Source organism: Phalacrocorax carbo, chromosome 4, assembly GCF_963921805.1.
Source record: "Phalacrocorax carbo chromosome 4, bPhaCar2.1, whole genome shotgun sequence".
In the NCBI taxonomy this organism is placed as follows: domain Eukaryota; kingdom Metazoa; phylum Chordata; class Aves; order Suliformes; family Phalacrocoracidae; genus Phalacrocorax; species Phalacrocorax carbo.
In genome coordinates, this window is record NC_087516.1 from 44,011,110 (window position 1) to 44,299,467 (window position 288,358).

General features: G+C 38.3%; 1 protein-coding gene and 1 long non-coding RNA gene across 2 annotated transcripts; one reads left to right on the forward strand and one right to left on the reverse strand.

The window, feature by feature from the left end:
• Positions 1-71,499: 71,499 nt before the first annotated feature.
• Positions 71,500-213,542, reverse strand: TLL1 (tolloid like 1). Its single transcript, XM_064449759.1, has 21 exons — positions 211,643-213,542; positions 150,368-150,478; positions 146,248-146,328; positions 143,788-143,940; positions 141,582-141,699; positions 130,042-130,220; positions 128,086-128,191; positions 125,056-125,180; positions 117,797-117,912; positions 110,128-110,230; positions 108,582-108,698; positions 107,447-107,592; positions 101,286-101,481; positions 99,726-99,851; positions 96,596-96,756; positions 93,515-93,695; positions 86,787-86,912; positions 85,262-85,389; positions 80,551-80,764; positions 75,128-75,378; positions 71,500-73,507 (listed from the first exon to the last, which is right to left on the reverse strand). The coding sequence occupies exons 1-21, from the start codon at positions 211,797-211,799 to the stop codon at positions 73,373-73,375; spliced, it is 3,030 nt and encodes a 1,009-aa protein (XP_064305829.1). The 5' UTR covers positions 211,800-213,542; the 3' UTR covers positions 71,500-73,372.
• LOC135313077 (uncharacterized) lies at positions 211,036-215,035 on the forward strand. Its single transcript, XR_010372671.1, has 3 exons — positions 211,036-211,525; positions 213,528-213,626; positions 214,413-215,035. It is a non-coding gene; the product is annotated as an uncharacterized LOC135313077 (long non-coding RNA).
• The last annotated feature ends 73,323 nt before the right edge of the window (positions 215,036-288,358 follow it).

Genomic DNA, 288,358 nt, shown 5'->3' on the forward strand with positions numbered 1-288,358 from the left:
TCTGTTGGCAGGAAGTTGGCAAGTAGACTTTATTTTCCTGGCCAGAGTGCCAGCTGACTCATGTCTATCCTGTTCAAGTCTCAAAGCCTTGGAGTAGACGTACTCACTGCCTGTGGCAAATTTCTCCATGGTTGGAACACTTTGGCATCTGGACAACGACATACATGAATCCCTTTATCAGATTTTTGTAACACAATCTGTGGTCATACCAGCATGCCTTTATTAGGCTTTAAAAGGCTTTAGAGGTTTTACAAAATTGGCTGAGGAAAGCAAAGGAACAGGGAAGAGTGGGATGCTCAGGAAAGTTTCCCCTGTCTCAAGGCACTGTGTCCTGCCTGACTCCTGGCCACCATCAACTCACACACTCTACAGCCAACTTGTCTTCCAGCTTCACCTCCCCTTCTATCCCTACCAATACGTATATTCACAATAAGACATGGTCCTTGCAAGCGTTGACCAAAGCAGAATCTACTTGTCTGAGCAAGTATTTTAACTCCATAAGGAGACATGCAGATGAAACATATCAACATACCATACTGTGATACCACTCAGAGTGGACTGAGATCTTTGTGTCAGGGAAGAATATGCAAAGCCATGAGACTTTGTGAAATATCGTCTGCATGGACTACATAAGTTGAAAAGCCAAATATAATGCAAGCCTTATTTATACTGTAAGCAGCGGTGAGAGCATATGCTTTAGCATTTAGTCCATGCTCAGATTTCCCTTGGCTAATGACCTACTTAGTTCACCCCAGAAAGCATACTAGTATGAATTCGCTATGGATGATCCAGAACCATAGCGTATGCCAAGAGATACACCCGCATAAACTTCCTAGTATTGGGATTTTTGCTTGACATTCATCTCCTTGGTACTGGTGTGGGTTTCCAAGCCAAGAAAGACAGAGGTTAGGAAAATAGGTGAAGGAGTTTATATCTAGTTACTACGATGCTCCCACTTTGTCATAATAAATGGAAAGAGAGCAGGCATATAGAACATTAGCTGCCTCAGGTTAGAAAGAATATGAAATCATTCAGCAACCATTTTGAAAAGTAGGCTGGAAAGGATTAGGGCTTTACAAAAGGCTGTTAATTCTAAAATATCTGAATACTTTAATGTGAATCTGAGTGCTTTCAAGCCTGCACGTCTGCATCATAAACTTCTGAAAATGGTCCATAACAGCAATAATACCAAAGAGATTTACCGTTACTGCAGTTCCTCCTTGCTTTAGAAGAATGTTCTCACTCTCAGTCTTGCCTCAGGCCATTGAATAATAAACCAATAATTGCCAGAAAATTCCTTGGGAACTATTGCTTTATTATTAAGGCAGGATATGGTTAAAAAAAAAAAAAGTGGAATTTTCAGAAATTACTTCACATAAAAAATAAACAAAAGCTGATTTCTTTCCAATGCATTTTTGTGCTTGCAACTCAATTCATGTGCTATAAAGGAGAAATAACCTAAAACATAATGGGTGATATTAAAGCAAGGTTTGCAGTCTAAGGAAAAGAAACGTCAGTTGGAACCAGCTTTCTAAATAAGCCAGGGATTACAGCATGGATGAAGCATACAGCGGGCAGCCTGCAAATGGAGGTCCACAGTTAATACGTTTCAGCTAAGTACCGCCTTACAGAGCCTCTTTCTCTTTTGTCTCTTCAGCTGCTCATTTACTTTCCTTGCCATGAGTTCTCTCACTGTGCATCTCACAAAGAGATGATGTATGGGATTCAGCTACCCCCAGATAAGTAAGCAGGGGTCATATGGGGTGTTGTGGTGTGCTCTGCTAGGCACCTGCAAAGGTGCAGGCGTCCCCTGTTCCTCTGCCTGCCTGCCCTTGCAGGTTTCTTGGATGTCCTGAGCATCCTAAATCATACCAGATGTATTTGCTTAGGCCTCTGAACCCTGCCCAGGGTGTCTGATCCCCAGTTCTCTGGTGAGGCCAGAGGTCCCATCCCAAAAGCAAATCAGCCAGCCAGGTAGCTGAAGAGCAGGCTGAACTGTACTGACACCAGGTTATGAAAAACAACAAGACTGCTTCAAGATGACTGTTCCCAATATTACAGGTGATCTCAGGAGTACTCCTGAAACAGCTGTTTGACCATTTCAAGCTCAGCACATGTGTGTGCCTGTTTCTAAATTTCTTTTAACCACTCCTAATCAAATATTCTTAATCATATGAAACATACAAAGACCTGCTAGATCAGTCAAAGTACAGTCTAAAAGCTGCATGTATGAGCACTTTGGTATAAAGAGAAGCCTGGTGTAGATAATAGTCTCAAGTGCAACTTTGCAAATTAGGTAAGCTCTTGAAGTTTAAGAGACAAATTATGCATTGACTCTGAGTAAATGGAAGCCGGCTAAAGGTAAACAAAGTTGGCTGGCCAAAAGTAACACAGGAATATTTTCTTTTAAAGGCTGCAAATGAAAAAAAGAAAGATGAAAGATAAGATTTTCTGCGGTGCTGAATAATGGCCTGAGTCTCTGCTCTTTTGAATTCTGCAAGTGTCTTACTGTTTACTTGGTGTAAACAGTGTATTCAGAGCTATTAATTTTTCAGGGATCACAGATTTGTTTCAAGTTAAATGTAATGTGAAGCAAAATACTAATGATTTCTAATTGTATCACTGCATTAGGATTGTTCAGCAACAAAATAAACAATTCTTTGGCTTCCTTTTCATTAAGTTCATAGCTTAAACACACAGCATAAGAAGTGGTGCCAGTATAATGATCTGGGCATCATTGAGGATAACTACATTGAAGGATCCACAGTAGAATTACAAGGGCTAAACACCTAATGCTGTCGCATGCTACCACATGTTCTTCATGTCCATGTGTATTTATAAACCTACCGTAAGGAAGGAAAAATAAAGTTACTAGAATCTTTTCCCAGTATACATACAAAAATACCATTGGTCTCCTGCCAGGAGAAAAAGGAATATTGCCCCTGCATAAAAACTGCCCAGAAATAGCTTATTAGACAAATTACCATATTCATCTGAGCTGTTTGCCCAAGAATACTCACCCGTGTAAGAAATTGTTCTAACGTGCTCTATAGTTTATGAATGAGCTCTCTCTATATAGCATTGCATTACACAATTAAAGCTATTACTGTAAAATGCAGGAAATTGCATTCATGGTTAATTGCATAATTCATGAACTCAGGCAAAGTGCGAGCTTGGTAAATATGTAAAACTTTTCAATCAACTCAAGTAGAATGAAAGAGGAAAACACATTATTGCTGAAGCTTTATATAGCAAATAAATGTCGAGTAGAGGAATGCATTTTGGTTTACATTCTCGTTTAATATTACAGAAGAAAAAGTCATGAGCACTATAAAAACAAATGGGAATTACCTTGATATTTTGGGGTTTTTTCTTATGGTGGAGATAGAAAGATTCAAAGATTTCAACTAGATATTCAATGTAGTGTTGATTATCTTGACTTACAAAGCACCTAACTGAAAAAGCTGATAACACTGTACACTTATTTACATTTTTATTACTTTTGATAGGAGCAAAGGTGAAATAGGAAGAGATAACTATCTCTGAGATACAAATATCTCTGAAAGTTAGAATTTAATATTAAATGGAATATACAAGTCTGAGCCTCTAAATTGTTTTTTGTAACAATCCCTGTTTCTCTTCAATATAAAGCCAGTTTATATATATAAACACAGAAAAAAATCTTTATTCAAAAGATCATTAATACATTACTAAAATTAATTTATGTCTTTTGAATGAAGTCTTATTTTAGCAATATATTAATGACCTTTCCAGTCTTGGTCATTCCAGCTCTACAGTATAAGCTTATGGCTATTACTATAGGGCTTACTGGTATCTTTTGACCATGCTTAAGTTCTGTATGATATATGGTATGCTCTTTTTAACTTTCTAGAGAGGAACTGAATAACACTACCATTCTTTAGGGCAGGGTTTTGAATCCAAGCAAAAGGAAAATTTTCAAACTAAGGATGCTCTACCTGTATTCACATTTCGTTCACATTTTCGCTGTCCTTTCTCGTTCACACATGGATTTATCAGGAATGTGTTAACCAGTCAAAATAGAGCATGACCATGACTACTGTCAGGGGCTGACCTCATGCTAGTGCCAGAGCTCAGCCAACGTATTACAGATATGAATGTCTGGAAATAGAACATCTGCAGGACAGTTGGGGTAAAGCTTTGGTGAGGGAGCTAGTGCTCATCCATCCCTCTATAACTACCTTCAGTTCCTCTTCTGGGCTTATAGACCTTGGCTGTTTTGATATACCTTTATCTAGTCACGTAAAATATGGATAGACATCAAGGCCTTAAGAGCAGTGTACTAACCTCTTTGAAACGGAAAGATTCTTGCTTCACATGAAGTTGGAAACACTATAGGAATAACCTAAGAACCAAAGAAGCTGCCCCTTAGGTTCAATATCTGCATCAACACTTTATTTCTATAAAAGTTGCTAATGCCTATTGCCTTGAAATATTAGGCTACAGACTGAGGTCATTAAATACAGAGTCAAGAGCTTGAGAATGGATCCCATCATCTCACCAGAAAATCATGATCTAGGAAAGAAAGGACATGAAACCTGAATATTGTGGAGATGCTAGTAGACTGCAACTTTCTCTCAGATGTGTTGAGCAACTGTCTTATTTGGAACATTGTTCTATAAACTTTATCACTAACCAACACGGCTGTGTTTTGCAACAGATTGTTCTCTTTCAATGCATTACACATAAAAGCATCCTACATGGAAACACTGGGACAATTTTTACCACTAAGAAGAATTTGCCTTGGTTTTCCAAAACCGTACATCTATTTGCCCTGTGCTTGAAATTTAAAATGCAATTCAAGTTCCACAGAAGAACATAGGAGACTGTAGTAATCCACTGCTAAGCCACACAATAAAAGTGAATTACAAGTCATGTTATCTGTGACAGAGCTGCCACATAAGGAACATGGTAGTGTTTATTACTGCTAATGGTTCCAAGCATGTGTTCTATGGATAGCGCAATATTCTGTAGCAGATGTGAAGATACCCGTATCAACAAATTAGTCAAAGACTTTCTTACTTAACAGTTTCCAAGTCTAACAATATCAAATTCTGATTGGTATCAGTATAGCACAGCAAACAGCAGAATAGTTAGTTTTACCAGCTGTTCTGATCAACTTTCAGAATTTTAATTGCTTAGTGGATCTCTCTCAGGAGCCGAAATCTGAGCACTTGATGAATACAGTAGCAGAATATCTAGCACAATAAAATATAGATGCAAAATACTGAGAATACTAGAGCAGGAAAGACTTTTTGCTATACAAATTACTATTAAGTAGTAATGAAGTCCAGGCCTTTCAACAACATCCTGACTTCCCTCATTCTTAAACTAATCCAGGTTCTGTCACGGTTTGTTAAAATGTAGAGCTAAAGAGCTTGCCAGGAAATATACAGAATGATGTCACTGAAAGAACTGCTTGCCACACCAACTGATGATGCCATCGTAGTGTCCTTACCAAGAGTCAAATAATTTTGCTTCTTTGTTTATGTCACTGTGAAAAAGCAGAGCAAATTTACAGCCAGAACTTTGAGACTCAAGATGTCTGAAAGAAATAATTCCAGATGTGGAGGTTTCTTACATTAAAAGCTGCTTCACTGGGGAAAAGGGAGTAACACAGTCAACAACAGAATGGAAGAGAGAGGTGCGTCTATCACGCAGAACAATATGTAAGCAGAACAAAAGGTCATTGCGTGTTACTACCTCTCATTAACTGAGCAAGATGTCTGTGCATTCTGTGAATGAATATAAACTGGCTACTGCTGATCTTACAATAAGGAATCTTGCTTATTTAAGGGAATTTTTTAGAATTGGTTTTAGAATTGTTTCTCTAGATAAGGTTTCCAAATCAAGCTCAAAATTTCCACTTGTAGGGACTATCCAGCCACAAAAAGTCTTTACTAGATTGCTTCTGGGTTGTTGATTTTTTTTTTAAATGGACATGAAAATAAAATGAAAGCTCCAATGAAATATAACAAGATTTTAATATCTGCCAAGAGAGTTATTCTTTTAAAAGCTAAAATGTAATAAACAGAATTTTTCAACAATAAAACTAGCTACTGTGAAAAAAGATACTAGTAGTTTTCAGTAACATTACAGCACCCATTAATAAAATGACACACGTCTAAGGAACTTGGAAAACTGGGTAGAAAAGAAAAAATGTTAATATTCCAAGCAAGTTTCCATATAAAATTAATTATCTCAAATGCATACTGACTAGTTCAACATGTTACAGAAACTGAGTTTTTAATTACCTCCATTCAGTCTGAACCCAAGCTTCTCTCACACAATATCCTTGTCTGGAAAAAAGGAAAAAAGCTATTTACCCTGCCCATAGAAGAAAAAAATATCTCACAAGGGAAGCTGGGAAGGACAGTTTTCTGCTTCTTGAAACTTGCCTACCTGGACTTCCAGTACTAAGGTTTGAACCGATTTTTCTAGTTGATCTTTGACCACTGAAGGGCTTGTGTTGTGGTTTAGCCGGCAACTCAGCCCCACACAGCCGCTCGCTCACTCCCCCACTGGCGGGGCAGTGGAGAGAATCAGAAGGGTAAAGCTCGTAGGTTTAGATAGGAACAGTTTAATAATTAAAATAAAACAATAACAACAACAGCAACAATAATGCAATGGAAAGGGAAGCAATGAGAGAGGCGCGAAACCAGGGCCGGGGGCTGGGGGGGACTGAACCACCAAAACAGCCCGCACGCGATGCAGCCGCTCACCGCCTGCCGACCCGACGCCGCCAGTCCCGGAGCCGCAACCGCCCCCCGTGCGCCAGCTGCCCCGGTTAATGTCCTGGCACGGCGTCACGTGGTATGGAATGGACACCCCATTGGCCAGTCGGGGTCAGCTGTCTCGGCCGTGGCCCCACCCCTCCCGGCCTCCCGCCCACGTGGCAGAGCGCGGGAAGCTGGAAAGGCCCCTGACTAGGATAGGCGCTACTTATTGACACTGAGCCACTACTTAACAGCAACTAAAGCATCAGTGTGCCATCGGCACTTTACCAGCTACAGTGAAGAGAATTAACTCTATCGCAGCCAAAACCATAACAGCTTGTTATGTTCTTTTCCTAATAGCAGTTGCAGTAATTGCTCTTCATATGAAGTTGTAGTCAGTTTGGGTTTCAAGAAAAGTTTGCTATTTCCTTATGTATCCTTGTTATTTACTGAAATGATGACCTGCTCAGTGCCACTGAAGACAAATGAAAAATGCCCTAATGTAAAGATTTTCCAGTCTAAAACTGTTAATTCAGTCCCAATACAGAATCATTCTGTAAACAATGCAACAGCCTGACAGGGACCTCCAACAATTCAATGAGTCTTATGTACTCTACAGAAAATGTAGCTAATTGTAGGCAGTCTAATCAGAAGCTTAGAGTTGACACTGGCCTTTCTGCATAAATGTATTCTTCCACAGAGAAAGGATTAGCAGCCTTGGGCTTCACTGATTTTTAACAATACAGTATAGAATAAGGCACAATAGAAACATAATATTTGAAATAACATTTAAGGCAAGTGGAAGAGATGAGGTGTTGGGAGGTGAGAGAGGAAACAGTAGTTGCTAAGATGAAGACGACAAAAACTGACAAAGATGTAGCCAGTAAATTGAAGAACAACTTTTATAACAGTTGTGCTTAGAGAGAAAGGGCTTACAGGACTCTAAATGAGGACTGAATGAGATCAATAGCTGGAGGTGACTTCAGATTAAAGTATGCAGAATATCTGCTGCATTAAACATGTAGTCTAAAATGCTGTCTATAGGTTTATGGGTTTTTTTAATGTTCCATTGTGTTATCAAGCTTAATAATTCTTCCAAAGCATTTTTTATTTTAGCGTTCTCTCTAATTCATATAGCATGGTAGAAACCCAAGTAAAATCTGTATTTCAAGCTTAAGAGAGTTTTGTTGCATATATCCTTACCTCACCATACATAAAAATGGAAATGTTCATAACCTGAATACAATGTAAAGACAGATGAACATCTGAAGTACTTGAAAGAGATCAACAGTATGGAAAAAAGAACTGTGCCACTTACCATGACATCAAATAGTAACCCTTCAAATGAAATGCAAATAAATTGTTATTTCAAATGCATTTTATACAAATGAAGCAAAGACACAGTTCATAGTGTTAATTGCTCAAATCCTGGAAACAGTTATGAAGCCAAAGTTCATCGCATAAATGACAAGTCCTGCAATCTTTCTTTAACAAGACATAATGAGTTTAAATCTGGACTTTCCTTCAGGAATAGAAAACTCATCCTGTTTCTAAGTCTGGTGTTTTATGTCTGATGAATCTACGATTAATTCCTCCAAAAGTTAACTTTTCAGTGGAACTTTGTACTACAGTCTATTTTGTCTTTTTGGACTGAAACGACTATCCCACAAATTTTAAAACTGTAACTATTTTGTTGTAGTGATATTTTTATTACTATCTGTGGAAATTCTTAGCCATTTAGTAAGCTGGAAATTAAATCATAACCGCTTTTTTTTTACATAACCGATTAGACAACTCAGGATTCATCAGAACTTAAACATTTTACTATTAAAAGATGGTAGAAATAAACAATGTGGACAATATCCACATGCAGAAATGAACCTAAACAACATTTAAAGTTTTTAAATGAGGGATTTTATGCAAAAACATGCATAAGATATAACTAAGACACTCTGCCTACATAGACATACAATGTAATTGAAATATCTACAAAATTCTGGGACACAGTGTATCTGGTAGGGTTGTTTTGAGACCCTCCATGACATTCTGGTCAGCTATTCTTTATATTTCAGTGGAATTTGAATGAGTTTATCAACAGACAGAATCTTATCACTTATGAAATAAAGGAAAATTTTGTATAGAAGAATGATGCAGTCTCATTACAAACCCAATACGGATTCTTTGTAGAAACCTTGTACGGATGATTTGGGAAATATTTTTTTCTTTTTATATTACCACACAGCATTAAGAACATAGCAAGGCCACTTCCACCTCAAAGCAACAGGTCAACATAGAGCTGGCTGTTAAAGTATTTTTGAAATCCTGAAGCGAGCTCTTGGGAAAAATATGCAAGTGAAAGATTGTCAAAAGCAAAGCATCTTGACACAGGATCATGAAAACAAAATGCCTTTTTCCTAGAGCAAACATCTACACTGGATGTTGCTGTTCTAAGTTATAATTATGGGAACTATGAAAATCAGAATTCAGGCTAAATTAGTTATTGTCACTATTTCTATGAGAATAGGAGAATATGAAAGTATTTATCTCCAACTGATGTTTGATTTCAGGCAAAACCTCTATAATGTGGAATGATCATGACTTTTTTCTCTGCAAGTTGAAAATTATGACCCTTGCCATCTTTTCATTGTATTCTACCATCTAAAATTCTGTGTTTCATAAACCATATCGTATCTTCTAAATCATTAAAGAAATTGACTTATTACTGTACAGGTGGACATCAGTATGTTTAGACCCATGCCAATGATATTGTTGTTTCCATAGTAACTAATGTACTTCAGATGACATACAGCAAAGGAAAACTTGAAAAGAAGAAACTGAAAAATTGTTAGAGTAAATAAACTTTCTAGTATTATGGTGTATTTCTGCAAAAGGTTCATTGTGTCCCTGGTTCAGCATAAAGCTTCTTCCCTTACCCGTTTAATTGCCTTGTGAGAAAACTTATTCTGGAGTGGAAAGTTATTGCAATATGGTCCTGTCTGTTTTCTGGAACAGTGGCATGACCAGTTTGCTAGTTAGTGTCTTCAAGGCTCCATTTCCATATCTATATTTTGAGATAAGATGGAATTCACTACTGTTTTGCAAACGCTTTCATAGTAGACAGTTAAACTAGTTTGCCTGGGCACTGTAGCCCTCCAGGAGCAAGAAGAGGAAAGGGAAGGAAAAGGAAGGGGAAAGAGAAACAAGTATTGTAACACACCCATTTGTTTTAGTGCTGAGGACTGCAAAGAGAAGCTGCAATAGGGTTCTCACAGAGTAGCTTGCTGATGGTGCATGTCAGTTTAGAGACATACTGCATTGCCAATACCTTGCCAATCCTGAGCAGAAATCAATTTGGGGCAATTCAGGGCACAAGGGAAAACCGCCAGTCTGAGCATCTGGACAAACTTAGCACCAGGCTTCTGGATTCCTATCTGGCATCCAATAACCAAGGCTCCTAAAACTCTTATTTGATGTAGTCCTACCTTCCCAATAGCATGTAAAGCAAAATGGTTCCAGACGTGTGCAGTGCACAGCTGGTAGGAGGCAGGTAGGAGTCTACTGACAGAACATTAAGTACTGAAACAGGATCTGAATACCAAAATAAGACAGCAGCTTCATGGAGATTATACAACTATCAGAAATAACTGAAAGGTGGAGGCAAACCTGCAGAGATCCAGTCAAAAGCCAAGTCCTCTTTCTAAATTTATCTTCAAGCTGGGTCTTAATTAGAGCTCTTCGTAACAACTTGCATTAAGATGAACATCTTTTTAACATCAGAACTACATCCCTGTAGTTTACCACAACAGTTTCTAAACCATGCAGTAGTGGCATCACAAAAACTAAGGACAGAGCACTGTTTATGGACTTCAACATTTTACCCAGTGATTTTAGAGGCTTATGATGAGGGCAAGATAATGTAAAGGTGATTAAAACAGTGCAGTGAGAATGGAAAAAAAAATCCCCGAGAAAGAGCTGAGAAAAGGAAAAATGAAATTGATTTAATTCACAGTTGAGAAAAACTTAGATTTTTATATTTGGAACAGATCCATCCATGTCTAATTGTTAATCCGGAGAACTCTGATTAAATTTCACACATGTTAAATAAGGTCTAGAAGGGGAGCTAGCAAACACAGATGTTACGGAGGAGCTGTACAGCATATACTCCCTCTTAACTAATTTCCATAAGCCATGTCAACTTTCCTGAGCTAAAGTAAACACTGTAAATGTTTCCAGTACAACTATCAGAGTAATAACAACTGGTTTTATTCTACAATCCAAGTTTAAAATCTATGGTAACAGGAGGAAAACTGCCAGCAAGATCTCAACTCTGGATATGAGGAGACTTCAGGTTGCTCAGGGAACTACTCAGTAAAGTCCTCTGGGGAAAAGCTTTCAAAGGTGCCGGGGTCCATCAGTGCTGGTCGCTTTTTAACCATCTCCTAAGAGCACAGGAGCAGACAATTCCAAAGTGTAGGAAGTCAAGCAGGTGAGGCAGAAGGCTGGCTTGGCTAAGCAGGGATCTTCTTGAAATAAAGAGAAAAGAGAAAGTATATGGCCAGTGGGAGCAAGGTCAGGTGACATGGGAGGACTACAGGGATGTTTTTCGCTAGTGCAGGGAGGAAATTTGTGCGGCCAAAGCTCAACTGGAGTTGAAGCTGGCCAGTATTGTGAGGGACAATAAAAAGGGCTTTTTAAAATAGATTAATGGCAAAAGGCAGGCCAGAAATAACATTGGCCCATTGCTTGATGAGCACGGTCACCTTGCAAACAGGGACATAGAGAAAGCAGAGATGTATAATTCTTTCTTCACCTTGGTCTTCAACACTGGTGATGAGCTCAGGGACCCCCAGAACCCTGGGCTAGAGAACCGTGACTGTGCGAATGGCAAACTCCCAGTCAACCCTGAACTTGCGTGGGACTTGCTGCTCCAGCTGGATCCCTATAGGCAATGGGGCCTGATGAGATTCATCTGAGGGTACTTAAAGAGCTGGCTGATGTCATAGTGAGACATGGGAGTTATTGAAAAACACCTGAAAGACAACACAGTCATTGTTCCCAGCCAGCACGGGTTCACAAGGGGCAAGTCCTACTTAACAAACTTAATTTCCTTTTATGACAAGGTCACCCACCTAGTTGACCAAGAGAAGCCAGTCGATGTAATGTTTTTTATTTCAGTAATGCTTTCGATACTGTCTCTCACAGGATCCTCCTGGACAAAATGTCCAGCATACAGCTGGATAAACACATAATGCAATAGGTGAGCAATTGGCTGATGGGTTGGGCTCAAAGGGTCATAGTAAATGGGTTTACATCAGGCTGGCGGCCAGTCACTAGCAGGGTTCCGCAGGGGCCAGTACTCTTTAATGTCTTCATAAATGACTTGGATGCTGGACTTGAATGAATATTTAGTAAGTGTGCTGATGACACAAAACTGGGAGGACCTGTTGATACTCTCGAGGGCAGAGAAGCCCTGCAGAGGGATCTGGACAGACTGGAGAGCTGGGCAATCATATGAAGTTTAACAAGGGCAAGTGCTGGATTTTGCACCTTGGGCAGAACAACCCTGATGTACATACAGGCTGGGAACGAGAGGCTGGAGAGCAGCAGCCCTGCAGAGAGGGACCTGGGGGTTCTGGTCGACAGCAAGCTGAACATGAGCCAGCAGCGTGCCCTGGCAGCCAGGAGGGCCGACTGTGTCCTGGGGTGCATCAAGCACTGCATTGCAGCTGGTCAAGGGAGGGGATTGTCCCGCTCTGCTCTGCGCTGGTGTGGCCTCACCTCGAGTACAGTTTTGGGCACCACAGTATATTAAGGATATAAAGGTACAAGACAGTGTCCAGAGAAGGGCCACAAAGTTGGTGAAGGGTTTAGAGGGGAAGACATACAAGGAGCAGCGCAAGTCACTTGGTTTGTTCAGCCTGGAGGAGACCAAGGGGAGACCTCATCATGGCCTGCAGCTTCCTCACAAGGGGAGGAGGAGGGGCAGGCGCTGATCTCTCCTCTCTGGTGACCAATGGCAGGACCCGAGGGAATGGCAGGAAGATGTGCCAGGGGAGGCTTAGGCTGGATATTAGGAAAAGGTTCTTCTCCCAGAGGGTGGTGAAGCACTGGAACAGGCTCCCCAGGGAGGCAGTCACGGCACCAAGCCTGATGATATTCAGGAAGAACTTGGACAATGCCTTCAGAGACATGGTGTGAATTTTGGGGCTGTCCTGTGCAGGGACAGGAGCTGGACTTGATGATGCTTGTGGGTCCCTTCCAACTCAAGACATTCTATGATTCTATAAACCTCAGACAACAGAGCACAGCAGTTTTACATATTCTTTATAGCCTTTTAGTAATATCCATTCAAAAGTAAAAGGAAACTCTGTTTACTTAGTTGAAAGCGAATGTAAATTAAAATACAGTTTTAAGGGAAAAGGAAAAAATCTGAAATGGTTAGAACTGATACACAATGTTATCTTCTCTCCTGAATCTTCCTGCTAGACTTCCAGTAGAGATGTGAAATCTTTGACACAAATAACGTTACCACAGTGACATTCTGTTTACTGTCCATTTATGGTTAATCTACAAGATGAAGTTAGCTGAAAACTATAATACTGTAAGTCACACAAAAAGCACAATGTTATTTGGATACAAATAATAAATACTAATGTTTAAGGACATATACCCTTAGTCTGCTTGTCCTGTGTTGTGCACACACTTATGTATTTCAAGGTGCTTAGGCAGTATTCTCCAGAGATCCTGGTCTGGCCATATGTAATTGAACTTCCTTATCTAGTAGACCATTTTTATTTATGTTCAGTAAAGAATGATTACAAAAGGATGACTAATTTCAGAAGTATCTGCTTTCTTCTATGTGATAAAATACACACATGGGTATCTATATGGTTTCATATGCTGATCAGAGACTCTTAATGTCACACACCAGTATATATGACAGTGACCTCCTGCCATATATTTCTTTTTATGGCAACTATTTCAGGAGTGATCAGAAATACCTTAACAAATAACCTCTCTGCAGTTTTTATAGCACATTAAGCACATCTTGAAGTAGCTACTTGAAGTCCAGGAAGATGCATATAAGAAGCCTACCTTGCCTGATGATTGCTACAGGGCTTCACTGAAATAAAATGGTGTTAAATGCAAACTTCAGAGCTTGTCAAAAATGAGCAAAGAATGAGGACTGGTGCTTTCTGATTAGATGTCAGTCTGCTATCAAGTGATAATGAGTACAGATCTACTAAGTTATCTTTATCTTATCTATCTAGAACCAGATGAGGTAATCAAATACTGTACGTTGAAGATAATTTCCTGAAGCAGAAGAAAAAATCTTTTAGGAAATGGCTATCAAGCGAAATATAAGATAGTCAATAGATACAGCTCATTTCCATGTCCAGTGAGGTTTACAAAAATATTCTGGAGAACGCTGACACATGCATATTTCTCTGGCCATAAGATTATCATGGCTTGTGTCAATATCACTAAAACCAGGATTTGGTCTCTGTCACAGGTATTTTTGAGAAGCTTATTCACTGTTGCATCTAAGCATCAGAATACCACAGTACCTCTGTTAAGAGGCACAGTACTAAACCTTAAATAGATTTCCTATCAAAGTTCAACTGTTTTATTAGTGATTTTATTTGTTAATTTTCTCTATTTAGAGAACCATCCCTCAGAAAAGTTGGCTTTCTGAAAAATACAAAACTATGGAAATTAACTTGCCATACAGAGAAAGAGAATATGTGAATTACAGTTTCTCAAGTTCTTTCTGAGTGTATAATTAAACCAGCCCTTGATATGGTGATTTAATAGCTTTTATGTCAATAATTGAAACCTCCTTCACAGAGTAAAATTGGAAATGAAGGTCTGGCTGTTATGTTTCTGTCTGAAAATGTTACTGCTACTTTCTGTGCCTCAACAGCTTGATAACTCATGCATAGTCTTAAAAAAATCAGTCAGATTACATTAAGTATTAGCCTCACCTTTACTCCATTGTATATCTTGACTTTCAAGTACTTCCATTTGATCACATAGGTCATGACGACTACTGAAAAACTAGAGAGGAATATATTTTGTCAACTTGTGCTCTAAAAGATTTTTCAAGAGTCAAAGAAAGACCTCATGTTTCAGCAAAATAAACATCAAACATAAGCCTGCAAACCAGAAAGTGTCTTCCACATAAAGTACAAAACATACAGAAGTTGATATACAACATTTTCCTGTGGTTTACATTATTCTGTGTTCTCTGGTATAAATTAAAATTTCTAAAATATAAAGTACCAGGTTATGGAAAAAAAACACATTAAGAATGTTGACTGTAACTTAGTTCCAGCACCTAAAAATTGGTGCAAATATTGTAATGGTTTTATATGGTCCATGTGACTGCAAAGTGAAGTCATTAGAAGTGGGTTTCTTAAAGACATCTCCCATCTTTTCTGATATGTGTTAGATTTGACTTCTAAATGTATATACAATATAATTTATCCACCATTCCTAGTAACTTAAACTTCTTGATCTTAATTAGTAACTTGTTTCTTTGCTGCATTGCATGTCAGCGTACTACTCCCAATTTACTTGCCCTTTCCTGTAACAGCATAAATATGCATTTAGCAAATTATTTTTTTTTTCTCCTACCCCCCCATACCCTGGATAATGGCCAGCACAAAATAGTCAATCAGATACATTACTGAGGTGCCCCTCCCAGTCTTGACAGGATTAATCTGAAAACCTAGTGTTACTTACAGGAACACAGCAGGGACAGGATCCAGTTTGCAAGAAATTAGTGGGAATTTTTTACTCTAATTTGTCAGCTATAATAGAAGCTGAAAGAAGTCACGTGGCTCCTAGAAGATTTCCCAGGTTACAGTAAATTCTGGTTTAAATTAAAATTACTGTGTAACTGCATTTCAACACCATAGTTTTCATGCTCGGTAGATTTTGGTCACTGGTATCTTGTCTTTGGTCTGAGCTTTCTAAGACTCAGGAAGAATGAAGTCTCTTGACAGCTTCATATTTTTTCTAATTAAAAAAAAAGAAAAAGAAAGAAAATACTTTGTTGAAAACTGCATGCCCAGCTTCACTACAAAGCCAGATACTTTAGAATTAAATACTAGGTACAACTCTAGCTTTATTTTCCACAAAATGTAACACAGAATTTAAGTCCAATTTGAAATTAAGATGTACTGGCATTTAAGACTATTTTATCTGGATTTAGCTGATTGTATAATCTACTCCTGAAAGAGTTTTCACCTGCATTGTTACTTGAATAATTTGGTTTAGCACTACGCAGAACTCAGAACTTGCTGCATTCAGCACAATTACTGCCTACATAGTGTACATTACTAAGCTATTAATCTGAAAAAGGGCACATAAATATGTTCATTTTTCCCCTCCTGTATCTCAACTATAATTATATGATCCACTAGCTTTTACAGTTTCTGTTTTACAGAAAGATGCAGTGGTCTGGCACAAATACTGAAATAAAAGGTCATAATTTATTTTCTACGTTAGGAAAAGCATTTTCATTGTTCATGTAGTTAACTATACAAATGTCAGAATTCAATGCCTTCATAATATTTCAGTCAGAACAATGATGAGTACTTTAAGATACTGAATGGGTGGTGTTTTTTTAACCTATCCATGTGTAAGATGAATAACAGAAAAATGTGCAAGGCAATGTTTCAACTAACAGGAACGTAGATAGAAACAAATATTGATGTGGATGTAAAATTGCAGATTTATATCTGATCTCCCAGGAAAGGTTGAAGCATACTGCTAGTTAATGGTAGTTACCATGCTATTTGGTAATGGCTTTGGATGGCAATTTTTGCCAAATATTAGTTAAACTGTAGCACAAATTATCATGATTAAAATTTGTTTAACATTATAGTAAGATGTAATGGAACTTCACTCATTTCTTTTATTATGCCAGCTTATTTCATGACTGTAACACTGAATTGTCATTACCTCTAAATGTACCCAGACTAATTTTTAGAACGCAGCTTGCTAGACCTCTGAAGTCCGGTCCTGTATATTCACTAATAGCCATGGAGACAGCCTTAGGAGCCAAAAGTCTGTCAGAAAGGCAGAGAAAGCTGGGAACAGAAGATTTTTAAATAGTATCGATACTAAGTGTGTGGAAACTAACAGCTCAGGTGAATAATAATTGTGAATCTCTGATCACCTCACTCAGATTTGCCTCCTAGAAAAAAATCAGGAAAATCAGAGCACAGTTGGAGCAGTAGGAGGAATCTGATAAAAGTGCAGAAAACTTCCCTTCCCATTTCACAGAACAGCAAATTTTATTTGAAAACAAATTAAACCTTCAACAACCTTTTCTGCACCAAAACATGTTTTCCTTTTCTTTTTTTCTTTATTTACTGGTTGGTTTACTGTTACAGAATGAAAACAAAAGTCTTTGTTCCAGAGAGATGAGATGTGATTAAATGCTCAACAAAAATGCCAGAATAATATAGTCTGTGACAGATTTTTGAAACAGTATTCAGAGAAGTTTTGTGTCACAGATACATTACTTTCATAAGACTTTTCTGTGTATTTATATCTGAAAACCAATACAGAAATGAAATGTTAAGACAGACATATAATTTCTGTCTTAACAATAGAAAATTGGTATCTAATATCCAGAATAATTATGGTAATGATTTCTCACTAAGAATCTCCCTATGTCTAGACTAAAATAGTCCATCATGGTTACAGATTCTTTCCAGAACAGTCATGAGTTAGAACTGCTATTTTCTGGTGATGTGATTTACCAAGTTTTCCACTGAAATGGGGAGACTAAACCTTCTGAAAATCCTACCTTCCTTATGTCAGCAAACAAATAATTTATACTCATTTACTGGGACTCACAGTAATAACCACAATATTTTCAGTAGACCTTCCTAATAAAATCTGAGTTGGTCATGAATTAACTGCTATGCTGAGTTTCATTTTGTGGACACAGCTGTGATCAACAAATACTTTCATCCCAGCCAATCAATTTTAAAATGCTTTGTCCACAAAACTGTTTACTGAATAGTAAATGAGGTTAGGATGTACACTCAGTCGTAAGCGATGGTTACAGGTCCATAAGAGAGCTGCAAATGTATCAGGCTAAAGGACCTCACTGGTCATGAATAAACAGGAGGAACTGACATCGATAAGAGAAAATTAGAGCTGGACATAGGGTCAAAGTTGATAAATTATAGGCATTATAAAAATATTAATTGGGAACTGAATTATTTTCTGTTGACAAGCTTAATCTTATATTCTGTGTCTCTAGATATCTCCAAAGAAGTCATGGCAGATGCAAAACAAAATCCCCATCCATTACAACTCACGTAACCATTGTCCTGCATATCTGTGAGAATGTAGGAGATGCCAACTGCATACTTGCTGTCTGTAACTGACAAAACATGATGGCTAGCCAAATATGTAGTATTTCTGAACAACAAAAAAATCCGCTTGTATTGATATTATTCATGCTTAAAACATGAGTATTTGTCCAGTTTTTCAAACAGGTAGTTCTATCTACATTTCTAACTCCTGAATACAATTCCATAAATAAGAATGCAGCAAGAAAAAAAACCCACAGCTTTTCATTTGTAAGCTTCTCTTAATTCAGTTAAAAAATAGCAATGTGTAGCACATTTTAGTAGTAACCTTTAAAGTTTTACACAGGGAAATAAATATCCTTTTAACATACTCTGCATATCTTAGCTTTAAAAGTATGGATAAGGGCATGAGTAGAGTTTAAGTGCAGCTAAATGCCTACCTGAGGTAAAGATAATGAGAACAGAGAGGAATACCTTTGTAAATTTGTTCCTATGATTCTTCATATCCTAGGCATGAAAGCAATTTTCAAACTATCTTAAAGGAACAGAAAAAGTTAAGAAAACAGATTGCTTAAAAACAAAATATAACTGGGCAAAATTATGATGGCTCCCCTATTATAAAATAAGGGATCAGCAAGGTGCTCTAAGTTTCATTTCACCTTCCTGGGATAGAAAACATTTGTTTCTTTCCTGACAGAAGAGTGCCCAATAAAACAAACTCATCTTCAGTGTAAAACTGAAAACTGGTGCTAATCAATCTCACAGAAGAGCTGGACTGAAGATCAGTTACAGATGCAGCGGTCAGGTAAGATTATCAGAGAAAATCTTGTCCTCTACTGATATGTCGTGCTGTTTTAGTCTACATAATTGCCTTCCAGGATTACAGTAAGTACCCCACCATTATTATGCCTGGATTTCAAAAAGTTATGTTTCCTTGGAAGGAATTGTCATAGGTTGCTTAATGTAAAGATTTGCTGTTATAATATAAGACAACTCATTATTGTGAATATTTGCAATGATATTCTCAGTATCTTTTAATCTGCACTAATGGTCAGTTGCCATTTGGTAAATATTTCACCTTTTATGTCCAAATTAATGATGCCAACTACAGCTGGATTTTATTAAGAGGGGAAAGGTGTTTCTGAAACAGGCACTGCAGTTATCTTTCCGTATGCAGAACTGGCACAAAGAGGCAGAGGACTTCATAATCTTAAAGTGTACTTTGGGTGCTTGCTCTCTGCAGCAAGGTTTCTAAAGCCAAGTAAAAGAGAATAAACATACGACCACATCAACTGAGAACGCAACATCACTGATATGGAAATGAGAAATTAGTCTGAGCCCTATAATGATGAATTTCGGGATAGGGACTCCTAACCTAATTTTCATTACACCCCAATGTTTTTTAATTATTACACATCTTAACCAAAGGGTGGGGAAAGAAGTAATCCAAGGAAAACTTAGGGAGTGAGTAGTGATTCCCTTTCTCTTGCTCTCTTTCTTCTCTTTGAGCTTTGTTTGTGTTCTGGGGTAGAGAGAGGAGGAGAAGATATAATGGAGGATCTTTTGTTTTATTTCCTTTCCCTGATACAGAATGAGGCATTTTCTAGATCCAATTTTCCCAGAAAGGAATTTGTAGTGTGGGGAAGTTCTTAACTGCTGAAATGTTAGCCAGAAGGTAATGAATTGGGACATACCTTTTTCTGCTTATTCAAGGCTGACAGACAGCCCTTTGGAAATATTATCTGTTATCATCAGCTTTAGAGCATGTTATCATCACCTTCAGAGCAAGCAAGAAGTGTATATATTTTCCCCCTCAGCATCTGCACTACTGACTTCACTTCAGTGCAACAGAAAATCCAGTTTTCAGGACATTTGAAGAAATGTTCCCGAATGCCCAAAGTGTTAAAAATCAAAAAATTGGTGCAGAAAGTATCCATTCTGGCATGTTAGTCACTTTTGATCACTACCCACAGGCAAATGCTAATGAGTAAAACTGTCAGAGCTACTGGTTTCTGGTCACATACCCTGAAAGTCCTCTTTACAATACACGGCAGACACCTCCATTTGCAAATGCTGAAATCAGACAGTTCAACTTTGTTGCTCAGATGGAACCTAGCTGTATTTTTATGTAGGTAGGAAAGAATGTGTCCTACCTTTTCCACATAACAATGTTAGCAAGGAAGAAAGCTACAATATATTACTGTCTGTTCATCCTTAAATTAACTAAAGCAACCAAGGCTCTGTGTTGCACATTCTTTCTTGTCCCACCCACTGTAGTCTATTGACATTTATAGTCTCTGCCAGTGTCTTTATATAGACATCATGGGCCAGCGATAGTCTTTATCTTGACATCAAGAGGAAATTATAACCTCTCTGAGGAAGAGAACACTCATATTTAATTTGATGATGATTGGGAATTCTGGTTTTTGCTGTAAGAGAAACCAGAAGCAATAACAGACAGCGCCAATAAACAAGGGGCTAATTCTAGGTTCAGGCAGATGAAAATGATAAGTAACTCAAAAATATATTAACGTAAAACTGGTCTGAGTATATACGTTGTGTTACAAAAGAACCTGCAGATATATTCTAAGAAGGATTTTATGGTTTTTCCTACCATTTGTGGTCTTGCACTGCTCTTGTTCTTTGCTCTGTGGCAACCCAGATCTACTGCAACCGTGTAATTCTTTCCAGAGATGAACACATAACAGTCCTTTTAGCTGTAATAATTCATGCCTGTTAATGATTTCTTTTTCCACCTCCTAAATTTTAAGGAAATTCTTTTAGATGGAAAAGCACTCTCAAATGCACCTTACACCATTCCTTCACCTTCACACAAACCTACAGAAATGGATGCCCTCATACACGGTACAACTCCTCTCTGAGGGCTTGCAGGCCAGAGCCAGCTGCCAAACTATGAAGGTGGCAGAAAATCAGCATCAAGAACTGTTGAACAGAGTACAATATTTCATTCCTTGCCCTAGAGCTCAGTTTTATCCATGCTGTGCTACTACGTCCAAATACAATCATTATGCTGGCTCATCACGAAAGTGTTCCTAAACACAATGAACAACTGTAAACCACCCAAATTTGCCTCTACCACCTGAAGTATAAAATCAGATTTGCATTTCGAAGCTCAGGGTTCAAATCAGTCAGGAAAAAATAATGGAGTACTCCTTATTCCCAAACTGTTTCAGATAATTTTCCTAGAACAAGACCAGATTTTAATTAAATTTAATCTTGTAGCTGGCAAAAAAGCTACATTTTTAAAAGTCTTTTTACATATATTTAGAACTCCAGGTAAAAGACTGTTTTCTAAAAGGCGTATAAGGTGGAAGGGGTAGGGCAGAAAATGTACAACATACCCTGGGAACTTCCCAGTTTGAAATTATAATGTCTCAAAATAAGCATATAAGATACATTTCAGATAAATTAATGTTCTGTATACTCTTTACAAGTGTTAACACAGAATGGGAGAATAGCCTAGGACCTAAATCACCATGGTAAAAGGTAGACAAATTATAAACTGAAACACTGCTGATTTTGAAACTGAGATTAGCTATACTGATATAAAGTTCAATTTACCACAGAAAAGGCTTTCAGGAGGCATACCATATATATTATGACACTTGCCATAAAGTAGTATCTCAAAATATTCTGCTGTGTAAAACAATGAATTAGATTAATGTAAGCCAGTGATAGATGTAGCAAAATGCAACCACACATAGTTAGTATCATACAGCCCAAGACATTATAGTCAATTTCATAAGAGTGTATTGACAATAATTCAGAAGTTATCTCCTTCTTTCATAGTACAGTTCTCCGTGGACAATAGCCAGAAACAGAAGGAACTGAAGTTTAAGATTATGGCCAGAAATCAATGTTCCTAAACATATAGAACACTTTCTAGCAGAGCTTTCTGAAACATATGTAAGTTCTGAATGAATACAGTTTGGGTTTCTAAATTTATTATTAGGGTATATGAAATATGAGCCAAGTGTAAGAGTGAGTTGCTTGTGCTGCTCAGTGAATCACAGTAGTCAGTATAATGACTAGTTAATATGTTTGTTTATCACTGCCCCCTACTAGATGGAATGTCAGATGTTTTCATACATGTTACTTGTAGGCGTGGCAGATAAACCAATTTTTAAAATGTATAAATGTAAAAGCATGCTATCAAAGAAGTCATGAACAACAGCTGTATGCTGAGCTAAAGCTCTTCCTTTTCTTCAGCACTCCCTGTCCTCACGTTCCTGATGGCTCAGTGCTCAACAGGGTGGTAGTTTGGGAATCACATCCCAAGAGGCTTAGTCCTCAACGTGCTGCACTGCAACTTATGTTCATATCAAACACAAGATTCTAGAAGATGCTTCAAGGAGTAGGTGCCCAAGGAATTTTGGCCTAAGGACACTCTCTTAATTACAAATTTTCTCTCTCAAAATCATATTTAAAGAAATTTTTAGTGGGCAGAGCTGAAATTTCACATCACCACTGAAAATGAAGCCACACTTATATAGTAACCTAAACACAGCAATCAAGTCTTAACATTTTAACCAACACCAATTGTTGTGTGAAACCTGCTTTAGGGATTACCAAAATGCAGATGAACTAAAGAAGAATGAATCAGAAGAGGAAGCCTGACACAAGACACGGGCCTGTAGAAGACAGAGTAATTCTTCTCTCTATTTGCATAAAAACTAATCCTGAGCTTTCTACTGTCTCCAGATCTAGTATTTGTGAGTGCTCAGGTAGGTTCTTAACTACTCTTTGATCAATGTTTAGCCCTTAGTTTCTACTTTCTGAATATCTCAAGTCACAGTGGTCTAGTAATTTCTGCATAATGACACAGGGGCACCTACAGAACCTATATCAGTATTCCACCTTGGCAGTTGAATGTGGACAGGCAAATGTTGGTCTCAGTGCTCTAATACTACCATAAAGTATGCCTGTAAGCATCTCTGAATAATTCTAGGTGGAGATAGGGTCTTAGAGTTTTATACAAAAGCAAATTTTCTCATGAAGGAACTGTGCAATTAATTAAATATCAGAATATTTCCATTAGTTGGATTTTGTATGTTTTCTTATCTCTATGTTAAGGATGAGTAATTTCAAGCACAGACAAGTAACTCACTGTATTTCACATAGCAAATTGCAAGTAGTGGCGGAATCAAAACTGAGGGATTTTTAGCTTCTAGCACTTATTTGACCTCATTGTCCCTCTCAAGTGCGTTTACCTGTAAAATGGTAATTTGAGGCAGAGGAACTAGAATGGCGTATGATGGATTTCCAAGGGTCCTAAATGTCCTATATAGCCAAGCCTTATTTGACTCGTTAAAGTACAGCTCTGTATTCCCATTCCATTCAATAACATATTTCTCCGATATATCCCATGAATGGAAGCTGTACCTAAACCAAAACACCTCTTCTAAGATGTGTGTGGGTGGAGAACTTTGTAAAACTTCAGATCCCTGTAAAATTCTAACTTGTTTTAAAAACAGCAAAGCAGAGACATTAAAAAATTGGGTTTTTTAGAGGAAGACAACAGAAAAGGAAACATGAGGACTGGGACATTGATATTGACATCAGCAAAAATGAAAAACAAGATCCCCTAAGTCTAATAATCCTCAGAGTTTAATTAGAAAGCAGTTATATTACAAATAATAAAAGAAATAGTGGGATGACACAAACCAGACAAAGCCTATGTTCAATATTTCATTCTGAGACTGAAATTTTTACTTTCCATAAAAACCCATAATGTCCAGTGTGTAAATTACTGTCATTCCTCTCTAGCTGCTGTCTACCAGCCTGCTGTTGAAGATTACATCCCTACAATTGAGTACTTCTGGATTTCCTCAGCCAAAATCAGCTGGGTTAGTCTTCACAATTTTAAAAAGTGTTTTATACTGAGTCAGATTATTTTCCTACAAATGGTTAAGGAAATGCTTATAAGCACTCCTCTACATATCAATACGTGGAGACAGTCAGTTTAACAGACAGACAGAGAAGAGCAGGATCCCAACCATTACCTAAAATAAATGGATTTGCGACAGCAGAAATAGTGTTGTCATATATGTGCTAGCCTACCAACCTCTATTATCAGGAGACAACCCTATCTTAGTCCCATATCTAAGTGAGAATTCTCACTGCTTCATTGGGTTATTCATTTGGTTTATACAATTTTGATAAGAATGTTTAAAAATCCAGAACCAGTGCTAGAAAATGGAATAATAGAATTCAAAAAGAAAGTAAAAGGCAAAAGCAGAAAAAATAATACCTTGCTTTACCTCACCTCTTTCTTGGCTTCACTAGATCACAGAATCACAGAACGGTAGGGGTTGGAAGGGACCTCTGGAGATCATCTCATCCAACCCTGCTGCTTGAGCAGGCACACCTAGAGCAGGGGACACAGGAATACATCCAGGTGGGTTTTGAATGTCTCCAGGGAAGGAGACTCCACACCCTCCCTGGGCAGCCTGTGCCACTGCTCTGGCACCCTCACAGGGAAGAAGTATTTCCTCATGTTCAGGTGGAACTTCCTGTGTTCCAGCTTGTGCCCATCGCCCCTTGTCCTGTCATTGGGCACCACTGAAAAGAGTCCAGTCCCATCCTCTTGACACCCACCCTTTAGATATTTATAGATATTGGTGAAATCCCCCCTCTTTATATATATCTAAAGCTAGAATCCTTGGAAAACAAAACACAAATCAGAAGGCAGTTTCCTCAAAGCCAGAACATGGTTAAATAAAATGTAAAAAAACCCAATATATCTGATGTCCCAGTAACACTGAATGCGTTAACATCCATTAATTATATTAGCGTAATTAAAACAAAGTATCATTAATTGTTAGTGTGCTAACATTGCACAGAGAGAAAGGAGGCAGAAAGGTTCTGCAGAAAATGTTATCAGTGGGCCTTATAGAAAAGGTTATTCATTCTGTAAGTAGGTATATTCTTCTGCTGAAGTTACCAGAACAGAAATATTTGCTGCAAAGCTAATTTGTATAAGGAGCTTGCACTGTTTTCAGCAGCTGTGAATGGCAAAGTGTACTCACATGTTAGTCTAGCTGTAACCAGGCATGTGGTGACATGCATGTGCTGAACTTCAACCACAAGAGCATGCTCATTTTCTTAATCACAGGTGCTAATCAAAATGCGGTGATCTCTTCTGATTTTTTTTTTCAAGGTACCAACTTTTTTGAAATGTACTTTGGGTAGAGCCTCAGACAGTTAACCCTCACTCAGAGTTTGTTCCCATCCAGACACTGTCTCATTCTTCCAGTAAATTTAGCCGATGTCATCCTTTACAATCATCATAGTGATTTCACAGTCACATTGGACAGCAAAAGATGGGACAGTTATCCAGAAGCACTTTCAAGAACAGTAATTCTTAACCTTTTTTAGACCAAAGTCTACTTGACTGTCCTGAAAAGATCTACAGCCCACACCCTGTCATTATTGTAAACCTAAAACATCGTCATGATTTTTTCCACTATTTTAACCTTAAATAATTTTTAGGCTAAATTTGAAATAATTGTTTGTTTTGTTCCTTTTGCTAGTGCGGGAATAGATGTGTATGTTGTGATGTTTTTTTTCACCCACCTGATGTTTGATGTCTGAAGTGCTGTTTCTGACTGGCACTTCACTGATCTAGGAGATCTTTCTGTCTCTCACTTGGCAACTCTATTTAGATTGCATAAGCTGCTGACATACCAGCAATAACCATGTCACATTAATAGGAGCTGTAGCTCATCAGGACTGGATCTGAAGAGCAAGAAAGATGGTGCTAATGATCATTTCAGCTATGCACATTTGGGCTCTGGCTGGTGTTATGGATTGAATCCTTGTTAGCTTTCAGAGTGTGTTGGGTTTGCCCTACAAGCAATTCTAAGCATGTTTTCCTCTGAAAGGCATCAAATTTTTGCAGTCCATCATCTCTCCCTGGTGTAACAGTAAAGCATGGGTTGTGAGGCTGACCAGGAGGCTAGCTTTAGAAATGCAACGCTAATCTCAGCACGCTGCTACACCAGATACAATTAAGTGTTTCTTCACCATCGTTACAACTGCTACAGCAGATACAATTGTTGCTGCATCATCATTACAAAGGCAATTAATCTAGTAAAAGAGTAATCTAACTCAGACCTAAAAGCGTGCTGCAGCTAGTACTGTCCTATCAGATGACTAACATGGGGAGAATGGGAAAGCCATAGAAAATACCAACTAAAACTACAATATCAATTAAGTAAAACAGTCCATAGAAAATATCAAATTTTCATTGTAGCCTCGCATGAATATGTGTTTTTTTCAATAAGAAGTAAAACTGTTATGCAGACTAACAATTTCAACATAAAAACTGCCAGTATTTCAGTTGGAAAAATTGCTATAAAATGTTTTCACTAGGCATAGGAAGTACAAAAAGAATAACAGCTTTCTAGATGTCAAAGAAGGGACTCATGAGTGTATTTCTTAAGCCTGTTCATGGATTTTCTTGTACACAGCCACACAAGCTTATATAGTCTCCCTTTGTATTGCAATTAATACATTAGTAAAATATAGATTACATTATCCTTTCCATCCCTTAATATTCTAGTTTAATTTAAAAGCACCTATATCCTTGAAAGAAAACTCTATCAAATCTTAAACTCCTTATTCATTCTGGCATTCTGGTAAGAGTCTAGCCTTAGTGCAATTAAATAAAAATTAGGAGCCTGGTATTTTTGCTTTAAGTGATCAAATGTTACCAGGTTTGTATGCAGGCAGGAGTCAGAAATTCTTTGTGAAACTTGAAAGACAAAGAAAAAAAAACATGTTCAGGATGATTAGGCCGTGGTCAGACCATAGCACCCAGCACAACGATGTTCCAGGAAGCCTGGAAGTAAATTAAGTGGGAACAGTATTTCCTCTCCTATTGCCACAGTAATGAGGAAGCTTCTCTGTTGTGTTCAGCATAAGGTGTTTTCTGCTTAATTTCTCTTTCTGAGAAGCAATGATATCTGGTTTCAATACACACCACTCAGTACCCAGGTAACTACTGGAGAAGATACTTTTTATTAAAACCTCAGATTTCCAATACGAAAAGCTGTCAGGACAGGATTCTTCACCGTCTAAGTGTACTAAAAACAGACTAAATGGAAGAGAACAGCATCTCTGTAAACAAGTGAATATATGTGGAGTAAATCAACATGTCTGAGAAAACAGCTTTGGATAAAAGCATTTTCAACATAATTCTTTACTTTTAAATTGTCTGGTGCATGCAGTTACCTAGAGAGATTCATTCCCTCACTTAAACACTGGGGATTTTTCCCTCTTGAGGACTATACGTTCATTTTTGGCAGAGTCCCTCTGATTATCATTGAAAGAAGCTTATAAGGGGAAAAATATTTTTTTGCTTCTCAAAATACAGTGAAGAAGTATACATGAGTGATTGATACACTTTTTAAAGTAGAAATCCTTTTTATTATTCAATAAGGCAGTGATACAAGGCAAAGACCTTGAGGAAGAAGCTCACTCAAACCCATACTTCAGTTAGCATCAATATTAAATAGGGCTTAATGTGCAGCTGTTTCTTTCAGCTTTAATTTAATTTTATTTTGCTTAGAAAAGACACTCCACAGCTGTAACCCCAAAATGCCATCTTTAATTATTCTCCATTCATATTTTTTCCATTGTGATGCCCAATTTCAGCTCAGCACCTTTGCATTTTCAGAGCAGCCATGGCATCCCCCAAATCCCCCTCCCTTTTCTCTGCCTGTTTTCTCCAGTCCCAGAATTCAGGGCATCTTTGGAATGAGCTGACATGCAAAGGAGTAATTATCTTTCAGACACAGTCTGCATGAGGAATTAAGACATCAGTTGAATCCTGGAAATCCAGCACTAGCCTAACCATCAATTTGTGCCCGTGCTCTTGACCCAGCTGTAGCACATGAAGATTAGACATGATATCCATTAGTGTTTTAGTTGTGCTGATTGACAGCCAGGTCTTTTGTGCTTGAGTTGGTGTTTGGGTACTCACAGATAGAGAACAATTACTTTGACATTCTTATTAATTGATTTATCGTTAGTTAAAGCGTTAGTTTGTAAAAGTTAAAAGAAAGGCAGGCAGAAAAAAGGCAGAAGAAGTGGAAAAGTCTCCTGTGTATTGTAAAATCTTTTGTGTGTATTTGAAGTGACATATGTAGGGTGTTGGTTTTTTTTTTTTTTTACTTTTTCTAATTACTCTATTCTTTCCCGAATGACTGCATGTTTAAACTTCCTTCAGAGAATTAAACCCTTTATTTTACTGCTCTTAAGTCTTTCTGGCTTGTGCTGGCTGTTGACAATTGCCTTGCTTGAGACATTAGCCCCAAGACGTCTTATGACAAGATACTATGTGATGCCAGAGATACCAGGAAGAGCACTTACTGCCCTGAAAACTGAAGTGGATTAATGACTGATGGGAATCATACTTACCTATTCTAACAGAAGGAAGGTGCAAATACCTCTGCTAAAAAAGTGTGCCTCATTTCAACAACCTCCAACCTTACACAAAAACACAATATCATACATAATTATTACATTGCCTGACCTGTTATTAGGATGGTGCATTCAGACTGCCTGTGATAAGATCCAGGGAAGAATTATAATCAGGTGTACAAATCAGTCTTATTCAGGAGTTTCTTTTTTCAACAAAAGAAACGCCAGCAACACTTTTTCATGCTAAGTGCAAACTGCTGTAGATTCCTAAGTACCGAACATTATAAAACAAAGGGAATTGTCAAATGAAAGGAGAAGCAGACCTTAGTTCTATCCTCCAAAACTGATGTCAGTGGGCTGAGGGTTTTATCCTAGGTATTTTACCACCGAGTAGGTGGACAAAATGTCATAGCAGTGTGACAGCATAGACCTTCACAGTAATAAGTATTAACTAAAAGCCATACAGAATGCTTGAAAAAACATAAACTGTTCAGCTGTTATACTGAACATTCAACTGTTCAGTACAGTATTAAATTATACATCGTTTAATCAGCTATTCTAATTTGATTGGTATTCAGTACTGGTAAATAATGTTTTCTTGTGTGGAAAAAGCAACTAAAGAGATGTTTAAGTAGCATAGGCCTTGTGGTGATACTCAAAAGAAGACTGAACTTCATCCATTTAGTCTGACAGCTGAGGAAGACAGTCACAAATATCTCTGAGTTTTCTGCTTTATGTATCAGCCAATATATCTTTCTGCTACTTTGCTGGAATCCTTAAGTCCTTTTCATCTTCTTGCAGTCCAGAGTCAACTACTTGTGAAAATCTTTTTCTGTTTTTTCCTGGTTTTCTTTTTTTTCTTTCTCTCTCTTTTTGGTACTTCTGTGGCTTATTATCCTATTGCTGACTTCCTTATATATAAAGCTGCAGATTTTGCAGTTTGCTTGCTCTTTCTCTTGTGTTAGCATTATCTAAAACTGATTTGGGTATTAAGAGAGTTGTGTTTGGATTGTTTCCTTTGTTTTAATTTTTGAAATAAGACCTGCTGATGCAGCCTTATGCTGTTTCACTACCAAATGCATATATTTGCCTTTTAGTTGATAATTTATGACCTTCATAAGAAAAAAAATTACATCATCTCTTCAGCTGCAACACAGATACAGAGAAGCATTATCACATGGCTGCAGCACTTTACATATAGTAAAATTAAAAGTACAGCATCACTGTTGTGAAATACTTGATAACAAGCTTTTTTTTTTTTTCATGTTTTTGAGGTTTATGCTATAGAGTAAAGAAAGAAGGCATAGTAATGAAAATGGAAGTACTTACCCTGCAGCAGTCATAGAAGGAAGCAATGTCCTGAAGACACCTAATGCATTTTCAGGTATTTCCTTAACAATAATAGCTAGAGGAAACACAATTACATAAAAAATGACATATTTGTCAGAAAATCAGCAAATCTGATTCCAAGTAAATCCTATATCTGCTGTCATAGTAAAAGATATGTTGTTTCCTATCATGGAAATTCTTAATCATATATATGGCATATCATAAATACAATAACAGTCAGAGCAGTTTCCTGAGAAGACTGAAAAAAACATCCATTAATAAATTTATGGCTTTGGTACTGTAATGTAATCATGGTGCTGTAATGTAATCAGTAGTGACTATTCAGCCTAGGTCAGGACTTCTAATGACCTTGTGGTGTGCCATTAGGCAGCAGAGATTGTGTTTTGTTAGTCAGGAAATGGAAGAGCAGAAGATGCATGGTTCACCTCTGCCACACAGAAAAATTTCCCTCCCTATTAATTATGACCTGAATGAGCAACATTTTATTCCTTACTACACAGTACCTCCTCCAAACTCTTAATCTGCAGAAAAATAATACCTGAGAATGCTGTGTATTTTTAGGTATGCATATAAAACACAAGACACCATAGTGATGAAGAGTCTATAAAAGATTAGGCATATAAATTTGCTGTATGTCCTGCATGTCCTAATAGTAAGCCATCCTCATATTTTCCAAGACACAGCAAGCTGTATTTATTGGTCACTATGTGGTTAATGAACATCTTCCAGCTAGATTTTTATCAGAGTCTACCTAACTGATGAAATCCAGACAGTTTCAGCCTAAACTTACCAAAAGATTTGTAACTAAGTGTACCACCTAAGAAGGCTGATGTCACATAGCAATTGGTTAACACCCAAGGCCTTGCAAAAGCCCTTGAAGGGCACTGTGAGAAATAAAAATAAAAACCCCTAACCTAACTTCTAATTCATGGGCTGACTGGGAGTTAGGGAGAGCTTCTCATCTACTATTTCCATTACTTCCTCTCTTTCACAAAGTGTCTTGTTTTCCCTTATCACCCCAAGGTTAAAACTGAAGTGTGATAAACAGCATGGAGCAAGAGCTAAAACCAATGGCAAAGCAGAAATGTCAAGGCAGTTGTTTCATCTAACTGAGAATATTGTAGCTTCCTGCTTGCGGGGAAAGGCCTTATTTCAGTGTGAGGGTCACGACTAGTGAGCATAACACACAGCACAGTGATGGCATATGGAGCATTTTATTTCTGGGTCATTGAGTTCAAATCTGACCTAGCTTTTAGTAGCCAGTAGTAATTACCATCTGTTGACTATTAGTGGCTATACGAATTGGTCCTAAATCCAAGTAAAATTATTCCCTTTCACAGACAGACAGTATTCCACATTTTGTTAGGTATCCCTCCACCTTTTTGTCCCCCTGCAGGATGGCCACCTCTCAAGAAATCATCCTCTTTTCCACAGAACTGGGCCCTACAGGAAAGGATTCAGGCACATTAGGGAGGATGTGTGCGCTGGTGCTTACCATGGGGTACCTGCTGTGCAGATAAAGGGAAACATTCATGCTCTGGGGCTGCCAGTCTGGTCACCTTTTAGAAAGTCAGAGATTTTAAAGCTAGAGAGGAGCATGAAAACAATCTCATCAAACCTCCAGTATTTCACATGCCATATAACACAGTAATCAAATAAGATCTACACTCTTCAATACTGTTTTGAGCTATAGTACTCCTATGTATATAGTACTCCGATCCAAGTGCAAGGTCCTGCACCAGGGTCAGGGCAACCCCTAATATCAATATAGGCTGGGGGATGAAGAGATTGAGAGCAGCCCTGAAGAGAAGGACTTGGGGGTACCAGGGGATGAAAAGCTGGGCATGAGCCAACAATGTGTGCTTGCAGCCCAGAAGGCCAACTGTGTCCTGGGCTGCATCAAAAGCACGTGGCAAGCAGGTTGAGGGAAGTGATTCTGCCCCTCTACTCTGCTCACATGAGACCCCTCCTGGAGTGCTGCACCCAGCTCTGGAGCCCTCAGCACAAGAAGGACATGGACCTGTTGGCGCAGGTCCAGAGGAAGGCCACAAAGATGATCAGGGGGACAGAACATCTCTCCTATGAGGACAGGCTGAGAGAGTTGGGGTTGTTCAGCCTGGAGAATAAAAGGCTGTGGGGAGACCTTATTGCAGCCTTCCAGTACTTAAACGGGGACTATAGGAAAGATGGGGGCAACCTCTTTAGCAAGGCCTGTTGTGACAGGACAAGGGGCAATGGTTTTAAACTAAAGGAGGGTGGATTTAGACTGGATAAAATTTTTTAGACTGGATAATAAAATTTTTTACTATGAGGGTGGTGAAACACTGGCACAGGTTGCCCAGAGAGGTGGTAGATGCCCCATCCCTAGAAACATTCAAGGTCAGGTTGGATGGGGCTCTGAGCAACCTGATCTAGTTGAAGATGTCCCTGCTCATTGCAGAGGGGTTGGACTAGATGACCTCCAAAGGTCCCTTCCAACCCAAAGCAGTTGGACTCGATGATCTTAAGGGTCTTTTCCAACCTTAACGATTCTATAATTCTATTATTCTGTGATGTTGTGCTCTTCTACTCTTATTGATGCAATATAGTATTGATAGAACAGTGCTTTCCTAAGCTGGTAAATAAAATAGTGTTACCGTTGATAACCTGAACTTTATTTTGAGTCTGAATTTCTTTGACTGCAGCCTTTGACTAGGTGATTTGCTATCAAGAGCCAAATATTACCAGAGATCTCTTCTTCTGGTAGGTAGTGCATGTCATGATCAACTCCACTGAATTTTTAGATTAGAAAGGCAAGCGTCTTTCAAGTTGCAAAGCATTCCTGAATGCTTTGAAAAACATTTTAATGAAACAAACTTTTCAACTTTCATTCTGAAGACAGCTGGGATTTATATTGCTATGATCACAGAAAATGTCATCTCATTACTTTATGTCTCCTGCCTTTCTTTTTAGGGCTGTTATATAAGTATTTTAGTAACACCAGTGCACTAGAAATTCATTTCACATAATCTTTCAAGCCTGCAAGATACAGTATTCATGTTGTAAGGGCATGTTACAGTCCTAATTTCTAGATACATTGATTTGTATTTGGCCTCTTTAATGTTATTGAATGAGGTGTCTGTATGAAAAACTCCAAATGTATGGACTTTCTCCATTACTTTTTATAATTTCTTTGTCACCTGAAATCTTGCTGGGATTATGACTTTGCAAAACGTTCTTCCACTCCAATTAGGAAATCTGCATCCATAACAGCATTCTTTGGAACAAAAAGTATAGTAACCTTATGTTTCTTATTCTTTGTTTTACTCTCAACATTTCAGCTTCTTATACCACAATTATTTTCTGAGGTGTGTTCTTTAACCAGCCTTTCATCTATTTAATGTGAGTGCTTTTAATTCTCTATGCTTCTATTACAATACCTTGGACATGGACCTGTTGGAGCAAGTCCAGAGGAGGGCCACAAATATGATCGGAGAGCTGAAGAACCTCTCCTATGAAGACAGGCTGAGAGAGTTGGGGTTGTTCAGCATGGAGAAGAGATGGCTCTGGGGAAACCTTAGAGTAGCCTCCCTGTACGTGAAGGGGGACCTACAAGAATGCTGGAGAGGGACTTTTTACAAGGGCATGTAGTGATAGGACAAGGGGTAATGGCTTTAAACTGAAAGAGGATAGGTTTAGACTAGAAATAAGGAATTCTTCACTATGAGGGTGGTGAGGCACTGGAACAGGTTGCCCAGAGAAGCGTGGATACCCTCCCCCTGGAAGTGTTCGAGGCCAGGTTAGATGGGGCTTTGAGCAACCTGGTCTAGTGGAAGGTGTCCCTGCCCATGGCAGGGGGGGGTTTGATCTTTAAGGTCCCTTCTAACCAAACAATTCTATGATTCTATGATCTTCTGCGATTGTAAGAGATACCATTAAAAATTACAGTTCTTCTATATACAGGTAATTGTGACACAGCCAGAGTTCTCAATTTAAATTTTGTTTCTGAGACTGCTATACTGATTTTTTTTCAGGAATCAATGGTTATTAGAACAATAATTGACACAATATCACTTGATATAATGAATCTGAACAACTCTTGCATTTACCCATAGTAATAGAACTGCATAGGACAATCCTGTAGAGAGGAGAAGGAAGGCTCACCTTCTTGTGTCAGCAGGTTTGAGCCAGGGTCAGCAGTGGACACAGCCTGCTCTTCAATCCTCATGTAGCAAACACCTGGAAGGTCCAGAGTACACTTAATGGCTGCTGCTTCTGAGGACAATAAACTGTTCTTTGCATGCTTGCTGTGTTGGGTGGTGTAGGAGGAATCCCAGAAAGTAGACACAGCCCTACAGTAGCTGAGACCAGTGCCATGCATGATTCTTGATGGTTCTGTTCTACCAGTCAGTGGTAACTCAGTGGTAACAGACAGTTAGATGATCAGTGCTAGTCTCTTCTTTTGCTCACTGTCTTTCCTCCTAGAAAAAAATACATCTGCTGTCTAAAAACATTTATTTCAAAATACCAAGCATGAGAATTATTCCACAAGGTTTTTGCAGAAAGAAGTCTACAAACTTATTTTCCAAAAGAAATATTTCTCATCCCTTTTATTTCTCATTCTCCACAAATGGCAACTAAATAGCACAAACGTTCTTACTATCTCCCTTAGTGTTTTAATTCTTTCCATTCAAGAAGTTATGAGCTACCTACAAGATACCTCACAGAGTGTCTTTTAAAACTCCTATTACTCACAATCCAGAAATATCCAAAAACAGCTCAAAATCTTTCTATGTGGCCCAAAACCAGACTTTTCCACTGTGATGGGTCTCAACAGAATCTATGGCTTGTGGAGGCTCTGTTGGTGAAAGATCCCCTCCAGCACCAGGGGAGTGGAGGGCAAATATCCAGGAACTGACGTGACTAGGGCTATCAGCCCTCTGGAATAGAAAACTCATGCCCATAGAGATCCACAAGTACCAATTCCAGGCCCTGCTGGGTCCTCTGTCCCATCCTACAGATGCACACAGAAACAAGATATACTTCTGTGTCTGTTTCAGGACCACCATATCATCAAAGGTAGGGCAGTTTGTGCTGGCCTGTCCTCTCCTTTGAAGCATTTCATCCCTTGTTGACCCTTTGTTGATCAAGTCTCTGGGGATCTCTGACCTAGTACATTATCCAGAAGAAAGGCCCATCGAGCACTCTTTCCTTCACCCCCTCCCTCCAGACCCTCATCATGAAAAGGCATAACCATAGCTTGACATAAAATCTTCTCTTTCCTAGATTAAGGTCTATTTTTCCAGTCTTCTGGTACCACAGACAGGTGAGAGCCCTAAGAATATCACAAGCATTTTTCTCTTCTTTAACTCCCTTCTGAAGCCCTTGATGATCTCTGAATCAAGGTAATTTGTGCTAGGGCTTCCAGTCATCAATGGGACTTCTACCACACTATTCAGACTCCTATCAGCCCTCGCCGTGATGTATATTTTTACTGCTTCAAGAAAACACTACACAGACTTTCTGTCCTTTTGCCCTCTGCTGAATGTCTTGTCTGCTGTTCTTAATATCAGGAATGCTGAATCCATGAAATAAAAAAAAAAAAAAGAAAAAAAATCCCATGTCCTATGAATGCTGTTGCTGAGTGTTTCCAAAAAATGCTGATGTGTTCTTCTGATACCTTTTAACTATCAAATATCTTCACACATATTAAATTACCTCTGTGCTTGCTTTCATGTTAGTTTGGAGACAACATTGATTTGAAGTGTTTTAAAAGATGGGCTTTTGTTTGTTCCAATATTAAAAATGCGAAGCCTTACCTTTAAAGGACAGCTTTCTGAAAACTGTCTGGAGGCTTTGGTGGTATTTGTGTTTATGGCAATTGTTCCTGTCAATGTGTAATGACAGCTAAGTATTTTCTACAGTGACTTTCACAACCAGAATCAATCAGGTAGCAGCATGAATACGCAGCAGTACATACTCAGCCATAAATTGATTTACAGGGTCATTACTTTTCTCACTAAGTTAAGGGAGCAGCTCCTGTTAGTAACACCAGGAGATGCTTGACATTCAACTGCTCATAAAATAATGACACAGAAACAAGACTGAGTCTTTCAAACTGATCCTAGTAGCTAGTGGGAAATTACATTTAAAGCTAAGCTAATATAACAACTCAAGATTCTGGGGCGACCCTGATGAAATAGCACAAATAATCTATCTGGAGCCTGTATTATGGAATTAAACTTTCAATGGCCTGGAATTACCATGGAATTACTTCACATTTATACATATCTGAAAAACATCTTTAGGAATAAAAAAGCAATTTCTTATGGCAAACATTCTTTCTATGCATAGCTTATTTAAAATAGCAAATTCCATTAAAATTTGCACCCAGTTTTATAATACTGAGATATTGTTTAATTCCTGTTTTAGTTGTTGATATTTCTCAGGACAGCCTTCTTTCTGATAAATATAAATAAAACTACCAATGCTCTATCAACGCTGCATTCTAAGACTTCTTTTAAGCTAAAATGTTTAAGTGATCGTTCACTTTTCAACAACGTTCATGCAGCTTAATACCTGTCATCGCAGCCCTCAGACTGCCAGTTTCGCGTGTACTACCACTACATCTATGTTCTGTACTTCAACTTGAAAGGTGACTTTGTCTCCTGAACATCAAAGGCTGACACCTCAGAGCTTTTATGTTACCACATGTGCTCCTCCTGACACAGTTGAATAAAGACATTACACTCAGAGCACACCTGAATCAGCTTTAACACTGCAACTCTGTAACAGCAATTTCCCTCACCTTTGCTAGCACAACCAAGAATCTCTTCTTCCATTTTGGCATTGCTTTTAGCGTTCCTACCTTAACTCCATTTAGGACTTGCCACTGCTATCAGAGTGATGCAATGACAATTGTAGGGCTACATCAATGTGGCCTGTTCTTTTGCTGGTTTATCTTTTTCTCAGTAATTTCTCATCGTAGACTGGTAACTGGCATCATGTAGTCTGAATGCTCAGCTGCCATTCCTGGCAATGCAGAAATATTTCAAAAATACATTTCTGAAAAATATTTAATCCTTTCCTTCTTCAGGAATGAGTTGATTCAGGAATGAATTTCCCAAACAGGTTGTCATTAATGGTGCAAACCACAAATACTTAGTAAGATAAAGGGTCCTTCAGCTGGCATCTTTCTCACCACTGACACAGCACAAGTATGTTGGGAAAATCAGCAAAACAGTATAGTCTGCCCCAATATTTACCTTCTCCAGTTTTCTGGATAAGTCCAGGTGCTTTATTAAAATCCTCATGGTAGTTTCTGTAAAAAAGAAGTGCAAAAGGTTGCATAATGGATTTCTTCTGTTTAAATTTTCCTCTGAAACTTCAAGTTTAAAGAAAGACCACATACCAAACTCTATTTTTAGTTCAATTTCATCTCAGTAGAGAAGACTACTTGACTGAACAAGTTGAAGGCTTCATGTGTTTACAGGTTTCTTCCATAGCTACTTTCATGCCAGGATCTTTTTGTTTGCCATTCTCCATCTTCAGCTCCTACCCTGTGCTAGCTCTTTATTCTGTGTTTAGATAACAACTTTATAGCTTGTGTTTTCTTTTCAAAAATAGACATCTCCTTTACCTCAATCACACTTACTGAAAGATTTTTTTATAATTCTGTAGGCATTAAAATCACTAAGATTTAGCTGTATGAATTGTGAACTGAGACTCTGTATGAGCTTGTACTGTGTATTAGAGTAGCACTGCGGTAGAAAGGTCAATGCAAAAACCTAGAAAAACAAAGTTTAAGTCCCACCTTTGTTATTATTTTCCTGAATAAACAAATAACTTTTTCTCCCTGTTTCTCTCTAGTGGTAAAATTAGGCCAAAATATTTTCTAGGCTTATAAAGCCTTTGGGAGCTTTATGAAAGGCACTGTGGCAAGTAGGTATAGGCTATCTAAGTGTCTTAGTTAATAAAGAGAAAACAAGTGCTGCCACAATAAAGAAACATTATTATTTTCTTATTTACCACTTATATAGCCTTTATAAATATAACCCTGTGTCAGGAACCAATTCACTAATGTGCTAGATAGCAAACACAAACTAGAAGAAGAGCTTCTGGCACAAAGACTGCACAACCTATATATAAGACCAGAGACAACAGGTAGATACTGACAGTGAAAAAGAATGGACATTTAAAAAAACTGAACTTTCAGTTTCCCTGTTAGACATAGATTGATTTCTGGACAAGATAAAAATAGAATTTTACTGATCAGGATTAACAACAGTCCTTTTGTATCAGTAACATATTTTGTTCAAGGTTTTCTGTGAGTCACATAGTAGAGGGGAATTTTAAGGAAGATAATGAAGCAGCTTTGTGGCTATTTATGACACAATTCTCCAGTGTAAAAGAGGCATCATAGGTCAAGGCATAAGGGTACCTTTTGAAAACTTAACAAGTGGGCAGTGAAGGCTGTTGCCACGATATGGTTGACACTGATGAAAGAGAAGCCTCCTGTTTGCACTAAATGCTTCTGCTACAAGGAAAATATTATTTTCTTTGGGACTCTCTTTTATGTCACAAAACAGAAAGCTTCCATTTGAGAAAATCTATCTCCCTGCTGTGTGTCATTCTTATTTCCACGGATAAACAAGAACATTTCTTAACCCAACTAAATGTTCCTGCTACAAGATTATGCGTTCATAACAGCATGTACTGCATGTTATCAATTAATAAAAAAAATATGCGCATCTTCAATGTGAGTCAGATTTAGAGAGCAGACCATTTTTCATTTTAAAGCATACAGTCCAGGATTTTACTTTTTTGAAATCTTTAGTTCCCTGTTTCTGCTACCTATTAAGGAAAATGCTGGCTCTCTTCCTTGAGACTCCTCTTTCCTCTACCCTGTGCACAAGCATAACAAACAGCATATTTCTCCCGAGAATGCAATTTAATAGGCAAAATGTACACAGTTCCACTTTTGAGCCCCCTCACATGAACTGGATTGTGCTTAGACAATATTGCCGTTATCAATTAGCACTTTGACAATTAGCCAAGCGCAGGACCTGGGCCTCCTGCAGCAGGTGATGCAAAATGTTCAATTACATCTTTCTATTTCCCACAGCTCAGCACTGAATTAGTAATACACTTTGGGAACTCTGGTGGTAGGCTGATAGAAATGAAGATACGGATTAGCTGTAGTAACAAAAGCAGAAGGGAAAACTTTAGGCGAACAGTAAAAGAGCGTTATATATAGCTGTATATCCTGTGAGACAACATAAAGGTATAGGTAGTCATCATCAAACTAGAATACATTGGATCTTATTTACACATTTGCCTCAAAGTCTCACAGCTACACTTTAAGGGCTTTCATGTAGCTCATGAATTCCTGCATAATTAGGTGTTGGTATGTACTCAAAGTAGGCACCAATTTTTCTAATTTAGCACACAGCTGTTTATCCGAGCCCTCTTTGCCACAACCTCATTCTCTGCTACAATGGTAGAGCCAGCTTAAATCCCTGAACCTTTAAGGGTTTGTGAGCTTTCAAGATTTTTGCAGTTTTTCCTGTAGGACATAAAAGATTATTTGGGAAAGGGCCACCACTGAATTGTAGCTTTTAGATGTTAGCCAGTTTGTGCACTATAGGGAATTCACACAACACCCTCTCTTCTCACAGATAAGAGACTGCAGGACTCCCACAGGAAAAACTACACAGAAATGGCCAGTCTTACCAGCACACATCTGAGTTCACTCCTTTTGTCATGGGATGTCTCCTGGCACTGCTGGCAGCCGTTGCACTGTGTCTGCACCTCAGAAAACCAGAACTGCTGGATTGAAAAGCAGCAAGATCAGGAGAAAATCAAACCCTCAGAACTTGTGTCACAATGTTTGTTAAAATGTGATTTTTTAAAGCAGTTTTTGAAGGCAAGAAGCACACTTAAGAAGGGATAGTTGTGCATTGTGAAGGGCATGCCTTCCTAAAGGTACTTGAAGAGGTTAACAGGTGAAGGAGGGGAAAAAGAAAATAAACTGAAATAATTTAGTGTTCTGGTGGGGAGTGGGGAAAGAATAACTAATAAGTATTTTTACTTCATTACCCTCTCCATAACGCAAAATGTCTAGGTTTACTAGGCATTTGTGATTCTGACAGTTGTAAACATGACAGTGCATTTCCTATCATCTGTAGGCTCGTGATCAGTCACTGACACCTTCAGTATGAAATGGGTCTAAATTTGCATCTTGAAGAACCATTTTATACCTTCTAAGATGTTTAATCCTCTACCACCATTGCTGTTAAGGAGCTGGAAAAGAGAGGAGCAGGCCAAAAGTAGGGACATATCTTTTTTTTGTATGTCCTAAATTGATCTATCTTTCATAGACATTTGCAGTGGCATTTCTTTGTTCCCCAAAATAGATAATATTACATTTAGATTATGCTCTGGGGCAAGACTGAAGCAAAAAAGTCTAAGTCCATCTTAACCTCCTTATGTAAATCTGGAGCTGGTCAGCATTCCTGCAACTCTTACATCTATTTCTGAAGCATGGATGTTTCTTCCATCCTCATCTTGGTTTCCTTGTCTATATAAACTATATGACATTGGGAAAAGAGACTGTCTTTAGTGATTCTTCTGTGATGCATTGTCATATTAATAGTTGTACATCTTGGCATCACTGCAATACAGCTGAATAACAGTGAATTCATACATCTCTCTTCTCACGGTCTCACCTCTTTCACAAAATACAGGTTTCATTCAGGTAACCACAATTAGTTATAACTAGCAACTTTCCATCTTTGTCCTGTAATGTAAACCCTGGAGCAGCAGATGGCATAGATGAAATGGAAACAAGGGGTAACTCAGTTAAAAACAACAACAAAAAAGACTAATTCCCTCTTTGCTCTGTTATCTCCACTACCTCCATAGCTACCTAGTTCAGCTACAAGACAGGCATTTCAATTTTTCATACACTGTGTATGCATTCTTAACTTAACACCTATTTCTTCTCCTCAGTCTTCTGCCATGGCATCAGTCTGTAACAAATTCCTGCATGAAAAAATATAAAACATTACCAAAAAAAAGTAAAAAGGGATCACAACTGACATGTTTCTGAGTCTCACTTTCCTTTTCTTTGAAGGCAATTTTGGATCACTAGCCAAACCTCACTAAAAGCTGTAGACCTCTTTCCTGTTCTGGTCCCCACTATACAAAAAGGATGTGGACAGGCTGGAAGGGGTCCAGAGAAGGGCCACCAAGATGATCAGAGGACTGGGAAGCCTGGCATACGAGGATAGGCTGGGAGAACTGGGTTTTTTCAGCCTTGAGAAAAGGAGGCTCAGAGGGGATCTCATCACCGTGTACCAGTACTGAAGAGGTGGCTACAAAGAAGACAGAGACCCCCTTTTTACACGGGGTCACATGGAGAGGACAAGGGGGAATGTACACAAGTTGCTCTTGGGGAGATTCCAATTGGACACCAGAGGGAAATTTTTCCCAGTGAGGACAGTCACCCATTGGAATAATCTCCCCAGGGAAGGGGTTGACTCGGCCACGTTGGACTTTAAGAATCGTCTGGACAGGGTGCTGGGCCATCTTGTTTAGACTCTGCTCTTCCTAGAAAGGTTGGACTAGATGATCCCTGAGGTCCCTTCCAAACTGTGATTCTGTGTCATTTATTGTTACTGTTTCCTTCTCTGTGCAGATAGATCTTGCTAGAGGCAATGAATATCTGTTACCCAGATAACAAAGAACTAGCCAACAAAACATAAATCAGCAAGTTTTCCAGTGACACCAAGCTGTGTGGTGCAGTCACACACTGGAGGGAAGGGAAGGGATGCCATCCAGAGAGTCCCTGAAAGGCTTGAGAGGTAGGCCTGTGCAAACCTCAAGAGGTTCAACAAGGCCAAGAGCAAGGTTCTGCACATGGATCAGGGCAATGCCAAGCACAAATACAGGTTGGGTTCAGAATGGAATGAGAGCAGCCCTGAGGAGAAGGACTTGAGGGTATTGGTTGACAAGAAGCTCAACACGACCCAGTGATGTGCACTTGCAGCCCAGAAAGCCAGCTGTATTCTGGGTTGCATCAAAAAAAAGCATGGCCAGCAGGTTGAGGAAGGTGATTCTGCCCCTCTACTCCACTCTGGTGAGACCCCTCCTGGAGTACTGTGCCCAGCTCTGGGGCCCCCAACAAAAGAAGGACGTGGACCTGTTGGAGCAAGTCCAGAGGAGGGCCACAAAGATGATCGGAGAGCTGAAGAACCTCTCCTATGAAGACAGGCTGAGAGAGTTGGGGTTGTTCAGCATGGAGAAGAGATGGCTCTGGGGAAACCTTAGAGTAGCCTCCCTGTACGTGAAGGGAGACCTACAAGAATGCTGGAGAGGGACTTTTTACAAGGGCATGTAGTGATAGGACAAGGGGTAATGGTTTTAAACTGAAAGAGGATAGGTTTAGACTAGAAATAAGGAATTCTTCACTCTGAGAGTGGTGAGGCACTGGAACAGGTTGCCCAGAGAAGCGTGGATACCCTCCCCCTGGAAGTGTTCGAGGCCAGGTTAGATGGGGCTTTGAGCAACCTGGTCTAGTGGAAGGTGTCCCTGCCCATGGCAGGGGGGTTTTGATCTTTAAGGTCCCTCCAACCCAAACCATTCTATGATTCTATGCATACACAGAGTATAGACAGTGAGAAAATATTTAATGTGTGAAGTGTGGTAGTCTCACACATCACTTCTATTTAACTAGTTGTGAAATCCTGTCCTTCCTTGAGGTGCTGTATGAAACTTTGTGAGCATCTTACTCTGTTATTTATGTTCACCAGTTTCTCATGTTGTGTCCAGCAATTTCCTGTGACTGTTCAGCTAGACAAACCCCATGCCAGGGCCTGCACACCTTAACAATGACTGCTTGACAAGGTACTTACATCCTTGCATAGATTTAACTACATGCTTAAATTTCTCTGGGTTCCTCAGTGGCTCCTTTCTATTTACAAAAGAAAATTCAAAGGGTATATGTCCATTAACCTTTAGAAAAAATTGCAAGAAATTGTAATTAATCATAACTCCACAAAATCCCCTTATGTTCCTGTTATCTCTCTACATGTAACGATGGCACTATTTCATGAATGTTATGAACAACACCTTTTCTATAATGTTTACGTGCCTCTGATACAACGCAGACATAGCCTTTAATAAATTTTAATGACTGCTGTACTCTTGTATCTGAAAACATTACGGAATCACAGAATGGCAGGGGTTGGAAGGGACCTCTGGAGATCATCTCATCCAACCCCCCTGCTTGAGCAGGCACACCTAGAGCAGGGGGCACAGGAACACGTCCAGGCGGGTTTTGAATGTCTCCAGGGGAGGAGACTCCACAGCCTCCCTGGGCAGCCTGTGCCACTGCTCGGTCACCCTCACAGGGAAGAAGTTTTTTCTCATATTGAGGTGGAACTTCTTGTGTTCCATCCAATCTAAGATCCCAGTAAGAAGGCATCTAAGGTGAGAACTAAGAAGTTCTCATAATTCTCATAGAAGTTCAAATTTACCTGGAGGCAAAAATATATGTACTATAGTAATATTTATGTTTGTATGTATATAATTTAGCCAGAATCTGTTCAAAGAAGATGTCATTTTCCCCAGAACTTTCCTAAGGGTTATTTTAAATATTATGAAAAAGCAGTCTTCTACTACTTTAGAAGCATACTGTATGCTGACAGGAAGATACTACTGTCTCCTCCTTTAGAGGAATTTCACTTAGGGTTTTGGCAAGTTATGTTTTACATTTTCTGAGACAGAGAGTTTTTTACCACAACCTGGAAATAATTTTACTATAATGCGCATTTACTTCTCTTCATCAGCAATATTCAGCAGCATATACTCTTTATTTTTATTGTCGTCTTTGATCTGTTTTAAATATGATGAAGATTACTAAACTCCTTCAGTTCCTTGCTGCATGAGCCATGTGGTATCTGGGCATAAAGAAAAAAATAAACATACACGGGAAATACGTAGCCTACAGCAGCATGCACAACTTCCAGTGACAGCCAACTTGTTTCCCTCAGCAGAGATGGGGCAAGATAGGACTTAATTAAGAAGGACATATCATTTGATTATATTTGAGGTGAAAACACACTTTCAAATCTGCATAACTTTGTGCCATTTGCAAGATTGGTGTAGATTTAGCAGTCCATAAAAACAAAATTGGTAAGTGAGAAAATCAAACATCTCAACACAGAGGCAAAGCCACCAACCAAAAAGGCTTCCTTCTCTTACAGAAGAATATTGGAGTTACAGAGTTACTGCAGTTAATTATGGATTTTAATACTGCTGGAGTAGCTTCGATCAAAATCCTTCACATGTCAACTGAGCTAGGAAATTTGTGAGTCATTTTAAAAGTCCTCCTCCTTCTGTAAACACTGCATATGGTAAAGAGAAACTAAGTGACCTACTCAAGTGAAAGTTTGCCCTCTGGCTCTGTCCTGTGCACTCAGCTGGCTGAGTAATAGACTGTCTGCCTGGAAGGATTTGCCTTTTTTAAAGGGTTCAGATATCCAGCTCAGAATCCGCATAAGGAGGAAGCGGAGTTTAATTCTCTGCAGCCTGTTATTGTTCAGGATAATTGCTACAATGGCATAATACCATTGGGAGAAATGTCTTTTTCTCTCTAGGAATGTAGTTACTCTGCCGTACATTGCACATAAAGATGGAAAATGTTCTTAAAAGACCATATCATGAAACCTTAACAGTAAATGCCATTCCAAGTTAGAGAAAGTCAAGCATAATTAAGCATAATCCCTTCTATAATTCTGATCAATACACTTATTATTATTGTAAAAAGTGGGGTTTCTTAGCTTGAGAAGAGCTGATTTCAGCAGGTGATAATGTTCAAGGATACTACACATTCGTTTACCCAACAGGTGGAACAGACAGTGTCTTTACATTTCCTGGGTGTTTTTGGCCATAAGGAAAGATCAAAGCCAAAGATGTCTGTGCTTCTATTTAGCTGAAAGCAAGGCAAGTTTCCCTGAACATTTAGACAAATAAATAAATGTTTCTTGCATTATTAGTTTCTTCCACGTACAAACCACTCTATAAATACAACAAATTGCTTTTTTTTTCTTTCAAATGCAAAAATTAAGTGAATATGAAATAATTTAGTGGGATTATGTCCCCTTTATAAGTGTTAAATTTTCATATCTACTTAATGTTGGTACTGAAGATCAATTTTTTCTGCATGCATACTGCTGAATTGTGAAGGAAAAGGAACTTAAAAGGAAAAGCCTAGTGATGGTTAATAATACAGTTCACGAATTAATACTAATGAAGCAACAGATGCAAAGGCTTCATATAAATTTGAACCAGACAGAAAAGATGATCAGAAATCCTCATGCAAGGTGCATCTACAAAGACAATGACAATTTTTGTCTGCAGGATCTCAAACGTAAGAAATCTAAAAAGCAGTTTGGGGCTAATTTGCTCCAAGTGGTATATGAACTACTTGTTCTCCCTGATTTTGTCAGTGCAGAGTATAAACAGAAAAGGCAGGATAACCTGAAATACTACCTATTTCAGACCTTGTTGAAAAAATTGACATCTTACTTTCATTAAATCCTTTCTCTCTCACACATCCTTAATACACATACAGATACTCAGCTGTCTCTAATCATAGGCAAGGTAGGCTGTTTTTTGGAAGTGTACCCTGAGAGGCAACAGAGTGGCTATGGCTTTGCTTTATACTCTGCCATTGCCAGAAATTTTGAGACAGCAAGGCTTCTGATATAGCTCCAATTGTAGCTCCAAAATTCAGCCTGCAAGCCCTTTCCATACCAGCATCTAGCTAGTCCCAGCTTATCTCCCCTGGCATGGCAAAAATTCATTGATGCCTAACTGTTGAGAAGTACAGATGTGGTTCAGCACACACCCCCAAAACTGAACTTACCTAACAGGCTGGAAAGGAAGAAAGAGAGGAGGCTGTTTGTATTGGTTTAAAATACTCAGAAGTGGTGGGAGATGGAGGCCACAAGAGCAGATAAATAAAGAATGCCTTGAAAGAGCAAGAGGTAAAAATCAGAGAGATACAGCACAGACTGGAGTAGAAACAACCAGAAGGCAGATGAAAACAGATGATTATTTCAGAGGCAAAAAAATCTATATGAACTTCTGAGGGATGAACGGTTTGCCATGGTGTCAAGGGTGTATGGAAAAGGGGGAAAGCTAGACCAGAGAAAAAGATAAGCCTCAGCAAATGTGTCTGTATCAGTAATAACTCTGGCATGCACCTCCAGTTGAGGCAAATCCAAAGAGTGCACACATCAGTCAAAGGCAGATCTGTTTATGTCCTTGAAATTTTCTCTTTCTTGGAAAAAGTCTTCAACTTTAAGACAAATCAATCTTATCAATTACTGCATATCATAAAATCTGGTATTATTTCTCAGATGGTGGAATCAATGTTCATCCAGGACTGACATCTACCAGGTTTTACACCTTCAGGTAGAAGCTTAGTCAAAGAGGAAGCCAGGTATGAGTGTTCATCTGCTTATATATTAGTAGCTACCATCAATATAACAGCTTTGCATTTCTTTTGGCGTATGTCTGCATTCAAAAAGCAGAGAGACGAAGCCAAGCTTCTAGTTCTTATTAGCCAATGTGGCAGTTGATGTGCTATTTCTCAGTATCATTCACGGCCACAAATCTTCATTTGGAGACTAAAAATCATTTGCACTGAAATTGTTTTAAGAGCATTCACATCCACAGTGATCAGGATGTCTTTGGCTCTGAGGAGAAGAGATATATAACATTATCTATACAGGATCGATGACTTAGACACAAACCAAGCAAAAAAAAAAATACTTTCAGGCAGCTCTGTGCTATTAGAAGGCTCTCCTGGTTGCACCTTGTCATACACGACAGACTTTTAAGAGTCTTGGAGCATGAGGTCGTCTTGCAGTAATAGATGGCCACCGTATTTCAAAAAGTACAACAATGACATCTAGTGCAACAAAATCGCATGGCAGGGCCCAGAAATCTCTTCAGTAACCTATTTTCATTTCCTCATATACTGAGGCAAAAGTCATTGCCAGCAAGTTTCTGCAAACTAATCAAATGATCTTCAACGGATTATCAAATTATCAGATTGACATTAATTTCTTAAGTCTTGGACAGACAAAAGAAGATAAACGTTTATGATTTGGGAGAGGAATAAACAGTAAAGGAAAAAATGCAACTTGTGTTTGGTTCTGATGTATTTTTAAACAGAGACCCACCATGCTGTCCTGGAAGGCATTTTGGTATTACCAGTTGGGTCACTGATTTCAGGTGTCTCTTAGACCTCTTATACAAAGGAAATGGAGGAAGTTAAGTGGAAATATGTGTAGATGAAGGAGGGAATTAAAATATTGTGCCTGGGAATGAAAAAGAGAGAAGGTTATCTGGAGAATGGCTCAGCAAAGAGAATAAGCAAATAAGAAATCCAAGAAAAAAAAAGAGGAACAAATACAAACCATCTGAAGAAGGTAAGAAAAATGAGAGAATGATAGTGTAATCTGACATTAGTGTGGGGAAAAAAAATCCCACACTAAAATAAATTGCAAAACTAATAGCATGACAAAAAAAAGAATAATTAAACATGGGAGGAAAAAAATAAATTCTGCTAATTCCAATTGTTTTATACCAAAAATAGGACCTTAAAATGCTCAAAATTCACACTTCTCATTGGTCATGACCCACTTAATACTGCTTAAAAGGGCTGGGAGAAAGTTATGCGTGTCTCAGTTCCAGGCCTGGCAAAGATTTCAGAAGGATCTGCCACCAAGCACTGCAAAAACTAAAACTGTACTGCTGGGTTCTGAGCCTGAATAGGAAACATTTGCTCAGATGTATTTAGCTATTCTGTTAAAAAGAAGAAAGCAGAGAATAACAACACTTTCTTATTAATTGCTGTGAAGATGGCATCAAAGAGGTAAAAATGGAGCTGACATTGTTGAGACATTGTAATCCTAGCGTAGCAGAGGATTAAATGTTTTGATAGTATTTGTTAACTTCCTATTGACTAAATATCAAAAAACCCCACCCAAAACATAAACCCTGACCCCCTAGGCTATTAAATATCTGACCAGTTCCAACAGTATTAAAATATTAGCTGCACAAAGTGAAGTTTCCACTGAATTTTCTGACAAAAAAAAAAAAAGGAAAAAAAGAAAGTTTTTCTATCTTGGTAGCAGAGGCAAAGCACTTCAGTTTTACTTGAGATGAACCATGTGTGAAGGTGTAAGATAGATCTTGTCAACATTACCCAGAAATAGCTGTGCTGCAGTGTGGCCATCCAACGAGACCTGGGCAGGCTGGAGAGCTGGGCCAAGGGGAACCTCATGAAATTCAACAAGAGCAAGTGCAAGGTCCTGCACCTGGGGAGGAACAACCCCAGGCACCAGTACAGGCTGGGGGCTGAACTACTGGAAAGTGGCTCTGTTGAGAAGGACCTGGGAGTGCTGGTGAACACCAAGCTGACCTTGAACCAACAATGTGCCCTTGTGGCCAAGAAGCCAACGGTGTCCTGGGGTGCATTAAAAGGATTGTGGCCAGCAGATCGAGAGATGTTATCCTCCCCCTCTACTCAGCCCTAGTGAGGCCACATTTGGAGTACTGTGTCCAGTTTTGGGCCCCCCAGTTTAAGAAGGATGTGGAATTCTTTGAGCAAGTCCAGCAGAAAGCTACGAAGATGATCAGGGAACTGGAGCATCTCCCATATGAGGAAAGGCTGAGAGACTTGGGTTTGTTCAGCCTGGAGAAGAGAAGACTGAGGGGGGGATTTCATCAGTACCTATAAATATCTAAAGAGTGGGTGTCAAGAGGATGGGGCCAGACCCTTTTCAGTGATGCCCAATGACAGGCCAAGAGGCAATGGGCGCAAGTTGGAACACAGGAAGTTCCACCTCAATATGAGAAGATACTTCTTCCCTGTGAGGGTGACCGAGCAGTGGCACAGGCTGCCCAGGGAGGTTGTGGTGTCTCCTTCCCTGGAGACATTCAAAACCCGCCTGGACGCGTTCCTGTGCCCCCTGCTCTGGGTGTGCCTGCTCAAGCAGGAGGGTTGGCCAAGATGGTCTCCAGAGGTCCCTTCCAACCCCTGCCATTCTGTGATTCTGTGAAATAAATACTATAGCTACTTTTTCTCACTTGTGTTTTTACAGTGTCTTAGTCACTTCACACTGTGGCCATTTTGTTAGGGAAGACAGTCTTACCCAAAGTGCTTTACACATGCTGAAGATATTTGCATTTGCTTGCAGTCTCCCTGGTTGTCTTCAACTGTTAGTTCTGATTGCTGAGTATCTTTTTGGATCCTTATGTCTCAAGAAAGGAGGAGACAACCTATCTATTTAGAAAAAGAATGTTAAAGCTGCTCTGTTTCTTTCAAGGAATCCCTAGGTGGAAAATATGAGTACCTGCTGTGTTGCATAGGTGCAGTAAATCCAAAGCCTTCATTGTACACTGCATGAGTGAATACACTGTGCAATGTGTGTACAATAAACCCAACATTTTCCAAAAGTACGGTACTCACTTCCTGTGCATGTGTGATGGAAATTTTCAGGCTTTCCAGACTCACAGTTGCTCTGTCAGAGCTACTGTACAGTAACTCCAACATGGCTGAATGATGGCCAGGAATCCTGGTGAAGGGTACGTGCTTTTAAATTTTGTTATATTATTCAGTTCTGTCATAAAATCCTTCAAACCTGGTAAGCGAGACAGGAGAGTTTGATTTGCCTCTCATTTGCCACTGTCTTTTTGATCACCTTAGAGCTTAAAACAAATCAGATCATAAGACCTCTATTTAAACCCCAGAGACTTTCTAAGGAGCAAAGGAGACAGGCTTCTTCCTCCTGAGCTAGTCACAAGCAAGGATTCAGTGATCCAGAGATCAACCAATGCCAGGGAAATGCAGGAAAATAGAAGAGCCAAGGGACAAAGAAATTCAGCAACATCAAGAACTTTCTAGCTGAAAAAGATCAGAAATGCTTAATTTAGAGACAAAATTAATAAGGGGAGATCAGAGAATATATCAATAAAACAAGCAAAGAGGAATAAAATACTTGAATCTATCACCACAGAGTAAAAAAGGGCTATTAAATACAGACACATATTAACAAGGGCAGCCTTCAAAAATCCCAGCTAAATACGATCAAGCAGATCTTTTGACTGAAAGGAGATCATATTACACACTGACAAGTTTGCCACTCAAGTTATTAAAATCCTGTGTCGCGAGCCAAACCAAAACCAGATCTCACATTTTCAGTGGAGTAAGAAGTAGTAAATCACAGGGCAGTTACAAGAAGCCTGCAACACGTGTTCCAGGATGGCAGGTCCTGCCCACACATGGTTGCCAGCTGGGCAGGAACCTCTCACCCTAGCCAGAACCTTCTCCCTCAGAAGAAATTTGAAATTAAATCCTGAGTATCCTCTCCCTGAATTCACCACCATGGCTGCCTTTCCCTACTCGTGACTCATTAAAGCTGCACTCAGCAGGAAGCAAGAAACCTTGCATGGGCCCCTCAATTTTTACTGTGTCTGAAGCTTTCACATTTTTGCTTTTGTAATTGATTGTTTAAAGCTTTCACTTTTGAGTCCTGCTGTGCTTGAAATTCTTATGGTTTTTAAAAGGTAGACTCTCCCATCAAGTGTGGTGTTTATTAATGGTTGAGGCTACATACCTGACTGCCTTAAAAACAGAAAAAGCTGCTCTTTTCATCGTCCTTCTCCAGTCTCCAATGCGGCCACAATCTCTTCATTCTACTTCTACAATCTTATTACATACAGTTTGAATTTTCTGCCTGGCACAAACCTATTCTCTGCATCTTCCTCATCTCTTGCCGCAGTTACAGCCTCCTCAAGTCCTGTCATCAACCCTTGTTGGACTCAAGGGCAAGTAACTATATTTGGACTCCTCCTTCATCATTCTGGTATTGCCAGTACCTCCATGGACTGCTCACCTTCTAATTCAAATGAAACATTCTCCTCAAATCCCTGAAGATCCGAAGAGCTGCTTTTTCCTTTAACTACACTTACAGATGTTTCTGGTTTTTTTACTTCTTGTACACCTCTCACCCTCACGTACTCTTTAAAGTTATTCCTCATTGTTGAATGGTCTTCACCTTCTTAGACACCCACTGACCTCCCTCCTCCCATTCAGTCTTATAAAATGTACTTGTTTCACTACGTCTTCAAAGGCTTGTGGAAAATGCACTCCCCAAGGCTTCCTGTGGACAGAAACCACACCACACCTTGCTGAGAGTCTCTGCACTTGAGGTAGAAAAATGGCTGGCATAATTGAGGGGATTTAGGCCTACCTGATCCAGAATTTTTGCCACATTTCTGAGCCAGTCAAAATGAAAGGCTTCTGTGGGAATTGGTTCTTAAGAGATGACTGTAGCTCTTTGTATGGGATTTGCTGCATGAACTCTGCTCTCAGTCAAGAAGCTGAGGAGTGGATAATAGTGCCAGCCGTGGGTGAGTTGCCAGGAGGAGTTTTGCTTGTCTAAGACAAAATATTTTCAAAGTAGTCCAGTTTCGCCCATGGTTCTCCTGCATAACACTGAGCAATCTGCACCAGACTTTACATGCATTATTCAAAGGCAATGTGAAAAGTGATTTGCCTATGAGACAGCAGTGTACTTTCTCTGGCTGACCTGGAGCTGGAGTTGTCTTCATAGGGAAAAATATTTCTTGGATGTGGAGGGGAAACTGTGTTTTGTCGTTCATGTTCCATGTTTGATCTTGACTTACAGTTACCACCTGGGACTTAAAATACTGTACCAAGTCTCAGAGAGATTGTTTTGGCTTCTCTGTCCTTACACACTAGTTACATGCCTTCAGATGCTTGGTTCTGCCATCTGCAGTCTGTTTCTGAAACACAGTTTCATTTTTTCATGGCTGTTTTACAGACCATTAACTTAGAAGAAGGAATTGTCTCTAAATTCAACCAAGCCATCATTTTAAAATGGTTGTCTGTGTAGTCTCACCACTATGATCGCTAATAAAGTCTTTTAAAGGTTTTTCAGTACAGGGAGTTCAGCCAAGCCCTCTAATTTGAAGCACACGAGTACATAGAATATGCAGCATACCATACTCACCTTCTTTTCCTGCCTTTCAACATATAGAAATCACAGCCACAGTAAGCTTAAACTTCATATATACTACTGTCGTGGTTTAGCCGGCAGCTCAGCCCCACACAGCCGCTCGCTCACTCCCCCACTGGCGGGATGAGGGAGAGAATCAGAAGGGTAACGCTCGTGGGTTGAGATAAGAACAGTTTAATAATTAAAACAATAACAACAACAACAGGAGCAACAATAATGCAATGGAAAGGGAAGCAATGAGAGAGGTACGAAACCAGGGCCGGGGGGTGGGGGGGACTGAACCACCAAAACAACCCGCACGTGGCGCAGCCGCTCACCGCCCGCCGACCCGACGCCGCCAGTCCCGGAGCTGCAACCGCTCCCCATGCGCCAGCTGCCCCGGTTAATGTCCTGGTCATGGTGTCACGTGGTATGGAACGGACACCCCATTGGCCAGTCGGGGTCAGCTGTCTCGGCCGTGGCCCCGCCCCTCCCGGCCTCCCGCCCACGTGGCAGAGCGCGGGAAGCTGGAAAGGCCCCTGACTGCTACAGGCACTACGGTGAAGAGAATTAACCCTTTTCTCAGCCAAAACCAGCACAACTACCCAATGGAACAGGGAATACAGATACAGGAGTTTGTAGTAAACCCAGCTGCTATGTGTAAATGATAAAACTGGACTTTGAACAGCTTGGACTTAAAAGTAGTAGGTACGTAGGTCTGCATTCATTGCACCACTGCACCATAACTAATAAACCCAGACTAATTAGTTTTCTTGTTGCTGATTTTCTAATTATTCCAGTTCTAAGACATTACTTCAACACATCTGCAGCAGCATGACTTTAGAGGTACAGTCTTACAAAATTCCAGGTTACTACATACAGAAATTTAGTAATTTCTGGTGCTGCAATGAAGGAACTAGTTTTCTGTATAGTTAACAACAATCTGGTAATACGGAAGTCAATTCACATTGCTCAGAAACAGGTGAAATGAGCTCTCTTTGCCATACCTAGAAGGTATGCTTAAGTTTTCACTCTGCCATTTTAGATTTTAATTTTTTAATAGGTTTTTAACCAGAAAGCCTCATGGGAGATGTTTAATTTGGGAATATATTCCAGATAACTTACACACGGGCACTCTTGGAAGTTTGAAAAATATGATCACTCTTCCAGTACAAAAGCTGTAGAAATAAAATATATTCACCTTCTGCAGAAGTGTTCACACTTACCAAGTCCAGCGAAGAAGCATCCCCATTAGCTGTTCACAGAGTGAGGTGAGGTGAGGTGACTGTTTAGACCTTGTGCTCTCACTCTCATCTCTATGGCACTTCACAGACCAGTGGAAGACTTTTGCTCATTTAAGGCAATCCTACTCTGTCACATAAAGAAAAATCTGCTGCTGTTTCACAGACAGAAGAACACTAAAAAGACATGGGGAGATGGGGAAAGAAATGAAGAATAATACAATTTTTCATGAACAATTTTGCATAGCTTTTCACACCTGACTACTCCTTGACATTGCACTGTATGTACAAAGCGCCAGCCAATGCTGTGAAATATGTCAACAGGCAATCATAAACAATTTAAGAACACAGTTTAAAGGTTGGTTTAAAACTGCAGTGGAAGTTTATCTGAAAAATGCATTGAAGGAGTACCTGTACCACATCAATAACAAACTATGCACACTCCTGTTTTCAGACTACATTCATAGTAGGGCTATAAATCTAAACATTCTGCTCCAGCAGCTAAGATTTCTGTGATCAGAAACCTAACAGCAGTTACAAGTAATAAATGTTATATGACACACAGCTGAGCAACCTTATTCAACAGAGGACAGAGGTACAAAAACCACATTAATACTTCCATTATTTTAGATTTATGCGGATTTCCCTTAGATAGCAAACCATTTTGGAAGCTTTCTTAATTTTTTTTTGTTTCTCTCTCCATGGTTCAGTTGTTGCATTTGAAGTGATATCAAAGAACGTTGGTTTTTCGTTTTTTTTAAGAGTCTTTTTCTAAAAAATATGTTATATTTCTAAATGACTGTTAAAAGCCCATGGGCATTTATCTCAGGGCTTTTTTAAATGATGTGTTCATAGTTGCAGCATTCGGGAGTTATGATGTGTATACACAGGACTGAAAAGAATCAAGTTAGGGAGGAATAAAGAGGATGGAATAATCTGAATAACGCCTCTAGTAACCAATAATTCTGACATGCATGGTTATGTGTTCCATTGTCATTTAACCATAAGAAACTGGAGTGAGTATATCTCATTTCACTTAATCAGAGTAGATGAATGCAGTACTGTTTAGCATCATCTACAACAAGTAATTGTATTGCCATCTCATTGACATACAGTCTGCATCACTTTTATTTTGTTTGGCAGGCACTTATTTTACAGAAATGCCCCAAAGATGCAGCAATGGCATATTAAGAGCAACTACAGGGAAAGATCAGGCTTTCCCACCTGTTCCATCTTTTATGGTTGTTCTCAATCTCGCAAAGCCTTTGGGCTGCCTTCCTGAAGCCCTGCAGAACAAACAAATGTTTCAGTGTGGCAAAGCTGCGAACATGCTTGGGTGCCTTAGTAATTTGCTCTGCTCCATTTGTTTTTAACTCAAACCAGGAAGGTCACTATCAAGATGAAAAATGTGAGCAAAACCTTACTTCCCAAACAAACAATTAGGAACAAGAAAACCCAGAAAGAATTAAAAATTTGCATCAGCTTTCTAATATATCCTTTAGTTCAGTATTCACAGAAATAACACGTGTAAAAAGGTGTCTTTTTGTTTCTTTAAATAGACTGTATTTACTGGATTTTATTGTACAATGATTCTAAAGTAACCCTGGTCATGAGAAAAGCACATATACCTCAAAACGATTAATTTGTTCTGAGCTGGAAACATGGGGTCAATGTTTTGCTCCACTAAAGCCAAAGAAAAAGGGAGCAGCTGTCTTAAACACGGCCAGCAATTCAGACCCAAGTCCTACAGGGCACCACAAGTCACGGGTGTTGCAAAGGGCTGAAACAGAAGGTCTCAACTGCACCCGGTGCAGGCTGCTAAAACCATGAACTGACCTGATGGCCTCTTTCCCTTCTTGAAAAGTAAAATACCTCTTTCAGTTTTTCCTGCTTCTCATCACAACCACCTACCCCTGCTCATCTGGCCAGGAAGAACAGAAAGAGAGTGTAATTGCTGCCCCTGCCTGTTCAGACCTGCTGAAGGACTGCCAGTTACCTTTAATCACAAACAGAAGTGCAATTCTTTGAGACAGGAGTGTGTGACACACGCGCACACCACGGTTTCTCACTTCCCTTCTACAGCTAAATTTTGTTTCCCCTCAAAGGAGAATGCACTAAAGCAGAAGTGCCCAAAGCAAAGTCATCCTTACAAAAGCCCTTCCAAATATATAAATGCTGAAATGGAAAAAATATAGATCCTGAAAAATTCTGTTAAATCTTTTCAGAGAACAACTGAACAGTAAATAAGTGTTGGGCTGCACAGGGGAAACAAAAAAATCACACACATGGTGTGAGCACTTTCTGTTCTCTGCACTGAATAGGAAGGGGTGTGTAATCATGATAATTACAGCCTTTAACGAAAAGCATATGCAAGAGGAGGGGGGAAAGTAGCAACTCAATATTATTGAATCAATTGTCAAGTCCAATGGTTTCTAACTTCCCATTGCACTTTCCTGCTACAATCTTAATAGCATTCCTCCGATATACGAGCTTGTACTTGTGTACATAATGTCCCTTCAGGGAGCATCTATAAATGTTTAGAATTTTCTGGACACTTTTGAAAACTGTTAAAATTTTTAATTACCTTTCTATATCAAAAATCAGGTTCAGAACATGTCTCATATTTAGTCAACCATGCAGCCAACCACCGATAAAATTAATAAGTTACCAATGCAGGAGCTTTACTATTTGCCTAACTACAGAATTTTCTGATGAACATATATTATCCCTCCTGTCTTTTCAGCTGAGATTTAGAAGTATATGGAGGAATATTTTAATAGGCTTGTATATGATTTACATAATAAGGGCATGCATATGCTTGGATGAACACTTACGGTCTAAAATGTACATTCAAAAAAACCCCAGTTTACAGTGTTACGAGCTGTTGCTCTACACAGAGTTGTCAAATGGCAATTAAATATTTTTTCAAAATGAACTGATGGTACCAATTTTTAATCCTGCCATATATTATTTGCCATGGTAATATGCATTACAAACAAAGATGCTCCATTTATATCACATAAAGAACAATAAAGAAACTAGTTTCATTCTAAAGAAAAATAAAGTATTCCAGTGACTTTGTGGAAACCATTATTTTCTGACCGCAGTTTAAATTAAAATTATGCCATCCTAAATTACTACAACACTAATTTGGGGGTACATTTCTGTGTTACTGGTATCAGTTTTCAGTGGAGTTTCACTGCTCAGATAAAAGCTTTGCCTTAAGTGTCAACCAAAAGGGACTTCGCACAGCTATGCCTGATAGATGAACTGTTTACAAAAGATGAAAGTGCTAACAAGGTCAGGAGAATGTTACAAGACACACCGTCCTGTCAAAAGTAAGTAATTGAGATAAATTTATTAAGCACAGGATATGTCATGGCCAATGGTAAAGGAGGAATGTGAACATGCAGATCAGGGGACAGGTGAAGTGCAATGCTTGAGGGCTGCGGTGCAGGCGGAGTCTCCTGTGCAGGCTTGGGTCAGCGTACATCCTCCTGATCACAGAATAAAGAAATCGTGTAACTCTAGCAACCAAAAGAGCCCTGCTTTCTGCCAGGCATATGTACACTAGCACCTTGGCAGAGCAACCACCCAGGGACCATCCTCATGATAATAAACATTGCCAAGCTTTAGTCAAACCTGTGGTCATTCCTTATAAGAGAAGAGCAAGACTGAAGCCTTCCGGCTAAAGACATGTTAGCACTGAAAGTCCTGTCAGACCATACAGCTGTGACAAAGAAATACTACCAACAATGGACAGCAACAGCTATTACAATACTTAAAAGTAAACAAGCTATAGAACAAAAGAAGCAAAAGATAGACATTTTAATGCATGTATTTTCCATATAAAGGACAACAAAAAATTAACTTAGAGCAAATCTTATAAAATTCCAAGTTTGCTATCATGTATTAAAAAATATCTATGTGCACGACACTGCGTTGCTACTGCTTTGAGGGAAGCAGAGCCACTCAGCTGGAGGAAGTCACTGACTGATGATCTTAAAGCAGAATTTGTTGAAGTGTTAAACTAGCTTTTGTCCCCAGGAGCTCCTTCTGCTATCTGGTTATTTCAGTTCAGTAACTTGTTTGTTCAAAGTTGAAAAAAAAAATGGGAGGTGAAAAAAGAGCAACGCTTGTTTTCTTTATACAATCTGTAGAAAAAAAAAATTATGTCATAGCTGGTAAGGTCTCCCTCTGAAATGCTGGGTGTGTACTAATCAGAAATAGCCATCCCAGTTCATTAATTGTAGATAGCACTACATTTTAAATTCTTCACAAGTATCAGGCATGTTTAAGATAGATTTAAATGACTAATAAAAACATCTAACTCATGAGCACTTTCATCTCACTTTTAAATTCTGTCCAAATGTGAAATACCAAAAATAAGCTCTAAATAAATGACATTCCTTACTCTCTAATAGCTAAGAGACACAAAGACAAAGCAAGATTAAAGTCACGACTGAAACAGCTGATTTATATCAATTCATTTCAGTAGAGATGCTCACTGCTTTATTTCTAATCCATCAATGTCAGGTTTTAAAAGTTAAAAAAACCCTAGCAAAATGGATGAGAAACTTTCTTTTAATCAGAGATAGTTTTACTTTTTTTTCTCAACATCCCTCCTATCTCTTCCATGCCTGCAGCAGCTGATCACAGTATTTAGCAATTCTTAATCCAGCTGACACCGTTAGCTCATCTACACACCGTCTAGTGTAAAATTCATTGAGCCACTGGCCCGGCTACTGGCTCCCCTTTCCCCAGATGTCCTTCATAAACTGCCTTCCCCGCAGAAAACAATTAGACATGAACATCAGGGCATCCAGGCCATTTGGAGCTCATCCGATACAGCCTCACATGTAGAAGCAGCAAGTCACTATATTCATGTTAATGTCAGCTACTTTAGCGATGACAACAAAATACTTATTATCTGAAAGCTGTCAGCATACGTGATGAAGAGCAATAGGAAGCTGTGGCTCTGTATGTGTTTTGCAAGCCCTAGTCACTGCTAGGGAAGTAATATATTCCTAAGTTATTTAAGCAGCGCATGCAGCTTAAGGATGAAGTGATTATTTATGTATTTGTAGTAGCATTATGCACAGAATTATGAGTTAAGTGGTTCACAGATGAAGGGGCAGAAATTTCCAAGTCCTTTTTTTAGAAATACCTGGGTTAATCCATCTTCACTAGCCAAAGAGGCATTTGTAAAATGAAAATTATGTACTTCAGGCCAAGGTTTATAAACTTGCACTTCAGTCTACGACCCTGTTTGCAAGACACATGAGACAAATATTAGGAGAGTGCAGTTATCTGAGGCCTGCCTGCAAATGTGTTCTCAGTTATGTTTACCCAGCACCTGGAGTTAAATCTTTTGCACTGATTCAATGGCAAAATTCATATTGCTTCCTTTGAGAACAAGACAGAGACCAATATTACTATCATGGAGGGGCCTAAATCCTACCTAAGGTTTCCATATTAATGAAGTGCATTTGTCTATTCTAGAATGAATAAGGAACGTATTAGATTGTGACTTCATAGTGGCTTTGCTCTTTTCGTGGCTGTTGACCAATCTGGGTTGTAGCCATGCTGTGTTTATGGCCACATTCTGTCAAGATGACCTAGCTGAAAGTGGTTCTCAATTTCTTTGCCATTTGTAGGTAACCTGAACATGCTTAGATATGCTTCCTAAAAACAATTTCCATAGAGACTGGATCCTGGCAATTTCATATATGGAGTCTGCAGATCAGCATGTACAAACCCATTTTACTGAGTTGCCTTTGCTAATTCCTTTGGTATAGTCCACATACAACACATTACTGTTTGAAGAACAGGTTTTCAAGGCACATATGGCATTTATGTACAGAAGATGTCTCTTATGCCTTGCTTCAAAAAGCTACAAAATATAAGATGCCTCTTTACTGAATATCTGCTGTGGGGAACACAATAAACATTGTCTGACTGCCAAGGCACAGCATGTACAGTGCAGGCCCAGGAAGATGGGCTCTGGGGGAGAGGCTGATAAACAGCACTGCTGTCACATAAGAGAAGGAAACACAGCCACTTCCAGAAATGTTGCCGCTTAAAGGATCCTTCCATGAAACAGGAGAGAAGATGAAGATGAAAAAGCTAAGGCACAAATTTTAGGATTTAAGGATGACCTACCTTATTTGCAGGTCCTTGAGTTAATCTGGGGAAGGATGCAAGAATTTATGGACACAAGTAGGCTGGCCACCTCTTTTAAAGCATCGTACTGGAATCAGGGCTCATTAGATTACACTGTCCAGACGCCATCCATGTTGCTGGCTGTCTTTTGGATCACCTGGTCAAGAAGCATGGGATGATATTTCCTGTCACTGTGTTGCAGAAAGTGAAGGTTATATGAACACTTGTATTTGCTTTCAGGGGCAACACATTTCAAAGGAGCAATTCTCGTTAGCAAAGTGCACTGATGGGGAGCAGATTTGCCTAGTCTGTCATTACAGAAGTTACTTGGCTGCCTTGTAAAGGCAAACAGTGACATAGCTTTTATACCCTGAGAGCAATCTGCAGCTGAAACAAAAGCAACAGCTACTGGTATATTAATATTTTTACTTTTTACGGCAGGTCTGCAATTGTGGTTATCAACCCCATCCAGAGGAGAATAATCTTAATCAGATCTTAATCATCCTGTTTACCAATGTGATCAGTAAAACATCTCTCTTCCTTATTTTCACTTTGCCTAGTAGTAAGGCCAAAAATCAAAAGCAGATTCTGAAAGTGATTTCATTTTAATGAGTGGTAGCGTAGGATGCTTTGAGGCATCAAAGGAGAGAAGGTAATAGAAAGAGTTGGAGAGTGTTTCACTAGGATGGCAAGAGCAATTTGCCTAAGGAGAGAGCAACAGTGCAGCGAGGTTTATCTGCACCGAAGTTCTTGATTCTGTCAGAATGAGGAACAGTCTTGAACAGCCTAATCCTTGCTTTATATCACATTTTTTTTCTGGCAAGACTTTTTCACTCTCTCCCTGCCTCCAAACAGAATATCTAGCCAGAACACTAGTTGTGTCTTTTTGTTCATCTCATGGTCCAGGAGAAAATCATCAACTGTCTTCCCATCCTGACCCTGTATGAACATAAGCCAAGGTTGCTGCTTTGTGTGTAGGTGTAAACAGATGTTTAACTCAGTAACTGGTGTCCTTGAGTCTTGTAATTGATTTGCCTCTTCCTGTGGGGATGTGATTCATGATAGCCTCTCTCTCTTCCTTTCATACTCATTCAAATACATCAGAGCAGAAGCAACCCCATGGGCCACTAGCCAGCAGAGTTGAGGACTTCCTGCCACCATTAAAGCCCAAAGGACAAGGTGGAAATAACATTAAAATGAAGGTTAATCCATTTGAGATCTCACCATCTTCCTCACCAGTGGAAAAAGGAGTAATTTCTCTCAAGCAGGAATGTGGGGACAAAAATTCCTCTTTCAATACTGGGCATTAACCCCACAATGTAATCCTAAAGAGAAAAAAAGTGTATATTCAAACTGGACCAACAATACCTGGAAAGCAGCAGACAACTTACTCCACCTACTACTTTACATGAGAGTAAACGGCAATTCATTAGTACAAATTCATTATCACAGCACATCAAAGCAAACACAGGTAAGATGCAATAAAAAATTACTCTAGACGTTAAAATGCCTTACCCTGAAGCTCAATGCCCAGGTCAGTGGCCTGGACCACAAAAGCAGTGCTGCTGGGTTTTACTTTCTTTTGGTAAAGGCTTTTGACTCAAGCTGCTAATTCCCTACATGGATTAAGCTGCACAGTTACTAACCCAAATGGAAGATGGATACAATCTCCCATAAGCAGTTTTCACTTGTGAGAAACAACCCTTTGGGTGCTTACTATATGGCCATTCAAATCCCTTCTGTCACTGGGACATGACTTTCTCCTCCTTACTTCCAAACATGTCACTGTAGGTGTTGATTCAGAGAAAGGGTAGGGGTTTGTACCTTCTACTCCTTTCCCTGACACATTGCTGAGACTCAAGGATGGCTATAGTATAGGGGTATATGGTTTGTATATGTGCCAGGTGCAGAAAGGCAGCAAGAAGCTAAAGCAATGCTCAGTAACCAAACCATATGAAGTCTCTCTTCATTTTTGGCTTTGTATGGCCCCGCCCCAGTGCAGCAGAAAGAGAAGGGGGGCTCAAGGCTGCATCAACCCCCTTTACTTCTTGCAGCCAGCATAATACAGGCACCACTCCACTTATCTCAGAAAAATAATTATAACAGGAAAACATGTAAACAAAGGTGACATTTGAACAAGAAAGAAGTCCAACGCATTGCAAATGTGTAGTAACTTCCCACTTCCCCATAACTGACGGAGGACTTTAAACAACCCTACCAGCCTCAGCCTTATTCTTCCACATCCCCAATGCCTCAAGACCACTTCAGCACACTGTCCACATGTAGCCAATAGCACTAATTTAAACACTTATTTAAGGAATTGTAAGGGAATGGGATAGAGGGGCAGAACAGTTCCTTCAAACAAAAGAAAGAAGATCACTGTCTCAGTTAAGAATATATTTTACTTTGAGTCTACAAATGTATTTATAAGTGCTTCCTGCAAATGACTTGTCATCTTTTTCCTTTAGGACTTAAAGGTTATACTAAATTTCAGAGATGTCTTATATTGGTTTTGATCTGGGTGTTAAAAATAAGTAGATAAATGGTGCTAAAGTTTTTTAATTCCGGAAGGATGTTGGGTGATAAACTGCAAGGGTCAAATTCTGACCTGCACAAGCCCAGAGCAGAACTTCATTACCTCAGCTGTACAGAGAACTAAAAAGACCTGATTTCTTAGTGGTCCCAAGAGACACAAAGATCGACAGGCAGATAAATAAGGAACTAGAGTTCTAAGAAATATGGACTATCTTTGAATTTAGAGGAAATGAGAAAAACAGAAGGACATTTTGCAGTCCAAGTGAAGTGCAAGCTTAAGAATAAAAGGAATAATAGTAAAAAATCTTCAGATTAAATAAATATTTAAGACAGAAGAAAAGTAAATTACTAAATCATAATGTGCTCTAAATTCAGATTAGAAAGACTGCTGTTCAGATAAATTCAGTTTTTAAGGAAGACGTATTTTTAAGTAAAATTGGAGAAAAGATAGATTGACTGCCCATAAGATAAATATTTCATTTTTGCTTCTGATGATAGTAATGGATAAACTGTATTTGGGAAAAAGGAAAAATGAACTGATAGGCTTAAACATAGAAAATCAAAGGAAATATTCCTGAAAGTTTGCTTGCTATGAAATAAAATAAAAAAAAACAACTCCCCCTCCAAACCACGTGGATATTTGTTCATTCATTTAGATTTACCTGCCTACGTACAAACATAATTATTTTTCCTTCGCATAAAAGCTTTAAGGACAATTTGGAATGGTAAAAAAAGTGCATAAAGCAGTTTCTTGTTAGGTATTTCTCTAAGTAAATTCCAAAGGAAAGCTACTGTTGGTTTCTTTTATGGTAGATATGACAAATATTGAAATCTAGGTATTGTTGCTTTTCTTACTGTCATAGATTTCCCAGTAATTCCATTGTCCCATTTGTACACACGTTTATCGATTTTTAGACAAGATTTGTCTTCTGAAGGAATGGCAAAAAAATGCAAAATTCCACATGATCTTTGGGCTATTTCCATCACATAAAGAATTAAAAGCTAATAACATTTCAGCACAAAATCATGTATCTTTGTTATTTACACATTTATGGCACACAGTAACAAGTTATTTAAAACAATATTGACTTTACTTGTGGGAACAATTCTTTTCCAGTTTTAATTAATGACTTAATATTATCTCTATTTTGAGTTTTTGTCATATCACAAGTATATGGGATAGGGTTGTAGGATGAAAAACAGACCTTGCCAAAACAGAGATTGACTGTGGATGTGGCCGTTAGGCCTGCTATGATATACAGTAGAAATCCCATGCTCATTAAGAGCAATCACCAGCTCTATAAATCAGACTAGAGCTTACCCATGTTGATCACGTGCTCCTAAATGAATGACACATGGTCCTGGCACAGAGGAGTGCAGTAGTCTGTAGACTTCATAAACTAAGACAGAAAGAACTAACTCCATTCGGTACAGAACAAAAATGTGATGATAAAGTTTGTTTTAAATCTGGCAGACTTTGCCATTCATCCACCCACCTGAGCCAAAAGCAGTTAGAGAAAGGTGATATACAATGATCACCTCATCAGAAAAATGTGGAAAAGAACAGCATTTCTGTCATTTAAAGAAACCTCAATGAAATGTTTTTTTTCCTCTATAAATGTCATAGCAGCTTTTGTGGAGTGCCTAGCCACAACCACCATTTCCATCTCCAGTTTCCTTGGAACGATCTCTGCTGCAGAATTTCGTATTTATTCCTCATGACCAGATTTCATCAATCCTCTGGCACTGGAGCTATTCTTTGCAGGCTGTGGCAACAGTCAGGCCTTTCTATAGAGCCATAGAGATACACAGCATTTGAAGATGATGTACGCTGCCTTCTTTCTGGCCATGATTTAGATGTTCTCATTCTTTGATTGCATGTAGATCTAGACAAAGCAATAGAACATCTTAATGCTTTTCTTAGCCTCAGTTATCCTACCATTCAAATGTTCTTTACAACTCAAAAATGCCATGTTAAGAAACTATAGGTCTTTCATCTTCTGTTTTCTGCTGGACTTGCTAGATTTCTCTCACTCCCATAATTTATTTTCTGTTTCTAGGTTGGGTCTGGGTGGGGATTTAATTCAGTGAAGAAATATGACAAAATACAAAGCAAGCAAGATGTGAACGTAGACTGAAGTAACTGTAGTTCTCTTTCAGAGCTCTACTATTCATGCCAGGGATCCGTTTCATTATGCAGTCCTGATGTTATTTTACCATAAATTTTACTACGAATTCATGTCTGATTTCCACTGTATTTCTTACATATTTAAATAAATGAAGTAGGAAACTGAACATCAAATTTTGAAGTATTCCTCAGGTGACTTGTATCAGAACAAAGTATTTAATGAAGTGCCATAACAGGCAACCACAGCCCTCCTTTTTGGAGAGTCATCAAGCACTAAGGATGTTGGCAATAGCGTACATTTTTCATGTGAACACTATTTCCAGAGACTATTTTTTCACTTGAAACAATCCATCTCACTTAGGATGCAAACAGCTGTTCTTCATTCAACAGCTTCACCCAGAAGAAGTGATTTTAAAGGACACACTTGGGATATTTTCTGCAATCTTAGAGCCATGAAGATCATGACCAAAAGTAAAAATAAAAAAATAAAGGTTTCTTCTTGTCTGCAGAAGCAATAAAACCACCATATTTAATCACAACTTTTCAATTTCTCTGTTCTCCCTCAGCAGCAGTTCTACTCCATACTTGGAAATCCTATTTAGGCATTTTCAGAATCAGGGCTTCCTTATGAAGGCACATCATGAGAATTCAATTTTTAGCAGTGGAAGGTTAGAGATTCAAAACTTGGTTTTCACCAACTTGCTCTTGTAAGGTCATTTGTTTTCAGATTTTAGATAAAAGCATAGAATATGTGCCGTCCCATAGTCGAGGGAATCTATGCTATGCTCAAGAAGAGGAAGAGAGGCAATTTCACATATATAATCTTAATTCTGACAAATCTTTTTGTTAACGGTTGACTTTGGTTCAGTAGTCTTCAGTATACAGTAAACAAATTTAATCCAACTTATATTTCTACATATTGTCTATTGTTTTCAGTGATACCAACTACACCAACCAATCCAAGATCCTTGGGTAAACACCAGCATATGCAGAGATTGCCAACTGTCTTTTCAAGGGGGAGCACTAATCACATTGCCTGCCCAACAGTCTTTCAGAAAGGGAGACCCTAACGCCAAGGACCTTGCAATACAAGGCAGGGAGGAGAGAGTGCCTGGATGGCTTAATGCATGGTATACATTCAAGGCCCTTTGCACGCCGGTCTGGCCCTAGAAGGTTCAGGCTCCCGGAGGCTGTTGCAGCTGCCTACCACAGTACATCTGGCCCATCCTCCTTTTGCCCTCATTCCTACAGCCTGTAGCCACCACAGACCCTGTGGACCTCAGCATCCACCAGACAGAGCAGAGACCTGTGTTCTTACTCTGCCTATTATTATCTTACTATATTATCTTTACCTGGAGTTTCTTTAGGGGCACACACTTGTGGTCTGGACAAGTGTACCCTGGGATTTTTGTAATAAATAACTACTCATAAATACTAATATCTATAATACTAATAAATAAATACTAATAAATACTTCATAGTATTTCAAAGGAGTATTATATTTTCCTGTTGGCTTGAGGAAATGGACATCTAAACCACTAATTGATACATACTATGTATTTGGGGTTTGTGAATTCTGGACAGCTGTAATACAGATGAATTCCAGAGTAAAATCAGTCTATGGACAAGTTATTGATTGGCCATTCAATCTCTGAATCACCATTTTGTGCAAAATCTACAAACAAGTAGGAAGTCCTTGTATCTTCCCTGATGTATATTCTAAATATATTTGCAAGTATATATTTAGTATTCTACACTCACCATACCATTCATTTTGCTAATAAGGTGTTTACTTCTGTCAATAGAGATGTGATTCCAAGCCTTTCTTGGTATTGGTTTGGCAGAACTAGGAATGAGAGGCTATTGAGTTTGCCTTTCCAAAATTAAAGCACAAATAATGCTTCTCCTAAAATATAACAAAATCAAAGTCAGTCAGTCTGGTTTTTATTCATAATGCTCTTTTCATTAGAATAAATATTTTCACTAGGTTTCCTGAAACGTTCCTCTAGGTATTATTGCATATCAAAAACTATCTTACCTGAAAACTGCCTTAAAGACCTGACATTTAACATTACTCCCCACTCCTTAGAATCTACCATTCTTTCAGTTTTATTTGCAATTCTCATATACATTCTTCATTTTAATTAAAGATAACCCTAAAAAGAAGTATGGAAAGTTTCCTCACTTCCCAACAGCAGCAGATCTCAATAAAGGCTTGCAGCTTGGAACCATTTTGTTTAATGGTTGATATCAAGTATGCCTTGAAGTCTTTGCCATCTGTTTTACTAAATTAAAGTTAGCACCCAAAGTGTCCTCAGATGTGAAATACTAGTTGTCTAGAAAAGTTTGCAATATCTAAGTGGAAGTTTCTATAGACAGCAAAATTAGCAAAATGTAAATTTAATGGTGCAGTAAAAATACAAATAAAATTGTTAAAAGAGAACAGCATCGATAACTTTTAACTATATTTTAAGACAAACCGCTGTGGAAAATCACGTGTTCCACTGGAGAACAGCATATTATTAATGGACATTTTGAATTGTGACTAGATGAAGGTATTTGATACCTTATGGCATTTAATTCATGTCATGCAGCTCAAAGATTTCATTGAGTTGAACTACATTTTTTCACAGGCAAATTCAGAGGAGGATAAAAGTATTGTGAGACATTCTAAGCAAAACTTTCATTGTGCCTCTACATATACATAATGCAAACATGTCCTTTGCAATAGAGATTTAAGAGCCAGATTTTCTGTAAACATTGAGACTTGCCCCTCCCTGCCTGCCTGCCTGCCTCCCCCCTCATCATTAACAGGCATTATGGTAAGTTACCACACACTAAGTTCATTTAGCACTAACTAAATTTCCCAATTGTTAAGATCCTCCTTTACAGCATTAAAAATATAAAATCATTTCAACAATATAACTGAAGAGCCCATTCTTTAAACATTTGTAAACACACATTAACACTAAAATATTTTTCTGCTCCTACAAGTCAAAGTGACCAAGAAAACTCAGAATTTATTTTTCTTTTCTAAAATGCATATTTTTAAAAATATTGTGTCAATGATGCAGCAATCTCAAGGAATATTCACATTAAAAGGTCAAAAATTGACTTATGACTGTGATCAACTAGAAATATTCCAAAGATGTCTTATTTGGTGTCTTCACTATATCACTGACTTTGCTGACTTCATAGCAATGAGAATTTTTAAGTAACTTATTACGTCAATGGGTAATATTACCACCTCCATATGGTATTCCTATATCGCACAGCCAAGACTAAGGATTTTACTGATGAAAATTGCTTGTATTGTGATCATCCAAAGAGATAGCAACAATATAAAAAAGGCAAGTATATGAGACATCTTGGGATGCTAAAAGAAATCAGCTTTTGATCATGCAGCTCTCAGAACATCAGCTCAGTAAAGGCATCTCAACAACTGTCAGCATCAGCTATATTAAGATTCTACTTTAGAATTTTGACTAGAAATATCCAGGTGGTAGATGTAGGTCACTATTGTTTTCTATCTATTGTAATAGAAGTGCTTTTGCCTTCATTACCTTCAGGTTCTTTCAATTACTGAAGTGTAATTTTACTACTATTAAATTCATTGATCAGATAGCAAAGGTTTTGCAGAGATCTGAGCGCAGAGTTTTGTAATTCAAAGGCACCTTTGGGTATTGCTCCTGCTCCATTAGGCAACACTCTGTACAGTATAGCTCCTGATATTTGAGAGATGGGACTATCATCCCTAGGAAACTATTCCATTTCTAACATTGTAAAGATTTCCCGACACCCAGCTTAAATACTGTATTATTCAAATTCATTCTTTTACTCCTACATATATTCTTGTAATGTGCTTTAGACAATTTCACTCTCCTCTGTAGGAATCACATGCTGCATGAGAGCAATAATGTCCTTTTCCTTTTTCCTTTTCCATCGTAACTTCATTTCATTTCATTGTGTGGCCACTTACCTGACACGTGCCTAGAAAGCACCAATTCTAGCATTACCATGGTGGGACAGAAAGGTCATTGAGCATGCTCTAAAAGACTCTACATTCATAATGATTATTAGTATTGTTTGTATTTCAGAAGTTGCTATCACATGGTAAACACTGTCCAACATATATACATAGAGTCAATTATCTTCTCCAGAAGTCCCAACAACACAGGAAGAATTACTACATCTGAAGGTCACGGAAGGAAAAAAAAATCTTGCTTTTTTTATATATATGTCATATCAATTAATCTTGGGTTAGGATGGGATTTGATAGGTTACAAGTAAAAAACATGAGAGAAAACAATTGCAGAGGGGAGATCAAAACAGAGACCCAAACCTTGCTAACGATTTCCTTCACTGTTCATCCAATACCACTATACCCTACATATTTTTTGCAACTGCTACAGCTTACGTCCTTTGTGAACTTAGGATGAGAAACCAGGAGAAATGAGAACAGTTGCTAACAAGGAATAACTTGCAAAATGTATTTTCTTTTGTTCTTTTTGTTTTAATCAGACTTCACCCTCATTCCATGAAACAACGGTATAAAGCAGCTGCCTGTTATTTTGATTAGCTGAAGTAGATAATGCAGAATAACATAAAATGTCACCCCTAATGTTCATCTTAGAGCAGCAAAACTTGAGAGTGCTAGAGGGGCAAAAACACCCCAACGTGTAAGAGATATAGCCCAGTGTTATGCCCTCTCACAAACAGGTAGCTAGTTAGGATATGCATCATTAGGAACAAAAAGCAAGTCATTCCTTAGGTTGTCTTCAGTTCTGTGCTTGAAAAATTCACTAACCAATGTAATTAATCATCTAACTCTTCCTTCAGGTAAGTGAAAGTAATACAGCATAAACCATCATTAATGAATATGAAGGATGCATTGAAAAATTAATATATTGGCAACAGTGTTGACTTTGGATATGACTTTTTTTTTAATATAAAGTAGTGGTATCTGTGGTATCTTTGTATTTTCCTTTTTCAGTCATTTTGTTTGTTCTTGCTCCTCTTTTTTTTTTTTGACTGATCAATTAATAATCAAATCATAATGATCAATTGTAAAATCAAAGTAAGAGCAAGTCCTTCCTTAGATAAGGTTGTGCCAATCTGTATGATCATGTATGTTACTGTGATAAAACTCATCCCCTCCTATTACTCATTTGAACCCAGTTTAAGATCCAAAGTCAAAGAAAAATTCCCCTCTGGTTACTGGTTAGGTCTATTTTAAGACTCAATACTTTCCTTGAATTACATACCCATATCAGGTCCCTAAACTCTGAGATCTGTAAAATTTGGCACAACAGAAAAATTTAATTATAAAAGAAAATTCCAGTGTGCCTGAGCAGTGTCCACACTCTATAGCGGTGCAGCACACAGCTAGAGTTAGCGCAGCACACAACCTGTGAGGTCAACAACAATTTCCTCCATTATAAAAAATTAGGTGTGCCACTTTCCCCTGGCAACACAGCAGAATTGCAAAACTAATTCCCCAGGTGGATAAAGCTTCCACCCAATTAATCTTTTTTTTTTTTTTTTTTTTTCCAGTGGTTCAAAAGCAATCTGGTTTAAATGAAAAAGTAATGCTGCAATACTCTGAAGGATCTGATCTGGCTCTCACCCATGTTTAGGTCAAGTCGCTGTTTCATGGGTCTCAGAGCAAGGCAAGATTACTCAAATATGTTGCAGACTCTAACGATGGGCCAGCAAAGGACAGAATATCTGCTGTGTGTACACCTACCTTGCTTTACTCACTTTATTCGCTTCAGCTAGACCTTCACAGCTCTTATGTAAGGTAGCCGTTCTAACTGACTTTCACTGATTTTTTTCTTTTTTTCTTTTAAGGATGGAAGGAAAGCCTTTCACAAACATATCTTCCCTCTCTGAGCATGGTATTGATCACAGAATCTGGTCTGCTACAGACGTAAGTTCTTCAAGAGCCGGTCAGCCACACAGATCCAGCATATTCCATCAACTTAACATTTTATGCTGAATTTGACAACATTAAAGAATAATACTCGGCACACATCAGGAGCTTTTTATATGTACCTCTGCAGAAAACTTTACATCACGTTACATCATTTGAATCCAGAAGATTACCCACAGTCGAGAAAGTTTGTGTCAAATACTAAGCAGAATATCATCTTCAACCTGCTGGGACTGTTCCCGGTAAATACATTGTAACTACGTCTCAAAGGTAGATCTCCAGCCCATTAGATTTCGTGTTTCGTCTTTTTAACTACTCAAGAGGCAAGATCTTTAACCGATGTGGTGGACAAATGTCTCCATTTCAAAGATTTTTCGTGATAACCCACATTGCTTTTCACAATTTCATCAGCATAAAAGATTTTTCATTATTTTCTTATTGTTAGGCTATTTATAAGGCATCTTTCCATTAAATAAGCAGTTCACCGAGTATGTGATTTTCATTACATCAGGAAAAAACCTCCTACGACTTGAAAATAACTATGTTTTTAGTGGATCTGATAGCACCATGAGGCATTGACTAGGATCATGGCCAATGCGAAGATATGATCCATATGGAGCATTTATCATCAGGATAATCATTAGGAACACCTTCCTCATTTTCACCACTCTTAAGCATACGGGATCTACAAAGGAATAAGCAATTAGAGAAATAAAATGAAACTTTGTATTCAAAGTTATAGCAATGTTCTTCTGACTTCTACATATAGCATGTGAAATAATCCCAGACACGCTGTGCTCAAAGGCGATACTTTGGTATGGCTGCAAAGAATCATGTTCCACAGAGTCTTGGAAGTACCCTCAGCTTGCTCAGTCTAACCTTCTTCCCCAACTACTCCAGTTGCACTATTTAACATAGGACAGTAGGATTTATACACAAAGGGGGTTGTATGAATCAACAACAACAACAAAAAAAAAACTTTAAAAAAAATCTTGACTCAACCCTGAAGTTGTTGAAGTAACCCTGAGGGGAATAAAAGAGAAAAGGAAGACTTAAAATATTATGTTTAGCAAATGAAAGGGAGATAATATTAAGAGGAGACTGGAATAGAAAAGTGGAAAAAAAGATAACCCGGAACTATCTTGCTCCCAGCCTCAGACTTTCCTAACTCCTTTTGACTACCTGTGCCAGGGAGACACTGCTGCTGCTTGCTTTTCCTCTCAGAAATTCAAGTCCTGGTATTCCACTGAGCTGATAAATTATGTATCAAGGTTAAGAAATGTTTTTTTTTAACTATAGTAATATTTCTGCCTGAATTTTGTAGTAAAAGACTGTGGAGAAAATGTTTGCAGTTAACTTCTTGTACAAAGACCCTGAAAAAGTAACCAAACAAAAGGAAAGTGGAACAGTATTATAAAAATATAGAAACTACTCAGTTTTTGAACTTCACACCCATAAGCTGCCTGGAAAGGAATACAGTAATATATGAGCAGCGATAGTGGTGTTAAAACAACCAAAGACACCTATACACACATTTGGTTTTTATTTTTATAAAAAAAAGATCAGATTTATTAGTGCCAATGTATGTTCATAGTAAGGTAACAGAAACTAAGCTAATCTGAGTAGCAACTTACATCAAAGGATATCAAAATAATATTTCTTGTAAGTGAAACATAATACTTCGTTTAAACATGTTTCTTGCCAACTAGAAGTCCTTGTTATCTGTCTATGAAGCCTTTAAAGAAAAGTTGCTACAGTCAAACAGGGTCCTGATAGAACTTGGCACATAAAGAAACAATTCAATTTTCACCCATACAATACCTCTCACTCCCCTGGAGCACTCATTCATACAATACTTACATAATGCATGTACATTATGACTAAAGCCCATGTATGGCCTAAAGCACATAGAATATCTCAGTTCTAAACATAACATATCTCTACATCAAAAGCAGGTCACTGTATTTACAGCAGATGATCTTGCTCTGCAGATGGGGCTTTCACTTGAAGATCCTTTTGTTAGCATATGCGAAGTCCATTGTCGAATTATGCATCAAATTAGAGGTGAATCTACAGGAAGATCTGTCTGACCGTGTGCGAGGATTCTAAGGCAATAGTAGTAGTTGTTCCACAGGACTAGCGCTGCTGTTGCAACCCGCTCTTCCTTGGAGCAGTAAAGCCTTCCTTCTCCAGATGCAGCCAGGCGTAGTGAGACATTCATGATCTGCAAGCTGTTGGCTCAAAAGTCTAAAACTTCTTGGTTTGTTTTTGTTTTTAATGTTCATGGAATAGCACCATAGGAATTCACTCTTGATAACAAATAAATCCTGGGTCTCTTGTTTTGGTTTGCTTTTTTCACCATCACAGATACCCTCACTCCGAGAAAAAAACCCTCTTTGGGAAACCTCCCTCTTAGATACTACTACGTCTTCATTTCTGATTAGCTAAACCAGACAATTAAGTCATTCACAAAGAGGTCCAAAGAAATAAAGCTTAGTAGTGGTTCCAAATGTACTACTAAAAAAAAAAATTCAGTAGGAGGAGTTTCAGATGATCCTTGACTACTTCTGTTTCTCATGGATACAGATTTTGATTCGGGACAGGTTTTCATCTCAGTCTCTTTCTGTGTTCAGTGCAAAATAAGAGCACATCATCAGAGATAGCTTACTTAACCAGTAAACCAAACATTTTCAGATGCTTACACTGTTCAGATTCAGTCAGCTAGTGATTGGTCAACTAGTGATGACTAATGTAACAGTTCAGACTTTTCAGTCATTAGTAAAACAAAATACTCTAAAGATCAGTTATGTTTCAGAAGGAGGATTTTCCAGTTTCAAAACACTGATAACCTGATATGACAGATGAATTTTTAAAAAATACAGAACAATGCAGAAAGACCTTCCCATTCCATATCTTCTTTCAAGTACTTGTACACACCATATGCAGGATACAAAGTCAGAGCAACTAGACCTAAGGACAGTATTTTGAGTGTGTGACCTGAAAGAACTTTTTTTCCTCCTGGACACCATACAATTGTCAGAAGGAAGAACGGTCTGCAGGGTCACTTCCCCTGAATGCGACTGACAGAATCTGCACTCTATCTATGACAAATGTCAAACCACGAACAAAAGCTTTTATGTTCTCCCTGCATGCGAAGTCCTTTCACAAGCTTTGCAGAGACAGTCACGTATGGAGCCTGCATATCATCATCTTGTCTATTCCACTGGGATAGGTGATTTAGTTTTTTTAATTTTATTTCAGTCTCTGGTCTTATAAGTTGTCGTTTCAACTGAACTCATACAAAACATTTGTGCTACTAACTTCAGTTAAAAAAAAAGACACGCCATCCTTCCTTTCCACTGTGCGTTCTTTCTTTCTCACTTCTTTTCTGGCATAGAGGTTCTTGTGTTATTTTTTGGTGTGCACACTATCTGGATATTTTATACTTCTGTATCGTATATGAAATCCTTTCTTGTTGATTGTATCATCAGTGTGAAAGTGAAGTAAAAGAGCTTCCCCTGCTGAATAAATTTCTTCTGGTGGCTAAAATGAATGAATAAACAAACAAATTATCTGTCCACTCTGTGTATTTATACCCTTCATTCAGATCTTTTTTCTTATGGATATTTCTCTTTTGTATTCAATTTGTATTGAGTATCTAAATTTTTCTTATGAGACAAAGAAAAAAGCTCCTCGTTCTTTTGCCCTTCCCAGATATCTTCTATAGTTCTTCTGGAGTCATGCAAGTGATGGGGCAGGACCATACACAATATTCCAAATTCAGGGGGAAAAAATTACTCCAGTACTTTTTTTCCCATTTTATTCTTCATAACGGCCTGTTTTATTACTGAAAAACTTTGATCAGAAGTACCAGATGAACTACCAAGTCCTTTTTCTGAGGTTGAGAAGGTGGTAACATATACTAACAGTGCCCTTTTCCCACTTCAGCTTGAATTATTTTGCTTTCAATAGCTTCTCTATTTAATCCCATCTTTCCTATGTCCTTGCTTTGGAACGGCCTCGGAAGCCATTCACCCATATCTTGCTAGAACCAAAGCAAAACAACAACAGCCCCCAACCACCCCACCCCACCACTCCCCCCAAAAAAATCAGACTGGGGTTGGACCATTCTCCTGTTCGCTGCCCTCCTACTTGTAAAATAGGGAAACTTGCAAAGAAAAGTATTGTTTTGTGCAAATTAGTAGATGCTGGGCTCAGCTGTAGCATTTCCCTTAGAATATATCGCCTACAGTTCAGTGGTAGCACCTTCCCAGCATCTTTAAGTGTTCAAAAAAAAATGCCCTTAAAGGATTTAAAGCCAGTTTACAGGTAACTTGTCTGAACGATGGAGATGTTTGATCCAGCGCTGTGGTTGAATCCAAGAAGTGTCATGCAGTTAATTAAGAGCTCCTACTGTCTCATGTAGAGCCTTTCAAACCTTTTGTCTGGGCAAAGAGTGTGTATATATGAAAGTGTCCTTGCATTTGCACACATATAAAGAATTGATGAGGACTTGTGGGATCATTGCACCAGCTTTCTCAAGGCAGGCAGCCAACAGAATAATGCAAGTCTAAAAGGAGAAATAGGATACATCCTTTTCAGGATGTCACCTGGCCAATTTCCTCCATGTCTCACAGTTAAAACGTTTAAGAGATGTGTTTGGGATAACAGGGCTTTCCTAAGGCCCAAATTAATCACACAGTTTAGGGGCACTTTTTTTTCCCTAAAATCATATTTCAGTAGTAGATGAGCTTTCTGATGCTTCCCAAGCTCCCCTTCCCCTGCAAATTATGGCTTCTTCATTCAAATTGAAAGAATTCTAATGTGATCGTTTTCAACACTAGTGCATTTTCCTCTCTGTAAGGGAGAATGCTGTTAACTCATTTGGGGGTTCTGTTAAATGCTCTGCTGTCAGCTACCTAAAGCTTAACATAAGATTATGATACTTTGGTCAAAAACTAGGTAAGAATATTGTTGAAAATATCTCAAGGGAATGCTTGTACTACAAATCTGCAAATGTAGATTAAAAAAAAATCTAGAGCAGATAATCTAGTATCTTTATCATAAAGTGTAGTAAGTGAACTTCATTCCTTCTTGTCCCTTTCCTTCCTCTGCCCTGTCTTTTTGTTGCTGAAATAAAAACTTTAGTACCTGGTTACTTACCCCAGACCCACAAAATCGGCCAAGTCTCACAGCTGTCTTATCATGACCATCAAAGAGCTCCACGTAATCGTAGCCACAGTCTGCCTCTTCTTCAACCTCAAAAGTCTGAAACATTAACTCGACTCGATGGCTGCGCTCTGCCACCAGGAGCCAGTCACAGTCTGCCTGAACCGGGTAGTTGTTATCACCAAACTGAGCATGGGAGTACAGATCTTTGGGCTTGGTTTCAGCTTTCAGCCGACCACCACACTCTAAACAAAGGAAAAAGAAATAAGGATGAAGAAGTTTATTCAGTTCAAATTAGCATTTTCTTTTCATAGATGCCCAGCCTTATTTAGGCTGAGTGTATTTTTATGCCACAAGCAGGTCAATCAAACAAGGTGTAGAGTGAAGTACTACCCAGTATGAATACTAATCCACCATTCTGAGTTTCCCCTATATAAATCCTGTTTTATAACTACAGAAATTTGAGCATATTTCATAATTTTCAGGTGAAAGACCAAAAGGCAGGGAACACCAAAGTTGTAAGGAATGTGGTTCAACAGGAAGGACATTCTCCAGGTAGACATTTGAGAGGTGCCTGTGGTCAGCAAGGCAAGTGCTCGAAGTGGGGCATCCACATTTCAGTGGTGACAGCCTTTCCACATAGGTTAATGACACTTTGCAAGCAGATCAGCTCTAGCACACATGCAGTCAGTGATCAAGTGCAAAAGTCTTGTGTTTCATAGGAGCGTCGGCTTTAATCATCATGTGGTGCCTGGAGAGCCAGCTCAATGCTAAACACCACTGCCAAGCTCACTAGCTTATTTGCTGTGTAGTTCATGGATGTGAACAGGTCTTTCTCTGCCAAAGATCGCGGCCAGGAGAAAGCTGCTACTACCAGAGAGAGACTTATAAGTGAAAGCCTGCTCTTGAAGCAAGGCCTGAGCTGGAGATCCTTGCCCTGCGCCAAAGCAATATTTTCAGCATAAATCTCTATTTGTACTCAGTAGTAAAACGTATGTGTTGCTTTAGAGCTCCACAAAAAGTTCGTAATTTAAATATGAAATTTACTGTATAGCCCCATAAGCTGTTCTTTAGCATTTGCTCAAGAAGAACAGATATTGCTGAAAATAAACCAAGCAGAAAAAAAAAAAAACCAAACAAAACAAGCAAACCAGCAGCTAGTACTTTATCCTTTCTAAATATTTTCAGCAGCTATAATTAAAAGTAATATTCTATCCTAAATAGCCAGTGAATTCAGCTTCTACAGTGACTCAAACGTATAGGTGTTACGCATTTGCCAATTAAAAGTTCTATTACAATGCAACCAACAACAGAAGGAAAATTGCACTTAAAAGAAAAAAAATAAAGGTATTGTTTTTTATTTTTCCGAGAGATGGGTGGAGGCTTTTTTTCTTTATAGTTAAAGATTTCAATGAAAAGAGCACAACTTTGTTCTTGTTTCTCATCAAGAAAAATCCATCCCTTACAGCACCCATAAAAACACCAAGTGCAAATGAGCTTGAAGCAAAACTTGAGATTCAGAAGTTTAGATTCAATTTTCATGAATAGATGATTCTATCTGCATTTTGATCAACTGTGGCTATTATAAATTGATCATTTTATAATTACCTGAAACAAATTACAAGATTCAAACATTTCTAAAGCTTTGGTGAATTAATAATTTGAATTTGACTTCAGTGTCACGGACTCCAGCCACACTAAACATGACCAACTGCAATGTTATATTGTGAGGAGTCACATTTCAGTTGGGAATTAATGAGCAAACCCTTACTTTTTAAAAACATGGGTTTTTTTCTTAATAAGAAAATGCAGGAATCAAAGCAGGAAATATAAATTATGTAAGCAGAGCAACCCATTATGAATAATCTGTTGTTCAATCTGAAATTTCAAAATTTTTTTGTTCTTTTACAGAACAGGTAAGAGCCCATGATAAAGAACATTTGTCAAATGAGTTGGTTCACACAGTTATTTCTCACTGGTATTCTAATATTTTCCCCCTTTTTCTTCCTATGCTTGATTTGCCTTTTTTTTTTTACTGGACCGTTGCCAACAGTAAAAACATCTCCCTGCTTCAGACACAGAACAGCTGCTAAGAAGAAAATGTTTAATGAACTGTCTGCATTGTTTTCCTCTTCTTGCTACAGTGGACAGGAGCTTAAAGGGAAGTTGTAGCCTTACTAGCAACGTCAGAAAACGGCAATTCCCTTTCCTCTGCCCTTCTCCCATGGATTGTGGCCTTATATTTTAGGATAAAGTATTGATTTTAGAAATTACAAGTCAATTTTTCAATTTCTCAAGGACTAAGTTGTAATTTCAAAAGTCTACATCCAGCCTGCACAATGCATGCTGTATTAGGACGTGTGTGACAGGCTGTGATGGGTCTGCACAGAACAGCACAGTGCCACGCAGCAGCGCTTGCGCAGCCTTGATCCCAGAACTAACTGAGCCGCGCCGCCCATCATGTTTTCTGTTGTGCTGGGTCGGCTCTGCTGTAGGTACGATGTACACAACTAACTGTAAGGAACTACGTCTGACTTGTAAAAAGCTGCTGGTCTGACAGCTTCAGGTGAAAGACTTTTTTCTAGATCAGCTAAGGAACAAAAAACCCTTTCTTGTTTCCTGACCATTCTAGGGTCTTTTAGTCTTCTTACAAACATAAGAGCAAATCAAGCAGTAGTCTCTTGACTGTTTAACAAGCTGGACAGATGTGAAAAGCTTAAACTCTCACTATCTGAACTAGCAAAACAAGATTATAGGTTTGATTCAGCGTGGCCATAATGAATTATTATAGTCATTTTGGAAGCCACACAGGATCATAAACTGAGTGACACCTGAGATGTCCAAATTCATCAGAGGCATCCTCCCAGGGTTGACAGGTAGGAACAGGACCTACAGCAGACCTGAAACCTCCTGCAGCAGTGGCTGGAGGACAGGCGCCAAAAATGAGGCCATCCAGAAGGGAAACAGATGCCTGTGTTAGGGCAACCAAATCACTCTCTGAGCAATGATGATTCATGCTCTGTCAGGAGAATTTTTGTAAATTCCTTCTGAATGGGTTATGCCTTTTCGGAGAGGGAAAAATATAACAGAATCTGTTTCTAAAACAGTGTTGCACTTTAAAAACAGCATTTTATAAGTTTTGCTTCACCTAGCGAAGCCTTTCTATCCAACTTATTTTTTGAAACTTTATTACCATTGCTGCTACAGTTTTATCCTATTTTTGAAATATTCAATGGACTTTGGTATTTGAACGGTATTTCAAGCCAAAAAGTGTCACAGAAGGCAAATCAACATCATCATCAGGATCTACATGATTTAATGGCCTCTTATTCTAGAAGATGCCAGGAACACAGCAGCACAGGCACAGGATCCAGTTACTCTTTCTCTGCTGTTATATTACACAGCTCCTTCTACTGAGTGAGTTCTGCCCAGAGGTCTGAAGTGAAGGGAGTGGCTTCCTCAGCGCTCCCTGCCTCTCTGCACAGCTATGCAGGACTGAGTGCAAAGTCGCATATCTCCACTGCATCCCATCAATTACTTGCTAGAAAAAATAAAATAAGGAAATACAATCCGCTGTCTAGACACTTGTGAGATATCTATTTATTCACATGTGTGTCCAAAACAGAGGAGTAAAATTCTGATGAAGCATCTGTGTTTGGCTCTAGACTGCAGGAAAAAGCTGCAAGATCTGAGTCGTGACTCACTCAAACGGTATCTCAAAGTCCTGGTGATGCATTGTTCACCTTAGGGAGCACTTTGTGCAACAGAGTTGACAGAAAAAATGTCCTCTATAGGAGGCAAGCTTTCTAATTTTTACAACATTCTTAAAAACTGGGCAGATTCTATTCTTCAGATTTTCTCAGAAAAGCGCTATTATGCATGCTAATTAAGTTTTACAGTTAAGGCACATAAAACTCAGTGCATATATATATAACTATCTGAGGGAAATTCCAGCAAGTTATAATCTAACTAGCAATCTTTAGAAGTTAGCAAATACAAATTTGATCTATTTCAATACCATGACTGCCCCAATTCTGCAAATTGAAAGTGAGTAGAATAAATGAGACAGTAGTTCTACAACACCTGTTTCTAACAAGAGTTCTGACCTTTAACTATTTAGCCCAAGGTAATTTAAAAATGAGTAATTATTACCATTTCTATCTAATTTTCCATCTAAGGGGAGGGGTTACTGTGGTAGGGAAGGCAAACAATGACATGCTTGTAGAAGAGGATTTCCCACACGAAAAACTGAATTACAAGTAGTCGCTAAAATTTTCACTTTCCAGGCTCAGATCATGAAGTGTGAATAGTTCATATACTGTTGCCTACTGCCTTGCTCTGAAAGGGAAATTAAATTAATAACGTTTTAGAATTAGTCTTAACAAAGCAGAAGGAAAAAAAATACTAACATTGATATATGAGGATTTGTTAGCTGAGCACTACACATCAACTTAATGAATACGCTGGGTAATATCAAATGGTATTAACAGTGGCTAATAACCTTGATTACTATCTTCTACCAATAAACTGCTGCCTGTCAGTAAACCTTATGTACTAGCACAGATATTTATAAATATTTTATGCATTAATATTAATTTCCAAATACTGGATGAATAAGAATGAAAGTAAAGACAGACATTATGTTCTGAAGAAGAAAACAAAAAACCCCAAACCCCCTTGTCTTACAGCAAGCACTGGAAGTTCAGAGATTCAGCACTAGGGGCCACTGTAAGCCAAGGAACTTCAGGGAAATAATGTGCACACTGTGAAAAAGTCCTATGAAATCTATTCATGCAATTGCAAAACATTATTTTAATTTCAGCGATCTTTGCCAAAGAACAAAATTAAACGATAAATGTGAAGGACATTATATTCTTACAGTCTTAAGAAAGTCTTCAGTATTGTTTTTACTTATTTTTCTTTGCCTCGTCTCCTTTTTAGCTCTACAGGAAAGTAATAGCTGTTTACACGAACCCCAGACTTGTTTAAGTTAGAACAGAATAGTAATGGAGTTGCATCACATGCCCCAGTGAAGTATTGCCATTACAAATACAACGAAAAGCTATTGAATCTTTTACAAAGTAATGGGATGAATCTTAAGAAATATCTCTTAGACTGTCTATGCCAATATCCTCTTTTTATCAGATTTTGTTTCAAAAATCTTTTAATCATTTACCTGTAAAATTGAGAGAGATGCACAGAGGAAGAGAGAGAGGAGGAGAAAGAAATGTCTAAAATATTAGAGAATACCTTCTGCAATCTCAGACTTTTCCTACTGTTGTTAAGGTTTCATTAGATTTAGTTGTAACGTCGTCTTATCTGTTAACTCATCCCATTCCTATAAAAGAAATGCCTGAATATCTTCCACTAAAGAGCAAAGGGGAACTTATTAGTAAAGCGCATCCTGATTTTCTGACCTGTAGAGTGCGTTGCTTGGAAGCCTTTTCTTTGAACTGATGCATCAGAAATAAAGCGGAGAAACATTTTGTTGCCAGTAGCCATAAGAGGATCTGGTATCTTATTGCCGCATAAGCGTCCCAGAATTGGTGATTTTTCACTTTCACCATCAAACACTTCCAAGTGGTCGTAAGCACATTCTTGATGTTGTTCTATCTCAAATTCGTTGAAGGTCTGGGGGGGTGGGGGGAAAAGGCAAAATGACTCAGTTTAGTACTGTATTTCCTGTACTTATATGGTACATATGTGCTGATAGCATGTTTCAGAATACGAAGTAGATGTAGTTAAGGTGACACAATTTAGCAGCTACAGACCTGTAGCTTTGAATAACATACTGATTTTAGGAAAGTGGAATAATTAAGACAGTGAATTTTAAGAGGGCATCATCCTTCATATAAAAAAGAATTAGAATCTTTATAGCCCATGAATATCCATAACAGAATATTAAATCTAGATCACTGTGATTTTTCTGTTGCACTTGTACCATTTGTAGGATAATTCCAAATTTCACAGAACATTCAAAACAGCAAAAAGCAGGAAATCTATTGGTTCCTCAGATAGCTGAGGACTGATTGAAACATCTGCAAAACATAACGCCCCCTCCTCCCCTCTTTTTTATTTACCTCACGTTGCAACTAAAGCCTTCAGGAATGACCTTCCCACATGAATGGTTATGCATGTAAGTTATATTTTCTGATCTATTATCTAGAGATCTATTTTTTTATTATTACAACACTAAAAATATTTCAGGCTGCACCCTTCTTGCTAAGATCACATATTTCCTAGCAAAATCATTGTGAAAAATAGGAAAATGTTGTTGATTGTTTATTAAAAAAAAAACTTCAGCAAACTCTTTTGCTGTCCTCAGCACTCCCAAGAAGATTCGAATTGCTGCCATAGTTTCAACTATGATTGCAAACTTTACTTTGTTTCACATCTGCGATGTTGCTTCTACACTTCAAAACGTTTATCTGTTTCTGAGCTCCTAGGGATTCTCAGTATCTCTTAGTGCTCATGGCAGCTTGCAAGGACAAATTTGGGTCTACTAGAAATTGTAAACTGCAAGTCCTTCAAAGCAGAGCCTGGCCAACTTAGTTTCAAAAACTTCTGGAATTTAGATGTCTCAAACTCAGAGTGTCCAACCAAAGGCATTTCCCAATGATGGACGCCATACCCTACAGAAACTGCTAAAACACACACAACTAATACCTGCTTTTCAAATATGGAAGAGTGTCTTCCAAGACTGGACTGATATCAACAAATTTATTTAATGGGGACATCTAAGATTTCAGATAAGACTTTTTGACCAGTTTTAAATTTCAACCAGAAACCTGAAGATTAAAATCCAGTAATTTCCTCTCATGTAAACACTGAGAAGGCAGTATACATACATATCTTTGCGAATTTTCAGAAATCACCTGCAATTTAAGGTGAAATTCAAAATCTGTTTTGCTCAACAAAATAGTATAAAAGCACTAAGGCTAAATGCTCCCATGAGTAGTCATAGCTGACTGTTTATGAAAAAGAAAAACCACTAAAGGATTAAGAAGCAACAATCTTAAGGAATAAAAACTGAACTATCAAATACTGAGCAAATACAATAATTATGCATTCTATCTGGTACACCAAAGAAAATCTGACCTACCAAACCCCTTGTGAAGTCCAGCCAGTGTGAAATGTGATGGTATTTATATTAACAGCTGACCTAAAGGAGATATAAGGGCCTAACACAAAGTATTTCGCCCAAAGAACTGGAATATTCAGAATAACAGTTTTGTTTTGTGAAAAGTGAAGAGTTGCATGATGCAGTGGATGTAGGTTCATTTCACAGGAAAGTTTGGGGGTTTTATTAAGGGAATGAAACTGCAGAGGCAGTGAAAACAGCTGTACAGCAGTCCCTCCTGCTGCTCTTAAATTGTAGTCAGCCATCCTACTTTTATGATGCCAAGTACGTGTTGTCATTTATACCCAAATAAAATCTGATGGATTAAAAAAAAAAACCCAGAAAGCCGAGATACTAACTGTAAGGGAGTTAGTTAAATATAGAATTGAGTCAAGCCAACTTGGAATCGACGGGAGCAATAGATGTGATCCAAGAGCAGCCTGCAGAACTTTGTTTTCTTTTAGAAGAAAATTGTATCAGTATTGTTCACTTCTCATCTGTACAAAAAGATCACTCTCTAGGAAACATTTCTCACCGTGAACTGTAAGACACACCTATTATTTTTAATATTGGACTTATCACTGGGATTCCTAAGCCTGCAGGGGGACAGCACATGTTGTACTGGGTCCCACAAAGAAGAACAGGAAAAAAGTCCTAAATCTGTTGTGAGTCTAACAATGGATTCTAGCAATTACAGAGAGAATCAAAGGACCTTGCCTTTTAAAGGAAAAGCAAATCTTAATATTAAAGTCTTTTAAAAGCTCAAAATGCCTAATATTTCCAGACATCCAGAGATGATCTCCATTTTTCTAAAAAGCAGTCAGTTCCCAGCAGTGGACAAAGAGCAGGCTTGAAAGAGGAGAACTGCACAAACTTTCCTTAAAGTAGAACATGGCTGAGTAGTTGCTGCTAACTTTCTATAATTTAGTGCCAGCAGAGTTCACAGATGATTTAATAAAAATTGGTAGTATATTTAAATCACACTCCATCTTCCTGGGACAAATACTTTTGAATACCTATGCCACCATGACTACAGTCACCATTTTGATTGTCTCATTAGTGGGAATGGTATTCAGAAGTGTTAGATACGGCTTCTGAACATCCAGCCCTTTCTATCTATAGCACTCAACTGAGTAGATATGTTGGTGGCACTTATGGATAGCTGCCTGAACAGGACACTTAAGTCTGTCTCTTATAAACATCCGGCTGATTAGCTTATGAAAATCTCTCTGCCACATACATTTGCAACGCCATCTTTATCTACACATTTCATTTAAAAATTCTGAAGTGCATGTAAAAGATACCATTTTTTCATAGGCTTCTTAATTACCCCAAATGCTTAACTTTAGCCTTTTCAGGAAGAGACTTTTCAATGATTATCAGAGTGAGAGCAACTGCAACAAAAGATCCGTTTCTGTACACACACCCCTCTTGAAAAATTAAGCACAGCCTCACAATTTATGTGGTTTGTTACCATGAAGAAATCAATTCTCTCCTTGTTCAATTTAACTAAATAAACTGTGAGGACTAAACCTAAATACAGTGTGAAAGTCCAAGAAAAATATTTATCCATAGTAGAAGTATGGTATTAATATTATTAATATTATTGATATGGGATCTTGCTGTACTAGACAGACTTTAAAGATACTATACACACAGAATTTAGTAGATTGACCCTACTGGCTTGCACAGAAAAGTGGATTTCAGACTCTATATCATGGAGGTATTTTTGAAAATTCTATCCGGTAAAATTCTGCTATTTTTTCCAATTTCATTGGCAAAAGCCAATTTAAAAACCTTTCCTTTTAAAACAGACCACATGATATTTCACTGAAAGAAAATCTGAATGCTGGGATTTTGCCTGCTGAGGTTAAAAGTTCTGAAAAAACTTTTACAGTAACATGCCCAGGCCTGGCTAGCTTTGGTTTATTCAGCCAGGATGAAGAAGGCTTGCTCAGAAGTGGCTGCAGGAAGGCTGCCTGAATCAAAAACCTGTTTTTCACCCTTTGAGTGGTGTGTATGCTCTGTACCTTCATTTTCTGCAACCCCCACATCCCCCAGAACAGTTTAACTATTTTACTTCTGGTGAACAGGGGTTCACCAGAACCAGCACCAGTAACGGGTTATGGTTTTGGCTAAGGTCAGGAGTTATGAGATGGCAATATATATCCCTTTCATCCCTGCATCAGTATTGCTTCTTGCTTCTACCTCTCTGAAGCAGACACACCTCTCAAGTTCATTTGCTCCAAAACACTTGTTAATCAATTTACCAGATTTTAAATAATGTAAGGTCAGCTTTTGTTGTGGCTGTCCCCTGAGACTCTGGCTGAAGGAACACTGGGGCTGATCTCAAAGCAGAAAAGCCCCCTGGGCAGGTCTATGCCTTTGGCTTTGTACAGAGGTTAGATTAACTCAGCAGATCTGCAAAGCTCCCTAAGCTCTGCTAACCTGTCTTCAGCCACCAGCACTGTCCTCAGCCAGCTGGACTCAAAGGTTACTTAACTAACTTAGGCTGCTCTTCTACTTATGTTAAAATTTGGAGCCACTTTTAAATGAGAAGTCCAGATTCTTGGGTTTTTGTATCTTCATTCCCTCCTTGAAAAGTATAGAATGGAAATGCAAAAGTTTTGTGGAGAGGACTGTTCATAACTTCTAATTTTGCTTATTCTATATTATTGGAGATTGTGTAAATGGCCACTGCCGTATTTGTCAATATTTTGTGCAAATTTAATGAATTGCAACAACGATACAGTAAAGTCTGACAGGAGAAAAGTAGTCCTCCTGCCCTTTGCTGCCCAGAGTATTTACCATCCCCACAAACTTAAATTCACAGCTCTATGATACCAAGTAGCCCCAGTAGGCCAGGAATGGACAGGAATCAGCTTTTTAAAACCATTTACCTCTGGACTACAAACTGATAGTAAAGTTTAGTAACAGTTTCATATTGTTGAGTAGTCATTTGAGGAGGTGGAAGAAAAGAGAAAAAGGAAGGGTAGGCAGAAACTCACCAGTTTGACCCTCTGCCCAGGGGTGGCACTGATTTCCCACGTGCACTCCTTTCTACTGGGATACTTGTCAGGCCAGTTGGGACTCGTGATGATGCCGTTGGGACTGTGGATCTTCTGTTCACACTCAGCTGTGCCAACAGTGATAGCATCAGTTAGTCTGGGGGTCTGCATTCAGAGGTAGCCAGAAAAGTACTCTTTCTTTGTCAGGGGACCCACTGAATGGAAAGGATCTTTAGGAAAATAGCTAAGCACGCTCTTCAGTGTACACGAACACATTCTTCCCCTTTGGCAAATGCTTTATGGCAATTAACCCAGCACCCTTGTTTACTGATTTTTGTGAAACATACACCGTTGTTTACAACGGATGGTACTTTTTTGGAAAAAAATATAAAGGAATATACATAAGTATTAAAATTTAATTGAATATTTTGCTATTCCCCTCATTCTACATACAAATAAGTATGAAAATCCATGTGAGAAATCTTGCTACTCCAACTTCCAGTGATATTTCTTGAATAATTTCTTTTTCTCTCTTCTTACTAATTTTCATACTGCAGCTACAGAGTAATCATTTTGATTTCTAAAACACAGTTTCTAGGGACATATATATGACTAGAGAACAGCTAAGACTAAACTGTGAGTTTGTACCAAGAACAGCTTAGTCATTCACATCGTAACTGAATCACCAGCACATCTCTGTGAATAAATACAAAGAAGTAAAACTTAAAGAAGGCAAGAAAGAAACCTGTTTCATTTTTGTATTTAGTTTTTTAAAATAACAAATTACTTTATAAATATCAGAATAATTCAACAGGAATCTTTTAGAGCAGGCAAGTATCATTCCAACACCAGTGATAATGCAAGTGATTCACAAAGGGTGCATCTTTACTCGCAAATTAAATCCATGCTCGAATACAGCCTTGAGAAATTACAGTAGCTCACGTGATATTGCATGCTTGAGGTTCATTTTCAGATAATCTAAATTCTACTTAAGCCCCAAAGCCTCCTGTTTTCTTGGAGGTGGCCGCACCTTGAGACAGCAAATAGGAAGTAAGATGCATAGGGACTTGTCTGGAATTTAGATTGTCTGAATATGTCCCCTAAGTAAACACAGAAAAGGCTGATAGAGTTTCAACCTGACTGTGAGGAAACTAACTGCTACTGATAGGAGCAAGTAACAACTTTACCAAGCTTCTCTCCAGAAACTCTATCCCTGTGTTTAATACAGTGTTAGACAAATACCACAGCTTGAAATGTTCGACACTTCACAGCACTATTACAAGTAGCACTCCCCGCCAATGATCCCAAGTTTTCCAAACTGCATTCCTGTGGACCTCAAACTCAGACACGCAAATGCTGGGGATGGAGGGGATGGGAAAAGGGCGGGGGAAGTGCTTAAGCCCAAATGTCTAAGCCCCCATAACCAAGATCCTTCTTTTTCCTTTCTTTTCCTTGGAAGAAGATCTGCAGAGATATTCCTGTAAGACAGCTGTATATTCAACTGTTCAAATACCTTACCACTTACCCTCCTTGCAGTCATGCTTGTTTTCATGTAGCACAAATCCATTTCGGCACTGGCAAACATAGCTTCCTACTGTGTTGATGCACTCGTGCTGACAGCCACCATTGTCCTTTGAACACTCATCCTTGTCTAAGAAATACACAAGAAGGTTGGGTGAGCAGTAGTCCTCATTACCAAAAAGAAAAAGGTTTAGCACAGTGTTTGAGTCCAGAAAAGGATAAACTAAGGCACAGTCACTCTTCTCAGTATGGCGGTTTCGTGGTACCTTAGTTCTAGCCACTCATTGCTCAGCCTGCAACCTTGCACCATGGCACAAACAGTCTGTCTCGTCTCTCTAGGAAGCGAGGGGTAGTTCCTAGGGCAGAGGAACACTAGTAAAATGAGCTATATCAAAGGAGATAAGACAGTTACCAGCATTTACTCTTTCAAGTGGTCTAGCTGGTAAAATTTAATAAATATCTCATCCAAAGCTTTATTTCAGTAAACCATAGGAGCGTAATATCTGGACAACGCATAAACTATTCTGACTTTATGCAAATGTCACAGTTTAATGATGGTATGTTGAAAGGAACACGTAGGCCAAACAAGGTTTCAAGCTCTGCACATTAAACGTACAAGAAAAGAAGGATGTAACATAAACTTACTAAAGAAGTTGATTTTTTTTTCCCCAGCAGAGTGACAGTGTGCTTTATTTTTAATTAATCTGGACATTACAGAACATCACAAAACAAAAAACATTTTCTTGAAAAACATACAAAAGAAACTGGCATTAATTATTTCAAGATCTTCAATATAGCATGCAGTTCTGTTTAATAACATATAATCCTTTAAAAGAGCTTTTAGTGTGTTAGGAGTAAAGCAGAGAGTAGGGGAGGAAATATGACCTGCATTAAACAGCTACAAATTCATTGCATGGAAAAAAGCCAAACTAGATTAACAGGCTGTCATTCTAGCAAGAGGCCTCAGCTGCCACCCTCCTATGTCATTCAGCTGTTGTCATTTTAGGTGAGGCTGGTCCATTTAAAAGAGGCAGACTGCTACTGACACATACATACATACACACATACATGTATGCATATGTATGTACCTATATGCATGTCCAGACTCATATATTAAATCCTGAGATACAAAAACATATACCTACATAAATATATATAAACACACACATATATTAAAAAACTGAATCTTACAAACCATGTCATTTCAACATGCAAAAGAGAGGAGGAAAAAGAGCAAAGAAATTGTGGTCATCCCAGAGGTCCAGTTGTTGCAGGACTGGAATGCAGGGCATGCATCCCCTTCAGCCTCATGTACCTTGGAAAGCAGCAGTGAGCGTTATCGCCAAACAAGGTAACATGCGATGTTTCAGACTTTAGTAGGCACAGTAAGAATTTCTATAGATTACAAGCCACTATGGATAATTTAAGTCTCTCTTTGTTGTCATACGTATTTTTTGCCCTGCCTTTACTGACGCTTACATTCAGTAACACAACAAAGGAAGTTTGCATCATAACTGCGTACACATCAGCTTTATCTGCCAAAATGTATGCAACGCTTGACCTGTCTTGCAGTTCTTTCCATAAAAATGAGCTTCTACTTCCATACATTATGATAATGTACATTTATAGATAAATTCTGCAAGTCACACCCAAGCATCCACTGCATTTTGTCCTGTAAACCTCAAATCTGTTTGCACTGAAAGCTTTTGGAAGGTTTCTGCAGACATGAACAGATTTGAGGGTTATGAAAAGTCAAAAACATAGGTAGCTCCCAGAATCATATGTCCAAAGGCTTGTACTAGTTGTCATTTTGACGATGAAAGAAGCGTAAAAGCTCCACAATTCACTGTTTATGCACCTTGCAATGCAACTCCCAAACTGAGGTACTAATTCTATTTAATTTCAAACAAAAGTTTTAATCTTTTATCTTTGCAAAGGCAAGCACTATCATAAATTAATTCCATGTTGCCAGTGAAGAACAGTACAAACAAATGAGAAATTAGATATAATATATAAAAAACTCTTCAGTATTTCCCTTCCTAAGCATTTGTTTGTAGTTTTCTACCCAAATAATAAGATAAGTGGAAGGCAAGCTCAAAATGCATTCAAAGTTAGGCTTTCAAGTACAGAGCAGGTACACAAATTCTAAATAAAAGCCCTGTCCATTTTCATCTTCCACCAAACTGTGTGAAAATACTGAAAAGTACTTGAACATTAAATAATCTTCTATTCTGTAAAATAATCTCGTAAGAGACAAGTACATAAGCAAACAGTCCCATGTAGGACCTTCTCATAGATAAAACAATGGACAGAAGGTAGAAAGGAGAAGCTTTGGAACATATTTGAACACAATAATGACTTGTACGTGGTTAATCAAGGGTGCAACTGTTGAACAAGCCTTCCTCACACTTCACAATTTGGAACAGACTTTCTGTCAAATTGATTGCCCAGTTTCAAAATTCATGAAAAAAATAATTAGTCTGTATTAGTTATAGGAACAAATGTTTTGCCATGTAAAAACAAAGCCATTTGTTATGCTGACAGATGGAAATGAGTCTCCCCATTCTGAATGGATACTTTCTTTTCTCATATCAGTACTCAGAACAGGGAAAGATCCATTCTCAACAAAATGTTAGATTAAATCATTCAGAGGACAAATGGTCGTACCTCTGAGACCCTCAAAGGCCACCAGTCTGTGAACAATACGTACTCGGCCTGAAGGGACCTGTATCAAGTCCTTGCAAGATTCAAAAACAAAAATTTTCTCTTTGCAGGCAGCATTCTTGTCTGTGGAAAAAAGATGTACCAGGATGGCACCAGAGATGAGTTTGTGCTCCAAAACAGATTTGCTCAAGGCTAGAAATATTCTAGCTTTCTCTTTTTAACTGCTCAATGAATCACCACCCAAGAAAAAATGTCCCAACAAACCTCATTTCTATATTACATCAAACACCATGTATGTTTTGAATGATCATGCAAAGAATCATATCTATTTAAAACACTGAAGTAACTCTGAAATTTATGATAAATGGAAGCAGTTTAGTGACATATTATCACTAAGTATTAATCATAACACTACACAAAGACTGATTTAAAGAAATGCTCAGGCTATCTTCTTGGAAACACCACAGGAAAAAAAAAATATTATAGTTATCTTTTTCCCTTCCTAGAATAAATTCATTGAGTTATTTTACACTCCTCTAGTCTTATGGGCCCAGCAGACTGCAGTGGGTCTTCTGACAAGTGCAGGAGAGAGAGAGAGGAAGAGAGAAGAGAGAGAGGAGGAGAAAGAATAAAAAGCTAATAACCAGAAGCTTTTTGTTTAGAAGCCTAATATCCAATTCCAAAAAGTTTTAATAAAGCTTTAAAATAATTAATATATCACAACTCCCTAGTTTCCTCTCTTTACCCAAGAAACTCGATTATAAACATACAAGAGTGAAGAGTGTCTCTGGAGATTAGCTAGATCCCTGCAACAGCTCCCAGCGGAGCTTTCTTCAGAGCTGTCCCATCAAATGTAAATTTTACAGAATGTTGAAAAAAAGTTTTTCTCACTTTCCAGTAGCACCTGTCTGGCTGTTAACACCATTTTACAGCCAAAAATGTAATTACATCTTGTCTTATATCAACATAAACACCTTCCTAATGCAGGTCATCTGTTGCCCTGTGCCACTGTTTGCTTTCACAGTTTATCACAGTGGGTTCCAACCACCCAAAAACTGCTTTCTGCCGTCTGAGCTGGAGCTGGGCCACGATTCCCAACTGTAGCCGTGGCTGCAGAATTCACTACCATGAAAGTTGCGAAAAAAGTTTTTTGGCTGTGCATTGTGGAGCACATTACAGTTCCTAATCTTCAAACAAATCTGATTTATCTACCTGCCTCTCTCGCTGAACATTGCACATGCCCTTTCCTGGTGAATAGACTGCAAGATGCAGTGCTTTACTCTTTACTGATTTTTTTCATGATGTATGTCTTTATAACTAAATGCTTACAAATATTTCTGTTGTGATTTAATTAATAAAACTGTTAAATGCCTCCAAGCAAGTATCGTAGACACTATCACTAAGTATTTCTCCACAGATATCATTCCAAAAGTAGTGTATTCTGAAGACAAGTATATAAATAGGCAAAAAAGCCCACTTCATCAGCTGAACAGTGATCAGCTATCAACTCCCAAAGGCAAAATACTTGAAGTCGTAAGTTCATTCTTCATTGACAGACCAATAGCATATTATGTCCATATTAAGGAATTCAGGGGTAAGAATATTATAGTGTTTTCTGACAGCCATGAGAGTTTTGTCTGATGAATTATTCAGAGATGACAACCTCTTTTTAGATTATTTAAGTTCAGAAGTTTGATGTGTCTCAAGCATTACAAAGTTTCTGTTTTGATCAGGAAATACTGTCAAAGGGGACAGCCAGATAACACAGAAGAATAGAATCTACTAGAAATTATAACAACTAGAAGAGAACTGAGAAAGAATAAAAATAAAAAGTATCTGAAGTTGTATGAAATAAGAGATTATGGCAGAAATACATTATGAAGCATTCAGTAAATTTATATACTTACAGACTATTTATATCAACCTATCTTTCTTTGAAGGCGATTAAATTTATACTGTATCCAGGACACATCACACATTTCTATTCATTAAAAAACACATTACTTCAGATTTATCCCTGGTTAATGGATTTAGTGATCAATGGCATAATTTAAAACTTATGGTTTTTTTAATTACTAGGAAAAACCTGTTTTCACCTGGCGGGGTGGGATGGGAAAGGAAGAACATTTCATTCAGAACTGAAAAAGACAAGGGAAATAAAGGTTCTGAAGGATTACAACCTGATGCTTTTAATTCCATGAATTATAGTCTAGTCACATATAACTTTGGCCTGATTTCTTCCTAGAATCCACTCATAATATTAATAATCATTTAAACAATCACTTAAATCAGTGAAAATGAAGTATCACTTTAAAGAAAACCAAAATTTAACTGACTTATAAACATGTAAATGTCCAGCATGTCCACAAAACACAACTTCTAAACAACAGAGCTTACACAAATTACAAAGCTATCATTGCCAGCTTTATGTGGCATAGATGTACAGATCCTGAAAATACATAACAAACTTAATTTGCACGCCATTTTTAGAACTGGAAAAATATTTATTCTTGTAAAACATCAAAATACGTGACAAATCCTGCTGGCACAACATTCCTGCTAGGCCAACATGAAATGACTAGCTGTGGAAGTGTTTCTAGGAGGAAGCTCTGTTGTGTCCATATATGTGTTTACTACAAATAATGAGTAAACCTTGAAAGCTTCTTGCTAATGTGAAATATAAATTGATAAGTAAAAAATGAAGCTATATCTAAAGATGGATCTGAAAGACTGACCAGAGAAATGTGACTACTTGAAAAAATAATATGCTATAGAAGAGGTAAGATGTTTGCTAGTTTCTTTGATGAGATGAAACACTTTTTTTTCATCTTTCATAATTGCTTAAGCAAAACATCAAAGCAGTCATAATGAGAAAACAACTGAAAGTCTAAACTGTTTGTCTCGACAGTTATTTTCCTCACTTTCTAAAGCACATCACTTATACAATATACTGTTTCTTGTTACTTGGTCATAGTCAAGTTATCAATTGTTAAAAATAACCAATGAAATACCATTTTCATTTCAGCTTTGATAAAATATTTTAGCAAACAAATGCTAATCACAGTGCCTGGTAATACATTTTGCTACATGCTAACCACAAACAGGATTCTCCAAATTCAGATTTTTAACTGCTATCAAAAAACCTGGGGCAGAATTCAAATCCCAAATGCTTCTGGATGACTTCCAGTTTGGGGAGGCGGGACGATGGGACTGTTTTGTTGTGTTGTTTCACTCAAGGTAACAAACTTATGCATATGTGCGTGTGTAAACACACAAGAAAAACTGAGCAAAATTCCAGTACTAACACCAGGTGATATCCTGCCACAACCAGATTATTATAGTCTCGTTTAAACAGGTAATTGCAGAGGCCACTGTTGTGCAAATATTTCCTCACATCTTCAGCTTCACTCATGTCTAACATTATTCAACAATACATGTCCTTAGATGATGTAAACTTTGATCACTCTGATCTGCCTCAGTGAAATTACACTCGTAACTAAAAAGACACACATTTTTGCAAGAGCAAGGTCTTAAACTATGTTCTTCTGCAAAACATTAAGAAGCGCAAAGTTTGGCAAGAAAGTACCCATAATGTTAAACAAATGTTGTAGCCCAAAAGAGTAATTTCATAACTAACGCATTATACTAAGAGACCTGAGTGAAAAAACCACAAGTGTACACTGCATGTAATTTGTATCACGTTACAAGTGGGATTTGAAAAAAACAAGCAACAAAACTTGGGATAAAAGAAACCTAATCAAAATTCAAAAACACTTAGTAAATTTGCTTTTTTCCTCTGCACCTCACCAAGTTCATTTGCCTCTACTGTTGTTTCAAAAGATATATATGCATTCCATATATTTTCCACTATATACAGACATTACAATTCCAAATGGTTTTTATGTCAGGAGAGTGGTTTATGCTTATATGAATAAAACTAAGTCAAAGCTACCAGGCAAATTATAAGGGAAAATGACACTCACTTTCATACCAAAATCTAGTATTCATTCCACCTAGTCTGTGTATGCTCAGAGGCACCCACAGGTACACAAAAGTGATTTCCCATACCTGAGAAGAAGTGTGCCTTGAAGCCTTTTTTTGACACAGTGTTGTCAGATCTGAACTCAATTCGCATGTTGTTGTACTGAGAGGTGATAACTTCAGGCACTTCAGTACCGCAGAATTTACCATGTAGTTTAGAGTCAGAAGAAAGGCCACTACGAATCTCCACATAATCGTATTTGCAAACCTGAGGACAGACAGAAAAAAAAATCTTTTTTTTTTTTGTTAACCAAATGTATGAAGTTGTTTACAAATGCAAAACCTGATTGGTATATGCTGCCTAATTACAGATTAACTATACCTGTTTTCACTTTTCCCTGACACTGAAAACATTTGTAAATGTTTACAAATGTTCACTGATTTCGTGTAAGAATATTTTAAGGTCACTAAAGCATAGCTATACTATGCATTACATTCAAAACTATATTTTGATAGATACTAATCTGTGTTTAGTATCTAAATTTCAAGATGCTTAGTAACATTTCCATTTAATCTAAAAAGTAATAATTCCAGTGACATTAGACTAAAATCTAGAAATATTTACCCTAAAAATTATACCTATCTTTGTGCTATAAACCACGTACCCAGAACTTACATCTCATAGATTTTTTTAAAAAATATTAATTTTTCACTCAAACTCACCAGTTTTTAATATCATGTATTTAAGACACATGCATTTATTTACAAATATATAAACTATTAAAACCATACATCTTTCTTTAACAGTAGCTTAGCTATAATTTGGAAAGCTGATGCATATAATTTTCATTAAAAGGTTAAAAATAAAATAAAATAGCATAATAAAAAAAGCCTTACGCAAGGCGTACTACTCGTGATAATACTTTCAATGCATAATCCCTTGGTCAACCTAAAGCCTTCTACCCAAAAACTTCTAAGCTTCTTAGGCTCAACTATCAATCATTTAATCAAAAATGTCCCAGTTGTCTGCAGTCAATAGCTTAAGAGAAAACAGTGGCCAGGAGGATTCATACAGAGCTTAGACTGTCCATTAAATCCAAGTTGTATTTGATAAATCGCAATTTCTAGTCAAAAAAGAAATGTAATGGGAGCTGGAGGAGTACTGTAAAAAAGGATGTTTTGGCCTTTGTTGCTCTCTCTCCCTATGAAATACTAAATGATCGTCAACATTTCCAATTGTTTTTAATATAATACATTCTAGATGTAGACTACATTTTCATTGTTACTGGAGCAATTTTCATATGTTGCAGAGTTGGAAAGTGACTAATTCAGCTGAAACTACTTTTTACAATATAAATAACAATTATAAAACTATAGTCACTGCCACATGCTGATTTATATTAATTGTAACATAAATTCATATTAATGCATATGATTTTCAAATATAGCTCACAACATTAATAAATCCCAGCAATTTCAGCAATACATCAGCGTGGAGTTTTGATGGTTTCATAGCTTTTAGATTAGAAATGAAATGTAATTTCAGATAGATCTACCTTCCTTCATACTACACTATGTTTAAAAAACTTTACAAGTTAAATGCAAAATTAAAATTGTAAAATGTAAATGTAAAATATTAAAATTGTAATATCGAAAAAGATGTGAAACTTGTTCCTAAATGGAGGTCCTATAACAAAAAATTTAGAGCATTTGCTAAATGTATACGTTTTACGTCTCCACTCAGGCAATATATTGGAATGTTCCAGATATTATATATTTCTTCTGATTTTCACAGGTACCAATCTTAGTACTACTATTTAATAGTATAAAGCTGAGATTTAGTAGCACAGGAGAGGATCGAGCCAAAGTTGTAAATGTTGAAAAACATTATGTATTTATTTTTCATATCCACTTAAGTGTCTTGTATGACCTTAGAAAACTGATTTAACTTGATTACACCCCAGATGTCTTCCTTACAAATCTGGCTTAAGTACCAAGAAAGTGCAGAAGAATTGTTTTATGAGTTCTTCAAATGGTAATTAAATTTTAATTCTTTGGGATTTGTACGTATTTATTATATCTTTTGCAGTTCTTGTAATAATGATAACAGGACATAAGTATATCATATACATCATTAAGAGTTGGAATTTCATGGACTTTAGAATGCACCCTAAATTATTTAGAAAAAAAAAAATCTCACATCGCTGCCTGTGCAATAATTTTGAGATATTTTGTAGAAACCATGGCTGGGTTGTTTCTGAGTTATAAATAAAACTCCAGCTTTTGCCACTTCAGATCTCATGCCTGAAACATGGCCCATCCTCATACCAGATATGTGTAGTCACAAATAATATCCTGGGATTTGGGTGCTTAACGCCATGTGAAGAAAATCAAGATAAACTAATTGGCTACAGCAGATTATGACTAGAGCGTGGCAAGGTAACTCAATGGTGTGACGGAGCAGTGCCTAGGAAGCATAACAGAGGCTGAAAAGTTGATGTTGAAACCCATATTTTACTGATTCACACCCAAAAAACACTGCAACTCCCACCACTTGTTTTAAAGCTACAGGGAGCAGCCCTTACCACATGGAGAGCTCTGCCCTGCCTCTCTCCCCCACCTGGGGACCAGATCGCCCATGCCTCCAGGGTCTGCCCAGCTCAAACACTGCTGCTGTTCTATTGTGCCTTATTTCTGGTACTGCTCCTTTTAAAATATTCCCCCTATGAGATACTTTTAAGTGATTTAAATGCTCCCTCACTCCGCCACTAACCACAGCTTATGTGTATTCTCTGCAGTCATAGTCTGCAAAGATGATTTGGTTTCTCCAGATTTTCTTTTCTTGAATTCTTTCCAATATGCCTCAGCCATTTGCTCTGGTTTACTTTGTTGATAAAAAAAAGTCAGCTGAGACTCAGCAGAGAACACGTCTTTTAAATTTCTTGTAGTACATATAGATTTAGATGATATGTAAAAGAGAACTATTCTTTCCATGTTTGTTTTGAAAGAATCCAGAAACAGTCCCAAAATGAAAACAAGAATATCCATGGTTATTGTCAGCATATGAACAGTCAGCAAGGGTTTTATAAGACAATATCTATTTTTGAACCCTCGTGGAACTGTTTATTGTGTAACAGATTGTGCAGCTTTTTGTTCACTGTTACTTACTTCATTCCCTTCTAACTCAAAAAACTCAAACTTCATTGAAATTCTGTATTGCGTCGGGGCAACCACCTGCCACACACAGTTTTTGTTTGGAGGATACTCTTTGGGCCACCCTGGTGTGGTTATAGTCCCATTTAGCTTTGTCAGGAGTCCTCCGCAAGCAGCTGTAAAATTAAAAGGGAGAGCATCGTTTCTTGACTGAAACCGTGTTTTACTATAAACAGAAGCACACTGAGAAGATTCAGTCCTCTTATTACTTATACGGCTGTAATGCCCAGACAGACTAATCAGAATCTTGTTTTATCATGCTTGGTGCAAACAAAGAGAAAGAGACAGCCCCTATCTTGAACAGCTTGCAGGTTTGCAGACAGAGATAAGTTTCAGGAGTACACAAGGCGTTATCATATTCATTCTTTTCCCTTCCCTCCAGAGACTCTGGTTATTCTCTCACAGCCCTTCCCATGCGAGTCCTCTGACCTCACCGCCCTCCCCAGGACCTTGACCACCCCTCTTCTGACAGACAGACTACTTAAGATGCGCTTTGCACTTCCCCAGCTTCTCTCCTTGATTATTGATCCAGAATCAGCCCTACCTGTCTCAGCTCATATAGCTGTATGCCTCCCATAACCTGCTAGATAGGGTCACTTCTTCGGGATGGCAGTCACATACTCTTCAGTCACAATTACTTTTGCTGAAGTGTGGGTGTTCAAGTAATAGAGAAAATACCTATTATTTCCAAATATATGCTAAATAGTCACCTCCATACACGGAACAATGCTGTACTGTTTGTGAATACAGTTCAAATAGCAAAGGATAAACACATTAATCTTTTCCATCTGTGGCTTTTTTTTTTTTTTTTTTAAGAAAAGTAATGGGAATTTCAGGGGTTCTCGATCATACTCTGCTGCACTGATACCATTACAGCACTGTGACAGCACTGGAAATCACCCACGAATCTCTTTCTAAATAGCTGGTGGGGGGAAGCTCCACATCCTTCTGCCTGCTCTGTGCTAATTCCGAATGCTTTAAAAACTGGCTATTCCTGTCTAGCTGATGGTCTCACACATTACATCTCCTTCATCTAACACACCTGGGAGAACTCTCCAGTTTCTGTCAGGGCTCGTATGGACAACGCAGACACGTGCCAGTCTTCCTCCTGGAACATGGCTTTCCATGCAGAAGACTCATTGGTATACACATAAGGGTAATCTGACCAGAGTGGCAGGACTAAGACCCTGGGTCAACCTCAGTGTGTAAAAAAAGACCAGGCACAGATTTATATTGCACGCGGGTGACACAAGATGCACCCCCACACGATCCAGTCTGGGTCAGGACAACTACTGCTAGTTTTCAGTTTCTGCTTTTCAAAATCCCTCCATTGTTCCTTGAGGCAATGGTGGGAAATGTGGAGTATTGGGGAAAAAAAAAATTCTTAAAGCTTTCTAATATGCTGCCAGCAGGGGAGATTCATATTAGACAACCATGAAGCAATTTTCTGTGCATGTCAACACTGCAGTGAAGCATTGGGCAGAGTTTCCAAGTTAGAGGCTTCTGACATCATGTGTGAATTAATACAGCTAGGTCACTCCTCAATTCCCAAGCTACAAGGATGTAATGCTCACTGTGACTACACAGTGATTTTAATTCAGCAGTCCCAAGTAGTGTCTACATACAGTGAGTCCTATGTCATGTGGAAAAAATGCATGTACACTTTTAGGGATAGCTCAGGGCTTTTGCTCCACACTGCCCTGCACCACTTTGAGTGACCTCTCCTTTTGCCAGAGTTGCTTGTCTGTTTGGGTGTCAGGGACGTATTTCGTCTTTATTTTTCAGAGGCAGAGGGGAGAGTTCTCTGAAAGACTGGTCATCTTCCCTAATATTCTGACTCAGGTCAGCAGACAAACTAAACCAATTTCCTTATATAAATTTGGGCTGATGATCAAAGGCCCAGAGATCAAATCTCTGTCTTCATGGCCCCCCTTAGATTAACCTTTCTTTCTGCACACTGCCTCACATGCAGACATCTAAATATATTGTTTCTCCAACGTGCTCACTATTCAAGTTGGGAGGGAGGGGACAACAACTAAAAAACCAGCCAGCTTGATGAGAGACACAATCTAACATGCCTGTAGCCTAGGATTATCACCACCTCACACAAATGCACACACACACCCCCAAACAAACAAACAAACAAAACCACCCCCACAGAACCAAAAGCAAAAGAACAAAAAGTGCAAAGAAACTAAGCAAATCTACCCCAAATTGTGACAAATTGTGAATTAAAGCCTGGAAATTGGAAAAAAAAGAGACACCAGTGAATTGCATCAGAAGAAAACCGTAACTCCAAGCAATGCAATTTTCAAAATCCATTCACTACTCAAAAAGCTGAACTGAGATAAGAATAAATCATTCTATCCCTTAATTCATTCATGTTTACGAATAAAAATCATACAATAAATGGTGCATAATGATCAAGAGCATTTGCTTCTTTCCTGTGATATGAAATACATATAGAATGCAAAACTTATCTCAGTCCATTCCTATGTTTACACAGACTTCCACTTATCAGGTTTTTATTTCTCCAAATGATTGTTTGAACATGCTTGGTCACCCTGAAAAGTAGAATTTGTTTCCAGCAAGAAAAGTCCACAATCTGAGTGGGAGTGAGGAATATTTCTCTGAGCTTTAAGCTAGAATAAAGGATCCTGCTCTTCAAATGCACCAGCTTCCCAGTCACACCCCAGTCAGAGGTGGTCATAAGGATCATTAAATAAGCTGAAGCGGCACGTTGCTTTGCTGATAATTGCCTCCTTATGCATGGTGGGAGACTTTGCTTTAATGAGTACGAATAATGTAATAAGTGGTTTGGAAAGGTACAAAGTCCTGCTTTGCATCGTTCCCAATCGACTAACAGCAAATCCTCTACAGCTAAATTAGTGCCAGGCATTGGATGAAGATGACTGCTGTGGACAGATTGCACTCTGGCAGCACTACTTAAAAGGGAACACTGGTTTTCCAGGTTGGGTTCCACAGGTCTCACGCTGCTAGGCCAGAGCATATGAAAGGTGTAGCATTTCATTCAAGCAAAGGCACTCTGCGAGCTTTAAGAGCCCATAACAGCAATGCACTGTACCTTCACAACTCTTTTTGTCAGGACCAAGTTCATAGCCAGGATCACAGGCGCACTGGTAGCTGCCCAGAGTATTTACGCAGCGCTGCTCACAGCCACCATTGTCAGGTTTGGCACATTCATCTTCCTCTGCCAAGACAGTGAAGAATGCAAAAACATGTTAAATAATTACCTTTTTTCAGCTGTAATTGCTGGATCAATATTAACCCAGAAAGCTGTATGCATGCCATTATAAGATGCACTTCATAACACACTGTAGTTGCTGACTAAAAGATTTTCAAATGCTAAGCAGACCTGCAATGGAGAAAATTAAAAATTGTCCTTTGTGGGGTTTGGGTGGGTTTTTTTTACAATACCTACTGACAGCTGCAGACCTAATTTATAAGCACTTTGTGGGCAGCATACAATAATTCAGGCAGCCATAATGTAAAGGCTGTATAAAGTATTGAAAGAAAGACTGAAAATCCACAGCAGGGTCACTTCAAGGGCACTTTATCTCCCACAGAATCAATTTGTGCATTATCCCAAATTCATAGTCAAAAACAGATTAACAGAATCCTCAAATCCCAGGTTTTCATTCTACTGATATTAAAGGGAACAAGATGCATCAGGGATGGGGGAGGGAAAGGAATAATGTATTATCTCTACTAGCTCTGAAATATACCCATGAGATTCATTGTTAAAATATTCCTCAGATGTTGAAATATTGTTTCCTTACACCAGGACAAGTAATTTCTTAGAAATAAAACAGAGCTCCCACTCTCATGTCTACAGCCTTCAAGGTTATAATTGTCTGCACTGAAAACTAACAGTTTGGGTGAGAAAAGCCCCAGCTCATGGCTTTTCAAAAGAGCAAAAATGTTCTCCTGGTGATGCGACCTGTATTTTGGGTGTCACCATTGCCACACCACTGCTAGTGGCTTTCACTGTGTCGTGGCCAGCACAGGGACGGAATTAGCCACTCCCCACGCGCCAAATGCTGCAGGTATAGCTGCAGCTGTATGACACGCTCACACACACACACACACACCCCAAAACTGGAGGAAGACTGTGAGGCTTTTGGTCACTATGATTTCTCAGGTGTTTTGCTTTCTTTTTTTTCTTGCTCACAGAAAGTGGTGAATTTATAAAGCAGCCTAATGCAGCAAATAGAAAAACCACAATATTTAGACAAAAGAAAAAAACCTTAACAGAAAAGGCCTATTTGTGATTACACTATTTAACTTTATATTTGATAACACAATGCCAAAAAAGCCATTTTTTATATGATTAGATACGTTTCAAAGTTGTTTTAAAACTAAGCTGATTATTTGAACAAGAAGAGAGTAGGAAGTTGCACTGAGTATTTCCCTTCATTTTTGGATATGTTTTACAAGGAGATTCAAATACCTCTACTGTTTTGTTTTGATAAAATCGTATGCCCAGGTAAAAAAATATGCTGTAGACAGTACAGAACTGGCATTAGTAAAAATATGTTGAGAAATATTTTTAGTATCTTGTCATAATGTTTCTAGTACAAGTGATAAGCGGTTCACAACTCCCAAGATACGCTTTAACATTTACCTTTAAAAAAGTTAGCTGCAAACCCTGCTTTGTTAACAGTTCCATCAGAAACAAACTTCATCCACAGAGTATTAGAGGTAGATCTAATGTCTTCTGGCTTGTCATAGCCGCAAAAGTGTCCAATTAAAGGACTGTTCTCGTTTGTTCCATCTCGAATTTCCAAGTAGTCATATGCACAGTTGTCATGTCTTTCAATCTGTAAAAAAATATCTTTAAAGTCACCTCTTTGAACTTGACCATAAATATCAAATATCAATCAGATAATAATCAGAATTTAAATTTTTCAAAGTTAAGGTTAGGGTTCTCTGTTTAAGATTCAAACATCAGGACAATGAACAAGCTTCGCTGCACCCTTTTTAACTATACTAGTTTTCTATAAGAAAAAAGTTGTTGAGATGTTACACAGGACAACAGTCTAACTGGAAAAAAAAGTAACTGAAAAGGACTTTAAGCTTCCTAATGTTCTGTCGAATTCCTATTCAGCTCAGGTAAAGCCCTCTTTTCTCATGTACACTCAAGTATACAAGATTAATGGTTCAACCACTAAAGAGGTGAGAAATATTAACTGGTTTTGAAATATTGAAAAGCTCAATTTTTCATTAATATGAATAAGATTGACATTATCATCTTGTGCTATTTCAGGTGAGGAACAATATTTTATTTTCTTCCTTTACCTTTGACACAGTACAAAATTTTGCATGTGTCACTACCCACTGATCTTGCAAGGTAATGGTAAAAAAAATTACAGCGCATTATGAGTTTGGGACACCTGTAAATTCTAAAATTATCAGCTCTTAAGTAGCCAACAGAACATATGACCAAAAAGAAAAAAAAAAGATATCATTATTTTCCTGCAGCTGATGTGTCTGGTTTCTGTTGCACGATTCCTGATTTCAGATGTCTATTAACTTTCTGGGTCAATGAGTGAATCTTTGCCGCACTGATGGAGGAACCTGCTGAAACCAGAACAACTGAAATGTCCCTCTCATTTAAACGTCCTGCCAGATGACATCCAAACATACACTAGTATGTGAGTGGAACATTTCTACTTGGGTAGCGGCCTTATGCTCTTTACAAAACAGTATTTGCAGAGTCAGTCAGAGTGGGAATTGCACCAAAGAAGAAAACAGTAGCAGCCCAAATATGAGCCTAGATAATTTATGATGGCTGTCTTTACTGAGAGAGTATCTTTCCCAAAACAATTAAAAACCCTCTTGATCTGGGTCATTTCACAGCAGGATTACTTCACGTTACTCAAGTAATATAGCACCTTAGTTATAAAAGAATTAACTAAATCCAAGCATTCAGAAATAATTCCTCTAAGAAAACTATTGTTCAACTACGTGGCTGAAACGTGAGGTAGGTTTAGGGATGTGGGGTGGCTGGACCACAGTCAGGGAGAAGGGGTTGGAGAAGTCTCAAATTTAATCCAGCACATCCAAATTCTGTTAAAATGACAAAGAGGTCAAAACCAAACCCAGAAAAATCCATGTCTCATCTCCAGACAGAGCTTTTCTTGCACATAAGATGTACAGTTACTACAAGTGGCTGCTGGTACTCTGCTCTAATTGTGCATTATGACCAACGCTAAGCTCAGTAACCAGCACAGACTAAGGAGCTTTCATTTAGCACATTAGGATTTCTGCTTCTGTTATGTAAGAGGGAAAATTGGGGAAAGGCGCTGGTTGATTTTATTTCATTTTAATGGCATCAAAATATGGCACAAAATTTGCCTGTCTTCTTTCCAACTTTCCAATTCTTCAAGCATTTACATACGTAATTTTCTCCCACTCATTTTTTTGGCACAATCCATATTGCCATTTACTGTAATTTCTTAGCTGTTTTCTCAGGAATTGCTTTGGGCCAGAGTTTGGGAAATGAGTGAGAAAAGTCATGAAGATGTGGGATGCAACCACCTATTGCTGACTTCAATGGAAATTGTATGTTCGCAACTAATGCAGTCAGGCATGTGTCCACCTGAGCGCTGATAAGTTTTTGACACTGTGTTACTGATTCAAAATATTCATTAATCTAATTAATAAAGTTTAAACACATGACATTATATTCTAATCTGAAACAAAGTCTGCCTTGTTGTCTCGATAAAAATCATAACAGACTCTGATGTAGAAAGAAGTGACCTGGTCCAAAGCCCACTAATATCAATGAAGGAATTGTGTATTTTCCCCACACAACATCTGTGGTCATTTCATTAGTCAAGACTTTAATTACCATCTGTTTTTTTCCATTTTTCCACGTTCTATGGGGCAATATGGAAATTATGATTTTTCACAGGCCAAGTGCAGCTGAGTTACACGTACCAAATTCTCATTGAGGTTAATTGTTAGTTTCTTTTCTGAGAATCACACTATTTTTGGCAGAAGACAATAGCTAAAAATACATTTTGTATAGCAGTAAGTTGCTAAAATTCCTAAGACTATAAAAATCACCCAACTTACAAAGTGCTATTGATTTTCAATAACACAGTTAGAAAGTTGGCCATTCTACCATATTAATTTATTTTTAGTGTACTACTACTGCAAGTGATGCAATTAGTATTATCAATATTATTGTATTAATGGATTAAATCATTACACCTATATATAAACAAACAGATAAGCATTGTGTTTCTGAGAAATTATAACTGGTGTTAAGGCACTTGGTAACTAGTGAAAAAGAAGTAGTTTAAGATGTGCTTTGCTTATCTGTACCTCACATTTTAGGATGTCGTGGTACTGTCACCTGGAAACCCTGCCATACAAAGATCTATTACACTTGCAAGAGTCTCTTATTCTTCCTACGACAGAGTAGAAAATCTCAGGTTAATGAAAGGACTCCCAGTGAGTTTAGCTGTAAGTGGACTTATCCTGTAAACCTTATTTTCTGAAGCATTAAAATTTCACAAGATTGATATTATGTGTGGATTAGAATAAATATACAAAGTGTCAGCAAATGCAAAAAAAAAAAGTGTAAACAAATAGGTTTTACAGAAAAATGCATTGCTTATAGGAGAATGAAAGATACCATCGGCTCCTGAAGGCCTTGGAGGAAACACAGATTTTGAATGGTTTTAGAGAACTAAGTTGAGAAAATGCCAGAAAAATTCCTGACAGGCACATAGCACAAGAAAACACTAAGAAATCTCCTGGTGAAATGGAAAGCCAGAGATGTTCTCAACATCCAGTCTCAAAAGAAAAGAAAAGTCCTTGTATGTGTTTTCAGTTTTGGTAAAAAAACCCAATTACTTTAGACTAAAATATATTGGTTAAAAATTCCAGACTACCTTTGTTTTGTAACACTCCCCAAACAGGAAAAAAAAAATAATATATTTTTTTTAAAAAGTATTTGAAAGGCAAGTCCAGGAGCAATCATATTTCAGGAGAAATCTTCCAATTACTTTTTGTCATTGTTAATTTATTTGTTGATAGAGTCAAATTCCAATACAGGTAAACATATCTGACTCAGGTCATATACTTTAGTTATAGAGGGTGGGATATATGCCTAGTGGAATCAGAAAATCAGATAACTTTTATTCCCTGACTTACGTAAAAATAATTTAAATGAACACTATGTGCACAGAGATTAACAGGGCCACTCAAATGAGGAAGACTAATACAGCTCAGCTCTACAAACACCCTGGATTGCCTTAGCTGGTGAGACTGCGAGCCAGCAAAGGTCCTTCAAAAAACAAACAAACAAACAAACAAAATACCACAAAACAAAACCCAAGAACTGCTAATTTTCAAAGAACAATATAATAAGTGTCACTGTAACAATGAAGCAAAAAGATGGAGTTACCAGTCCCAACATCTCTGCTGTCATCTAGATATTGGAAAGTGTTGCTGCCCATCAGGCAGCCAAATAAGAAAGGGTAATCCCACACTCAGTGGAAAATGCATTGCCCACAGCAGGCAAAACAAGATGACTCATTGATACAGTTTGAAATTCTCAGCTTCCCTAGTGCTTTCATTTCAGAGGGAAGGTTATTTATACAGTTATTTTTCTAGCATTACATATGGATAATGAGAATTCCTCTTACTTAACTGTACCTTTCAAAGGACAGAGAAGTAATTTTCTCACAAACACGCTGCAATAACTCTTTGGCCTGACATTTACTTTTTCTTGATCTCAGCTGGCATGAAGAGCTGTGATTTTTAAACAACTTTTTGTTTTACTGGGCAGCGCACCAAGGATTCAGTCCAGAGAGGGACTTAATACCAGAAAACAGAACACCTACGTTCAGGCGCTTGGACCCGAAATGGAAATCAGACCCAATGGTGAATGTCTAGGCAAGGCACTTCAGAGCAGTTTCCAAAGCAACTCTCGCTCTCGACAGGGAGCCCTGTGGATGAGCCAGTAAGAAACGCTGCAAAGACAGATATAACAGAAGTCTTGTGCCTTTCTGGGGCACCTCATTTGGTGCTCAAGGGCATCTTGCCATTCTGGAATCAAAGCTCAGACTCTCTCTGGAGAGGTATGTACCTTTCAAGTCCCTACTGCTGGTAAGGTTTGGGTTTTTTTTGTTGTGTGGGTTGGTTTTTGTTTTTGTTTTTCTTTCAAAACACAACTAGCAGAGGCACTAACCTGAGACTACCACTCAACTATTCTTCTCAATTTCCTTTCTCCTTATAAGGTGTCAGTCCACATGTTTCACCTCTAGAGAGTGCCATAATACTAAATAGTTTGGAGGAAAAACTGAACATTTACGGCCTTAACCACTAGCCTACTAAATTGTTTCTCATTTGCTGGTCCTTTGCTTCTGATTATTTTCTATGTGGTGAGGCATGAACATGCCATCTTCGCACATGCAAATAACCCATAATTGGGTGATTAGAAAAAGGTCCTGAAAGATAGAAGAGATGGAGGTTTGAGTCTCCCAGAGGTGATATTGAACTGAGGTCAGTTCAAGCGATAAAGTACCATGCGTATAGACCAATGCTGAGCATCTGCACGGAGATCAAATATTGTGGCAAGTCTCTTATGCAGAGGTATAGTGCTATTTCTTTTGGGATCACAGTAAAAAATACTGAGCACCAATGGCGGACCAGAAAAGTTCTATATCTAGTCAGTAAATTATATAAAGTTACTGAAAACATTGTTCATTTTCAACAGTGCTTAAAAAGAGACACTGACATACAACGCTAAGCAATCTTGAGCCAGGCCATGCAGCAGAGTCTGAATGGCATTTGGAAATCTCTTTGGGCAGGGAGAGCTGACTTGTCTAGAACCACTAGACCCAACATTAATTCAGGATACAAAAAAGGGAAAATTAAGTAGAATCTGTGAAATTATTAAAATTTCCACTGTTTATATTCATAACTACTGATAAAATCCAAACCCTTGTTACCTCATGCTCAAAACCTTTCATCAGTCATAGCAAAAATGTGCCATACCCATGAAGTCTGTCTGTAAGACTAAAATTTCAGTTTGGAAATTACATCTATATTTAATATACTTATGTGCACCATGACGCCAGAAAGTTTAGATTTAAAGAGTTCTTCTTCATGACTGCTGAAGCATATTCAAATAGAACAAATGAACTCAAGTATGTTACTAAATTAATCTAAAACTTCAAGCCAGTGTATTGTGTATGCATAAAAAAAGGACATATGAAGTATTCTTTTTCTTTGTTATACAATAGGTTACCACTGGTTAGCAATGTTATACACAGAGGGATGTACACTAAAGACAAGCAAGTATGACTCACGATGGCTTTTTTCTTCCCTCTCTAAATATAGGTTTATAAACTGAATTTAAGTAGGCTTTTTTTTCTTCCTTCTCAAAACAGAAGCCAAAAACCACATTGGTTTCTTTCCATGTAGACATTCCTTTTCAACAATAAGATTTAGCAAAGATAAAAAATCCGGATTATTTAACAGAATATTAAAGCAGCCTAGCAAATACATAATCCAGTTCAGCAAGGCTGCAACTATTGTCAGCGCTTTAAACTTTCTAATTAAAATAGCACAGAAAACATGAAAAACCTTTAATCTTCTTGACCATTTCTGCAGAATGGAAGGTTCAATGGAGAGTAGAATTGGATTCTGGAACTTATTTTTCATAGAGAATTATTAAATTCTTTCACAGATTTAATGAGGATTCCCTTAAATGTCACTGTCACTTATCCACTCTGTGCTTTTCTCAGATTGGTTAAAAGGCTTTACCTCAAATGCTTGAAAGGTTAATCCTACATTGTAGTTTTCTGACACTGTTATTTTCCACACACATTCCTTCATTGGTCTGTAGTCATCAGGATAATTGGGAGACTGGATCTGGCCTTCGTTTTTGTGGATTTCACCTCCACAGATAGCTGATAAAGGCAAAAAATTCTTATTGTCAATAAAGACATTTTCTGTTCCACATGACCAAACTGACATGTTATGCTCCCCTTTTTAAAACTAATGATAAGATTATTCTGGAGAAGACTTAAAAAGTCTACCAAGGTCAAATTATTGAAAACACAATCCATTTAAACCACTATATATATTTCAGTTAGCAAATATAATTCGGTATTTCTAATAGCTCTAAGCATGTCTAGAATGTTCAGAAAGGCTTTGGAATCATGGATAATTGGAGTCTATTAATTTTATAGAATATATTTAAAAGGTCAAAATAATTAAATTTTACTTTTTGTCCACCTTTGAAATATATTTAATAAATATTCTTCATTAATATTTACTAACATTTAGAAAGAGACAAATGAGACAGAAGTCTCAGGTTTTATAAAGCTTAGCTGTTTCTTCAAATTCAGCATAACATAAGTAAAAACTATTTTCATGAAAAGTAAACGCACTTTTCACCATCCATACTGATAATCACGTAAAGATCTGTGAATATCAACCAAATCATACAGTTACTACCATAGATTCAATATTTAAGAAAACAGGTTCTGTTTTAAGCAGGTGAGTGTTGACTTGTTAAAATACTCGGTGTGTGGGAGTGTTTCTATTAAGTAATCCCAGAATATATGGAAAACTTAAGTCAGATTTTTCTGAAGAATAAATAGAAGGTACTCAAAGAAATCCTTCCACGTACTAAGCACATGAACATGCACATGTAGTTAATTAAATAACTAGTAAAAAATGCAAATTAATATTATCAGTGGTGTCCCTGGAAAAGAGGTCATCTGAAATCTGATCCCAGGAAGAGTTTCAAAATGTCCTGTCTATTAAGTGAACACCTACTCTCTTCTTTAGTAATAAAATACCTATTTCATATTATGTTATTTAACATCCAGAGGTATCCAGTTAATATTTTTCCTCCATAATCAAGTCGTTTTTAATGCTATAAGAGGTTTACCTTCATAAATTGCTGCAAAACCTTTCCCAACCCAGTTGCTGCTGCTGCGGAACTCGATCCACATCCTGCTGTCAGAGGATGCGAGGACTTCTGGCAGTTTGTCACCACAAAACCTGCCTAAAAACATGCAACCAGTAACTGCATTTTCTGCCGCCTCTGAAGCCAAACGCTGTAAACATTTATACAAGTGTTTAACATTATAAACAGGAGTAACATAACCAACTCAGTGGAACTATTCACACGCTTATGGTTAAGCACATATGTTTCTGCAGATCAGGACCTAATACACAAAGATTTTATTATAAAGCTTTTAGTACTTTTTTTTTTTTTTATTGCAGTCAGGCTGACAAGTCTAAGTATAAAGCTTTAGAGGAAGTAAGTAGAAAAATTAGTGTTACATATTATTTCTATACATACAAAGCCAGGCATTTTGGAAGGAGAAAGTGAGTACTAATCTTAAGAGAGGAAAGTAATCTAGGTCACAGTAATACCACTCATTGTGTCTAGGACCAAAGAGATTTAAAAACTAACATCGAAATGACCCTAGACTATATTATCCTCTTATATTTAGCCTAGGTAGGTGAAATTTCTGTTTGTCTAGGTGACAGAAAAGGGAACAGAAGAAAAGGGTAATTACTGTCTGGTCTGAATTGTTTCTTCTTTCTTTTCTTTTTAAGGCCAAGAAAATAAGCACTACTTTTAAAAAGCTGTCCTCTGTATCTGCTACCTTTTCTTTCTTTTTTGCTCTTTTTAAATTATGGCTGTTAGGACACTAACAAATAATTTTAGTCTTCGTTCTAAAAACGCCAACAGAACTGACCCAAGAAGTTGGAGATGTTCATGTTTACTATGGTCTGAAATCCTGAGTTTCAATCAGAGAAGATCACAGGATGTCAAACCAAGCCTCTGGATTGGGCAGTGGCATAATGGGATGTGAAATGTCCGCACCAACCCTCTGAATTAAGAAAAGGAGGGCTGCAGCTTCCTGCGTATTAGTTGCAACTCTAAGAATACATTATTGCTTTGCATGTCTTTTCTCTGCAAAAGCAGGGAAGGACATGCAAAGAAGAAACAGAAGTAATCTTGTATTCAGAATTTTAAAAGTACAGGAACAGAGCTCATAAGTACAACTCTATAGCGGGTGCTCTCAACCACAGTGCATGTGCTCACCACATGCTCTATGTATTTCCCATAACACGCTCTACAGATTTGCCTGTGTACTATTACCCCACTTCTGTGAACAAAACTATGGCAACTTCATATTTCAATACCCACAAGCAAAGCAAGTTGTTGCACTTCTTGCAGCTTTCATCTTTCCACGTGTGCAGCTGAATAACAGCTAGCTGCAATGAAAGGAAGGCTTGGGGCCTGAAGTCAAATAAACCACTTATTTGAAGCCATTTAGCATTTTTTCCCATCCCCAACTTTAGATACATTCTAGACACCTAAAAACTAAGAGTCTTGTCGTGGGTTCAACAGCAAGCAAGTTCACTGAACTCAGTAAGTATGGTGACTATGGACAGTGCAGCATTCAACAGTTGCATACCAAGCAGAGGTGATTTTCTCCAGTAGCCATCTCTCACTTCAATATAGTCGTACCAACAGAGACTGCTCTTGTAAAGGTCCATGGTGGTGAAGTTTAAAACAATCTGCAATCAGAGAACACCTAATCAAATCATGTGTGGTTAATACTAGAAAATGATCACAACAACATTCTGCAGAACCGAAGCCAGAACGGTCATCTGTAACAGGATTCCAACTACTTAGACACTTAATTAGCCTCTCCTCAGTTATTTCTTAGAGCAAGTAAAAGTTGTTTGGGAACATAAAAATTTTTTTATTTAATCTTACATATTTGAGCAGATTCAAGACAGACTACTCACATTTGATTGCTTACAGGGAGCTTTTTGCTGAGAAGAATTTGAGAATGCTAATAAGGTAAAATAATGTGCTAATACAATTTTAACTGTGTTATTTGATAATTCTCCTGCCAATTCCTCTTCTGTTCCATTCTGACTATAATGAGAACTGACAGCTGTGAAAAAAATTTGTTGTTTTATTTTGATTTGTGTTTCCTTCTACTATGGATTTGACAAGATAATTTACTTTCAGACACGTTAAATATTGACAATTGTGGACAGTAATGCTGAAAGCAGTATCCCTATAACAAACGGTACACAGTCCCTTAATGACTCTTAATGAAACTATAATAAAGCGTTTTATATGGAAATCTGAGTTCTGTGCATTTCTGGAACTTTTGAACTTGGACTCCCAGTTTTATTGAGCATATCTGTAAATAGGCATGTTTTCAATACTTAAAATCAGGACTACCCTAGACCATTACATTATCTCACTTTGGTTTAGAAATACTAATCCTAAAATGCCAGAAACTTACACTCTTGAGAGGAATAGGATTCATCATGGATCACACAATGACAAAATAGCTACAGTTTGAACCCTGATTGACTGGGACAGTTTTAGCATCATGTCCTGCAATTTCAGGGATAAATCCAAACAAGAAGATTAAAAATTATATTTTTTATCATAAAATTGTTTCCAGTTCATATCCTTTAATTGGATTGAGGTATATTTGGAAAAAGAATTCATCTTCCAGATCAGTTCCTCAGTGTAGATTAATAAATATTTCAACTTAACTAAAAATCTTTATTTACATATAAGCATAAAAGTGGTTTTATTTTTAGCTTTGATCCTAGGAACTCAGTGTCAAAACCTGCTATTGTAGAGCTAACATTAATTGCTGCACAGTAGCAAATATCTCACACTGCAAAACTATATCTCCATAGCAGCCTATGAAGCAACTGTGTCAGTTGAAAGGAGAGGATTTTACCCTTAGTCCAGCTACAAAGAGGAAATACAACACCATAACTGGAACAATGGGCCCAGACAGTCAGACAGGATGGCTTACTTCCATCTCCTCTGAAGGCACCTTGTGTCTCTCCAACCACAACATAGTACAATTTTAAACCAGAAAGGCAGAACCTTTTCAGCCAGTTTAATTTTAAGATAAAAACTATTAGCTATTGGAGGAAGCTCATTTAAAGACAACAAAAAGCTCAGTGGTTTGAATGTATAGGTGGTAAAGAGTCATGGTAAGACTCTTCTCCAAACAATACAAAATGGAGACAAACTTTCCTAGCAAAATGCTATGTGTCTTTAACATTAGGTTAGCAGGTCTTTTGCTTTCACTTACTTTCCACAAGAAATAACTAAGTATATCCATATGAGCAATTGCATTCAAAAAGCTTTTTTTTTTTCCTTCCTTCAATGGAGAATGTGAAACTTTCTCACTTAATCTTAAAAGCTGTATCTTCCCCTATTCCCTATTGCTGACACTACTGACTGTTTGGGTGGAAGACCAAGCTCACATGTGATTCTATTCAGCTTTTGCCTTTACTACCATGATGCCATGGGAAATAGAAAACATCTGTAAGGCTACACATAAAACCCAACAGCCAGAAGTCCTGTACAGTGAGGCACATTATGCTGGCAGCCACAGCCTTGTGGGATGAAGGTATGGGACACAAAGTATGCCAAGAACCATCAGGACAGCACTGAATAAATGAATACCTGTTCTGATGGTTGAGTTTAGCCAAACATTTAAATCCACAAGCTGCTACCACATCCACAAAATCTGTAAAAGGGTTGCTTAAACAGCACTCTGCCTCTAGCACCGTGCTCTCCATGGGAACATCCTGCAAGCAGCTTGGCTACGTTTTCAGTGTAGCAGATGCAACAAATATAGCCTGCCGCCTCCCTTTTGGCCCCTTCCTTCTGTCATTTTAGAGACACAAAGGGACACAATCATTTGGTCACAGATCTACATGCAAAGAATGTCTTCTTCAGTGTTAGTTTGATACTTTGGAAATACATTTACATAATAGTAACTCATGTCCAGGCTGCCATCAGCACTCTGAATCATAAAGACCTATAACAATGAATAGTCATCAAATTATATTGTAGGCTTCCTTCCTGAGCTCAGAGACGAAAATGGACTGATTTGAAGTCAGATGCGATTGCTGTGCATTCCCTTCTCTCTGTTGCAATAGCAATTACAGTAGAAATGAATATATTTAAGGAAAACATGTTCCTTATACTGAAAGGTTTACCGTAATAAATATTCTATTTTTCAATGTAGATACCCTTTTCTTGGACTTTGAAAAACAAAGCAAATTAAGTCCTAATGAAAGAAACAGTTTCAATTAATATCTTGCATTATGTAGATAGGGGATGTGTTCATATGCATGGAATTTAAAATTATAATTAAATGCTCACCCATTTAATCATTCAGTGATTAGAACAATAAAGAGCTTTTATATAGAAAAAACATCAAATCAGTGCTTTTAAAGCTAGAACAGGTACGGAATTGAGTGGCAGGGAAAGAAGGGAGTGTTGCTTGTCTTTTGGGAGGGTTTTGGGTTTTTTTGTGAAAGCCAGTAAGCAAATCCTCCAGTCAGCTGTTGAACTCCAAGGATTACAACTTCCAACTTCGAGACATCCAAGATTTGATTCTAGATCTCCTATATCTCTGCAAGTTCTGCGACCTAGACTTAAAGACTCCTTTCCCATTTGGAGTGTGGTTAGTCAGGTGAAGTAGAACAAATTTCAACAGCAGAGGGAGAATTGGAACGATTCAGGTAAGCACAGCACACACTCTGGATGCACTCTCAGCAGATCAAGCACTACAGTCTGGGTTTCTACCTAACAACATCTATATTCAATGCAACTATTGAGCTCTATCTCTCTTCAGATGGCTCTCATTTTCCCCTTGCCAGTTTTTCACCAGGAGAATGATTATTTTTTTTTGTTTAATTTTGCCAAATAGGAAGAATGTTTTCTTCCCAGTGTTACTGAGAAAATTTATATAAATCCTTCAATGCCACACTACTCAGTTTCCAGACTATTGCACTGTTTATCTAAACTTAGTTAAGTTTATCTAAGCATTAGTTGATCCACTCAGCTGGCATTCACTAGGTTACCGTGGTTGTGTCCATCCACATGCTCTCACGTGCCTTTTAGTCTGACTGCAGCACCTCCTGTTTCCACTTCCCTGTCTTACTTCCTGGATGCAGAATTCCCGTGCCATTCCTTCCCAGAAAGGGAACCTCACAACTCACCTCTTTGCTTTTACCTACTTCTACACTTCTGACTCCTTCTAGCTTACACGCACCCTTTCCCAAATGTCTAACCCACAGGGCATTTTGCCTTTACTATTCAGGCACTCCTTTAGGGACATGCATGAAGAAATAAATACACAAATATTATCAGAATTCCAAAACCACCTATTTACCATGTTATTCTCCATGTGAAATATGCAGATCTGGCTAAAAGTACAATAATTCATATGCCTTCCTCTGCTTCAGTTTATTACATCTCCAAGTGCTATTTGAATCTACCTCTGAGGATGGCAGAGAGCTCCTGTATATTCGCTCATTCACACAGCAATTCTGTGTCCTTTACAGACTGTTTCTTCTTCAACTTGTCCTTCAAATAAGGGGGCCTCACCAGCTACAAATTTTTTGTTCTCTTCAGCTCATCCACTTTGCAGTTCAGATTCCTTCTAAGCTGTTACCTTCATTTTTTCCTGAGTTTCTCAGACCATAGGTAGGTATCTCTGCTTTTATCTAGCTGTACTACTTGAAAACCCTACTTCCCTCAGCAGCCTTTATACTTTTCCACCCATGCCCACCTCACCCCAACTGTGCAGGCCCTTTTCTCTACCCAGATGAGATGCAGACAGCTGGGTTAAGGTCAAGCTACCTTCCACAGCTGCTTAAGCTAACCCAGCTGGCTCTGTTGGAAGCAAGTTATGGAATCCACATCCTATACCTCCTCCATTGGCTCAGCTGTGTAAAGCCTGGAGGTCTCTCACCAGCCTAGCCACAATTTTTCTGTTTTCCGTGACACAGCTGAAGCATCAGATTTCTCTGTTTTCTGCTTGGAAATTTGCCTTTTCCCAAACCTTCATTGACAGGATAAAGTCAGGGAAAGGATGGTTTTACTTAGGTGTGATCATGTCATTGTCTCAAAGTGCTGGTATCTAAATGGAAACCATTAAAGTTTAATGATCCTCCTCAACGCCCCCACCTTTGAAACTATATGAAATAACCTTCACAGCCTTTTCTCACTCTGACATGCCAAGGTATTTGATGATACAGCAATTCCTTAAGATTAACCAGAATTCATTAGCTGTACATAGGCAGAACCCCCAATCTGTCACAGCACGATTTCTGGTCGGGAACCAAACAAGTATAAATAAATTTAAGATTCTGATATGCAATTCTGCAAAGTATTAAATAGAGCTACAGACAAGGCAGAGCTTGTTCAAGGTGACAGGATGGCTAAAAGTCTTCATAGGAAAAACAATCAAGGGGTATTTGTCAGCACAGTAAAGGAGCTATTGATTAAACAGCAGATTCAATTGTGATACTGCAGCTTCAGAGATAATATATCACACCTCCTACTGCCTAGGATAAGAAAGAACAAAATATATAGCAAACACCAGGTAGTACTATCTAAGTTTTCTACAGGTAACTTTTTTTTCCTGTATCAATGAAGGATTTATATGTCCTGTTTTATCATTAATGTAAAACATTATGGAAAATTGGAAAATAATGTAACGTATTCAAAAAGGCAGATAAAAAAAAAAACCCCACACACTGGCACAGTTGCAACTCCCTAGGCCAACAAAGTTTCTACACACCAGAAGGCAGGATTTGCCCTGGCAGAGGGCATACAGTATTACTAACACTATCCTTCCCCAGAGATTTTTCTGTGTATAGATATACTGTGTACAGCTGTTTACCATATAGACTTAAATCTTGAAGGAAAGTAAAAGGTAAATGAACTGCCTTGTTTTAGTAATAGGGATGCACACATTTTATGTTGGGCTGGTAATTTATTATGCCTACCAATAAAAGGGATGCTGCAACTAGTGTGTATCACTGCAGTCCCATCCTTCAATGAATTTCCTTCCATCAAAGACTGGAAATGTCTGCACTTGCAGAAAGCAGCACGGCTAGATGTCCTCTAAACCATGCTCAAACAGCACAATATTAAATCTTAATACATAAGCGACAAGAGCTAGACAATCTGGACTGATGTTTTTTGATTTATTTTTAGGTGACTAAAGTGCTAACTGATGTTTCAGAACATGTTGTGATGTACTTACACACACTGTAACCTCCACAAAACATTCCTGAGATCAGGGTCAAAGCAGCAAACAAAGGACAAAAAAATATATATTTATTTTCCCTTCATAATTTTAATATGTTATCATTTTTTCCTGAGAAAACTTGGGATCAAACATAATGTGTGTCCAAGGTGCCGTGATATATGCATTAGTCGAGACTTAGACCTCAATTCTGCTATCTGGTATTCACATCAAGTACTTGTTGCAAATAGGCTCCTTTACCTCTAGACAGACAATATCCTATGAGAAGAGCATTAACAAAACAGACTTTTGACATTAGCACAAATATAATTTACTTTGTTCTTCCTGAACTATACGGAGACTATGACTATGACTAGAAGTCAGAACAGTGCCCTACAGACATGACTTGTCATGTCAAATTTCAATTAGAAAATTCTGGTTAGTCTTTTTCCGCATTTGCGGCAGGGGGCAGATAGAAAGGGAGCCAGCCTTACACTGGTAACTTCAAGACAGGAACTGTCCCCCTAAAGCTTTTGTACGGTATAATACAGCTCCAGTGGTTACAATCTCAAGATATAATGGTGTTACAAATATATCACAATTACACTAACATCCACAGACATGCTTACACACAGTTGGAGTATGCTATGAACACTTAACCATAACCATTTTCTAACTCTAATATCAATATTGTTTTCAAAAGCCAATAGTAATTGTAGATGAACACTACAATTTTTTAATTTTAACCGTGGAATAGAAATCTAAGCCATTTTTGTTGTTTTCACAGCAGCGTCTAAGAAGCAACACAAATAGTGGGGACATAAAGTTACCTATCTAGACTCATTTGCATCTTTTGAGCAAACCTCCTCTTATTCATCTGTTTTCATTTGGTTTTCCCTGCCAACCTGCAGCGCCACCCACTCCCTCCCAGCACAAAAACAGTGTTTGTTTTTCCTCCTGTCTCTGGCTCTTGCCCAGAGGAGGGCGAACACTTTCCAAATTACTTTGCTTTCATCCCCCACAGTGGCAAATGCTCTTACAGCTCCTTAGAATCTATTAGCACATCAAGAACATATATTCTTGGTGTCTACCAGGACCCTGACCTGAAAGAAAGACACAATAAAGTAATCCAATCAGGAGAAAATTATGTCCAATATGGAGCGGGAGACCATAGACAAAACTGACTGAAATATCTGGGGGCAAATGTTGGGTTTTCCTCTTTGGACTCTCCAGTACTGAGGCTGGTCCTAGGTTCTACATTTCGGTCTTTAGGCCATATTTGACTGCTTAATATCAGTCACTGTTTCTTGTAAAGAAACTTCTTTTTTTTCTGTATATTTTGTCTCAGGTGAAACTTCCCATTGTTCCCTCTACCCTTATTTATTTTGAGGTAGTCTAATATTTGAGCCAATAACTTAAAACAAGATTCAACTAGCATATTTTGAAAGTGTGCACAAGAAGAACAGGTTTTGCTTTCACTAGGATGGCGCACTTCTCTCCCCAAACTGCTCTCACCAAGCCAATTTTTTTCCCCCCTTTTCCCCCTAAAATTGATGCCCAGAAAGTAGAACTATATGCACTAGAACCGATACCAGGGAACACCTACAATGACACTTTCTTTACCCCATGTTATTACTGTTTCACTTCAGAAACACACAGCTCGGAAGCTCACCCAAGCCCATGCCGGAGAAGAGACCATTCAGGAGCCTGAACCACCTCTTCCACCTTTACACTGAACCACTTTTATACCACCTTTATATTGAACTGATTTGGAAGCCAGTTTTGAAGGCATTTTATGATGCAAACATGTAGCAGATTGAAGTCACGCCTTCGTTTCACATGGACAGCCACTAAATAGATGATGTGGTCCTAATGCCGCAGACCAAAGTCAAGTCAGTAGCACATAGTTCATAGTCTCATTCTTTATGGCATACCATTGTTTTCAATTATTATGCAAGCTTTAAACTTAAATGAAAAGCTCAAAAGAGGCAACATTTTATTTTGAAAATAGTGCCTGTGCTTAGCTGAGGGAATGTTAAAATACCTTCTCCCCTGGGGTCACAGAGATTCTCCATATGCAGTGTGTGTAGGAAGGATAACCGTTTGGAAATCCTGGAGAAGAAAAGTTGCCTGTAGATTCCTGTAGTGTTTCTCCACAGGCTGAAAGAAACAAAATATAGTAAAAATATAAAATTGAATGCACCTAACAGAGAAAAATGCATCTTTCCAATATCTACTCAGAATACATTTAACTCACTGCAGATGCAGAATGGAAAACAGACTAGTTATTTTATGATTTATTCAAAACAATTATTTTAAGCCAGTCTGACATTTATTCCATTTCACACAGGATGTTTTTATTCCATGAACTATTTCACTTGTGTGCTGTCTGCTGACATAACCAAAATTACAGGAGTCTTAAAAATGTCATTGCTGTCAATCAACCACAAAATTATATATATAACTTAACTTTGGTGAAAAAAAATTAGCCACACCCTTAGAGACATCCTTTAAGACCTAAAACAAAAGTACAACAAAAGCTGGCATGGTATGATTGGCACCACACTGGAATTTCAACAGTGGTTTCATTTAATTTAGTACTGTGCCCAAATGAGAGACTGATCTGACCTAAAGTCACTCGTTTGTATTGGTATAGAAAACTAAATCCTACATGCAACAAAATCTCTTGCAACAGTGATTTGTAGAGATATAAGTAATAAAATAAAACAAATGTAAAGTCCTAAAATACCAAAGGCTTTTATATTCTTTATTATTGAAGTTTTTAGCACCCATATCTCAGCTGTCAATCATGCTGCTAGCTGCTGGCAGACTGGTTAATAATTCCTCTTCACTCTAAAATATAGCATTGGAAGCTCCTGCCATTCTCCACCACTAAAACTGATTCTGGTAGGGTGTCACACCTCAGTCAGTCATCTTTTTTGACCTTAATCAAGTTGTTTCACCCACCAATTTTGCAGGTGTGATATGAGAGATGTGAATTTGAGAATATTATCCCATGACTGACAGAGTAATCAGATCTGCAGTGTTTTCAAATTACAGTGCTACCACTGCCAGCAGGTGAACTACTGTATCATCAAAATCTCAATGAATTATAAATGATCTGGAAAATCTTTAAATAAAAGGGGACAAAGAAAGAGATTGTTTATGACAAAGACAGACAACACAGCTGTAAAGGCTGTCTTGTTAAAATGCATCTAAGATGTAATCTGACAACTACACTGTAATATCAGGCATAAGCTACATTCAAGGCATTAAATATGCTCTCTGACATTGAAATGGTTATTTTGATTACTAGAGAAAAGAAAGATTGGTGCAGCCCGCAAAAAATTTAATGGCTAAAGTCACCATCACTGTGTTCTTTAGGAATGAAACAGAAAAAAAAAATTATTTTCCTCCCCTCATTTGAAAAAAAGGGGGTTTATCTCTAAAAAATTGCAGGCAGCCACAGCAAATGGCACAGGCAAAAAAAGTATTCAGTGCTAAATCATTATTTCTGTAGCAAGCCTTTTCAGTGAAAAGGCTATATCCATAATTAACCACAATTTATTTTTAAGACTGCGATGAATGCAAACTTAAACAAATTGCAGGCTACTATACTGGGTTCCCCCAGCGCTAGTGAGCTGTATCATAGCGTACAATGCATACGTAAAGCACTTCACAGAAGGCCAAGAGTAAAACTGTAGTCTTGTACAGGGATGGAGGAAAGCAGAGCCCAAAGTGGAGGTACCCTGCGCAGCAAATGCACGCATGACTGAGGAGATCCGTGAGGATCCAAGCATTCTGCTCATCGTTTTTAGAGCCCTCTCTTGTTACTCCCCCCTCTTGTTACTCCCCCACGCATGGCTTTATTGAGACAACACAGCATCAGTGTACTCTCACAAGGCATACAACCATATTTCAAGCTTGAGTACATCTTCTGTTTGCTCTAACTATTCCACCAACGCTACACTTACTAAGCAAGCCTCGAGTAGATGACATGATGAGAGATGGGGAATACTGTTCGTCCAATCTTTTCTGCTCACATGGCATTTTTTTCAATTAACTGCAACTTCGACTCACAAATATTGATTGTGAAGTCATGCAATGCACACACCTACATAATATGAAGTATGTAAGCAAACAAAATGCTATCAAGTATGTGGAACATACAAGATATCAGTTCAAATGCAGCCCTGCAAATAGTAAGAGGAGAGGAGGAAGACCTTGGTGTAACTACCCCTTACTCTATTAAAATCCCTATATTACCTTGTTATTAAACACATCACTGAATTAAGCATAACAACTTTACATTTTTGAAAACATTTCAGAATTTTTCTCTCTTATACAGAGTGCAGAATTATTTCTCCAGAATGTTAGTAACACTCCATGCTCCGTATACAGAAGTTTATATAGCTTTAAAACTATGGATTATAAGCTGAAAGAGGTGCTGTGGAACATGTCCTTTTTCTAGGAACTACAGCTAGTTAATACAACAATTTAACTTATACCCGTATTAAATGCCTGGGAGCTCTCTGTCAAATCAAAATCGTCATAATTATCTGTGAATTTAAGGGAAGCGTAATAAAAAATGTAACTGGATAACTTCTACTAAGGATTAACACAATTAGGATTTGTGAAATATGTTTGGGCTTTATTCTCCATATTTACCATTTAATTTAAAATTCCTGGTTACTCAAGGGAACTATGAAAAGAACAGTTTATAGCAATCAATAGTTGAAATAATCATCTATGGGATCAGAGTTCCAGGCTGGTTTTCAGAGCCACTGTAGACAGGGTGATCTTTGGGCATTTCTTGTTTAAAAGCACATTCCTCTGCAATGGGTCATTGGTAACTGAAACGGTTAAAATTCTATCACTAGAGAATGTAAAGGTTTTCTCTGTAATTGGACTGTAGCAACTACAGTACTTGTGATTAGGCTTATAAAATGGCATATTATAAACATTTTACCATGTGACGGTGTGTTAGTAATGGAGTCCACTTTGGGAAAGAAATGTAGAAGGAAAATAAGTGGTAAGGGCCACTTGCTTAAATTTTCTAAGAACTAATCTTAGTATATTTTATGTCAGAAGAAATTAATTAAAACTTCACTCTTATACACCTCTGCTTTAGAAAACATTTGTACATTTTTATTCCATTCTTAATTAACATTGACAATGTTTTCTCTGATGCTTCTTGCCCCACCCCAAATATCATCCTTTATATCAACTTTACTACGCTAGACCACTTGCAGAAATGTCACTTTAGCTCTCCCCACACACACTCCAAGAAAAAAAACAATCTCCCACCTGTTTTACAGCTTGAGGAGGTTACAATTTTGATAAGCCTTTCAGTCATAAGGAAAGGGAAAATATTTTTGCTTCTCCTTGTAAAGATTAGCAATAGGTGCAAGTAGATTATATGCTTATACAAAGCAATTTCCACCAGTGAACTCTGGCGGGGTTTCATTACACAGTCTGTGTGTAACACCTCTCTGGGCTGGCCTATGCACATGGCCAAGTTCCATTCAGGATTATAGTGAAATCTGCAAATGACGAAGCCCAGATCCTCCAAGACACTTAGGGAAACAACTTTCATTCCTTTGTCCATAGCACTAGCAAATACAGACTGCCTATACAGCTAATTTAAGCTTACCCTTTTCCACCCTTTTCCAAAGAGAATTAAGATATTTAATACTTTTTACTTATACATATATGGCACACACAGCTGCCACAGCATCGTAAAAATATCTGGTGCTGATAATGTATTTGTTAAAACAAAAACTTAAATCAGTTTAATACAACTCAGAGTCTTAATGTTGACTTGATTCCCCTTTATAGTTGTAGGGAAATGGTCTTAATCTAAAAACCTTAATCCTCCTTACATAGTGAAAAAAGGCTGACTTCTGAAGGTGAACACTTTTCTAATCTAATAGAGATGGGAGCAAGTTAAGCCTGAGGAACAGTGAGAATAGCATAAAAAAGAGTCAGGCTAAGTATTCTTTATCTGCTCTCTTCCACACATACTGTCGCAGGCCCTGGTAATTTGTAAATTTGCTGAACTTCTTCTATCCACCTTCTCCTCCTCTGAACAGCCTTCTCCTGCTGGTCTGAGCCTCCTTTCTCATCCATTATTCAGTCCCACTCTACCCACTGATTTCTTGTCCTCTCTTTCTGCCTAACAGTATCTTTCTCCATAAATTCCCTTTCTTATTCTTTCGCTCCTAAACATATAGGGGCAAAACAAAACTACATATACATTTTAAATCAACTAGAATTTCTATATAGAACCATAAAGGTAGACCTGTGTTGAAATTTTAGTAGCTACACCAGAAGAAAACATATTCTATTACCCTGCTAGACAGTCTGAAAACCATTGTAATGCATCCAGGCTTGAAGTTCAAGACCTGTTCTCAAATGCCAAGATACTCAAAGTTCAAAATAAAATTGGCAGAGGAAGGACCCTCAACTTAGTTGCTTACTTTCTCCTTACTATTCTATTGTGTAATAATGTAACTCAGTATTAAAATGTAAGAGATCCCTATCTGCAGTTTGACAAAAACCCTAAGAAAAAATTAAAAACAAACCAAAATTGCTGTTGTTAGGCTGTTGAGTCCTGGCACTTACTGTGCTTGTGAAAGGCAGGTTATCAAATCTCATGCCTTGGCTTCACAAAGCTCAAAACTGTTTCTCAGTCACTAAGCCCTTTCCTGAATAATGACCCTGAATATCCTGACTAGCTAAAACAACCCGGAAGGCTCAGCTGCCTCACTGCTGTGAGGATCAGCTGTATTCTCCAGCAGCCCTGAGCTCAACTTCATGTTCACAAGCCCCAGAAAATGCAGAAAGCTTCTTGGACCAGAAGCTGCTTGCAGGAATAACTAGAACTCCAAACAAAACATGGACAATACCGCAAAATCCTTTATCAAAGAAGTGTATATCTCTGGAAAATACTGATTTATCTAAGTTACTGTTTTCTGTATTTTCATTGTATTACATTTAAGGCAACACAAAAGAACACATGAAAAAATGCAGATGTTGTTAACGTTTGAAATATTCACTGCTGTTTTATCGTAAGCAGACATCATGATTAACATCTTTTGTCTGAAATACGAAATACAGCACACCTCCAAAAACAACAGTCAGGGATTTTATTGCTATATACTACAATGATCACATGATTTTTTTTCATAAAACCAAAAGCTTAAGGCCTGAATTTTCAGTCTCACTGTTTGCTGACAAATTTGTTGTGTCACAAGTACCATGAAACTTTCAAAGAGCTGCTTTCTTTTTTGGATGTTTATGTTTGTGTTGTGTTATTCAGTTATGCAGCTCCTATTAAAAACATTAACTAAAAAAAACCCTAGTATGTTAAATAGTATGTTATTTAAAATTTGTAGCAAAGCCTTCTGCCTTTTCCTCTCTCTTAAAACTCATTTTCTTTTATGGACTGTTTTATCTAAGTAAGGCTAGAAAACCAATGTTTTTTTATCCCAAAGTTTGCTGAAGCAAAGCGCCAGAAAAGGAGCATGATGCTGCAACCACCATTCATTTTTATTATCCCTCCAAAGTGTGTTCACCAGTGCTTCAAAAAGTAACTTACTTTTACAGTGCGAACTACTGGTGAACAACCATGGTTTTACAATACTGTGAAACTAACTTTCAACAAGGCTTTCAAGACATTGAAAGAAATTATAACTTATCATTACACATTTTCATGGATTATATGAAACAGACATTTTCTCTGAACAACTATTTGAACATGAGATCAAAAAGAACATCACATCTTTTTCAGCTGACTGAAAGAGCATGTTAGTGTATTATATACACACTACACAGCCTAGGTTGTAACTTGGTTGGGTTTTTTTTTTTCTTTCTTAAGTCAATGTGATGATAAGATGATAAGCTACTTTCACAGTGGTTTTGATTCTTGGAGACTATTTTCGTCTCCAAAATTTGTCTTTTATCAAAACATATACATATTCTGTGTTTATGAAATTCTGTAGGAATAATACTGCCAAGAAGAATGCTTGTATTCAATTCAAGTACTTGCTGTACTGAAAGGAAAGAATAAAACGTATTCCAAAAGGAACAATTCTTAAAAAAAAAAAAAGATATTCTTAAAGTGGTTTCTCCTCTGATAGGCCCAGAAGCACTGTGCACTTTCTCAGTATATAGAAGATTATGACTCAGTGTACAGCACAAAGGAAAAGCTTATTTCAGCTGTACAGTGTACATCAAATGCACATCAGATGCCCCAGACCTTCACTAGATCATCACTAGATCCCACTGCTGTTGATACAAATCTGAAGCAGCTCCATCACTTCAGTCCCGATCCCTCTTTTTAGTCCTTCTCTATTGATCAGGTGGTAAAAAGTAGCCATATATCTGACTTAAAACAGTCACTGAGACTATATTAGTTCCCATAAAGAGCAGAAGGGCTGTAAAACCTATGTGGCACAGAGCTCGTATGTCTAGCCTCCCACAAGGAACTTGCTGGCAAATTCTGGCTGACAGATGTCACTTCTGAACAGCTTCAGTTTACACCAAAGGTTAAAATTTATCTCAGCTATAGCTAGAGTAACGAAAGCAAAACCTTTTGCTTTGAGACTTCCACCACTTTGCCAGCACTTAGACAAGAACTAGCACAAGAGAGCAACCACAGGGTTGACTCTAGGTTACTCCAGACTTCCTACTCATGTCTCCGAGATAGACAGGAATTCTACCCCAACACTATTTTACGATAAAACATTAATATGCATTGAAATTATAGGATGCTAGAATTAGGCAGAAGATATTCAAATACTAACTCTTGCAACTGTAAAAAGTTTGCAATAAGATCTAACCAGTTCATTCATAAAAGAGTTTATAACTTAGTTGTCCTGGCTTGTTATTTGTAAAAATTTTCAAAAAACACAATGTGTTCAGAGGTGATTGCAATAATGTAATTTGTTCCTTCTGTACTCTACTTGATTTCAAATAAAACCAGACTCCAGTCTATATGCAAACCAGAAGTGATATTAAACATAATCTTTTTTTTTTTTTCCTAGTCATTGAACAGTTAAGGAAAACAAACACTGGAAAGTCATAAATCTAAGTGTTGTTTCACACAGTTTATCTGTCCTTAACTGCTTTGCATTCCAGAGACCTTACCTATAAGATTTTTTTATGATTCAATACTTGAGCTGCCTACGTCAGTTGCCAACATGGAAACAGACTACTGAGCAGCTGACTCAAAAAATTTATCATTCATCTTGAACAAGTCAAACAGTTGCCAGTATGCGGGTTTTGTTTGTGGTGCAATACCTGGACATCTATACAGCTTTCTTGCCTGTGCAATATCTCCTTTACTTAGACGAGTACGCTGGCCAATGGCAGGTCGTATACCATTATCATCACGGGAAGGGAGAATGGTATCCAGAAACATGCCCCTAAAAAAAATAAAAATAAAAATAGACCCTAAAAAACCCTATCAGGTTTCTGTCATAAAACTATCTGAGATTTATAAATGTATAATATTATTTTGTAAATCTAGAATTTACATTTGCCATAAATAAGAGGGTAAAATGCAGAACTTTAAGTACAGAAAATGTGTCATAAAAATTCCTCAGGTTGGCAAACGTCGTGCAAAGTTATCAAAAAAAGTTTCCTTCAGTACATCAATCAACATATCAGCTTTTAAATTTCTGTTAGACAACAGGAGAAATATTTCTTACTACTATTAGACTACAGAGGAAAAAGGCACTGCTGTTAAGCTCTTGCTATATTGAAAAAAAATTATAAAATTACATAAAAATACATTAATTAGGCCCTAACACAAAATTCTTAATCACAAAGTTCGTATTTCTAACAAAGTTTTTAAGGGAAGTCTTAAAGTCTGACTTACGCATGTAAGAGCAGGTAAAGTCAGGCACAATTGCCAACCATTCTTCTGTCAGGTGTTACAACATATTTAACTCTACTCTAGCTGCTGCTGTTTTTGAAACATAAATGCTTACTTGTCAGCCTCTCCTTGCTTTACAATAAAATATATCAACTTACCATATGTGATTTTAATAATATTTACCCTAAATGGCTAGATGTAATAGAGAGGCACACTTGTTCCAAATGTGCAGTTTTATTCAAATTTCCCAAATTTTAAATACAATCCAAAATATTTTGGTAGTCTCAAATACATTTTAGAAGAGTAATGTACAAAACTAACTTCTTTTATCATGTTATGGAATTTGAAAATCCCCTCAGATCTCATAAAACGGAAGTTAACAGATAAATATGTTTCGGTATTCTCTCGCTCTTTAATTTCTTATACTTTCTTGTACACTTGTAGGGCTTTTATTGAAAAGTAAAACTGGTATTTTCAGGCATAATGTATGTCCAAAAATGGATGAATAGTAAGGATCTTTGTAGTTAGGAATACTCTTTATAAATACAGACTGGTTTTTAAATTATAATAAATCAACCATTTTGAGTATTGCAGGTACAAACTGCTCTCTTTACCCAGACAAATTTCTTGCGGCATCACTAGAAATTTTTCAAAAAAAGAATCATCTCAGGATGTTACCCAAATCTAAAGAGTGAAATAACCACTTATGGCATTCTGCGATTTCTAGAAATAAAGTACGTTATTATTTCAACAAAGTGTTTGTATCTATAAACTATAATTTTATTTTCCACTGATTTTAATACTACCCGAAAGTGATGCTATTCATATTTTGAAGAACGTGAAAACAATCCTCCCTTAAATGCTCTACTACTTTATTAAGGGAACAACCTGTAACAGCTTTAATCCAGCATGAACATGAACACATGATCGTTGTGTGCGACTAGAACTTTATGATGTTTTGTGATTTCTGTTACTTATCCGGGTGAGTAAAGTCTAACAGCAAACAGCTGGCAAGGTGCCACCCCAAGCACAACTCATGCTTTCAAGATAACTCAGTGCAACTCAATTACATGACCTCAAGGGTTTGCTGGTTGTGTTTAAACAGTATGAAGTAACAACCTCTTGTACCTTAGGGCAGGGCATGCCTACTCATGGCATTATCAGCTTTTGCCAGCTTGGAAAGTGGTGAAATCAGGGCCCACAAATCAAATTATCTTGATGTTGTCATTGCCCTAGGACTCAAGCGGTGCGGGGTGAGGGTTCCAGCTTGTTAAATTACTCTGTTTTATATAGGTTCTTAAAATCTCTTCCTTAAAGTAATGTATCTGTAACTGGATTAAAGCGATGTGAATAATATCTAGCTCACATGGCTCATTCCCATGCTTTTCCAGAGGTGAATTATGTGTATGTTGAATACATCCTGTGCTAGGATATCTTTTTTTTTTGTTTTAATAGTATCATTTATATTGAGGAGAACAAGCTTAAGAAATTTGCAAAGGCTTGTGAGGCTTCTGGTGGTCTTCAGTTTGTTTCAGAGTTTCAGATTATCTAGTATCTTTGCTTTAAAATGCACAAATTGGACAAAACAAAACAAAGCTAAGCACGTAACTTTCCAAACTAGCATTTTCTGTTGGGGCTTTTTTGAGGTTTCCTTTAATTTACATTACTCTGGTATTTCTAGAAAGTAATTAGCTGAACTGTGACTTAGTATGAAATGTAACAGGAGACTACTTCACTTATTCTCCACAGTAGGGCTGGCCTATGGGAACAGCTCATTGTACAGCTCCCCACATCCGTGCAGAGTTTCAGAGCGAGCCCTACATGAGTTACTGTGGAGTTCGGAATGGATCAGCCTGCAACAAGCCGGAGCAAAACCAGCAGAACTCTTTATTATATGGTTTTGATGATAGTAGCCATCTGTACAAACCATAGAGAAGAGATTGCAGCCTCTGTTGTAAATGGTTGAACACAGTCCTTAGCAAAGGCTGTGGCTTGCGTGGTAGGTGTCCTAATACCATAACGTGTTCTACTCGCATAATCCGTAGTTACTCAGACATTATGCATCAAAGGAGATTTCTCTTTAAGAGAACAGATCATGTTACACATAAAATTCCTAACCATTTCACTCATTTGTTTTTTCTAAATTCAAATTTTTGTGGAGACAGAAAGAAAGTGAGCATTATATGAAAGGATGTTTCCAGATTATCTTGTTTTAAAATCTAGAGAACTGAAGCAAGATCAAAAGGCTGCTTTGAAACTGAACAGAAATGAAACATGTTTAAAAATATAATTATTCTGACTTAAAATAAATAAGCTGTACTTTGACTGCTGTAAGAGTACTATATTGCAAGGAATATTTCAAGTAATTTCAGAACACTTAAAAAAGCATAGTTCTTGGCATTCAGAGAGAGGAATAGAATTAAAAGTCAAAAAGTATAACCTGAGACTCCAACCTTGAGAAGGTGTTCCTGGCATAGTGCATAATGCTGTCAAAGTCGTATGGTTCCCCAAGGGAGTTCACCTCTCCAGGCTCCATCTTCAAGAAGTTGTATTCCTGACCTATGAATGATTGACAATTAGAGCTTCTTTAGTATCTTTTTTTTTTTTTTTTGTGAAGATAAAAACCAAACAGGAAAAGAAAAACAAGATCCTAACCTAATCACTCACTGACGTTCATAAATCTTAGGCATTTGGGAGTAACTCTGTGATTTTATTAACCAAGAGGGCAGACGTCTTCTGAAACACACATCAAATTCCTATATTTGGCATTTAGAAAGACTGTTCTCATTCACCTAACCCACCTAAAGGCCCCACACATTATGTTGTGCTTCATGTAGAATCCATAAAATTTGCTGGCTTGGTTCTTAATTCCAGAAAGAAATAATTTTGATGGCAAAGATGCTAGAAGAACCCTCCTCACTGTAGACTCCTTAGACTGGATACTAAAGAGACTTTGCTTCAGCAAAGGCTACTCTCTGAGCCCCCATGTAATACAAACACTACAAAGTCATATTTTTCAAGAGCCAGCTGTTGCAACTTAATGAAGGCAGAAGAGGAACAAAAGAATTATGCCTAGTTCAGAATTCCAGACCAAAAGTTCTTTGTCCTAATCAGTGTCTTAGGAGATGCAAAGCACCCCTCACTCCAATTCACATTCCCATTGATGTTTTGCAAAAAAACTGCAGTGGCATTAACATTATTAATCAACATAATCTGCATAATATAATAAAACCCAAATGTCTTGGTGGTCATGACTTCCTGATCCCATTTAGTGATCCTCAAGCTCATGCCACACCACAAGTTGTTTCAGCCAGAAACTGAAGAGCCAGAAACTGAGAGAGAGATCAGGAGGCTGAGGATGGCACCCCAGCTGATTTTCCTCATCACAGAAAAAGCATGGGGGAACAGCATTTATCGCATCTACGCAAGTCAGTGACACCGAGAGAACAGATGGAAGGCTGTACATGCCCTTTCAGGACTTCAGAGACTTGTGGGAGTGTATGTTAGCTGCCAGTCATTTTCCAAGTCCTGGTTGAGGTGGCAAAGATTTATTGCATCTCAAATCTATTTTGTTTTAAAACATTTTCTATAGGAACAGATAATACTCCAAGCTACAATTGGACAATTTCTGATTTCACCCCTTTTTGAGCAGGTAATTCCCATAAGTCAAAATCAGTGTTTCACAAATACCATGCACGTTTATGAATATTGCAAATGAAACATGTCTAGTTCCCTTCATCTTGCCCACACAACACAAGTGTGGGCATAACAGCTAGACTGGCAAAGAGATGACAGTCACAATTTAAAGTTCTCAGGTTCCTCATATGCTTTGTCCCAACAACGCCAAGACCACTGGCTAAAGCCACAAGCTCTGTAGGGAACAAGTAATTTAGGAACCATGGGAACAGTGTCCATTTTTGTCACATATTCAAAGTCCTTAGCTCACCTTCCAGGTCTAAACCTCTTGGGCAGTTAAAAAGCTATTAATGTGTTTCTACTTATCATTCAGTAAAGAATACAAAAGAAAAGCCCTTTCTCAAGCACAGAAACATGACTTTTAAAGGCTTTAAGAGAAATAGCGTCCTTCAAAGTTTTTGAGCATGATTACTATTTCTTTCCTTTAAGCCAATATTATTTAATGGCTTGCTACTTGGCCAGATCTTTAGAAAAGATTATATTTTAGTTGCAATATTTCATTTGTACATCAGCTTGAGATCAGTCTAGCTAAGAGGAATAGCCGGCATAAATGCTCATTCCTGTTATTCAGTTCATTTCTGCTATCCTACAACCAGTTTTAAGAGAGTTAATTAGACGAAGAAAACAGCACAAATAGACAGACTTCCCACCCCCAAAAAAACCAAACCAAACCAAACCAAAAAACCCAAAACCAAACTATCAGAATATCTCACCAGGCTGGATGTTTTCTCTAATGATGGTGACGTGGTCATCACGGTCTGGTCGTGTATGCTCATGCCAAAAACCTATCACATGACCCAACTCATGGACAACTATACCAAATTTATCACAGTTCTTGCCAATAGATATAGCCTGCGGACCATTTCCCCTTCGACCCACATAAGAACAGCACCTGTAATTAAAACACAAACACAGATGAAAGTTTTCATGCATATCTCTATAAACCATATAGGAAATTCAGTTAAAATATGGAAATATATATTAAAAAATCATTAGAACACTACATTATGCAATTTCTGCAGTCTCACAAACTCTAGCTCTAGTGCAAGAACACCTTATTCAGAATACCTAATAAAGGACACATGTATGGGTTTGGGTTTTTTGGATTCAAGGTCAAGTTAAAAGATGCTAAGCTGTGACCAACAGAATTGTCACTTGTGGCCCTGTATCTCAGAATGACACAGGAACTTCTTTTCACCCAAAGAATCAATAAAGTTGACTGAAAGTACCATCTCACCCATGCGTATCACTGCTTTCTTGCCTGGGCACACAAAAGGCATGCAGAGGGAAGTGGAAAGATTAAGTAAAAGCAAGGTTTCTTCCGTGCCATACTCCTGCTGTGTGTCTTGATAGCACTCACCGGACTCTTGGTCACACAGTTCTGCTAAGTTTGCTTTATTTTGATCTGAAAAGTCACCCTGCTTCTTTAGTTCCATCTATAAAGGGTGCAGAAATGATACAAGTGAAATAGTAGCCCTTTAAAAGATTCAGTTAGAATGCAGTTGAAAATACAGAAGGAAGATATCCTGCATTAGATGTGGAATCCTGTGATGCCACTGTGCAATCTCTCATTTTTTGTTTCTCTGGATATGGATGATATAAATTGTCATTTGCAACAACAGTATACTAGAGGGTTGAATGCTCTGAGTATGTGTGAACTGTTTTTTTTTTTTGTCCCACTCCTGTTTTCTTGTAATAGGAATCTTAAGTCCCAGCCACAAGAAAAAAAACCAAAACAACTTAAAAAAAAAAAAGCCAAACATGCTTCACAACAGCTCTCATGTTTCATTCCTGTTCCACTGCACTTCCATGATTCCAACGTAAACTTATGGAATAGAGATGTCCTTTTCAGATTCATACTGTTAGCATTTATCTGAGATGTCTGCTTTTTGGTTAGAAAAAGAAAGTCTGCTGACTATGCTAGCAAAAGGAGAGAGAAGAGAATAAAGCACATCCTACCAAAATGGAAGAGAACTTCAGGTTTCATAAGCTGATTCTCTGTCACCTCTGAAGTTCTTAAATCTTTCAAGCCAGCATTGTATTCCCTAATGAAAGCCTGATTTCCCATCTCTCCACCGTAAATTCTGCAGTCTGTCAGGTAGAATGGAATTGTACTGAGCAGATCACCTCTACCCTCTCCCTCCTCCCCCTTCTTTTCAAAAAACAAGTTTTCTGATGTAACATTTACATAGAAGAATATATCACGTCCTTGAGGAGGTCGCTGCTAGTGTGGAGAATGATCCTACCCTCCAGCTGCCTCTGCGGGCAATGAGGGAAAGCAGCTATGGGAGCAATATGCTTGTAATTTGCTTGTTTGCAAATTACAAGTTTGCAAGCAGTTTGCTCGTTTCTCCTTTTCAGGTGTTGTGGTGGCAAAAAGACTTTTCACTTGGTTAGCTGGCTGGTCAGTCAGTCTTGGCTGCTCTCCTTCATTGTTTTTTGTTAGTGTCTAGCACAACTAGAATTTAAAAATATGAATAATAGAGAAGTACGGAAAATATGAATGTTAGAGAGGTACAGCCATAACATTTTAGTTCACAATACCTGTTCTTAGTAAGCATATACTGGTTTTCCACTAATGGTTAAAATCAAGGATAGATATATCAAAAAATGTTAGTAATATCTTAAAATTATGAAGGCCACACAAGTTACTTTATAGAGGAAAATATTACTACAACAGCCTAGGAGGATTTTATCAAGAATTTTGAAACTATATTGAAAATATTATTGGGAAAAATTATTGTTCACATTACAATCATTCCTTACTATCTCAACTGCTTCTCAGGTATTCCTACCCTCAAACTAAGTAATTTCTTCCTGCTTTAGACAGTTCCAGAGATAGGTGTGAATCACCTTTCTAGGTCAAAGCACTCTATCAGGCTCAGTGCTTCAGCTAGAGTTGTGCAATATCATGTTAAATTAATTTTTTAAGGTGTCTTCCCTTGATAGCTCTCTTCAACGCAGGTAAATAAGAACAACGGCAATTTAGACACCCTGCTACAATTCTGTACCATTGTCAATGTTGCAGGTTTATGTGCCACTGTTTCACACCACAGTAAAAGAAAATAAAGAACATCTATATATTGCTCTGTGTATTTCCCTCACTCTATATAAACTGTATTAACACAAAATGACTATTTATAATATTTATGATATAGAAATACTATTATAACCACTCATATAAATAATAGTAATGAAAAAATACCTTAAGATATGCCCAAAAAAACACAGCATGGGTGATAAAAAGGAGCAACAGAGAGCAGAAATAAGATTAAAATACAAATAGAGCAGTTACACCACTTTTTTTCATGATTCCACAGTGGATTTCACCTTTGCACCTGACACGCTGACATGGTTTTGCTTAACATATTTTTCAGACTGCATATTTGCAGAATAAATATTACAGCTATGGGTGAATATGTAAACATAATTAAAGCAATACAGATATTTTCAATATCATTTTTTACGCAGGTTTTTATCTTTCACTAGTCACTCAACTATTTGAATATGTTTCTATTGCGCAATAAGGAAAGTACCATAGTTCATAGATTCTCTCATTCACTCGTGCTCACCCTGGGGAGAAAAGTGTTTGGATCCTTAAGAAGGTTTCGGGGGTTTTGCTTGGAGTTTTTGTTTGTTTTGTGGAGTTTTGGGGGTGGTTTGTTTTTTTAAAAAAAAAGCCCAAAACCTCCTACACAGTGTTATTTACTGTCCCATCCAATTAGAGAGGGAATACTGGAGTACACATTTTGTATTCTGAGCCAAAGGTAGTAGAATTTGCAGCAACTCTTCATACTCAGAAAAGTTCATCCATTTAAAAAGCCATTAAAGAGCTTCTGTCTTCAGTGTAGAATTCCCAATTCGTTGTCATAGGTAGTTGCATTATGTACACCGAATAAATTTGTCAAACACAATCCCTATGTGCCAGACTTCAAGTCTTTTAGAAAACATTTTTCCTTATCTTTCAGCACTTTGAAGTAAGGACTAAGATGTGGCATTAGCCTTAGCAGTCTACAGGAAGCTGTGGTAGAAAACATACAAATAAATCAGACACAGTAATCCCCATCAAGTGAAAGCATGTCACCATTTCCATATTAGGTGAACTTAATGAGTTAGGGCTTCCTACCTATGTTAAGGCTATGTACATTGTTATGGTAATTATGCTATACTGACCTTAACTTGTGCAAAGAGATAAAATGCACTGACAATGCCTGTTGGTTGTTTTAAAAACAGAAAAGTATAAAATGTACTCAATCTGTGAAAAGTCACATTACAGACTACTACATATGGATAGAATTCCACTGACTCGTGCATAATTCAGGCTGAAAGGGACCTCTGGAGGTGTCCAGTTCAACCTTCTGCTCAAAGCAGGGTCAGATATGAAGTCAGACCAGGGTTGGTCAGGTCTTTATTCAGTGGGCTCTTGAAGACCTCCAAGGAGACAGCACAGTCCCTCTGAACAACCTGCTCCAACGTTTGGTTGTCTACATTGTGAAAAATGTATTTCTTCTATCTAGTTTGACTCTGTCTTCAGCTTATGCCTGTTGCCTTGCATTCTCCCACAAAGCACCATTGTGAAGAGTCTGGCTCCCTCTCCTTTTTGCCCTCCCTATAGGAACTGGGAGCTGCTGCAGGGTCCCCCTAAGCCACCTTTTCTCCAGCTGAGCAAACCCTGGACCCTCAGTATCTCCTCATAGGGCAAGTGGTCCAGCTCCCAAGCATCTTGGCATCCCTATGCTTAACTCCTTCTAGGTTATTAATACCTTTCTTGTACTGGGGGCCCAAAACTGGATATAGGGTCTATCTGTGATCTAGCAAGTGGCAAGAAGAGACAGATGACCCCTTCCCTTGAGCCACTCAGCCCTGGACACTGTTGGCTGCCTTTGCTGCCAGGGCCCACGCCCAGCTTCTCCCCAGCTCACTGCCTCATGGTCTTCCCCACAGAGCTGCTACACAACCTAGCAGTGCCTGGCCTATCTTGCTCTTCCTTTGCCGATGCAGGGCTTTGCATTAGTCCTTGTGTAACTTAATAAGGCTTCTGTTGGTCAGTTCCTCCAGCCTGCCTGGGTCCCTCTGGATGGCAGCTCTACCATCTGGTTCACCCCAATTTGGTATCATCTGCAAATCTGATGAGAGCATGTGCAACCACCTCTTTGTGAGTCATTGATAACGATGTTGAAAGGGACAGGTCCCATGTTAGCCCCATGCAGAACTGTTCTTTCAGTCATAGTCTGAGTCCAAGCCATTAACCACAACCATCCAAACCCAACCATGCAACCAGTTTTAACCTATCTAGTTTTCCATTCTTCTATAATCCTGCAAAATTTACCTTGCAGACTCAACAGATTTAAACATATTTTTTTAAATCCTGGAATTTAATTTGTAATTCAACACCTTTATGATCTGAATACAACACATGACAACAGTGCAAGAGATTGATGAGAATATAAAGCTAGGATAAACCATACATAATTATGAAAAGGCAGAAGAAATCCTTTAGTTTAAAACAGTTTAAACATTTGCTAAGTCTTCATGTTTACCACTGTCTGGAAACGCTGTAGAGAAAAATTGCAAAGCAGAACTAAAGAACATTAATCAATATAGTTTAAAGCAAATCAATAGGTTATTAAAACTGTAGATTGTAGAATATGTAATACAATTTCAATAGTTTTAACATGCTTATGTTATTGACTTCATGTACATTATATGCTTCAACTAGCAAAGACTTATTTTGTGGCTTAAAAATTTCCATAGATTTTTCAATATAATTTTCGCACAGTGAAACTTTGGAGACAAATAGAGAAAAAGGAAAAAAGTGAAAAAATAATAAATAATTATTTGATATTGGAGACAACCTGCATGTTGTCTCCAGGTCTGCTTTTATTGACAATATTCACAGCAAAGGCAAAAGAATAAAGCAAGAATTTAACTACAGTCTATCTCTTCCTGTCCTTTTAATTTCATTTGGACCAAAAGAAGGTTTAACTTTTTAAGGTTGTGCACTATAACTTGGAAGAAGTCAGGCAATAGCTGTGCAGTAATAGCAGAACAACAAAATGGCAAGTGTAACACATTAAGTTATTAAGACAATTTGGTTTTGTAAGAAAATATGGTAAATAAATACCTAACTTAGCAACATACCAAATACAATTAACAATACTAAACAGTTGATTGTTTCTTGAAAACAGAGGTGCTTAAGATTGCCTTTAAAAGCTTTTAGCAGTATTTTATAAATCAGATAGATTTTTAGGTGTTAGTAAAATCTCAAATGATTTTTGCAATTATAGTTATAAAAAACCAGAAAAGTTGGGCATTATTAAACATGTATAGTAACCTTGGGTACCTCATCTGAAACATTTGAAAATGTTTTCTTTTCAGAAGAAAAATATTAACTGCAACCTTTTACATAGTATTCCTCTAGGTCGTCTAACACTGAACACCTAAAACCCAACACACCAAGAATTATTCTTTTAATGCTGGCCTGCTCCTGAAAACAAGCAGCCAGGTGAGTATGGTCATTCCTTTACACTGGTTAGTTGACAGATTTCAAATACTTCCCAGAAATTATATACAAATATATTAAGTGTTTCTTTACATGCCAAAGAAAATCAGAATTAACACCAAGTCTTAAAATAACAGCAGCAGTGTACACTCTTAAAGGGTCATCAGGATTTCCTAGGTTGAGTGTCATGTCAAGCACACCAGATTCATCCAGTTAAGCTACAAGACACTGATCACTTCAACAAATGCACTGAATCAAAGGGTAGGAAAACTAAAATAAGTAAATAAAACTATGAAAGAAATTAATTTGCAGTATCATGGGTTTGACCCCAGGTGTGTTTGGCAAAAGGCCAAGACCTCTCTGTGCTGTATGAGCACTTGTTATGCCCCTTAAATAGAGTCAACTGGCAGCCTTTAAAGCTCCTCAACTCTTTAATCTTTATTGCACCAGACAGCAGTTGGAGACAGTAACTATTTATGAATCTCTAATTCCATTTAATCAGTCTAGCTGATCAATGATGACGAGCAAAGAGAAACAAATGACAGAGAGAAAGTGTAATGACTGGAACAATACGCTCATTCTTTTAAGTAACAGAGCTACTGTTAAAAATGCTTTTAAATTAAGATGAAGGAAGAGAGAATCATGGGGGATCAATGTTGCACTTTTTTAAAAAAAGCTGCACTCTTCAGAATGCGATAATACAGAAATCCTCAGACCAAAACATCAGCTTGCCATGGCACTGAGCGCATGAAGTTGTGGATGTAAAACTCCAGAACTTCATGAGCATATTAGGGCGGCATATCACTGCAGAGCAAGAGAAAGTTCACAAAATTCCTGAGAAAAATCTCACTCAAGAAGCAGAGGTTTTTTTCTTGGTGAAAACACAACTCTTTCAATCACAAATGTACCTCATTCTGTACAAAGGAGATATTGGCTATGACCTGGCTTGATGAATTTACTTTTTGTTAGGGATCAGTATAGTTGTAGTTACCAAATGTTCTGATTCACTGACCTAAGAGGACCTGTTGCAACAGCAGAAGTGGCTACTGCTTCCTCACCTGCTCGATGGAGACGGCCATCCCAATATTACAAAGAACATCCAGCTGAGTCCATTCCTCAGTTAACAGCTGCCTATCCCAGTGTATTAATGTAAATCAGTTTATGTTAATGCACAGTGGTTTAGACTATGGCAGCTGGTCACCTGCACCTTGGTCACACCCATCCTGCAGGTCACGACACAACCAGCAGAGAAGCTGTGTCAGCTGCTGTGGGCAAGACAAGTGCCAGCTGCTAGAGTTAATTACCACCTGAGAGCATGAGTCAGCCCTAATGCCACAGATTATTTAATACAAGTCTGAATTTCTTCTCATTCCATAAAAGTGATAGAGCACCTTTTATAACATGTAATCCTTCTTAAAGCTAAAGAATGCTGAAAAAGTGCACCTCAGGCAATGAATTTACTTGTTTCACCAACTCCAAGAACTTACCTGTAATGTCTATTTAATGTACTAGCAAGTTCAAAAACCATTAACACATTCAGAAGCTGTTCCGCCTACAGTATTTGGAAAAGCACATGAAAGAGATCTGATTTTCCTGTATCTCAGACAGCTTTGTCAAATACCCATACAAGAGGATACAGCAGTGATTGTAATAAGTCATCTACAGTTTGTCATGAAAAGTACTTAAGCCTTCTGGTGGAGAACAAAAATTGCCACAAAGTCAGATCAAAGGCATACTGAGATGCCAGAACAATATGACTAATGGTTCTTTTTTTGTCTCACTATATAAAAAGAAGCTTGATCTTGTACTCAGTAATATTTATTAAGAGCATGTGACTAGAGGTCATTCCGGTTTGCTGACCCCTTTTTTGGCTTTGCATACAGAGAAGTATACTGACTGTGTCTTCAGGCACTTCCTATCTGATAGGAAGAAACATAATGATAGAGAAGCAGTAGTGAACAAAGACTGTTTTGAACCTGTGTAGAGATTAGAGTTTTACTTGCCCAAATCAAGTAGCTGCATAAATATTTGCTGTAATAGATATTAATGCCAATGTACGCTGCTTTAGCAGAAGAATTATAAACACTATTTCCATAATACCATATTCTTATTCTCACATTGGCAGCTAATGGGTACAAATGACTATCAATAATTACAAAATTTCAAACTACTAAGTGCTTCAGCTGTACTAAAAACCAATATTTTAATAATTAACTGTTCTCAAAATCAGATTAAATAAATAAGACATGATGACAAATAATTATAGTTTAAGACTGCAACAGATGATATTATTCAGATGGAAAGGAGGGATCCAGCTGTAAAGCTTTTGATATTTTTCCACACAAGCTGCCCATAAGCAAACTAGAGACCCTGATATAAAGGAGGGTATAAAGCTGGCTGGAATATTATATGAAGTGAAAATAGAGGTGATGCTCCTTAAACTTGCAGTTCTGAGAAAAGACTGCTAAATACCATGAAGACAAATCTGGAATTGATAGCAACTCTAACAAATTAGAGAAGACATCTGCAAAGGGAGATATGGCAATTTTTGGTGTCCTGAGATGTGTGAAACATGGCATATACTGGAACCCGTGATGGGGTATCAGTGCCGTAGAAGGAACTCTGACACTTATTCAGAGTCACATCCTGACTGACCATGAGTCGAACGTGGCAGCTGTTGAGAAACAGGGAGGCATCATGCTTGGGCACCTCAGTGGAAGGAGAGACTACGAGATGTATTAATTAGCTCTCGCACTGGCTCAGCAGAAGTAATGGCTCATCTGGACAAACACATCCTACTTTTGGATCCTCAATTTCAAGAAACATGTGGGCTAGTTGAAAAAATTTCAAAGAGAATAACAATGTGATCAAAGGCCTAGAAAACACCACTTAGCAGGAAAGATTATACAAATTAGGCCTTTTCTAGCCTGAAAGAAAAGAGAACTGAGTGTGGACATAATAAATGTCTCAAAATATCTAATAGATTCCTTCAAAAAAAGAAGAGGAATAATTTTTTTTCTATGGCCATGGTGAGCAGGAAAACAGTTAATGTACTTTAACTGCAGCAAGAAATAACTGTTTTAGGTATTACCAAAAATATTGCCCCCTACTTCCTACATTTCTTATAGTAAGAATACGGAAGCAATATATTTCCTAGCAGGCTGTGAAGTATTTGTTTTTTCAGGTTTTTAGAAACAAGTTAGGCAAGCATTTATCAGCAATGCCGTAGGTATAGCTGTCTCTGTCTTAAGAATACATTAGACATCTGAGATCCCTTGCAGCTATGGGTCTATGATAATCAAAACTTATCTCTTGTTCATTGCTGATATATAAACTCTCAACTTTAAGAAGGTCATGTATCTCTGATAACCAGCTGCTGTATTTCAAATATGCTTTTTTCATCACTACCCTTCTGAGATGAGCTTCCCATGAACTGCTGCAAGAAGTAATGCATTACATTCCTTCCAAATATCCTTAACGTTTACAAAGGCTCAATAACACTTCACTTGCTAGTGTGCTAATGCTGTCATCTGAGATGTTTGTAGATATCGCCACCTGAATTTCCACATATATGACTGTATCTGCTTTCTGTTTCATTAAATGTGTTATGTTTTGACTGTGTGCTCTTTAGGGCAGGGTTTATAATTTAGTTTTTAATTTGAACAGTGCTAAGTACAATAAAGCCTCCCTCATCTGTGAACGTTAGCTGCCATGTTACTGCAAACAATAATGACACAATGTGCTAACAAACCAGCACAGCAGGGTGCTATGGGAAAGAGCAGATTAATTTCAATGCGACTGGCCACGTAGCAGAAAGTGTTTGCAGATCGTTTGGTGTCACTTTTGTCTGGGCTTTTTCCGTGGAAAATCCTGCATCAGCACTGTATGCTGGTGGTTAGTACACAGTGGTTCCTATTCCCTAAGAGAAGATACATTCTTATTTATCTGGCTCTTCCTGAAATAGCTTATGGATTCAGGACCCAAAAAAAAGTCATTCAACTGCCCCTTCTGTTTAGCCTGGTTTTTTCATCACTGGTGGACTGTTTATAGCCACACTCTTCCTTGTTTTTATTTTAAACTTTTTATGGACTTTGTAAATTATTTGTAATTTGTAAAGTACCCACCAAGAAACCAACTTCACATTAACTGTAAAGGTTGATGATGATTTTAAAGGTATATATTGAGTATATTCCAACCTTCTGGTTCAAATTGATTATAATCCAGCCTTCACCATGAAGTGACTTGATCTCACGAAGCATCAACCAGCCTAAGGAACAGTGCTTTGGCTGGAGAGATTTTTTTGTTGTTTGGCTTTGGTCACTTTGAAGTTGTAGAATTTCCTCTTCACAAAACCAAGATTCTGTAGATCTCGCCATACTTCTCTTTCTAAAGCTCCTGAGACCACTAATATTTTTCGAAGTCTTCTGTTTAGATCACATCGCTTTCTACCTCTGTGAGTGCAGGGAGCCATCATGATAATTCTCTGCTTCCTATTTCTCTTCCAGCCATATGACAGTATCCCTGAATCCTATCTTACAGATTGCATCATTAACCTAAATAGCAGCCATGCTGGGTCGGAACGAAAGTCCATTTCATTTGGCACTGTTTCTAATGGGGGTCTACAGCAGACCTATGGGAGCACAAGGACATGAAAACTTCAAGGCAACTTCACAGCTGCTCCCTTAGAATAAGGTCCCCAACTGCAAAGGTCTGTGACTCAGAGACTTTCCAAGGCAAAACTGATGCCTGTCTTAAAATAGCCTAGGAATGGGTTATATTACATTGTCCTACGCCTTAAGAAGAATGTCAGGGGTAATTTAAACAGATAAGTCTATATCTAATTTTATGGGCTATAATTAAGTACGTTCAGGATCATTCCTACAATGCAAGGAGGTCCCAAAACTTCTTTTCACCACCGTGTCCCATAAAAATTCAAAAGGAAACATACGAGGTGTTCATTGATGAGGAAGTCAGCAAGACAGAGAGCTCTTCACTGTGGAGCCTACACGCCAAACAGAACCTGACTGTCAGAAGTACAGTATTTCCACAGGTAGTGAGCGCTCTTCTTGGAAAATGAAAATGGAGCACTCAGGAAATTCACTGATCACTATATAAAATTAAGAATTCTGAGTGGAATAAATAACAAACGTAGTTAACTGAGGCATTTGTGAGCAGAAATATCTGAAGATGAAACATGGTGATTAATGGAAAGCTGCACTAATGAGTGATAAAACCTGTTTTTTTCACTGTTACACATCAGTGAACTGGAAGAAGGAACTTGCAAAATGGTCATGAATTTGGTGGTTAAGCAAACCTGGCCAAGGACAGTCTAACAATAAAATAGTTAAAATTACAGTTAACAACAATTAAGGTGGAAAAGGAATATGGGATAGATGTCCATATATAATTCAGCAGTAAACATGTGACACGGAGAAAGCTAAGAATTAATGATAAGCCTGAAAAACCTTTAGAATACATGCAAATATTAAAAGCATGAGAGAAAGCCAAATGTCTCATATCTGTGTATATACAGCAAGATAATTCTTCTAGAAATGGATGAAAGAGGCATAACTTCAAAAAGCTTTCAGTACTGCTTTCAGTGAACCTTAAGCCAAGCAGAACACATGTATCATTTAAATACAGTAACTGTTCATTTCCCTGTGAAGTATATATATACTTATAACTGCAAAGACAACAAACATGGCCCAACATTGAAAGCACAAGTATCTGTTACCATACATACACACTTACCCACATGGTCTGTACGTAAATACAATATAACTTTCTTCATCAGTTCGTTCAATAAATGTAACACATGTGTACTTTTCCCAGTGCCGCATAGCTTGTTTGAACATGGCTCGCTGGGTGCCTGAAAGAACAATTGTATGAGATTAAATAAGAGACTTTTCTAACTCCGTCTAGTTCCTTAAAATCAGATTTTAGTACTAGGAATAGAGGCCTGGAAGGAGTCACTGGCTAATGAAGTCCTGTGTCTCAGCAGTCCCATAGACTGCCAGACTCCAATTAAAGGGATACTCAGACCATCAGCTCGTCATTAACATATATGCCTGCAAGGGGACCAATAGTGTCTGATGCACACTAGCAAACATAAAACCTGCAATAAAAAGCACAGCTACAGTATGCCAGAGGAAGGCACCAGAAGAAATCCAGTGTTGCTTATGTGCCTGCATTAGCATAATATTTGCTAAGCAATTTTGCAGATGAAATTAACAAGTGGACCACATTGCGAGGAAAAAAGAAAGAGAGACAGACAGAGACACACACAGACAAAAAAGAAAATCGGGGTACCCTGGATCCTACCTATCCCACAAGAAGAAAAAAAAAAAAAGAACTCTACAGCCTTCAAATCTGGAGATCAATGTAACCTAAGCTATGTGAACAGGCATACCACTCAAGGCATTTGATTTTAACAATGCTGCCTTGAACAGGGACCAGTCTCCACTTCTTTACATCAAACCCTTTCAGAAATCAAACGACCACCAAAAGGGGGAAATTCTTAATTTTGTACAATACTAAGCATACCTAGATATTTGCTTTAAAAATGAGAAACAAATCAAGAAACAATCAAGACTATACTCTAGGCCAGAAGCAGGTAGGCCAGCCACAGAACGCAAAGCCAGCATACAGTACTTCAGGTAGTATAGCAATGTAATTTCATTGCCTGACAAAAGGCAAGGCTTATTAACTTAGAGGCAGCATCTGAGAATTCAGCTGTACTACTTCTGAGCTAGAAATACACGAAGAACTGTACTACTTGGCATGAATTTGCTAGCAGAAACACATCCACCTTGCAGACTTTTGCAAAGATGCATGTTACAGCATAGGATAATTAAAAACAAAATCAAGAATAACAAAAAAACCCAAAACCCCCAACTTTTTTAAACTTAAAGACAACAAAACCTCATAGTTAAGAAACGGCAAGTTCAAATCATGTCAGGATCCTAAATATTAAAGGCTATTTCATCCCATCTTGCCCTTTTCTTTGGTCTTCAAGCAGTATTTGCCAAGCTTTAGAATTTATCTTTCATTATGAAAAAGGTAAAATGTTTATCATGACATGCTTTCATTTAGTTTACTACCATTATTTCCGAAGATGGTAATCCAAAGCAAAGGTCACACCTGGTATAGTACTATGTAAATACCCAAACAAAAAGTCTGACTGTAGCTGTCAATTTGAAAAGAATGACTCTGGATTATCCATAACATACGCATACAATGTGTGGCCATTTGCATGTTTCTTTTGGTTCCCTGTGTTATTGTGCACAGTACATATGATGTTATTACACATCTTTTCCCATCCATCTTTGCTTTTCTCCCCCCCTTTTTGTTTTAAATTACCTCTTACATCCACATTGATACCGATCCATTTACATTTTTTCAGGGACAACAAATGTTTTAAACTTTTTCTACAGTTTTCTGCTAAGAATTCTATATATTTTGAAGTCAGCCTTTCTTCTTGTCATATATAAAGTCTGTGTGTACCCATCTGAAAACCAAACTGAGGAATTACAAAAGACATCTGAGTCAATTTGTTGAGTGAAATCAGTTTGGCAGAATACATGTCACACCAGTTAAATTAGTTATATTCTTGTGCTAAATAGCCTGCATTTTTTAAAAAAAAAAAACATATCTCATGACATGCTGTTACTTAGGCTCTTGAAAACAAACATGCAACAAGAAATATTAGCAAAAGAAAAAGACTCTTCCCTTTCTAAAACATACATATATATTTTTACTATGTAGCTTGCCTTTGGGAACAAGTTTTTGAAGTATGACTAATATTTTCAGAACAGATGTACTTCACAGTACAACCAACAGAATCCAACAGAAACCCTTCTATTGAATTCCATAGTATGATTTGACTTAAAAAAAAGAAGAAGAAAAAGGCAACTAAGAAATTCTTATTCCTTCTCCCCATTCAAAGCACAAAGCTTACCAGTGAAATTTCCACCTATTACATATGGAATGACACCCCCTGGCCATATTCTTTCTGTTCGTGATGTAGCAGCTCTGGGAAATCGGTTTTTCTCATTTTTCCCTGAGAATTTTACAGTAGCTCTTCCTTTAGATGTATTATTTTGCTCAAAGCCTGTAATGATAATTAAAACACTGAATGAGATCACACACAAACACAAAAAAAGAGAACAATTATTTTCCAGCAGGTCAAAGTCAGATTATTTCTTTATGCCCTTTAAAAGTAGGACATTGCTGTTATGCAACAGTCTATCATTACTTAGCTTTCTGTGAAATGCTTGAAATGGTCTAAATCTTCATTTTTCAAACATATCTACAGTAACAATTTGCACATATATTTATCAACTTGAAGGCACATTGCATAACTTAATCTAAATGTTCTCATAATAAAATACTACTACTAATAATAATCATATCATTACACTCCCTGTGTATTTTGTTTTAATAAATTAGGATTTTTCCAGCAAAGAAGGAAAGACTTTGGACAGACCCAAAGTAATCAAGACATTCACTGTCCCTTTCATTTTTATTGCAAGATCTGGAAAAAGCAAGTGCATGACCACCCTTAAAGCACTGGACAGAAAGAAGACCTTAAAGTATTATATTACCTTTTATTATCAGGAATTACAAGGAAAAAGTAGATAAATTATTTGCAAAGTTATATACACGTGGAAAAACTCAGAGGGGGTCATTTTTCCCTCTGATTTCTGCCACCTGTAGCTAATAGCAGTAAATACATTTTCAGATTAAAATGTGACCTTCATTTTGACAGTAACCCTACAACACTTCAGGATACAAATATCACTTTTCATAAATAAGCTTTTGGAGCCCTATAGATAAGGATTACTCATGGCTGGCATTTCTTTACAAGACAAAAAAATGCCTGCTATTTTCAGAGATATCACCGCCATTGGTCCCATTACAGTCAAATCTTTCCCAAATCAGCTGAAACTTACTGCAACAACAGAAGAGGATAAGTATAGTTAGACAAGGATTTGCACACCATAATGAGGCTAGCCGTCGTCTTCTTAAGCAATTTGTAAGTTAGTATGAACATTAGGGCAGCTGATTAAAACATATTACTTGAAAGGTGGTCAACAAGTCCTACTCAGTGGGGTTTGAATTCTTATTCCTCATTGAAGGGTACACCTTCCCTCTGTGAGCATCCCCTGTGATACCAGTTCCACCTAAGCGTTAAATGACTATGTCAGGACTGGGGAGGATTCCAGGGCAGGATCATGGTACAGTATCTTGGCATAGCCCCGGGTTTGGACAGCAGCAGAAGGAAGGAAAGGAAAAAGCTACAGCACAAGGCAGGGAGAAAGTTCTTGACGTATGAGAAGAAAACCTGACTTTGTAACAATTAACACGTAACTTATTATATCAGGAATGATATAGGAAACATCAGGGCTTAAAAAAAAACACTCAGGTAAAGCAAACAACTTACCCTTGTATTAAATAATAAATAAATAAATAAATAAATAATAATAAAAAATCAGAATTACACAACAGTCTATAACACTGGTAGAAACTTCAGAGAAAAACTATTGTTACACTTAATATGCAGTAATTACTGAAGCCCATCACAGGTTAACACAGATGTTTTACCATTTAAGGTTATTTTTTATTAACTTTCTTTTCCACTTAAAGTGGTAAGAAATTTATGCCAAATTGCAAGCAGAAGACTACAAGAATTTTTGCAATACTAAAATTTAATTCTCTTATAAAGAATGATGATTATATATCAAAGCACACCCGCAAAGGCAGTTATTGTGTGCTGGTTAATCTTACAGGACATGCAGTGATGCATTTAGACTTAATGTGGTGTGGTTACAACAGTTTCACATATTTCCCTTTTTGATGTTGAGTGACGTCTCCTTGTATCAAATATGGCGAATAAACTCAGCCAGTATTAAAGGGGATTCCACTTACATAGCCCACAGAATTCAACTACATTCATACTGACACCAGTATGATTAGTATGCAAATATGTTTGTTCAGTGTAACACACCATAAATGCTTCAAATACAGTCGAATCATCAGAATGCACCAACTGGATCCACAAAAAAACCTCATAAAATTAGCAGCCGTGAAGCATAGCCTGCCTGTACTGAAAAGAAATTCTATAGATATCAGTTGAACTCATAACTATAAGCACATCCATATGAAAAAGCTAAGGCATCTTTAATACAAGATTTAAAGCTACATGTTTTAGCTTCCAGGTTTGATGTTGGAAACAAACCTCTAAGAAAATGCAACAAAGAGCTAATCTCATCATTAATATTTGTGTCCTATTTATTTTATAGTTTGTTTATGCCAATAGTAAAACAGAAAGGCTTTAAAGCGTTAAAGCACTAACATCATTAATGTTTATGACACATTATCATATCAGGCAATCTGCTAATTTAAACAGTGAAAATACCAGAGCCAAATCTTCTTATCCTGTCTATAAGCTGATAGAGGGCACCTCGTTTTTTTGACATCCCATATTCTGCAAAGCCACCTTTAAAAAGGAAAGAAAAGGAAAAAAAAAGGAGTTTTACAAAAGTTGAAAACACGGAATCTTACACCTACAGCAACTATGTAGCCTGGAGAAATTAGAATACTACCCATAAACACTTCAGTGCAGTTTTTAAGGCAGTTTAACATTCTTCAATGACTCACATACAAATTCTTCAAGTATTCTTGTCAATGAAACAAAAACACATTTTAGGTGAAAAATTTTCTAATATGCATTCCAGAATGTAAGCCAACATGCCTTTGTTATTCAGACAAGTCATGACAATTACATCATCTAATTATTATTTGGAGCTTTTTTCTTCCTAGTGACCTTGACATCCTCAGAGTTGTATTGACTGACAACTAAAAGCCTTACTCTCACAGAAATTTCCTGAATGCCTGCCATAATCTTCTCATTTCAAAGGAGGGGAAAGAGAGAAAGCAAACACCCAAAGTTTCATAACAAAAAAACAAAAACAAAAAAAAACCCCAAAAAACCAAAAACCAACTGATACCAACTTATTATGGCTAATTTTACCATGACAGATTTGGTTTTCTTTGTCAGCATGACAAAAGGCACTCTAAAGGCTTTGAAACATCATATGCTGGTGAATATTGTGGTAAGACCTTGCAGGCATATATGTATCTGTGTCATTTCAGCAATCAACTAGCAAGACAAATTAAGCTATGAAGTAGTTGATTTTAACATTTACTGTGCCATTTACATAAATGCAATGCATTTCTAGGTTTACTGCATACATTTGATGCATCTGCCACATACTCCCTTCATATATAATCCTTCTGCGGCTACAAGTGCCTTTGCAAACACCAGTAAACCAGAAGAAAAAAACACTGATAATACTGCACTAGTCAATAAATCATTGACAATTGTTCAGAATGTTTTGTGATTTTCAGAAGTTTGTAGTAGGTTGTATTTTAAAATTCAATATCTGTTATAGGATGAGAGAGTTTTGAAACTACTTTTACAACAGCCAAAGTAAAAAGATAGAAATAAAAGGAACTTTGAAAACACCAGCAACCACTAAAAAGACCTTTCCCTATTTCCCATAAAAACTTTCAATATATTTGTGGAAAATATATTTATTAAACAGCAACTTAAAATCATATTACAGATGAGAAAATTCCATATAAGGCCAGTGAGTTTGGGCGGCTGCTCAGTGAATAACAATGTGCCTAATTATTTGGATTACACTGTCACATAGTTGCTGGCTCCCTTGAGAAAAATTTTCCAAATTTTTTAAAACATTTTAGATAGATGAGGTAATAGTTCAACACATTCCTTTCCAACAAGTTACATGGTAACTGTAATGTACACTACAGAGAATATAACAATTCCATTCCTTCTATTGATCATCATTAATGTAATTGTCTCTCATGTTAACATTCATCTTATAAAAAAGGCATATAGCTAAAGATTCCAAACAAATATTTAAAAAAATCCTTAAAAGCATCACGTACATAACAGAAAAAAAATAAAGAATCCATTATTTACTTAAATAAACTATTATACTATAATTACTTTTAGAAAATAATATTAAACTATTATTACAATGTTAACACACTGCCTGCATATTCCATTTAGTGAAAAACTGAATAAGAAAAGGGATCCCTTATAACTAATCAGTTTTATATGAATAATATACAGCCTTGCCAAGCCACAGTCTAAAAAAGTTTAAACAAAAAAATATATTTGCTGCATCTTCTCATAATTCAGGATGGAGAAGAAGAATGTTTTGGGCAGTTTGGACTCATAATAATATATACAAAACCATTTCATCAGCTTTACTGTTGTTTCTGTTTACAATGATTACGCATACAGCTTGGACAAAATGGCAAATAAAATGACCGAGCCACGCTCTGAGGAGCTCACAGATTAAGCATCTGACACTGCAAATCCAGACATATAATCCTCACCAAAAGGAGTAGTCACATAACGTGAATCAGAGCCTGTAAGCCTCAGGTCTTTTAATTAGTAGTTGCAATGTAAAATGCAACTCTGCAACTAAATCTTGATGGTTTAAACCCAAGTATCTAACACTTCTACTTGATGTCACCTTTAGTTTGTGAAGGTCAACAACAGAAAGTTAAGCTTGTACTTAACTGTTATTATGTCTGTAACTAAGGTAAAATATTGTTTTCTATTTTACAGACATTTTACGGTCCTTCTCCAGCTGCTACCTGATATAAATTGGTTAGTTGTTGGCAATTTACTCTTTTGGAAATAAGAGGTTACAAACCACACTAGGCTGTGCAGTTTGCAAAAATAGGCTAAACTCCTAGTTTATGCATCAAAATGCTGTAAATTTAGAAAAATCATTACATATGTAAAGTGTAAAATTGAGTTCTCCAACTCTATATTTAGAAAAATCAAGAATGTTTAGGGTTCACTGAGAGCCATTACAAAATCATTAACTTCAGCAGAGTTTGCTCTCCAAAGTGCAGTCCCACCAACCACTGCAGTTGCACTGATTCCTCTTGTGCAATAAAGGTAGAAAAATTTGATGCAAATGCATAAGTAATCCTCAGTAGGATGACTCGATATCCTGAATAGGATACTGTCCACAGGAAAACATAGTGCACAAATCTTATGACTTGTAAGGAAATAAAATTAAATAATAGAAATGTATATTCTTTCTGTGGCAATTGACAAAAAATAACTGTGCAGTTAAAAAGAAAAAAAAAAAATAGAAAAGCAAGAAGAAAAAGGAAAGTCAGCAGGCCAAAGAAATCACTTGACTGCATCCACTTTAAGAGGAAATGACCGACCTTGCTCTCTACATTTTGTCAGCAAAACTAGCTCCTGAAATACCTTCAAAGCTAATTAAAACTATTTGTTTGGGGGAAAGGGGGGCAGGGAAACTGCTGACTCTATTAATATTTTAAAATCCAGTTTGATCTAGAAATGATCACAGGTGTTTCTGCCTTGAAAAAACAAGCGGCGTTAAAAGGAGATAAATTTTCAAGTTGTTATAAAAATAATCTAAGCACGACATCTAACTAGGAAGAGTAAAAATATTTAAAATATTCCCATACTAAAAGGTTAAATCGAAAATTGCACTTTGGTCTGAAAAACTCCTTTCTGATCTTTCCTTAAAGTGATTCTTATTTCCACACATCGGGAATCATCAAGCCAAGTAGTAGCTCAGTTCAGGAATATATAGAACATGCTTCATAGAAAATAAATTTCAATTATGTATTTATACATTTTCTAATAGCATTTTTTCCACACTTTTCCTAAGTAACTTGGCTTTTTCTCAGTTCTGAATTTACAAATCAGAGCCTGAAAACATAGATATATTTAGACATTAGACAGACATCCATTTAGACGTGGATTATGTTTTCTCTCTCACACGTACACATACATACTTACACATAAATAATATCTCTATCTATTTGTCTCAATATCCAACTGCCTGTGTTAATCAGACTGCAGCTTCTGGCATTAATGCACTGTATGTTAACAATATCAAATAAACATGTATTAAAATGTCAGATAAAGAGTTGCTTTTTAGACAAGGCAGATTCTAGCAAGGATGGCACGTTCGTGTGTTGCTTCTAGATCTGGGTACAGATCTGGATGGAAAGAGCAAAAGGAGGGATTGTAATCCAAGACTCCCAGTCTTGCCTCCAAGATTCCATGTATGTCCTCCATAGAGCATTTGGGCTATGCTATCAGGAACTTTTAGCAACAAAGGCAAAGCTTTGAACAATTTCCTTTCCCACATGACCATCTGCAAAGTGGGTGTATGGGTCCTACCAGCTTCTGCTCTTCAGTCCAATGAGATATTTTTAATCAGAAATGCCAGAATAAAATTGAAATTTTAGCTTTCCTTTTCCCCTAAAACAAATTTATATATTGTTTAATTAACTTTTTAAAGTGTAAACTAATATTACCCAAAACATTATATTGACTTTCTACTGTTAAAACTGAGATTGCCTTCTATGCAGAAGGGAAAATAAGGAGGGAAAAAAAAAAAACAAAACCAGGAAAAATAAGTTACAACAAGCTTGAAATATCATACCTGTGTTATGGCCAAGTCTTTCGTTGGAGTGCTGCGTAAGGTCAATCGTCCTGTCAATTTGAAAGATTTTTAAGTCTTCATCATCTAAGGCAATATCTCCCCAAAAGACAGCTTTAAATAAAAAAGAGCTCAATTTAATTAAAGAATTTATTTAGACATTAAAATCAATCTGAAGACTATAATGCTATGCTACAACCCTTGGGAAAATATATGACATATTTAGATCACATATATTTGCTTACTGATACATGTTTTTATACAAAGAGAAAACTACCTAGCAAAAGACAAATAATTTGTTTCAGTATTCTCTTAAACTCTTACGGTCCTTTTAATTTCTTTATACATTGCCTAAATGCAACATTTTCATGTAATGTCAATCCATTAAGATATTTTCAGCATATGTGTTTTCTGTAAGTAAATACAACCGAGAATAAAAGACACTGAAACATGTTAACATTTGAACTATGAAGTCAAAACCATATAGTACTGAAGAAATACAGCCTTTACATTTCCTAATTCTCATTTTCAGGAAGATGTTATGTGAAGTAATTTTTATTATGTTCCAGTCACTTTCTATATTACGTTTGCCTCACAGAATTATTATGTTTATCTGTTTTCTGTTAAACTGAGTGGAAAAAAAAAAAACTTCATTTTTTATTTTCCTCTTGGTTTATTTGTATGCTTTCCTTTTATAGTTAATCTCACTATTAGGATTCTTTCAAATGCTTTGCTTGTCAAAGTTCCAGTCTCTCTTTCTTCTTTTTAACCTTCTTTGGCCTTTTTGGTGCGTTGTTTCTTCTCTCTTTTCCTGTTCTCTTTCAGATTCTCAGTTCTTTTCTGTTCAACTTTTGCATAGCTAACTCATCTTCCCTAAACTGCCATCACAACTCAAAGACATAGGTCCACCTGCAAGAATTTGGGCTGTATAACCTCCGACTTTCATCTCGGCCTGTTTTTGCTGAGATTTTATGCTGAGATCTCCCTGCCAACTCAAACTTCTCATTAAAGCTGAACTCAACAGGCCATATCCTCAACTGCTGTGAATGAAGTCAACAGAGCATATACCAATTAACATGAGCTGAAGTGGTTGTTTATTATCTTTATCCAAATTCTTCCCTTTCCCTCTCTTCACTGCCTCTGTCAATAGCTCTGTTATTTGTCCCCTCAGAGTCACAAAACCCCTGGGTTCAACCTTAGTGTCGCTGTCAACTCTTTCCCCATTCAGGAGGACATTACTAACACTGGGGAAAGAGTTGACGACGACACTAAGGTTGAACCCAGGGGTTTTGTAGTTCCAAATTGCTTTCTTTGCTTCATACAGCTAAAACCTTGTCCAAAGTCCAGCTGTTGCCAGATCATTCTCTCTGGCCTACTTCCATCCAAACTGATCTTAAACACTGTTGTTAACTAATATTCTTTTTCTCTCACTGTTCTTTATAACATGTCGTAGAGACCATCTATCAGATAAGATTTTCAGTAGTTTCATGTTGCTGCAAAAGTTAGCTTTTTCTTATTTATTGATGCTCACATTCATTAGTGTTTAATCAAATCCATATTAAAAAAAATCTTTACTTAAGCAAAGATATGTGTATTTCTAAAGAGCTCCCAGGTATTACATTACTTCCTCCCATCTCCATTTTTTTTCTTGAACACATGGCAGCTAAGAGAAATCACATTGAAAATGCCTTTGGTCTGCCTTGTAAAATACCTTAAAAAAAACCAAAATAACAAACCAACCACTCACACAGAGTTTCAAAATGAAAATCAAACTTTTCAGTTAAAAACCTAACCAACATCTTATGTCTTCCCTAAATACGGATATTTCCACATATATAATTTTTACACAAAAAGATAATGTTTCTTAGAAACCACAAGTATTTGAGACCATTTCTGAAACTGTTCAGTCCTTTCTAATACATTCCTGAACTTTCCTTCCAAGGGTCACTATTTCCTTATGTTCACACTGGGGACATATTTCCTCTGGCTAGCTTGCTCTCACCAGTGATGGTTTTTACCACCAGGTCAAGAGACAGAGCTAGCGGCAGCTCTAGATATTTTTTTTCCCCCCCTTAAGCTTCTAGGACAAAGATCTCAAATTGCCAGGGTTTTGAACAGTGAGGGGAGAAAGTCCATCTGACTCAACTTAAATATTATCTATCATTACTACTATAAACACCTTCTAAAGGTTTCTCTTGGATGTCATTCATAACAGGAGCCACTTGTATAAGCACAATGAAAGATTGCAACTTTAATAAAGAGAACAGAAAATGGTAAGAGGAAGAAACTATTAACATTTTCATCCACAAGACATGATGTGCCCCAGCAGAGATCACACAGGCTGTCCACACCACACTCGAGGAAGTGCTAAAGCTTAATAGCTAGCCCATTTTATTTTCCTGGTAATATTGAGAGTTAACAGAAGGAAGGTACTGAATTAACAAAAGCTGATGCAAAAAATAACTCACTGACATTCGCAGGAATCACTCTGGTTTCAGTGTGTAACACATGTATAAATACGAAAACCCAAGGCAAATCAAACTTCAGAAAAATAATAAGGTAGAAAAAAAATGGTGGAAAATATCCACCCTATTCTTGATGACGCATCTTTATCACTTCACTGTGGTAACATTCACTTTGCCATCAAAATACACATAGCAAAGACTAAACCCTGTGAATTTGTCCGACATAAATGCATTGAATTTGTAAGCACATATATACCTCAGTGTTCAGGCAAGGTATAGTAACTTCTTCTGTTGGGTTAGAAGGGAAAACAAAGGGAAAACAAAGCAATGCTATTTTTGTTAGACATCTGGGCTGCTAGCTAGTTTTTTGATTAGGAATCAAGCACAAGGTTAAGTTTAACAATAATATAACCATGGCACTATAACAATAAGTGCTGATGCAAGTTTGACGAATTGTAAACAAGTAATCTGTGTGACCAATAGGGGCTACGTTCTCTAATGTATTAACTAAATACGAGTTAACACTGAAGAAAGAAATATATATGTTTGTTTAAAAGTATAATGGAAAGTTCGAAGCTTTCTTCTGGTCACTGGTTTGGTTTTTTTTTGATGCAAGGCAATTCTGTTTTGCAGAAAAAGACACACGCGTAAAAGACAAACACGATGACAGGAAGAAACCCTGATAGAATTAACTGATTTGACTTTAGCAACAATCTAATATTTGCCACTTTACTTTTACAGGAATAAACCTGTGATTTGCTGAATTAATTTCAGTGCAACTGGGAAAATATAGACCTAGAAAAAGAAACAACAGTTAACTGGATGCTGTTTAATTTCAATATAGCCCAAACAATCAGCAACTGAAATGAAAAAGGAACAGGTAACTGATTTTTTACGAACACACTGTTTTTCCAATGAGAGGTCTACACTGAATATAAATTTTGTCCTTCAAAGCCTGAAGCACAACCCCACCTGAATTATAAAAAAGAAACAAACCAAAAACGGTATGTCCCACAACTGTTAAAAGTATCCTTTAATTTTTGGAATGCCTGTGTAAATGTCAAACTACTTTGTAACTGGAGAAGACCATATTTTTATCTCCTGCCTTAAAATTTTTATGGCCTAAAACTATCTGAAGAAGTCACTCTGTATACTTCATCATGTCACACACCAATCTTAACCTTACAAGAAAGCAAGCAGAGGATTGTTTGGGTATGCAAGGCATGATGTTAAAGACTTTGCTAAGAGCATGTTAGGATTAAGAGTTTTATTAGCTCCCTCTAAGGAACTTCTGACAGAATTGACCTGTTCAGCTCTGCACCTCCCTCATTTTCACAAATATTTAATTCATAATTTTCATCCCCAAAATTAATGAGAATCTGATAACCAATTCACTCAGCATAAAAAAAAAAAAAAAGAATAGAAGAACTTTCAAAATTATCCAAACAGAACTTTAATGTACCTCTACTTATTTCAGGTTGCTTCATGTTATCTCTTATCCTATCTATCTATTCAGTGATCAGGAAAACTTGACGTTTACAGGCAGCTTTTTCATTTAATATGAAAATGTAAGACTGACAATACACTTGGAAAACATATGTTGAAAATCTGAGACAGCATCAATTACAGGGGAAAAGTATTTCAAATACCTTTTAGTATATATAGGATCTTAATAAAAAAGAAAATGGATCTTTTTGTCCAATACTTGATAAAGAGATATATACCCTGTTATACCAGATTTCATGCAACTTTGGTTTTATTGGGGGGGTGTTATGTTTTATAAGGCCGCTACATTATGCATTTACACAAATTCAGCAGAGACAGTACATGCATCAATTTCAGAAAGATGGACACAAACCCATTACACAGTAAAAATATGTTTTTCTGTAACAGTGGAGAAGGATTTATGTGGAGCTCTTAAAACAGAAAATACTTATCAGCAGCAGATGCAGTTTTGCTTCCACATAACGCAAAGCCCTCAGTCAAGCACCACCTTCAAAAAGGTCTTATTTCATTAAAAGACAAAACACTGCCATGCAAAGCAGTTGACTTTGCTACATGTAAACAGTCAGCTCACAAGCATGAAAACAGACAGGAAGTTAAGTAGGTTGTGAAAGATCTCTGCCATCCAGAGAAACACACCTTAATACGACCACACAAGTAATGTGACTGGAAAGGAAAAATAAGATGATCTATAAAATACAGGTCAAGCACAGGAACTACAGCTACATTCTACTGCTGGTAACAGGAACTATTATTGTGTCATAAATAATTAAGTTTCATCTGCATCTCTTCATTAATCTACTCTCCTCCAACAAGACCATCACTGCATCAGATAGCCACTATTCTAATGGAGTAAAATATGCTATTAAGGATAGGAAATAAACACATATAAATACATAAAAATAATTTTTAAAAATATATATTAAAACTATTTTAAGTATATGGATGTACACACATGGTATGAATCAATTAGCATGCATAGTTAGGACAAAAAAAGGCTTTCATGACTTTCTAGAAGATGGTTGGAAGTCCATGGAACAAGAAAGAAATCATGTGGTTAAATCCATGAGGCTGTGATATGCAGTAGGGTGGCTCATTCTGGGATCTGAAATATCAATTAGCATGTAAGTCTGCAAATATATATACAGGAGTATACTCCTTATAATCGCAATACGAAAATTATCTACATCAAACTTCTTCACAATTTATCCTACAATGACTAATTTTTAAGACTCAAATCATAAACAGCCATTTTTATAAAATACATTCCTGATAGTATTCATACTGATATTAGTAACCAAGCATAAAATGCAACTAAGTAAAGACTGCTGGTGTTTGCCCCTACAGCACAGCAGTGTAGCAGAAGAAAACCAGCTCTACCTTGGGATAAGTCAGGAGCACCCAGCTACCAAGGACAGCTCTAAGAGACAAACACGGCCGGAGACCACTACGATCCAGAAACCAGTTTCGTAACATGATTTGTTCTGATGACTGTGCAGGCTAAAAAAATGTTCAACTCGGGTACAACTTTCCCACATTTGGAAAGCTTGTGATAAGGTTAGGGAAATTCTTCCTTAGACTTTCTCAAACTGAGATATAAACTGTGATCAGCCACCCAGGTATTCTTTTGTTCTGTGAGCAGATGCAGAATTCTGACAGGTGATTACTCCGGTACTGAGAAGATACCAATGAATGGATTAAGACAATACTAGAAGACATTTTAAAAGCAAAGCCTCAGATTTTGCTGTGCTACTGGGAGTGGAAAGCACAGGTTTATGCTTCATCCGCTTCACAGAAGCTGCCAAGAACGATCAACAAAAATATTAGAGTTAACTGCAAGGCAAAATTGAAACGTGAAGAGCTCCTTTAACATCCTTCAACGGGAGGTGGGACACGCAGCACTTTTCAAAGTCTGACCAGTAATTCATGCAGCAAGAGGTGCCAAAAAGTGCGTTGGCCCAGGTTCAAGGTAGATATTATCTAAACCCACAAGTGCAGTGGTTCCAATTAGCAGCCCTTTCTATAACTGAGTCATTGAGTACTTCCCTGTAACAACACAGCTATGTGCATTATAGTCTATCTTGGTGAGTCATTTTGTTCCATACAATCCATTCATGGCTTACATAACTGCCTCTAACGCTGAATAGAAAAAGGAAAATTTAGAGCTAAATGAGTAAAACCAATTTCGCCTCATTACAAGGAAGACAGCATACACTACTATAATTAACCTGATTTTGTATTCCCACTGTTCAGTCTTTCCAAGATTTTCAGGTGCAATACACTTTTCTTTGAAATCATTAAAACAAGAACAAGACTGGGCAAATAAACAGCAAAAGATCTTACGTGCAACCACAAGCATAAGACTGCACTCCATGCCCTGAACTCTTTCTATCATTGTTCACCATGAATGCTACCTTCAGCCATAACAGTGTAATAAATTTCCATGTTACCATACAGAGCTCACAGAGCTTTCAAAAGAAATTTATGAATTAAAATTGAAGCGAATTTCATCAAGTGTTTGATAATTATCCAAGTCACCTTGGCTTTTTATTGAACAAAAACAAGACAGCAAAAAAGAAAGTTAAATAAAACTTCAACAACACTAAATAGAAGACCAAGGCAGCCTATTTTCACAGACACACCAAAACAAGAAATAAACTGCTTCATTAATTTCACCATGCAGCATTTTCAAATCTGAAAATGCTATTAGCAAGTGGTAGTGAAACCTCTTGATTTACTTGACAAAGTTCACATAGACACACCCAAAAAGGGATACAACACCCCTGACTGGCTCCTTTTATGTTCCTACTTACTGTAAAAGTAAATTATGTAAAATAGCAAGCTCACTGACACTCATACCAGTTCTATTTTTCAAGACTCCTGCTTCAAACTCCTAACCAGAAAGCCACCATTTTTCCCACTTCTATCAGAAAATAAAATAATGATGGCAGAATACTTTAAACATCTCCAGACTGTATACCAGTTAGAAATACCTTCCTCCATTCTTTTGAATGTGGCATCTCTTGACAACAGCTCACATAATCATACATAAAGTTATCCTGAAATCAATTAGCTCATGTATGGCAGTGATATAGCGCTAGAAGCACAAATTCTAATGCAATTTACTCAAATCTTCAATGACACAGCTTCCCCGTTGACATCACTACCTGCAACTCACCACTGTCTCATGTCACACACTCTTAGAAACTTCCCCTACATTCCCCACGCACGATGCTTTTAGCTTCCTTCCTTCCTTTTACCATGTGTTCACATTTATAGGGAGGGTTTTGGCAAGGCAACATCCCTGTTGGGGCCAAGTTACACTTGTAGAGCCCCATCTGTGGTACATATCATTTCACTGGAGCTTCTTCACACTGTTCTTCAAACTCGGCAAGATGTTATTACTAAACTGACCGCTAGGACAGAAAAACAACCAGATATGACCTGACCGTGGACATGAAAAAAGAAAGCTGTAGTGCCAAAGGTAGGTGAAGAGAAACAATTGCTGGAGAGGCATCCCTCATCCTATAGAACTAGCTGGTTCCAGACATCCCTGCCAGGCTGTTGTGGTTTAAACCCAGTCAGCAACCAAGCATCACACAGCTGCTTGCTCACTTCCCCCTGCTGGGGTGGGGAAGAGAATCAGAAGAGTAAAAATGAGAAAACTCACAGGTTGAGATAAAAACAGTTTAATAGGTAAAGCAAAAGCCGTGCATGTAAGCAAAGCAAAACAAGGAATTCATTGCCCACTTCCCATGGGCAGGCAGGTGTCCAGCCATCTCCAGAAAAGCAGGGCTCCATCACGCGTAACGGTTACTTGGGAAGACATCCCAGCGGAGAGCTACGAATATGATCAGGGACAGGAACATCTCACTTATGAGGAAAGGCTGAGAGGCTTGGGTTTGTTCAGCCTGGAGATGACCAAAGGGGGGACCTTATCAATACCTATAAATATCTGAAGGGTGGGTGTCAAGAGGATGGGGCCAGACTCTTTTCAGTGGTGCCCAATGACAGGACAAGGGGCAACGGGCACAAGTTGGAACACAGAAGGTTCCAGCTAAAGATGAGGAAATACTTCTTTCCTGTGAGGGTGCCAGAGCAGTGGAACAGGCTGCCCAGGGAGGCTGTGGAGTCTCCTTCCCTGGAGACATTCAAAACCCGCCTGGACGCGTTCCTGTGCCCCCTGCTCTAGGTGTGCCTGCTCAAGCAGGGGGGTTGGACAAGATGATCTCCAGAGGTCCCTTCCAACCCCTGCTATTCTGTGATCCTGTGAAGCACCATAACTCTGAATGTTCCCCCCTTCCTTCTTCTTCCCCCAGCTTTACATGCTGAGTGTGATGTCACATGGTATGGAATATCCCTTTGGTCAGTTGGGGTCAGCTGTGCCGGCTGTGTCTCCTCCCAGCTTTGTGTACACAGCAATCAGATTGTACCACAGATGGGCTACAGGTTAAGTGATATGCAGCCCTGGGGCATGTCCCAAGTTTTTCAAAGCAGAAAACATCTCTAATACAAAGCAATACTCTCAAGGAAAAATTGAGTATTTGTGACACCCTTTATCAGGGTAAAATCTTCGCTTACCAAAAGAAGCATTTGTAGAGCTTGATCTTTGTGAAAAGGGATACTAATTTGCTAGAGATGTTTCTCCATGGCACAGCATAAATCTTGATTTATAGATGTCCATATCCTCTGAATTAACTAAAGCTTTTACTTTGTTCTTAATTTGAAAGTAGTGACTGTTTCAATTCCTTTTTTCTGTTTTTTGAGGGACAGTTTTCATATTCCTTCAAATTTAGGACAAAAAAAGAAAAAAGATCAAGAAAGCAAAGACTATGACAGAAGTTACTATCTCGGGTAAAAGAACAAGCTTCACTCCTAAATTTAGTGAACGGTATTTTGAGGACAGGCTCTTTAGCTATGCAACAGTTCCTCTGTGAAAGGTTTCATTCTTGGTTAAACTGTTCAACCTGGCAAGCTTCCTGACTTTCAGTAACTATTTTCTTTTTTTTATGCAAGATCATCATCAACACCACACACACTTTGTAACTGGGAAAATCTATTCCTCGTGTAATAGGTTAACTGCTGAACTGAACACAGAGGACACTGTTGAGCAAGCAGTGGAAGTGTCTGCACACTATGTTGGCAAAGCAAGCAGCTACTCTAAGAACTTTCTTCATCACTGATCACTGCTTCAGGCCAGATATTGGCAAAACAAACCTACAGTGAAATACTCTGAAAGGGATCCATTTACCCATCCTGCTATTAACTTTTTATTATTATTATTTTATACTATTTCTAGTTTTTAGACTGCAGAAAGAGTCAAAAGTAAAAAAGAAAAAAATGTTTTTTACATACGAGCCTTTCTTAAGAGCAGTTATCAACCACTTTGGAAAGAAAGACACACCAAGAAACCAGTGGCTCTCAAAGACCAATGATTGCCAGAAATATAGGGCAATCGCAGCTAATTTTTCTTACCACAACAAATGCTGACCTGCTTTATATGAAACAGCATGCAGGAGTACCATCATTTCCTGAGTCTGCCACTCCTTCTGCCACCGGAATAACAGAGGCAGTGAGGGAAATATTTCTCCCTTTTCCTGGGAAGGGTGCATGTCACCCCTAGCAGAAGCCACTTCCCCAGTATTTGCTGACCTTTCATTTAGTGATAAGAGGCTGTGGTTCCTGGCATCAGAAAAGAGGGCTGATGGGTCATGGATCTTTTTTGCTGTCCTGCATTTGTCTCCTGCAAATGCTGAGGCTAGAAAATTACACGGGGCGGGGGGGGGGGGCAGAAATCAGGTCTATAATATCACAACAGTCGTAATTATCCCAGTTAGCCCTGTATGACCACTATGATGCTATAATATTAATCTTCATTTTAATTTGAAAGGCCATTATCCTGAGAATAGCCTTAGTGTCAAGATCTACAAAGTTAATTTTATGGCTAAGCTTTCTTACAGTAGAAAGAACAGGATCCATGAGGCAAAATTATCACTCTGAAAGTGAAATACTTTAAAAAATATAGAAAATACATAAATGTATAAAAGTCTGTTTTAAAATTAAGAACAGAGTTGAATTAATTCTATTCCTTAAAAAATGGGAAAATGGATAACTTGAACAATAAGCTGCATATAGAAGAATGGAGAAAACCCCTTGTTGGAAAGTAAGTTGTCAGTCTGAGCATGCCACCTACATGAAACAGCTGTTAGGGCTGAGACGAACACAGCAGCTGCTACAAGGCCTCCCCAAAGATGCAAGCCTTAGAAGTTTTCGTTTGAACACCAAGGAAACAGAATAGCACCACCAAATCAAGTGATTTACCAAGCCAACTGATAATGTATGGCACAAGCCAAAGGATTAAACAAACTATTGTATTCTGTGTAATTACACCTATATTAATCAATTGTATCTACTTTGTACAGATTTTTGTATAATAGAGCTGATGTTTTGCAGGTGCTTGTTTTCCTCATACTGACTAAACTTCAGATCAAAATAGCTTCTCTAGGTTCACAAAATAAATTACATTTTATACGTGAAGTACCATACCTTTCATAACATTTTCCATGTGATTAGCAGCAATTTTTTTGGTCAGAGCAGACTTAGGTACTTTTAAATTAAAACAACACTTTCATCATCATGAAACAACTGTGCATCACTTGAGCACAGTACTAGTTTCTTTGTCCCAGAAATTGAACTCAATCAGTTGAGTGTGGCCTTTAAAGGAAAAATTGTTTTCTTGTTTTACCTGGCAGTTTTGAAATATTATTTTCCTTCTAACCAGAAGATAAAGAAGGAGCTAGAAGCTTACATGTATAGATTTTCCCACATGAATTAATCTGGGGACAGGGGAAGTGTTATTGTGTAGTACTCTCTGTTCAAAACACAAAATCAATTTCTAGTTCAATGACTTCGGTGCTTCAATCTTGAAGCCTCAGAAGAGAAGGAAGATAGCAGCACTCTCTGAAGATAGGAAACTGAAGCATAAGTATCAAACAAACCATCAGACACTGGAAGTAAAGTTAATTTTGTTTCCTAGAGTTTTTTAGCTCTTGGTGGCCTTCAGTCCAAACATATTAGGGTAACTTGGGAAGAGCAAGTGGGGTTTCCATGTTACTAGTAAAGCTCACGTAAGCAAAAAATCATGTGACCCAGTGAAGACAGAAGCACTTTACAGGCTGGGTAGCTGCAAAGCTAAAAACTTTCAAGGAATTCGGAGTAGGCATCTGCACCCTGACCAGTCAACAAGCATGAAAACTTCCACTACATGACTGTCATAGAAAGGGTACAAGGGGAGCAAACCAACATCAATTGGAAGTCGAGACACACACGTTATTGAGCAAAGACCATCAGGACTACAAATCCGGTCCATGCTCCCTCTCCTGTCGTTCAGAAAAGGCATGCAGGTTCAAGCAGCAGAGGTTGAATGAAGCAAGGGAATAAAAATCAAATTAAGCACAATGGAAGAGAGCTACTAAGTGGAAAAAAGGAGGTGAAAGAATGTGTCTACCAGGAAGGCCATTACCATGCAGAAGGCAAACAGCTACAGAGTATTTCATTTTAGCCATCTACAATGAATTTATTTTCTGAGAGAGAGAAAATTTTTAGTGAGGTGGAACAATTGGAAAGACCAAGATAATTTCAGACTTTACCTCTATCCTCCGAAATACAAACATTTAGGTAAAATCCTTTATATGCTTTTCCATTTTCCAGAGTTTAAAAAAAAGTTCCAACCCATTCAGTGGAATGGAGATGTTATTGAATAGTAAAGATATCAGGGAACAAATTCTTCTCAAGGATGAACAACAAAAATAATAAAACATTCAAAATTCACCTAACCAGTTTTGGTCACAACTTCAATTTAACATCCTAGCCTTTCAGTGACAGAGTAAGTTACAGGGTCAAAAACTATTGTTTCTGATAAGCTGAAGGAATACACTTATATACATTACCAGAGAAGGATTATTTTAGATGAGTGGTTCCCAGGTCTTGATACTTTGCAAGCATGTTTTCCTGGGGGTTTGCTGCTTCCAAAGACACTCAGGCAAGTCAGATATGAACGGTGCCCCTGGAACGACGCTGGCGCAGAGACTGAGCTCAGCACGAGGGTGGCCAGAGCCAGCAGAGCACAAGCACTGCGCAGCAGCCTTGAGGGGGAAGCAGCGGTAGCTGTCTGGGGATTTGGAAGGCAACCCAGAAGGCCAATTTACAATAAAAGATTGGGAATTACTGTTCAGCTAAGATATCTCACTTTGGAAATACCAGCCTTCAAAAAATTTCACAACCATAATGTCTTTCCTCTAGTGCTACGGATTGTTACTATGGAGGAGAAGTGGATAAGGAGCTCAGTAAGAAATGAAATAACTCCCTTAGTAATTTTGTGTTTTGACAATAAGAGGCGACGTATTTATACAATAATGCTTTCTTTAAAAGTTGGCATAGACTATAATAAACATATCACATTAATGTTATAGTGTAGCAGCACTGATCTATGTGGAAATCTTCTCTGTACCTTTTCCTCATCTTTGGGAAATGAAAAAAAAATTATTTCATTTTCTCACAGACATAAAATCCCAAGTAGGCTAAAGGAGTACCTCTAAAACAGAAAATCCCTGAATAATCATTAAATGCAACCAAAGATTTATACAGAAAACCAAATGGCACAGAAAGGAAAGTGCATATCTGAGGGATTATCTGGCATTCAGGATCAAGGCCCTCATACCACATGAAATAAATGTTGCTCCATTTGCACCGTCTTAAATTTAGACATGGAGAATTATTAAATTGTATAAAAATAAACCCTTATTTAGGCTTCAGAAGTGATTTCCATTATCAGCTGGAGCTTCCTTTTCAGTCATTTTTGTCACAAACGTCACTTAAGTCACCACATCTCGGATTTTAGCACATCATTCTGTGACCTGGCTCTGCAGAAGAGACAAGCAAAGAGACTAAACAGCTCTTAATGCTGCTTTTTTTTTTTTGGCAGTGATCCTGTGCTTTATACAGCAAGTTCTGGGTGTTGGACCAACGTCCTTCTATATTCCTGTCCACATATTCAATAGATGCCTTCTACCACATTTTTTTGTTACCAGAGTACAAATTCTAGTCAATACAGCTAAAAAGTTGAAGCATGATTGTTTTACTCTGTAACATCCAATTCATGTCATGGTTTAAAATAGAAATGATGAGTCCCATTCGTCACAACTATTTTGCTTGCTTGTTACTGAATACTGATTTTTTTTCCTTCAGCATTTGCAATTTAAGGGGTTGGTGGTTTTTTTTTTTTTCTCCCATGGCGACTCTGCACAGCTGCTGATTATTTTTTGGACATAGCAAGTAAAACAGAAACTGAAAAAATATCCTCAGAGTTAGTGAGGCAACAGTAGATGTACAGTGGAAAATCACTGATATTATCTAATGCCTAATATCAAGTTATTAGTTCTAATTTAATGCTCCATATGTCTGAACCTTATATAGCTTAATATCCTGAGCAATTTTAGCCATGATCGTACTTGAGACAGAATTTATACAATCTTTCAAATATTTTGCCTCTTGATAGATACAATGAAACCTCATCTCAGTTTTGCATTTGTTCCCTCTTGAAAAAAACACTGTTCTGCTACAGGAAACCAGTGCTGCATAGCTGCTGAAAGCTTTTTTTAAATCCTTGTTTTTAAACAGTAAAGAGTACCTTTTGCGAGTACTCTGCTGCAAGCCAGGGGAATCTCCGCCCCGTTCCGAAGAGAATTATACATGTTGCACGCGGTCCAAACTTACTCACTTCCTAGGTTTTGGCACTGTTGGTAATTCAAGTATCATCAACAGAACTTAAGCGGGGGAGGTAAGGGAGAGGGTGAAAAAAACTACACGGCTTCAACTTTCTCGTCTCCCTGCAGTTTCTTTGCAAGACTGCCTTTATCTCCAGACTTGTGAGGCTGCAACCACTATTACCACCCCCAAGCCACCGCAAAATTGATTATGTTAAATTGTGCATATTTACAGTGGTATTTTACATAAAGACTTAGAGTTTGCTACTTGTTCGCAACTGATTACCAGACTAATGTACCAAAAGCAAATTACGAAGAAAAGCAATCCAATAATGAAAAACACCTGAGTCCCACTGATTTTATTACAGATAATCTTGTGGTGTAAAATGGTAGCTATGTAAAAGTTCAAGAATTTCACAAATTTTAAAAGAAAGCAGACAGTTATACCTTGATTAAGCTTCCCATTTCCAGAAAGCCAGTCTCATGCTGATCCTCATTTTATAAGGCATTTTTGTTTGTATGTCAAACAGAAACACTAAAGGGCCAATCCACATAACAGATCCTGACGACTTCTCCACGTCTATTATTCCTCTTTTCTTGCCTTCATTAAGCCGCTGCAGCTCCTTGTGTACTGGTTACCGCCAGATTTCTTAAACTGCTTTGTAATAGTGGCCCATATGTTCACAGGAACAGCGTACCATGGTCCATTTGCCGTCCCACCCACAGATACCGCTTCTCCCATTGCAACTGCAACAGTCTTAATTACAGCTGTGGTTTGCATAGATACAGAGTAGATAGATACGAAGCTTTTAATGGATTTTAATGTCTTTGGTTTTTAATTAATAAAGATGTTACTGCCTAAATTAGTCTCAGGGTATTTTTAGATGTCTTTTAATACAATTCAGCAGCTGGAACAAAGGACGTGAGCCAAACATGATGTTTCTAGCCAGCTCACCCTGGGCTAGCATGGTCTGCTGGCTATGAGGGGTGTGTCTTTTGACAGCAACACACTGGTGGCCTCATATAACCTCCTAATATATCTCTGGAAATAGGAATTACACAAGATTCAGCGAATACTAAGCTTCCTTCAAGCTCAGAGAAAATACAAATATTTAATATAGCTAACATTGAGAACAAATATGCCAAATTAAATACAGCCCTTTTCAGAGGACCACTATTTAGCCTATGGCATTTAGGGTCTAATATTTCAAAATTCCTTGACTATTAAGATTTTAGAAAACAGAAAATTTTAATAGGCTCCTTAAGTCCGAGATGATCTTTACTCTTTCTTTATTCTTTTATGCTTTCAAAGCAAACTATTCATAAATAGACATGAATATGTAGAAAACCACAGGAACAGCACTTGACCAAGAAAAACCTGAGCACTCAGAAAATGTGGTGCTGTATCACCTACCCCTTGAGTAGGTCATACATATTATTACTGTGTTTATAAAACATTGCCTCCAGCACAATGTCCAAATAGTAAATGAAAAATCCTGCATTATCAAAAGGCATGCTCCCATAAATATCTGAGAGATTTCTGCTCTACATGTGGGAGGGGGAAAAAAAAATTCCAGACATACAAAACATACACTTTCTTCTACCCACTATTTCTTGTCATATGAATACTAGTCCATAAATCATAATCCTAAACATTCACATTTCTCATATAAAAACTGTGGCAGTACACATACTTTTTCTAAGTATTTCCCTGAGTTAACACATGAGAATTGAAAATAGAATCCCTAATAAAGGACAAAATGGAAGATTTGCTTACCCAATGCTCCGAAGCAGTGCTGTTTAAGCCAGCCAACCCATTGGTCTTTGAACATGAGAGTGCTCAAAGAATATAGTATATTCTGGAACAAGTAAGATTTCAAGTGAATCACCCTGGGCTGCTCCCAAGGTTTGGAAAGGCTTGCCAACCACCTAAACTTTAAATTTTCTGTTCACAGCTAAAATATCCACAGACTATGATTTTATAGAAATATCTCTGTCTGAAGCTCTTCTAGGAAGGATTATAAGACAATATTTCAGACTGTGAATTGGTAGCATGAATACTGCTTCAGGTTTTAGAGAGCTATAATATTACATTCCTATTGTGAAAGTCAGTGCCTCTGAGTTATAAGTTCTTCCCCAAGAACATGATTCCCAAAAAGGAAATAATTTTATCATAACATTACTATTATGTGTATAAATACATCTAAGTGGAGAATTAATTCAAATGCCATATAAAAATTAACCTGTAAAAGTGTCAATTAGGACCTTCATGGATATCAATATCACTGACATCTGTGGTTTATAAATTAATCTTGCACTTGTCTAGTTATGAAGTACGTTTCTTTCTATCCCTGAAGAAGAAAAAAGCCCAACATTTTAAAGATATTCAGCTTTTTTAATACAATCAGCAGAAATAGATCAGCAGAATCTTTTAGAAATTCCCTACTCATTTGCAACTGCAGACGAATATATTAATCTTAGAACTAACACATACCTAATGGCATGGAAGGCAGAGTAGAGAGAGAGAGAAAGCTGTCTTGTAATCTACAAAACATAATGTGAAAGAAAAACAAAAAGAAAATCCTGTACTACAGGACTTAATTTTTTTTTTCTCATGGCAGACAAAAGGAAGAAACCTAGCTCTAGATTATGAACATACCAGAAAACTGTCTTTGTGGCATCCTAAAAACTATTTTAATTTTGATGAATGTCTTCTTAGAAATTCAGGAATGCACAAGGGACACTTCAGAGAGCAGTAAACGACCTATCCCAAAGTTTGAGAACAGAAGACATCTTCATGGGCTAAAATGACTTCATTTGTTTTCGTAAAACATGGGAGGAACATCTGGCAGGACAGGAGAGGACTCTGGAGCTTTTTAAGGCACCAGAGCTGAACTTAGTGGGAGGGATTTGGTGGCTGGATTTTCTTCTGATTTCTTGTTTAGCTTTGGCAAAGGGGTACATCATATTTCTGGGACTTACAGAAAATGAGCTAGAACCTTAGAGTCCAAAACTGGACTGCAAGGTTCCTACAAATCTTGAGAAAGTATAGTACATTAAAGATCTGTGGAGTGTGAATTTAAAGAGATTAAAACAAAAACCTTCAAAAGAAGCATCGGTATTACACCACCTGCAACAACTCCATCCATTTCAAAGACAACACCAAAAAGCTTCCGAGTCACTAAAACCAATACTTCTATTCCCAGTCCTATGCCTGAGTGACTGAACTGATCCAATCTATTTGTGGCAATTTGTGATGCCTCAAAGGTTATTTATTGGGTTTGCACTAAAACAAATTATCCTGATAAAATGAGACAAACATCTCAGGCAAATAATGTACTCGGCTAACTCTGCAGGGATACTTTCAGTACTAACAAAAATCCTGAAAAGCAAAATGCAGCTGCCATTGCTCTCATTCCCCAGGCTGTACTGAACAGAGAGCAGTGCTAAGTACTGGTTAAGTAGTGGTGACAACCAGCCCGTACTCCGTCTCCCAGGACCCAGCACAGAGCTACACTGTATTGCACCAGCATCTCACGCACCACCTGTCAGAGAGCTACCCCAGGGGATTTCTCAGGCAGCGTTGCCCTACAAAGAGCACCCCTAGCCCCTAGTCTCGGCAAAGCTTCATGTGCGAGCATGAAAACACTAATTTGCTAGACTGTTGTTGCTAGATGAACAAATACGTTTTAAGTATGGAATCAAATATTACCAGCTCCAGCATGGGATCATGAAAATAACCTTTCTTCCTAATGACAGTTTTCCATTTGGTAAATGGATTTTTCCTGTTCGGCATGTTTCAAAAAATTAACTAAAATTAAAGCTTCTGGTTTTGATTAATTTTTCTTATTGGTTTTTCCTTTTACTTAACTCCCAAAACAGAAATACTGAGTGGGTGAAAGCAGAAATTATAAAACACAATAAAATAACTTACGACCTAATATACCTGTTATTTTTTTTCCACGTTAGTTTCCAGTTTCTTTGTCCAGTAGTGTCCAAATTAAAAGTCCAATTATATATCCAATTAAAATTTTGATGGAACAGCCAGAAGTTCATTGTTTTCACAACACAACACTTCATAATAAAATACAAATATTTCACTCTGAAGTTTTGTTAACACACAAATATGTAACTGGTTGAGCTACTGAATTCAGAACCCTGCTGGGACCATCAACTTTACCATATGCAATTCCCCATAATTTATCAAGAACCATTTTAAAAGCAGCACCTTCCCTTCACTATTCGTATGAAGACAACAACTGTGATACTTCCAGTTTGAAGCTGACCTTGCTTACTTGGCTTTAGTCTTCTATTTTTTGAAAAAACATGTTAACGCTACCTCTCATTTTTTATAAAGCAATACCAAAAATGCAAATGTAGAGGTCATTCCTACTCTATGAGTTCAAAATACATCAAGTCAGGGAGTACAATCTTCTGACAGTATTACATGAACTCCTACCATGCAATAAAATTCTGTAAGAGCATTTAACTGATAACATCCTTCATGTTACCAAATAATAATAATGTTGTTAAATCAAAATGATTGCAGCCCTACTGCACAGCAAGATACAGATACTTTAAAGATACAGATACCTTAAAGTTACTAGCAAAGTAATGAAGACAAGTAGATTCTTAAAGAAAGGCATAATGACAGCAGAAGTTAACTTATCAGACAAACTTTACACTCAGAGATAAAAGCAATTACTTTAAGACTTTTAAATCTCTAGGTTAATAAAAGATAGATAAACTTCGTCTTTAATTTGGTAGCTATGTCACAATTTCATGTCAGAAACTAAATATTTCTTCCATACACAACTGAAGCAATCATCTCCATATTAGCATTAGACAAAATCAGTCATATTAAATTGATTAAAATGTCCTTTTGACAAAAGAAGGCATAATTAAGTACAAAGAATTATCATTCAGCTGCACCTTTTTTCTTGCAAGAATTACATCTTGGCTTAGATATAGACAAGTATTTTTCAACTAGAATATATAGAAACGTTTATGAAAAACAAGCAAACGGCATGGGGCTACTGTAAATGTATGCAATGAAAAAGAGATCATAAATGCAGAGTGACTTGGACTTCTTGCTAAACTGAATCCACAACAGTCCAAAACAACAGTTGACATCTAACTCAGGTGAATGTTAGAAAGTCCATGTGTTCAGAATATGCGCATGCACATGCACGTACCTGTGAAGAATGTAGGTCACATTATGGGAAGCCAGACAGTATCCTAGAAAACAGACTCCCCAAAAGGACTTTGGGTCTGCATGACATGCAACCTCAAGACCAATGGTTTGGTCCGACAGCAGCCAAGAAGCAGTGCATGCCTTCTGACCTGACTGTCAACTGAGAGGCAGTTCTCGGCCACCTGGTCAGACCGTGCGTATCTCTGGCTACCTCATCAGAAAAGCACCATGCACATGGCTCAAACGGAGCCTGCTTGGTGTCTTATCGAGCTGGCAAGCCATGGAAAACAATGTGGGAGAGAGCTGGGGAAAAGCTGAGAGTACATTTGGGATGCAGCTAGATAGAAACAATAGAAATTGCTAACGACCCACTTACCAACTGGACATGGAATTGCAGAATGGTGAATAAGCAGGTAAACATTATTTTCAGTGTAATACTATGGCCCAAAAAGTGTAAGCTATTTTACCAGAGGTGTGGTGTATAAGTGCAGTAAGTATTTTACCTGGTAAACAAACTTAGCAAGCCTTTGGCAGAACAGTTCGGCTTTGCGATATGCTCTCTCAACAGAATGCTGACAGACTGGAGCAGGTTCAGAAAGGATTTGTGCAAATGATTTTTCAGGAGCACAATGAGAGACCTGAGGAAGTCAGTATATATAACTTAACAGAAACAAAGTTAAATTATTTGATCATCAATTAATAGTCATGAGAAAAAGTTTTACTTTGTGACTTTTCTTAGTCCAGCTGACAAAAGACAAAGCAAACAGACAGAAATTGATAACAGGAAAATTTAAACTGGACTTAACACACCATTATGGAATAATGCACAACAGAGCTAGAAAGACTTTTACAAAACACCAATGATCATAAGCTAAATACTCCTCATCACCTTTTGTCTTTAGAATCTTTTTTGAAAGGAAGCTCTCTGCAAAGTCACTATTTTTTTCCCAGCAAAAAGTACAGCTACTGAGCTATCCTGGGTTATTACTGGTTTTATTAGTTTACATATTAACTACATGATTCCTAAAGGTCACCAAGAATGAGACTGTATTCTGCACTCTAGAAAAAAGATGAGTTGCAAGTAGACCCTGTGTCATCTGAAGACAATAGGAAACATGGAAATGGACAGAATTTTAGTAGGCAGTTAGAAGAAAGGATAAGTGCTTGATGTAACTGTCACGAACGGGAACTACCAATTGAAAATACCCCTTTTATGGCCTACTAACTCCAGTTCAAAATACTGCATTTGAAATAAACTCAGTCCCTATACATGCAGGGAATAGAAACAACTGTCATTGCTCTAAAGACCCCACAGAAGAACAAACCCTCTCCTTGGAGGCAGTACGAAAAGGACAATATCTGGAAAAGAGACCATGAAAAGAAAATTACTCTTATATGAGTTTATCAGAAGTAGCAGCAGTCAGTAAAAGTTAAGTAGTTTCTCGAAAAAAAAAAAAAAGTAACATTATTATGTTCTGGAAGAGCAGACCATCTCAAGTTCAAGAAAGCTGGAGATAAAACATGTACCTAGCATGGGCAATTGGAATAACAGACTGCTCTAATAATCTTCACCTCTGAAGAAAATGTGGAATCTCTCTTACCACTTTCAGTGGATAAATTTGACCAAATCAAGATTTTTTTAAATATTCAAATCAAATATACACCTTCCAGTGCTTTCAGAAAACCTGCTCTTTACTGTCCGTAGCATTTAAGCAAAATTCTTGTTGTAAAACATGTGATGTTTAACAAATGTAGAAAATAAATCCCAGCAGTCACATAAGACAGTTTCACCGGATGATTTAATCAACACACACAAACTGGCATTTTCATTCTCACCACTTAGTGAGAGGTCAGGATAAACACATCAAGGAGACAGCCTACGTTTCATGGATCTGGCTTCTGTTGGCTGTCCTTGACGCCTGACATTTTGCAGAATAATGTAGCTTTACCCAAAATGTTGTTAAGGTATTTGTGGCAATCACAAGTCAGCAAGCTGTTGCCACAAGATGTGGCTTTTCCACTTCTGACCAGGTTTGGTACCAGCTAGACTGACTTTTGCACGTTAAGATCAACATACTTCCCACCACTTTCTACTTCGGACCTTCAAAGTACCCCAAAAAACCTCTACAAATCCTGAATTGAAGAGACAGGGCAAATTCCTAGCACCTGGTTTCAGTTGGTTCAGATGCCTTGACAGAAATGTGCTATTTTTCTGAATGGCACAGGAAGTGACAGTAGAGATTCACAGTAATCCCATGATCCTTGAGTTTAGCATAATCACAAAAAAGACACACATAACAAGTTTTGACTTGTGGCAAAGTTATCTGAAAAGCAAAAATCTCTTGGCTATACGTGATGGACAGATAAATGAACAGTTTTGATCTGCTAACTTGTGTTTTTCCTGTCAACCTATTTGATCTGGCAAAGTCATCTGTCAGTGAAGCAAAAACAGCTTTCAGGAATGGCATCTTTGGTATTTTCCACTGGGGCAGAACTAAACTTCTGAAGTAATTCTGTATTATGATAATCAATGAGGTGAAATTTAACATGGAGCACTGTACAAATGGTATTAATAATGCACCACTGAAGAAGGTATTTACTGAAAGTGCAACTCCCAGAAGCACCCTCATCTTCAGCAGAGAAATATGACAACAAAGCAGAAATCCCATGTCAGCACTCAGCAGGAAAAAGAGAAAGCACCTTACTGGGTCTTCTGTCTCATTTGTTTGGAAGACAAGGTAGCTTGGGTTTGGGAAAAAAGAAAGAAAACAATACCCTTAACAGAAATTGTGTCACCATAAAAAAGGTGCAAGAAAAAATGTTGAGCAAGTTTTAAAATATAACAAATACTTAGTGATAAGTAGCTACCCAATGTAAAATATTAATTTCCTACCAGTTTTAGCTAGAGTACAACTAGTGTACACATATAGTGCACAAGTATGTACACATCTTTTCCAACACTTGCATCTAGCACTCCTTGCTTCTTTAATAGTCAACAGTACACCGTTATCAAATGTAGGTACACTATGCTATTGAATATTATGGTTTTGAGATTCTTCAGAATACTGTAAAGGCAGTTGGCTTTCCTGAGAAAGCCAACTTTCTTCTGAGCACGTGGAATTTCTTCCCTGCTATGGAAGCAGTTTTAAAAATTGTCTTTCAGTTGGTTTGGAAAAAAATAACATTATTTTTTCCTCTCACCTTACATAATATCTTCTGCCAGGATATATCACAAGATTTTACTTGCAGTAAAATTTCTATAAACACAAAAACACTGTTGGAGAGGTATAGTAAAATATTTTCAGAAATAGCAAGGAGATCATTTAATGGTGCATTTCACACTATATTTTTAATCTGTCAGCAGATCACCCTATCAGATAATTAAAAGAAACATATCCTGCAACCAGTTAAATGGGAACAATTTATGACATTTCATGTACAGACTTCTGTTCCATTTCTATTATTTCTATCCTCTCTTTTTAATTAAGGCAGAAAGTGTCAGGTTACATCTGAAAAATCAACCCTACAGGTAAAATATAAAAGCTAAATTCAGGTACATTATGCAAATGCAACTGGAAAAAAACAAGTCTACACTGAAATATGTTTTAAGGTATTAGAATAATTTTTAAAATCTTCTAGATCCTGACATTTCTTATGCATATTTTCCCATTTTTCCATTCACCAGATAGTGTACAAGCATCAAGAATGGTATTTTTATTTTTTCCCTATGAAAGTCTTTTCAACAGTACCTATGTCTAGAATAAATTTAATTATTTTTCTGCTGCACGCTTGCATATTTCTGTATACAATTTAAATAAAAATAACTCTTAGTAGGAAGCATGAATGAAGAAGTGTGTGTGACATTTGCGGCTAAGTGGCAGGATGCAGACTACCAGGAAAAGATAACTAAAGTCAATGGTGAGCACTTGCAAAACGTAAGCCAGTTTGGCAGAACCTCATACTGTACTGCAGTCGGGAAACTAGATAACAAAAGGTTGGCAATGTGCATTCTGCTCTTTAATAGAAAAGATTATATCAGATAAGCTAACAGCCAAATAGTCACATCGCGTCTTTCCTCACAATAACATGGACAGGAATACCTGGCAGTACTAAAACTTCATATTATTTTGTTTGGAAGAAAAACTAATCCAAACTGTATGCTAAGATGACCTTTCATTTAGATAAAACTGAATTTACAAACTACTCCTTCTGAAAAGAAAGGGATAGCATAATTTATAAGGATAATTTTCTGTAAAGCTGATAGGTATCTAGCCATTGTTAGACATTTCATCACTATAAAATGTAAAACTATCCCACTAGTAAAACTTATATGGTTTTCTGTATAAGGTCTGCCAACAGACCTTAACTAATGAATTCAAGAACCAGATATACCACTAAGACTGTTTTGCAAATAGAGTAGTGTTCACAATAATTTTTAGTTTTGCTTTTACCTAAACTTCACTTGTAGTGTACATTTGAAACAAACCCTTTGGAGGAACTGAAGCTCTTGAGCCTCTCCCATGATATTTCACACAACCTAATATCTTAAAAGAAAGGTAAGTTTTCCCACTAACTACTGAACCATGCTTCTTATTTTGGGCCTTGTATTATGACATACTATGATTAGGAAAAAAATTCTTTTTCTACATTACTTACATGTGAACAAGCAATAAAAGAACTTAAATTCAGAAATAAGAGATATAGAGTCAATTTAAATCTTTTCTCTGATAGGACTATTTTAAAAGACAAAATAATTTGCTCCATCGTTGACGATTGCGGCACAATACGCTTCCACTACTTATTGTTAACAAGCCAGGTAAAAGCTACTTTAAAGTAAGTAATTTCCTAGCTCTTCTTTTAAAAAGTGAAAAGAAAATTCAGTTTCTAATATGGACAGAAACAAGGACCATGCATCTATCATCAGGGTTTGTAGCTTGAGATCATAGCAGACTTCTGTCAGATGAGATGCAGGACGTTAATTGGCAATAGAGGAAAGCTTTTACACCAGAGAGGAAAATGGCCCCTGCAGCTAAGCACTAACTCCAGCGGCAGTCAGGGGAGCCCTGGCCCAATTTATCCCTCTCTTTTCTCCCACCCTGGAGGTGGGATCTGTGCCACATATTTGTGCCCCCAAAGGAGAGAGAAGGGTTGCTGAGACTATGGTTTTATGGAGTAAGCCTGGCCAGGCTGTCTGCCTCTCCAAGTTTCCCAGGAATTGTGAGAACTTTTTCTCCCAAGAGGTATTCTGAGAGGCTGCAGGGATGTAGTTAAGGATAGGAGGTAGGACTTTTCACTGACTTGCTTCCCTCCAAGAGCTCTATTAGCTCTATCAGCTCCCAGCATAATGCAGTTTGATTCTTCAGTGGTGCCTTGGACCCCCTCCTTGGAACAGCCACGTTCACGCATTGATTTGCCAGGTTGACACCATTTTCCAAAGAAAAACAAGCAAGTGAAGGGTAATAGTGCGTGTGAACTGCTTAAACTCAACTAAATCTGAATAAAACTGGATGGGATTAAGAAAAGGTGCTTTTCTAGCTCTAGGGCCTTTTCTCCTCCAAATTTCAAAGGCTTGCAATGCAAGAGCTTTCCTCTACCTCACTCTCCCCTAATAGTCAAAGGAACCTTAAAATACCAACCACTATATACATACAGGTGTAGTAATCCACTCCAGTTATAAAATTACAGACAGTGCATTTGCAGGAATTTGCATTGGAGGATTGTGATCCTCATTCTTTAAGTATGGCACAGAAGACAAAACGCCATAATACAGATGAGGGCACTTGACAGTGCAAGGGACACCTCTTCAGCAGCAAAGCACAATTTTGTTCTAACATCAGTAGCTGAAATCCAGTCTAGAACCTGTCGTAATCAGCAGACATTATTATTTAACTATGAGGAAGCCTATACGAAGTGTGTTTGTGGAGCTCAGTCCACCATCCAGCAGGCATGTGCCAACACTATAATCGTTTCTTGAACAATTTGAAAAATATATAAATACTCACATATTTGATTAGTCATCAAAATAAACATCTTTCTTTAATCCAAAACAAATTTTAAATAAAGGAAAACAGTAGTTACTAGCTGTTTCACAAAAATAGCGTTAAGTGTGGATAGAAAACTAACTTCCAGAAAGTACACAATGACAATACAGAAAAGCAAAGTTCATAGGAAAAAAAATAATGTGGAAGTTACCTAAGGTTTTGATACACACATTGAAGAAGCCGTTTTTGAAAAATTGCTGTTTTGTCTATACATACAAAACCTGAGCGCTCACCAACGAAAAAAAGAATAATACACAGTTTTACCTGTTACTTGCTTCCTATGGCTTAGTTAGACAGTTTTTTGGAACTACTATAGTGATTTATCCCATCCATCATTTCCAATGCACTGGATAAAAAGAGGGCTACCCCCCAGTCCCACCTCACCAAACACCGTACAGACTACAGAAGGCTACCAACTCTTTCAGAGAGCTTTTTCCTTCCCATCTGCTTTTCAGGCTGAGGAGGTAGCATTACTTTTTTGGAAAGTCTTGGGTTTTCTCTTCTTTGGCATAAAACACTGACTATTTTTATTAAAATGAGTTCTTCAGCCATCCTTTCTTTGAAGAAAGAAGTTGTTTAGCTCTTGCCATAGTATGTTTACTTTTGCTAAGAGAATAAAGTTAATGCCAGGTCCCAGAAGAAATACAAAATAAAAAGGGGAACTATTGATGAATAAACCTGTAACACTTTCTTTTTTAACAGCATTACCTGTTTCTAAAAAGGAATATATTTTTCATAAGTGAATGTGACTGCAGAGCGCGTGAGCCAGGTCTTCCCTCCACTGAGTTAAAAACATCTTTTAAAAGTGGCTAGATCTAGTGCTAGAGCTCTGCTGAGTTACTGAAAGGGGAGTAGAGAAAGAAAAGGAAACACCCTCAGATATGCCTCAGTAGCTCTATTTGAAGATCTCCTCTGGGTTTGTGTGGATCCCAGTGACTGGACAAAGTACAAACTAACTGTCCAGTTATGCAACTGTTTATCTCATCCATTGATGAAGGACTTGACTCTCAAAATGGACCTTTTACAGGTTATGAAATCTTTGGAAAGGCCTCAATACCATATTTATTTCTTGTAACCCATTCTTCAATGTGAAAATATCGAGACCTATCAAACATGCAAAAACAGGGAAAAGTGAAAACCAGAGAAAAGGGTCACCAAGTTTGAAATGGTGAAGAAACACCCAGCACACAGAAATTGTGCTTCCAACAGGCTGTGCTTTACAACGAAGACTCAAAAAAATTGTGTCTGTGTAGTGTTAAATCAAACACCAGCTATGTGAATTCACATAGTAAACAGGCATTTGCGCAGACAGTTTTAATAGAATACCTGATTACTTATTTGGGAAGTCTAGATATTTCCTCTGAACTCAACAGTATCCAAAGTACACCTCGTTCAATCCTAGGCATCTATACTCACTCACTTTTCCAGCAAGAGAAAACAGAAAAGCAGGCATCTCAGGCCAAGGCCATACAACCCTGTCTAACACAGGTATTTCAAATAGGCAGATTTAGTTGATTGACTGGTAATGCCACCTCTCTCTTTCAACTCATTATATCAGGATGAGAGATGACCAGCTTAAACTAAACACCTGTCTTTTAGAAGGCTAGCTTTAAGGGAGATCAATGCTGTCTCAAGTGTTTGTAAAGCTCCAGCACATTTCCTTCCCAGTGTTTCTCAGATGCAATACAGAAAATGGATACGCAACTTTGTGCCTTCTTTCTTGCAGCATAATTACACTCTTCAGTGAAGATACAAGAGGCAGTGGCAATGTAACTGATCTTCCATGCACCACGCAAGTGTGGCATATGTGCAATTCAGAAAATACAAGATTATACATACATGGGCAGGTGATTAAAAAACAAAAGAAAAAATACCCCAAAATAATGTTTTTGAGATTAAAGAAATAGCACTGCATTAAGTACCTATCAAAGAATTCTGCACGTTTTAAGACACAATCGTTACCTCTGTTTCCTCTATTTAGACAATCTCTGTAGGATTTGAAATGTTAACCTAACAGTGAACTGAAACTGAGGAGACAAATCAATAGCTTCATGTGCTTTTCTCCTTTTTTTTTTTTTAAATAAGAAGGATGTGTCTTAGTAATTACTGTTACTACTCAGTAACCTGAATACCTAAAGGTGCTTGCCAAAATTATGTCTTAATCTTTGTCAAAAATTGCACAGTCCCCCGAAATAATTTTTGCGGGTAATTAGTAATTTTGGCAACAAAGATCCACATTGGACATGGGACAGAATCTTCCCCGTAGATTCTTAGACTAATTACCTAAGGAGTAAAAGACCAAACAATTACAAGCTTGAAAAAATATTTGGTCTAAAAAAAGCACTAATTTCAGAACTAACTCAAATTAAGAATCAAGATGTGGGCTTAAAATAAAAACTACACTAAACTTTATTTAAAGGCAATTAGAGACAATAGAATAAAAGTAATTTAATTAATTAAGCAATACATAAAGCTCTGTACATTAGACAACTTTGTCCTAAGGCCCTGTCAAAAGTTTATCAGTTACCCCAGCAGGTTCAGAGATATCTCAAAAATAGTGCTCTCATGGACTTCCTGGTCTTACACTGCTGAATAAAAAGAGGACCAGAGCAAACAAATTTGAGCACGGGGCATATGATTATGTGTACTCCCTAACTGTTAGTTCATTCCCTCGCTCTGTTTCAAATTGTTCCAGCTTGCTTTTTCCAAGACAAAATTTAAGCATGGTCTTAACTGCAGTTCACTCCAGGGACCATTTCCCAACGAAACTGCAAGCATTCAGATCCCACCAGCTCAGCTCCTGAGAGGCTCACCTGCCCGCTCCTGACACACTACAGGACAAACAACATACACCCACTGTACCCTTGATCTCATGCTATAAAAACCATCACTTCAGTGGACCACGGCACAGCCTTGCACTATTTAGGTACTTTGAACCAACACGAACAAACACAGTCACAATCATCAATTCGTCCTAAAAGCACAATATTGGGACTCACTATGAAACTGGAAGTTTATGAGAATTACATATTCTTCAGTTATTAAAGCTTATGAAAAGGGGTCTGAACAGCAACGTTATCTCAAAGTTTAAGTAGCTTAAGACTCAAGAGTATCTCTTAGTCTTAAAAGCATCATTTCACATTTCTGAGTACTAGTCTGTATTTCTGAAAAATGGGCTATATGTTTCAGAAAACACTGCAGAGCCTAATTAACTTTTGGAAAATGTTTTAAGGTCCTTGGATGAAAAGCAAGATATCATGTGAATTATGATATCACACAAAGTCTTAACTGGCAAAATTTCAATGACTTCAATTGAGAGAATAACATAACCTACATACTATATTCCTGGTTTGCCTAAATACAAGGAAGAATCATTCACTCTCTCATTAATGAAAGCCAGATTTTCAAATGACACACTCTTCTAGATGAGAATCATTTACTTTACCTGGAAAATATCTCCAGAATTGTGGTACTTCAAAGCAGAGCATGAAACACTCACTTTTTTTTTTTTTGGCTCCAGAAGGGTATTCTGAAATTAAGTGTAAAAGCCAGAAGCTAAAACGCTTAATCCTCTTAAAATTTATTTAATCCATTTTATTAAGAACAATGAGGGTATCACTACATTTTTTTCTTAAGCATATCAAGTAGGAAAAAACCTGGTGCTTGACAAATAAAAACCAAGTTCATCAAAACTACATTTTCTACTACAAGAAGGAAGATGAAGCCCCTTTAAACAGTGCCTTCAGGCAATAGGCTTAGAAACATTTATTTTATCAGCACTCTTAAACAAACTTACTTAACAGTATTTCTCCATTACCATCTACTGTGACAATCCTTAACTCAACAATATTGTAAATCCCTGAAAAGAAACAGTCAAGATGAAAGGCAAATAGACTAACGCATAATTGACAAAAGGACTAACATTTAAAGAACTGGTAGCACCAAAATCAGGAAAGCTAGGTATAATCTCTAGCACCTTGAAGCAACAAAGCATCCTTACTGCTCCAGGAATGAGAGAATTAAAAATAGTGGAAAAAACCCACCCAACAGTGTGCACACCCCTCAAAAAAAACCAAAAACCAACCAAACAAAAACAACCCACCAACTACACCAAACCCCAAGGCCACCAAAATCAAACAAAACCAAACCAACCAAAAAACCACCACTGCAAGGAGTTTATAAAATGACATGCATCTAGATTGTAGCTAGTCGAAATTGAGAAAGCACAAGACGTGGTCATGAAGTTCAGCATAAAAAGGATCAAAACCCCCCCCCCGCCCAGTATTAGCAAAACTGACACCAAATTCCCTTTCTGTGCAGAAAGGCAGGCATTCAGGGCAAGCTGCAAAATCCCATGCCAATCAGGTACACTCGGGAAGTGATGGCCCAGGCTCTCCGTGGTTTATTTCCCCTTTGATAGGAGTGATTAAGTCCCATTAGCGTCAGTGGGAGGAAGGCATGCATAGCGAGGGTGGAGGCGAGGCGCTCCCTCCAAGGCAACTGCCAGTGGCACTTGGGCTGCCCAGCAATTAACGCACAAGGCAGTGATGGAGACAGAAGCTTCAGGAGAGAAAAGAGCTGGAAAAAACCAATACATGTATCAGGGAAAAATGGTAGCTTCAAGCACAAGGAAAGCGTGCCGTGTCTTCAGGATTTAGTCGTGCATTTTAAAGGGGATCAGAAAGTAGCAGAGGGGAGATGAGAGGCTCTAACCCAAACAGTATCATGAGTGATAAACAAAAGGGATTGGAAATCAGAAACTCTTTCATAGCAAGCAACAAGCTCCACAAGTTTCCATCACTTCAGACTCAGTGTTGATAAGGGTCAAGAGGAAAATCACTACTTTTAGGAATATTTGCTGTAATCTGTTCCTTGAAAAATGACAGCTATGGAATGAATCAAGTAACTGCTGTGAAAAATCATCTGTTCTGCAAAAGGCGACTGGCAACTTCTCTGCCAGCTGGTATTTAAGAGACTATTTTATGTGAAGAGAAACAAAACATAATTTACAGAATACGTCCATCCAAATTCACCAAAAGGTAAAGTACATTTATTTTCTTGACTGTAAATGTTTCCTCTTAGACACGCAAAAACACCAGTATCTCAGCTAACCGGCAATTTCTAAACCTGAAAAATATTCTTAGAAATCACGTGTGCAGATTATCAGTGCCAAAATCCATCATGTGGATCCAAGAGAAAAAATTCATCCACTGGCCTGTTCACCAGTAATCCTTTCAAGTTTATCCCTCAGTGAATACCTAATCAGAGTAGCATACAGAAAGAGACACAGAAAGGTCCAAATTCTTCTGAGACAGATCCTCAGTGAAATTTGAAATATAAGTACATAGAATTTTAGACCGATTTGTAGCTTCATATTTTAATTTAGTAGTTACCTTCTGATCCATTTAAGAAAAGCAAGTATGTCCACTTTGTTCTAGTATTGCAACCTATAATTTATAGATCAGTCACTGTGTAAATATGTCTACCTCGGGAGTTATCTACTGCACATAACACCTGACATGGCAAATCACTGCTTAGTCTCAGGTTTTAATAAATAAATAATACATAAATAAATAAAAACCCCAAACAAACAAAACAGGATTAGAGGGTGAAATTTGCACATATTAAATAAATTCAGTGTATTTTAATCCTCTAAATATGCAGAAAGAATGATCTCTATATACACCTACAAAGCACAAATTAAAACTTTGGTCACATAAATATTTATGTTACAGTCCCACTAACTGCAGAAGTTTATTCCACAAGCTGTTGATTAGAGGTTCTGAAACAAAGATAAATTCAAGCTTGAGCTCAGAAGCATAATGCAGAGAGACTCAATCTCTGTTTGAACCAAACACTGCATAGCCAACTAATGTGCCGAGATAAATTCTGATTCTGCAAATATTTAATTACAAGAACATCCAAAGGAACTGGCTAAGGATGTCAACAGAAGATCTATTTATTGACTTATGTTAAGTGCCCACAACACAAAAATTTGCTTATCTTTATTGATAACGTGCTTAGAAAGTCAGAGGAACTAGGCCATGCCTACCACTTCTATCCAACAGCACTCACCAGGCCCACATTAGCTACTCAGATGATTTAACTACAGCTGCAGAGCAAGTGGGAGAATAGTTCAAGTCACAAGTGCAAGCTATTATCTTTCTGTTTTAGCAAACATACAAAAATTAACTTCATTTAAAGGGGTTAGCAACAGGAATTTTTGAAACATCTTATCTCACCAGGCCCTTATTCACAGCGAAGGCTTCTGTTTTGTCAGCTAAACTGGATCAACTAATGGTTGACAAACAAGAGACTCCACTGTCAAAATTAAGTGGCTTATGGAGAACACCCACGCAATTTAAAGAATTGGACTTGTTTCTAATATCTATGGAATAACATTTAATTTAAAGCATGTGCTTACAGTTGTTATAATGTGAGATGCTTTCATAATTAAAAAAATAATTCAGCTGCTTTTTGCAATCTTTCTCTGAATTCGTATTATCAATTCAGCTGCATTAACATTTCACACGCTCTACCTTATTCAGGTTTCCTCTTATACAAACAGAAACACTCCTGATAGAAATCAGACACCTACACAGAAGCTCAGATCAGTGTCTAGTAAGCATACATTCAAAATATCCCCATTTTCAGAAGCACTCTTTATAAAGCAGACTTTAATTCCATCCAAAACCAAACTAATTTAAATTTCAGTAGAACTACTATCTGTGTAAGCCTATTGCCTACTCTGCCAGATCAGGTCACCTCAATGGTAGCATTCAATCACTCTCTCTTGGCCTATCTTCAAAAAAAACTCTACTTGTGACAAATGGTAGGTAGGTATATGCTCAAATATTTTAAAGCTCACCCAAGAACTGTATCTCACAAATCACACCAATGCATGTTCAACATATATTTAATTGTTCATATGCTCTAAAATTGAAAAAAAAGTCACAAAACTAAATGCTTGTAGTAAGTTAGATACAAAGAAATGCAATTACTCATACATACTTGGTAAGAGCCACTTTCTAAATCAACTGGGTAAACAGAAATGAAAGTATTTCTCCACAAATGCTAGCTCAGAAAAATCCTCCCTATCAGAAAACATTCTACGTATTATGTCACTGATTTCACTACACTGACCTGGTATCTCACACGACTGCATAGTAGTAGTTCCAAACCAAACAATCTAAAATAAAATTTTAAGACATTTTTCTTCATCTCTCGGTTGATGCTTTGTCCTCCCACCACCTTACATAGAGCCCCTCAGAACATAAATGCACAAAGATTGATTCAGCATCTGGCACCACTGGCAGGTGAGGGGGAGACAGGCTGGCAATCTTTTTTTTCCACACCAAATCTCTTTTTAGTTGTGCTATCAAGGTAAAACTAACAACCATATCTTGATCTATAATTTTCTACTGTGTCTACAATAAACCTTTAAGGAGAAGAAACTTCATATAAGAACCCTCAATTGTATCTGAGAGGGGTGTTTTAGCAACTGATTTGACTAATTAATGCTGTTTACACACCAAGTTTGCCAGAGTTTTTTGCTTTAAGAATGGTTTTTGTTGATTTAGCTTTGAAACATTAGCATAAGGTGCTCTTAAACTGAAGCAGGAATGTCTAAGGAAGGCATTTAACTCAACTGATCTCTAAACCTATTTAATTTAATCACTACGCTTTTCTCGTGTACACAAGGCCTTTGTGTCACCGCAGCCTCTTGAAAAGGTGTATGCTTCAAGGATACCGAGAGAAGAATGCTTGATGGACCATGCACCCAAAATGAACTGCAGTTTAGATACACAAGGGTTTGTTTGATTACTCCCCCCTAACCAGCTTGCCCTATACTAAGAGCTGTTAGGACAGTTACATTTGCATGACAAGGGAGAAGAGATTTTTAACCATTCTCTTTGTAGGATGAGGAGAAACGGATACTCATTTTGCCACCACACTGAACTAAAACTTTATAACTTAGGCAAGCCATGGCTGCATAGACTGCTATTTGTCCCAAAATCTTTACAGGCACCACATGACCACACACCGAGACAAAAAAAAAAAAATAAAGGCATTACTCAGCAAAAATTTTACATTTAGCAAAAGGGATTTCCTTTGCCTCATTATGCCTAAGCAAAACGAACAAAAGGATACCTATGTGAAAGCAAATCTCACACGCAAGCTATCTGCACAACAAGCTTTTCTCCAGCAGCACTTGCCTTTTTCTGTATAATAAAAGCTTATGTGGATGACAGTGCACATGCTCCTGTTATAATGCCTTGGGAGAAAACCATAATTCAGTGAGGCTGGGCCCCACCTCACTTCCTTCACTGACAGGTGCCTGACAATCCTGGTGCCGAGGGCATGCAGCTGTGGCTTCCTCTCTCCTCCTGGGAGAGTTAACACTATCCTTGCCAGCCACTGGACAACCCAGATGGCTTGTAAAGAACTCTATACACCTCCTTCCCATGTAATTTGTGTCTTGGGAGGTCTCTAGTTTCTTAACCTTTTGAATCTCACAGCGTTTTGCTTCCAGGCTGCTCTATACTCTCCTTTGCAACCCCTTTTATGGCTTATTCAGATTTTTATATTTTGGTAAAGTATGAGAGATGGCTTTGTTAATTTTTTGTTTTCTCCCTTACTGTTCTATTCCCTTCTTTTATTTTCACATCCAGATCAATATATGTCAAAGTGAGGCTTTTTTCTCCTTTTTACCTATTTCATACCTCCCATCCCTGCATCTATTCTCTCTCAGATTTTCGTCTCCTGCCTTTGATTTTTCCATTTTCACCTCACCTTCTTTGCTTGGTAATCAATAACAACCACCTAGATTCCCTAGCAGCAGAGGGGAACCTCCAGGAATACATCCAGGAAACAGGACACTGATTTAAGTGTAAGGAGACACATAAAATACAGTTGAGCACCTGCACAAGTTAGACAGGGGCACGAATTCCAATTCTTTTTGCTATACCAGATCACACCAGTTATTAACAAAGTACATTCCTGCCTTATATGCTTCTTCTCTTTCACTTTCCAACAGAGGCAAGACACAATTTCTTCTAGTATACACCAGTACTTTACTTGGCTCTATCTGAAAACTGAATATTTAAAAAAACTAGGCAAACCCCCCACATTTTTCTTCTAAAGCATTAATCCATGAAATATGTAAAGTGCTTTCTATGTATCATGGCTGTCTCATTTGTCTCTGTTTCTAAAACTGAGCTGCATCAGAAGGGAAGATGTAGCCAACTGGAATATGAAGCTACTTGGGACACATGGAAAACACCTACCTAAATTACCAGCTATGTATATTCAATACATCTGTAAATATGTGCAAATTACATACAGATCTGTAAATTAATCCATGGAAGGGCCCCAGAGTGATAGAGGCCATACTAGCAAACTGCTGGAAAGTTTCCTGATGTGAAATTGGTCCATCCCAACCTACACTGTGCCTGACCGACTCCCAGGAAGGATGGGGCAGCTGAAACAACCCTTAGCCATGGCCAAGGATAGGCAGCTCAGACACACCCACAACTGCTGGAGAGAGACAAAGTTTACTAGCACAGACGCTGGCCACTCCACAACAGCTGGCCTCAGTATTCAGGGACATTTTTAGGCGTACCAAGACAGCCAAAGAGATTCCCAAAGGATTTGACATAATTTTCCCCAAGTTTTCCTATTTTGCCATCTTACCCTTCATCAATGCAACCCTGGAGGCTCTGGCACTGAGAGTGCTCAGAGATATCATGCTACCAACACCTTCCTGTTGTGGCTGGGAAATCTTGCTATCTGCAGACTATCCCTTACAGCTGAGACAGTCAAAAAACTTCTGCAAAATGATGAAAAGCTAGTAGAAGCTTCATTACCTCCTGCGTAATTTAATTTATAAAGCACATATGCAAAATACAGTCCTTTCGCCAGAGGGAAAAATCCTGGTTCACTTTTGGCTCTCTCTGAACTCCACACCCATCTCTGGTGTCAGCCGTGGCTGTGGGCGTTCAGTTTGATCCAGAGTTTGGCGTCGACCTTCTATAGCTCTTTAGTACTAGTGTATTTGGATAAAGTATTTTCCATCATCTTATTATTGCTCTGACATACTCATTTAGCTTCTCACATAAGCGAACTCTAATTTACTTTAATTTACTGCCAGAGTAAAGAACTCAAGAGTTTGGACTATTATTTATTTATTTATTTGACCTGATCTCTTGCCATACATGGGCAAAGCACTCTACAGATAAGCACATCATGCCCTAAACAGGCCAAGGGGCTAGGCAGTAACACATTTTCTTGCTTTCACACATGTGGTATGTTGTTTTCTTTTGTGACAATATTTTGTGTCTGTGTGTAGTTAGAAGGGGTTTTTTGTTGTTGCACAAAGCTGGGTCTCAAGCAGGGTTCAGAGCTGAGAAGACTGGAAGGAGGGGGTTCTGAGAAACTAGGAGGAAGGCAAGGGAGCTTTGAACCACTCAGAAAGTAATTTCAAGGATATTGGATAAATACCACACTTATGGAAGGACTAAAAGAAGGAAAACAAAATAAAAGAAGCAAAGAAATCCAAACCCTGTTCTGTAATTTGGATAATGCATCTTCCTAAACAGACAAACATGTAAAAGCAGAAAACCACAGCATTTGTGTGTGAGCTCCATTTACTTCATGGAACCAACTGAAAAGCTATTAACAACATCAATTTTATGGAAACATATCGTTTTCTTACTTCAAGTAAGGAGTGAGAATTTCAGGAAACTTGCTGGTCTTTTTCTGTATGTTTTTTTCAGCCAATACACCTGCCCATAAAACTAATGTAAGTTGTAACACAGTTCAGCTCTATACCATAGACCTGAGTGTCTGAGTGAGCATCAGGGCACATGCTGTATTTTCAGACAGCAGTGGAAGTGAAGATTTTTGGAATAAAGTATTCGGTAACAGTGACATCTTTCATAGAAGCTTGGTTTCCCACCTAGAACCAGTGCTGGAATACTGCCATGAGAACTGTAAATATCCTTTATGCTTTTAGGGCCAGGTCTCCCAAAGCAGCTCCTAGCATGGCCCCTGAAATAAATATTTTGTGTGTGACAGAATTTCCATTGTTGTCAATAGCAACATAACAGCATATGCACTGAGTCACCACAAATTATCTCTTAGGCCATCCATCCATCCATCCAAACACAGAATTTGCCTGGGCAAAGTCTGCAAGAGATCATTTTTTCAAATGGAGTGCAAGATATATTTCAAACCCACTTTAAAGAGTCCTGGTTTTACCCCTGTATTGGGGTACCCATGTGAATAAGGTAGAATAACTAACTAGGATAAGATTATATACAAAGTACTTCAGAGCAAAACCAGAGCCACGGGAAGGCTGCTTTTCTCCCTTCAAGCCTTCAAATCTTATCCAAGCAAGCACCTTCTTCTCAATATTATTCTTTTACCCACTTTACTGAATTTCTTGAACTCAGGGCAGACATAACTCCAAAGTTATAAATAGCTGCTGTCCAACCGCAAAGTCAGTTAAAATCACAAAAAACCCAACTCCACTGATACACTCCGCCATCTGCCTAATGGTGTCTTTTAGGCAGTATTACATATGTATGCCTATAAATTATTTACACTGTAATCCAGTGACACCCAGTATGTTACAACTATTGATGCTGACCACCATAAATTTTTATACTGAGTCAGAACAAAAGTATTTAGGACAATGATTCATATAGTTATAAGTAAAACAAAAGAGTCAAAGGACAAATTCTGGCTGTAGAGAAGCCAATAGCAAAATTTCTCCAAGCTTTTAAGCAAAGAGTAAAAGTGAAGTAGTAAATGGACCTCTGACCAGAGAGAGTTTCTGCTTCACCGGGCTGTTTGTAGAACTTTACCACATTACACTGTAATACAAGCCAGTCAGATTTTAGATGAGTGCCTTACTCAGAAACATCTTCCTCACTCAGAAACAGGCTTTGTCCTCAGCAACTCCAAAAAAACCTGTCATTTCCACAGTTTCTCCAAAAACAAGAGAGGAAACAAATCTTTTCCCTGCCACCAGCGTGGGAGAGCTCCCCCTCTGTTGGCTTCTCTACCTGCCAGCGGTCCCTCATAGCAGTGCACGTAACAGCCATCCACCAGCCTTTACTGACCAGGACGTTGGCAGGCAGTGGTCCGTCAGGATTTACTGGTGGCAGCAGTGGTAAGCACCTCTCTGCAATATTCTGTTTATGGCATAACCAACTCAGTGGAAACTGGGTCACTTCCGAATACAGATGACACAGTGGGGCTATGCAATTGATTCTTGTGAGAAAGGGTTCATGAAGTGTTGCCATGTTTAATTTAAACACTCAGGGCTTAAATTGTGGAACAAGTTTCCCCTCTGATCAAGGAAGAGTCAATTTTTCCCTTCTGTTTTTGGAAAATATGACAGAGGCAGCATCCCAGACAGCTTCTGTATACCAGGTACCTTCTTACACTCTAAAATGGATAGAAGGAAGAAGGTATGTTTAGGCAGCAAGGTACAGAGGGAGAGGGAAGAGATTGCACTGCCTAGGAGGCTCGTGGCAGTAGCTGGCAGGTCTGCGAACTCTGTTGGGTGCTGATGCAGCGCCCGCGCCTCCACTCCTGCTCAGTCTGCCAAGAGTTACAGGATGAGAATTTTCTTCCAGCAGCTGCCCCAGGCACACCGGGCACAGTTACCTGGGAGAGCAGTAACCAGCTGCCTTCAACTCTTTGAATCGGTGGGAAATGTTAAAGCTGACTTAGGCAGATTTGGGGGGTGAGGAACGGAAGGTGAATCAGCGCAACTTATCACGGCAGACAAAATCCAGGGATCACATCGCTATGCCTGGAAACACCCTGGGTACCTGATTTGCTAATACATGTTAGCAGTTTGGTTTTTTTTTTTAAACTTAAACGTTTTTTTAGGGTCCCTAGACTTTCTCTCCAGTAGAGGCAATGGAATATTGCATTCTAATTATTTCAGTGATCAAAGGAAAACACTTATGTGTTCATGGTTATTTTTGAAAATGAAAGCAAGATAAAATTAAAAACCAAAAATCTTCCACCTATGATTCTGCTGTAAATCCCTGCAGTTTACACAATACACAGGAGAGAGCAAAAAGTACTAGCAGAATATAAGAAATGGTTGTTTGAAAGGAAAACAAGAGCTTGTGTGGATGGCATGCTTTGTTACACAGATAATCTAAATATTTTTCAGCATATTAAATCACCTTTTTGTTCAATAATCTTTTTCATTATTGAAGTTATTAAAAAGCTTTTACATGATAATTTGTCAGCAATCTATATGGCATAAAACCCCCACTAAGTCAATGGGAGGCTGTCATAAATGTCAGTGCTAGGCAGACACTGGACTATTTTTTTTTCTACAGTTAAGTAAATTCTCAGTATGTCAAAATGTACATTACAAGAGCAGGTGAAAAAAACGATGAGAAAAGCAGTGACTGAATCAATTCATTATGCATCTATTCACTACCAAGTTGTTCTTCCTTTTTCTGTTACTTTACCTTCTAAACCTTCCAGTTAAGCTTCATATTTAGTCAGACAAGCTGTCTCCTACAAGTAATGAATATATGGTTTTCACTATGACGTAATGCCTTTCCATACACAAGCACTACATAATTACAAGTACATTTTCACTAGCTAGATGATAAGGGAAACTTTGTGCTTTCTGTAAAAAAATCCACGGATAAGAGGTTAAAAAAAAAAGATGTGAAATGAATGACACGTTTGAAAATTAAATACATAAGTAAGCAGACAGTCTTACATACGTGTGATTTTTTTCCCCCCATATAATGCAGTGTGATGGTGAGCAGCTTCATCAGCTGAGACCAATTGGTTATTCAGCATCAATAACCCTTATTATGAGTTGTGAAATTTTTTTTTTAAATTAAAAGTGCTTAAATAACAGGGCAAGTATGAAAGTATTGAAGAAAAAATAACAAGATTTTTAAAATAAATCTAATTTCACACGTGTTCATAAGTACTTCATAAGCTTTGTTCTGTAACTAAAAGGACTTCAATTTGAAAAGTTTATCAGATAAAAAAAATATTTTTCTTAGCCCTTGTGACTTATTTAATTAAAAAAAAAAAACACAACACCCAAACCAACAGATTATAAAGTAATGTATACAGCTCTAGGTTAAATCATTGGACACCTGCAAGGGAGGAAGAACAAAGGAACACTCAATGCCGCAGGGAATTGCCATATTCTCCATTTCAGCAGTGAGATAAACTACTGGAAGATTCTGGAAGATGCAGAATAGCACCTGCATCCAACTCCATACCCTCAGAAAATCAGAGAGATTTTCACTTACTTACAATTGTTCATGCTGAATTGGGGCCTAAAGAAGAAACTGCAGAATAAAAGAGCAGATGGAAACCCCAGAAGAGCAGATGAAGAACTGCCAAGAGTGACTGAGGTGAAACAGAGCCAAATATTTTTATCAACTCCTAAAACAAGACGTTCTTGGTAGTGAGATCAGAAGCTGAGCAATCACACCAAATTATGCTTCAACCTGAGACGAAAATTTTGATTTTGTCCTTCCAGCCAGTATAATCAAGAAAATAAAAGAAAAACATAATAGGAACTTTCTAAATATAGCCAGCAAAACCAGAAACAACGTTACAGCTTACAAGCTCTGGAAGGGAAGTCCATTTGAAGGGGAAAAAAAAAAAAACCACACAAAAAAGCAACCCACCCAAAAAAACCTGGATATAGAGGGGAGGTGCTACATAGCAATTTTGTTTCATAGAGATAAGTGTGGCTTGTAAGAATAAAGTTACTTATCTGTTATTGTTTTATGGAGTGTTTGTTGTGTTGATGGAAGGCAAAGGTCAGACCTACACTAAAGTAATTTCAGCTGATTATTCAGATGTCAGGGTTCAAGTTTTTATTGTGGGGTTTCTATTAATAATCCTGCATCTTGGGTGAACTGAAAGGTGATGTCCTGTTCCAGACTACTGGTGCACAACAGTCTGCCTCCATGAGGTGCACTCCTGGGAGAGGTGTCTGTGATGGGCTGAGAGAGAAATAGAAGCTTTGAGGGACTGTTCAGGAATGAGAAAAACAAAATGATCTCTCCAAATTTCCATTTACCAAATGCAAAATATGATATTGAGTTCTGGCAATTTCTCCCTAAGAGAGGAGGGGACAGAAATCTTGGGATTCATTAAAGACCTCGGCTGAGTATTTTAACAGGCAGATCTAAAAAGGTTCTGTACACAAAGGGGTTTTTTCATTTAAAACAAAGAACAAAAAAAAACCCCAAACCAACAAAAAACAAACCTATATATTGTCCTGAGTAGGAACAAGGAGGACCAGTGTGGAAAACAAAGTACGCATCTTTGAATGTGAGCAACTGAGGAACTGCAACACTCCCTTTTGAGCCTAAAACTACCTGGAAAAGTGATCACACCGTCAGAAGGGACCTGTATGTTTTAGAATACGATATTTCTACCAAAACCTGTCCCTGACATGCAAAAAGAATGACCAGCTGTGTAGGGGACCATTTAATTGGGCTGTATGAATTTTAGGTTCTCTAGGAATTACCCAACAACTGCACAGCAAAGGCATAATTTCTTCCCTCTTCCATCCAGCTCCTCGCCCCCCTACAGCTGGTCCCAACATGTTGCTCAGTCCTCACCACTCTTTCTGTGCCCAAGAATTGAGAGGCTGAACAACAGGAATTGTCTTCCCAAGGTGCCAAGCGTTCGGGCTCCCCCACAAGCCCCATCTTTACAGTGCTATCTTCTTAATTCATCTTAACCACTGTTTACTGGGAAATCAGAGTCCCCAGAGAGAGAGTATTTGCACAGGGAACTGGCAACGGGCAGCACAGGCATTTTGCTTGCTCCCGATGAAAGCTAAGAACAGTGCAACCAGTTCTGAGAGTAAGACCCTAGATGACAGATATGACACAGAAACAACCAGCTGTTTCATTGTTTTACATTGCATGACATAAATCAACTGGAAATGGTTTTTAGCCATAAAGAGAAGGCCCAACTGGTCAGGATGATTTTTGGGCGATCCAAAGTGAATATTCAACACTTGAATGCACACAACAGTTCGCTGAAAGTGACCTTAATAGTGTGGTTGTCCGCCACTTTAAAGCAGAAGAAAAAATGTATATCTGATGGCAATACTGCATATATAGTTAGAGTCTGTCCTTTACAATGTGTGCATAATGTAAGCTGTGTGCTTTGGAAAAACCAAAACAAAAATGAATACACATTTAGGACCTGCAAAATCTGAACTGGTGGTTACAATTTTGGGCTGACAATTTGGCACAGACCCATTCCTACTGATAAATAAAAATGTGGTTTTGAAGGCAGCTATATATTGCACTTTACTGGAAAATTCGCCTTCTCCCAGAAAATAGTCCATCAATGCATTAGCTCAATAATAACCTTTTTTTTAATAGTAGATGAACATGTTTTATGTTTGGATGAGATACGGCTGACAGCTCATTTTTCCCTTGCAGTCAACTTGATCTCATCCAAACTATTAATGTAACAGAGTTCCAAGACAGATTTGCCAGTGGATGTTAAGTCAACTCCCACTGACTTATCTGAGGACAAAACTCAGCCCTTAAGCAATAGAAGAAATGTTAACTAGTACAGCTACTGAGTACTGAGTTTATTTTCTCTCTGTGAGAAACAGGCATGAAACAATACATATTCAGGAGACCAAGCAATTTCTATAATGTCCCTGTTACCCTTATCAACATTTTCACTATGTACTTGCAGTTTGTTTCGGTATGGCTTGTTTTGTTATAAAATGAGCTCCTACACCACAAACATATTTCTGCAAGCACAGTAACTGGATTGAAACAAAGACATACTTTGTTTCCAGGAAAAATATGCATACTATATAGAAGAGTAAGCTTTTAAAGCAAGTCATCTCCAAACACAAATGTGTCCCCAAGGCAGATTTTAGTATTCTTATTTTAATATTAGCCTGTTTTGTAAACCACTGAAGTGGCTGGCAAAGGCTTCTGCAAGATTTTATCTAGAACAAATAACGACAGCAATTTCCCGGTTTTCATTTGTATTACCAAATTCCATAAAACCTTCACAATTAAAACTCAAGAGCATGCACTTCTTCAGGTTACGGTTTATCAAACTGTTTCTGTCTCAACATATACTACAGCTGTATGTCCCTGCACCCTCAGTTTTAATTGACCTTATGGAGCTCACTGAGAGTGAAGTCTCATTTTTGTAACCACGTATGTTCATTTCAATAGCATAAACGAGGCAGACATTTTGTAACCAAAACTTGCAAATGCTTCAGTACAATAAGTATCTTAAGTCTAAGCTGATGATCTAAAAAAAAAAATTCAAACTTCCACAGCTGTCCATATACATCAGAAATAAAATGCAATGTCATTTATATAAGCAACAACTGGAATAATAATTTTAGAATTACCCAGTTTCTTACTACTCTGTTAACTTCTCTGTTGAACAGAAACTTGACAGCTCCAGTCAGGGCAAACTTCAACAATCTTCCTCAGGCAGTCCTCCATAGGAGTATTTTTATCTCAGTTACGCTTCTACCAGCCTGTGATGCACTGACAAGCTTTCCTCACAGACATGTGCATCAATAAATATCACATTGTATTACTACATATATTAAAAAGAAAAAAAATTAAAGCCAATCAATCCATAGGCCAGTCTACATACAGATGCACTACTCCTTTTCACAAACTTGCGATACTCTGTGCCGACTAAAGACCTACTTCCTCCTACATGAATGTAAGAAAACTGACACAAAGATAACTCTGTGGAGGCTTTACTTCACAGAATTAGCAACTTCTCTGAAAAAAAACACAAACTCAGGAAAACAAAACCCTCCAAGGTAAACAGATGTGATATAATATCATAAGATAAATACGACACATTGAATACAGATATTCAACAGCTGAATAATACGATGATGTGCAATATTGTTAAAACATAACAGGCCAGAGGTTGCTTACCTGGATGAAAGCTAAACATCCAATAATGGACCCAAATCCTTGCTTCAAAAGTCAGGATGAAAATAATGTAAATAGTTGAGACAATTTTGCCCTGCTGGTTCATGCAATAGCAAAATTTGTTAGCTTGTATTTTTCTTCCAGAAAGAACATCTACATTTAACTGCAGGAATTAATTTAGATCACAAGTGGTGAGAATAGCCTCTCTCACATAAAAATAAAACTATGGGGCAGGGAGGGGGAGCACAGAACACACACGACCCTGCAACGTGGAAGCAAAACAGTCCTTTCTACAAGCAAACATTATTAAACTTACAATTCTCTATCATTTACCATCCAAGATAAAAATTGATTACACAACAGATTATTAGAACCACTGACAATACATTATGCTTGTTAATCAAACCTAGCCCTTTGGGTAAAACCAGGGCAGATTTCGATTGAAGAAATTGCCTGGCCTTATAATAAAGCTGATTTTGATTCTCCCTGTAATGGCTAGTTTTGCTTCCACAATAAGCCAAGCATGAATAACATAGGTACTTTGACTTTGTACACTTGTACTGTATATACTTTGAGGCAACATTTTGTGTGCTCTCCAATCAGTTGTTTTATATCTGGCATAAATATATTTCCTCGTTTATTACCAAAAGCATAATTTTATTATTCTTCTCTGTCCAGCAGTTTTAACTAAATCATATAATAGCTTTTAATATTATTTTGTTGTGATTGATTATAAGATATATGAAATTTGAACCGAACTTGAATATTCAATTTTGTTATGTTTAATTACTGATCAAGTTTACTGTCCAATGATAAAAGTATCCTTAAAATTCAGTTACTGCATACCTCATTCTCACACACACTTTTAAAACCATACACATACAGTTGTGTTCTATGTAAACATATATTCACAGTACCCTCTGCACCAGTGCTCCCTCTTCTTGAAGCTCAAAAAAATGTTACAAAGGAGGTGCTTTTTTATTTATTTATTATGTGGGATTATATGATACATTTTTAAAGTAACCAGAAATTCTTAACTGCGGACACTGACAATACAGGCACGTTAGCAGCATGCATTAACATTTCTCCAATATGTTAGTTAAAAACCTTACATTTTGTGCCACATGCACAAAGGACAAGGAACAGTCATTGGCATCATACCAGTGTCCCCTGGGAACAGCAGGTAGGCACAGGAGTCTCTTCTCCCTCCTCCGAATCAGGAGGAAATATGGAAAAGCATAGCTGGGAGAGAACTGACCCTTAGAGGCAACAGGAAGGGCAAAGTGGCATCGCTGGGGACGGGGAGGGAAGCAATGGGAATAAATGAGATCTCCCAACTTTCAGCTTTCAAAATCAGGACCTTAATATCAAAAAAACCTGCCATAAAAATGAAAACCTGCCATAAAAATGGCAGCCTCCACCTTCTTCCTGTATCCAGCTCTCAGAAAATGCCATCCACTCTGCCTCCCCTAGCACCAAGTCTCAAAATGCACAGATATTAACACGGGGAGCTCTGCCCGCCAGCCAAGGGTGGCTCCTGTCGGAAAGCACATAGCTGCTTTTGCAAAGGAGACTGAAGACAGACCAAAGGACCATTTGACAAGATGGGCATAACCCGGCCGTCCTGCTTCCCTGAAAGCAACAGTGACCTCAGGCACGCACAGCATGATTGCATCCACGCAGGCTAAAAAGCTGACAGCTCCTCCAGTGGGAGAAAAATTGGTTTGCATCACCCTCCCTGATGGTACTCCATGAAAGTCACACCGATTAAGTTTACATTAAAATTCCAGAAAGTCTGAAAGAGGGATACACAGTAAAAACTATGAGACAATCTAGCAGGAAAAAAAAACCACAAGCTGTTAAGTCTTTTCTGTACACTTTTCCATGTATCCCCAAAAGTTCCACCTGGACAGCTGCTTGAGAATGAGTCCTTTGAAAGATGACCCATACAGAGTGCTAGCTATGGCAAGCGTTTCCATCTCCCGTGAAAGAACTTTTTTCCTCCTGGATGCATATGGCAAAACAAGCCAAAAATTATTAAACACTGTCCCAGTATCTCTTCTGTTATAGACAAAGGCTATTGGGAAATGGTGTACATTTCGCCAAGTTTCCTTCGAGTCAGCTGAGAGTTTCTTACACGCCAAATGTAGTTAAAATAGAAAGTGTAGAAGTTGACAGTAAGAACTGAACCGAAAGTTTGGTGCTGTGGTTTTAATGTAAATCGGAGCTAAGACAGCACTCTCAATGTTGTGGGGTTTATTATGTCTATTAGAGAAAATGTGCTAGCAACAACAAACAAAAAAAGAAAAAAATATTTTTAAAAATCCCCTTCTGTATGTAGAAGACTACAGATGCATCATATGTGGAAACAACACTTAAAAGGATGTCTGCAACTTGCATTTCATTCTTTCTTAAGAGGCTTACAAAAAGCTTTATTACACTGTTTTTACACTTTACGATAAAAACTATATTTAGTACTTCAGTACGTAGACTAATTCGTGTGGCAAAACTTTTGGAACAAAACCAGAAAATTAGTTATTGAACTGAATGCAGAATTATTTTTATTTTAAAGGTGTCTTTGGTACTTTTTGTAAGGTACACTATGCTATTTTCATTGTAGTATAACCATTCACCCAACATGAAAATCCTAACATACTTCAGTTCTTTAACATCCCTTAATTCTCATGGAAGTTTACATTAACACATGTCAACACATCTACCGCTCTCTATCACAAAAAAAATTTCTCAAAGTGTACAACAGGACACCTAAAGAAAGGTTGGGTCTGCCTCGCTACTACAGCAAGTACCCTCCAGACTCAGGGGGGAGCTGCAGGATTTGTTCCCGAGCACGGCGTGGCATGCAGCCAACGGAGTCATTTAGTGGAGTTTTTGGCCAAGCAGGAAAGTGTTCCATTTCTTCTGCCATTCATTGAGACCCACGAGGAAACTGAGACAGGAAGTCAGGCTTCCAGATAATAGGAGTGTTCTTAATGATGTCCTTTGGCTCACAGCGCAGAACAGTTCCTCTATGCTCCCCCTTGCTACAACATCTTCTCTCTATATAAATTTCCCTCTGTAGAGAGGGAACAACAAAAGCATTTTAAATGAGTTTGCTTTTGCATCCAATTCAAAAGGGCCCAGTTAAATTGCATAGATTATCTGCTTCTGTATGGTGTATGAAGAGCAACATTAAGCTGTTTCTTAAAAGTAGCTATTTATGCTGGGAAATTTGTCTAGCATAATGCCACTTCAGAAAGAATCCTCCATTGCAATGTCTACATATACATATATTTTCAAACTTCACAAAACAAGAAAAAGCTAATTACAGCCCAGTTACCTGGTTACCTCTTGCCTCCATTGTAAGAGACTATTTTAAAAACATACCTCCATGTTGTCTCAGTAAAGTGGCGCTAAGTATAATTTTTCCTTAGGTTCAAATTCTGACCTCATTAAGATGAATGTCACCATGCTCTTCATCTCACTAGAATTAACAAGAGATTCTGAGAGGGACTGCAATCTGGGTGAAGAATTCAGCCTTAGAAGTTGCAGCACATAAACATAATGCATTTAGTATTCCTGCATAAATGTGCCAGGAAACACAAATCAGATTAAAAAATGAAGACAGTACTTTATGATAAAGGAAAAAAAAAATATATACCTTCATTGGCTGCTGTGGGTCCCTGTCCTGGCCGTAGTTCCCCACTGTACAGTCCGCATCATGGCCCACCTAACACAATCCATGGCCTGTAACACACCATTAACACAAGCTCTTCCACATCCCACCTATGGGACTGATGTATCCAATGGCAGGATACAAGGCAGTGCTTCTGTAGCTATGATGGTCCAAAGAGATGAAACTCAAAGTTTGCCAGGAAAGTAACCATCTTTTCTTAGACCAACCTCACAGAAAGAAAAAGCCTAAAACTTTCAGACAAAGAATCTTTATAAGTCATGGCATTTTACCAGGTGGAAGAGCCACTGAACAATCCACAGCAGCATGCGAAAGCAAAACCTAAAGATCTGTGCGAGATCAATCCATCCATGTTTAATGGAATGACATGTTGGAACAAAATATCACTAGGAATTTTGATATGTGTATCATTGTTTTAATTAAAATTTACTACCTTAGCAGCAGCTAAATACAGAGGGCGGTTTGATTAGAAGTCAAAATCTACTCACCGAAGTTTCTGCTGGAAATCACCTATCTACAGCTGCAGAGGGTTCACCATAGCATAATTCACCTCTTGTTTGCATCTCAGTTTCTACCTGGTTGCCTGGCTTCCCTGGGCAGATAACCCACGCAGCACTTTGTGATGTCAGTTTATTTCCTGTGACTTCCCTGAGCACCTATCCAGCCTTAAGCATGGATGCCTGTGACTCTTCAGACAACAAACAGGAAGGAAAACTAAATCCAAAGCTGATTATGAAGAGGGGAGGAAAGAAAGGTGCAGTGTGTGTTCAGCAGTGCCCTGGCGGTCAAGGAGTCCCTGCGGCTGTGTCAGTGCAGGAGCAAGTCTCATGTGCGCGCCTTTCCAGGGGACAGCCAGCTGCAGAAAGGGTTTGTCTTGATACCAGAACAGCCATGAAGAAGTAAAAGGAATCAGAACTGATTAGCACGTAAGAGTGGGGATGTTAACTTGTTTCTTTAGCACTTGCAAGTGGACTCAAAATCTTATCTAGATCTTTGCTGATTTCCATGACACATCATCTGCTTGTTGGAAGAAGAGGAAAGAATTTCTCTACTGGTAAGACCTAGGACAGTTTAGGTCAATGAAGCCAAGCCAGAGTATGTGGGCAGAAACCAAGGCTTAAATAATTTTTCTTCTTCTATAAAATGATGTTGTTAGAACTGAGTATTACTATTTATGTTCATTTTGGTTGATTTTTTTTCCTTAAGGCTGTTCTTTAGTCTGAGCTTGTTCATAATTAGGAAAGACAAACAAAGGTTTACATTTAAAATCAAGTCTTTCTGTGTAATTCTGGAAGCCTTTGACTTCCTATACAACCTTAGGCCTATAACGACTAGATCAATGAATCAGCAAAAATACATTATATGTGAAGGAATGCTGTACGATCCTCCAAATAAAACTGAGACACTTTTTCAAAATCTAAAAATATAGCCAAGAAAAATTAGTTTTGTCTAAGCTGAAAAAATTGTCATGACTTTAGCTGACTCTACACATTGTTGACTTAAATCACCATGGGATAGCTTGCATTTCTTTCTAACATTTTAGTTTTAGCCCCCTCCAGATCTGTATATCTCCGTAAACACAGTTACTGATCAAGGAGGCATCTCTGTATTTGGTTCTCTTCCATAATGCAGAAGGAAGCCTATGTTATAAATTCTCTTTACCCAAGTTTCACTTCTGTAGACACACTTACTCTGATCCATCAGTGTTACAATTCATACTTACAGAACCATAGAATAATTAAGGTTGAAAAAAACCTCTAAGGTCATCATGTCCAACCATCAACCCAACACCACCATGCCTCTTAAATCGTGTCCCAAATTGCCACGTCTACATATTTTTTGAATGCCTCCAGGAATGGCGACTCCACCACCTCTCTGGGCAGCCTGTTCCAGTGCCTGACTACTCTTTCAGTGAAGAAATTTTTCCTAATATCCAATCTAAACCTCCCCTGACGCAGCTTGAGGCCATTTCCTCTTGTCCCATCACAAGTTACTTAGGAGAAGAGACCAACACCCACCTTGCTACAACCTCCTCTCAGGTAGGTGTAGAGAGTGATAAGGTCTCCTCTTCTTCAGACGAAACAACCCCAGCTCCCTCAACCTCTCCTCATAAGACTTGCTCTCCAGACCCTTCACCAGCTTTGTTGCCCTTCTCTGGACACACTCCAGCAACTCAATGTCCTTCTTGTACTGAGCTTCTTCCAACATAAAGGTATTATAAATTAAAACATCCAGAAGACCTGGACTGGGTTTCTGTATTTTGCCTGTACTTCATGCGTGAAGGGTTTCATCCTCAAGAATGCAGATAAAGGACTGAAAATAAAAGGAAACCCCTCTCCTACGCTCTCTACTCTCCACCGCTCCTTCAGTTCAGGGATCAAAGGATCTACAAACTGCAAAAGGAGAATCTTTTCATGATGGGCAAAGATTTTTCTCCATCCATCCCCTGCCAAATAACTCCAGAAAACTCCGTAACAAAAGCCAAGTAAAGGACTTTCTTCAAACAAGAATCCTCAGTCAAATCTAGGCTCATTTATCACCTGCAGTTCTCACTCAGGCCATGATTAAAGTTCAACACACTGAAGAAACATCAGAAAGAAAACAGAAGTTCGTGAAACACAAAAGTAACAAACTATGTGGTTAAATGCAAGATTTGCACTGAGTTAGGCTATGTCCTAAGGATACTTAGGCCTATACTGCAATCTAGAGTTTTTGCAATCCATCCAAACTATACATAACTTTGGAAAAAAATATACTTTCTGCTCTGTTTTTATTTTACCATTTAACTAATTCTTCAACTTATTAAATAAAGGGTGATATTAGTACACCTGCTCCTCCTACTTTTCCAAGATCTCTTTAGCTTCTAGCAGCCTCTGGAATAGGAAACATTTTAATTTTGGGATATTGTAAATTACTGAAGAGACTTTCAGTGCTTGTCAAACTTTAGCTAATGATACATGATTTTGCTGATGTTATTACAAACTACATTGACACCGGTTTCATACGCCAGCTGCATTCTGTAACAAATGGCTTATTATCTTTGACTTTACATTTCTTGAAATCACACAGATAAGGAACTGTGTATGCAACTGCAACCATCATGTTTGTCAGCATCTTTAGCCATTTATCAGATTGAACAATTAATAAAGTATTCAGCTATGACAAGAAGAAACCTATCTCTAAAGGCTGAGAAATTATTGCAGTAATCTAAATCCAGTCTTATCCTGAGGCTTCTTATGGCGGGGGGAAGAAAAGAAATCAGATGCTATTGCAAGCTGCTGGATTTTTTTCACACCCCAGTCCAGCAAGAAAAAACCTGCAATCACAAGGTCACTGAATGTAAGATTTCATGATACTCTTGTGCTAGTGATGACAACTACAGAAACTGGGGCAAAAATCCAACTGCCTTCATTAATGTGCCTGCAAAGCATGTGAGCACACGAATACAAGCCAGCCATAGCCCAAGTACACAGAAGTAAATTAGTCAGCTCCGCACTTTATTACCTATTTGCCTATAAATATTATCTCTAAAGTAACTGGAAACATTCCCACCGAGGTCAATAGCCTCTAGATCAGGTTTAACACACAGATTATCATGACATTTCCCAGTGTAGGAAAAAAAAAAATGCATGCACATAATCTGTACATGCAGCTTTAAAAATCCAATATAGACACTTCTACAGTACTATATAGAGATCCTATATAGATACTTCAATGACATTTCCTTAAGTAATCAGGTGAACATGTGCATACATGTGTTTAAAGATCATCATTTATACAAGTGCTCCACTGGACCGATAATGACAGCCTATATACATTAGAATGCAGTCGTCTTCTTGTGTGCTTGCACACATTCATTGTCATCAAATACAGTTGGTCAATGCGTTTACAGCCATACTGAGCATTGAAATTCATTCACATCCCAAAATAGCCAAATTGCATTTATCTTTCAGGCACGCTACAAGACATGAGTTTTTGAAATGGCATTTAGGGAGGGCTAAGGAACAAAGGAACTGCAACACTGGATCATATCCAAGGTCCTGTCTCTGACAGCAGTCACCACCAGCTGCTTCACAGAAACAAACAAGAATCTGCAGTAGGTAGGTGAGGATAATCTTGCCACACGTTAGCGTTCATCCTGGTTTCCAGCTACTAAAGACTGGATTGAACTCTGAAGCCTGAGGTATAATATCCACTTGAAACTGTTATCATTACTACTTAATCAGAGCTGCAGATACCCTTGCTATCTACTCAAATATTACATTGTATATCCAAATACTGCCTCAGTGGAATCCTTTAGCAGACTTCAATCTAAAAAGTTGTATAAAATCCCCACGTATCTCCTTGTCTCAGTTCTGAACTTGCCACTTCAGAATTTAGCAGATTAATAGTAGAAACAAAAATCTCCTTTTTTATCTTCTTGTATAATTTCTTAAATTGTATGCATTTATCACGCCCCTTCTCTTTCCTTTTCTCTCTTCTAACTTGAAAACTTTTTACGTTGTTTTCATTAAACAGATTATCCAATAATCTAATATTTGTGGAATAAAACACATATCTGTGGAATATCCACATGAATCTGGTTCCTTAGCTATTTATAGGCTTGATTATTATTTTTTTGTCTGAGGGTTTGAGTTTGTGGGTTGTTTTTTTTTTTAATAATTTCTTTTCCAGGGATGAAAGATTAGTCTATATTAGTTTTCAGAACATAATGCTATTGCAACGTATCAGTAACAATAGAATAAGGGTTCCAGAATTTAGTCCTGAATCAATCTTCTTGAATAGCTGCATAGTTAGAGAAAGACTGAGCAGTTTATATGATGCCAAAAGGATGAGCCAATGGACAAATCAAAGATCCTGGTACACTGCTCTGCAGAGAGGGACCTGGGGGTTCTGGTCAACGGCAAGTTGAACGTGAGCCAGCAGCGTGCCCTGGCAGCCAAGAGGGCCAAGAGTGTCCTGGGGTGCATCAAGCACTGCATTGCAGCCAGTCAAAGGAGGGGATTGTCCCGCTCTGCTCTGCGCTGGTGCAGCCTCACCTTGAGACCTGTGTGCAGTTCTGGGCGCCACAGTATATTAAGGATATAAAGCTACTGGAGAGTGTCCAGAGGAGGGACATGAAGTTGGTGAAGGGTTTAGAGGGGAAACCATACGAGGAACAGCGCAAGTCACTTGGTTTGTTCAGCCTGGAGGAGACCAAGGGGAGACCTCATCATGGTCTGCAGCTTCCTCACAAGGGGAGGAGGAGGGGCAGGCGCTGATCTCTTCTCTCTGGTGACCAATGGCAGGACCCGAGGGAATGGCAGGAAGATGTGCCAGGGGAGGCTTAGGCTGGATATTAGGAAAAGATTCTTCCCCCAGAGGGTGGTGAAGCACTGGAACAGGCTCCCCAGGGAGGCAGTCATGGCCCAAGCCTGACACTATTCAGGAAGCACTCGGACAACACCCTCAGAGACATGGTGTGAATTTTGGGGCTGTCCTGTGCAGGGACAGGAGTTGGACTTGATGATGCTTGTGGGTCCCTTCCAACTCAGGACATTGTATGATTCTGTGATTATAAAATGAAGACAACCACAGAAAGATGGGTAACATGCCTTCATCGTGACACTGGCAGTTTTGCACAGAAACACACGGAAGCTTCATCAGGAAAGGGCTGAGCGGATTGCCTGAACACAAAATACCTGATCTATCAATTTGCCTATATGTATATACACCTTTACAAGGGATGAAATAGACTATTGTAAGTACAGAAACAGTTGTCAAGTAGTAGAGTTTAACCCACCTGCAAATAAAGCTGAGGTAAAAGCACAATTGTAAGAGTAATGTTGAGTAAGGGGAAAAAAGCGAGTACAAGTGAAAATGAAGATGTATGCAAATTTGTTATAAATATAAGGACATTTTACCAGATGGAGAAATTGGGCAGTTCATCATCATGTTCTCACACCCGCAGAGTTGTTCTAAAACTACTCTTCATGAAAGCAAATATAATTGGCTGTGCAAGTAAACTGTTTAAATAAAACTTGATATTATATAAGAACCATCTGAAATTATTTTCTTTACTTACCTGAGTATATCATCTGGAAACATAGAGAAGAACTGGCTCTCGACTGCTCTTTCTAGAATCGCTATGTCCTATTCAAAATTCTTTATACTTTACTGGGGAAGTGGAAAAATGGTGAAGGTCTTTAGTGATACAATACCCATGACAGTAAAGAACGTACCTAACTAGCATATATTAAAATGTCAGACACTGATAAAATGGATTCATTTTTGTTTAATAACAGTTAGAGTTATTACTAGGAATATGTTTAACTGCTGCTACCAGCATGAGAATAATATAACCCATCTGCACTTCTCTTCAGATACGTCCCTCTCAGCTGATGTCCATGCCCCCTCACTTCTTCCAAGACCTGATATTTAAATTCCAACATACAGTTTAAAATATCCAAGGAGCACAATGTGGCTGGAGAGGTACTGGCACCTTTCAAATTTAGCGATGCATCTCTGTCACTCAATTTTTGTAGGAAAGGGATGAAATTCATCAGAACACCAAGGCAGATAATTTCTAAATTCAGATTTAAATGCACTGAAATTAAGTTTTTAAATAAATATCTTTCCTTTGCATTTTTGTATCTTGATTTTCTTGATTATTCCCTAATCAGATAAGAGTTCCAATACTTACCCTTCTTTAATATAATATTAAAAATCTGATGTTTTGTCAATGACACATGAAAATACCAAGCTAGAAACCTCTGAAAGCTTGAATCCTAGTAAGATGTGGCATTATACTGACAGTGACAGTCCTGGCACAGCTGAACTTTTAAAATTAAAAGTCCCATGTAATTTAAGCAAAATTATAAGTGTTTCCTGTAACAGAAATTGTTGCTAAGAATATTCATATGTTTTCAATTACAAAGAGGATACCTCAGAGCAGGTTCTGCAATATAATTTATAATCACCAAAATCAATTCCTAGTCAATTATTGGTACACTTTAGCTCAATAAAGTATATATAGCAAAGAAGCTGGTTAAATAAACACTGCATATCCTATTAGGCATCACATTTCACACACCTCAAGAAAAAAATAGGGAGTTATTTTAGAACAAAACATAGGAAATGACAACAGCTGATGGGTTAGAAAACCCACAAACCTACATTTTGGAGCATTATTGCTCTGTAAGAGCTATCTGATTGTGCTCAAATATTGTCAAACACTTGATGCTCACAGATTTATAGTCACTCAAAATTTGCACTTCCTGACCATTACCCAAGCAAAAATCCCAATAAAAGTCATCCAAGAGTATCCATATGAGTAGGAAATGCTTCCAAAGCAAGAGCAACCACTCTCATGGGTTGTATCCACACTGACATTCTACATATGCCCATGGCACAGCCTCCACCTTCACACTCCCCAGCTCAACCTGTACTGGTGCATTACTATTTATAGAAGTTTTACACTTCAAGTACTTCTAGTACTCTTATTTCTATTGTTCAGCAAGGACATTCTTCACATCAGATCTTGATATTTAGGTACACGAGTCCAATAGAGACAGAAGGTTCATGTATATGTTCCGTATAAACATTTATAGCTGGATATTTCAGGGTTTGACATGCAGTGTTTAACAAATCACCGGCAGCCACTAAGCACTCCAGTGCAAGGCGTCCGAGAACATGCTGGTCACGCACAGCCCACCTGTCCTCCTCTTCCTCATTTCCAGCAGTGGGCAGAGGTGCCCACTTTCTTTGCTGCAGAACTATCAAAGCAGTAGAGGACAATCTTACAGATGAGAAGCTAGAAGTTCTATTTGGAGGGACTAACTGCTAATTGTGAGCAAGAGGAGGATAAGTCAAGGGTAAAAACAGAGAGAAGAGGGCTAGATGACTGGCCTGGCAGCACAGGGGAAAGCTGAAAAGCAAGTAGAAAAAGCATTCAGTGGGTAAGGGGAACCCAGAAGCAAGGAAACTTGTCATAGGAACAATGAAAGAGGTGACAGGGAAAGAAGTAGAGGATGAGCAGCAGACACAAAAAATGAACACGCATTAAAACACTAACAGATTAGCCATTAGCTGTTTCTTAGCCAAGAAAAATGTCCTGAGAAGAGAGAACTAAAAATACCCAAAGCCTTCTCTAGTCACACTTCCAGTTGCTATAACTCTGAAGGGCGGTAGAAGAGAGGTGGACAGAGGTTGTTTGTGGTCAAGAATGGGAGGAATGAACTGCATTCAGTAATGACTGGAATAAAGTAGATTAGATAGACCCTAAGGAGGCTGAGAAAAGTTATTTTTAAAAGTTACATTATGAAAGACTGTCCATCCTACTGAAAGCTTTGAAAGGCCAAAGCTTAGTTTAGCTTTGGAATACTCTTAAAATCATCTTTCCTTCAGATATATTTTAAAAAAAAAGGATAACCATAATATTTTTCATTAGTTTAAACCTAGACCATAAAAATCTATTTCAGTTTAAGGATAAACACACATTGTCTAAACAAAGAATAGACATTTCTCCCCTTGTTTAGTTTATTCACTGTTACAAAATTTAGAATACTGTAATGCATCCAGGAAGAAAAAAAAAAAGAGAAAAGAAAAAATCTGTTTTCCTCCACAAGGTCTCCTGCACCTGTGAAAACCAGAAGTTGACCCTTCCATTTTACAGCCCTTTTGTCAATACCATGCACCACAGACGTGACCGTTTCTCTCCAAAAAGTAGTGAATGGAATTATGTCATAGCCTATCAACCCTGTTTTCCATAGGGGCAATAAGAATGACATAAGGCAGACATCCAGGTGTGGTGAATGTTTCCGAGCTTGCCTGGGGGGACCTGCTTCCAAGCTCAATTAGATTTGTCAGTAAGGCTTGTTTTGCAGTGATGTAATACTGCTCCTTGCAGGTCACTCATTCGACACACCGGAAATATATTCAGACACAGATCCCTATGGAAAGTGGTCTGGACGTGAAACTGAGTCTCTGGTATGGAAGGATATCACAAAGTTAGAACATCCAATATAGTCATTTAATATATTTTTCCCAGGGTTTCACTACTGAATTAATCTTTTCAGTGAAGATGAGGAGAAAAAGAACTTCATGTTCACAAAAATTTCTTTCAAAGCTGTTGAGATACCACATTAAAGGGCATCACAGATAAAATAATGGTGGAGAATTCTGAGGAAGAAGTATGACTTAAAAACTAAATTTTTCAGTAGTCTGATTTACCCCATAAGTTTATCCACAGCAGGATGGGGACCATTTGGGACCAGCTATTCAGAAAAGCTTGTTTCCTTTTCAGCTGCCTGCACTACGTGTTTACTACGTGACTAGTCACAGTTCTGTCAATCTGGCAAGTGATATTAGCAGTACAACTTCTATATTAGTACAAACTGCACAACATATCTTCAGAATTTACTGCATGACTGAATATAAAGATGAAAGCTCTCAATTATCTAAATCATGCAACAGATTCAAAATGTATAGTCAGAAGTTTTAAGAATTTTCATGTTACCAGACTGCACAATTAGCATGCTTACAGCTGAAAACACATGTCCCCGACTACAAGACACAAACTAAAAAAAAAAACCACCAGAAACCAACCTAGCAGTATAGAAGACTGCTGCTACAACATCAATAAACAAAACTTAGATTGCATTACAGATGACGCCACATAATAACTATACTTAACATATACCATCAACTTTTCATGTTCAGATACTTTACAAATAAAATACATAACCAGGTTTCACACCTGAGTGTGGTAGGAAATACTAATATCCCTGTTATAGACAATCCAAACTTTTTTTTACTATTACTTATAAAGGTGCAAAGAAACCTACTGCATTCCTTATATGCTCAGAGGAGTGAGAAACGGACACAACAAGGAGGATCTTTCTTACTTTTCTCTAATTCTCCAGCCAGCACACATACATACAGTGTTCGTTCTCAGTCAAACAGCAGCAAGCTAACCAATTTCCAATTTATGAAGCTGTAAATCTAATTGTTCATCTTTATTATTATTCTTTTCACATTTGTATCTAGCTTTACTGGGAAAAAAATGAAAATGTTTTGTTCCAAGGCAAGCAACTTATGCATAATTTGAAAGAAAAAAAAATCCCAATTAAGTGTCTTGTGTAAAAAAAAAAAAAAGAGTCATCCAACTTAATTACTGTGAGAATGTAAAAGTTTCAATGAAGTTCTCCTTAGGGGAAGTTTTCCTTGGGAAAAGTTTCCCGAGTGCAAGGCAGAATTTCTGGTGCAAAGACCACCAAGGCCCGCGACAGAGGAAAAACAATAGATCAAGGAATTCAACTTTGAGCCTGTTCCCCAAACCTTTAACATTTTTTTGAGGAAGTGAAATACCTCACAGAAGAACTGCTAGAGGACAGCCAGCTGTCCAGAGGCTGGAACGGTCCTCAGTGATGTGCATATGCAACAAAACTAAGACTTGTTGCCTCATCTTCCGTGGTGTACAGTATTTGAATTACAAGATCACACCAGAGTATCTCTCCCTCTTATTGGTTTTTGTTTTGTTTTAAAGAGACAAAACAAAAGCCTTCAAAACAACTTTCATATCAGCTAAGTGCAGACCATGAACAAGTATTACAGAGTGAGAAATTCTTTTCCTACCCATCCCACTCTGCATTTCTCAACAGATATCTTTAATATATTATAAGCTGTTTCAATTAAAAAACAAAACAAAACAAAAACAACACACTGGGAATCCACACATGAATGTAGATGCATGCTGCCATCTGAAAAGCTTGACAGTGTCTGTTTCAATCTAACTAGGCATTTTATTTTTTCGAGTAATACCTGATATATAGAAATGCTGATCTTGGTTCATATATCTGTTAAAGCCTGACATTGCAATGAATGTGGCATTCCTAGTTTCACATCTTCTGGCAAATTATATCTTGAAGATGAGCTACGAATGCCTTACACTTGACCTTCACAAAGGTAAACACTGAAGGCAATAATCTGCAGAGAGACACGAGGAAATATCTGAGACATCAGAAGCACAGAAACTGTTACATCACATCCCGCTGTTAGAGCTTGCCAGGATACTTGTTATAAGGAGAAGTAGCGTGACCCAAAATTCATACGTAGGTTAAAGGTCTGCAGACAAACACACAGGAAACCACACAGCTCATCAAGTTCATCTGCGCAATGTCAATAGCTTCGTTACCACCACTCATCCCCTCAACACCGTCACAGCATTTCCCCAGGCTCTCCTCTTCCCTGGAGCCCCGGTCCCAGGGCTCCCAAGGTGCTGGCTTCACTGCCGAGACTAAACTTTCGGGTTGTCGCATAAAACAGCTGCTGTTTTAGATATAATTGGAATCAGTTCTAGAAATAACTCCTATCTCTACTGTGCATCTGCCAGACTACTGTTATATGTAGATTTTTCACAAAGCTGGAAACTTTGTAAGAAAATGTACTTTTCAGCCCCTATAGCATCCCGCACTACAACACTTCTGGGAATTTCCAGTTCAAGGAACAGTGTGATTCTAAGCACACTCACTAAAATGATCCCTTCCTTACATATCTGTTACACACAGAATACCCATGAGTAACGTCTCAGAGGCTGGTTAGTTCTGTTTCTGGTAAATTTCTCCAGCTCATCCACAAAAGAAAAAAACAGGGAAAAAGGGACCTACCAAAAGATGATTGATTCAACAGAATTAGGACTACATCTATAAAGAGCTATCTATATAGAATTATAACTATATCTAACTATAGATCTGAGGCCTCGTGTCCTGTGCTTTCTGTCACAAGATCACAAATGTTTTCTCACGTGGTCTACAGAATAAAAACTAAGCAGCAAGCACTACTCTTCAGAGAAAAGCAGAATGCAAATAACTTTTAAAGTACAGGTGACTCCATCCTGCATCAGCATCTTTAGGGGATCTTAGTTGTGGCTGGTTTCAAAGCATTTTATTTGCTTAGAAATTATGGTAGGTCAAATTATTCAAGGAGGTCCATAAAATCTGCATGGGACTCACTGGAGTTTTTGAAGTATGTCACGAGGTAAAACCCTAACCTGACCTTGGGTATTCCCCCATTTGGTCGAGTTGCAGAAATTCACAATATTTGGGACCTAACTGTTACCAGCCTGAACAGCCAAAAACAAAAAAAAAAAAAAAAGAGTGTTTTTAGAACCTCAGTTTTAGGCCCTTGAGATGCAGTAAAAGCCGATGTTAATTACATCTGGGATACAAAGTTTGCATACACTGAACACAATCTCAGCAAGGATTATCTTGTTTTATCCTGTTATCTCACGGACAGAGCGACCACACAAATTCAAGTGTGAACAACTCACACCCCTGAGTGTAAAACCTGGCTTTGTCCCTCTTAGGGCCTCACTGTGGAAGAAGCCAGTCTAATGACAGTTATCAGTGAAATCACCCATGGGAGTCCAAAACCCACTCCAGACGGTAAGGCTGACCCAGTATGACCGCACATTTGGGTTATGCTGCTAAAAGAGGATGAGCACCCGCTATCCCCATCACCTCTGATCAGGTAAGAACCTGATCACCTTTCACAGGCTAAGACTAATGTAGTCTTTAAGGAAGGTTTAGCAGGAAAAGTATTTGGGAAATACTGCTGCAGGATCAGTTTCATTGATACGTATAAAGCACTCTAATTTTTATTAAAAACAGTCGGTATGTGGTTCAAAGCCAGTGTGCAGCGGTCACGCACATTTTCATTTCTGAAGAACTACTAGACACTAAAAAAAAAAAAATAATGACTGGGCTATTTACTGAATAGAAAACCTCAAAGTGATTGCTTTTAGGACTAATGGGAACTGCACAAAACTAACTCTTCGTGCATCTACCTGTGTCTCCTCACAGCAGTATCTAAGCACCTTGTGAAGAAGCAGCAGCACGAACTTCCATACAACATTTAAATGGGCCAAACTTTCCAAGCAAATATTTCTTTCTCCAAGCAAAACAGAACAAAATTATGGCAGAAAATTATGAACACTGATCATATTGCAGAGACTCTTACTGTTGCCTTTCTCTCATGCATGACCTTAAAACACCTACTGTCACAAATTATAATTTTTAATTACTCCCACTATGAAACAAGTACTAAAAAAATCCTACTGCAAACTGAGAATACACATATTTCTTATTATATAAAATTATGCATATGAATCTTCCTAAACAATAACTGACCAGAAGAAGAAAGCTTGAGTTAACTATGACCGCTCACATATATGTATTTGACAGTGCTAATTGGGAAAAAATAATATTTGGTTTGCAGTTGCTTCTGCTCTTTTTGAACTTGAGCATTCCTCAGTTGTAAGTAAGTAAGACCTAACAATTCACACTTCGGAACAAAATATTTTTGTGATTAGAAAAACACAGTGTCTGCATATTTGGCATATATGTTCACCACATTCTCCTCAATAAATTAAACAAAACCACACAGACACAGTGAACACAACCTTTGGCTGAACTAGTTTTCAGAATATAAAGTAACTAATTAATGCAAAGGAGGCTGCTGGAAAATTTGAGCGCTTATTTAACAATAGAGCTGTTGGGAATGGACAACCACTATTGTTCGTAACACATTTTGGGGGGAAAAAAGCATCATTGAGATACACTTGCCTACTGAAATACCAGTGAACCCGGTTCCCGAGGGCAGGGAGAAGGCTGCTGATAACTTTAATGGATGAAGAGCTGTACCTGGTATCAGGGAGGCTGAAGTCCTAAATCGGCAAGATAAGCGTTCTAGAAAAGCACTCGCTCGCCCTGCAAGGCGAGAAGAGGCTGCAACTCAACTCTTCCCCACCCAGTGAAGGCAGGGGTCGGTCAGGCACCGAGCGAGCCGGGGGCACGGCACCGGCCCCGCAGCGCACGCCCCGCGTACCGCGCGGGTTACAAGCCGGGCACGCGTGGGCCCGCACGGCCGCAAGCCCAGCAGCTGGTTACCCCCCCACGCGCTCCCGCCACCCTCCCCCTCCGGCCGTGCACTTATCATATACATATTCATAGGGCGGCCGGCGCCGAGGGCCCGCCCCGGGCCCGCCCCGCCCGCCCGCCCGCCCGGCCCCAGCAGCGGGGGTGCCTGGCCCGGGGCGACAGGTTGAGGTGGGCGAAGGCGAGCGGGATCCCGCGGGACGCGCACCCGCTCCCGCCGCGGGGGCGGGCAGGGCCCCGTGGGGAGCCGCCACCCTCCGGCGCCGCCTGCGGGGCCCGGCCCGGCCGCCCCGCGCTCCCGGCTTGTGCTGCGGGGCACGGTCCCGCCTCGAAACCTTTGAGCCCCGCCGAAACGCCCGCTGCAACTTCCGCGTCGCCGGCGGCGTCGGGCCGGCCGCGGAGCCCTCCACGACGCCGCCGCCGCCGGGGACGCGGAGCGGGGGCGGCCGGTCCAGCCCTGCCCGCCGCCGCGCCCCGCTCCCACCGAAGCCGGAGGCGGTGGGGAAGTGGGAAGTCCCAGAAAAGCAGGTCCCGGGTACCTCCCTCAGGTGAGGGAGCCGGGCGCAGGGCTCCGGCTCCGGCTCCCGCTCCGCTCGTCGCCGCTGCCCAGGGAGGGAGCAGGTGAGCCCGGGACCCCCACCCCCACCCCCCCACGCACCCCGCCGTAAAGAAAGCCGAGAACAAAGTCACCATCTGGGGAGGGGGTGGGGAGCTGCATTAGACGTGGAAGTCACTTACCGGCTTTGCAAGGATCCTTATAATCTATCGCCTCAGCTTTATCCTCTTCAGTGAAATCGTAAGTGTAGTCATAATCAAGGCCAGAGCAGGAGGAAGGCTTCCCACAGACAGTCCACCCGGCCAGCCACAGTGCCATCCTCCAGCAAAGCATTTTCATCCTCCCTCGGGCAGAGAGGTGGTGGGCAGGGTGCGGATGAATTAGGCGGCCGGTTCAGCTGTCCACGCCGGCTTGGGAAAGGAGGGTAAGGGACGGAGGAACCACAGGGGTTTGGGGCGGGGGGGGGGGGGGGGGAGGGAAGGGGGAAGGGGGGGTTGGGCTGAGGGTTTGTTTTTTTTTTTTCCTTCTCCACCTGGAGGCTCTTCCGAGAGACGGTGCTCCCTAGGTAGCCCCAGTCAGGCGGGTGCAACACAGAGTGAGGAGCATGAGCGCCGCTGCCCCTCCTGCCCCCAGCCCGCCACCTCGCCGGGGAGAAGTCGCTGGGTGTGTGGGTGGGCGCAGGGGGAGGACTCAGGCCGGGAGATCCTGTCTGTCAGGGCGTCCCCTCGCCTCTGTCAAACCCCAGCCAAACTTCCCGCGGAGGAGGAGGAGGCGGCGGCGGCCGCTGCCCGCGTCCCGCTCCGCGCCCGGCCCGCGCCCCGCTGCGCCCGGTCCCGCTGCTGCTGCTGCTGCCAGAAGATGGATCCGGGCTGCACATCAGCAAACTACCACGGGGAGAGGGGGAAAGAGAAAGAACGGAGGAAGGAAAGAAAAGGGAGCGAGGGTGGGGGTGGTGGGGTGCACTGGAGCAAACCGCGGAGCGCTGGTGATGGGAGGCAGCAGCTATGCTGGAGGGAGCAGAGAAAAGTGTCAGAGCTTCCCCCTCCTCCGCACAAACACTTACTCTAAGCTCTGTCTCTGGTCTGTGTGTGCGTGTGTGTCCCCCCACCTCCTCCGTCCCCCTTTAACTTACGAAAACCTTACAGGCAACTAACACACAGTCGTCAGCATCCTGCTTACTTATTCATACAGTCAGGGTCAGGATCCGGGTTGCTTCTGATCCGCTCCCTGGATAGTCTTATAGAAACACACGCGCATTCACTATATGCCTCTATCTCCATATAGCTTTCTCTCTAGATAAGCAGTGCATGGCATTTAAACAACAACAACAAAAGAATGGAGATCAGATAAAACAATGCACAGATCGACACCCGGCAGCCAAAAAAGCTCGAGAGAATGGGTGATGAGGAGGACGATGAGAAGAATTAACTGCAATTTAGGAGACGGGAAAATAAATCAGTGCCTGTGTATTTCTCCCTCTGCTGCGGCTGCTTCGCAGTGTTAGCCCCATGAGCTGACGGGTGGGGGTTAAGGAGCGAGGGGGAGGGGGAAAGAGAAAAGTTTAAGCGTCCGTAGTTTGTTTAAAACAGAGGAAGGCAATATAAGAAGTCCATTGGTCTCCAGAAGTTCAGCCAAGCAGCTGGGAACCGGTTCCAAAATGAAAGTAAGAACAAACAAACAAACAGAAAAAAAAAAAATCAAGGCAAACAAAAAGTAAAATTGCAGCAGGCAGCAGCAGCAGCGCTGAGATCTTGCAGTCGGGCTTTCCTGTTCTCACGTGGATCTCCAGGAAAGTGGTGGAGGTTTATTTTCCCAGCGAAGTTTCCGCGGGAGCCGCCGCCCCGCTCCGCGGTATCCTGCCTCGCTTCAGCGCCGAGGCGCCCCGAGCCGCTGCCGGCTGCGCCGGGCCGGGTTTTGTTTTAAAGCCCGAGAAGGGATCAGCGCGCAAAGCCTCATTTCAGCCGATCAACCTGGAGAGGGAGGGGGGAGGAGGGAGGAGGGGTGGAGATACGTGCTGCCGGAATAAAATAAGATCAAGCGGAAAAAAAAAAAAAAATATATATATAGGTAGCTGAAGATCTCCCTCCCTCCCTGCCTGCCTCCTCCCCTCCCCCGAGACGGGCAGCTCCAATCCTGCAGAAACGCCTGAAACTGTTTCAGACCAAGGTGAGACTTTTCCGTAGCGAACTCTACTCCTCCTCCTTTTACGAGTTTCCATGGAAAAGGGCGGAGGGGAGGACGAGGGGTGGGTAGCGGGGAGTTTCTGCTGCTCCCATGTCGCCGGGGTGTCACATTTAACACGGACTTTTGAAAGGGCTGCCGCGAAGAAGTGGCTGCGTCTTGCTCTCACGTCCGAGCCCGCACAGGCTCGCTCTCCCCGCAGCACTTCCCGGCCGCCTTCCCCCGTCGCAGGGGTGGAAATCCGGAGATAGTCCCTTCCCCGGGCTGCGCCAGGAGCGCGGGCAGAGCCGGCGGCGCGCCCCTCACCGCTGCGTCGGGGCGCAGCGCCCCCCGCCCGGCGCGCCCCTTCCCTCCGCGCCCGCGGGCCGCCCGCGCCGCCCCAGTTGCGGGGGGGGTGGGGGGGCGGGGCGGGGCAGCGCCGGCGGGGGCGCGGTGAAGGGCGGACTCCGGGGAGGCACAGCTTGCTATCGCCTGTCGCCGCTACCGAGGCTGAGCTGCTCCCCAAACCGCGGCGGGGGGCGGGGGGGGAGCAGGGAAGGCGAGACAAAAACTGCCGGCCGCGGCGAGCCGCTCCGCCTGGCCGTGCCCTCCTGCGACTGCAGGGTTAGTGTTGCTATAGATAGGTGCTCTCAGCGGTTCATACCGTTAAAACTGGAAAGGTCGGTTAAGACAGCGCTAATAACAGCTTACTAACAGAGCCTCGCGCCGGGTAACGTCAGTGTCTGCGAAGCGTTCATGGGTTGTGCTTCCTTACCTTTTTCTGGCATCCAGGTTGTGTCCGCATTACTCCCAGCTCAACCTTGTTGCTCCGAAGTGGAAAGCCAAGGAGTGAGTAGCTGCCACTGGAAGGCTGCAGCCTTCAGTAAGGAATAACTCTTCTCTGGCCCAGCAGTTCAGTCTGCTGTGTGTCACAAGGCCGGCAAAAAGCACCGCACCAGATCACAGAAAACCCTGAGAAACTTGTGGCCTTCTCCTTTCCCTTCCTCCTCAAGGCAATTTCGGCGACCAACATTTGGAACTGAATCCAAGGAAGTTATCAGAGACCCTTCCCCATCAGCCCATCAGAACAGTGTCAGGACTGATGACTACCTTCACTTGCACAGTGTCGTGGCTTGGTGGGCCGCGTTTTGCTAAAGCCACCAGTTTGATCCAATCAGAAGTCTACTTTGTTACGTACGTCCACAAAGGAGATAGTTCACCTTACAGTGTCATTAATTACGTGCTTATTTCACATATTGGACCTCCCTAACCTGGTTTTGTTATTGTGCTCAGTCTTGTTTCGTATGTACACACCTTTAAAAAGTTAATTTTCTCTCCTGCGCCTATGCACCTCAACCCCGAAAAAAAATGACTTCTAACAAGCACATATGTTTGTCAATAGAGCTTTAGAAACACTGGCTTTGCTGATTGCTTTACAGCCCCAGAAGAGGAATGTACAACGTGTGATCCTTCACACACCAGTCTCCCCAGTGAGATTATTAGTCTCTCCCCAGCAGATTAACCCTCCCAGCAAGGTAGGCACTGACGTCACCCTCAGCCTCCAGCCGGCAATCTGCCCCCGACCTCAGCACCAACAGCACTAGCAGAGCAGCACCAACCGCTCGCAGCCTTGAGGACAGCTGGCCTTGCAGAGCCCTGACTAAGACAGGAAACAAGCTCAGAAATGCTAGATGGGAATCGTGCAGAAATCTGGGCACATAAGTGCTGTAGCAAACAAATGTGTGTATAGGTCAGGGTAAAATCTGTTTTCTGCGTGTAATCCAGAGCAGCTACACAGTAGAATTACTTTTTAAAATAAGCATTGCAGCTCTGCAGAAACTATTCTACATTGCTTAGGTATTAATATTCCCATCAGTCGCATTAGTAAAAACCTTTCCTGATATTAAGTGAAATTTTTTCCTAGTAACGAAACCAGTTGACATTTTAAAAAAAAACTTTTCCCTTAAGTAACCTGTTAAATATTCAATCTAGTTTCTTTCATGATGCAAAATTTTGAAACATTTTAAGTACAAAATATTTTTTCTTATCACACATTCATGTCTACCATTCCAAAAAGCTCAGAAATCTGATAATCTATCTGACAACGCAGTCAATCAAAAATCCATCCTACAGCCGTTTCCAAAGAAACGAACACATAGCCAGGAAGACAGAATGCTCAAGCTGGAAGAAAACCAACCAAAGGAACACAACAACAGCATCAACAAAAACTCCAAGCGTTTTCCCTTTTCCTTGAAATTTCCTGGTTCAGGGGTACCACGGTAAATGCAGTTATGTTAAGTGATAGTGGTTTTGGTTGTTTTTTTTTTTTAAATCAAGGAAGCTGGAGGTTTTTCTGCTCTTCCCACGCAATAAAAAAAGATTTATAAAAAAAATAGGACAAGTATGTAAGAAAGACACAATCACAGAAGTAAAAAAAAAAAAAAATCACATCTGAAACATCGTTGCTCACACCTCCTCCTCATTCTTTGGCTATCTGTCTCCTGCTTAGGCCTCCATCTCGTGTGGAGTTTTAGGTGGGTGGACACAATGGGCTTATTCACAATCATCAAGCTCAGCACATGCCTAAGGCTTTGAAGGCTGAAGACCCGTGGCTGGTCAGCTCCTTGGGACTGGGGCTCAGGGAGATGTTTTCAGGAGGCTAACACAGTGAAGTTCAGCAGGAGCTTGTTACCTTCCTGCTTTCATCTCCTGATAACCCCACTCCTTGTCTCTAAAGTACCTACAGCACTTCTGAAACAGCCGAAACTATGTTTAAGTAGTTCCCAATTCCCCAAATTGTTATTCTGTAGGGAAATACTGAAAGTACATTGTGGCAAATGGACTGTCTACAGCAACAGACAAACAGGCATATATATACACAATCATAAATATATACTGAGTGAACTATATAAACTAAAATTAAACTCTTAAAGTTAAAAATCAAGCACTCAACAGCAGCGAGCTCACCTGTGAAACCTTATTTCTGTTCTCTCCTGCATCTACTCATGTATTATGGAAGTTGTTCATTCTATGTTCACGTGCTTTTTTTTCCTACAGATCTCTGTGCTTAATTAGCAAGACGACCTTCAATGTTATGTTTTCTGTTTTATTTTTGAAAGCGTGCCCTATGCTTTATTCATTACACTAGTCATTAACTTATTCAGATCCTACTTTGCATACAGAGTTATTAACTTCCTCGTGGGCTTTTTATGGAGCTTGCTGCTACAGTATTCAAGTGCTACAAAAATATTAATTAGTTTAGTTTCATAATACACCCCTCAGATGAGGGGATATTGTGACAGGATATGAATATTACACATGGGAAACAGTTATAGATTGCCTGGTTTGATATCTTGTAGACCTGTCAGGACTTGGCACTATAGAAAGCCTTATTTCTTCAAGGCCTGGTTCCCACTGGTTTCAGTTGCAGTAATTTTACTCACCGAGTATCCAGAACTACTTCTAATCAAACCCTGGAGTTTTCAGGCATCTGAAAACAAGAAGCAAATATTTAGCAAGAAGTGTGATGTAAAAGCCTTGAACCAGCTTTATCAAGGAACTCTGTGTCAGAGGTAAGGGCTAAGACTCAAATTTCAAGCCGTGCAGCTCCTCTGAAGACTTTAGGCACCATTTCTCTTCCCGTAATTCCATTTCTTCAATACTTCCTTCAGTTCCTAGAATAAACATGACCAGACTCCTGCCAGCAACAGCCCCATCATTAATGACACACATATATAATTCATCCACAGCTTTGAATCTTCTGCTCCTCCATGCAGTACCTGTTAGCACGAGTAGGTAGCTCTGTGTTTGGCCCAGCATTTGAAAAGATGTGTCTCTCTTCGCCACTGGATTTCACAGTTATTACTGGCAGAAGAGGGAGAGTGAATCCTGGGATCCCTTCCAAGCTATGGGAGAGGGTGTTTTTTAATAGCATGCTCCCATCTGCTTGCTTCCCATGTCCATGTTTTGCCTTGTCCTGGCTCCTTATTTTTACCTGTCTTCATTCTGTCTTCAACCTTGGCTGTTCATCCCAGTTTTGTTTTTCTTATCTAGTTAATGCTAGTGTTTGATTCTCATCCCAGTTCCAGCTGTCCTAGTTGCACTTTTCTTTAATCTTACTCTGGGCCTCCTCTCTCTGAGATTCATCTTCAGCTGTGCAGGGCTGGGTTTTTGTTGTTTTGTTTTCACTCCCGTTATCTAGTTGGTTCTTTTCTTATGCCTTCTCATATGAATAAACTTCCAGTTATGCTAACATTCATCTTCCTTGTTTGTTCTTTACTCCAGGTATGCACCACAAAGTTGGTCTTGCTCCTTGACCTTATTTCCCAGTTACAGAGTTATCCTAGCTCCATCCCTTACCTTGCCATTCAGGCAGTTTTGCTTGTCTGCAACCCTCCCCCTACCTCTTTCTTTTCATTCTGTTACTTCTCAGGCCCAGTTTCCTTATGCAAACAATTTCATTGTCCCAAAATATGTCCACCATTCCCATTGCCGATTTCTCCCAACCACATCTCACATTCAGTTTCTCAGGAGCTTTGTGCCAACTTTACCATGCTGCAAGATCAGTTTTTCTTCCCTGATTCACTGTCTATTCAAGTTAGGCAGCCTTCCCCCTCCTCACCCCACAGGTACGACTGAGGTGCATTGAGCATGTGAAATCATCACTTCTCAGTTAAGTTCCATATCCAAGGAAGGCACAGCTCAAGATGATCATGTAAAATGTCATTGCAGGTGAGACACTCAGGTAAGAGAGCTGCTAAAACTGCATGTATTCAAGGCCGACTCTGTTGATGCTTGTCTGTAGTAATGTTAAAGGAAGGAAAGGATACATCCCTTGACATAAGGGCTAACATTCTTCTTTTCTGATCCGCTCAAGATTTAACTACATTTCCTACAGGCTAATCATAATGAAGCCCTTCCAAAAATAGTGCTATGATTTTTAATTAGGAGCAAAAATATATATTTGCAAGTTTCATTTTTCAAATGCCTGGATAATGTAAGCTAATATTCTAAAAGAAAGGTTGAAGAACAAGAAATTAAAAATCAGCTTGCTGCAGATACCTAGCATGAAAAATGTCATACCAAGTCCTTACAATTAAGCAAAGATAGGCAAGCAACTTAATATCTACCAGTAGACAGTGTCAGGGAATTTTAATATTAGACACCCAGCCATACTGTTTATAACATCATGTGTGTTACGCCTTTTCCATTTTTAATGCTCCAAAAAGTACAGAAGAGCGTAAAACTACCTTGAGAACACATACTGATGTTAAAGCAAGTAATCCAGCAACAACAACAAACCCAGTGGTGCACTACTTAAATTAGAAACTGTTCTGTGTTTGCTCAGCATCCTTGATCCTCATCGAGCAATAAATCAATTTGCAGTAGCTGTGGACAGCTATTTAAACACAGGGCCAGAAGAGCTTAATTGTTAAAGCAATGTTCAAAGTTAGAAGGTATAGGAGGTTAGTATAGGAGGTCATACGGAATATTCACTTGTCTGAAACCAGCTGCATTCCAAGTATGAGGAGGCATCCTGCCCTCCGCTTAATTAAAAAACAAAGTCTATGAGCTCTGGGCTTAGCAGAGCTTAGCTTGCAGTTCTTCAGCAGATAGAGACTTCCAGATGAAAAACTGACATCTAAATGTTTGCTAACTTGATCTTGTTTGATTAACTTTATTGTCTAGCATGCAAAAGACAGCTAAAAGCTGTTTGGTTTGAAGTTGGTAGTTTATTTTCACAAGTTGGTAAAGAATTCCGGGTTCAATTCTCAACTTTGTAAGAGGCTGCTCCTCGTCAAAGTCGACAGCAAACTTGCGTTTGACTTGCATAGGAGCTGACCATGATCACTTATCAGCAATCATTCTAGACATTGGTAGCTGGTGAATACAGTTTCTTTGTTAATTATAGGATAATGGAAGTATAATAAACTATAACAATATTACAACTCCTAGACGTGCTCACCCTTCATCCATGAACAAATGTTGCTCTTAGACTGAGAAGTGATATTTGTTATTAGACTGACTAGGTGTACAGGGTTAATCTTACCCTCCAGTATTCAGCATACTGTCACATAGCTGGGAGTCAGTGGCTGATTTTTGACAGAGAAAGCCTCTAATGAGCCTGATCTTGAGTGACTGCTCAGCATTTTGATCTTCCATTCATTCCTAGAAGATGAAGCAGCTCAGCACCTTGCAGAACAGGATTCACTGTTTTGAGCCATACATTGCTCAGATGAAAACCCCTGTTCTAGTTTACATGGTAATTTATCACTTACAATCACCTCTCTGGCACTTACCACAGAAAACATGTAATGCTGACACTGGAGGAAGGGAATCAAAGCAAATAAAAGAACCCTGCCATAATTGGGTTTTCTACATAGACGCAATGTATCTTCTAACTCTGGATCACTGAAAATATATAAGGCTTATCACCAACTCCCAGGAGGAAGAATGGCAATTGTATTACAGAAAGCAGCAAGAAACTATGATATAAGCACTATCAATGGCAGCAATGGTGTCCTGGAGTTATTAGCCTTGTTTGCTGTAATATTTACATAAGTTCTCTTCACAGCAGGGTACTTCTACCCCTTTCAGCACTGTCTAACATGTATTTCATTAACACAGGTAGCATCATACCCACTGAATTTTGCTGTGCAGCTATCAAAAAAACCCAAACCCCTCATATACCTAAGGTGGCTTAGCTAGTGTGTTTTTCTAATCTTCAGTGGCATAAGATCATGAATGTCTATGGCAAATCTAATTTAATTGCATTCACATTATCCAGCTCTCAAAAATTATTTGTACTGTTGCTTATTATCAATTATTCTTTGCTATAATAGAACATTTTCCTAGACTATGCAGCATAAGCTTCTTTTAAAAGAAGACACTAATGCACCATGCAGCAATAATAACTTCTGTCTGGGGGATTCAGGGATTATATTGTATATTTGCTCTTTCACTCACAAAGGTGATAGTTCTGTGCAAACACCAATCAATATTTGATGGAAATAATACATATTTTACAGTAATTACACATATATACATATGCATTACAATTTCGGTTCAACTTACAGCCGTTTCAGTAGTTTTCCTTCAGAACAGTTAGAGCACTAAACCCTTGCAATTAATCTTTGAGAGATAGTTATTGGCACTTTTGTGCACATATATGTGTACACGCACACGCACACTCACGATATAAAGGACTCAAACCAAAATCTGAGATCAAAATACTCCCAGAATTAAACCAGAATATGGAACCATCATTTACATAAAATTTTCATGCTTCCAAGGAAAGGGTGAAAGAGGTCCCAGGCACCACTTACACATGTACGGTTCTGTGTTGCATATAACACAGAGTCCAGTCTCACTGCAAAAGCAGTATAGATTTACTTTCTGCATGTGCTGCAGATCTGAAGAGGCAGATTTACTGAATACATTCCAGGCATCTAGGTTTTGGTTTCCCATGTGCTGGCAGGAGTGCCCTTTTCAGATTAGGCATTAGACTTTATGAGTACAGGCTTAAAACACTGCACGTATGAACAACTCGGTTTCCAAGTATAGAGCGTAAGAATCAAGGTGTATGTTTGTACTTACGTTTATTATTGTGTAGAATTGCCACACAGGTAAGATTTTTTTTTTTTTTAAGTATGTATGAGCATGTGCATTTTACTAATTAAAAAACAGCACTTATATAAAAACTGCACTTTATTCCCAAAAGCTAAAAGAAGCCTAACTCAGTCTACCATAAGCCAACTTGTATCTGTGTGGATCCTCTTTTCAGCAAGTGCCATGAATCCCCAGTAGTGGTTTGCAGGACAGACATTGCAGATAACTGCAACAAGACATATCAAAGTCCTTGTACTAGAAAAATCTGTAACATAAACCCTCAAATTTTTTCACATAATCCTAATAGTGAAAACAATCAAAAATCTTCCTGGTTTAAGAGTTAACTGTACTGAAGTGACAGCTCATGACTTCTAAATGATCCCAGTAGTCTTCAATTTGTGAAAAGATCTTCTACTACTGCTTCTCCTTCCTAAGCCTCTCTGTATGTATACATAAATATGCTGAGAGCCGTTACTTTTTCACTCAACTCTCTTTAGAAAGAGATTCATTCTATTAGAAAAATGAAGGTTTATTAGAAATAGAAATGGATTCATGCTCTGAAATATATATTTTATATTTATAAGGAATTATTTCAATTGGTGTCAAATGTCAAACTATTTATTAAATAATTTTGATATTTGCATATTTCAGTTGACTCAGAATAAGGCTGCTTGATATACATTCCCTACTCCTGTCCAAATTCCATTTACCTTCATGAACAGATCAGTTTAACAGTTGTCTCCATTGGTAAATTCGGATTCTTTTGTTGCCATCGCTTGTTACATTTCTTTCCCTCAACTTCCATCCTTACTGTCACCACGTTTTTTTTGTTTGGGAGATAAAGATATAGGAACATGCCTGCAGTTTGATTTAAAAAGCAGCGGCAAACTAGATGAGTTCTCTTCTGAAACTCAACCTGTGATTATAATTTAGTGTCAGAAACAGGGCATATTGTTGGTGGAGACTTCGCTTTTAATGTAGTCCTTCAGATAGTGTAGGCATAATTAAGTGAATCAGGTGTTTTGCTAGAGAAGTGCTGAAATCCCAATAGCAGCTGAAGGACTTCACCGTGGAAGGAGAGACTGGTACTTACAAATAAAGTTTATTATTCACTCCCAACAGTGAGCGTTTAATGAACATAGTGTAGAAAACACTGCCTGACCAAGGCTCCAGTTAACATCCAGATTAAGCTCTGCAGCAAAAATAATCTCACCTGTACCAGCATTAGGCCTTTCTTATGGGTTACCTGGCACACGGATTTAATAACAGTTAGTTGCCATCCATCTTCTTCCCGGGCTTAAGCCTCCTGTCCCAACAGCCCGCGTTTTTAGCAGGCCACCGGGGCCACCGGCGGGGAGGGCAGGAGGCGGCTTCCCCAGGGCCCGCCCGCCGCCGGCAAGCGACGGCACCGCAGCTATCCGGCGGCGAGGTCTGGCATCCTCGCCCTCGCGGGCAGGTTGGGATTTTTTGGCATCCTGCGACCCCTAGTGAGAGCCAAGGGCGGCCGGGCGGCAGCCGCCGGTCCCCCGGCCCTGGCCGCGCCGGCCCCCGCCGCCCCGAGCTGCCGGCACCGGCAGGCTCCTGCAAGGCACGGACTATTTCCAGGTCACAGGCAAAACACACCTCTAGGGATTTCCGTTTCCCCCATTAACTGGCTGAAAGGCTGCTATAAAAACATAATAAAGCATCGCCTCTAGTTGCATTGAGACAATGCGCCGATTGTATGGCAACTTCTCAAAAAGCTGCTGTTTGCGTAAACTTTCATGGCAAGGGAGGGAGACGCGAGAGGTAGCATCCATCTTCCACGTACTACCAAATAAAAAGAAAAAAAAAGAAATAAAAGTGCCAGCTACGCTTCAGTGAGCTTTCCTGCTTAGCTATGTACACGTACAGCCGAAGCCTTTGCAAATAACGATCAGCGTGGAAACAATATTTGTTTGCCTGACAGTGTTAGAAAAACATTGGCAAGAAGTTTATCTCACAACATTCAAGACTGCAAGCTAAGCTTTTTGCGGTTGTCATCATGCTCAGGCCCACCAGAACAATGGAGTTTAAAACAATGATTCCATTCTAAACACATACGTGAACTAAAAGCTGAAAATGTAAACATACAATTATTGAAGAGGAAAGGGTATTTCTCAACTTGGTTCAGTTCCCGCTACAAGATCAACTTGGTATTCATATACGTGCATCAGAATCTGTGTTTATATATACACATAATATTATATATCGAACTGGTTTATGTACTTGGCATACACACACTTCTAGGGCCGCAGTTATAGCGTGAAAGGGGCGAGTCTGCCGTTTTCATTTCTACAATTTATTAATAAAACATAAACAATTCTACCTGATGCTAAAAATAAGCATGCCAGAACTTTAATATTGTGATAGGCCAACAGAAATGAAAATACATATTAGCTCATCCAAATAGTTCACTTTTTCAATGGAAAGATCTTGACAGTCTGACTGGTAAAGCACGGTTATCTATCAGATGAAAAGATTGCAGGATATGAAATGTACCTGGTTTTCAAAGACACTTATTAATACCTTGTGATATATTCTTTTCCAAAGAAGCAGTATAGGCCTAGAACAAGGGCTTTTTATTCAGCCTTTTACATCAAAATAATTATGGCTTGCCTTTAATGAATAGTATTGCCTTCTGATTTGTAGCTTTCTACGGTTAAAGATCCGCTGAACTCAAAGACAAGCTTTCTAGTCATTCAGTCTTCCTAGTTTCTATTTGCTCACAAGTTGAGTTGGGTCCAAGCCATCCTTAGAACCAAAACTAAGAATTTCAAAGATCTTCAGGAGTTCAGATCTGGAAACCTACTTTGTAATTTTTCAAACTATTTCCTTTGGGTGTTGAAATTCTCCCAGATGTTTGCATAACAGGAGCATGGATAACATGAATGTTGGACAAGCCTACAATTGCCATCTCCCATTTTTCCAAATATTCTTTTAAATGGCTTAGTGCCTCCTATCCCTCGGTTACTTTGCTAAATCACCGTTTTAAGCAAGGTACTGTCAAGGATATTAATTGCCTCTGAGAAAATGAGTAGTGCAGAGAATTCATTGCCAGTTATACTTTTTCTAAGTATTTAAAACACCTACCTATCATATGCTTTGAAGGAAAGGAGTCCACCTTTCTGCACCAGCGTGGTGAATATTGCAGCTTGCATAACCCGTAACAGTACATTGGGGAACAAATACTCAATAAAAGAGCAATGTCTCTTCTATGTAATCTCTCCTCAATATGTTAGGCTAATTTTTCTTTAACTTTACTCCACATATGGGCAATCTATTACACAGAAGTTTTTATAGGCCTGTTTGGCTGAGCACAGAAGCTGCAAATCCCAGTAATACTAATATAATCCTGTTGAGTCACAGTGAGGGAGGGAAGGGGAAACAGCACATCAGAGGCAGTAATCCTGGTTCTGTGCAGCAATGTACATCATGTTGCTGGCTTGGTTCATGGGTATTGGGTCCTCCACAGCTGTATGAATCAATTTGTAAAACAAATTATTTTTATGTAATTGGAAGTATACATTACTGAAAGTAAATGATATTATTTTTAAAGCATATGGTTTATGTTCAAAGTTTTATCTGATTTACCAAGGATTGACCTAAGCAGAAGATTTATTTTTTTTCTTAACAGTTATAAGTACTTGCTTTAAACAGTTTGTTCCTTTTTTTCAAACAATTCTGGAAATTCTCACAGAAAATGCAAATTCTGAGTTGATATTTACATATATTCTCTGTAGGTGTCAGCATTGCTTTATATTGTTGTAGAGAACAGTATTTTTTTCTTCTCAAAGAAAGAAGAAACACAGACTTGTTTTCCAAATGAAAGATAATTTTTCTGTTGTCAGTTTGTCTTACCACCCATTTCAGACTAAGAGGTTTAATGACATACTGTGTAGGTGCAACTAAAATAAGTGTACAGAAAAAGCCTACATTGTTTTCCTATGCACCTGTTTTCAGTTTTAAAACTTTTTATTCCATTTCAGTTATTACCTGTATAAATATCATCCTTATTGATGTAAACACAAGGTTAATGTAACATTTGCAAATATTTCTCAACTATTGCAAAGAACAACAATTCAGTGATGCTAAGGAAACTGTGAATCTACCTTCTTTACACAGACTGTAGAGGAATACTGGAACAGAAGAAGTTCTTACAAGTTTCTAGGTAGAGTTCTCAAAGAGCCACCACAGGACAAATGTTTAACACTTTCATTCATAAACTTAGCATACAGAAGTATGCCACTGAGATCTGTTGATAATACCTTATTGAGATAAATTATCCATGCAGGTGGCAACTGTACTATCACACTAGAAGTGAATGACCTTGGGAGCCAAAGCAATAGTAATTGGATAAAAATCGATTGTACAGAAAGCAAGGTCATAAAGGGTAACAACAAGAATTCTTTCTGGGATCTGAGGCATATAGAGTGATTGAAGAGAGATATGGATTAAATAGTAAAAAAAAAACTATCAACCTCCCATAGCCATGAAAGAGAAATACAATCCAAGCATCTATGAGGCAAGATATCTCCAGTAAAAAAGCAACACTGATGACATTATTACAAGTTCAAGTACATATGAACATTATTTGAAATGCTGCATATAACCCTGACCATTCTTCTGGTCAAAGGAATGGAGAGCCTCTCTTCCAGAAGGCTATTAAGAGAGCACTTCAAAAAAATCACATGAAGGGATCTGTTAGCTTCCTATAAAAGTAGTGGGAAACATTAGCTACATAACAAAAATGGCATCAGCGCAAAGAAAATGTGGCTACAAACTGCTCAAGAGTGACATTAAAATTAGGAGATTCTGACACAGCCACCCAGGAGGAATAACGAAGGAAGAAATCCCATGTAATTTTCAAAGGATGTTCAAAAGAGAACATATGACCTGTCTGCTTGGTCTGAGCGTGCTGGAGTCCATGTCCCAGGAAGGTCCCAGTCACTCAATCTTTCATTTGCATAACAGTTTTAAACCAATGTTTGTCATTGGTGCTATACCATTATCTATTGATAACGTAGTGCTACTTACAGCCATTGATTGTAGGCAGTTTTATTTGGTCTAGTTGTAAGTGAAATGGAACAGATGAGAGGTTTTGCAGCAGTAGCCTCAGAATCTAGACTAGAATTATTCTTCTTCACTACAGGTGACAAGCACCTTAACTACAGAGACTTCTCAGTGTTGGCTGACTTGCAACCAACACTTTCAAGTTATTAATTTCAACCTAGATGTGGATTTCACATTGGGCATTTACTTAAGTGTAAGTTTTACCTGCATATTTGCATAACACATACTTTTTAGAAAATGTTGCTTCTGAAGATTTGCGTATGTTTTCTCTTCTCTCACCCCTTCCCACCATGTCTCTAATAAATTTGTCTATAAAACAGAAGAGCTGCACTGATTTATTTTTAGGTCCTCTCAAAAGTGCTTAGAAGCTCCTATTAACGGCATAGTAGAACACTGAGTTTTCTATAACTGTGGCTGCAGAATCTTGTCTCTATCATAGATTTGCCCTTGGGCTGCAGAATAAACAAAAGGAGTATTTATAGCCCTTCTCATACAAAGAGATTTGATCATTCAAGGCGGCAGCAATGAATTTCACAGTACGTTATAACCCCAGGCTTGCTACTAATATTAGTGTTAAGGAAAAGCTGATGTCACCTGATCTGTCACAGTCTATGCTTTTGTACGTCTCTGGGTAACACTGGGCCAAAGAGGTTAAGTATTATTTTTGCATTCATTTATTTCAACACAGTTCTGTTGTCATGACAGATTTGGAAATACTGTCCTCCACCTGTATTACATCAGATTGCTATAGTTGATACAGGAAATCAAAGCAGCACGTCTCAGAGTCTATCCAAAGATTTAAGGAAACAGACAGCTATGACCATTTGAAATGGTCCCTAGTTATTGCTCTTACTAAATAAGAGAAGCTGGAGATGAGGTAGACAAGCCCTAAATTATACTCTTTTTCAGACTGTAATTTGAATCGAACGTAAGATTCAGTAGATTATTGGAAGATTAGAATTTGCTTATACTTCGAAGCATAAGCCCAACGGAATAAGCTTTATGACTTAACTGGCCTTCTCAAAGTCCTTCTCTACTCTCTACATCCAGTATTCTTGCTTTGGAGGAGTCAGATTTAAGCTACATCTTACAACGTAGCACACAGCATGGCTGTGCTTTTGTGTGAGCACCCCTGGCTGGAAGCCTCACTTACTCAGCTGGATTTGCTCCTCTGTGGCTCAGGGTACTTGTGCTGCAGTGGCAGCAATATTCCCCTTCCCATCTGTGCTCTGTACACACACTTCCATGCTCACAATCACAGCCACATCCGGACCCTCATCAACCCTGGAATATTCTCACAAAGCTCACTTTTTATTATCCTAGACTGGGGTTGATTGCTTTGAATAAAAACTAAAGTAAAAACATCCAATATGAGTTTATGATTTTACCTAGCTTCTATGATGAATAACTACTTAAAAAGCAAGATAACCTTTTATGACTTTAAAAATATATTAGAATCCAGCAGAACTGTCAGAGTGATCTCCCTTTTTGTTACCTCTCCCTTTACTGTTTGCTGTACGAAATACCAAATCAAAAAAGACTTTAATCTTCAAATCCTTAAAATAAACAGCTAAAATGCAGAATACTGACAGATTGGATAAGTGCTCACATGCAAAGAAATATTTTTAGACTGCTAATGTATTGCCATTACATTTCATCATGTAATGGTGAAGAGAAAATGGGAGTATTTGCCAAGTGATCAACCACTTAGAAATAAGAGTAAAATTTTGGGAATCTCGGGTGGTTTTCTCTACTGCAAAACAGCACAGTGATTTTCAGTTCAGTTACTTCAAAGCATAAAGACTAGAAGCCAGCAATATCTTGGGAAGTTGAGAATCCCCTCGTGTACTATGGCACAGAGACCCTGTTTGTATTGCCAAAGGTGATAGAGTTTGAAGATGTCAGCGATAAGAACGAATTTTTTTTTTTTTTGTCTTATGATACTGTGATTTAGAGAAAAAATATTCACATTTTAGCAATAATTCATCTGAGCAGACTGGCACTTGCAGTCCAACTTCTGATCTTACTCTTCATTGATTAGGCCCTTCTGAAGTAACAGCTAGTTATGCAGGAACAGAGGCCAACAGGATTACTTCTACTTTGTTCCAGAATAAGGAAGTATTAATTCTGGCCATGTCACTGTAGCATTGGCTAAATTGATGCCTAAAAATAGGTGTTGAAAGGGAAATAGAAAGGACAATCACAGTGCATTACAGGGCAAACAGACTAGATGCAAGTTGAATATGTGAAAGCTGATACACCAGTTTCATTTGGACCCTGCTTTTAAAAGAAGCCTTTACAACTGAAAAATAAACTAGCTCATTTCAAAAGATTGCAAAAGAAAACAAGTCCTTCACAGACAGTTTGCAGCTACTGTAGTAGGGTTTACAACTGAGTGTCAAAGATAAACACAAACTGTCATCATAAGTTAGGAAACCTGCAATTAAGAAGCTAGGCAGTTTGCACTAGTATTTCATATCCATATATACCAGAGACTAACTTACTGTTAGTCACTTTTTCTAATTTTCCATTTAACAGGTAACTGTTATATATGCATATACAGTGTATACAGATAACTTTGTCATTAATACATCAACAGCTATAAGACTGCTGAATATGAAGTAGTGAAAGCATAAGACATGCTTACATAACTCCCTTGCAAAACAGCTCTTAATTATGATTGTACGCTACTTTTTCCCCAAAAGTGCAAGAACGAATAGTGCTCACTGAATTAAACATTTTGTTTGATATCAGGAGTACAGAATGTGGACCCATGCCCTCAAATCTCTAGGAGAATTAGGTGTTCACAATTAATGGATACATGAAAAAAGTTATTTGTTTTGTTGGTTTTTCTTCTCCCCCAAAATAGTACCTCACAGGATCTTTTTGGCAAAGACAGTGACAGAAACTGATTCTCCAGGGCAACGTACAGTTTCCTCAGCTACAAGACCATCCTTTCTTAACATTCCAACTCACTGAAAACACATATCCCAACTTCCTCAACAATTGAGATAAGTCTTGCAAACAACAGACTCTTTCACTGTGTTGTGCTGATTCATTCCAAGCACTGTTCCTCCTGCACACTGAATGAAGCAGGGTCCTGTGGGAAAACAAAGAATGAGATCATGTAATTAAAGACTATCTCATAATATACACAGGGATTGAACTATAATGGCCTCAACAGTCTTAATTCTATTTCTTAGCTCTTGAGTGATTAAGACTGCAAGTTATTTTAATATTATTTTCTGAATATAACCTTCAACAGTTCCAAGTAAAGACATTTAAAAACAACCAAAAACCCCAAGCCAAAAAAACAGCCACATGGAACCATACCAACTACTACTATATGGTATGCAAGGCAAATTAACAGTAGAGCCAACTAGAGGGGAAAACAACAACACTGCTATTTTTATTGAACATTTTTCTATTCTCAATTTGCCTATCCATTAATGTTTGAATGTTTCCCAGAGATGTTTCTATTTTAATGAAGTTCTGCCAGATTAAACTATTTTCAAATTCTGCCTTGTGATTCCCACCAGCTCACATACTTGCTCACTCCAGAAGGATGCTGATGAATCTGTCCATGTTCCCTAGGCCAACAGCCTACCTGACAAACAGAGAGATCCTACAGACCCTGCTCCCAGCCTTGACATTTCTCTGCTGAATGCCCTGTCAAGTCAGGCACAAAATGGTAATTTCATTTTCAAGGAAATGTAGCTTTTACAAGAGTTCTAATGTAAATATGTTAAGCTTCTAAATATCTCATAAAATTGATGCCATTGTCCCCTCCCCCAGCACAAGTGTCTAGTACATGTACAATTTGTTTTCAGGCTGAAAGCCTGTACCACACAAAAGGTGTTTATCATTCTCTGACTCTTTCCAAGAGTTGGATCTTCTGCAAGTCCTGATGGCCATCACACAGTAAAACAGATTGTTTTGAAAAAACACTCCTCCTCCCTGAAAGTCTACAGCCTGAAAACACTTTGTTTTGAAGCTCCAGAGAAACAGATTTGGGGCTGTCATACCTCATGTTTTATGTCTCAGCATGCCAGACCTCTTACACTTAGTGCTGTCAGGGAGCAGCATAGGCATAGCTTCTCTGCAAGGTGGGGACAAGCCAAGAGCCAAGGGCCACCCCAGCAAAGACCATGCCCCACAGCACATGAACAGAACAGGGTACAGGAAACAGGATCCATCCAGGCACTCCAGTAGAGAGCAGCTGGAGAGAAGGCCAGCAGTAGGGCTACGGCATGAATCAGAAGGATCCACCCAAGAGACAGGGCTAGCAACAGACTACCTGCAACGTAATTCCAAGGTCCAGCAAGGGAGGCAGGCATTAACAGAGAGACATATTGACTGAGCATAGTTCAGGGAAAGATTGAAGGCTCACATCTGAGCTTAAATGGAGTCTCAGGGCCTGTAGGCAGAGGGTGTGTGGGTGGGGGTCCCAGGTGAGTCTACTTGGGATTGTTAATACTTATTAGTGCACTCGGGGCATGACAAGTATTACAGTTAGTGTTGGGGTTACAGTTAAGAAAAGCAGGGGCTGCAGAGCCTCAGCATGAGCAAGAGTATGCAACCTCCAGAGGCGGGTGTGAGCTTCTATGAATAATTCCCATTTGTTCTTTTTTTCCCCATATTCATTTGGGACTTTGTTGTTAATATTGCTTATTTAAAGGATTTAATCTTCCTTTCTTTCTTTAGCTGTATTTTGACTTATATTGGCTTCATTTGTTTGAAGCCATATCCTTCCTTTCTCTGTTCTTTTTGTTTGTCTCCTTTGTTCATATTTTATGTTTGTTGAAATGTAAACTTCTGGGGACTGCAATATTGAACGAGTTCCTCAACTCTAGTTGAACTCATTAATGTTTGTAACAAGAGTCAACAGAGCATAAAGGATGTAAGAACTTTTGTTCCTTGCTCCTGGAGGTTTTTCCATCATATATGTTTGGAACTCAGTTTCCAGAGCTATTTCTAAGTCACATCCTTCAATCCTTTGAGAGCCTCTGAAGCAGAAGGACCCAGAGAGAACTCAAGACCCCTCTTTTCCTTAGGCAGTGAGCTCTGTGTTGTGCCTTATAGATGTGTCACAGGGGTTCAACAGATGGTCTTACTTTAAATGTCTCTGAGGCTGTCAGTGTGAAGTTCACAAACAATTGTGGTGCTTTATTAAATTAAGAATAACGTCCAGCAATACTGAAAATAATTCCTTGATTAAATGTCCACATATAAATGCAAGCAACTACTGTAACTTGAGGCACTTGTAACTGAAGGTTTCAGTGAAGAAATGTTATTGTTTTGAACTTAGAAAGGATTTTTTTTTTTTTTTAATCCAGAGCCATGGAATACCTTGCAAACATTATCTAGCTAAATCTTGTTGCATTCTGGTGAAGCAAAGTAGGAAGACTTTCATCAGCTTCTATACAGTTATATCTAGGGTGAAGCCCAGGTCTTGACTAGCACAGCAACACAAAAAAGCAATGTGGCACAGATTGTGAAAAAAGATGCCATAATCAGTGGAACCTTGGGGCATACTAGGGTGCATGAGTTTTGCCAGGACATCTTTTCTTAGAGAATGCCATACAAGCTTTCACGTCAGAAAGCATGATCATGTCTTGGATCACGTCTGTTACAAAAGGTAACAGGTCATATTCTCAGTTGTGTTTTGGCTCCTCTTCTCTACTTAAGAACCAAAAATGTCTGTAAAGCAGTCGGAAAACTCTCAGTGTGAAAAAATATTACTGGTCTTATGGATGCCATGTGACACTGGACTTCAGACACACTGAGCAGTACAGCTATACTGTGAGAATCAAACAAATACAGTTACAACAAAAATCTTATATGTTTCCCTGTTATCACAAGAAATTGAACCCAGCAACACCGTTGATATACACTATCTTGGGGTAACAGTAGTACAGCATTGGGGTACTCTGCTGCCTGCACCCTCAACGTTACTTGCTGTGCTCTCCTAGGTGCTGTGGTGGTGCACGCACAGTCAGATGTGAACAGTCATAAACTAGCTCCACTCACACTCAGACCTACCATCACACAAGATTTTCTTGTCCCAAAGTTGTTCAGGGATTCAGAAGCTGACCTTCTCGACCTCTCTATGAAGCACATCCAAGTAGGATTTACATGCTTGGGCAGGGTCCCTTGCTAACATGGTCTAAATGCTTTTCTGACCACAGAGCGAACAAAGTGGTGTCATGACTTATGTGACACCTATGTCACTTATGTGACTTGGGCAGCTATCCAAATTCTAGAAAATCCAACCTTAATTAAGTTGCTAAAACAAGCTGTTAAAGATGCAATATTTGACTGCTTACATAAATTATGCTGGTTTGATAGGTGTGCTTATCATAGCATTTTTACACCTCTTCATTACACCAGTGGACTCTTTCCAAAATACTAACATATTTTTTAATATATTTTCACTAAAAACCAAGGTGAATAGCAAAGCACTCTGGGCTTTTCTAAGTGAGAAGACAACCAAAATTCATAAACATGCATGTAGTAAACCATTCAGCCAGTGCTAAATGGAACCCTTTATATGGACTTTTCAAAAACATTCAGCATGTGAGTTGAGTTCATTAATGTGGTGTAGCAGATTGGGAGCAATATCTCTTTTCATGCAAAATTTGGCCTAGAGCAATAAGAATGATCAGCTTCACCTCTGGTTTTGCTAAAAGATTTTTCTGGTGTTACAAGATAGGACTAAAATCTCTAAAGAATAAGTTTTTTTCCTGGTCCCCTTGCTGGTGCAGAGGCTGCTCTTGGGAGAATTTCAAGTAATTGAACTGTAATTCTAATTAGAAAGAAGTCACACAAACTCAAATGAAATACAATACTGAAACAGTTCAAAAATTTAGTTTTGCGTAAAGCACAGAAGATATTTTAATGATGAGTGAATCAGAATAAAATGTGGGGTTTGGGGGGAAGAAAGTAGAGTTTCCTGATTAGTAGCAGGTCCAGAGGAGGTCCATGAAAACGATCAGAGGGCTGGAGCACCTCTCCTGTGAAGAAAGGCTGAGAAAGCTGGACTTGTTTAGCCTGGAGAAGGCTCCAGGGACACCTTATTTGCAGCCTTTCAATATATAAAGGAAGCTTATAAGGGTGGGGACAGACTTTTTACTGGGGCCAGCAGTGACAAGACAAAGGGTGACAGTTTCAAACTGAAAGAGAGTATATTTAGATTGGATATAAGGAGTAAGTTTTTTTACAGGGAGGGTTGTGAGACACTGGAATGGGTTGCCCAGAGAGGTTGTGAATGCCTGCAATTGTTCAAAGTCAGACTGAACAGGGGTTTGAGTGACCTGGTCAACGGAAAGCTGTCCCTGCACATGGCAGGGGATTGGACTAGATGACCTTTAAAGGTCCTTTCCAGACCACACCGCTCTGTGATTCTATAATTCTACTCTCTTGACCTGTCTTGAAACATAACAGTTTTTATATTATGGTCATGCTTGTTGTCATGGTTTAGCCCCAGCCAGCATCTAATCACTACACAGCCGCTTGCTTACTCCACTCCCAGTGAGATGGGAGAGAGAATCTGAACAGCAAAAGTAAGAAAACTCATGGGGCAAGATAAGAACAGTGTAATAATAGAAATAAAATACATTAATAATAATATTAGTAATTATAGTAAAATGTAATGAAAAGGAAAACAATAAGAAACAAAGAGAAACAAAACCCAGGGAAAACAAGTAACGCAATTGCTCACGACCTGCCAACTTACGCCCAGCCAGTCCCCAAGCAGCAGTTGCCACCCCCTGGCCAACTACCCCAAGTTTATATACTGAGCATGATGTCACATGGTATGGAACATCCCTTTGGCCAGTTTGGGTCAGCTGTGCCCCCTCCCAGCTTCTTGTGCACCTGGCAGAGCACAGGGAGCTGAAAAGCCCTTGACTGGTGTAAGCACTACTGAGCAACAACTAAAACATTTTGAATTTTGAAACGCATGTCTGGGATAAATACAGTGCACATTTGAGTTATATAAGGTCTGTCCTGCTTTTGTCTATGATAGAGTTAATTTTTTTTTCCCCCAGTAGCTGATATGGTGCTGTGTTTTGCATTTAGTACGAGAATAATGTGGATAATACGCTGATGTTTTAGCTGTTGCTAGGTAGTTCTTACACTAGTCAAGGACTTTTCAGCTTCGCATGCCTTGCCAATGAGAAGGTGGGAGGGGGCACAGCGAGGACAGCTGGCCAAAGGGATGTTCCATACCATATGACATCATGCTCAGTATATAAACTTGGGGTAGTTGGCCAGGGGGTGGCAACTGCTGCTTGGGGACTTGCTGGGTGTAAGTCATCAGGTCGTGAGCAATTGCATTGTGCATCACTTATTTTTTACATTATTACTAATAATATTAATATTAATATCCATTCCTTTCTATCTTATTAAACTGTCTTTATCTCAAACCACGAGTTTTCTCACTTCTCTTCCAGTTCTCTCCCCCATCCCATCGGGGCGAGTGAGCGAGCAGCTGTGTGGTGCTTAGCTGCTGGCTGGGGTTAAACCACAACAAGGTCCTAGAAAGTACAAACAAAATAGATCAAATTATTTTTCATATATCAGAACGTAGCCTGCCAAATATAAATAGCAACAAACATTTGACTTTTGGCTAAAACATAGCCATTGTTTTATGTTCAGGTACTGAGTTTGAACTGCTCATAGAGCTTCAGCAAGTCAATTAAAAAAGGAAGAGTTAAAGAAATCTTCACCATTTTTCATGACTGTGTTTTGATGCAAAATCCATGATAGAAACAAAATTAAATATTACTATATTCCATTTTCCTTGATAAAAGACTTGAAAAAAGTGGTATCCTAGCAACTAAACATCAGAAGTTTTCAGTGCAAACACCTCATCCCCTTCACTGTCTCAAGTAATAAAAAGAGAATAATAAAATTCCAAACTTGCAACCAAATCCTAACATAAAACCTGAAAATGCAACAGCTCAATAATACGTAGTAGATTTGAGCTCATTTTTTTCCTGGCAGCAGTTTATGTTCAGACAACTTCCTAACACAGCTCTGGGATTAAAAGGGTTAGATAGTGTGTTTGTGCTCTTGTCCATTTAGGTCTCTAACTATGAATATGTAAAACCTTACTGTATAAAGTTTCTTCTGATTACTTTTATTTCACATCCAACAAATGTCTTTTTCCGGACTCTTTCCTTCTGTATAACGCAGGCTGTCATGAGCCCTGATTGTGGTCCTCTCCTTGATCTGCTCCCCTCTAAAACAAAACAAACTGTCATTAATACGTGAGCATACTTGAGAAGACAGCTCCCTGGAGCACCTAGAGAAGGTGCCAGAAATGAGCCACATGGCACAAACCAATAAACTACAAAGCCATTTTATAAAGCCAGCTGTACAATAAAAATACATTCATTTAATGTCCTCTCTCCTCCATGCTAAATATTTCCACTTTCAAAGCACTTCCTGATCCAACCAAATGAAACACTATCTCTAGCTTTATCATATACTATCGATGCCTGTTTCTAGAAAACCACCAAAATCACTGTTAGTTCTGCATCTGAAAAAAATACTTTTTTTTGGTCTAGTATGCACTCATACCACTACTATTTTGGGTAGTTCCTGCCTTCTTTTTATTTTGTTGCCATAAACCATACAATAAAGTGATTTGGATAAAGAGGCTGACACCAGGGTGTATTTCATCTGCACAGTAATCGATAGTAGCCAGAGGTCACAAGGAAAGCCTGATCGCAGATCATTTCCTCCCTTTGGTTTGAGCATGGGTGAAGACCTAAATGTGCTGCCTGTTCTTTCCTTCAAATGGCATGCTGAAATGTGTGCACTAAATTCAAAACTCTCATTGTCCCATTGTATAAAACTGAATAGCACAAAGAAAGTTAACTATAAATATATTGGTGCTATCATATGAAAGGCCACATGGATTGAGGGGGAGAGCAGGCTCAGGGAGAGAATTTGGGAAGGCAAAGGCCCGACTGCAAAATGAAACAGGCGAGTATTGGCGCCAGGCAGCACCTTGCACGTGACCGTCAGCAGGAAGGACGGTTCAGCTTCCAGGTAGCTTTCCAGTCCAAGTTTCTCAGTGATTTGCCAGCCAAAGCCCTTCTGTTTGGCCTTCTGCTGTACCTGCTGGGACTTGGGCAGAGGTTAGTCGGGGAGATGGTTAACCAGTGCGTCTGGAAAGTGCGGTGGCTCTATCTGGTAGCCGAAGGTTGCTTGCAGCTCACATGCTCGGTCAGTCTGATTTGGAAAAGGACCCCACTCTCCCAGGAGGATATTGCAACCATCAGGGTATCAGGCAGTTCCTGTACCTCTGCGCAAGGCTGCTTCACTGTGATTTAGAAAAGTACTACATTTACAACAGGAGAAAGAGAAATAAACAAAATGTCTACATAAATTAAAATTATTAACCTAGGCAAAACTGATAAAGAAAACTGAGACGATTGAGAAAGTATGTGTATTTGGCAGTGACCGAAGCAAAAAGAAAATGTTTAATAGTACAGATGGATGAAAAGGCTTATTCAGTGCACTGCTGTTTTCTATCTGGGAAGAAAGATGAGATACTCCATCTTCTAGAGAGAATGAACTTCTTCAGAGTGGACCAGTAACTACAGAGTATGTCAAAAAAAACATATGCTAACTAGAGCTAAATATTTTTAAATTCCACACAGGACTCCCAGAAGAGTATCTGAGAGGATTTCAACTGATTGTTTTTATTTTCTGACTGCAACTTTTTAATAACTTGAGTCAACGTCAGAAAACTGGAGCAGTACCAATATTCTTTTGCTATTATTCAAAAGGTCATGCAAGATGAGTTGGGGAACAGAAGGACAAATGGTCTGACGTCAGTCCAGAGACACAGAACTGAAACAGATAAGATGTTTCCTTTTTATAAGGTATTATTCATACTATAACACAGCTATAGAATCATTCCTTCCCTCGCCTGATGAGCCTCTTCCCAGGAGATCTCCATTTTGAAATGTCTGACAGCCCCAGGCTTAAGGCACTTGCCTGGAAGATGGGAAAACTTCCTTCTTATCAGGCTGGGGGCGGGATGTGGACCCTTTTCACACACCCCAGTTAAGCGTGCTAGCACTCAGACATACATGGAAGACCACCTCTTTCCTGAGCATCTCCAGCTAGTTTTCTTATGCGTGCAAACAAAACAATTTGGATGTTTCAGAAATGTTCATTACAACTGAAAATATTTGTCATCCTGGATCCAGTTTATGAGTTTGTTTGGATTGATGAATAACAGCTGACAATGGCTATTTCAGAAAACCCAGCCCCAAAACTGATCACCAAAAATTCTTGCCATCACTACCTGCTTTCTTATTTAAAGCAATTTATACGAAAATTTTAATATGAAAATTTTAAGTCCTTCCACATGCAAACCTTGCAGTCAGCCTACCCATCTCATCTTCAGGCAGCTGTAATATTGTTTAGTTACAGCATGTCCTGCTTCCACACTCACCAGCTGTGAAAGAAAGTATAAATTAATCCATCTATGAGTGTAGCTGCAAATGTGTTGCACACACAGGTACACTACACATAACACCAGGGCTTCCCTCTCCTACCTTATCCTTTGCCTTCTTTAACTAAAAATTAAAGCAAGTAGAGGCACGTGGCAATCTAATTTAAGTCATTGGGGTTTTTTTTTGAGTTACACGTATTACATCACAGCTTTTCAACTTCATGTTACAGTAATAATATATTGAAATATATTGCAAATTAAATTATTACTATTTATTTAATTTATAAAGCTCTGTTCTGGCAGAGCATATACCAAATATGATACAGGCTGAAAACCTAATTGTTGAAAGTTAATATTTAAGGAAGTCAATCCAGTGATTTATCCTGCTAACTTAAACAAATCAATTCGTTTTCCTGAAAAAAAGTAAAAGGCATGTCTTTAGAAAAAAAAACCCAAAGTCCCAATAGCACCAATATCTGTGTCATCTCAAAAGAAACTATATTCAGCATTGACATTAGTGGTATAGACGTGAAACTATCCAAAGGTCCAGGTCCATAATGTTTGCATTAATTCTTTATATACAACTCCGTTACAAGTTTCAAACTTGGGCTTCAGCTTTTGAGCTGAACTAGGTGTTTAAATGAATTTTCAAAAGCCTCTAGGCCCTCAGTTTGCCTTGAAATCAAAGAGACTTAGGGACATATCTAAACTTGGAGTGTATTTGGCCCTTGATCACATTTTTTAATACGCAAGGGCAAAATTTTTATAAGTACTTAAATAAGTTAGAATCATAAATCCCATGACTTTAAGCCCAGATGGGAACAAAAACATTTAAGTTTCCTTGACTTCTGGAAGCTCTTTCTAACCAAAGTCATTCCTGATTACAAGAACAGATCTTGCTGTTAGACTACAGGGTCATGGTCCTTTATTTCAATTTAACAGTAAGGGTCTGGACTTTTTTTTTAATGTAAACAAAAATTTTGTGTAAATTTGTAAAGCTGAATACTATTATAATCACCAAACTATTATTCTTTATTTAAGATCAAAACCAACAGAAATAATATTAAAAATTACTTAATTGAAAACATGCCTTCAAAAGTCATTCCAAGAGCTTTTTAATATCTTGTTAAAGCAATGAATTTTCAGCCACTTTGCACACATGAATGCTAGAAAATTGACAGATTTTCTTAATTGAAAAGGTAGTATAAGGAAACCAGATTAATACATACCTCTATATATATATACACACACAATGTGAGATTTTAGATCTCCCATTTTAGGTGTCTCTTTCTTCTGGGATATTTTCTCACTGTCTCCTGAAAGAAAAGCTTTATAGTGCCATTGGAAACCATGCCAAATTACTTCACTTTCCCTACAGCTGACCTCATAACTGGAGCTGTCACTTCCCTCAGGGTGCAAATGCACAGTCAGTCCACCCAAAAGTGATGCTATACCTGCAGACTGCTGCTACCAGTGAGAACTATCCCAGCGGCGGTGGCTTCAGGTTAGTTCCTGCTCCCTATAGGGATCCAAGGCTGACCTGGCAGCTGCTTTGGATCAAAGCATTACCCAATTAAAAGTATCTACAAGAAAATACAACTTTAAAATAGCCCAACACCTATCCACTCTGTATCATTCCCTGTGGTTTATTATTCCCCAGAAGCTGGGGAAACACTCCAATTGCTTCATATTGCACCCCCTGGGATGTATGTCCATGTCTCACATCTGCCTCTGTCAGCAAGAGCAGCAGACTCATAATTCCTGCTTGCATCCCTCTATCCTCACTGTCTCCCTCCCTCTCTCCAGGGAGCGCATTTAACAGTGCAGACCTCCTTTGATCTCCTTATTCCCAGCTTGAATCAAACAGCTGTGTAACTCTGGACGTGGAGGGCTTTGCCACTGCATCTCCCATGCCTCCAAGAACTCATCCACATTGCTTTTCTGCCTTTCTTCTGAAGGTGTCATGTCAGAGAAGATCAATATGCAAGCTAGAATCACTTACCAGCTCATATACCATTATCACCCCCCCGCCCAAAATCAATCCCATAGGCAAAAGTCATGAAACTCTGAGATTGCAGAGTAGGGAGAACCAATTGTTACAAATTCAGCTCCACTTTATATTAATGAGGCTTTCTGGCTGTGTTAACTGTGGCTGAAAAAGAACATTGTTATAAAAATCCTCTAAAACATCCAGCCAATGCCAAGCCTTTGCACTTGTGAGCAAAACCTTTATCACATATATGTATTTCATAAAGATATGTCTGTGCACACAATGATAAGGTAGAAATATAATAAGAAAACAGGGTCTTTGGCATAGCTTTAACTGAACCCTCACATGACCCACTTGAAAAACTCAGCAGGTGGTAGCCCTAAATGACTGATAGCTATGATCATCTGTTTAAAATGTCTTTGGAAGGGAAAGATAAGCAAGACAAGACTTGATGAGTATAGTGTCCTACATTCGTTTGTTATTTGGAAAAAAAGTATCAGGAGTAAAGAGCTCTTCTGACCAGCAGGTTGAAAAATTGTTTGCTATTGGGGAAAAAATAAAACAAACAAAAAAAATGTTTTTCAAGAATATCCCAGTTGCTGTATATAACCAATTTGCTCTTTCTCTTTCAGACTTCAGATTATTATTATTTTTGTCTGAATGGAGCTTAATCATCATGACATCATTAAGTTCCAGAAAGTAGTACATACGTAAAATTCGTGAACATGAATATAATACAAACAGGATATTGATACATTGCTTTTAAGCCCAAATAAAATAAAAGTGCACTTTTGATAAATACCATCATCTCCTATAGACATTTATTTCCTACAAGAATCATTAGTTTATAGTTCACTGGGAAAACTCAGGAAAGCAAAGAAATGAGTTGAAATCTCTTCTAATTAAAATAACATTATGTAAAAAATGTTTTTTTCTCTAAAGGAAAGATAATCAGTTTCCCAAATGAATTCCTCCCCTCCTACCAGCACCATGTACTAACTCCCACGGAGAATTAAACTCAGGACCTTCAGAACAGATGGCAAAGACCTTATCTGCTTTCCTATCACAGCATGGGGCAATATAGGTTTGCCTGATAATGCACTCACATTGAGAAAAAGGTTTCTCGCCCCTCTCAGTATATCTAGATCCACCAAAAGAATGCTTTTAAAATTTAACCTACAAGTTTAACTTTGACTTTTACAAACTAATTTACAGAATAACCTATGCCATATATTAAACCTCAGATGCTGAAGAGACTGTTTTTATTTTTTTGCTCTTCCAACTATACATTGTCAAATCTGTCACATTTTATTCTCTGTCTCTTTTAAAAGAGAGTAATTTTCAGCATTTATTTTATTTCAGTGTTCATTTTCTATCTATTCCACATCATCTTTTCAGATTTGCTCTTAAATTATACCATAGCTTTGGCATTGCTTTGGCCTGTGCTATAAAATGAGCTCATTGTGGATTAGCAGACGAGTACAGCTCAGTTCTGACACTGCAGCAGTCCAGCAGCTCCTTTTGCTCTATTAAATTGTCAACTGCCCACCTACAAAATTCTTACAGCAAAAAACAATAAAAACCTTCACCCAAACGATGAAAAATATGTAGCCATCAGAACAAAAGCAGCTGTTACCCTGAAGTAGAGTCCTTTTCAACTAACTCATCTTAAACCAGTTAATGCTTCAGTTCCCGAATGTTTCAGCTTTTATTTGAATGCATTGTCTTAAAAATTGACACTGTTTCGGATATTATTGTGTGTTCCAAGGGCCTATTAAAATTGCTTTTTATTTTTTAGAGGTTTTTAAAGGCAACAAAATTAAGTTTAGGGTGATTTTTTTAAACAAAGGGAAAAAAAAAACAGTGAAAATATTTTGAAGTATTAGGGAGTGAGAATCACTAACTAATGGTAATAGTGATCTGATGGCTGTTGGGGTGCCGGATGGTATGTGTTGCTGGGCTCCCTACGGATTCTCCTAAATGGATATTTATTTAACATGATCTTAGTTTTTCCTAGGATCCTTGTTAAAATTCACAGGGGGACACGTTCTTTACAGGAAAAAGACAGACAAAATAAATTGTTAAAAAAAATGGGTCTCATTAAATTCACTTGAAGTACTGACTCACTAATACTTTTTTTTGACCCTTGTGGGTCCCTTCCAGCTCAGGACACTCTGTGATTCTATGATTCTGAAAACAGGTTTTTTGCTCTTTGGATCACAGCAGCCACAGCAATAGGAGCTGAGGCTTACAAAGCTTGTTCTAATTAACTCACACATGTTCTTTCCCATAGTGCAAACTACAATAGGACCATTCAGCTGTTTACAAACAAACCAACAAAACTTGTAGGAGTGTACATGAGTAGGTAATAAGGATTGTAACGTATAATTTCCCCATATAAGCATTGCCTATGCATCAAACTCACTCTGTCATTAGTTGGGAAAAGATTAAGGTCCTGTTTACCTACAGCAATTTTCTTTTTCTCCTCATGACCTAAATATCTCAGAGTCCCCTGCAGCCACCCTGACTCTGTACCAAATCACATCTGCATCTTCTTCCTATATTGCTGTTGTACTGATGTACTCTTGCAGCCAGGGGCCCTATCTTTATTACATGTGATGGATTCCTCATGACTTTCTTATACAGTCAGTGAGATTTCACACTTCATTAGGGGCTAACACACACTCTTACAGAAGGAAAAAAGTCTGAGGAAGTCATCGTAGTACCAAAATCCGAAGCTTGTTTAGAAGAGGTTTGTGGAAGACGCCTTTATCAAAGTGTGCAATGGTCATGCATGCCTTAGGGTCAGCAAAATAATTCTAGAGTTGCTTAATATGGTTTTGTCCCTGGTGCTTTCTGCAGTGCAGCACCAAGATGCCCAAAATAACTTTAAATTAAATACCTTGAAAGTAGTAAGTAGTGTAGCAAAATATCTTAGTCAGCTGATGCAGTCATCTACCTCTAGACAACTGTAGTGTTTCCACATAACCCAAACACCTTGATCAGATTGAGCAAAGATGTTTGGAGAACAGTTAACAAAGCTGCTGAGAAAATGGGGCTTTCAGCCCGTGTCTTCCATTATTGCTTCTGGGCAAATGTTTTCTGCTGTTTGGTGTCCGGATGCCACCTGTTATTAAAGTGAAAAAAAAACAAGAGAGAAAGGTAGAAGACAAGACGGTATCATAACCAGCCTGCCACATCATTACTTTTTCAAATATTTTTTTAGAATATTTATTATTATTTTTAATGAATAATTTAACTTGGGAAAAAGAATTAACATAGGCTATTGCTACACTGTACATCTAGGGCAAGCATAGATATTTTTAGTTAAAAGCATAATTTTTATATCTTGCTATTTGTATGAATGTCCTCTTTGGTCTTGAATTAGTGTTTGGTCCACCCTAAATACTACAAGTACTTTCCTCTTTGTGAAGTTTCTATTGTGTTCTTCCACAATAGAAAGGAAATGGGGGAAGAAAGAGAAAGAAGGCTGGCCACAAGGCTCACCACAGTGAGACTGGCCATGCTTTCAGCTGGGGTGCTAACACTTAGGGATGGAAAACATATTGGCAAGATTATTTCCCCTTGCGTAATTTAAAAAAAAAAGGTAATGCATGGAGGTGTATCTTGTAGACCTATTAGGTGGAGTTATATTGAGCAAAAAAGAAAATATTTCACAAGTAGCAAATCCCTACTTTCAAACCATGCATGCATGTTCAGTCTGAGGACAGCCAGGCAGCTCTTTAAAATCCCAAACCAGTATTTTATAACATTTCTCCATTTTTAGCCCTGTATACACAGATCTCTTTTGACATTTCCAAATCCTGATTCTGTCTTTTCCTATTTCCAGCGGAGAAGAGCCTTAAGACATACTTACTTCTTCCTCTTAATACTATTTTCCCATTTGTCTTAAGCACTAGGAAATTGTCTCTAATTATTAAAATTCTGCAATACAATAGAAAAGGTCACATGAGAAATTGGTACAGAGTTGAAGGCAAGAATGACTCTTCAGCTCCCTCACAAATACATACCGATCCTCATCGGCTTTTTCCTTATGGTCAGGAACGTACTCAGCACAGGAAACCACGTGCAGATAATATATGCTTGTTGTAGGTAAATGAAACTTGCCTACCCTTTCCTTCTTTTCTAAATGCAGCAAAGTTTTTACCAGAAAACCTGTTCTGTAAATGCAACTATAAACATTCTTACGGCTCTGTAACATAAAGATCTTCACTGCCTTGCCTAGCAAGGGGGTGCGCTAGGGCCTGCGGTGGTACAGCCTTACATTAGAGACCAGAGTCAGACAATCAACAGCACTAAGGGCAGGAAATTGTCTTTTTACAACCCATTGTTATCCCCACCGGCTTCTTAAAGGCAGAATAAGCAAATGAACTACTTCAGGATTAGATCTGGTAGCATGGTGTAAATAAAATTGTTTCACTGGTTACTGAAAAGTTTTTCTCAGAAACAAGTTCAAGAATTACAAGGAAGAAAAAGGAATTGCATTCAGCTCAAGCAACCAGTTTCAGACAGTTGCGTGGCTGACAGCACACTACACCTAAGGGAAAATGAATTAGACAGAAGGCTCTCCAGCACCCAGTGACTGGCCGACTCTATCTGCAGTAGAGGTTTTGGAGCATCAATATGGCTATAAGACATGAAAACGATTATAACAAGAAATACATCTTCCCTTTTACATATAGGCGTAGTAAAGAACAGCAACAAACCAAAATAAGGCTTATTTTTATTTTATAGTTTTAAAAAGTCATTATACAAGTCCACAGTACTGGAGGATACTAGTACCCTATGTGCAGAAGCATCTAGAATATAATTAAAACTAGTGCTAAATTGCTGTAAAAATCGTGATCCTATCCTTATGACTGTATGAGTAAAAAGCTTATAGTTATTTTAAAAGGCACTCTGTATCAGAAACGTTTCTCTTTCTTATCCGCAGATTTCACAGGTATATCACCACTTGCATCTTCAATTTGAGAACTTGAAAATATGAGAAAACTGCATTAAATCAGTAACATACCGAACATCCCTACATATTTTTTACTATTTCAAGTCCAATAAGCACAATATTTCCAGACTTTACAGTGTTTATTAAAAGTACTTTTGCTTCAAACAGGCTTCTCTTCCTTCCCTTTATCAACTTACACTACAAAAGTGCCATGAATTCAATAAAATCAGCCTTTATTAGGTGCATATTATTAATCTAAGAGCCTCAGAATCTGCTCATCTGTGAGGTATTTTTGGAAAGGAAGGAGCTTCATCAGAGCTTGGGGTAACTGTCATCCAGGAAGCTACTCCTTTTGTATGCCTGGTTTAGTTCCATTCATTTAACAGAGATTAAATAAAATGTATCAAGCTAGCAGTGACTGAATGGAACAAATGAAACCATCTGCCTTTGTGGTCAAATTATATTTTTAGAAATTGTGTCTTCACAGCATTGTTTTCTGTAACCATAACAGACTTGGCTGCAAAAGGGCGAAGGATGTAAGTTGATCACCTGTAGGCACCACCAGCACACAGCCTAGCCAACAAACCACATGGGGCCCTGGCTGTATTTTTTAATTAGAAGGACATTGGTAACCATGTGGCATGGTTACTACCTTTCCTCCTCCTCCTCACCCTCCTCTTACAAGAATGACAGTGAGGAAGCTTATTTTAAATACTCAGTTCCACAGAAATCAAAGATGAAGCAAATAGCTAATTTCTCTTCTCTGCCTTATTTTGTTTTCATGTGTAACACTGTGCTTGTTCCCTGAGTATCTGAGGATGCCTGGGGTTTTAAGCCCTTTTTTTTTCTCATCCTAGTATCTTTTCCTGTCAAGTGATGGTGAAATCTCAGCTCCAATCAACCTCTGATAGAGAACAGAATATCTCGTGTCCACAGCAGAGGTTTTGCCCAGTTATGCTCATGAATAGCCCCTGCTCCAGGGATTAGAGAACTCCTAATAGAACAACACCCCTAACCAAGTGTATGCCTCTGTCAGTTTTTCTCATTGTTTACATTTTGCCCCAGAAGTGAATAAGGTTTTGTTATTTTTATTTCTGTAAAGGAAGATCACTCTTCCACAGATGTTGCCATCTCAAAACTTATGCAGCTTATGGGCTGCATTGTCACTTTGGAAAACAGGAGGAGTATCTGATCACCTGTCTGCATTACCTGTAATCAAAAATTTCGTGAAACTCTCAAATCTGAGGCCAACTCTAAGAGTTTATCAAAAATGTAAGTGAAATTTATCTATGTTTTTGTGATGGTTTATGGTGTAAACTTTAGCTTTTACTAGCCAAAAGCAATTTAGTGAAAAATTTCTCCCCAAATCTGAACTACTCTATAATTGTCTTCATAAAGACTCCAAAATACTACTTTAACTGGGTTGGTCCAGGTACAACTGCTGACCATCTTATGCCAGGGCTTCATTCTGTAGTATGGGCAACAGGAATGAATGTGTGACTCTCTTTGGCTTACTAGTGAAGTTTCCAAGCTGAATATGTTAAAAATTATTGCATTACCTTCTTTGGCTGTTGTCCACCTGAAAGTTGTATGTGACTATCACACCATAGCTGTTGAGTCATTTCTTCTCCTCTTGAAGAAAGGTAGTTTAACAGCCTTAAAGCAATGGCTTCATTTCCAGGATCAGGTTAAGAAGCAGTAGTGTACGAGAGGGAGATTTTCTATCCCTGTTACCAGTCACTCAGTCTGCAAATCTATGAATGTTGCACACACGTGTGCAGGCTGCTCTGCACTTTGCAATGACTTTATGGAGACTAAAAATAAAAAATAAATTAAAACTGAGGGGTACTCTTTGTTAACAGACCTTGGTTCAGTAGGCTGCCTTTCAGAGGATGCACTGAATAGACAGAAACCCTTCAAAATATATTATTCCCTTAAAGTGCTGTTTTCTGTGTATGCAGCATACTGTAATCAAATCAAGTCACTTCAGTGTTTATTGGATTAGCTATAATGATATGACTAGCAAAATGCAACTCACCGTTATACATTAGCAGTTCACACCCAGTATTGGTTATCTCAAAAAGAGAAAGATGTGTCTGGAAAGTCTGTATGAAGGAAAACAAACATCTCTAATACAAGTTTTGGCAACAAATTTAATATGAAAATACATTTTAAACTGCTTTTAAAATGATGGAAATTCCTGCTGACAAAGACACATATTGTGCAGAGAAGCACATATTCCATCTGCCTGGGCAACGTGGGGACCCTTTATGCTGAGTAAAGTGGAACGTCTGGTTCCAGCTCCTTTCTGTGGTCAGGCTGTGCACCAACTCTGATGAAAAAAAGAACAGAGCAATTTTATTTTTTGGTTTTTTTTTAAGAAAAATAAATGCAAAGTTGGTCTGTGTGGCTCCCATCATGCATTAATTTCCTGTGTAAAAGCTTCTTCTATTGTGAGAGTGAGCCACTGATTTTGGCATTTACTGAGAGGGCAGAGCTTTTTACAGCAGCACATAGGCAGGTAGGCTTAGCAGCTAAGCATGGGCTGGATTCCAGGTAACTGAAGAGTTAGGTACCATACTCACAGATAACAAAGGTGAAAAACTGAAATGGGAAGGCAAAACAAGGGTGCTGTCAGAGGTTAAGGGAGAACGCCCATGTGTCCCAGGAGAGCAAGTCAAGAACACAACCCAGAGGCAGACAAGGGGGAAAATTGGCACAGCACCAGGGGTTGCTGAGAAAGAGTATACGGGCCCAAAGCAAAGCTGGACTAGGTGGTCCACAGCAGGAGCTGGATAGAATTAATGCACCCTAGGAGTGGGCTACAGATGAAGGATCAGGAGCTAGAACAAGGGGCTGAGCCGAAGGCAGTTGCAAGACAGCCGCTGATGTCTGCCTGTTGATGGGGTGGCTTGCGACAGGAGCCTTTGTTAATTGGTTTGTTGGCAGGCTCAGTAACTATTAGCTTTCGCCCAGTTTTTTTCTTCCTCACCTGCATATAGACTTGTCACAAAGTGACAGTGTTTACAACAGTGGTGCAGAAAGCATTCAGTAGTAGGAGCTTGTTCACTGATTGCAACTCACTGAAATTTTATATGCGAAAATATGTAATGCTTATACCCATGATCACCAAGCCTCATACTTAAAAGCTGATAATATCTGCTGGAAAAGTCATTAAAAACAACAAAAAAAAAGGCCTCCTGTAAGCAAAAAAGTGGGATCGTATAGCATTGCCTTTGGAATTGCATAGACACAGGATATATAAATTCAGCTAGTATAGATATATTTTCCTATATTTATATATTACAGTTTTTTGTATTATGTTTCTATGATTAAGATCTCTTTTATAGCAATACTGTTTCCAGCTATCTTGCAATCTACTAATCTAAAATAACTGGTAATTTTAAGCTGATTTTCAGTAAACATTAACATTTCCAAAGGCGAGAACTTGAATATTTTATAACCATGACATGATAGTGTCATATTCAGTTCACTAAAGAGATTCCATAGACATCACAGATATAAAATTCATACCCCTCACTTATTAGTAGGTCAATGTATTCTTTGACACCCTGCTACACCAGGCTACATGTTTATTTATAAGTCTTCCTTTAGTATCCAACTGATTCTCCTGTAGAGTTGCAAAGCATACAGAAAAAGCTAGTATATCGTGCAGAATAACAATGAAAATAGCACTAAATAGACATGGTTTTCTGAGTTCATCCAGGAAAGCTCAAACCAAAATATTCCATTTTCGGTAATTCCACTGGATTCCTACTCACTCTATGCAGCTGCATGAAATCTATGTGAATTGCCGAAAGCAACAAAGGCCATTCAGCCTCCATTTCTAATTTTGATTCTTCCAATGCTGAATTTGTGAACCGTAGTGCTATCTCCATTTCAACCAGTCTCATCTCTTACTACCATACAGTCCTAAGCCATATGGCTTGTAACAACACAGTTCCATTTCCAGATTAATTAAAAGAAAAAAAATATTACTACGTCGTAATAGAATTCCTGTCAAGATTTGTGGAAGAGGTTTGCAAACCTTCGTGACAGTCAGGTTCCATAAGCTAAGCTCTTCCCTAAAATCCTTTTATATCAGTGCAGTTGCACCAGCAGAACGAATTAAAGACTGGAAATTAAAGACTGGAAAGCCATACCCTGTTCAGAATTCATTAGGCCCTCAGGACCAAACAGAATATTTAGACACATGTTTATAAGGGGGCAAGATGGTGTCCTTGATGGAGGGTCAGAACTTTACTGTGCTTGTCATTATCACAGCAAATGTCATCATTAACCATGCAAACATTTTTGTCTGAATGTATGTGTAAAGACAGACACATGTCGTGTAATTGCAGGCTTTCCTCCAGTAAAGAGCAGTCTTTTCGTCTGCTGAGAAAAGCTTTTCCATGCACACATTTTTATCTACTTTTATTTGCAGGGTAATATTTCAAAATTAATTGGTTACTCATTTCTACAACGGGGTTAGGAAAAAACCAATATTAATAACAGATTTTGAACCTAGCATAATTTTGGGGAGGTATCTTTCAGTTACTTAAACATGCTGCAAACTGAAAAGCAAAATTTTCTCAATTTTGAAATCTGAATTTTAAAATACATAAAAACCTGTTACTTGCTTTTTATCTTTGAAATAGATTTGTAATTTCTGACGGTGTTTGATATATAATTGCTGTATTATAGAACACTGAAGGCAACTGTAGATATACAAAAGGGGTTTTTTTCCTTCTGTGACGATGGGGAGGGGAATCCAAAATACAAAGGAGAAAAGAGTTAGGAAAGAAGTCTGACTCTAAAGAAGAAAAACTGTTTTTCAAAGGATATCCCTTATGCTGACAGTCTGCTGTAGTTTGATCTTGCTAGTGTCAAGTCAAGTGAACCAAGCTAGCCAAAAAAAACTCAGCTGATACCATATTTTAGCAAGACATTGAGCTTTTGGGGGTGAAAAGGAGAGAGGTTGTGAAGCTAATCCAGATGAGATACCTAATCTTTTGTTTATGTTCCACTGTGATAAAGTCATTTCAGAGTAACAGTAATAATGAAAAGCAAGGAAGTTGAAAAAGTGGAAGGACAGAAAAAAACCGGGAGGAGAATTATTTCATTGTCATTTTGTTTTGGCAGGTAATAATACAAAGTGCAAAGGCTATGAATCTTAATAAAATGTTTCTAAAACAATGAACTTTTGATATCAATAGTGCATGTATTGAAGGACATACTAAGTAGTGTTAAAAGGGCATTCAAATAAGGCCATAAGGAGAATAATAAAAAATGGTAAGAATGTCAAAGGGAAATGGTTATTTTGCTTTTATGTGAGTACAAGATGTAAATCATTTTCTCCATGTCACCCTGATGCTTTTAATTTTCACTTTTCCCAGCTCAGTGTGAGTTTTAAGGAGAGATTCAGAAAATTCATCCTTGGCCAGTATATTACTGCAGTTGAAAGAATGCCATATTATGTCAGCTTCTGAAAAATTCAACTTACTTTTTCTAAGAATAATCATTTCTGTGCAGAACATCCTTACTCTCCCGTAATACTATGGAATTCCCAATTTTGAACATCACATGAGATATTTTCTACAAATTTTAACTTGCTCTGCTCTCATAAAAAGGGTTTATAAAGAATCTTATGAACTTTTCATTTATTAAGGATACAAGAGCTACAGACACTCTGCACCTCTGTAAACCAATTCTATTCTTTTGAATAATTGTTACATTTTCATTTCTTTTTGAAAAAAAGAGAAAAAAGAAGACTCATTTGTAGACAGAAGTGCTTAAATGATGATACATAAATGTATTAACAGCCTCTTATGAAATGTAAGTTGATTATGAAAACTAAAGGGTTTCTAAAATTCCCATTTAATTTAATTTCTAGACGTAGCTCCACAGCCTGTACAAAGCATCTGGCAGATTGAAGAAAAACTGGGTGTTCAGTGTTCAGTCAATGAGCTTGCAGCACTGTGATGAATCATTTAAAATATATGTAGGAACTTGTCAACAGCAACAATTCTATTAAAATTAACATTTCTGAGGGTAATTTTCTAAGACCACATACATCAGCAATGTTAGGTGAAGAATCCCTCTTCAATTATTTTCCTTGCAGAGTCAAGGCTTCTACCTTATACAAATGATAGCTGTAGTATATCATACTTTTTAAAGATTAGTTATATTTTAGTTCTATAGTGTATTTGTCCCTAGAACATTTGCATGGCCTAGGATCCCAAATCAACAGCTGCAGCTGTAACACATCCAGTCCCTCAGTAGGATTTAGCAGTTTATACAGTGTTTTTCGCACAGTTTAAATGTGATTTACTTTTAATGTTGTTTTACTTCAGCCTTTCCCAGGCACAACGAAATTTTACTTCAACAGTTTTACTGTCTTCGGTGTTTTCGCATATGTGGCAGATTCAGATGTAGAGGCATGAACCCTTCTACCACAGATGTATTTTGTTGCTAGTTTTCCTGCTGGTAAAGAACATTTGCGTTCCAAGAGCTCCCTTGTTACTCTTCAGACATGGGTGAATACTGCAAAGTAAGTACTCAGAGATATGTATTACACTATAAAACCATGAATTCACCTCAGTGGTATTTATGACCTTTTGTATTTATTTTCAGAAAACATGTGAGTATTTTTTTAGCCAGAATACTTGTAGAAAACAAGAAGTCTCATGAGTACGTGTACAAAGGCTCACGCCTAGGAATGTTCATTAGGGCTTTCTCAAACCTCTGATTTCCCTTCTTCAGTCATCTGGTCACTGACCACAAATATTAGGCAGCAAACAGTTAGCTGAAACAGTTTGAGAGAAATCTTAAACCTTAGCTGAAATGAACAGCTCAAACACATCCTTTGTTCAGTAGTTCACGGCCTATAATCCATAACTGGTCGGGAGATTACTTTTTGTCTCCACAGAGAGCCAGCTAGTCACCCAGTACACTCTTATTTCATCTGCTACATCGCACTCAGACAAAGTAGGAATACAGAAGTCCCTGTCCTATTATTTTGCCTTTAAACAACTGTTGTGCAAACATGTTTCTGGGAGGGAACAGGATGACCCTTAAGTGGTGCTACACAGTGAAATGGAAAACTTGCCACTATAGCAAATAATATGTTTTCTTCTCTGTGGAAAGCTCCCAAATATGTCTTACTTTACAGATAATTCATAAAGCAAAAGCAGCTGCTCTTATTGGCAGTTTGAGCAAAATTTGCCCAGTGCATTTCTTAATGAAAACCTTTTAATCTTAGCAAAGATTTTAAAAATGACATGGTGATTGGAACTGGTTCAAGGGACTTGACTTAACCAGACAACTTAAATAATCCTTTTTACACTTTAAACTCACAAGACACACTTTTCAAAAGATAAATTTGACATCGGCTTTCCAATTTACTAACAAGTCTAGACATTCAGTGTATTTTCCCCAATATATCTGCCTAAGTCAAGATAGAATTGCTAACAATTTCAATGAAATTAGATATTTGGGGAGAAGACTGAAGTATGTAGTTAAGTACAAAAGGAGAATAAAAGACCCTGTGTTTGAATATGGAGAATGCTTCAGCTTAAATTCATGAAAAGAAAGACATCCAGGACTGAAAGTCCTTGCCCATCATGTAAGAGTAGCACAACACACATAGCTCTGAAATATATATGCTGATCTGAGGTGGTACCAATGCTTAATTGCCATATGCAATGGTTATTAAATACAAGAATTCAACATACAAAGGTATAAGAGCAAAGTACAGTATGTCTTTGGATCAGTATCATTTTGGGTGATGAGGTTCAATTCATAAAACACAGTTGTGAAATTTGTGTGGCTCAAGAAATGTTTTTGCATACAGGTAGACCTATTCATATGTAAATATCATTCTAAATATAGACACCATGTGGAGACATTTATAATACTTTCTTTGTTCATTGATTTATTTTATTACGCTATGGTCAATCCATATTTAAAGTCCAAATTATTGGCAGATGTTAATAAACTTTGAAACCTTCAATATGGATCTTATTTGAAAGAGAGAATGGAATTCTGAAATGTGAACTTCTACTCTCTTTTTTCACTTCTGTAAATTTAACAGTTAAAAATAATAAAAATCCAAATAGGTTCCCAGCAGAGATTTCATATTCATGCCATGTTTAGTATTTGTTCAGCCCAACCTGACAGACATAGCCAAGTTACAATAAGTCGTAACTTACAAATTAGGCCAATTAGCACTTAGCGCTGGTGGCATAGTTTGACACTGTTATGTTTTTTGTTTTTCATTTATTTCTAGCATACTGAATTTGATTGACAGAGGAAACTTTTACTGCTTTTAATAATAGAACTTAGCTCTTCCCCAGAAGAGTGCCTCACACTTAGATTTGAAAAGGGATGACCAACATTCAAAAGAAAATTTTTTTTACTCTCTAAAACCTCTGAACTTCGGAGTAAAAGCCTTAAAATTTGATATTTGTATCTATGAACTTCTAGCAGATCAAGCTATGTTTTCGGCACATAAAAAGAAGTAGTAGTAGCAGGTACTTAACTGGCTATATTTGGATAATATTCAAGCATAACTAGGGACCAGTAGCAATCTAATTGCAATACTGGATCACAGCAGAAACTGGAAACCCACTATGACTAAAATGAAAACCAACATGAACATTTATGCAGCCTTTGGAGGATAAATCCTCAGTAATTCCAGCCTGAATAGATTCCATTTCCTTGTGCTCACAGTTTCTCAGACTGTAGTTATTTCAGCGGTGGTTATGGTACACCACTGTTCCTTATGCTGTGTGATCCTCCCTTCCAAATAATGCATGAAAAACAGAAGAAAAAGGAAACAGTATTGTGACAACCCAGTACTGGCAGAGTTTTCTTCAAAATCGGGCTTGTAAGACTCATTCTGTGGTCCAGACATTCCACTACTACTAGGAAATATATATCTCCCTTTGAGGGAAGAGTGTATTACAAATTAGTTATCCTTCAAGAGACAAAAGGCGACTTTGGACACTCCTTGCTCCAATTAAGTCAAAATCTTTTACTAAACAGATCTTTAAAACTAGACAAACTTCTACTTACTACATAGCCAAAAAGAATTCTTAAATTTTCATTTATAAATAAAAGACATGGAGTTTAACATATATATACACACATAAGATGAAACTACCTCTCCCATCTCCTCCCATATATGTTAATTTCCTCTTTCCCCTGGACTGTTTTCCAACCCTCTGGGATGCTTCGCAGTATAATAGGTTTATTAGTATGTGAATGGCACTAACAGAAGAGCAGAAAAAATAACTTTGTGTTATTAATTTAGAAAACAAGAACAAAAATGTCCAATTACAGTTCTGAATAGTCATACTGATATTAAGCGAGTTCACTTTCCTGGATTCCTGTGAATTAACACATATATAAACTGCTATACCCACTGAGGCAAAAAGACTGTTACCTGTTATAGGTGACGTACTCTTTTTCGTCTGGTTTCCATTGAAATAAGCTTTTCTAAAATTTAAGAAAATTTTGTAAACGTTTTGAGAGTCACACAGGTTTTGTAGACTGATTCAATCTCAGCTTCTCAGCAAGTGTCATACAAATGAGAATTCATTTACTATTTCTTATCTGATATGTATTTATTACAAACTTCTTCCCTCCTTGGTTTTCCCAGGAAGGCCCAAGATACTAAAATATTGTTGCATAGGCATCAGAGTACTATGTGCTTTATATATGTCTCTGATTTTCTGTTACTAGTTAGAACAGGTTGAGAGTACCTAGATAGGACAAAAGATTAGAGGTGGACGCTGTCATTCACCTCATATATTAGTAAAAAGCTGTAGAATATATTGATACAAAATGATAGAATTTTGTTGAGAACCTTATCATAGAATCACAGAATGGTTTGGGTTGCAAGGGACCTTAAAGATCATCTAGTTCCAGCCCCCTTGCCAAGGGCACAGTTCCAGTGCCTCACCACCCTCCCAATAAGGAATTTCTTCCTAATATCTAATCTAAGTCTATCCTCTTTCAGTTTAAAACCATTACCCTTCATCCTATCACTAACCTTCTTTTGCAAGTAATTTTTCCTACAGAAAGTTTCATTGAATGTATTCTTTTCTACTACCCACAATAAATATAAGTAACACAACAATAAGGATGAATGTCAAAATAAAGAAAAACTTCAGTAGCAAAATATAGTTCAAGTTGCACTTTTCTGAACTACCTTTCATCTTTTTCTTTTCCACAAAAAAAAAAGATTTGTTAATGTGAACATAAAGGTTTCTGACATTAATTTCCTTGTAGGAACAGAAAACAGGGAAAGCAGCCACAAAATTAAGAGCCCTTACACACCTAGAGCTGAGCATGTCATCATGACACCAGCACTTTAGGACACCAAATGAACATATAATTCTTTATCCATTGCGTACGGTTCTGTATATCATCGCCCTGACAAGAACTGCCATCACAACAGCTACTGTTATATAGCTCAGACTTGCATGGCATGTCTACAACACAGCGCAGCGGCAAGGTCAGTCCAGCTTGCCCCTTTCCCTCCTCCCTCTATTGCTGCATTTATCCTTATCCGCCACTGACCAAGTGCAGACCCATCTCTCCTCCCCTTGGGCAACAGCTTCTGGCTTTCTGCTCTCCATCCCAACATAAGGCAATTTGTTCTGGGTGCTAGACTGAGAGCAGGTGGTCAGCTGCTGGGGCAGTGTTTGCTCCTCAAACCATCGTTCGCCTTACCTTCCAAGGAGAACATGGCTGGCTTGATATGTGTTAGCGTAGTGGTCACAACACTCTGCTACCACAGCATTAATAGTGCAGGCAAAAGGAAATTTCCCAACACCTGTTTCTATGAATGCTAAAGAAGCTGAGAATTAGTTGCACAGGACAAGGTGGGAAACAAGAGTAACTTCAGCGAGGAAAAACATGCCACTTCAAAGAAATCTGTAGGTTTCGACCCCTAAAGAAAAGATCGCTAAACCTTGCATAGTTTCACAAAACAAAAAATTGCACTGAGAGGTAGGTAGGACATGTGCAGAGCCACACATATACGCTGAATATAGGTCCAATCCATTCCCTGTAAAAGTAAAGCCTGCGTACCTCTAGCAAAGGGTCTTGAATTCTATCTAAACTTTCTTCAAACTGTGCAGCCTGCTCAGGATTTGTATCATGCTCTTTCTTAGCAGAAATTCTCAGTGGAACCATGCTCTCTGAAGTCAGAATTGCCAGTGTTATATTTTGATACACATCATATATAAAATATATAAACCATTATTTTACTGATATTCAAAACTTTTATGATTGATCTCCAGAGGTGGGTTACAGAACAAGCAGAAGGAGAATGAGCAATCCGGGCTCGTTCTAGAAATGTGCCCTGTACAACATTCCTGAATAGAAGAGCTTTCTCTTGCCTGATCTTCCAACCAAAAATTACAGTGAACGTGTCAATTCATATTGCACTAATATACCATGACAGAACTCTGAAGACTGTAATCGCAGAAGGAGGTGATAGTAAAGAATCATTTCAGTTCACAATAGCTATTTTCAACTGTAGTGCTGGCCAGTTATAGGAAAGAGGTGGGAGAGCGAGCTTGAATCACATTCCAAGGCATAGTACATGTTCCTGTCCATTTGATTATTTAGTAGGGGAAGTATATTATAAGCAATAGAAGAATGTAAAATTTAAAAGATCATCTTTAATGCCCACACTTCCTCCCAAGAAGAAAACCAATAGCTCAAAAACTGAGAACCAAAATAACTGAAGTTTACTTTTTTTCTGTTCTACTACAATAAAATATTATTTACAATATTTTTCAGGATTCTTAAGTGAGCCATTAATTTCTTAGACACATTAGTACACTGAGAAATTAAAATAAGTAGAATTATTAATATCCTTCTATACTAATGAATATCAGAAAATATTTTAGAAAGCTAACAAAGTATACAATACAATCAAATAATATACTTTTGTTTAAGCTTATCCTTACCTCATCACGACTTCCCTTGGCACGCAGATAACTCCAATTAGCTACAGAGTGTTTACAAACATCCTTCAGAGAAAAAAAAGGGAAAGCCTGCTAGAGCTATCAAAATACACTTCTTTCTACCCTATTTTCAAGTACTTGTTTGGCCTTGGAAATGTTAGGAACGTGATGAAACTTTACTACTCTGCTAGAGGAATGATACACTACTTTTTCTTAGCCCTTAGACCTTGCAAATTTCTGAGGACTGCATGACCTCCCTGGGAACTGTTGTGGGAACAAAGATGAGCACTTGCAAGCAGCAGGAGCTGAGAAGGGGCTTTGCAAGCGTAACCCCATGCCTGGTGACTGTAAGGACGACATACACAGAACATAAACAGGCAAGCAGTAGCTTCTCCTACAGAGCTGAAAGTCCTGACATGTTAGAAAAGCAGTTGCAGAGAGTGAAGGTAGTGAGGCAGTGCACAGACTCATGCCCCTTTAGTGCCTGGGGGAGACTCCGGCAGTCAAATCTTAAACTGTATGCCATGATTTCCACAAAATCCCAGGAACGAGTCTGCCCCGCGCTGTGTGACACATCTTCCTGTTATAAACAATAAACAAAATCAGCTCTAAATTGGCTGGAATTGTAAATTCTCTAATTAAGGGGTGGCTTTGGTCAAGTCCAGGCAGCTGACCCACCCAGAGCTGCGAACAGATGGCTAATAACAGCCTAGGACTTCCAACCAGTTCTGACGATTTGTCACATTTCCAAGCTGTGGTGACAAGTGGCCCCCTGACACCTGCTGCAGCTCCAACTTCAAATCTTGAATCTTATTGACAATCAGAACGATGGCAATTCTTTTTTCCCATGGGGTTATAGCAAAGGGCTTTTCAGGTGGCTATTTAAAGCAATTTTTCTTTGTCAAAATTCAGCATATGTATGTGTGTGCTGCATGAAGAAGGGGAAAAAAACCACTGTGAGTTGTGAAGTTATATAACAATTTGGAAAATGCTTCGTATCCCAGACACTTTACAATGGGTTCCAAGAGAGACATGTTGGAGTTACAAATTAAAATGCTTTGGCATTTTTCCAGGCAATAATTTATCTTCCCTGGGTGAATCATTATATTTGCTTGGCTTAGATTACAGTGTAGGGTCATTAAAAAACATGCTGGTTCCTCCACCAGATTACAATAGCTTGCATTTATCACAGCTGGAGCCGCATACCACATTTTAAAAAATCAGTTCAATATTGGCTAAAAATTGATGATGAAGGAAATTTTTATGATCGGTTCTTTGCAAGTGTATTAGAAAAAAAGAAGTGTAGGCAACTTTTATGTTTGTTCAAACCTTATTAAAACAACAGCTTTATCTTCCCAAACCATAAGTGAAGCGTTTGCAGTGTTGGGGCTGACCCTGATCTTCTGTATATTCTCTGCTTAAAGGACATGAGCAGGAAACGGTCAGCTTAAGGACACAATGAAAGGAAACACAGCAGCAAAGGTTTCACTGATAACATGTGATTTGAAGTCAGTGAGCAGATTCAGTCAGTCATCCAGCTGTTCGGGCCAAAGTCTATACAGCACTCTGCTGACTCCTACAAGATTGTGTCACGAAAACATGTGGAAGACTGACGCTTGACATGGGCAAGACAGGGAAAGCAGAGTGCTTCCACACCATCAGATGCTGTGGCTCGGTTATTCCATGCCAGAATCAAGGAAAATTGTGCTAGTTTAGGAATATTTGTTTTTCTAAGAGTTAACTGGGCCAAATAGAAATAGGATGCTGATGTGAGGGTGTATTCATATGTCAGGGCTCGAGTATCACTAGGTGTAATGGAGTTCAGGACAGAGCCAGAACTGCAAACTAATCCACACCCATAATTAAGGACCAATATTTATTTTTTTTAGGAGATGATTTTTAAAAAGACATCAGCATTTCAGATGCTGAATGTTTACAGTGTGTTTAAAAGGATTTATAAACTATAAAGCTAATGCTGTTTATAATTTCTAAGTAGTTATTTCCTCACACACTCAGCAATAAACTTATACCAGTCAACAATCAGAAAGATCTTTCCTGATTGTAGCAAGGAAAGGGAAGACAAGATAAGAAAGGTAAGTCTTGGATGGTATACTTTCATATGGACTTTATAAGCATAGTTTAATCAATCTCTGGTCTTGGATTGCAGTAATTACAAGTCTGTGCTTGGACAAGAACTATCCTCTATATTTTTCAAGGCATGTTATACTAGAAGGAAAACAGACTGACTTTTTTTTAAAAGTCCTTAAAAATCTAACAATTAAATCTAGCTTAACTTTGATTTCAGAAGTCAATCACTGCCAGGCTGATCAAGAGCTTTAAAAATTCTGTAGGTATTGACGCTTTATCAAATCAACATTCAGGTTTCAATGTCAGCGCTATTGGCTAGATATTTTCAGTCCCGAATGGACGTACTGGTCAAAATCGGAGAGCCTGATCCAAAGTAGTTAATAACGTCATTGCTTGAAGGGGTTGTGGGTGACTCAGGCTTCAGACTCCATCTACTGCCTGGCTCGAATTCTTCTGTTCTATAAGAGCTGTACCATTTTGTCCATTTTATATATATATAAATATATGTATCTAAAAATACCAATATTAGGAAAGATAGAAAAGAAAAACATTATATACTGGAGGAAAGAGACTTTGAGTATGGAATCCCCCATATTCCAAGAAAAGTTTCTACCCAACAAGTATTTAGTTACGCCAGAATGAATCAATACTTATAAGAAATTCCAAAAGGTCATGTCAATGTTCCATCGCAAAATTGTTGTATATTTTAAACCTCAAATAGTTTTGCAAATGGGATTCTTGTTTTCTGGCCAACCCTTGTCTCAAAACAAGGAGACTTGTAAAAAGAATTGAAAGCACGTAGAGTTTTACTATCTGCTAGTCATTTAAAGGTTCTGTCGTGAGTGTTCAGAGTTGTAATAGCCTTTCCTGACTCTGGGGATCTTTGTCAAAAATTATACTAATCCTACATGTGTTATGTGGAGTTCTCCAAGTACCAAAGATAAATAAATGTGCTATTTATAAACACAGATTTGCTACCTACCAATCCAAGCAAGAAGCTTCAATGTGCTGGCTAAATGGAGATCACTGCCTATGATAAACATTTGTATTTTTGTACCCTCAATATATCTAGACTGTGTGTATGTGTGGTCAAGAGAGAGGAGAATGGGCACAATAAACTGGGTGCATAAAATTAAAAGCTATATTAATAATATATGTTATGTCATCACTGAATTAGATAAGCCCAAACCCAGTCAAGACTCTTTTTTCTTTTCTATTTAAATTTTTTAAAAAGAAAGGAATACATTTTCAAAGCTCAGGGAGAACCATTTGCTGTAGTCAACTGCATTTGCATTTGACATCATCTGCCCTATATTTTGAGCCAAGCATTAAGCCAAGCACTGACCAAGAGTTTAGACAGAATCTAGACTAGTATTTACTAACAAGAATAAGAAAACACATGGTGTATTTCTCTTGTACAGCTTAAGACAGTCCTTTATCTCTGATTAATAACCTTCTAGCTATCAGAATACCATATGTATAATTGCAAATGTTCTCTTCTGACAACAGCAGGAATGTCCAGAGCTACTAGTATATGAGATAGTTGGACCAATATTGTGAAGAGTACCCTCAGCTCCATGAAAACCCTGATATTGAATTACACCCCTTCAATCATTCTATCAAAAAAAAAAAAAGGGTATTTTATATGACCCAACTGTAGTCCTGCTAGTAATGTATCCAAAGTTCAGTTTTAGCTGGTATTGGTATTGTAGAAAGAGAAGATCTTGAAGCAATCAGGAAGAACAGAATATTCATTATCAGTGGTTTGATTTTTTCAATCACAGCGTAAGAACAATAAGTGGTACTGGTGGACCTAACCTGTGCGTAGCTTCTCCAGTGAAGATGAGGTTGGTGAATGGACAGCTTTCCCCCAGAGGAAGACCACAGGAAGTCTGAGGAAGACTGACATGGTATTTAGAAAGAGAAATACTGGACAGATTCCATATGAGTGTTGTTCAACACATGCAAGACAAGGAGAACAAGTTTGGCACCATTCATTGAAGATCTTTTGCTCCTGGAGGTGGAAGATTAGGTGGATAACATGAGACAGCTGCGTCCTTTACTGTAGGACACATTCACAATTCATTTAGGCTTTGCCTCAAGTGCCAAATTCTCAGCTCTGCTCTTGAATCCATCTGTCCTCATTTCCTCCCATGAGCTTTCCATTCCTTTCACTTTGTATCATCTGCCAGTATGCTTTGTCATTTCTCCTAGTACAGCTTTTACAATGCACCAAGCTCCCTGTTATCAGGAGACTTAAAGCTGAACGCTTCTACAAAACAGGGATGTTCAAATGGAGTAAAGACTGGCATTCTCAACTCTTGGTTTTTGTTTGTCCATTTAGATTGCAAATGCTTGAAGGAACTTCCTATTTGTTAGGCAAAACTTTCAAGAAAACAGAGCTTTGAAAGCCGTGTTGTGATTATCACCCAAAATTATTAAGGGTCTACCCCTCACAAGCAGCATTACTGTGGAGGTTTTTATTATTGCCTTTGTGGATGAAAACATAATGTTCACACGTAGATCTAGGCATGTAACTGACAAATGGTTCATTTACCAAGAATATGTGTTTTTTTTCATTCCAAATGACTAATCAGTTTGGATCTAATCTATTGACATTTTTCAGCTAAAAAAGCTGTGTTTTTAGAGAAACTAAATTTCTGGAAGAGAAAGGGAGAGATGATAACCCTCCAGATGTAGGGTAAGAGAAGCTAAAGCAAATGCTCTGAATGTGAGTGAAGATCAGGGTTCAGTGTTTACCTCTAGGGTGGGGGGGAATCTCACCTCTACCTGTGCTAGTGACTGCAGTGGTTTCAGGTGTTCTTGGTCTCCACAGAAAATAACATTATCGTTTGTCCAAGTAACTAGACATCTAGCGAAGCACTTAAAACTGGTGCCCTACCCAACATGGACACATGTTTATCCAAGTGTTTATAGCTTTAAAACAGATTTAAAGAGCTCATGCAGGAGGGACTGAGAAAAGCTCACACCGGAGTGCCTGGCAGCACGGTAGGTGTTAGGTGAAAGCAACGATACAAACTATTACCATGAATTTAACAAAAAGTGATGATGGCACTGAGTGGTCAGGGGTGAATACCTATTATTTTAATGAACATTTACTCACTGGACTGGTGTAAATGTCACCACAGAGGAGCAAGAACAGCACTTTTGGCTTGAAGTCAGTGCCATCAGCTTCCTCATATTTCATGCTATTAATGTAGTATTCATATATAGAGCATACAGCTCTGTAAACATAGGAAATTACAACAGTTCCTTGACTTTTCTATCTAGCAAGCCACCTCCACCTCAGCCTGTTAGTCTCTTGGATTTCTCTTAGGGCTGGGACACCGAAAACAATTATGCCTGCTCCCCAAATGCAGAAGCAGATACTTCAGGTAGGATGTGCCTTTCAAGCTGGAGCCCTTTTCCCCAGAGGACAGTTTGCCCAAGGATCAGGGCTACAAACCTGGCCCTGCTGCTTCTGTGTCCATGCAAGAGAATTCTAGCACATTTCTGGTACACCACTAAAAGCTGGAGAAAAAATACAGCCCCACCCATAATGTACAGGTACTTGGTAAAATACTGTATAGAAAAGCAAAATAATTGTCTCACTATTCCAAAGTTTCAGTCTTCAGCCCCCATCCACTCCAGCTATGTGCCTGGCTCCTAACAAGGAGTTCAAGCTCCCCAAGCCAAGTCTTCATGATAGATTTTAAAAGGACCACAGTTCAAATAATTTCAGCCCAACCAATGGTTTTCTTCACAGGCAAGTCCACAGCTGCAATATACTATCCCGACATTTGTATACAATCTCCCAGACCTATTGGTTCAGGCAAGCAGCAGTCTGAGACAAGCTTCTTGTTCCCTAAAGCTGTCCAGTGCCTCTCACTTTAAGCCTTCTTCCTGGACCTAACTGCCAGCACAAGCATAATAGGGTAAGGTTAATTATGCCATATTCCACATCCTTCCTGGCTACAGCTTAATTAACTCTAATTTCTCAAACTCTTTAATAGGAATTGTTTCTCATGTACTCTGGATATCTATTCCAAATAGCACACTCGGGTTACTCTTTTGAGCACGTATAGTAAGCAGTTTTTTGGTTGGGCTTCCCCCCACCCCCACATAGTTTATCACTGAATCATTGTAGATAGCCACAGAATCTCTCTCTTTTGTCAGCTTTAACAATAAAACTTGCAGTTTTATTTTTTCTTATAAATGCGCCCTGGATTTTTTGTTGTTCTGCAGCAGCTCAAATTCTTTTCAAAACAGTCCTTCTTTATACCACTTTAATTGGTTCTCTCTGACTCTGAAAAACTTGATTCCCAGTGCCTTGATATTTTTTCCTGTGAAACCCTTTGAAACACCTGGTTGCTCAAGTGACAGCGTAAGAAACTAAAAGATCTGAGAAGGGATGCATGCAGAAACATGGATCCCATTTTTTTCAAGTACTACCCACCAGAACTCTTGTGATTTATCAAGTGTACACAAATATGTGACGTTTACCTTATTCTCAGTTCCCTTTCTTCTCTTATGCATACATGATTCTTTTCTTCACAGAAGTGTTTCTTTTTTTATTAATGTTTTTATAATTCATTTTCTCCGCAGTAACTTAATGTATGGGAAGCTTGGACTCTTCTGTTCTTCATTATTACTGTCTCCCCAAGAAGCCACTATCAAAGGCTTTTCACTCACCACATTTGTCTGCCACTCTAACACATATACCCTTTCTGTGAGATCAAAGGCATTATGGACTTCTAACCCAACCCTGGATGCTCTTATCTTTAGCACCTTTAGATGTGTCTTCTGACCTAATACCTAGTCATAAGTGGTTCACATACACTTCTAGTGGGAGTTTTCCTCCTTGTGTCCTGAATTTTAATCTACCTGTGTCTTTTCTGAGGTTTTTTCCAGCATTTTTCTGTCATAGTAAATGTTCTATTTTAAAGGAAAGGCTACATGCTTTTAATTGGTAGTCAACTCATCTTTCACTGAAACTTCACCCACTTGCAGCTACAAAGCATTCGTCTAGGTTAGCGGTACTATCATCTTTTTGTTCAATATTACCCAGTTTACAAAACGCATTTGGTGCATTTCTCTTTCCGGATGCCTGACTTGCTAAACTTGCGTTGTTTGCCATGCTGAACACAGTCTGGTCCCAAATAGACAGTGTAAACTTAGTTAAGCTTGATGTTGTGAATCCCTCTGCCAGCTGTACCTCTCTTCACATTCCACTTTGCTTCCTTACCCAGAGTATCGTATCTTCACAGCCCATTTTACCTGCCTGAGTTAACAGAAAAGTATTAAGTAGTCTAAAACTGTACAAAATAACATTACCTTAAATATTTTCCTTTTGCCTAGCATTCATTGCTTGAGCATATGGACTCAAGCATTCTTTGAACTTGTCTCACTTGTCTTATACTTTGCCAAAGAGTTTCAGCTATAATGGGACTTTTAATTTCTGCATTCTCCCACATGAGATATTTTTTTAATTTCTGTGCCGTTGACAACATCTGTTTTATCTGTGACCACCTCCTCAGAGCTTAAGGTGCCTGCAAGAGAGGTTTTTCCATACCTTTCCACTTGACCAGAATTGTGATATTTTGTTGAAGTCCATGCGATAGGATTCAAGAGATTATACAAATACTTTCTCCTTCATTGAAGAAATTTGACGTTATTTTGCTTTTGAAGAAATACTCAAAAACATGAACCTTCTTCACACTAGGCATGAGGACAAATTCAGATAACTGAAACTGTAGTATCTGTTTAAAATCTCATTATTTTTAAACCAGTGTCTTGGTTTCTCGATACTTAGAATGAGCACGATGCAACTCGCTGGGTCTCCAGCTAGGCATAGCTTCATGGAAAATGGAGATAGTTTGGGCTCTGCAAAGGAGCTGCACGTAAAGATGACACAGAAGCTTAAGCTCCTGCACTGCATTCTACCTTCCAATTAAGTAGTGTATCACACAGAGAGACTATTAAACTGATGCTGCAGAAACCTGTAGCGACTGCTGGCAAGTTTATGGGCAGGATTTAAACTGTTGTTTTTAATATAGAGTGAGCCTCAAAGGTTTTGAATGTGATTACTTGAGAGACCACCTATCTTGACAGTTGATTCTGTTGTATTAGCAGTCAGCAGAGGAATTCAACTTAATAGCCTAGTCATATAGGCAAGACAGACTTGGCAGAAGGAGATCTGGTGGACAGCCTTGAAGTCTGGAACTTATTCTTCAACTGTAAAATGGGGATAATAATGCTCTTCTACCTCCCAGTAGGGTGCTTAGGCTAAATTCATTATTAGACATTTTCAGTAATGCTTCTGTTTATGTTTCCAAGGTAATGAATAGGGATGGGCTGGAAATCCCTTAACAATAAAACTTACAGAGCTTAAAGAGCAATGAGAGTTAAGGGGGTCACAGCACTTGTGGCAGGAACTATAGTTATTGCAAAACCTGGTAGATAGCTCCCAGCCCAATCAATTCTCATCAACACAGTAATGTTTTGCCGGTGCAGGCTCAGACACCTATGAAGACCGCCCAGGCCCAGAGATATTTTGTCTCTACTTGTAGAGAACTGGTCATAATATTAAGACTGAGAAAAAAAAAAAGCACTCTCTAAGCTGTGTGGTACACTGCAAAAACAGGCAATTATCATCAACTCCATCCTTGCAGCCAAGAGTACTTTAGCAGGCCAGCACTGCATACATGTCCAGGATGGTAGCAATGGGATTCCTTGCAAATCTCATCAGTCATTTGAAGACAACTCTCACACATGGATTTCAAAGTTAAAGAGCTCAATAAAGACCCCTCCCCTGGCAGTACTTTGCATGGGAGCCCCACGCTTCACCCTGCAGGGAGATTCCGTCGCTGCCTAACAAGCTAAACAGAAACCCCTACTGTATCTGCGCAGGGTCAGCTGTAGGTCAGGCTGCACATGAAGCTTCATGAAGCTTGGAAGGCACTAGTACGGAATTTTCACCGTTTCATTCTACCAGTAAACACAGCATCCAAATATTGAGTTTATGCTTCACCGCACTGAAGTGTCAATCAAGCTCTCTTCTGCAAATGTATAGCCTAGTGCCTGTGAAAGGATGGCAGGCTTGTGGAATCAGCCTCAGCAAAGGGCTGCATCCTTCTTGGCTTTCTGCCTTGAAGTCCTGCTGTTTGAACAATAGGAGAAAGCAGAAGGAGTAAACACTGTATGATACAAAGTGTACTCAACCTCCCTCTATGACAAAACTTTTTGGTCTGTACTGCTGTATTTGTTTAATATGTAGTTAATTTCTTCAGTTTCAGCAGCTGCTCAGAAAACTGTTACGAACAGCAGCTACAATATGCTATCTTCTGATATATACACCTCTGAGATTTAGGTGGCATTTCTTCCTGGTAATATTCAAGGTTAGCTGGATAGCTCAAAGATTGAAGACAAAATAAAAAACCTTTCCGCATTTGAAAGTCAGCAGGAAGCTATAGTATGCAATGGTTGTTACATTTTCTATTTTTTGCTTGACTGTCAATGAATAAATAAAAAGCTATTGGTCTTAGTCATACCTGGTACATATACCAGTGCCTGGGGCATATTTTTCCCATGAATCCAGTATATTCAGAACACAGAGGTTAACAAGCTAGAGAAGCAGTGTATCTTGCAATGAAAACCATGTTAGCAAAACCATTAAACGAGCCTCCCGGCACTGGGTGGGCCACGGGCTCCCTTAGTAGCACATAATGCATTTTGCATTGCACACCACGTCAGGAAATCCCATTTCCTCACTTCAGAGGACATAAGCATGGATTGCCAGCATACTCAATTAAATGGTTTGTACTGAAGTCCTTCAATTTTTTTAAACAAAAAAGGTTATCTAAGGTGCTACCTGGAAAGGTCTTAAACTAGGACTGTCATCACCACTTACCCGCACAGTTTTTTACAATAAAACCCATCACTGTTGGGTTTAAATGGCAGCAGTTCAGTTCAATTCAGTTATTAGAGGTGTTATGAGTAGAAATAAATAGTGGTTTTGTTCATGTTTTTATGTAGACTAAGTGTGGTCCCTAGGTTTCTGGCAAGCTGTCAGTGTAGCCATCTGTTTTATAAAGTTTATGGTTCTCTCTGGAAATAGACTGCCCAAAGCTAAAACGTAATAGAGGACCATTTTTCTTTGAACCACCTGCTGTAGATGAAGAACAGTCAGATTTCAGTAGAACACAAGCTTTAAGCTCCATGTAGGCCCAAAGTCAGCCCATTTAAGTACGCAAAATGAACTTAGAATCATTTCACTTACATTTTCTTACAACTCAGCATCTGTAACTTGCTTATAAACTTATTTTATGTGTATACAAACACACATAGCCACAAATATAGGTACAACTATAGAGACTGTAGGAGGGCCTGAAGTCCAGAGCCAGGTCATACCAAGATTGTGTGATCTTATACAAACTTCTGCTTCAAAGAGCTTATATATTTAGAAACAAACATAACACCTTAAATATATAAACAAGCAAGCCAGGATGAAGACAGAAGGCATCCAATATGAAATTCTGATAGCAGATGTGCAGTTTGCAGGCTATCAGTAAGAACAGATGTCATTCTTATAAGGCATGGAGGGAGATAAAGCAAATCAAGGCACTACCAAGAATTTGAAGATAAATTAAATAAAACTATCTTTTTAAAGTATTTTTTTGCAATTTCCATTTGGCCTTTCTCTGCTACCCTATCTTAATAGCATTTTCCACCTCAAATGTCTCCTTGATTTCAATATAGTCCACCAGATTTTAAAGTGAGTGCATGTCACATCTGGAGTTCTAATGCATCCTTACACCATAAATACACTAGCATGTGAACTGAATGATGTACGACCATAGAAATATAAATAAAGTACCCAGTACTGATGGGCTGGGTCCTGGCATCTTGAAACAACTGGCCAGGGCATGGCCAGATCTAGATTTTGTACATGTGGGGGATTTTTTTGACCAACACAGTTGAAGTAGTTAGAGCCTGTCCATTGCTTTCCAAAATGTTTTAGGGTGGATTTGCTGTTGTTCTTATGACATTAGCTGCCCCTAATGTGGTCTGAATGTCAAGTAGCTGCTGTCAGGATGGAAGTAGGTGTGCTCAAGACCTCTAAAGCAAAAGGGAAACCCCACCTAATTTGTAATTGTTTTATTGTATTGCCCAAGTCTAAAAGATCAGCAGTGCAGTGCTGATGTTCCTAAACCTGTAGACACAGAAATAATTTCATGGAAGTTTGTTTTAAACGGAATTGTTTCTGACAGTGCCTGAGGATTGGAGATGACCTTGCACTAGACTGCAAACCAAACTGATGCTAGCCAAAATGACGGTTTCATTGGCTAAGGTGTTAAAACTGAGAAATAAAAGGAGTATAATGGGTTATACAAATCTGCCCCATTTTAATGAGATGTTTGTTTCAATGCAATCAGCCTATAGGCACATACTAACATACTGTTACCTTATTCTCTGCAATGCTTTTTAAATCTGCCTTTTTCCTCCCAGAGTCCTTTGGACTGCACTTTGCACTCAGAAGTCTTATTCAGAAGGTATCAGTACATACTCTAATTGATATTTTTCCACTTCTGCACAAGGTAGAGGGGAAAAATAGCCCTTCAGTGGATTTTGGTGGCCTGAGTATGAGTATGCTGTGAAATACCAATCAGTAAAACAGAAAAAAGGAAACAGCATCTCACCCTTACTCATGAAGTGCTGTTAAATGAAGGATTGCAGTTTGGGGTCCTCCACCAGACCCATAAGTATTGTACCCTTCAGTACCATCAGAAAAGAAAGACTGAAACACCACAAAGGGCACAAAACATTAAACGGAAAGAACAATAGCACATATCAGAGCAACACTGTGATGGAAGGCTGCACACACAGACCAACACTGCTCACACAGACTGGCAAGAGTTTTCTAGAATAAGCCATTTCAAATGCAACGGAGCAAAGTTGCAGAGGGGCTGCTGTTGCAACTAAGCAATATCCCATCACAAAGAGAGGAACCCACGCTCTATAACTCATGGTGCTCATATCTGTGGCAGGTGCTTCTTTCCAGCAGCATCCTCACAGTGTCCATTTTAACTGAGGTTAAAAAGCCATGGATATAAGGAATTTTTTTTTTAATATCATAAAATCGGCTCATATTTTTTACTACATTGGAACAGTTTCTAGTGTCTCAAGGGAGAAAATAATATGGAAGATCGCTCCTTTGATTTAAATTATACCTGTCTGAAGCAGTCACTGTTGCACTGTTTTGCTTTGGCCATTAGCTAGAGGATGTAGGAAGGGCTCTGTTATGCCTCTCTGTCTCTGAGATCTGCAGCTGTCTTCTTGTAGGTCTGTTTCAAAACCAGTTGGAATCAGTGGAAGACTTTCCAGTGGTTTTGTTTTGGTTTTTACTAGATCAAGTCCTATGTGGCTTGGGCTTCTGCCACAGTCGGGAATTGGGATTCAAACTCCTTTTTCATGCCCTTTTGCAAAACCTCTCCTTAACTGCTGTACATGTTGGTTTCTGAACCCATAAGGTGGAGGAAAAATGCTCAGTTTCATTCTACAGATTTACAATGGAAATTGCTAAGTACTAATAGCACCACATAATTATTTTCTTATGGAATACATATTCAGCAAATATTCTCAACTGCCCATCTGAAGACATGGTAAACAAGCCTCTGCCACAGAAATTTTCATTTGATTGTTTATTTTCAGATATGATCTACTCTCCTTCCCAGTTTGAATTTCAGAAGTATCAGATCTCTGGCACAATGACAGCAATCAAGCATGCTGGTGCAATAACGTTACAAGCTGTCAAGAGTAATTCAGGCTGGGCGGCAGTATCAGACTCTATAGAGCCAGGTCTGTTATTGCTTTATTTTTAAAGTTGATTTTCAGATCATCACATCAGCGTTAATTCAGCCTTGATTGGAGTTCTGCTTCTTCCTTGTTCATTTCCATTTCGTAGTTCTCCTGCTGATCTCAAATATTGGACTGCTACAACCCTGGAATTTGGGTCCCCTTTGCAACTGTAGACTTTGCAGGTCCTCACTGCAGCCCTGTGTAGGGGGTGTAGTAAAACAGTGGGCAGCAGCTTTTCATAACTTATTGAATCAAGCTCCTGCCAGATACCACTTCTGAATATATGGTCAGCCTGTTAGTGGGTGGAAAATTACATTTCCCCCTGCTCTTGTTTGAAATATGCGTTTATTTGACATTACTCCACAGGCTACTATTCAGTCAAATATATTAGAACTGAAGAATTATGCAAAAGCTTTGGCAAGTGCTGTAAGTTAATCAGAAAATCAGCCGTTAAAATAGTTTTGCTAAAAAGGCAAAGCATTTCAAATTTTTTGTACTGATGCCACCTTGAAACTCACATTTGGAAAAGAAAGCTTTTTTGCAAACCAATCTTTTCTGCTGAGTAACAATCTCTGAAATAGTCCGACCAAGAAATTAAAACTCTATTTCCTGCATCATTGAAAATCTGCATATTTCTGGTGTGCTACTAAGCCCTAACAGCTTACTAGATGCGGTTTTAAATGATGCATCGAAAGGTGACTGAGAAATGGTTGAGGATCTCAGATTTCTTAGCTAAGCATGCAAAACAGTGACTTTTCCAATTCTTTTATAAAAGATTACACAAGCAGATGGGCAAATGAGGAAACAGACAGCCATCAGTTGGAAAAGTAAAGATATTGTGTTGTTTACTAAGAGATGGATAACAGGCCAAGCACTCCTGTATAAATTCTGGGTCCTGTGCTTATAGAAATAACCTAAATTAAAACTAATTTCTCGCAACTATCCTGGGAGCAAGAGAGCCTAAGCAAGAGGACTTAGGTCCTCTGAATTATGCAAATGATGATAAATCCAAAGGCTTTATTTCCTTCAGTTATTACTAAGGTAAAGGGTTTTTTTACATATTAAAGTATGCATGCACTGCCTTATTTCATTGTCTACTCCTAATACCACTTTTTCTGTATCCTTTGCAGCAGCTAAACACTAGTTGTCTGGATGGGAGGCTACACCTTTAGCATGCTTTCACTATATCAGGATGGTTGTCATATTCTGAAGAGGTTTGTTTTACACAAGGATGAGGAGCTAGAAGTCACGTATTGAATGCAGTGGACTCCTTTAGGTGTCCAGGTGATACCTGAACAGTCTGAAAGGACACATTTGGTGCATTGGGAATATTCATGTGCTTTCATTCTTCTGCCATCACAGAGTGATAACAACTTATCTCAATATCAATATTATTTTGAATACTATACATGCCATTCAGACTATCAAGGTAATAGTGTGGAACCTACACTGTTTCTAACAAAAATAAGTACGTAAATAAGACACAAAGTGTAAATACCCCAGTATGAAGAGTTTGACTGAAATGTAGCTGGCTCCATCCAACACAGTTGTGGCCACTAAAGCAAACACTTGGACTGCATGTATGAAACCACTGGTTCCCTCATTGTATACTTTTATGGCTGCTCTGTTTGTATCAGCTATCTTTTGTTTCTATCCACTTTCTTTCAGCTACTGTACTATAACTCTCCAGGACTGTTTTGTACAGCTTATTAAAGAAGGAAAGAAACAGAAAACTGATTTACCGTAGATATATGTAGGGCTTTTAATATTAGCACCATTACAAGGGTGCCTTTCACAGTCTATTGCTGTATCTCCTCATTTGTTGAAGCTTGCTGAACAAAAGGGAAGGAAGAGTGGAATAACTCCATCTCCAGTTACATGCTGTGATTTGTTTTTCTTTTGTTACTGTCACCAGCCAGATGAGCAGAACAACTGTAGCGCTGCCATTGAAAAACATCATTTCCAGCTTGGCCAAGAAGTGACATTTCTGTGAGCAGATGTACAACCTAGCTAAAGCAAATGAAATCATAAGCATAGTTTGCATATATGAGTAGTCTTCAAAGACCTGTGTTAGTCACTCCAGTTGTTTTATGGACATAACAAATAATGGCCAAGGCACAGATTACAGCATATTTTCTAGTGTGGGTCAACAGGACTAGGTGACCCCTGAGGGGCCTTCCAACCTGTGATTCTATGATTCTGTGATTCTGTGATATAGGCTAAAAAACTGGGATTCAGGTGATGAGGGCACAGCGTATGCATTGAGTTACTCAAACACAGTGAGCTGAATTATACGAGATAGAAGTTATCCTTGAGATTCAACTAGAATCAGTGGTACTTTCCTGGCAAAGATGGAATATATGTACAAGACAAAGAAAACCCATTCCTACCAGATAGCTAGCGGGATATGTCAAGAAGAATAACCTTAAAGGAGACGGAAGCTGGGAAACAAGACAAAGGAAACAGGTACTAGAATACTTCATTTAGTGACTATATGACAAGTTCATCATAGATCATTATTTATAGGTCACTTTCCTGTCAGCTGTAAGATTTCTGGCTCTAATCATGAGAGTCAACACAGACTTCCGAATAAAAACTTCCAACATGATAGAGATAATTCCAAGCCGGACAAAAGATACATATGACCATGATTTGCTTCCTTTCTTGCATTAAAAATGCCAAGATATTTCCCTAATAATTCCTTGTGGTTAAGAGTGTTGTTTTCTCCTGTCACAAACAACAAGGAAAAGACATTTCTTTAGCAAGACCTTGAGCCTCACTGAAGCTGAAATTCAAGTCAGCAAGAACTTTAAAGAATTTATATTTTTAAATATAGAACTTTGTTATAATGCCTTGTTTCCACTCTCTGCAAATTTGGAAGATTATTTACCTCTCCTAACAGTTTTTGCACCTCAGCACACACACAGGTTTCGTTTTCCCTTCTTCTACCTTCATTTAGAATCAAAATTGAAAAAAATACCTTTCTTTGGTTACTGGTTTCATTTGACGTGCAGATACTCAAAAAAATATCAGACTGTCCTTAAGAACATGGCCCAGACAAACTGGCTCATAGTTCTGTTCTGGTGTAAAGTTACACAAGAGGGCTGGGGTGTAGGGCAGGTTTGGAGAGGACTTTTGTTCCAGTCTTTGGACTGAAAACCAAAAACATCCTAGGTCAGCCTGAAAGAAGCAAATAAACAAAGAAACACTTTTTTTCCCCAGACAAGCAAAAAAGTGGTGTAAGATCCTAACAAAAGCAATCCAGAACCTTTCCCCTACACACACCAAAAGAGGCACTTTAAACTTATTTTAAAAAACAAAAGGACAAAAAGATTAAAACCAGATGCCCATAAACCAAAGCAAGAAGGTGGCCCACTTCTCCCTACTGTAAATGAAAGGAAACTTTTGCCACCTTCACTGGTCGGTTATACTACATTCTTATTTTCAGCTTCAGATGGCTTTTAAGTGTCCAATTTCCTGTGTCCACAGGCAATACTGTAGGACTGCTACAGATTGCCTCTGAAATATGGATCGTCCAAATATTATGTTGCTCACCAAGAACAGTAAAAATTCTTATTTTATTCCTTTCTCTGAGCTAGAGAAACTTGAGAGAGTTTCCTACCTCCAGAGAGTGCCCTAATCACCATGATATTATCTAAGGGATAATAGACCTTCATTAGTACTTTTTTTAATTGTATGTACATGCACATTGTGGTTGGACAGAAGAGAAAAAGAGACTATAAAGAGAGAAAGTAGAAAAGTGCCATTCAGTTCCGGCAAATCGGAAAAAAGGGACCTGCCAGTAAACTTGCATCAGGATTTGATAATTTTAAAAACATTAGTGAAGTAGGTTGTCTTTGTTCATTTTTTCCTTGAAGTCTGGCTTTAGGTTTGGACTCAGGCAATGCTCCTTAGATTGCAATATATGTTCCCTCTTATCAACAGCATCTCTAGGACACTGAGGAAACTCATCTTCTGCCTGTGCTCTGATGACTATTTTACATGACTCCTGGAAACATCACTCCCAAGAGTGGGAGTGGAATTAATCACAAGTGGAGGAATTCAGCTGGCAATTTACAGGTTTGAGTGACGGTCAATTATATTTTTAAAAAATCTAGTTAATGTTTGAATACAGCGGTTCATATCTTCTTTGTTTTAAATGTACTTGAGAACAAGCAAGAAAATAAATTTATACGTTGAAATAAACCATACAGAAGTTTTTATATTAAGCTGTAAAGGCATTTTATGTTTATTATCTTCTATAAATTCTGTAATAAGAATTCTGTAAAACAAAGACAAATGCCAGTTTAAGGAAAGGTACTGCTTCCATATGACAGTGTTATATTGGTGCTAAACCCAGATGTTCTGACACAACATCAAACAGCCCTGCTAACTGCCCTGTAAACCCTCTCTTTTAAGTTGGATAATTTCTGAAAAGACTTGCAGTATCAGGACATTCGCATGAAAGTCTTAATTGTCAAATCAATATAAATTTACATCCATAGGCTTTAAAAAAAATCCATATAAAAGCTTAAAAGTGTAAGAAATATTAGAAATAGTTAGAAAAATATTAGTTATCTCTTTATGTTTTAACCAATCATTAGATAGCATTAGAACAAAAGAAATAAACCAATTTCTTGAATGGAGAAAGTCTGCTAAGCTCCGTGCTCACCATCAGCATTGTTATAAAGCAATGAATATGTACATCTGGAAAATTGCTGGTAAACCTCTACCTCCTGGCTCATAAATGTGGTCAGAATAGCTGAAGAGAAATGTTTGATATTACAAAATAGCTAATTTTGACAGTAGCAAATCTCTGCAGTGTGAACTAGTATTAGGCAATGTTTATGCTACTGATTTTTGCTAGCAGACCTGGGTTGCTCAGGGACGGGGAGACCAGTGACCCTTAATTTTGCAGGTGCCTTAAAAACTTTTGTTTAGGTTCATTTATGCTGACTACATTTTGTGCTTTTACTGAGGCAGTTTCTTTCACTTACAGAATGTGGTTTAACTCTACCAAAGCATAACTTTTCAAAATGCATTTATATTCACAAGAGAAGTTGTTGTAACATGTATTCTTGGTAAATATTTGCTTGGAAAAAGAGATTAATCTCTTATATGAAGAGGATCCATGTTGAAAAATAAGACCCAAGAGTTGTCTACATTTTTTCTTCAAAGCTATCCCTGCTGAGAGCCAATGCAAATTTTGTTGTTCTGCCTCAGTATCAAGCATCAGAAATGCTGATGAGAAAGCTGAGCTGATGTACATTTACCTGGTCTCTACACATATCAGATTGTTTTATAAGTTACAATTATAAGTGCTCAGTACAATTATAAGTATAGTTTTGATACTTGTTGAAACTTGACAGACTTGGAGGAAACAACAGATTCAAATATTCAAACAGAATAAAATTCCACATAAATAAGTGATAGAAATTTAAGCAAAGTTTATGCAGGAGAAGGGTTTGACCACAGAAGCAGTTGAACATAACAATAGATCCTTGTTTATTTGAAAAGATTTATTTGAAGCTTTGGCTTTAGCAATCACCAAAAGAAAATCCTGGTAGCCATCAAACCATAATGAAAAAAAAAATCATGTGGAACATGGATGTTTTACATTTGTTTTCAGTTTCCTCTGGAAAATCACATTAGATATAAAAGCTTTTTAAATAAAAGGCAGGATTTAGCAATGTTGACTCAACTTTTATTATTTCATTAAGTGGTAATTTCAAGCAAGACTTTTCCTCACAAACTCTTATTAAAATGTAGTAAGAGTAACAGGCGAGTCAACAAGAATAAGAGAGGCTCAATTTCTTTATCTGAGAAACAATACATATGATGTTTATTCTGTAAAATACCTTCACCACTCAATAGACCAAGCACTTACAAAGATGCACTATGGAAAATATCCAGGCAGCGTAGAAATATCCCTGGAAATGTGTCATCACCTAAAATAATTATCTACGATAACTGAATTATTTTCTAGGGGAGCTGTATGAATGACATTCACTCCAAGTTCTGAGAGAAGGTCCCAGCTCATAAAGTAGGATATCACTGTGACTCCTAACTACATCCATCTCCAAGGTAAGGAGGCAGGAATAACTGAGTACTCCCTGAGGTTGGAGAAAGACCCTTTTGTTCTGGTCATCCCTCCACAGTGACGCATCAGCAGGGAAAAGTATGGTATTTACTGACCTGCATTCTAAGGCCCTCCCTCATGGAAACTGTTTTACTTGGAAAATCACTTAAAAGCATGGGTTTACTTTCAGGAATATACCCTAATTTAATTAAAACCTGTTGGCTCTTACAGGTATTACTCGTATAGATGATACTATATTAACCTAGAGCTAATCATCTAAAACAACCAGGCCCTATAGATATAATCTCTCTGCAGCCAGTGTTCAGATCTTTCATTCTTCTACCTAGCTGCTCTCTGGTAACAGCAATCAGACTCAGTTTCTCTGCTGAAGCATGAAAAGGCTAATTTCCCCACTAACATTTTCACAATGGGCATCTAATCAAACATTACTCACCAGCCTTGCCCATGACACCCACTGAAGACATGTACGATCAATGTTAGGATTCTAGTGCAGAGCCCTACAGATCTGAAGAGGAAAATGGAGGAGGAAGACAAAGAATACCAGTAGTCTAGACTGGATGTTTGATTGATAGTATCCAAGCAATAAAATGATACCCCACCTTATCTGTCTGACTTTCTAGTTAAGCTTATCATGTTAACAGCCTGAAACAAATTTCCAAGACTGAGAAAAAAATTTTACTGGATGGGAACATGTGTGCAGAGTCTACAAGATTAGCAGAAGAATGGCACGAGAGCACAATTGGGAAAAACTGCCCAGGGAAGCAAAGATGCTCTAAAACCATATTTTCTGAAAACAGTAGCTTGAGAAGTTTACAGAGACAAAGGCAAAAACTGAGATGCTGTAAGACTGAGAATGCGGAAGAGGACAGCAGATATGTTCTGCAGGTAAAAGGCAAGTAATTAGCATTGAGAATATTCAACTTAGATTAAATTTGTTGGTGGTTTTTTTTAAAATCCAGTGAACTTCGTTAGCCCGTTCTAGTTTTTTTGGCTGTTGGCTCAGCAAGAAAGAAATTCCCTACTTTCTGCCTTTTATTTCCAGATAATTTTTATTTCTAGTTCTTTCTGATCCAATATATATTGAGGTCACTTTCTCAGAAGAACAATGTTGAATTCCTAATGCTAAATGGAAAGGCTAATGATTTCATTAAATTATTAGCACTGACTTCATCCCCGTTTAAAGTTAGAAATATGTTTTTAAATACTGAAAGTACTGATTGGTAGGGCTGGAAGAAAATAAAACACAGCCCTGTTACAACAGGTATTTTGCAAGAGAGCTGCTACTGATTTTTTTCTATGTCCTAAATGCAAAAGAGCTTGGAGAGAAAAGCAAACTATTTCCCACAAGTATAAATCATAGGGAGACTATTCAGTAGGATATAAAGAATATCTAAATAAAACATCAGTTCAACAAGTTTTTTCAGACACATCTTATTTCAATTTAAATTTTAGACAGATTTAAAATAACAGCTTGAGCTGAAAGCAAATATTTTCATCTGGGCACCAGTGAAAATTTTATGGTCCCCTTGGGTTTGCTAATAATGACAGCAGCTCTTTTTTTTTTTTTAATGGATCAAAGCCAAGTTATATTTTTCTAAGAAATTGACTATTATTTTTTGTTCTGTAACAAAGATTTTCCTCATCCAGAAAAAAAAGCCCCAACAAATTTTGTATACATTAGTGCCAAATTCAAGAGTGAATATACGAGATTAATCAGTTAGGGAGAAAGAAATGACACATGTAAAGCCATCAAAGCTAAACAGTAGTGAAGATAGCACATAAGGTGATTCATCATGTTTTCCTTTGCAATTCCATCCCTGTACCATGCTACCATATTCACAGCAAGCTGCAAATACGATTTCTAGTTATAAGGCGGACAAAGATTCAAGATATAATGTGTTTTCAGCTGTACTATATGGGGAACTTTTTGATTCTGTTACAGTTCAGGAGTAAAACCCAGCTCTCAGCTTCAGTGGATATCTCATGGGCTTCAGAGGGAATTATACCTGCTAATGCCAAAGCTTCCTATGGCCAGGGACGTTACGCACGTCAGGGAAGCGGCTGTACCTATGAATCAAAAAACCCAGGGGAGCCTCAGCTGAATATGTTGGTCAGGAAGGGACTCTGTTGGAAAGTTCTTAAAATGAAACATTAAACCAGCTAAATCATAATGCTTACCACATTCTCCAATGGTAGCTAAGATAATAAAATAACTTATTTTTTAAATAATCAACCAAATCTTTTCTTGTGCCAATGTCCTTTCAGCCTCTTTTTTTTTTTTTTTTTTAAATAAAATTAGTTTTGCTTGTTTGAGCACAATTTACTTTTATGGAAGCAAATTATATATGATGTCATAACTAAGTATTTGATAAGATTCCTCTCTGCAGCAAAATTGCTCTCTACAGTAGCTTTTTGCAGACGAACGCAGCTTGAAAAGATATTACTGCCTTTAGTTTTCCCATAATCCAGCCCTACATGCAGTTCATAGTCACATCTATGCCGGTAGCGCTTCTGGTTACAGGTGAACTCTTGTCCTAGGAGTCTGGCAGTGTTCAGGGAAGTCTCCTGCAGCTACATTTAATTCCATATATAGAGTATAATTCCACAATATGATTTCTCCAGCAACAGAGCTCCTATAAGCATTTGCCAAGTTACACCCTTTAATTCTTCATTTTCAGGTACTCATTTCCTTCTCCTGCCCTACAACTTTCTACTTCTCCTCTGTGATGAAGCAATGGCACATAACACCACACTGTAAAACTTATGACTGAAACAATGCAAAAATGAGAACTATGCGTGAGTCCAGCTGCAGATGATGCAGAAATCATAACGTATCACAAATCCCAAGCAGCAATTTTCGAGCCTTCCACAAAGCACCACTATAGGTAGAAGGCCAGTGGCCATGGATCACGCTCATATGCTCCACACAGAGATGGACAAAGCTGCAGTGGCACACAGCAGCCTGCACTAGGTTACTAACCCAGGTGAGCATTTACAAGTGAGGGAGCATATTCTCTTTCGGTTGCTTCTCTTCCATGCCTGGAAGCCTACCTCTGCCCACCAGGTCATGAAACTGCCACCATTCAATTTTCTTTTTATTCCTCATTAATAAAAGAGCTCTTCATGATCTTTTAAAGACTGAATATAAGTGGCTTTACCAGCTCAGGTTTCTCCTCATAGAGTCTTCACCTAAAACTTGCCATCTCTTTACTTTGAAGAAATACAGCCAAATTTATCAGACCAAATTAGGTGAAGAGCTAATTCAGTTTCATTTCTGGTGATGAAGCGTGAGCTGTGAGAGGTTACAGAGTATATTACAGTGGCTCAAAAGGACATGGCAGGCATGCATGAAAAGAAACCTTTTACAGTGGAAATAAGGTTTAAAAGTAGTTCTTCATGCTGAATAGAGAGTTCAATGGCAAAAACATCCTATTATGATAAAATATAAGAAAGTCAGGACCTTAGCACATCACAGCAGGGAAACTTCTAGCTGAAATGACTAGAAATAGAAAGAAGACTCCTGTGGCATTGATATTCCTGAAGTTATTTATTTTAATCAGTAATGCAATAAACAATTTTTTTTCTCTGACTGAAATGCAATAAATAAAAACTGTGATCTTAGAGCATATTTATTTCTCCTACAGTAGACTTTACTTCCAGCCTAACAGCTCATGGAAGAAATTAATATAATTTGTGTAAAATGCTACCCCTAGGAGGGGTATTTCATTGGGCTGAATCCAATAAAAACATACTGCTGTCTAAGTAGTGATATATTTGAGCAGCTGCATAACACATTGGGATATGTTTGATCATGTAGTTTAAGGATGTTATGGCAAAGCATCAGTTAAATACAGTGACTTCATCTCAATCTCTGCCAATTTAGCACTTCCACAGCTTTTAAAAGAGGTTTGTGATTTGACATCTCCTAAGTAGTTACAGTCCACTGGCCAATGGAACTCAATGTCTCAGCTCTGAAATGATGCGGGAAATGCTCCAGCTTCAGAACAAAGAAATTAATATAAACTCGTAACTCCCAAAATACTCCTAGAAAAGAATAATCACTTAATATGAAAATTAATGAAAGATTATAAAGAAAAGCTCATGAAACTGACATACCCAACCCATCAGCCCCTCAACATGTGGACCAATATTCCTCAATGTGTGGGACAAATATATCCATAAAAGAGGTACGATTTATAGTTCTCAGTAAAATATCTTTTGAGTAACTTCTAAAAAAGAAATAAGTAGGTAGAATCAGGCACTAGACTAAAGGATAAACCGTATAATAATATAATAACTTATAAGGTTTCTAAAAAAACCAAACACCACTGGCTTGTTAGTTCTGTTAAGGTTTTTGAGAGTTAGTTATCTGGGTCTATTGATCTCAGGGGCGGTGGGGAAACAGATGCTGTTTCATTCCCCCCCTCTACCACAGGAGGGAAATTTTCTAATTATTTTATAATGTAGTTCTATCCTATAGATTTATGATAGCTGCAGCTGAGTTCCAAACAGACAGCAGAAATACCTATTGGCTATTTCTACCTGTTTTGCACTGATGGCCCATGATTTTACCATCTGCATCTAGAAATGGAATTCCTGGTTTTGTTGTGTTTTAAAAATCTTCCGATTGTCATGGTACTAATCCATCTTTAAGTTTGTTGTTAGCCAGACACATTTTTAAACTTTTAAGTTATATTCATTGCCATAAATTGTTTAAATTAATCAGAAACATGTTTTATTTTGTATTCTATTTTGTTGCACTGTTCTAACACTTTCTTAGAACCAGGCTATTTTCTGCCCAGCATAACTTCTTTGTGTTTATGAAACCATGTCTTTTTTAACATCCAGTGGGTTGTCTAATCAGTTGCCAGTTACCATGAACATTTACCCTCTTGAATTTATGGTGCCTGCCACTTACAGCAGCATGGCATTAAATTTTGGTAAATTGGTCCTGTTAAAGTTCCAAATATATAGACTGATTTGTATGAAATGCAGTCACTAGTACCTGGTCAACTGCTACTTTTAAGTCAGTGATTAACTCTTTTCCATCTTCCTGAGTGAGGTCAAGCATTTGGTAACACCCTAGTGGACATTGATTTTCTGTTTGGAGAAATTATTTCCAAGCATTTACAGAATATCTAAGGAGAACTGGCTTCTAGCCAATAACAGGACCAGCATGCATCACCTAAAGTTAATTCGCTCCACAGAGGGGCTAGCTGGAAATTTTCCAAGAGAAAAAAAAAAGGAGAGAAAAAGAAAAAAGACTTTCAAATGAACTAAAAAACGCCCCTTTGAGGCCTAAAGTGTTTTACTCTGAAGACTTAAGGGACACTGGATTCAGGACAGGGCTCAAGTAAACCCTTGCCCAGCCTACTCCTGGCCTCTGGCTCTTGGGCAGACCACTCCTTCCTCCCTGCTTTCCTTCTTTTAGTTTTTGCAGGTTATTACACTTGGGGCTACCTGTTGCAGACCTAAGATTCAGAGTTTGGAAAACCCAGGACCAGCCTGATGCTCTGTAAATCTGGTGAGGGAGAATTCTTGCTTGGCTGTGGATATGCTGCAAATTCTCCTCGAATAAAGCCACCCAGAATTTTCTCTAGGAGGTGAAAGATTTTAGGACCTCTTCCTACTGCCCTTTGAAAATTACATTCACAGAGATAAACCAGACAAACCTACCAGTTTAATGGATCAATTGGAGCACATAGCTGGATAGCCAGAGTATCTAACAACTTTCCTTTAGGGTGCTCTGATGTTTCCAAAACAAAGTTTTCTTGGATCTTCTGGCTAATTTCTACCAGAAATTAGAAAATTCCTGGCACCTATCCAGTTCAGACTAAAAACATCTGAGCAAAATTTTAATGGCCTAGAAAACCTGCTTTACATCTCTAGACATGACTGCAAGGTCTGATGTTTGTTTGTTGCTCCCCCACCCCCAGGCACTGATGGTAGATATTTCAGAATCAATTTTTCCTGTTTCCTACTGACATGTTTTGGGTGCCTGTTCTTAAGCAGCAAAACTAGGGACATATGCTTTAAATTCCAGCAGTTGATCAATCCCTATTTTCCTGCAAAGCAAAATGAGTTCTCAGATTGGCTTGCAACCTCGAAGTCCAGAGGCTCTGCTGTTTGTTGTTCTGCCAGAGGTAGATTTTAAGGCTAAGTAAAATCTTTTTGATAACATGGATACAGACACTTTATTATCACCTTCTGAGTCTCAATTTTCTGCTTCATAACCTGATCACGTGCCAGACTGACACAATGAGGCATCACTGATAAAAAAGCATGGAATTCTTTAGGCGTCTAAAGCTCCTTTCCTGTATAGTGTAGGAATAACCTAGACATTTCTGGTTGGGAATGATGACCATCCACTTAATGCAAGGTGTAAGGAACACATGAGTTGTATTAAACATGAATTTATAATTTAGAAGTGCTAACAAATGATTGCTGAAATAATTGTATACATGCTTATTACTTATAGAAAGTTAGTGCAAAAATAATTATGTATAATTTCAAGATGGTAGGCACATTTTTCCTGAGTCATCTGCATTGACAAATTAATTCTTATATTTGTATATCCATAGCTGGATAGTGAACAGAGATTTAAGTGTTTGCTGAGGTAAGTTGACATGTGAATCTGAGTCTTTACATATGCAATTCATTTATGTTGCCTCAAATTTTCAAGGGAGAATTATTCAGGGGGAAAAAACCCTGACCTCGCTGAAGACTGACTGAAAAAATATACTTTAGGCAATCATTTTAGTTCCTTGGGAATACATAAATGATACCATAATGTTCAGATATTGTTGTTCAGATGGCCTAGAATTACTGATCCAGCATGTAAGGCTTCACAATAAAGAGAAGAGTTATTGTCTGTCTGACCTAGAAGGAGAAGCTCCTTTGAACTGAATAGAACTTTAAAAGTTCTCTTTTACCAAGTTACACAAACACAGATGATTTGGCTTCTGGGTAGTGAATGAAAGCCAAAAAACACTGTACTAAGGGACTTCAGTGTGGGGTGGAGTTAAAATATACAGAATACTGCTTTTGCACCGTAGTGGAGCTAGTTCTGCATGGGAAGATGGTCCCTGTGGATTCTGCAGGAAGAGATAAGGTTTACTGGTATTGAAATTCTGTGAAAGATGTTAGCATTTTGCATGAGTTTTACGGCTGCTTTCACCTTTTGATCCATACTTCTTAAAAATATGATGGAAACATGTCAACAATTTCAATAACATTTTAACTTCTGAATGTCTTAAGGGAAATTTTTTATTCAAAACTAAGCACTACATAAGTGGTCAATATTGACCACTGCACATTCATTTTCTATTTAAGTTCATAATAATATGTCACATTTCTAATGTTCTACATTGCAATACCTAACTGTGGACAGATTTTTTTTAAGATTAGCTATGAGGTAGCTTTACTGAACTAAAAAAAATTAAAATTTGTCAGGCTAAATGAGCAACACATCTCCATGAAAAACAAAACACAAAAGTTCCTGACTCCTCAGTGAAAATAATTTGCATTTTGCAAACAAAATAAGATACTGAAAAAAGCTTTGTTCCTCCCAAGTATGCAGCTGACACCACTTCAAAATCTGCATCAAGTGTCAGTACACCACATCAATGGGCTGCTTAAAAAGAGACATGGACAAGTTACACAGATCTTTGTGGTCTTCTCTTGTAAAAAAGAAAAAAAAGTGTGTCTTCAGAATTTTTGAGACTGTCTGGCAGAAATACATCTGAATTATTTATCTCTTTGTTCTGTCCTGCTATGAAGCCAAATATAATTTATTTAATGGCTCATAAGCCATTATTTGGCTACATTTTCAGTCATGGAAGTCATTTCATGTCTTGGGTGTTCTGTGTTACAGCTAATTTAATTTAACTGTGAGGTTCTTCAGTGATAACAAGAATAAAACCTGTTCATAGCTGTTAGTGACAGGCACTAAATGTAGGTCAGATCAGCAGCTGGGGTAGATTCCTATAGCTTAATTGATATAAATGAAGCTACATTACTGAGCAGTCACTGCTGAGTACTTTCTGGTCCTTGAAGAATTGGACCTGACAACACTGAGAAGGTGACCAAGTTAAGCTCCTACCTAATGATCTTAAAATGGATCCTGTTCTTCTACAGCTTGTTAAGTTATTGCAAAACCATTTAGCAAATACTGGCATATTTTAAAGCTATGTATATATTTTTCAAACAAGAGTTTGAAAAAAATTACAAAAGAGTGAAAACACAAATGTTTAAATATCAGACTTTTGAACCTGTGTTGTTCCCCCATTTGCTTTGATACTAGCTACAATAAAATTAATAATGTACATACTTCCCCTCTTCCCTTTGTCTTTTCAAAATGTCTCCATACTTTAAGCACATAGTGGCAAAGTTTCAAATCTTCTTTTCTTTTTCCCATAATTATTTTTCTAAGCTGGACAAAGTTTTGAAAATTTAGAATAAAGGGCAACATATACACAAAAGTCCCAGATGACATAGTTTTTTAAATTATTATTCCATAGTCAAATGATGAAGACAAAATTCAAAACTGGAGATCTAGGGCTTTTAAAAAAAAAAACCACACACACACACAAAAACCCAAGCCCTTTTCTGTACATTTTACTGCATTTTCCCATTAAAAACAAAAACACCAACAACAACAAAAAATAATTGAAAGCAGTCTATATCAAGGGACAAGATATTTCCAAAAATAGCCTGTACTATTCCGTGAGAAAAATGCGGTTACTTTTTTAACTAGCTCTGATTTAGCCTCAAGTAGTCCTTATCTATTCCTATCAGGAAAAGTTTTCCTTCTAGTTGTACATCTAGCTGTACATAAAATATTCCCTATTTTAATACTAAGGGCAGCATCTTTGTGACTGCGGGCATATGACCAAGTATACTCTTCCTGAATTTCAGGCACCAGCCTCAGCTGCACTACTGGCAATTCAGAAACTACTCATCTTTTTGCATGTAAACTGAACATGGTCCATCTGCCAGGCATTGGAATTTCCAATGCCAAACACCATTATGCCTTTTTTACAGGAATTCAATACAGATCTTCAGTTTGTGACCAGTCCACTCTGGAATGAAGTATTAATGCTGGGTTTTGTTCAAAAGAGAGAGTACAGATTTTTGACAATCTGCTATGATGCCACATACAGATGTATCACCTGTGTACCATTATGGATGCATTATTTTCTATCTGAGCGTCTCAAGCACACAAAAATTATATAGGTCTTACCCTAAAGACCTTGTAACTTAGATAATTATTGCTGTAAAGAATTTAAAAATTTTCAAGATATTATTAAAGCTGTGTTGAGGGAAAAAAAGCCATGTCTGTAGTCATCAACTGAGCTGATAATAGAATTACCAAAAAAAAGAAAAAGACCATCCTATATTTCTGGCCTAGGCCCAAATCGAAGCAATACTAAACTCCTTTTCTTTCTGTCCAGAATTCTGTTGTTAAAAATGAGAACTGTATTAAAAGAAGATAGCACTTGCCCTCATTTGTACAGTAGATTTAAATTTAAAAACAGTGTTGCTATAGGGCATAGAGCCATCAGCATCTCTGGAACTATTTATACAAATAGAGGGAGGAAGAATAAGCTGTTATCCACCTCTTCTGCTCAAAAAAAACCCCACTGCTGCTGTTGCTTGAAATGAGGAGATAAATGCCTAACAACATGCTTGTCTTCCCTGTTAACAGATGCGGGGAAAATTCTATTTTCCAAATGCATGAGCGTGAGCTACAGTAGAGTCCCGGCTGTCCAAGCAGACTCTTGTAAAGGAGGCTGAAGCTTTTGTCTGTTGCACTGCTTAACTCACCTCTGCAAAGGAAAACAATAACGTACTTTACACAGAAATGTCAAGATGCCAACCATTTCCAAACATGGCAGCCAAACCTGGTGTTAGAGATAGGTCTATATTTTCTGACAGAATGTTTTTCTAAACAAAAATGCCAGTTCCTTGAGAATTAACTGCTTCCTGGGAATATGGCAATTCCAACAAAATTCCTATGAAAACCAGACAGGTCTGATCATAAATGTACCTCGTTTCCTTCTAGCTTGCCAGATTAATTCCTCTGCCATTCCTCTGGCAAATTGCTCAAGACTCAACACCCTGAAAAGCAGCTTCCAGCTTTGGGGCTCCAGAACTGCTCAACAAATGGACTGTCTAATACCACAGGTGCTCAGAAGGACCAGTGTTCAAACCCTGCCTGTACTGCTGCTATTTCCCCAGCACTGTGGGGAGCTTGTAAATGCAGCTGAAAAAAATGCTATGATTTCTTCAAAAGAAAATTTTGGACCTTCTACTCCACCTGAAATTTCACCACCTCATTCCACAATTCTGCTTTAGAAGGATTTTGGGTGCATGTGTGTAAAACTGTTCATTTTCCAGGAAACTGTGATTCTGGTTCTGAACCAACCTAGAATCCTAGACAATTCTCAAAATGACTGGAAGTGCCTAAAATATGTCTCCATACAGTGAAAAATCCCTAATTCATACGTTAAAAAAAAAAACATCTGAATTCTAATTATTGTAGAAAACCTTGGGCCTGGAAGTCTTCAACTGCAGGGTCTCAGCATACTAAAGACCTCAGAGAGATATAAAAGTTGCCTCCAAAATTTGTTCATGCTTCAATGCATTATAGATGCCTCTCATTACTCAAAATAACAATATAACAGAGTTTTTTGGGAAAGATCCAGATTGAAGCTGCAATAAAAAGTCAATGTTTGCATAATACTCTGTCAATTCTTGATAAGCACATTACCTAGGGATTCTTGACAATGTGTAGGAACACAGAAATATGGGATTAATTCAACGCACATTTTATTTCTAATCACTGTCCAACTATAAAGTTATTTTATATGTGCAATATATCATAGCGGTTTTCTGCATAGATGATCCTGTCCCTTTTGCTTCAGGAAAAGTAACATAGTGCACTCTGTGGGATACAAATTGAATGTGCAGCAAGACAAAAATAAAAGGATCAATATTATCATTTCCCACAGATTTATGGGGATTTAAAAGTAATAGTTCTTTCAAAACTGGAACAGACTTTAATAGCTTAGAGCTAAAGGCCTACATGTTATTTGAAACCTTGCTGGTTTGTGAATATTGATCCAATATAATTTTTGTATGTGTTTTTATGAGTAATACATAAATGCCTCGAGCAGCAGCTAGGTGTTTCTGATCAGAAAAATAAGACTGTGAAATACACTTAAAATGGATTGGATGCTGAAGTACAAGGTTAGCTCCAAGTGTGATCTAAGCTTGGGAATATGCAAATATAGAAAATTGTCACAAAGACTATTCATTTTATATCTGCTGTTGTTAAAAATGTGATAGCAAAAAGTCCAAACATATTGAGATGGGAATAAGGGTTTTTGAATCCCATTGCCTTTCTGCTTAGAGAGGTAAGGACAAAACATTCAGATGGTAGTCCTTTCAGTGATATAGTGATGAAAACTGCATCTGTAGTGATGACAGCAATGCCTGCCTTCAATGAGCATGCTTTATAAGATTAAATATTTCAATAAACCCCAAAAGACTCGTAGCATTTTAAGCAGTCCTGCATTTGGTCAAATAGTAGAGAGGCTAATTTACCGAACATTGGAAGTGGGAATGCCTGCCCTGGCCTAGATGCTTTGAGTATACCTGCACCGCACAATACACTCTTATGAGAGATCATCCGAGCCGTTTTGGTACCAGGATTGTATCTTGGTGTTCCTGCCTGGCACATATATTTTTCATGCAGGCTATTTATCTCCGACTGACTACCCCACTGACATAGCTAGATCGTTGCATTAAGCTACGGGTCCAAATGCTTAGTGTCAAAATGACTGCTGTGGCATTTGTTCCAGTTTACAACCAAATGGCTGGTGAAATTATGTTCACTAACTTAACTTTGAAATTCTCCTAAGCATCTAATGGAAAAAAAAAAACAAAACACCAAAACCAAAAACCCCAACCACCACACAAAACCAAACAAAAAAAGCACAACCCACCAACCTAGGCAGGATCCTGCAAGTACTGACATGGAAACCACCGTTCAGCTGCCACCTGTGCCTACAGTTATGGAAATGCTGAGCAGCTTTGAGCTGCATTTACACTGCCATAGTGGGGTATCACATGCCCTTCTCCCACAGCTACCCAATATGCATCGATTACTTTTTTGCTTGGACTCCACACTAAGGGGAAGTACAGAGCTATCATGTTAAGAAAATGCAGATGCTAATGAGAATATGTGCCTGTGTCTTAAATATACAGAAACTGCCAACCAAACCTGCTGCAATTTCTTTTTTTCAGCCTGCCCAAACTTAATATGCTGCCGTGTCTTATAACGTGCTATGCCCTTTCATGACTTGACTTGATGTTCCCGCTCAGTAGCATGCAACCAAAAGACACAACCACCAGGCTCCCTCCTCCTGCATGCACTGCATGCCATGGCTGCCAGAGACCAGAATCCTGCCCAACAGGGTCCCAGTACTAGGGCCATGCCTGCACCTGTAGGCTACCTTCTAGGAGAATTTCCAAGTGGCAAAATGAGAAGATATCAGCAGAGCTGGCACATGCAAGCTACT

Excerpts from the sequence above, each read along its gene's own strand:
- TLL1 (XM_064449759.1), bottom strand. The coding sequence starts at position 211,799 with ATGAAAATGCTTTGCTGGAGGATGGCACTGTGGCTGGCCGGGTGGACT. Across the intron at positions 125,181-128,085 it reads GCCAGGAACACCTTCTCAAG|GGGCATGTTTCTGGATACCA; the intron begins GTTGGAGTCTCA and ends TATTTTTTTTAG. Across the intron at positions 80,765-85,261 it reads CTGGGCAGAGGGTCAAACTG|ACCTTCAACGAATTTGAGAT; the intron begins GTGAGTTTCTGC and ends CCACCCCCCCAG.